Source organism: Boleophthalmus pectinirostris, unplaced genomic scaffold (genome assembly GCF_026225935.1).
Source record: "Boleophthalmus pectinirostris isolate CB_2022bp ecotype Guang Dong unplaced genomic scaffold, ASM2622593v1 HiC_scaffold_19, whole genome shotgun sequence".
Taxonomy (NCBI): domain Eukaryota; kingdom Metazoa; phylum Chordata; class Actinopteri; order Gobiiformes; family Gobiidae; genus Boleophthalmus; species Boleophthalmus pectinirostris.
In genome coordinates this window covers 28609284-28897641 of record NW_026571140.1, presented here as the reverse complement: position 1 = coordinate 28897641, position 288358 = coordinate 28609284, and the positions used below count along the sequence as shown (strand labels likewise).

General features: G+C 37.9%; 2 protein-coding genes across 2 annotated transcripts; one reads left to right on the top strand and one right to left on the bottom strand.

The window, feature by feature from the left end:
• Window positions 1-60727: 60727 nt before the first annotated feature.
• Window positions 60728-222186, bottom strand: LOC110173036 (protein diaphanous homolog 3). The gene is made up of 30 exons (XM_055154823.1): window positions 222114-222186; window positions 221633-221756; window positions 215820-215855; window positions 215358-215540; window positions 214284-214388; window positions 208699-208829; window positions 203113-203187; window positions 202965-203034; window positions 201410-201546; window positions 200409-200514; window positions 198844-198954; window positions 198333-198451; window positions 198063-198179; window positions 197429-197547; window positions 197293-197357; window positions 195996-196100; window positions 193237-193560; window positions 190598-190712; window positions 165834-165929; window positions 163536-163630; window positions 162740-162841; window positions 158345-158584; window positions 155663-155792; window positions 154642-154643; window positions 144232-144354; window positions 139533-139697; window positions 134469-134604; window positions 125114-125209; window positions 124213-124275; window positions 60728-62058 (listed from the first exon to the last, which is right to left on the bottom strand). The coding sequence occupies exons 2-30, from the start codon at window positions 221747-221749 to the stop codon at window positions 61706-61708; spliced, it is 3636 nt and encodes a 1211-aa protein (XP_055010798.1). The 5' UTR covers window positions 221750-221756; window positions 222114-222186; the 3' UTR covers window positions 60728-61705.
• A 10724-nt stretch (window positions 222187-232910) lies between these two features.
• On the top strand, window positions 232911-247286 carry tdrd3 (tudor domain containing 3). Its single transcript, XM_020938860.2, is given in 15 exon segments — window positions 232911-233106; window positions 233709-233793; window positions 235887-235952; window positions 236278-236438; window positions 237738-237879; window positions 238059-238130; window positions 240923-241072; window positions 241300-241380; window positions 241382-241441; window positions 242384-242561; window positions 243074-243196; window positions 244051-244922; window positions 245455-245580; window positions 246002-246140; window positions 247058-247286. Coding segments are annotated over 14 exon segments (2271 nt in total). The 5' UTR covers window positions 232911-233068; the 3' UTR covers window positions 246119-246140; window positions 247058-247286.
• The last annotated feature ends 41072 nt before the right edge of the window (window positions 247287-288358 follow it).

Sequence of the window (288358 nt, the reverse complement as noted above, 5' to 3'; positions counted from 1 at the left end):
TTTGAGATCTAATAAAGCTTCAAATGTAATGATTTTGATATAGATTTGTGTTGAATTTTGTTCAACAGAAACAATTTAATTTAATTTGTCTATTTTCTTTTATTTATTTATTTATTTTTTGCTCACTATAACCTTGATACAAAATCAATTCTGCAGCATTTTCAGCAGATCTCACACAGTAACAAAAATACTTTTACTTTTCCTGTTCAAGTCCTGTTAAAAAATTGTAGTGGAGTAAAGTCAAAGTTAAATCATTTACATTGCTATGTGCAGCACTTTTGGATCTTGTTTAGAAAATGTGCTATACAAATAAAGATAGATTGGATGTAAAATGTAAAGTACAGATACTTAAAAGTACAGCACTTTACTACTTTGACTTTGATATATTCCATCACTGTGGTCTAGTCCAGGTTGATTGATGTAACCATTGTTTCTGTTATGCTTTAAGTCTCCCCAATAATAATATATTAAAAAAATTTATAACTACAAAACTGCGCTATTTGACAGTTATTGTTGTGACTCGTATTGTACAAGATCAAGGTTATCTCAGTCTGACACTTGGGAATGTCTGAGTGCCAAAGAATTTCCACAATCACAACGGATAGTGATAGTGTGGAAACATTTTCATTTTAATTAGTGCAGATTGAATTGGAGCTATCTTCCAGCTTCGTCTGCCACATGACAATAGTGTTAGTCTAATCTCCTGGGACTGTGCACAAATAGGCATCTCACCAAGGAGTCAGACTACGAATAGAAAAGGTTTTTGAGTTTGAAAGAAGCTCATTTATAAGAATAGCAATAACACATCAGATTTATAGCACGTTTCAATGCACCCAAAATCTTTTACATTGCATAACTCATTCACTACACTACACTACTTGGATTTGTTTCCAGCTCCCACCAGTGTTCTGATGTTGCGTCCTTGGGCAAAACATTTCACCTAACTCGCCTAAGTATGGGTGTGGTGTGTAAGAGAGTGACTGGCAGCCTCACTTCTGCCAGTCTACCCTTGGGCAGCTGTGGCTACATTAGCTTATACAATGTAAAGCAGTGTCCAAACAGTGCTATATAAATGAAGTACAACGCTAATATTATGTCTATAGCAGTTGCTATGCCATTACCTTCTGACACTTCTAATATAATCGTCAGTTGCAAGGCGTGTGCGTTTGCCCTTTTGTTTCTCCACATTGACCCATGATTAATATAATATATTTAAATTGGGGCTAAGGACAGGTTAATACACTGATTGTCTGTGTAGACTTCTGGTGAGGTTTAATGGGGCATGACCTAAGTAAAGTTTTCACCCAGATTCTCCCTGAAGTGAGCGTCGCAGTTAGAGTGTGTAAAGAAAGGGCGCAGAGAGTCAGCGTTTTTGTCCAATTAAAAACATCTTTATCACATCAAAAGTTAAGTTTCTATAAGGTTACTTTTTAGCCAACTTAATTTCATCCTGAATCTTATTTTACATCTACTATTCTTAATTCCACATAAGATGTTGAATTTCCATTTATGTATACATTACATACTTGGTTACAGTTATAACTGCTATTAGGAATGCTATTTATAATTAATGAAATGTTATTGTTAAAACTACTACTTTGGCCATGAAAAAGTGTTGTGTTGTGTATGTTACGCCTTGTGCTAGATTCATTTTATTATTTATTTTTTATCAAACAAAATGTTAACACTTTGTGGGGACCTGGGTGAATCTCGTGTAAGCTCTATTGTTGCTGCAGTCATCTTCAAATAAACAATAACAGTTTTACTTTTACTTTATACTTTGATAAGATTACTATAAAGTAACAATATTCAAAGTTACATTTGAGCATTTATATAACCACCTTTGAGAACAGGAATAAGAGCAACACGATAGCCAAATATTGTGTACCCAGTAGTTGTTGGAGAGCATATTGCGTAATCTATTCACTTTAAGCTCTGAATAAAAGGATGAATACTACAATTGTCTGTCAATGACGCTCTGTACGTACTCAAACGTGTACCTCTTATATGTGTTTACTCCAACCTTGTCTGTGTAATTTCAAGCTTGTGCGCACAAACACACACTTTAAAGGACATTTAGTGCCTGCTTTATATATATTTCATTCATTGACATATTCCTTCTCTTTGCCTTGTTTATCTGTTTCATTCATCATATACAACCATTGATTTATACATGAAGACATTAAAATTACATTGCATCTGCAGTCAAGGGCACTGACTCTTTTTTTTCACCCCCCTTTGAAAAATCAGTTGTTTACTCTCAGCACAGAGCTTTTGTTGTGTTGTTTCTGAAGACACCATTGCGGGGTAGTAGTTTTTATTATTTTTATTTTGTGTTTGGGGCTTGGTGAAAAGAGAGAGAGAGAAGGGTGCATGGGCTGACCCTGACTGCAGAAGAACAGCCTTTAATAACAGACGTCTAACTCAGTGGGGAACTCCTGTTTGATTTCATAGCTCCAGGCAAAGCTGTGTGAATATTACCCATACTCCCCCTGTGCCGTGGCAGGAAGCGCACTCTTATCACTCGCCCTATTTTTATTGGCAGGACGCGGGCTGGGAGTGCAGGGAAGTGATGGAGAGGCTGGCGTGACTAGAAAAAGGCGGCGTACAGAGAGGTATATACTGTATGTGCATCAACATCTGTGAGCAGCTGGAAGAGGCTTAGACTCAGCAGTAGTAGAAAACTGTCTAAAACTGTGAAAACTAGACATCCACTGAGATTGTAGTTCTTGCAGTTGAAAAAGATAGAGCCCAGATATGGAGGGTAACTCAAAGGGGCAAATTATCTGTCCATTGTCCATACTTTGGTCTCAAGAAAAAGCTTAGAAACACATGGATCAAGAGAATACAAAACCTTATTATATTCACTGAAAGAACATATATTTCAAGTTTGTTTTCGATGAGCTGGAGATAGTAAAAAGAGCAGAGTAGTGCCTTGAAAGTGGTGAAAGACGTTCTATGTAATAATACTCACTATGCAATTTAATGTTAAGGCTTAAGGGATTAAGAGATTTATCAGTTAGACTCAGTTAGCTCCATGACATTGCATTTATTCGCTTGACCTTTGAGTGTTGTTTGTGCACAAATATGAAATACGAGCTTGAGAAATTAGCATTTGTGTTGATGATCTGATATTCACTGAATCTTCAACCTTTCTAGGAAAAGCAGGGTAAGATTTATGTAAAAAAACATGGCTTATGCATTTCATTATACCCACGGGTGTAGTGGGAGTGGTACGCGGGGGTACACCGTCCACCCACTTCCACCGATATGAGATATAAAAAAATAATAAATATAAAATAGCTACAACTTACATGTCAAACCAGAGCTATTGGCAACTGTGAAAACAACCTGCATAGGCTCATGATATCTGCAGTACTGTCCTATAGTGACCTGTGACATGAGGGGACTAGGACTGAACCAGGACTAAACCAGGAGAACTAAATCAGGTCTAAACCAGAAGTAAACCAAGACTGAGTGTCAGGACGGGCCCGGAGGTGCGCCCTCACGTAGACCGCCAGGTGACCACAGGCAAAAGATCCGGCGCAGAGCTTTGCGGCCTACGGGGCTAAGTGCAGCCATCTCCCGATTGCACTTTGGGTCTCTCTTTTGCTCTCAAGTCCAAGATTAACTCAGGTTTAGTCCTGCTAAGACCTGGTTTAGACCTGGTTTAGTCCTGGTTAAGTCCTGGTTCAGGCCTAGTTTAGTCTGGTTTAGTCCTGTTTTAGTCCTGGTTAAGTCCTGGTTTAGTCCTGGTTTAGTCCGATTTAGTCCTGGTTTAGTCCTGGTTTACTCCTGTATTAGTCCTGGTTTAGTCCTGGTTCAGGCCTGGTTTAGTCTGGTTTAGGCCTGGTTTAGTCCTGTTTTAGTTCTGGTTAAGTCCTGTTTTAGTCCTGGTTTATTTCTGTTTTAGTCCTGGTTTATTCCTGTTTTAGTCCTGGTTTAGTCCTGGTTTATTCCTGTTTTAGTCCTGGTTTATTCCTGTTTCAGTCCTGGTTCAGGCCTGGTTTAGTCCTGTTTTAGTCCTGGTTAAGTCCTGGTTCAGGCCTGATTTAGTCCTCCTGGTTCAGTCCTAATTCATGTGTTGTAGCCTATGATTATTGTTCTGTAGGTGATTATGAATGGTGCTAATGTTAATAACATGATTTCGTATCATTTTGAGTAAAAAAATAAAAAATAAATAAATATTACTGATTTATGACATCACGAAGCACATACCCCCACTTAAAAAATCCCCACTGCACCACTGATTATACCTAATGCACTATATCAAAACTGGGTCTAAATGAGAATTAAACCTATAACTAAAGCTAAAGGACTAGAAGATGAAACCAAGTGAAACAATCTCGCTCTTTTATCCTGGCCTATTGGACTGACACAATGAAATGGTTAATGGTCATTTTTATACAGCGCTTTTCCATCTTCAGGGTACTTAAAGTGCTTTACATCAAGGAACCACTCACCCATTCACACACCAATGTATGCAAACACTGGGGGTGAGATTGGATAAGTGTCTTGCCCAAAGACAAAATGACAGCATTTATCTGTGGGAGCTGGAATTGCACCACTGGCCGCTCTACCAATGATGTTTATGTCGAGAGCAGCATTCAAACGATTCGCCAATGTTCGGATCAGTAAACAAACACGGTACCAACTGATCTCCTGCCGCTCCGCACAATGAATACACTCACTTGTGCCCCCTAGTGACTGAATTCCCCAACTGCATTCATAATAATACCACTGTTTGTCTGTTTTTCTCTGTTTGCCTTTATTTTTGCAGCACCTCCAGGCCATCACAGTGGTCAGAATACAAATCACATCTCCCTGTGTCTTTTCCCTGCCCAGGTCAGTCCTCCCCACAGTGAGTCCAGTCCTGTAGGCAGCAGCTGAGCAGTAGAGACATCCAAAGAAGAGGAGAGGGGCTCTTCCATAACTACGCTGCTGATTTGTTGCTAACTCTGCAGCCTTCATCGCCTCATAAATCAGCCCTGGAGTTGCACAAGCACTCCGAGATCCTATGCCCTCTCATGCGATACACATGGCATTATTGCAATCGTATTTTATTTACGCCCACTAACAGTTTTACGTGCCAGACCTTGGGGATGATAACGGCGGTGTAGCTATAATTCTAAAATGATTTTGAAGGAGAAATCAAACGCAGCGAGCTTGCCAGGAAATTATCTCGATGCTTAGAAACAACTGAAGCCAAATATATAGATAAATTTATGTGCGTGGCTGAGTGGTTAATGGGGCCTTTATAGCTGATCAATAGCACTATGATGTACACAAATACCTTCGCTAGGCACATTAGCGAATGTCTCTTACTGTACAGGGCTGTGCAGATTGAGCTCTAATTGAGGCCATTTGAGTTTATGGAGTAAAATTGCAAATAAGACTATGAGCTTGGATATTTTTTGTGGAAACTTAAATATTAAACATCCTCAACAGGCTGTGAAATGAACTGGTAAATGACATGTTTTAAGCCGTATTATAATGTTGTTTTCTCATTAAAAACATCTGGTTTCATTTGGGCATTATCGAGTAAGCATGCACGTTGAATTGGTCTTCCACTTTGCCGCCACATCAGAGGATGGTTACAAGTGCTCTCTTGTGATTTTAAAAGTCTATTAAAGGCGTGCTATGTAACTTTTCTGGTGAATGGTCTGCTTGTCTCAATGGGGATGTAATTGCTTTGTCTGAAATGATCCACAGTATGGCACTACATATACATAAAGTAGAAGAGGTGACACCGAATTCATGTTTTATTAGCAATCAAAACACTTCTAAACACCGCTAGAAAATGCTGCTCAAATAATAAACTTTAGCTAGTTTAAAAGTCCTATATTTAGCAAAATGGACCCTTCTGAGTTTTAAGCGATGTTAGAATGCTGTTACCTTATAAAAAATATAGTTGGAGTTGGATTTTCTTTCATTCACATATGCTAGAGTAATCCTGCATTATTAGTCTGTCTACATCTCTAAAGCTCCAAATGCTCTGTTCCACATTGTGAGGTCATGAAGCAGTAGTTTTCATGTTAAAGGGACAGTCTGGAATTTTGGACATAGGACCTCATTCCCTAGTTAGCCAGAGTGTTGGAGACGTGTGGAGACACTTTTTTAAATATTCCATTCAGTCCTTGTATTTGCAGAGGTCACTGGTGCTAGGCTAGTGCATGTCAATGGCCATAGTTATCCTGCCACTAAAAACAGTCAGTTACCCACTCTGCAAAGCACCCTAAACAAAACAATTATAATGCCAGTCTGTCGATGTGAATGTCTGTGTCGATAGAATAATTTTTACAACTAAAACCAACCTTGCATTTGAAAGCTTTATGTCTGAGCAGCAGCAGCGGGTTGTACTTCCTGATAGAAAGCTTGGCAGTGGTGGACTGATATATGAGAAAATAGTCCCTCAAAATGTGACGATTCATGCAGTGCAAGGTTAGTTTTATTTCAAACATTATTCTATCAACACAAACATTCACATCAACAGTCTGGTGTAATAATAGATTTGCTCCGGGTGTTTTGTGGAGTGGGTAAGACTGTTTTTAGTGGCAGGCTAACTATGGCCATAGACATGCACTAGCCTAGCACCAGCGACCTCTGCAAATACAAGGACTGGATGGAATATTTAAAAAAGTGTCTCCACACGTCTCCAACACTCTGGTGAACTAGGAAATGAGGTCCTATGACTAAAATTCTGAACTGTTCCTTTAACAGCTGTCTTTTATCTTCTGTTTGGTAGAGCTTGACAATTCCAGGGCTGAAATGATCCAATGATTCAAGTGAATGTGTATAGAGTTTTAAACCAGTGAAGCACTTCCTGTATTACCTTGTGACATCACAAGGTAGACAAAGTTTTTTCTGTTTGAGAGAAGAACTGAAACAAAACATTTTGATGAGGAAACAACATTATAACATAGATCAGAATATGGGCCCTTTAATTAGCTTGAGTTGTGAAATTTCTGCTTCTACTTTCTTTGATTTAAAACTATACAAACCAGCTACAAATGTTTCTCAATTGCTAGTGTGACAGCGCTTATTAGTGCAGCAAACTTAAAATAATAATAGAGTGGGAGTAGTACTAAATATACTGTCTGTAAACTTTAAAAAGAATACCCTAATGTTATGCATGGGCTTTAATCATCTTCAGATCCAAACACAAAACAAGACAACAGCGTGAATCTGCAGAGGAGAGGTGAGGAAGCTGTCTGATCCACCTGTTTAATAATCTGGGCCATTACAGAAAAGACAAAGAAAGGTGGGAGAGATAAAGTACCTGTGTTGTTATCAATACGAGACAGGAAATCACTTAGCCATGCACTCACAGAACAGCTCCACCAGCTGAAAGCTACATTTATCTAGTATCGTTGCCGTGGCATCCAGACCCTATCCATATTGCAAAACGTGGAAATGTTCCCGTATTCGCCGAGCTTTGTTCCCTGTATTATCAGGCCAATCTAAGTGTTGAAGCGTACGATTTACTGACAGATGAGACAGTCTATAGAGAACAAACAATAGGCTGTACATAATCAAAACCTAAAAAAAAATAAAAATAATGCAGGCGATAAAGGACTATCTTGACATGTGCAAAGAGATTTTTTTCGATTCAAGCTGAAGTGGTTCGTACAAGGTAAAAGATCACATTATTAAAGGTACACTATGTATCTGTTCTCAGAAAAAGTCCGTTATTCTGGTCCACAGAATGGTATTAAACTTTGGAAAACATTGGAACGCAACATGCAATTTTAAAGATCATTTATGATCTACAGTCTATACCAGGGTTATTCAACTAAAATCTGAGGAGGTCTGGTTAGAGAAAATCTCCTCAATCAGAGGTCCGGGACATCATAATATCTAAGTTGAGTTATGATTGTGATACAGAAGTAACCTAGTTTTATCAGTGTCTGAATGTATGAACAATAGACTGTCAAATCAATGAAAATACAAGTTTAAAACATTTCAAAAATATATATTCTTAACACTGAAACACACAGTAGGCCTACATTAGATATTGGGCTGCAGTTACAAATTAATTAGAGAAAATAAATAAAATGGGTAAATTGTGCATGTTAAAACCAATTCTTAATTTCAGAAAAAAAATATATATATATAGCTTGAGTTTCCCTTTTTCTTTACCGTTCACATCTCAACTTGACAGTCTCAATACATTTTTTCAACAGATATCTCAAAACTTCTTTGTGTCTGCATTCAGAGTTGTAATTACCTTTGAATTTGATTGGCTAAGCAGCGTCACGATTGGTTTGTATGTTCCTTGGTCCAGTGATACCGTGCTGTAAAGTTTAGAGTCTAAACTGAATAGGCCCTATTCAATTGATTCGACTTGTAAAATGAGCTGCATTTAGCCTAGTCCGTCAATTAGTGACACGTGTTCTAGACTAATACACATACGCATAGAGGCTCCTGTCCATCCTCTGCATAGTTCTGTTCGTCTCCTCAGAACATGTGGAATCTTGACACCGGAGCTGTACATGAGCTAACCACTGGGGGCAGTAGTGAACACAGCCCGATAAAGGTAGCTAAATTTTGTCACTAGAACCAGCTGCAAAAGAAATAAATGCTTCGCTTGCCTAATTATTATTATTATTATTATTTTTTTTTTTTTTGAATTTTTTTTTCCCAACAGACCCCATCTAAAAACTGCTGTAGGCGCCTCTATGTTTGGTCTGTTTTGGTCAGTTCTCTAAGACTAGGTTTACACTGAAATGAATTCGTGTATCACTGTATCACAATATCACCATATCACTGTATCAGTGTATCACTGTATCGGAAACGATTTGCATCCAGACACGTCGTTTCTGTGTCCTCAATCCTTCCCTATCCACACAGCTTTGAGCATATATGTTTACGTTTTACAGAAACAAAACTTAAAACCACATGGTTAATTTGCATAAACTAAGCACTCAAAAAACAGCTTGCTATTATGCGCTGATGCAGTTCAGCTTCTGTTGGACTAAAGGATATGACTTAGTGGATTATATGTGTTTTTTCTGTGACAGAGGGGTGTTCTGCTGATGGTGAGTCTGTTCTGTGCTTCTATCGCATTAGAGATGGTTCATGTTAAACTTTTCAGAGATTATATGTCTGCAGGTCATAATCATAGACCGTATGTATGAATGGACATATATCCTAGCCTCTTAGCATTTTGGCAGTGAATTACTTTGTGGCGCACAGACCTACATCAGCTTATCAGCGTTTTCAGGCATCCACACAGCGCCGGATCAGATCTGTACTCAGATGAATTCGTGGAAGCACCAGATCGTTCCGTCTCTCGAGCCGTTTTCAATCGGATTAGTGTGGAAGAACACTGCATCCGCAACAAAAACGACTCAGATATGTACTAATGTGGACGGGGCCTAATTAACTTCATGCTCCCTTAGGTGGTTGTTTAAGAGAACACAGCTTTGACATTAAAAACATTTGGAAGTATAAATGCAGTGACAGTTACTATGCTTGGAACGCTCAGCTCTATTTATGTACGAAAGCGGAGCATAAGTGAGTCTTTACAGCGAACAAGCTTGCCTTTCCACAGATTTCCACTTGCTTGACTCCACAGAAATATCTGTTCTTCTGGCCCACATTAACCTCCTGGACACAACCCTCTTCTCCATCTTTATTGCATCAGTAAAACCATCCAAAAACTAGAGAGCATCTTGCATCTTCTGTATGTTCTTGGAAGGTCTGCCCCTAGTTATCTAAGAGTCTGCCATTTGTGGGTGGCATGTGGCCTGTTGAAATTTTGCAGAGACATCACTCCGGGGGGGACAGCATGTATGTTTATGGAGGACAGTTTCACCATGGTGACAGATAGCAAACACAGACTGCTAAGTTTTTAGAATGTCTGAAAATGTAAAATTGATTTAAACTACATATAATGAAGCCTGTGATCAATACAGGCTTTCAGCTAAAAAGGTGAATGTGTCTGAAAAGCTGTTGGCTAATGCGAGTGTGACTTTAATGTTACGTGAGACTGAGAATTTGGCTACACTAATAATAACCTGCCCAAACCACTGCCTTTCTTCTCCTCTCAGCCTTGTGCTATGTCTCTGATTTTATCAACTGCACACAACAAAACTGTTATTTAATACATGACACAAGTGGACCAGTGTTTGTTGGCGTTTAGGGACTTGTTTAATAAAAGGGTAGTTCAACTAAGAAAGTTCCAAGTCAAAATGTGTTAAGAATTACTGAAAGCGTATGGTCTATGTTTGCAAAGAATAAATTATAACTACCTTGTTCAGAGCCAACCTTCTGGTCATCCTTTCTTATCCTAACAGTGAAAGAAGCCTGTGAATATTCCATCTTCTTCTTGCCTCTGTGGTTGTTAAGATGTTGGAGCTGTTCTCATGCAGCACGCAGCAGTGGCCTTGTTGTCTCAGAGTAAACAGCTGAGGTTTTCACGCAGCTCCTGTAGGTGCCGTCTGCTGCCTCATGTCCCAGCCACATGAGTCTGGAGCAGGGCTGACGAGCAGGACAGGAGTAGGACAGGAGCATGGCCTAGGAGAAGGCTGGAGGAGCAGGGGTGAGGAGCAGGGCTGGAGCAGAGCTGAGGAGCAGGACTGGAGCAAGGCTGAGGAGCAGGACTGAGAAGCAGGACAGGAGCAGGGCTAGAGCAGAGCTGAGAAGCAGGACTGAGGAGCAGGACAGGAGCAGGGCTAGAGCAGAGCTGAGAAGCAGGACTGAGGAGCAGGACAGGAGCAGGACTGAGGAGCAGGACAGTAGCAGGGCTGAGGAGCAGGACTGAGGAGCAGGACAGTAGCAGGGCTGAGGAGCAGGACTGAGGAGCAGGACAGTAGCAGGGCTGAGGAGCAGGACTGAGGAGCAGGACAGGAGCAGGCTGAGGAGCAGGACAGGAGCAGGGCTGAGGAGCAGGACAGGAGCAGGGCTGAGGAGCAGGACTGAGGAGCAGGACAGGAGCAGGGCTGAGGAGAAGGGTAGTGGAGCAGGACAGGAGCAGGAGCAAGACACGAGCAGGACAGGAGTACGACAAAAGCAGGGTAAAGGAGGAGGACAGGAGCAGGGCTGAGGAGCGCCTGTCCGAGCTGCAGGTGAGAAGAAAGGCTTGTTACACTGACAGGGTAGAGAGGGGAACATGAGTCTGTTCATTCAACCAAGAGAGATATATAATGCATATGACAAATGTTCATGCATTTCCTAATTACAATTTCAACAATGGGATAATGTCAGTGGTAAACATTGATTGTAGTTTTACACCAGCTAAGTAAAGAAAAGTTAGTTAAAAAAAAAATGTTGAAAATGGAAGGAATCTCTCTATATTTATGTCTTCAATACAAACTTCCAAACAAAAAGCTGGGACAATTTACACACAAGATTTGACAGATTTTCACAAAAGCTTCATAAAATAGTTTTGTCTCTTCAAAACAGTTTTTTTTTTTTTTTTTTTTTTTCTGGTGCAAAAAAACAAACAAACCAGATTTTCTTTTCCTAGTCCAACCCACGTTCATTTTCAGCTCATTAAACATCCCATGATTGCGTTGCGAGTGTGTTCTCCTGCTCAAATTTGCCTTTTATCTGTTTGTTCTTTTAACTATCCAATGGAAGTTGGAAGTCCCCAATTCCAGGGCACTTTCTATATAAGCATCTTACTGCTTTCCAACTAAAGAAAATTAAAGAATTGTTTTGACATTTTTACAGACATCAGATTGATATATTTAGCATTATTGTATTCACATGTTATCACAACATTCAGTAAAGCCGACGGTTTAATATTGATGTGGAGGGCAGGGTTATTTCTTTATTTTTGCCTTCAAACCATATTTTATTGGCAAAACATTTTGGTTTGGTGGCCTCTTGTCTGCATGGAGATACAAGTTACATTTTATGACATTCCAGGAAAAACAATAACATTTCCATGGAGAAAATAAGGCTTTGGGACTTCCACCAGAAAAATGTGTGCCCCAATATCCCAAAAGAAAAACTGGCATGAAGTTCAATGTCTTCTCTGTTAAAATAAATAAAGGTGAACTATGTTTTTTGGTACTAGAGCGGAAACTCAAACACATGATTGTTGGCCCACATTAAAAACATAAATGTGGGGCCCCAATCTCTAATCAAAAATACCAAGGCTGAACATTTGTAGATTTTCTGTTTGAATAGTTCTTTCAGAAAGTGTGAATCATCCATTGAGTTATATAGACCTTTGCCGTCCATCTGAAACGATGAGACCCAACTGTAGAATGAGTGAACACATGCAGCCTCTTGCTCCAGTAGCATTTGGTTGGACCCTGTTGCTTGCACAGATCTCTCCACCTCTTCCAGGACTGGTCACAGCACACTCCTCCTGTTCCTCCGTCTGCCCTGTGGTGCTAAACCAGGACAGACCCAAGCCAAAGTCCTCAAGATGGCACCGAGCCTTGTCCCCAGGCTGTTTAATTACAGCCCCAAACCAGCTCTCCTCAGTGCAACCTCCCACCACGTTTGACAAGACTGACCCATTTCCATGTACAAAATACTACACGATATCTTAGTTATTCACAGGCTCAGTGACTCACCAGACCAACATGTCCGTCCTACATAGGCCTTTTGCACTGCACAAAAGTTGACAGGAGAAAAATTGTGGCTTGTTAAAAAATTAACAAGGGTAGAAATTGTTTTTACTCCTGCGTCATAAGGTAAGAAGGTTGCAAGGTCAAAGTTCAAGGTTGGGAGACAGTACCTCTGTTGGTAGAGCGTTTGTCCACTGATTCGAAGGTCGGTGGTTCGACTTCTGCTCTTGACATAAAGATCATTGGTTGAGCTGTCAGATCCACTGACTCACAGGTTGGCAGTTTGATTCCAGCAAACACACAGGTGAATACTGTTGTGTCCTTGGGTAAGACCTTAACCCACCATGCTCCTAGTGTCTGTGTAAACTAGTGTGTTAATGGGCAGAGGTGGGAATAAGTCTTTGTTTTGCAAGTCTCAAGTAAGTCTTAAGTCTTTGACCTCAAGTCCAAGTCAAGTCCCAAGTCAAAGACAGGCAAGTTCAAGTCGAGTCTCAAGTCACTGGCCCATAAGTCCAAGTCAAGTCCAAGTCCTTTGCTTTGAGCTTCAAGGCATTTCAAGTCTTTAAACCAAAGTACCAAATATAGCTTAGATTTTTGCAGTTTATATGACTTTTAAAATAAGTTGTACGTCATAATCATAGTACATTTGTATATGAGTATTTATAGACTATATAAGAGTTGTAGAATTTAATTTAGTTATTTTTTCCTTTTTAAATGTCTTAACAAGATCTTAGTGTGAGTCATTACGGGTACCAAGTCTTTGTCCATTTCATCAGGTCAAGTCTTAAGTCCTAAAAATAGTAACTCAAGTCGTGACTTGAGGCCAAGTCACGACTTGCAAGTCCCCACCTCTGTGAATGGGTGTGGGGTTCCCTGAAACAAAGTGCCTTGAGTATGGAAAATAATTTGTTTCATTAGATTCTGAATTTTAAATCCCGTTGAATTTCTCACTTTGAATTTTTTAACTCTGTGAAAACATGTTTGAATTATTTTTATTCTGAATGGCAGTTGATGACATTTTAAGTGTACATTTTCAAAGTGTTTAAAATTCATTTCAAGCCTATTTCAATTCAAACTTCAAGCCCTCAAACTCAACAGTCAAAATTCAGAGTGTAAAATCTCAGTGCAAAAAAAATAGCAGCAAAGATCCAAGATGCAGAAGCAGAAGCAATCGATCCACAGTGACCCAATTTAATTTCGTAACAAGCAGGAAATGGTGTAATGGACCAGACTGATTGTTCAGAATTAGCCTCATCAGAACCTCATCTTTTTTATTTTTTATGAGTATGAGCGCTTGAAAACATATGTGCTGAAAATGTAAAAGGTTATTTTTGTATTTTGAATTTGAAACATATTGAAAGGGTATACTTAACATTTCAGCAACTAAAATTTAGAATAAAAATTATTCAAACATTCAATGTGAGAAATTCAACGCTATTTAAAATTCAAAATCTAATGGAATACATTTTCTTTCATCATATTTGAGTGCCTTGAAGGTGGAAAAGCGCTGTCTAAAAATATGACCATTTACCAAGGTTGATGGTTCAATTTTCAGTATGCTAAGACAATCTCCAACTTTCTCACACTGTAATATGTGTTTCTAGCTGCTATGTTTATGAATATTATGCTAGGTTATTCTTGTTTTGACTCTGTTACAGGCCATAAATCAATAAGATGGACAACACACTGGTTATAGCCAAGGTCAGAGGTTCAAACCTTGTTGGACTAATGTATACTGCTATTGTGTCCTTAGGTAAAACACCTCACTCACCGCACATGCATGAGGTATGATTGATGGTGGTCTGGTCAGTGATGCCAGTGGCGCAAATTGGCATATCATCACAGAATATGGAATGAATAATGGATTGTAAAGGGCTTTGAGGATCTTGTAAGCTGCTATTTAAAGATGCAACTTTTGTGGATGGTATTCCCCCACCTTGTCTCCATGGAGATGTCATTGCTTTGCCTGTATGACATTAAACATATCCATCTAGCAAAGGAGTGGGCAAACTTTTTGACTCATGGGCCACAAAGGGTTGTAAAATTTGACGGAAGGGCCGCACCAGGAGCAGATGGGTGGAGTTTTTTAGTAATCCACCTCATAAGAGAAAAAAATAGCATGGGATGTAGAAAACATATAGCCAGGCTGGTGCCACCTAGTGCCTCCGCTCAATTTCATTTCTCTCCAGCAACTAGGTCAGGAATCAAAATACAACAGACGTTTCGCAAAAACCCCGAAAGTGCAAGCTCAGCCACCTGTCAATCAGCGAAGAGCCATAGATTCAGTGTTGGCAATGATTCCCAAGACTGAGGAACAAAGAACAAAGAACAAAGAGAATGTTTGGTGAATTTCATCAAAGGGAAAGACGTTTTTGCCCTTCTTCTTATGGGATTTGGGAAAAGCTTATAATACCAGTTAGCCCCGTTAGCGGTGCATTACATACGTCACGACCAAATAGCAGCGATTGGTTAAATGATAAAAAGTACCCGCCTACCGTCAAGCAAACGGATTCTAACACTGCGAGGTCAGACGGTTTCTACGAAGTGAAACTGGCTGATGAATCAGGCTAGGAAACATATCCCATGTTATTGAAATATCACATCATTGAAAATCTTTACAAAGCATTACAACAAAATATATGTACTTCAAGTCCCACGGTATTTATTATTTACTGAAATGACTTTTAAAACACTGAAAATGTTTATCATTATTATTATTATTATTATTATTATTATTATTATTAAAGTTTGGCAGGCCGGATTAAAAAGATTAAAGGGCCGCATACGGTCTCCGGGACGTAGTTTGCCCACCCCGGTCTAGCATGTATTCATTGTGGGTGTTTTCATTGCTCAAAAATACAATAATACTTTCTGTTCATAAGGACGACTCTCCACAGACCTGAACTGTAATGTAGCATAGTGCTGTAACCTGCTTGTCTCTCTTGTGATAGATTTAAGGTTATATCATTTTAATCTAAAGGTTTATAGGTTAGGTTTAATCTATACTGTGGAGCATTCTAGACATTTCCATGGAGACAAGCGAGTGGCGGAACTAGAAAAGTTGCGCAGTGCTTCTTTAAATCCAATTATTACCTTTTTCATAATAACAAGTGCAAATTATTCCCAATATAAGGTACAACACATCTGTAACTCTATTCAATTTTGAACACAGGATATTAAACAGAGCCCATCTCTATTTGATATGAAAATAGCAAGCAGATATATGATTGCAGTCATGTGAGTATGATCTTATTTATAGTAATGGAATTTAGGCTGGTGCATATTACACTCGTCTATAGCCCTCCAGCTAAACGGTCCTGTTGTAGCTTCCTTGACCTTGAATGCTGAAAGAAAGTCGATGCCATAGAAACATGCCATTTTTTTATACAATTGAGCTATCTGTGTTAAAAGGAATCTCATCATGCATAGAATTGCTGGTGCTTTAGTATGAAGATCTAGTCGTGTAATTTTGTGTATAGACTCTTAAGGTTAACCGTCTCATCAGAAAAGTCTTATATTCATTTAGCAGCGCATGATGAAAAATTCAAAATACATGTTGAACTGTGTAAGAAAAGCAACATTTTTACAAAGAGCTTCAAACCTAATGAGAAATAAATGTATGTATCATCCACCATGAAAAATGCATGCCTTTGTAATGTGTTTTCTACAGCTCATAAGACTGACAGGGTTCAATCCTGACAATAACATTGTTCTGAGCAAAGATGTATTCTAGATGTGACACTATAAATAGAAATACAGCCTAGTTTAGTTGTCCATATGATGTTATGAAAAGACATAACTGGATAAGACTAGAAAACCATTGATCGTCTTTGTAATTTAACTGCGTTAGTTCTGTGCAGGTCACTCCCTATTTAAAGGCATGGTGACTGAGTGGCTGGGACTCATGCCTCACAGCCAGAGGCGGCGCTGCCATTAGGAAAATGTCGGCTAGGGCCACCAAATCTGGAGGGGCCCCCAACCAATTGCCCTCAGTGCCACTAATGGCTGAGGCCTCAAAGGAATTAGATTTTCTCTCAATATGATATTAAATGAGAGTAGTTTACTTTTAAACAATTATCATAAGAAAAATAATAAAAATCATATGAAATGGATGTAAACAAAAATTTTACTGTACTAGCAAAAAAATAAAAATACTATCAGCTCTTGTTATCTAGTAGGCTACCTAACTAATAAGACAATAAGACAAGTTTCCAATCCACCATAATTCAAATAAATAGAGTTTTGCGTGTCTCAAGAACAATGGGGAAAAACAGACAATAAATATATATATTTTTAAAAACAAAACAAAACAAACAAAAATAACGGTGCATGATAGTGAGGGCCCCAAACTCAAATTCATCTAGGGCCCCCAAATTGCTAACTCCGTCACTGCTCATAGCAAGAAGGTTCCGGGTTTGTTTCTGTGTGGAGTTTGCATGTTCTCCCCGTGTGTGGTTGGGCTTCCTCTTGGCACTCCGATTTCCCCCATCAACCCAAAACATGCTCCTCAGGTTAAATCAGACTGTCCTGACCAAGCCTAGCAACAAGATCATGGAGACAGGTCCCGGGCACCAAATAGCAGCAATTGGTTAAATAAAAAGTACCCGCCTACCATCGAGCAAACGAATCCTTATGCTGCGAGGTCAGACAATTTCCACAAAGTGAACCTGGCTGATGAATCAGACTAAATTTAAAAAAGCACTACAAAAAAAGAAGAAAAAAAAAAGTCTGTCACATAATAAGAATGAAATATTTTTTATTCTTACTTTTGATTCTACTTGTACATATAAATCTGTATAATTGAGCCAGTACCATCAATATTTTTGCTCTTGTAATATTTTAATTTTTACTTTACTACTTACTACCTTATTTGACACCAGTCTCTTACTATTTATGCTACTTATTTTGAAATATTATTGCAATTTATATTTCTTATTTTCATATATTGCGATGTGTGAGCTATTGTGTCCAAATAATTTCTCTTAAGGATCAATAAAGTTTGTCTAAGTCTGTCTAAATGTGAGCTACTGTGTCCATGTAATTGCCTTGAATTGAATAAGTCTAAGTTTAAAGCCGCCATCCGTAATTAGATGCCAATCCCGTCTCTGTTGTTGTATTCTCACCTATCACCACTAGATGCTGTCTACATTACTGCAGTCTGATAGTGTGCCTGCTTTGGCCTGACAGAAGAAGACCTCAAAGCAAAGGTGAGTCTGAACCAAGGCCAGTTGAGGAGAGGGGGGGCAGGTTTCACATCTGTATTCAACTGGTAAAAAATAAATAAATAAAAATAAATAACCTTGTGGATGGTAAGTCTAAATCATCAGAGAACCACCTGCAGTCTGACAGTTAAAAGGAAACTCTTCTGTAAAATCCAACCCAGCACCTCAATATTAAACTATTGACATTTTAGAATGCTACTTTTTTCATCTGGTCACACAGGAGGAGCCAGCCAACCATTCATTTAGTGGGGGACCTCCTCAAATACATGAATCAACAGTTTTAAATGATCTCATCAGCTCCAATATGTTGCCACCACCCCGCCGCAAGAGCCAAGGGAAAACATGGCATTTCTCTGCTCACCCGCGCATCCTTTGACATATGCGTTCATTGCCTTTCATCCACTGGGTTACCTTTAATTGAAAAAAAAAAAAAATACAGAAATGAGGAATGAGCGTGCGACTCAAAGGAGAATAATTGACATAGTTGTGGAGCGCCCCGGTAAGCCCTTAATTCAATAACATGGCAGATTATAGAGGCTCAGTGTCAACCTTGGCTTGGAAGAGCTCCCACAGGACCTATGGATCCACTCGGCCAGGAAGCATGAAGATCTGAGAAATGGCTAATGATACGGCGCCAGCTGTAGATTTGAATCAGTAAAAACATGGGTAAGTCGTATGATAATAAAAAGACCTATTTAGTTGAGCAGTGGATTCAAAAAACACACAGTACAGAGTATAGGTAACAGGGAAAGTGCTGAAGAAGGCTAGTACTTTAATATAGTTGAAGTCAAGGTACTATGGGAGAAATCTTAATGTTATTTAAGTGCACAATTTTAAAGTAGCACATCTTCTATATTGAATCAACCGCAAAAGGAAATTGAATTCTGTCAACTGGACAAAAGTTTTAAAGAGTGAATACATTTCGCCACTCATCCAAGGAGCTTCTTCACTTCTGACACGGCTCTGTAAGTCACTTAGATCTTATATCTGTCTGAAGGGAAGAGATAACTACACCGAAACACACCCTAGTTGTTTACAGTAGGAAGTGTTTTTTCATTAGTTACAGTCCATTATTTTCCACTGAATAACAGATACTAATTCTACAACGGTCATGTTTTATGTAGCGCTTTTCCATCTTCAAAGCACTCAAAGCATTTTACATAAAAGAAGCACTCACCTATTCATATACCAGTTTACACCGACTGTAGCATCCAGTCCAATAGCCTCCGTTCAGTTTAATTTCTTTCCAGCGACTAGGTCAGGAATCAGAATACAACAGATGGTTCGCAAAAAAACCCAGAAATGCAAGTTTGGGCACCAGCCAATCAGCGAAGAGTCATATATTCCGTGCTGTTAGTGATTCCCGAGATCAAGGATGTAAAGCCGGAATAAAGAGAATGTTTGATGAATTTCAAGGAGAAAGACGTTGCCTTTCTTCCTATGGAATTTGGGAAACGTTTAATATACCAGTTAGCCCCGTTAGCAGCGCATTACATATGTCACAACCAAATAGCAGCAATTGGTTAAATGATAAAAAGGACCCCCCTGCCGTCAAGCGAATGAATTCTAAGGCTGCGAGTTCAGACGGTTTGTACAAAGTGAAATGAAGTAAAACCGGCTGATGAATCAGGCTACCAGTCGAATTGAGAAGGCCAGAACTGATGGTTAAATGACTTTTAATCTTTTCCTTGCCATGTCATAGAACCAACGTAAGAGCTAGACACGAACAAAATAACAGAAATTACCATATGATCACCATATCACTGCTCATTACACAGTTTAACCATTATCCATATTTTAACATTAATTCAATAGAAATTACAAGAAGCTCAAATATACATTCACAAATAAAACAAACCTGTTGCAAGCGTTAGGTTTTTATATAACTTTTCACCATTGTTTTTGTTTTTCACCGTTAACGTTGCTGTGTTTACTTTGTGTCTCTTCTGTATATAAAGCTAACGTTTTTTTACTTTCACTTTTGCTCACACAGGAAGTCACCAAAATAAAAGTGTAACCTTACTATTAAATGCCATGGATTGTATGTTAATGTATATAAGAGCTAACTTGACCGTTACTCTGACACTGGGAGGGAGAGGGGTTAAATGTCTTGCCCAAGGACACAATGACAGTATTCATCTGTGGGAACTGTAATCGCACTGCCAGAAATTCAGATCCTGTAAACAACTAGGGTGTGTAAGATCAGCTTGTCCATTTGGCAGACTTCACTATTCTATTGCAGTGGAACCTACCCAGACAACAGAGGGATTACACAAATAAATCAAGAAATGTATTCAGAAAAGCGACATGCGTCCAGTAACAACGGTAAGACTATGGGTACAATACCTAAAAGTCTCCAAAATTCAATAAAAGTTTGAAACAAAGCTACAGTGTTTTTAGAGTTTCCTCAGGGATTTTTTTTATTACACATTTCAATCACAAATGTCTAATATAAGCACCTGTCTCCAATCACATCTTTTTTTCCCGAGAATTTAGAGCAAATCTCTCATATTGGCACCTCACAGTAATGCAATCTAACATATGCACGGGATCATAAATCAGTTTGTCGCCGGTTGTCATAGAGGAATATTTTTTTCCTGCTGTTTTGTATTGTCTGTGAACAACTGTTGTGCTTCACTGCCTGTGCTGACTTTGCTCATTCATAAATAATAGTGGAGCAACTTGCAAGTCTATACGCATTTGTATGGATAAGGGGCACAGTGGCAGAGTGGTTAGTGTTAAATGATACTCCTTCTGTATGGGATTATCATTGTAACGGCACTTTCCGGTCACTTAAAGGGCCCACATTACACTATTTACTGATCTATGTTATAACGTTGTTTCCTCATTCACACATTAACTCACAAATCCTGCATATTTAGGCTGAGTTCTTCTCTCAAACAGAAAACACTCTGTTCCACCTTGTGATGTCATGTCATATTACATGAAGTGAAGCTCCATTGTGCTTTTAAACTTCATACACCTTCACTAAAATAATCTTACTAAACTAAAATTAACTTGAAAACCACTGCTTTGAGACTTAATAAGGTGGAATAGAGGAACTGAGCTTTGGAGATGTAGTCAGACTAATAATAAAAGGCTATACACAAACACATGTGAATAAAACAGAACACAACTGCAGATATGTTTCTGATGAGGTAGCAACATTAAAACATGGCTTAAAGCTCAATTTTGCATAATACAGGACGTTTATGAACACGAGAGGAATTGTCAACTTCTATACTTTATCTAAAAGGGTCATTACTGCATGCTCTGTGACCTCTTTTATTCTAAACTTACATAAAACAGCATTGTAATGAATGACTGCGTACTGATCGTCAAGCACTATATGTTTTTTCCAATCTAGCATACATTTATCATTGTCCAAAAAACAAAAACTCCCACAAAGCCTTCTCCCCTAGATCTGCTTGTGCACCACAAATGAACCAAAGAGACAAAAGTGAATCACCCATAGAGTTATTGGCCCCATGTGTTCCGACTGAAATTATAACATCATCAAATGGCTATTATGTGAACTCCAATTTAAACGCCAATAGCAAGCAAGTAACAGAGATTTTCCTTGCAGATAGAAAAGAGCCTGAGGATTTGCAAAAACAAGAATAAGAATCCATACATTTATTTTCTTGCTTATCTGAGGCCTGGTCTGGGGGGTAGAAGTCTAAGCAGGGACTCTTAGATTTTCCTCGCCACAGACACTTCCTCCAACTCCTCCAGTGGGCAAGAATAAGAATATCCCTACACAATACTTTTACACAAAACATGTAGATGTGCTGTAGCTACTGTCCCTGTGCTTCCTGTGTTAGATAAAAACAGTGTTATAGTGCACCAAAAACTGACTCCAGGGCTGCAGACCCTCACATGGCCTGCCCACTGCTTCTAATATCAGCACTTAACTCAAGTAAATGTGTTTCCCTAAGGGGACAATAAAAGGGAAGCTTTAATGAGAAAGAGTTTTTAAATGTTTTAAAAGTATCCATAACCATACACGCTCTCTCTTTATTACTCTCCCCACTGAACTGCTGCTCTCTCCACATGAGTTACCACTGGAAAAGAGTAAATTCAAATAATGAACACTTTAAATACTGTAAATCTCACCCACTGCAGAGGTGGTGTATGAAACTACACAGGTTTTTGCCACTTTTTCTATCCAAACACAAGTCTCAGCACAAAAGCATGTTTGGATCCTACTGTGTGGATGAACAGCCTATGCAATAATCGCTTGTATCAATACACTGCATAAACAGATCCTCCCTGAACAATATAGCGCATGTATTTTAGAATAATAACGATGCATTAGTCTTATTTAGTGTTTTTCCAGATGTTCAGAGATGCTTTACAGTGTTTCGCATTATTCAGTCACTCCGTACTCGGTGATGGTGAGCTATTTTTGTAGTTACAGCTACCCTGGGGCAAACTGACAGAAGCGAGGCTGCCAATCTGCACCATCAACCCCTCAGACCACCACCAATCCCTCGCACAACACATTTATATAGTAGGCAAAGAGTACTATTACCACTCGCACTTGTATTCCCAGCGGACTCCTATCAGGGAACTTTCATATGGTGGTATTTGTTAATTAGGTAATTTTGTTTTACAGGCTCAACCCCTTCCTTGATTACACACGTTAAAAGATTCACTTTGCAACTTAGTAGAGGTAGATCTGCAACTTTTAGTATATATGGAGATGCTGTTTCTTTGTCTGTTTCTCAGTATAGCATTAAACATTTCTATTGAGACAAGAGTCAAGAATCAGTGTATGTATGAGGGGAAAAAAAGAAACTCTAATTGCAAGATCAACCATTTTAATGTCTAAACAATACAATTTCCATGGAGACAAGCAAGTGGCAGACACCCGGTAAAGCTGCACAGTGCACCTTTTAAGTTGTGAATAATCATGAGGAGACACCAGATGCCGGGTGAGCAGCTTTTGTCCGGGTTATTGCTTAAAACTCTCGACACGGTTCACTCAACTTCTCATTCCTCGTCGTCGTCGGTGACATTTTTCATACATTATTTCGGCGCGACTCACAAGGACTCCGCCATTACAATATGATAAGTGAGAGCGAGGCTGAGGGGGACAGGCACAGGCATTTGTCCAGGAGTGTTTGGGGTCTGCAGGCCTGGACTAGCACTGATAAAGTCACCAGTGAAGTATTCTCAAAAGCAAGCACTGCCTCTGTGCCAACTCCATGTGGTAAAAACGGAGGCAGAAAAGGAAAGGCAGGTGGGATTCATACACAGGCAAATACAGGCTATTTCAGCAGACCTAAGCCTCCAAAACATTCCCTATAGGCATTTAAATAATTCATATTTCTTTGTGTGGCAATGCTCAAAATCGAGAAAAATACATAAAACATTTGAAATCTGCTTTTAAAAATATGTATATATATTTTTAATAGAAAATACGATTTCAGTGTTATTTACTTTAGACTTTCACATAAGCTTATTCCTCCACTATCTTAAAGGAGCACTGTGTACATTTTTGGTTGTGGGTCCATTTGCTTAGTCTGATACATCAGCTGGTTTCACTTCATGGAAACCGTCTGCAGCATTAGGATTAGTTCACTCGACAGTAGGCGGGTACTTTTTTAATTTAACCAATATGCTATTTAGCTATTTATCTGCTATTTAGTCGTGACATATGTAATGCGCCGAATTCTGTAGGAAGAAGGGCAATAACGTTTTTCCTCTTGATAAAATTCACCAAACATTCTTTGTTCCGGCTTTAAATCCTCAATCTCAGGAATCGTTTCCAACACAGAATGTATGGCTTCATCGTCTACATCCATCTCGACCGTTTTGTTTACTGTTGTGCTGTACCACAAAAGGGACAGGTGCTTGAGTTTGACGTCATGGCTTCGCAGCTCTTCGCTGATTGGCCAGTGTGCAGTCTATAACTTCCAGGATTCTTGCAAATCATCTAGTGTATTCTGATTCCTGACCTAGACGCTGGAGAGAAATGAAATTGAGTGGAGGCACTAGGTGGCGCCAGCCTGGCTGCAATTTGCTTGTTTCCATGGAGAAGTTATTGCTTTGTCTAGAATATTTGACAGTCTGGCATTTCACTTCTCTATGGGGACAACCATCAGGTCAAGTTACAGGTCAGGACTGTAGGGAGATGACCCTCACTTAAAAGAAAAAAGAAAAAAAAATGTAATTGAATAAATATAAGACCAGATATATAATAAGTTTAATGGCATATTGTGGAATATTAAGATGGAAGTGGACCCCACACCAGAAAAATTACATATAACACTTTCCGCAAACACTACTGTGGGACCTGTTCAATAAAATACCAATGGGTGTAGGAAATAATTAGAAATGCATTATGTAAATTAGGTCATATTAACAGGCATAAGACCAAGTAGCCAGCAGTTAAGTAGAACAAAACAACCAACAAAGACTGAAGCTAAAACATGACTTGGCTTTACAATGACTTACTTAACCAACTAATATTGCAAGGAATGGATTTTAATTATTTTAACAGATTTGAACTAAACCAGTATCATATGAGGACTAAGATCAAATTTGAATTATAGAAATATAGAGCAGGACTAAACCAGGTCAAAAGTGTACATCAGAACAGCAAAATACATAGTACCACCAGAGAAATCCCCAATAATGATTTTTCAGTTATCACTTTAGTGTAAAAAATTTTCCCTTAGCACAAAATAAATAAAGGTATCTTAGCTTTTCCACTGTCTACACCACCGTAACCAAACATATTTTTTTCGATGTCACTTCCAGAAACACGTTACAAGTGTGGGAGGAGAGGCAGTGAGCTTTCTATTGGTAAAGCTAACGCTCCTGTCATGGCAGCAGAGGAGCGCTGTGTAGCCACAAACAGCAGAAATCAGTAGAAGCCTGGAGCAGCTCCTGGGGGCCTGGCTGCTGCTCAGTGCCGTCTGTCATGCAACACAATGTGCTCAATGTGCAATGGTTTTTCAGGGAGAGGCCAGAGCAACGGGAGGTGCTGAGGTTTCCTATAAGAACTGACTCTGCTTGTTCTTCCACGCACTATGTGTGGGAACAGGACGACTCAAGCAGCAAGGTGCAACATCTTATACACTGTATAGAAATATAAAGTGGAGGCGTAAATAAGTCAAGTCTTTATAAAAGAAAGGGTGTTTAGTGTTGAGTGTAGATAGGTAGTGACAATCTATGCCAATAAAACCAGTAATTAATGTTTGTAAACAAATGTTGCTCAATGCTACATAATCTATCTCAGATGCCTCAGTATAGTCAAGGTAAAGGTGCACTATGTTAGCCAGACTGGCGCCACCTAGTCCCTCCACTCAATTTCATTTCTCTTCAGCAACTAGGTCAGGAATTGGAATATACTAGATGGTTTGCAAGAACCCTGGAAGCTGTATCTGCGCACTGGCCAATTAGTGAAGAGCTGTGAGGCCATGACGTCAAACTGAAGCATCTGTCTGGGTCCCTTTTGTGGTACAGCACAACAGTAAACAAAGCGGTCGAGATGGATATAAATGAAGCCAGACATTATGTGTTGGCCGAGATCGAGGATTTAAAGCTGGAACAAAGAGAATGTTTGGTGAATTTTATCAAGGGGAAAGACGTTATCGCCCTTCTTCCTACAGGATTTGGTGAATATATATGTCAGGACCAAATAGCAGTGAGTGGTTAAATTTAAAAATTACCCGTCGAGCAACAGGAGCAATTGGTTAATCCTAATCCTAATGTCAGGCGGTTTCCACAAAGTCAGATCTGAAATTTGATGAATCACATCCCATAGGGAAATTTGTCCTCTGATCCCATCTCCATGTTCTTGTTGCTAGGCTTGATCAGGACTACTGTAGCTAGAGGATTGCACCTGGGGTACATTTTTTTTGGGTTGATGGGGGAAAGTGGAGTGCCCGGAAAACCTACCCAGACATGGGGAGAACATGCAAACTCCACACAGAAAGGCCTGGGTGACACAGAACCTTCCAGCTGTTCAGCACGAGTGCTAGCCACTCAGCCACCGTGCCGCCATAACCTGCTGTATCGTGGAGAATCCGGCTTGTCTCCATGTCTCCATAAAAATCTATAGGACTTAATGCATGTATGAAAAAACATAGACTCCCATAGACTGTCCAAAAACACCTCAAAAAACATGCATTCTTACTGTGAGTGGGGTTGCCTCTCCACAGACCTAACATGTAAGTTACATGCAAGGCCTTGTGGTGCCACCTCCTTCTCTATGGGAGAAACTACATAGTGCACCTTTACAATACATGTAGTATGTACATATACATACGAGATAATTAATAAATGCAGCTCTTTACTGTAATATGCATGCAAGTTTGGTGTTTTATATCACACTGGGAATTGAACAGGCAACTCTGGTGAGTGATGCACTTATATAATCTTCAGCTTCAATTCAATAAACTCTTGACTTTCTGACAAAATGAACTCCCTTCATTTAGACTCATTTTTGCCGGTTATACAATCAGACAAGAGTCACGGTTTAAGCTCTGTCCCTGTAGGCATTGTTACTGTACACCCTCACTGTACAGCTCTATACAGCCATTACCATAAAGTGTTCGACTCAGCTTGAGATCGTCTTGTGAAGCAAAACAATGAGCGTGGACAGCTGAAGAGAGGATACAGCCTCTGGTGGGATGGCTGTGTTCTCGGGGGACGTCCTGTAGGGCCACAGATGTTCAGGTTATCAATGATTCAAAAGCTCCCGTGTCAGGAGTCTGTGCTTGAGTGGGCGGATCTGGAACAAGTCAAGAGAAAAACACATGGAAAGATGCCAGTTTTAGTTTTACACCGTTCTTCTGTGGGCTTTTGAAATAGTGTTAGTGTGCGGCAGTACAGTACAAGTTCAAAGAATAGAAAGAATAACAGAGATGACTATCTAAAGAGCCAGCATGTGAGTGGGATTTGATCACGTTTTAAAAAGGCCATTATTGTGTCAAAATGCAGTAACTGTTTCCTCAAAGAAAGAAAAGGAAAGAATGAAAAAAAGATATAAAAAGTTTTGTTTATTTAATCTAAAAATGCCATTGACAAAAAACATTGTCAGATGTTAACAACCTAAGAAATCCACATATAATAAATTATTCCATACATATTCATACATTATGTTATAAATTATATAACATATGTCTAATACATTATACAAATACATTATAAGTGTATGCATAGGTTCACTGCTGAATTATCATTATGGATTATCCACTTCTCACTCTTATTTGGAAGCAGGAAGACTTTTTCCTGCTTGGTTCTATTGAAATGTTATCCCTTTGGCTATAATCTTTCACAGTACGGCTATCTAGCTCAGTGGAGAATATTCTGAAGTATGGCTTTAACTCAGTATTTCCAGGGACTCATGAAGGGAACGTGCTGTCTCCAGAAAGTTATCGGGTACTTTTAACTGATGTAACACTATAATATTTGCCACAGGAACTATCCATAAACTGTATAAAGAAGTGATCTAAGGGAGTATGACTTCACCCATAGCATTCAATTACAGTGAATTTAGAGTCGAGTTCTACGTGGTGGCTACCTCTGCCATCACTCCACAGTGTTAATATTATTTCATTTCATTTACATTAAGGTAATTACAGCACACATCATTTAATTTCTTTATTCAGACTTATATCCTAATTTGGGTGCACACACTTTAGTTAATATAATCTATTTATTTACTTACACTTGTTTTTTTGTTTTTTTTGAGGGACAAGATGGAGGACCCTTGACAGAGACCATCCACGCCAAACAAAGGGTGTAGCACTATTTAATTTGTTTTACTAAGTTCGTTTGTCTAGTTCAGGGGTGTCAAACTCAAATTCACAGAGGGACTAAGTCGTGGGCCAAACTAAATATTTATTGAAAAATTTCAACAACATCTGCATGTTTTCTCTTCTTTCAAGATATGTAATGTTAAACCTTTTCTTATTAAAATAAATGTTTAATAATAGTTTTGCTGAATCCAGAATAAGCATAATATAAAATAATAACAACATTTTGAATAAATAATGTCTCTATAGCCTATCTGTAGCTGGCGGGCCAGCCAAATTTGGCCCCCCAGGCCTGAGTCTGACATGTCTGGTCTAGTTTTTTTTAAGGTTATTTCATTATCACTTATTATTTTCTGTATTATACTTATTTGCTTTCTTGTTACTTTGATTAAGTTTTAGATGATAATTTAGTGTAATTCTCCCTCTTGTGTTCAGTTTTAGTTGGCCCTCATGTATTCATGTTTGGGTTAGTTTTGTTCTGTTCATTTTGATTTAAGTTATCCAGGTTGGGCCCGGCTTTTTGTTAATGATTTACCTAATTTGAGCCTTTGTTAAATTACATCTTTTTTTTTTTTTTTACTTTATTAAATTTAACTTATTTGTATACCTTGTCTTTGCCTTTATGTTTGGTCCACAATGTTCTATATTAGGAATAGGATTTATTAACGGACAAAATGGCGAAATAAAAACACCAGGATCATGAAGAGTTGGTTAACATGAACATTTTAAGACCAAAATGATGAGGTTCACTGCAGCAGTTACAGAAAGAAGGGTGACAGTTTTTCAGTGTAAAGTCAATTGGACCCTGAGTTGATGGAGCCAAAACCATGTTCACTTCCTATTTGATTTGCGGCGGCTATTGGGTTAGCTCTGTCTATTTAATATATATATACAGTTTATGGTACTATCCCACCAAACCAAAAGTAATCATTTGAATAAACATGAAAACCTGTCATATGCACTTTTTAACCTCTCAAGGGCTGGCGTGCGGTTCAGATCTCAGTTTAGATTCAAACCCTGTCTATTTTTGAAGGCACTTTGTAGTTTTTCCTCCTTTACACTTGTCAGCTGCCACAACGTCCAACAACTCCTATTCCCAGAGCTTGCACCTCGGCAGCACCAGAGACTGAAGCCATTGCTGTGTTAATGGCAGGCTAGTCGCTCATGCAAAGAAAACATTGCACATTTGAGCAAACCTGTGAAATACCTCCTGATGTTTTTCCACTTTAAATTGACACTGGAGCGACATACAGCAGGATATTAATGTGGCCCTGAATGGGAATAAAATATGAAATGGGCAAAACCAATGTTGCATGGTGGTAACAATGGCATGGCTTCAGTAGCTGGTGAAATTATAACTGTATGTTTTCTTCATCTGTTATTTCAAGCATTATTGTGATTGGAAAATGCAGTATACATGCTCTTAATGTGCAGTATTTATTTATTCGGAAATTTGTTATAATGTTCTTTTCTCATCACAAATGGGTATATGTTTTGTTTCATTGACGCATGTTTAATACTCAAATCCTGCTTATTTAGTGTCAGTTCCTCTCTCAAACAGAAAACACTCCTTTTAATCTCATGTGATAAAACAGGAAGTGCTTCACTTTGTTTTAAACTCCAAGAATTGCCAGTCTGTTCTGAACAAAAGGTAAAAAAGTATCTTAAATCTACCACTACATGAGGTAAAAAAAATTCTGGCGTAAAGCTCAGAAGAGTCAATTTTGTGTAATATAGGATCTTTAAATGTATTTTAACCAGTAAATACACAAAAGGCAGTATTACAAAAAAGATTAAAGATTAAGATTGAAATGCTCAAGGCCTACATTATTTTGAAAAATAAGCTACAAAAATAGTAGAAATATCACAGGTAAGACAATCAGCTTTTGTGAATTTCTGGGTAGAGTTTGGCATCTGTTGCTGGTTAGTTACTGACAGAGAACTATTAACTCCCCGTGGAGAATTTTGATAAATATAGTTATAATGAAAGTTACAACACTGAAAACAAATAACGTGGGGAATGACCTGGTAATCAAACCCACAACCTCACTGCTGAGAGATAAAAGGATGAACCATCCCAAGGCAACTGCACGACAAAATCTATTAATTGTTCAACTACGACAAGAACAAGAGAAGAATAACAATTATGAACAGGGAAAACTTTGTTGTTGCTGCACTAAGAAAACTGTTCTGTTTTAAACAGTTAAAGGTGCAGTGTGCAACATTTTTGGTACAGGGTCCGCTACCTGCTTGTCTCCATGGAGATGTCGTCGCTTTTCTTAGAATGTTGGTATGATTTTAAACATATTCATCTACTATTTATTCATTATGGGTGTTACTATTACTCAAATATGCAATAATTCCTTCTGTGAAAAGGGGCAACTCTCCACAGATCTGACTTGTAAAGTAGCATGGTGCTGTAAACTGCTTGTCTCCCTTGTGATAAATAAGTTGAATCTACACTGGGGAACATTCTAAACAAAGTTACATTTCCATGGAGACAAGCAGGTGGCGAAGCAAGTGACCTTGCAGCGTTAGAATTTGTTCGCTCGATGGCAAGCAGGTGCTTTTTTCATTTAACCAATCACTGCTATTTGGTCGTGACGTATGTAATGCGCTTCTAACGGGGCTAATTGGTATATTAAGCCTTTCCCAAATCTCATAGGAAGAAGGGCAATAACGTCTTTCCCCTTGATAAAATCCATCAAACATTCTCTTTGTTGAGGCTTTAAATCCTCAGTCTCGGGAATTGTTGCCAACACAGAATGTATGACTCTTCACTGATTGGCTGTTGCCCGAACTCGCACTTCCAAGGTTCTTGCAAACTGTCTAGTGTGTTCTGATTCCTGACCTAGTCGCTGTAGAGAAATGAAATAGAGTGGAGGCAGTAGGTGGCATCAACCTAGCTGGCAAACCCTCCACTAGAAATGTTGCACAGTGCACCTTTAAATCTTTAGGTACAACTTTCCATACTCCTTTATTAGCCTTTATAAAGCATGAACAAATACTTAATTCGTTGTGAGCAAATAGTTTGTTAAGAATCACTTAGGCTTAGTGGGGTTAGGAGAGTCAGTGTATTAAGTATTTTCTAAACCTGCATCATTCTTAAAAGTCCTATATTCCACAAAATGGATTCTTGAGAGCTTTAAAACATGTTACAATGCTGTGTCCTCATCAATAAACATATGTGGAGTTGTGTTTTGTTTCATTCACAAATGTTTGAGTAACCATTTGTTATTAGTCTGTCAACATATACAAAGCTCAAAATGCTCTATTCCACCTTGTGATGTCATGAAACAATCCAAATTATTGTAGTGAAGGTGTATGGAGTTTAAAAAGACAGAGCACTTCCTGTATTTTCATATGACATCACCGGGGGAACAGAGCCAAAGATGTTCATTTTGTCTTCTTATGTACTTTAAGAACCCAAGAAGTTTAAGGGGAACAGAGCATTTTTAGTTTGAGAGAAGATCTCAGCCTAAATATTCAGGACTTGTGTGCTGAAAATGAACTCCAGGTATGTTTTTTAAGAGGAAACATTACAACATAGATCTGAAAATTGCTTAAAATGGGCCCTCTAATAAAATATGTGTTCATTGTGAATGTTTTAATCATGCTATACTAAAACTTTTAAAAGTGTAGTTATGATAAAATGATACCACAGCAAACCAAATGCAAAGTCAACAGAATCAATAGATGTACACATTTTGTTCTATTATATACATTTTTATATTACTATTCTATTTTTACTGAATTGTTTATATTGTATTTTTGAGTTACAGCATCTAGGCAATTTCTCTCAAGCTGTTCGTTTTCGTTTAAGTAACAAAATGTGCCCGTTAGACATTGGATTGCACACACACTGTTTCACCCTGCTGAATGTAGACACATGTTGTATGGACATAAAGTAAAAAGAATGAGTGTTTTGTGCCTTGGATCAGGATCAATAATGCACATAATGAATGGTAAACAGACAGCGTTGCGTATTGACCGTTTAATAATGTGGACTTGTGTCTGTTTGTAGCCACAAAATGATTTTCACCAACTGTGACATCACAACATCTGCAAGCCTGAAGAATGCCAATACAGAACCTGCTATAGGCGACATCTCTGCATAGGGAGCCAAGCCAAGAACATGTGCTATTCACTTCCCCTTAAATTATGTCTTGAATAGTGCGTCAGACTATTTTTGTATTTAATTGGCAGATTTGAAAAGTGTTAATTTGTAATTTGGCTCCCTTCTGCTTTCCTGGGATGAGTTTGAAAGAGATTTGACATGTTGAAAATTAGTTTCATCTGTTTGAATACTAAAGCTGTTAAAGTTTCAAATGAGAACCCTCATAAACTCTATAGGCCAGCTGAAAACTTAATATTTATTTATTAAACTTTATTTTTGATTGGATACTTTTTTTTACTCCTCTGCTGTTCTTGTAGCTTAGTCTGCACTGCAACACTGGAATTACACCACTATGAGACAAATAAAAGTTCTATTCTCTGATCTTAGAATGAAATCAACTTTATTATGCCACATCCAACACACAAGTAAATATTTGCTTCTTGAGTAATTAGGTGTTGTGTCTGGAGTCCTGCACCGGGTTCCCTCAAATAGTTACTGAAACGGGTGGTTTTAACGGCCTGGAATTTACGGGCGGCTATGCAGGCGGGTAGTGATCACAAACAGGAGAAAAATACTCGACACATGGCCAGCACGTCCATTGTCCTGGAAACAAGTGTCATTTCCCAGTCTTTCCACAGAATGATGGACCAGACTGAGAGAGTGACTTTAGTGTATTTATTACATAAAACCATCAACAGAGATGAGTGGCTTGGCCTCGTTTAATCCTGGTTTAGAGCTGGTTTAGTCCTGGTTAAGTTCTGGTCCAGTCCTGGTGTAGTCCTGGAGATCAGTTCAGCGGTTGCAGCATGTATATATTTATGCTAATGACACTGCTTTAATCCTGGTATAGACCTGGTTTAGTCCTGGTTAAGTCCTGGTTTAGTTCTGGTTTGATCTTGGTTTAGTCCTGGTTTATGCCAGTCCTGATCTATTCCTGGCAACTGGTTTAGCGGTTGAGGCGTGTATATATTTATGCTAATGACACTCATTTAGTCCTGGTGTCAACCTGGTTCAGTCCTGGTTAAGTCCTGGTTTAGTCCTGGACTATTGGGCTCTCGGACTAATGGCCTGACCCTGATTTATCACAGGCACGGGCGGGTAACAGGTAGAATGCTAACAGATCAGGGTGGGAGCGAATTTAACTTTGATATAATCATGGCTTAACAGGCAGGTGAGGTGCTGTACTGTGCGGGTGCGGGCAGATGCACGTCTCCAAAAATGTTCTGAATTGGAATTAATATGTTTCTTATACTAAGTTCAAGAAATCCATGAATCCAGTGATTTTATAATCTAATATGTTTGCCCTTAAATATTGGCTATTTATTTATTTAATCATATTAAATGATTATTATGCAAACATACTAGTCAAACATCCCACTGCCATGTCCTTGGCAGACACACTGAACTCACTTTAAATGGCTTCTTTTATTAGCCTATATATTTATACACTATACATGATTGCATAGGGACGGAGAGAATGGGCTATAACTGCATGACATTTGAATAAAAACAAACTGGATGATGGAGATGCCTTCAGGGACCGCAGGAACCTTGAAGACGTGTGACCCATTTGGCTTAACCTTCTTTTGTTTGAGTCCTGGTCGTGGTGCCAGCTGTGACACGTCTGAAGCTGTCAAGAGGAATCATGGGAAATGTAGTCCTACACACACACACACACACACACACACACACACACACACGCACACACACACACACAGGCGGAGGGCATATAAGTGAGTGTGGGCGCAGTCGGTGAAGATGGCAGCTTTTAGTGTGGCCGTCTGGGAGCACAGCACTGACCATATGTAGCACCATGTTGGCAGACAACTCCACTTAGCAGCAATGGAAAAGGCCATTCAACTCTGCCCAGGATAGACTTGTATAGGGCAAATATATAGGACAAATATAATGAGATGCATTAAATAGTGTGGGGAAACATTTGTGTTTTTTCTCACATTTTCTCTCTTTGAAGCAAGATCAAATTGACAATTAAAGGTTCTATAAACATACTTAGAGTTGTATTTGTTTCATTTTGTGTAAAATGGATCCGGATGGAGCAGAGAAGTGAGCGGCTGAGGCAGAGAGGAGCCCTAACCCTGCTCCACTTCAGGGAAAAACAGGACGCTTCTTCAGGAAGGACATAGTTTTGTATCAGTGAGAGGTGAGTGTGAGCATGCTGTTCTAACCATAGACACATGGTTCTAACGCAGGATTCTGTTTAAGGTGATGTTTGTGACACACCAGGCTGTATGATAAGTGCACCTGTCTGACCAGTGCACCTGGCTGACCAGTGTGCTGTTGTTGTTAGTATCTCTTTGTGATCTTCATGAAGGTACATGTTGTGTAGTAAGTTCATTACACGTGTGTAGAGCTGTCATATGTCATTCATATGGTTTCTACTAGATATGTTATAATAAATTTAGTTAATATGATTAACTGAGATTCAGGAGCAGGACCATGCCTCAGCCACCCTCTCCAGCGAACCACAACTCACCTCGACCACACCTCTAATTTCCCAGAAGCCTATATGTAGGCTTTCTGGGAATCCCAGTTTGTCTCGGCGAACTCGACCCCACCCTCCCATCCCCTATTTTGTCTTTCAAACATAAGATGCCTACAAGGGGGGTCCCGTTCCGGCTGGGCCAATTGAAGATTGAGATGAAGCCCCCACCCATAGTCTCAACCCAGCCATCTCTGCCCCGCTTCGTACATTATCAATAAACTTCTTCGCACTATGTCGTTGTTAGTGTGGTCCTAGCTAGTGAATAACAAACATAATTACATAGATCAGCTGCATAAATAAGGTGTTGAAGTAGAGACAAAAAGGCCTGTTTTTGTGTCAAATACGGTTCCATATACAAACATTAATAAACTATATGGTCTGGGTTTCTCTAATTTGACTCCAGAATGGCTCAGTATACATGCAACTAATGTGAGTAAAAATAAATATACTCATGTGTAATGTAGTTTGCATTAAAAATTGCATTATTAAAGTGTTGGCCACCCTAAGTCTGCTTGCTTACCCATAAAAGTCACTGCACGCTACTGCTACAGGTACAACTGCCCTGGGACTGACTGATGGAAACATGATTGCCAATCAGAGGTGGGTGGTACTCAGTTAACATTTTAATAAAAGTGCCCTAATACATCATTTTTATTTTTATCCTACTTGAGAAACGTATTTTACAGTGTACCAGTATTGGAGTAAAAATTGTGCGTACTTTTCATACTGTGAGTCTATATTGTGACAGAAGCTATATGTTGACAATATTAGATCATTTTTACATTTGTGCTTCTTAATCTGTTCTTCCCTGTGTAACACCTGCATACCACACATTTCTTCATGTTCCCAGCCCTATAATGAAAATAAATGCTCTCATAAGAATCCTCATTTTCTTCCTCTTTCACGTGGGATTTGGAGTTCTTCCTTGTTTTGCTCTACACCGTCAATTAAAATGGCACAGACACGATTCCCTCTTGACTGATTTAATACCCCCATTGCAGTGTATCATGATTTTATACTCAGGTTTGAAGAGAAATAAATCAGATACTAACACTACCAATTCCCTCTCATCCAAATGTGAACATTGAGTCCATTTAAATTCCCATATGACTAAGAAAATTGAGCCTTGGGGATTTGGCTGTGTAATGCGCAGTAAGCTGAGAGCATAATGTTATTTCAGCCCTTTGTAAATTGCTTTTGTGCAATAGAAATATTCATCAAGTCTATGTCAAGAATTGTTTCGTTTTTGGCCCCGCGAGTCCCTTCTTCCAATCACTGCTCGAATGTTCAGTACAGTGAAGCTATGTTCCTTATCTTTGGTGGCTTTTCAAAAATACTAGGACTGCTTGGGTAAATGAGCCCAGTTGCCTCCTCTCCCCTTTAAGAGAGACTTTCCGGTATAATTGGACACAACTGGCAGTGACGGTGGCTTTATTCATAATGCAGACGACTTGCAAAGGATTTTATTTCACATGAAGCTTAATTTTTCTCCCCCTTCTCTTTATGTGGCTGTCACTTGTAAATTGTACATGTAGAGAGTTGACAACGTGGTGAGTTTAAGGTAATATAAAGCAAGGACACTGACAGTAACGTGAATAAAGGGAGAGAAGCAGCAACCACAGGCTAAATTCAGTTATTTAAATGCATAGTCCCTCCGGCTTGACTCGTTTGATTATAGAATATATCTTAATGTATGGGGGGATAAGGGAAATATTTGGTAACACTTAATAATTACAATTTGAATAGCCTTTAAAGCTACCATCTGCACGTTTATTTAATTTTTTTACCAGTAGATCTGTGAAACCTGTTTCTCCCTCCCCTCATTTGTGGTCTTCTTCTGTCAAGCCTAAGCGGGCACATTATCATAGGGGACTTTTAGAGGTATAATATAAGAATACAATAGAGCTGGCCAGTCTAATTACAAATGGTAGCTTTAATAATTCATAATGAGCATATTGTTTATAAAGAATGATTCAGGTTTAGTAAATTCGTAATTACCCTAATATTTGGACTGTAAGTCGCACTAGTTTTCGTGGTACTCCGGTGTGACTTATGTATTAAAATTTTAACACTGACAGCCATGAGAGGGCGCTCTAGGCTTGTGTGCTAGTATCTGCTGCTCCTTTTACTCCTGTACCACAGTCATTTCACGCTACTGCGCATGTCTCCTGCAGAAAGAGCCGCTGTCCTGCCTTTTATCATGTCAGTCGATCGTATCATTACTTCTGTACCACTGAAATTTTTAAATTTAAACAAACTTAAAAAGACCACTGAGAAGACTGAACACAAATGCCTCCACAAGGAAAACTATATTTTGAAGATTACAAGCTGCAAGAAGAAAAATATGCAGCCAGTAAAAAGGTAATCGAGCAGCAGGAAGAAAGTTTGAAGTGACCGAGAAACTTGTGACAACTGGGAGGGTGTGCCATGCAACTTTCCTGTAAGTCACTGGATGGATCGACAAAGCCTGGACTTCAGTGACACTGAAACCATCCTGTCAGGATTCAGAAAAGCCGGAATAATTCTAACTGGAACTGATGCTGAGTCTGATGACAGCTACGCAGAAGAGGAAGCAGCGCTCAGTTTACCTCTGGAAGTCTTGAAGTTCCTCAGAAGTGACACTGAGGATGAAGAATTCAGTGGAATTAGTGAGTTGGTGTGAGATCGAGAGTTTTGTAAACTTGTTCTGTTCTGTTGTTTATGCTATAGATATCTGAATAATTGTTCATATGTTCTTTAGAAGTCTGTTGTGCTCTATTCTATTGTTATCACTATAATTTGCCTTTCAAAGTGAAATGTCGGTTCCTGATCTCTGATTTTATTAAATAAACTTCCCCAAAAAAGTGCAACTTATAGTTCATTGGGCATTTTTTGGTTGGTGCGACTTATAGTCCGAAGTGATTTATAGTCCGAAAAATAAGGTAACACCCTAGGACAGATCAAGCTAAAATAAAAGTGATCTGCGTGAAAAGAAAGTGTAATATTTCTCATATTTGTATTAGTTCACATTTCAGTATGCTTTTAAAAAGAATTTGCATTTCCATGGAGACAAGCAGGGGGCAGACCCTCCATCACAAAAGTCACACAGTGTACCTTGAATAACACCCTGTTTGTACTTTGTAATTGTAGCACCATGCACAATTTTCTTACAGGACTGGACTTTACAATAGAAAAGTTTATACATGAACACATAAAAAGTCTGAATAGCTGTAGAAATGCATTGTACCTCAGTGCAATGTGGAGTTTTCAGATCTTTATTGTCCCCACATATTTCCATAACCAGGTCCCTGTCCTGCACCTGCTAACATCCAAGCTCTGGTAACATTAAAGCAAAGCGATTGTTTTGGTAACCTTTGACATTTTCATATCCAATTCCTAGACTCTCATTCTGCCAAACATCCAACATTTTTTCACTAGGACATTTCTTTTCACTGTTACCAAAATGGCCACTGTCTCATAGTTGTACAGTGGAAAATAAAATACGCAAAACCTTACCAACGCACTGACTGGCAATCAAAACTCAATTGCCACGGCAGAGACACATATCAGTTATTCATTTCCTCCACCACTCCTTGTGTAAACACTTGACTGCGATTTCCATTTTATTTATAGGTACTGTGGGTCATTTTAATCACTTAACAAAGCTCTCCAAAAGCTACTTCAGAGCACAAGGTTTTTTTGGGTTTTTTTTTTTGCAATGAAAGAAAAATGTCCAAAAGATTTTTTAACAGGTACTTACACAATTGGTAACATGAGCTGCCCAAAGTGAGAGGATAAAGGCTTTACTCAGAAGCCCAGTGGACCAACAGCTGTTTTAAGGACTATGGCATAAGTTGCATATAATAGTATTTAGAAGGACGCTGAACCTGTAATGCTAGAATCATTTCATTACGTAGCATTTTGGGCACTTACAGAAGCTTTGGATGGCCGTTTTTACCCACTCCAACTCAGCATGTTGCTACTAGAGCCATAGTTGCCCAGGGGCTTATTTGAAGAGACGTGGCTGCCAGCGAGTGCCTGTCTGACCACTACAAATCTCAATTCACATTCATGTAAGGTGGGTCAAGTTTCTGGCTCCAAGGCACAGCATCAAAAGTCACAAGAAGATCAAATATTTTGAGTAATATATATTTTAAAATAATATTCTCTGGTTGCCCTCAAAAGACAGTGTGTATTACAAAAGTGTACAACAACTTCAGGCTCAAAAGTATCTCCTTCTATTTTGTACAAAACAGCATAATCAAACACAGATGAAGCAAATGAAATTCACCAGACGGCTTCTTTATCTGAAAAGTGAAAAAATAAAAAAATAAAAAAATTTGACCCATTACTGTGCAGCAGACGTCTGTGGTGCTATACAATTCTGCAGACGAGCTGAATATGGCTGAGATTTCAAATGAATAGGAAACACAGTGTTCCCAAAGCACAGACCCTCCTCACCCCCAAACCCACACAAGAGCTGCAGTGGCCAGGGAAAAGACAATCAGAAAAAGCATCAAGCCCAATGATGATTCAGTCAAATGTAAGAGTGCACTAACAAGATATTAACGCTATTCATCAAGAGATGCACAAATTAGTCATAAAGGTTGAATCAAATGAGGTGTATTCAAAGTGCAGGAGGTGAGGCTGGGTGTTTCAAAGATGATACAGGAAATATGTGAATGAATACATCATCTGAATAGGATCAAAACAAAGTATTATATTGTATACACATTGACTTTTATTATACAGCCTACTGATTTCTTGCATTGTATATTCCATATTTAAAAATGCGCTATGTAAGGCAATCAGTAATCTCAATCATAGACATCACCCATAGTGTTTGGCTCCTGCAAAATGAAGCTTATCAAGGCTAGTAGTTATGGAGATGAATTATTTGGGGCATTAGGAATTCCAACCAGGAGTATTATAACAACCAAAGAACCAACCTGAACAAGGCTGTTGAAGGTAACGCCCCATCCCGTATTTGCTGGTTTAGCAGGGAACCACAGCTTAGCAATGCTGTCAATCAAACCTGTTGCTTTGTGGGAGTGACCATGGGGAGGATCATGTAAAGAAGGTTAATAGGAACATTTTAAGACCAAAATGATGAGCCTGACAGCAACAGTCATAGAGAGAGGGGCAATGGCGGAAGTGCCCCCATGCTCACTTCCTATTTGGAAATGAGCATTGAGGACTGCAGCGAGCAGGTTTGGTGTGTCCATTTATATATCGAGTCGATGATCTTAATTTAGACAAGTGGATCATGTCATCCGCTCAAGTTACAGTTCAAATCTGTGGAGACATTAGCCTCTCATATCCAATCCAAAATTCAATATTCTCTACTTTGTTTTAACTCAGGGTAATCAAAGGTTTGGCTCTTACTGGAAATGTAAAAAGTACATTTAAAATGTTTTGACAATCATGCCAACCAAGCCAAAAAAAAACATCAATAATCCACATTAAATGCTAAAATACAGAAAACCATTTTTGTTTAGTCATTTTTGGTATTGGAATGCTGAAATAGCTGTTTAGAACTAGGCATGGGAGGCAAAGGAGGAAGTGGGCAGCCTTCCTGTACCTGACATTGGATTTGAATTGAAGTTAATGGGAGTCAATGGATACCTGCCGTGTCTCTAATTCCTTGTCAGCCCTTTGGTCCATTGATTTCTCCCATCTATTACCAGGACAAATGCTGGAGCTGGCATTGTGTTTAGGGGGGATTGGGTGGCGCTCTGCCCACTGGATGTCAGAACAGCCCATGCGCTGTCTTTTGTCATCTTTTAAACTGCTCATTGTCAGCAGCAGCTTCTGGTTGTATTAGTGGGGAAGTCACGCGTAACATCGCCTGGACTGTGGCTCTATATGTCTGGGCCAGAGTCCAGATGTGCTCCTCCTGATTGTATTGTCTTGTGTGGTGATCTTGGCAGCTCTAATGTTGTGGGAGACCAGTCAATACTGACTGGTCAAATTGGAGCAGCTGCACAACTCTCGTTGAGCTGACTTATGCTAATTCCTGCACATGGTGATACTATGAGAACAGAAATATAAAGGTGGACTATCCTGTTTTCTGGGGGGGTCCGCCACCTGCTTGTCTCCCTAGAGATTTAATTGATGAGCCTGGACTATTCAACAGCATGGCATTTACTTATCTTACTCAGCTGCGTTCAATTACAGGTGTTTTATATCAAAATATCTTGAAAACATACAGAGTCAAAACAAGAGAGCAGGGTGGCCTCTCCACAGTCCTGCTTGTTTCCAAAGAGAAACATGTTTAAAGCCATATTTTGGCATTGTAAGCAAAGCAAGAGACAAGCAGGTGGCTCCTTCCATTTTTGCAATAAAATATATAACATACTGTGAAAGACTTAAGGCAAAAGAAGCAAATATTTTCATGCTGGTGACCTTCCACTTAAATAGTGCATCTTGTAGTAACAGCCAGTGCAAGTGGGAGTTTTGGTAGCTGTAGTAATTGTAGCGGTTTATTGCTGTAGTATTGTTCATTGTCTACAGATTTAGAGGAGTATGCAGCCCTGCAGCCATGTGCTAACTCAGAGGCTCAGTTGCCTAAATCAAAGACATTTCATATAAGACGAGACAAGTGGGCTCTTTTTTCAGACATGTTTAGCTTTTGCCCTTAAACCGAATTTTAATTCCTTCATTAGAGCAGCAGCCACAGCAGCAGACGTCTCTTCATATCCACTAATGCAATTTGTGCAACATAAAACATTAAGCAACATGAAAGAGCACATGCAGAGGACATATGGATTAAATGTAGCCTCTAAACATAAGCATAATTATGTCACAACACTGTTAATGCTCTTTATAGTTAATCTTTTGAATTACAGTTCAGTTGGTGCTGTCAGTATTAGAAAGGGCATCCAGTGTAAAATGCGACCACATAGGCAATAGTTTGATTATGTTCTTGTAAAGTGTTAGATGTATGTAGGCGGTCGCAACATGGATGTTAAAGTAAAGTAAACTTCCATTAGGGCTGCAAGTGTATTTCTTAAGCCAACAAGGTCAACATTTAAACATTTATCTTTTCAGAAGTTAGACTTGAAGTTTTGAGTGCATGTTTTTACTAATATAAATTGTTAAATTATACTAATAATATATGAGAAATAATTATAGAGATGTAGCCAAGACTAAAACATATAATTTACGTAAGGATTTTCTGCAGGCATTTATTAACCCAAACCTTATCACTGAACTGAAGAAGCCTCTTGGATGAGAGGCAAAACATATTCACTAAAAATGTGGTTCACTTGATAAAATTACACTTTTTTGCAAATCATAAACAATGTAATTACATGTTTGGTTGTTAGACACTTCATTACCTTGTACTTTATGAGGCTTCAAGCGATCCATTGTACTGCAGAATAAAGTGAAATATAGAAGAAAATTGAGATATGAATTTACCCTTTTGGGCATTTTTTAAACGTTCATAAACCACAATGACAAACCATGACTCAAAACAGTTTCTAATCAATACTCATATACAATGATATATAGACAGTCTTTTCAATCTTTTAGCAGGGCGCCTCTAATCTGCAGTCGAAATGTCTGGTTACCTTGAGCCTCTGGGGAGGAATAAACCAGAGTGAGGAGGAGCTGGGCCAGGATTTGTATGCACATGGGACCTGTGGTACTTAAGTAAAAGTAGTAAAGTACTGTATTTAAGTAAAGTACATTTTAAGGTAGATACTTTTTGCTTTTACATTTGAGAGCAGGTATTTTTACTTTCTACTGTGCTACATTTTTTAACTGGACTGAAAAGTAAAAGTATTTTTTATTATTGTTTGAGACCTGCAAAAAGGCTGTGGGGTTTATTTTTTTATACGAGCAAACAACTATATATACAAATAAAAACAGCTAGAAAGAAACAATTGATTCATTTGTTTCTACTGAACAAAATTCAGCACAAATCTTTTTCAAAATTAATACTTGTGAAGCCTTATAAGGCCTAAAAATCTGTGCAAAATACTTTTTACTCTGTACGTGCATTTTTAAACAGGCACTTTAATACTTTTCCTTCAGTAGATTTTTCCATGTGATACTTTTACTTGAGTATTTTTCTGCTTTGGTATCTGCACTTTTTCTTAAAGGGGCAGTGTGTAACTTTTCTGGTCAAATACTTTCTCCATGAAATGTTAGTACTTTATGTTTCACAGTATCTTCATGGAGACCAAACCAGACCAAGATACAGGTCAGATCTGTGGAGAGGCAAACCCGTTCACAGTCATAATGCCTGTTTTTTTGAGCAATAAAACCTTGTGTAATAAACATGAAGCAGCTCTATTTAATGTCCTGTGGAACATCCCAGACAGAACGATGACATCTCCATTAACAAGCATCATCATCAGATCACAAGTGTCACAATCAGGTGACAGACCCTCCACCAGAAAAGTTACATAGTGCACTTTTATGTTACAAACCTGAGTACTTCTTCCACCACAGCCCAGGACCCCTTGAGGAGGCTCTGTCTGCTCTCAGGGCAACTCTACAGGGATCCAACTCCAACCCAGTCAGCTGGAAGAAAAGACTTATGAGAAATATTGATCAGCCGCCTGTGTAAAGAGAAAGAACCGCTCGGTGCATAAAGACACTTATCGACAGTGACGTGAACAGGTGGCAGGAGAATTTGTCAAAAAGGGTGAGGACAACTTGTGGAGCTAAACTTTTGTTATGCTGAATACAAGAAGTGAAATGGATTCTGGTTTAAAATATTGACCGACACTGCAGACACTGAGCTAAAGCTGGAGCTAATCCGCCAAAGGGAGATTATACTGTCAATATGAGACATCATTATATGTTCTCAGCTTTGGAGGAAGAAGCACGCTGGCTCCTCTCCATGTCACATGCACTTATAATTCTCATGTAACTTTATAGGTTGTGCTTCATTTCCATTTAATCATGAAAGGTACACTATGTTGCTTCTCAAAACGACGCTATTGCTTATCATGTTCCACAGCATGACATTTACATTTATTTATCTTGCATTTATTGTATTTATGTTGAAAAGATACCTTGAAAAATGTACTATGTGTGAGCTTGCCAGTCCACAGATCTGACCTCTGCAGTTACGTGCTTGTTTCTATGGAACAAGTTTAATCCCATACTGTGGAACATTTCGGAGCCCACCAGAGACATTACCATGTGCACTTTTACAGTAATAGAAGTAACAGCAGGAGCAAAAGCAATCGAAAACTGACCAAACATTTCAACTACAACAAGTCATATCATTTTTTGCTATTAATTTTGTATTTTCTAATATATTTTAATCTATTTTGTTGCAGAGCACGTTGATTTCTCTTGACTGTGAAAGGTGTGTTAAAACCAAAACATTTTGCTTGTTGTAGTAGGATTTTTTGTTTTAACTAACACCGTGCCTCATAACAATGATTGGTGGGTGGATCAAACAATTCTTGTATCCAAGGGAGACGGGAAATAGTGCCTCAAACTTCAAATGTGTGGATTATCTTTGTTTCCGAGCTGCAGTAAATGAATACAGTGGAACAGAGACAGGGGCAGAGGCACGCTGGTTTTGGGACTTGGTTGAAAGGTTTTCGAAACTCAGTGTGAATTTTGAAAAAGGGACCGAGCACTAGGACCAGGAGTACCAAAGTTCTGCTGGTACACAGGCATGAAATCTCTGCTTTTTAATACTGAATGAAGAGGCTCCCCAGTCCCTGAAATAAAATAACAATCTCTCCACTGCAAAGCTGACCTGCAGTCCGCCGTATCCCATAGAAACTAAAACCCTTAAAGGTACACTATGTAACTTTTCTGGTGACAGGTTTACCACTTCCTTGTCTCTACAGAGATGTAATTTTTCTATGCTTGAAAAAGTTGAAGCTGTGACACAGTTTTGTTTGAAACCCTCAGTGTGAATTCTCTAAAAAGGGGAGTGAACATTAGAGCCAGTTTAGAACCTATTTTCAAAGTGCAATAAAGAATGAATTGGCTTCCCATCAGCAAATACTCATATTTGTGTGAGGCACATTTTTAATGGGCTGTAGAAAATGCTAGTCCTCCAGTATTTCTTGGTTGGTCATTATATTGAATTCTTAGAGCTTTTTGAGTGCAACCATGAAAAGTGCAAAAGTTTTGTTCAATAACAATACCAAAGGTGCATGACAAAAGCATAAGATTGGCCTGAAAAATGCAATTTGATTAGATGGCATTTGGCAGAAAGGTTTTAGTGAAATTGGGCAACAAATTCACTCTTGAGCTGAAAAGAAAATGGTTGAATTTTGTTGAAGGGTGGCACCAAATCACTATGAACAGCACACACTCAATTTGGTAAGAGCCAGGGAATGGTATAATTTCAGCTCTCATCTGTTTTTGGGGTTGGCTGTGGCCTGTTTAGCCTGAGAAACGAATCCAAAAAGGCAGAATTCCTAACCATGACTTGGCCAACATCCTTTGAGAAAAACGTGCTCTGGCTAAGTCCAAAAAAGCATAATTTACCTGTGTACTAGAGCCACAGTCCCCATTTATATTCCCATGGTCCGCAGCATTTTATCCAAACAAACCTATTACAACTTGGTAAGAAGCAGAGAGCAATGCCAGCTTCTATTTTAAAATGTAAAAACATTTCTTTGGAACGTCTGAGTTGCAAATGCACCAAGCTGAGGTTGGAATAAAGCTACACTACTATACAATTGTTGGGAAGATGTTGATGAAAAATTGTTATCTTTTCTTTTATTTATTTTTAAGTGGTTTTATCCAGTCCAGAGTTGAAATGGTAACAAGTTGAGCCAGACTTTTTGGGCCACCGCCACACGAAATCACCTGCCATCAAGTAATTAGGCAATTTGTATGATTGCATATATATTTTTAATTATAGATACCCTTCCTTGTGCATCAGTCCACTTTGGTTCAGGCTTGGGGCTTATAAGAACCCAGATTTGAGGAAACAGGCAATGCGATTAGTAGCAAAAAGGTTAAATCTTTTGTTAAAAGTTAGCAGAGTTAAATAATTAAAACTACATAATGGATTTAGCCAAATGTTTCTTTCCTGCCTGAAACGGCTGTGAACTTTTAATCTCAGCTCAGTGCATTTGTTTTATTTGACTCAAGCGCTCCTGGTACTACCTTCTTCCAACAACAGTTTTCTGTATGTATATGTATGTCTGTATGTTGACAGTTTAACGAGTGTGTATAGACATCTCATATTCACATTATGGAGATTTACGAGGTTTATTTGCACTAGTATGCTCCAGCCATAAGTGCCGTCTTTGTGTGGGTGCATTTCAAACAGGGCCAGCAGTTAGCAGAGGTACAGCACCTTTTCTCTCATTAGGCGCACTAAACAGGATAATGATTCCCTGGAGAAGCCCCCTCTCTCGCCTTACCCCTCCGCTCGCTCTTCCCGTCACTCTCGAAAACGGCATCGCCATGGTGATCAAAGCCAGATGTGTCGCACTTCTGCCGCTGCCACAAGCACAACTGTACACAGGATTTTTACAGTCGTCACTCCGCTGAGAGCTGGCTCCATAGGGAATCTGGGGTGTATAGCGTTTAAAGACATAAAATCACACTGAATATGCAAGTGTGTAAAATGACTGACATTAAATAGGACATTTAAATACATACAGCTTCAAGTATGAAAATAAAATTACTTGTAAATATGTTATGTTGAACCAGGACATGACAGAGACCTTTTGTTGTTTGTCCAAGAAGAAGAGTCTTGGTCAAAATACTACAGTGTGCAATGATGTTATATGGTGTGAAACTTTAAATATGATGTTATTACTATTTTAAATCACCAAAATGATAAAGAAAACTCCCTGCCAAGAAAGCAACAAATAGATTAAAGAGTAAATGGACGGAGTAAAAGAATGCAAGCAATAACATCTCCACAATACAATGCAAAAAACTAATATCTTGCCAAGTTAAAATGGCCTGAATTAAGGAAATATTATCTTGTTTTGAGCACATTTTATCACAAATTATCTACCAATGGAACCAGACTATTTGAACAGAAAAATGCATCTTATTACACAAACAACTCTTTGCAATAAGAAATGAAATCCTATTTAGTTTTAATAGACAAAAAATGACTTATTCCATTAGTAGATGATTTTACTTTTCAAGTCAAATCTACTGAAATCGAGTAGATTTTTCTTAATTTCCTCAATTTGAATTTAGCTAGATATGACTTTTTTCAGTGTACAGGGTTCCCACTCTTTTTCACTGACAAAATTTCAAAACTTTTCCATGACTTTTTCATGACCTAAAGTGAATTTTCCATGAATTTACAATCCCCTATGTGTAGAATATATCATACTTTTAGCACCAAATATGAAATGTTAACCCTCAAAATACTGTCAGAGCATTTATTGTCGTCTCTTTTAAACAAGAGGCACATATGTTAGGAAATAATCATAATAGCCTAATGATAACTGAACAGAACGCTGTAGAAATACTAAAGAGATACTAAAATTTCCATGACTTTTCCAAGATTTCCATGACCAAGGGAACCCTGAGTGTAAGCAGAACCAGAACAATTACATAGTCCACCTTTAACATATCAGTTAGTACTTACTGATTGACTGAGAAAATGTATTTTTTGTATGATCAGGGTGAGTTTTTCAATGATCCTATTATTTATGGGTGACTCACCAACTCTCTCTTCAGTATCTTAAAATGACAATCCCTCCCATTGTCCATATTGTCCTCACAAATCTGCATTTTAAACATTTCCTAATTTGTTGCGCATGCTGACAAATAAACACACAGATATGAAGAGTTCAGACAGCGGGAGGGCATTCAGCTGTTTAAAGAAAGCCTGAATGAGCGCATTAGAGCAACTCAATATCTGCTCTGATATTTGGCAACTACACCCCACTTCTTTGAAACGTGTTGAGGTGTGCTTTAGTCTTTCGTGCTTTAAAACAACAAGAAAAACACCACACGCCGAAACATGACAACAAAGGCAGCAAAAGTAACACAGAACCAAGGCAAATTTCAACACAGCCTTACAGGGATGTTCAAAGAGGAACTCACACAATACACAGGCAGCTGACAGACTGAGACAGATCAACAAAAGAGGCTGCAGGACTACTAATATGAGAACCTGACTTGTTTAAAAGATACTACATGACACGATTTTAGACCACGTTGGTGTCGGGGCAGAGGGGCGAGCTTTAGTGCCAAGAGCAGAAGGCACTCCTCACAAATCGCATGAATGATCCCAGAGTGTGTTTCTTCTTTTTTGGTAGGACCAGATGCCTGCATATTTCCTCCATCACGGCATTGATGAAATCAGTCCAACAGCAGCCTTACCTGACCAAACCTTCTAGGAAATGATACAGTCACAAAGATCCTTAAGAACAGCTTCAGCTTTTTTCTTGAAGTGACACTGGTCAGGCTTCACTTTGATGTCCCATTGTCTGGCGGGATGCCTTCAGCAGCAGTCCCTTGCAGGTTCTTTTTCATCCTTGAAGTCATCCATACTCCACTGGAAAAGGAGGAACCATGAACTCTACTGTAGCTGTAGGAGCTCCCCCTTGGACTATAATTTAGAAATCCCCATTGCAAACAGGGGAAAAGTGCATGATTTCATCAAATGCATTTCTGCACATTCTGAAGGCTCTCTGAGTATCCTTCCCATAGCTCTCTGGACTGGGTTAGTGAAGGTCCTCTGGGCTTGAATCCAGCTATAAACCTTGCACATAAAAAGCTGGACCTCCTCTAGGATATCCCTCAGGGACGGTTTACGACCTCGAGGCAGATTCAAGCTAATGGAGAGGAAGTCAGAAAGCTCCTCGCTCAACTGGCCTCCATTGCTCATGCACATAAACAGACGCTGATACAAGTCTTCTTCGGACTGCCGAGACAGCTTCTCCAGATAAGTATGTGCCTGCTCTATCAACTCTTCCTCAGTAGGACTAGAGAGTCTGCAGGAGCATAGCCTCTGTAGAGTCTTGAGGAAGGCTGCTTTGGCATAACATCTGACATAGAAGGACTTGATGTTCTGTGTGATCTTTTGCAACCAGGGCACCTTTGTCACAGTGATTCCTGACACTGTTGTGGAAACTTGAGGTTCTCCAGAAATGCGTTCCTACAAAATGGCACTGACGATGGATGCGGCGGTTTCTCGGGTATCATGGCTCAGGCTGCTGCTCTCGCCACACAGCTCTACAGCCTTCCTCTCCAGGATTTTTACCACCTCTTCGACGGTCTCTCTCACAGTGGGGGGTATATAAAGTCTTGCCCAGATAAGGGGAAAGTAGAGGAGTTGATGGAGCTCATGTATGCAGAAGGTGTCCTGACTGAAGCTGTGTGATGACACCTCCACCTCAGCCATGTTCTCTTCACATGGATATTCTGGCTTCTGCTCATCTTCAGGATCAGGAGAGTCTTGCTTTTGAACTGTCATTGGTGTTTTTGTGACCTGAATGAGATCCTTTTGGGACAAATTGAGTCCTTTACAGGAGATGGTAGGTCCTCGCTCACCTGTTGAACTCTCAGAGGCCATGGAGGAGAGGGACCAGAACGTGCCTTCCTCACTCTGATCAATGATCTCCAGATTCTCTTCAGAGGGCAAATGAAGCCAACGAGGGGGGCACTTGTTTCTCATGTGTTCTTTGACAGAGCAAAGTCGGGTTGACCTGGTCTCGGCTTGGCTCAGTGTGTGAAGTGGGCTCCTCGGGGGAAACACAACACCCACATCTCAGTTCGGCCTTTACAGAGTCCACCATGGTTCTTACTTTACGGACCATAGATTTCAGTTTTTTGACAGACCGATTTAAGACTGAAGTGGAAAATATGTCCTCCATCATTTTCTCTACTTCTTCCTCGGTTAGAGGAGATGGGAGAACACTAGAGAAATGTCCTAACTCCACAGTTTGGGTTTTGTTTACATCTTCATTTACTAAATCAATGGGTAATTTAAAGACAAAAATGAGAAATTGTAATGCTAAAAATTATAGTTAGCTTTGACTTGTGTTTAGCTACTCTGTCTGATTGTCTGAATTAAAATGACAGAATGAAACAATGCACAGGCTCACGTACTTTGGAGGAAACCAACGTCAAAACACTGTTTAGTTTTGGTTTCCATGGTTACGTCAGTGCCTGTAGATCGACATTACATTTTAGAATCCCTTTAGCTCAAGGGCAGATCAGATGTCTAGAGTAGGATTTGCCGTTTAAAGTGATATATTTATTTATTTATTTTTGTTTTGCCATAATTCAACCTCTCTTGGACCCAGAAATGACATCACTCTTAACAACTCTATCACAGGTTGGACTTCTCTTTTTACTAAAACACAATTAAGATTATCGTATGAAAGATTTCGCAAAACATTTTCATTTCTGAGATTTTTTTAAGGGTGTATGTCCAAAACTCCAATTTGCAATACATAACATACTTGGACAGAATGGATTAAAAGAATTCTAAGACCCACAGAAAACCTACAATCTACCTGCAACATCCTTCTATTTCTGTTTGCAGATGTTGTAAATATAAATGAGTTTTACACAAATCAAGCTGCAGTTTGCAAAGAAAAGTTGAAAAATATGTTGAAAATTCCAAGCGGAGTAATCTGTTCTTGAGAGTTTCATATTGATTACATCACACTAGGGAGAATTCTATCCAAAAGTTCGGCACCATTTATACATAAGAAATACATTTTTCTGATACTTTAAACATGATTTTTTAATTTGTCAAATAATAATTTGTGTAAATTAGAGGAGTTTTGTGTGCAGTAATGTGTAATGTGGTTGCTAGGTAACAGACTCTGCAGTGGCATCACATCTGGGGGTGTTCCACATGTATCTCTAATGGTATAATGTTTAGGAGTTACCATGGTGATAGTACAAACATTAGGAAATACTGCCAAAAATGTGTCTAGCTCATCTGAAAACTCAAGAAAAACAAAACAAAAAAGATTTAAACAGCACATTTTCAGGAGTTGTGATCAATACAAACGTTCATGGTCCTGTTTAGGAGTTTTGAATTTCAACAAAAAGGTGAAAGTGACTAAAAATAATAACGCTGGCGAGATTGTGACTGTAATTTTATGTGTGAGAGTACAACATCATCTCACCTGTTTTAATTTCAGCTAAGTCAGTACTTTATGATCAGACTGTGTTAAAGAAAAGCACAGATTAAGTGTAACCTGTGTAACAGAGCTTCAGACAAAGAGCTGCCTACAGTTAGCATCACACCTTTAGGAAATATTGATGACATCAGCTGCAGAGTATCAATACTCTAAGTCATTATTCATTCACTCCGTACTTGGTGGGGGCAAGTTGCTTCAGTAGTCACAGCTGCCCTGGGGTAGACTGATGCACACATCAATCTCAGACTAGGCGGTTGAGTGCTCCAACCACTGAACCCTGTGGCATAAAACACACACTTTTCCACCTCCAAAGCCTTTTACATTAAAGGCGCATTGTGTAACCTTTCTAGTGGAGGGTTCGTCAGATGCTTTTCTTTATGGAGAAATTATAGCTTTGTCTGGAATGTTTCACAGTATGGTATTACATCTTTCTATCTTCATGGAGACCAAACCAGACCAGAAGTATGCATGTTTTTCTAGTTTTTCTTGAGCTGTAAACCACCTGTAATTGAATAAATGTAAGGTAGAGCTGTTTAATGTCATACTGTAGAAGAGTCCTAGCCTGATTCAGTCAGTTTCACTTTGTAGCAATCGTCTGTCCTCACAGCGTTAGAATTCGTTTGCTCAACGGTAGGCGGGTACTTTTTAATTTACCCAATCACTGCTATTTGGTCATGATGTATGTAATGTGCCGCTAACTGATATACTAAGCTTTTACCAAATCCCATAGGAAGAAGGGCAATAAAGTCTTTCCCCTTGATAAAATTCACCAAACATTCTCTTTATTCTGGCTTTAAATCCTCGATCTCGGGAATTGTTGACAACACTGAATGTATGGCTCTTCGCTGATTGGCTGGTGCCCGAACTTGCTCTTCTGGGGTTTTTGCAAACCATCTAGAGTATTTTGATTCCTGACCTAGTCACTGCAGAGAAATTAAATTGAGCAAAGGTACTAAGTGGTGCCAAACTGGCTAGAAGATTCCAAGTAGAGCATTGTCATATGCAAAAAACCAAAAAGTTACATCGTGCACATTTAAGGAACCACTCCACCACACCATTCACACACACATTCATACACCAGTGTAGTCCGACACTTATGTAGGTTATCAGTTTTCTTTTATTATCTCCACTTCTTGAATATGAACGCAAGATATTTAAGTGTTCAACCACACACAATATAAACCCTAACATATATACAAAGTGTTTTTTCCTGTAAAAAGGGCACGTCTAATATCATGTGAGTGGTCGATGTGTCCCTGGATACTCCATTCACAGCGTCAGTTTACTTCCCCCTCCTGCTGGATCTGAGCCCAGTAACAAGGTGACTCTGCTCCCCATGTAAAATGATTAGTGGGAGGTCTGCCACAAAGTGCTGCCGCTTGGTACGACTTCACACAAAATGGCTCCGAAATGGCTTCGTTTTGACTTTGAATCTGAGAGAGAAAAGACAAATGAGGATGGAAAAAAGGGCCCGCGACAGAGACCAAAGGTTTGGGAAGAGCTCAAGGATTCGCTGTTGATGAAAGAGCATTGTGTGGTTTGAATGTGCCAGGAAATGTTTTTGAACAATGTAAAATGAAAATATGGCACTATAACCCTTTATAATAACTACCTTTAACAGAAATACATTAAATTCTTTGTAAATCGCACATACTTTCTCTAGTCCACTGGAAATTTGAGCCACTTATACTCTAAATGATCCTGGATATATTTTCCCAACAACAGGAAAAATCTGTGCACAAAATTTACAACTGGGAGAAAAATATTGAAACTTCAGTACGTGCCCATGATATAAAAAAAGATCAGTAAGACCTCTGCCATTGTATGTTTGCCCACACACATCTTCTATTCTATCCCTATAACTATAACAGAATGGAAAGAAAAAGAATTAACGGAGTAAAACTTGGCAGAATCCCGAGCAGCGCATTCCAAGGTGAGGGTCTTTATCAAGGTCTTTTGTTTATGTTTACTACTTTCTACATTGGACACACACTGCAGACATTAAATATATAAAGCAGGATGTATAGACTCAAGGGAAAAAAGTAAAATGAATGTGTGTTGTGTTTTAGATTCAGATTCCTCAAAATGGCCACTCTTTGTCGAGTAGAAGAGCTGCAAACCCTTGATGATGAAGTTTAGGAATGCCAAGAGTTTGCAAAGCAGTATTCAAAGCAAAGAGTAGCTATTTTATTCTTTCATGTTTACTAAATTCCATGTCTGTTCATTCATAGTTTTGATGCCTTCAGTAAGATATCTACAATGTATTTAACCGTGAACTAATTGATGGATTAATTTTGATACCGACGTTTGGCTACCAACCAAGTACAGTCGTCCCTCACTGTAACACGGTTCACTTTTCGCTGCCTCGCTGGTTCATGGATTTTTTAGTACAATTTTGCATGTTTTTTTTTTTACAGCATATGAACCTGCATTGTGTTCCTCCTCCTGCGTCCTGATTGGCTAAGTGACTGTAGACCATTGTCAATCAGTCTCCTCCGTGCCGTGTCTCCTGTACAGAACAGAATGCGTTCAGCTTGTTAAATTTACATACATTTTTTCGCAGTGTGATTCTGAAGTGCTGTATGTTTACAAGTTTTCTCCCCGACAAAACCCACAATATCGACGAAACGTTCTGCACTGACAAAGGCTCCTGCAGTTACATCCAAAAGGCAGGGGAAGATGCAAACCGTCACAGAAAAAGTTGGACTTCTGGACATGCCGAAGGAAGGTAGAAGTTACGCGGCTGCAGGGCTCTAATACGGAATAAATTCATCTTTGGTTCGTTACATAAAGAAGGAAAATAACAAAAGGACGACAGCAGCAATAAGTTTTAAGAAGGATGGAAAAAGGGTTGTAACAGTCCTGTCTGAGAAAAGTGTATAAAGTGTGTGGTGAGGGGTTTTACAGCCTTACAACAGATATAATAATTGCAAAATATAAAGCTGACAGCCTCGCGGATTTCGCCTGTTGCAGGTTATTTTTAGAATGTAGCCCCACGGTAAACGAGGGACCACTGTAGCTTCATCAAAGCTAGTGTTCATGAATGTGACTCCCACTTGATTTAGTCATGAAAATAAAGATACAAAAGTGTGTCCAAACTAGACTAGACTGGTGTACATACATATTTATTGAACAACTATTTCATATTCACAGGGAAACCCATTGTGTAGAACATCGCTGACGCCATTTATAAAAGCGGGAAATCCATCTGTGTGATCAGCTGCAGATATTTGCAGAGCGAGTGTTGCTCCACAGAGATGCAGCTGGCCAGGTACTATTGTTTAAACTGTGTAAAAGATACACATTTAGAACTGATTGATTATTTTGTATTGGCTGTAGTTTCTGTTTGTTCAGTGAGTGCGAGGATGTCCTGTTCCTCTTGTTCCTAGAGGACATTCCTGCGTCTCACCAGTCTCTGTATTACAGCATGAAGAGGCTGCTGAGGGGACACTCATACCTAAACTGGACCCCCGCCACAGACAACTCACAGCTGTTCTAGGAGAAACTACAGCCACCCCTGAGGTCCACAGCCACAGCAGAGAAGGACAGGCTACGACTCACTGTCAGATGTCAGATGCACCGAAACAGTGTTCACTTATTGATTAAATAAATGTTGTATTTTGTTTTGATTTGTTAATTGCTGTGACTGATTTTTCATATCTCCAAAATACATGGATAGTACCCACTTGTGGGGTGTTTTGCAATGACGGCAGCAGAAGAAGACCACTTTTAGTTGAGTTTCTTTAGATATACACTGAATAATATAGAGAAAATGTGAATCTGCTCTTGTATTTATATTTTGTATTGTATACTCATTGAATTTAGTTCAAAAAATTGCAAAAATCCAAGATTTTGTTGGCAAAAATTCCAAATCCAAAGTTGCTTTCATACCAATATGTTGTATTAATTGTACTTTGTTTTGTACTCTAGAATGAAAGACAAATGTTGTTTCAGTCCTTGATAATCTCAGGGGTAATTTGATAACACAACACAACACAACAAAACAGATAATTTAGCATGAATAAAAAGTAGTAAGAGTAACTTATTCCAAATTCAAATCATTTTAAAGGTGTACTATGGAAATGTTATTGCTTTGCCTATTGGCTCCACACCATGACATTAAAGTTATCTTCATGCCTTGCAAAGTATTTTTAGTGCACCAATACAATCAAAATAGAAACATTTAATGCCATACTGTGGAATACTCCATGGACCCTCCACCAGAAAGTTCCATAGTGTGTCTTAAAGTGACCATTTTAGCAGTGTAAGTACAAAGAACAGAACATAAGCCACTTAGACAGTTACTTGGAGAGGAGATATTCATAGCTTTGGACAATTTACCACCATTAATAATGAGCTCTAGTACAGTATATCATCTGACTCATAAAACTCAATATTTGATGATTCCATGTCTAGTTTGGGGGGGAAACTGTTGCAAAATGTGTATTTTAATTAATGTTTTATGTCGAGGTGCCTCTACTCACTTGGGTGGGGAGATATCTTTTTCTTGATGAAATATTTAGAAAAAAGGCTCATGCTGACAGAGAGCAAGAGGCTTATTCAATGTTCAAATTCTAACCGCAATCCTCACCTCGACCAGCGCAGTTTTAACAGACCAAAAACCCAAGCTCACAAGGGAAGATCCTGATCTCTAATGTTAGCACATGTCAAGAAATTAAAATATTTTAATATATAGATTGACTATTCTAAAGAAACAAATCATGATTAAAACAGAGTGGCATGTTTGGAGATGTTACTGCAGAACACATTAAATATATCTATCTTTATTAAATTATGTGATTTTTTTTAACCAGACAAATATCTTGAAGAACATACTGCACATCCTTACTGTGAGCAGGGTCACCTCACCACAGATCTTACCTGTAATTTGATGCTATATTGTGGTAAAATCTTCGAGTCAAGGTAGTACAGACCAAAATTTGATCATGATCTGGAGATGGCCCCTGTGTGTGTGCATCCCTGCTCCTGGAAAGTTGCCCCACAGGCACTGAAGTGTGGGTCAAATGCAGAGGGCAAATTTTCCTACACACAAAATAAAGTATTCCTTAAAGGGACAGTACAGAACTTTGGACATAGGACCTCATTTCCTAGTGAGCCAGAGTGTTGGAGACGTGTGGAGACACTTTTTAAAATATTCCATCCAGTCTTTGTATTTGCAGAGGTCGCTGGTGCTAGTACATGTCAATGGCCATAGTTATCCTGCCACTAAAAACAGTCTTACCCACTCAACAAAGCACCCGAAACAAATCTATTGCTACGCCAGATTGTTGATGTGAATGTCTGTGTCGACAGAATAATTTTAGAAGTAAAACCAACCTTGCATTTGAAGGATTTACGTCTGAGTAGCAGCAGCGAGTTGTACTTCCTGAAAGCTTGGCAGCGGCGGAACTGATATCACCTAGCACCTATCTTACCAGCAAAGTAAAATTCCGCTGCTGCTGAGAAAATAGTTCCTCAACATGTGACAATCCATGTGATGCAAAGTTAGGTTTATTTCAAACATTATTCTATCAACACAAACATTTACATCGACAGTCTGGTGTAATAACAGATTTGCTTCGGGTGTTTTGTGGAATGGTTTAGTGGCAGGCTAAATATGACCATTGACATGCACTAGCCTAGCACCAGCGACCTCTGCAAATACAAGGACTGGATGGAATATTTAAAAAAGTGTCTCCACACGTCTCCAACACTCTGGCTTACTAGGAAATAAGGTCCTATGTCCAAAATTCTGGACTGTCCCTTTAAAGGCCCTATATTGCACAAAATTGAGTTTTATGTCATGTTATAATGTTGTTACCTCATCAAAAACATAGCTGGAGTTGTGTTTTGTTTCATTCACAGATGTTTTAGTAATCTTTTATTACTAGTCTGTGTACATTTCAAAAGCTCAAAATGCTCTGTTCCACCTTGTCAATGAAGCTTTAGTTTTCAAGTTAAGAGCTACTTCTTGCCTTTAGTAGATATTGGTAATTCCATGGCTAAACTTTTCAAACTGATTCCAGTAAAGGTGTATGAAGTTTAAAAACACAGTGGAACACTTCCTGTATTACCACGTGACATCACAAGATGGAACAGAGTATTTTCTGTTTGAGAGAAAAACTGAATGAATGAAACAAAACAAAACATCTCCAGGTATGTTTGTGAGGAAACATCATTATAACATAGATCAGAAAATAGCACAATATGGGTCTTTAAACCAATTCTTAACAATCCAGGACAGCTTGAAGGATATTATAATTATAAAAGCACTTAACAACAACACGAGAATAACTTGCCTTTAGTTTATACCTACTGCCTCATCTGATTTTGATAAGGAACAAACAGACTCTCCCGCAGTAACCCTGTATTCCACTTTCCACATCTAATCTATTATGTTGATGCTTGCAGGAACAGAATGAGCCGAATTTGTAAAACCAGAGTGTAATGTCGTGTGCCTCCCTCCTGTGTGATCGTGACCTGGAGCGTCTTTCCTTTCTTGTTGCTGTCACCGTGCTGTGCCTATGTGTTTTCGACAAAGCTTCTGCCAGAACAGGTGAGATCACAGCGCGCAATGACAAACCCTGGCCCGAGGAGCAGGAAAGCAGCCGCCTCACCGCCGCTAGCACGCTACCTCTGCTCTGCACGCGCTCAGAAGGTGTCCGCACATCACAACTCCTGCAGAAGAACGAAAACAATTATGGGAAATCTGACAAAATAATAACGTTTTTAAGTAATTCATTGTTATATAAAGTATTGTTTGGAAATATAAAATGTTATCTAATTATGATAATTATTTCTGCTCTTTTCATTTATTTTGTTGTTTAACTTTGTCACATTTTATGAATAAGTAAATAAGGATAAACATATCAGTTTGTTCTTTTTATCTTGTTTTATGTTCATATTTTATGCATTTGGGATTCCCCCCTACTTCATGTAGTGACACTTCACAGGCCGAGCCCCAAATATACATTTAAAGAGGGTTTATTTGACTTCAGTGGGATATTAACACATAACATATATCAGGGTTCCCACTCTTTTTCACTGACAAATTTCAAAACTTTTCCATGACTTTTTCATGATGTAATGTGAATTTTCCATGACTTTATGGCACCCTACATGTGTAGAATTGAGCATACTTTTAGGGCTAAATATGATAAATATTTTCACTCACCTTATGGTTTGGTATTATAGTTTAACATTCAAAATGCTCTCAGTGCATTTGTCGTCTCTTTTAAACAAAAAGGCACATACGTTCTCAAATAATCATAATAGCCTAATAATAACTTAAAAAGACACTGTAGTTGCATGAAAGAGATACTAAAATTCCATGACTTTTCCAAAATTTTCACTGAATTTACAAATTTCCCTGACTTTACCAGGTCTGGAAAATTACATTTTCAATTTCCATGACTTTTCCAGGATTTCCATGACTGTGGGAACCCAATTACATAGATCACCATGTAACTGTTAATGTTTTGAAAATGTTATATTTACTGAAAACAACTTATTTACATGTTTTTGTAAGGTTGTTTTTGATGCTCCCTCCTACTTTTGCTCCCTGTATTAAGTCACTCCCCCTTCAGAGCACAGCCAGCTTGCATCCCAATAATTAAACTACTGCACATTGCATCATGTTTGTCAAGTTGTTGTGTACAGTTTTGTATCATGGTTTTGTATATTTATGGAGAATTGTTGTGAGAGCATGGATGACAAAGGCTTCTTGTGGGCGGAGCCTTGGACAGAATTTAACTGCTAACCGTAAGGAGGGTTCGATTAGGGCCTGGGAGAGATCGCTAAATTACTCAAACATGCATGAATGACATAATACCTCCTCAGGTGTGTTTTTGACTAGGGAACAAAGTTATAACCTTTAATAATTGATAGAAATATTATCATTCCATTTGTATTTATTTAAAAAAATAAAATAAAATAAATAATAATAATAATAACTCTAACATGACATGGCACAAATAATTTCCTGTGAAACCTATTTTAAACAAATAAAAAACAGGATACAATAATAAAAAAATATGCATATGAAGAAATAAAAGAAACCACATATAGAGATGACTTGACTGTATGTGATTAAGTGCTCTGACTATTACTCAAACGCATTTCATTTCATCAGTACTGAGTGATTCTATGTCTGCCAATAAACTGAACCACAGAACATTTTTCTTTTCGTTTCGTGAATTGCAACTGTTGATCCCATTTGCACTTTTATTTACATCCGATACAAATCCTACGACACATTTCCAACTTCATCTCCAATCAAAGAGGTCTAGATTGCAATCTGCCACACAATATGTTTCCCAGCACTTTATTAGGCGCATAGATAAACCTCATGGCTGGAACACAGGGCTCTGAGTAATGAAGGCTCCCTCGGCATAACAAGACTGTAGCCTCCTTCTGCTCGCACTCTCCTCTCAATTTGCACCGCGTATGAGTTTAGGCGGTCATTTTCCTGATTTCTTTTCAAAGACAGAGGCTCTCACAGTTGCTGGAACAAAGTCTAATCACTTTTTGGATCTTGAAGACATGCAGCCAATTAACAAAATGTATTGTCAAAGCTTATGCAGAGCCAGGATCCTATTTCAAGACGGGCAGACATTCCACTAGCTCTTATCAAATGTAATAAAACAATTATAAAGTTCTCTTGGTGTTAGGAAAATTATTTTACGTTGTTCCGAAATTCTTTTTTGGAACGTTTGGTGACACTTTTGTAGGAGTGTTGCGACCTTAATCTTCTTAAAATCAGTTCTGCATTCTAATTTTGTTTTTTGTAAGATCATGCCAGAAAACACTGTACTAGGCAAAGGAGAACACCCACACGCTTAATCCTCCAGATCAAAATAATATTGATGCATTCTGGAAACACAGAAATTTGAGTATTTTTAGTGGAAATTATCTGTCATTTAAATACGAGGCTATTAACAAACCAAAGCAAAAACATAAGATACACTCACAATAATAGCAAATAATTACAGTAATCCTAAGTATTGATGTTGCTGTGGTATGGAATGGTAAAAAAGAAGAAAAAAAAAGATTATCATGATTTATGATTAATGAAAAGTAGCTAATAAGGGCTCAATTTTGTTCATTTTGTTGTTTAACTTTGTCACATTTTATGAATAAGTAAATAAGAATAAACATATCAGTCTTGTACTTTTTTATCTTGTTTTATATTTATATTTTATGCATTTCAGATTCCCCCTTACTTAATGTGCTGACACTTATTTAAGCCGAGCCCCCAAATGTACATTTAAAGAGGGTTTATTTTACTTCAATGGGATATTACCACATAACATATGTCAGGGTTCCCACTCTTTTTCACTGACAAAATTTCAAAACTTGTCCATGACTTTTTCATGAGGTAAAGTGAATTTTCCATGACTTTATGGCACCTATAGAATTGAGCATAGTTTTAGGGATAAATATGAAATGTTAACTCTTTCCACTCACCTTATGGTCTGGTATTATATATTTTTTAACATTCAGAATACTGTCAGGGCATTTATTGTTGTCTCTTTTAAACAAAAGGCGCAGGTGTTTGTAAATAATCATAATAACCTAATGATAACTTAACAGAATGCTGTAGTTGTGTGAAAGAGATATTAAAATTCTCTGACTTTTCCAAAACTTTCATTGAATTTACAAATTGCATTGACTTTTGTAGGCCTGGAAAATGACATTTTCAGTTTCCATGACTTTTCCAGGATTTCCATGACCGTGGGAACCCTGATATGTAGATCACCATGTTACCGTTAATGAATGAATAAAAAAAAATTATGATGATGATTTATGATTGATGAAAAGTAGCTAATAACATATGTTGGTTAATAATAAGGTGTTAACACAGTGAGAATTACAGTTGGACCTCAGCAAATAGCGTAACATTAAAAAGATCTTTTTCATGTTTTAAGACAGTACAAATCAGGTACAGTACTTTCAAGTGAATGAAGTGTAGAGAATGTGGCGATAGTCCAGGTAAGGTTACATTTCAAACTGGTAATAATGGTCCATTTACAGGCTGACAGGTGACCGCGCATGGACCTCATCATTACGTATCAGATTAAATGGCCTCTTGTCTCTGCTTCTGTCTCAGTTCTGGTGCCATCTGCAAAGTACAAGTCTGCAAAATCCCCCTGTGAATTAAACTGACACATTTGAAAAGTACAGTAGCTGTCATGTTAAGGGTGGTTTTGACGCGCTGATTCATTTGAATAAAAGGGTGATGAAAGTTCACACCTGTTCTTGAGAACTTTTTAGGATTTTTTTTCCTACATTTGCACAGTAAACTTAACTTATTACTTATAACTACTGGATATATATAGTGCCTTTCAAAACACCCAAAGCTCGATGGAAGTTGATTAAAAAATGTAAAAAAATAAAAAATCACAAAAGAATATTTATTTTGCATGTATTTTATTGTAAATGCAAACTATAAAAGTTATATAATTTCAATAGTTTTCTCTATGAAAAGCCTTAAGAAGTTACATTGTTTTTAGGTAATAATCGTCATTATAAAGTGATAATGACTAAATAGAAATGTTACAATTATTTAATTTTACCATCAAGAATTACTTTAAGTTGTTTTTAAGACTTTTGCTTATTAGAAAACACAAATAAAAGACAAGTTTCCAACAAAAGACAGAAAGACATTAAGGGATGATAGCAATAAAGAAAATAAGAAAAAAGCACATGTAAAAAAGATTCATATATTAGAAATAATATGGACGGCTAATACATCTAATTTGCATATCTTAAAATGCAATCAAAGTGCTTAGCTTCTGCACATTCCCTTTTAGAGAGAAAAAAAGCTTGTACATATGTTATGCTGCATATAGTTAAAGACATGTCAAAAGCTGTTAACTGTGAGTATCGGCTCTTAAAATGTACTTGGGTCAAAGTTTAAACCACTGTTCAACCACTGGAGTGTACCATTTACAAACAACTGGATTACATTCATTTTTAAGCACATAAAGTTTTCAGTACCCCTTATTTTGTTTGTCAAATGTGTTGCTACTGGTACTATGTTTGGTATGTTAACATTTAAAGTGCACTATGTAACTTTTCTAGTGCAGAGTCCACCACTGCTTGTCTACATGAAACTGTAATCAGCTTTTTTGAAACGTCAAGTCGAGTCACAGGTCAGATCTGTGGAGAGGTGACCCTGCTTACAGTAAGAATGCATAGGTTTAAGCAACAAAAATACCTGTAAATGACATAAATGCAAAATAGATAGAGAAGTTTAAAGCCATATTGTGGAATATTCTGGGTAAAGCAATAATAATAAGTCCATGGAGAAAAGCAGATAGTGGGAAATTTACACAGTGCAGTGTTAATAAAGGCTTTACAGGTTTGCCCATAAGTAGTAGAAGGTGTTGCTGTGTAACTATAATATTTGATAAGTAAGTCTTATCAAATTTATACAAAAAATATTCAAAAAGTATGAGCCAAAGCCTATTATTTTCAGTGTAAACAAGCAAATATTTGGTTTGTTTATTCTCACAGGGCCCTGAGTCTCGCCAGCAGTGCCTCCACATCTGTGTCTCCGTTGCTGACCGTCATGGCAGGTGTTGTTTGAATTACCGCCGGCTCTACCTGCACCTGTCTCTCTCTCTCCCCCCCTTTGATCACCTCTCTGTCGATCGCCCGCTCCCTGTCCGGCCCGAGACAGCTGCCGTGGCCGGGGGTGTGTTTGTTCCTCCGCCCCACCTCGGCCTTGGATCGTCCCGTAGATGGATGGGCCTCAGTCTCGTTATGAGCCTCCTTGAAAGGGGCAGTAGCTCTCAGCGCCTCGGGTCCTGCATTGATATTCTGCCGGGAGCGAGACCTTTGCAGTGGAGCTTTGTTGTTTTCTGAGCGAGAAAAACAGGGAAACAAAAGCGGTGAACACAAGTGAGGAAAACCACGAGAGCTGACTGGAAAATGTAAACAGGAGGGACGTATTAACAGGAAGCAAACAAGAGTGTTAATCAAATCACAGTATTAGTCATTACTGCAGGCAGAGTAAACTGACAGACAACAGCGCGTTTAAGGAGGTTTAAAGGTGCGTTGGGTAACTTTTCTGGTGGAGGGTCCGTCACCTGCTTGTTTCTATGGATGTGTCACTGCTCTGCTTTCGAATGTTCGACAGTATGACAACAAACACATTTACTTTACATTTATTCAGTTACAGGCCATTTTACAGGCCAAAAATACATAAAAAAAACATTCTGATCGTGAGTGGGGTTGTCTCTCCATTGGGAGGTGTACCGATATCCAAGTTTTACAATACGATATTATCACGGTCTGATGCTCACGGTACGATATTTATTGCGATATCATGGGGAAGCTCACGATATGGTGGAGAGGCTCACGATTAGGGATGTAACAATATCCAAACCTCTTGGTAGGATATTTTCATGATATACACCTCACAGTATGACATTTATTATAATATTTTGTGGAGGCTAAACAGCTAAAACTGCTTAATCTTGCTCTTAAAATGCCTTGACAAGACTTAATCCAAAAAAATAAAACTTAAAAGTGCTTAAAAATGTTATTTCTTCATGTAGTCTGCATTGAAATGGAGCAAAGGATCATGGTCTATGTAGTTCCCTCTGTCTTTTTTAGCCATTGTTGCACCGTAACTGTTTAATTTAAGCAAAGAGACTTATAATTCGATATCTTGTAATCGTCCACGATATTATTGTGAGAACTTTGACGATACAATATCACAATATTTTGGTTATTGTTACATCTCTACTCTCCATAGATCTAACCTGTAACTTGGTCTGGTTTACATGAAGATAGAAAAGTTTAATACTAGACTGTGAAACATTTCAGACAAAGCAATAACATGTCCCTTCATGAAGAAAAGCATTTGACGGACCCTCCACCAGAAAAGTTACACAGTGCACCTTTAAGCAGGTTTAAGCGAGCGCACAAGCATAGAAAGCAGAATATTAGAGACGGTGGATATAAGTAGAATAATGTGGTTCAATTCATTTCTTTTGTGTTACAAGTCTGGACAAAATGTTCCTCTTAAATACAAAAATAAACCAAGTGGACTGTGTGTGATGTAGTTGCCAAACTATGGTACAGAGGCGTCTTTATGTGTTGGTGTTTGGTAACGTTCACACACACTTCTATAACTTCTATAATAGATTTTGAGTCAGCGGAGGCGAACAAGTGAAGTATCAGTGCTATGTTACGTTATTACGGTGGCTGAATAAATGTCACTTCATTCTCAGGGAATCAGAAGTGCACTGTGAACATACACTGTTAACATAAACGTATTGAAGTGAATAATTAGAACGCTCAAAATGCATACGGTAAGTGAGGAATTACTAAAAAAAAAATGACTTAGTTTAAAATGAGCTACCTCTTTTTTCACATATTTAAAACAAAAATCAAATCCATACATCAAATACATAGAGTTAAGAGTTGTCAGAGTACATCTTTCAAGCACTCTGTCACTTTTTTAACTTGTACTCCATCTATGCCACACAGTTGCGTAGATGGATCACACCTCAAGTAAGGGGGCAATAACAGCAAAGGCTTAAAAAGTGCAAACACGAGCGTTAATCAAATTACATGAGTCATTACACGAGAGGCCAATGAAGCCAACACACACACACGCGAAGCACATCTGAAGTGATCAGCCCACGAAGAGGCCACCATCAGAGGAAGCATGTACAGACTGCGAGATAAGGACAGATCAGGAGCCGCAGACAGTGGCACGCCGCCAGCCCAATATGATGAAATGGATATGCCTGATCAACCACAACAGAAACTCAATAAGGCTGTACATCCCGCGCTTTTCCAGTCTCCCATTTGCCCCCCTCCCCTTCCCCTCATCATACTTCCTCCTGCCTAGTCATCCCACCACCCACTCCATTTCAATTTCAGTCAATCCAAATAATTTATCCATTACAGTGAAGTTCTGTCGCGGCCTGAATGCCAATGTAAACAACATGAATAAAAGTAACATTTGTTTGCGGTTTAATACATGTAATGCAGAAGACTGGACAAATGGATTTTATATATTAACAATAACACAACACATTTAATAAAATAACATGACAAGATGAAGTCAAAGTGGCTGAACTGGGCTGGACTGAAGAGTAGAAGCTAAAGGCAATATCTAAAAATAATAATAATCTATCTATTAAAGCAAGGAACGTCTGTCTAATCTCTGTTTGTTTGCCTGCTCCACGTGTAACTCTAACTCCAGCTCAGTGCAGTGCCAACTCCCATCTTATTGACACATGAAAATGAAAACATGAATGGGAAATGTACTCAATAGATGAAATGGGTAGGATTTTTATCTTGAATGAATATAAATAATTTATCTTATATTTCATCTGTCCCGTCCTACGCTTGCACTTTTCACAATCACAACACAACGCACAGTCAAAACAAAGTTCTCACAGCAGCACAATCTCAAAACCAGCCCTATTTTTGAGCTATAAAACCACCTGTAACTGAATACCTGTATAAATAAATGTGCATACTAGTAATAATAATAATCATATAGTGGTTTAAAAAGGGAATTTGTTGAGCAGTGCCACAAAAAGACACCAGTGTTGGTTCTTTCAGTATTAAGGAGCAAGGTGCAACATTACACAGAAATTAACTTTCTTCTAAACCACATTGCTAAAAAGTAGAAAATAATTTGTCAAAAAACAGCTTGCAAAGGAATCACAATAACTACCAAGCTATATCATATTGGGCATAACACATTTCTGTATCTCATACTAAATCTGACACAAAATCAGAACTAATTATTAATGATAGTTTTGCAATGAAAATGTTATATGAGTCTTAACAAAAGTCCAATTATAAATATTTAGCCAACATTTATCTGATACATTTTGACAGTTTCTTGGTGATTTCTTGTGTGTTCAGAGCATAGACAGCATAAAGAAGTGGACTAAGGGAGTGTGACATTACCCATAGAATTTTAAATAGGTGAATTTGGAGCCAGTTCCATATTAGGAGTAGGAATTTATTTAGAGAGAAAATAGTGAAATGAAAAACATCAGGATCATGTAGGGCAGGTTAATAAGAACATTTTAAGACCAAAATAACGAGGCTCACAGCAGTAACAGAGAGAGAGGAGTCCATTTATCAATGTAAAGTCAATTGGAGCGTCTCCATGCTCACTTTGAATTTGGAAGGCGACGAATAGCGAGTTGGCTGTCCATTTATATATACAGTCTATGGATCTGAGTGCATAACATTGTACTCAGGTAAATGTAGCCGTGGAGTACATGATTTGAATTCAGAGTTTCATTCAGCTGATGCCCACCTTTGCTTTAAAAACAGGGGCTCACGGAGAGACGGACGGGGGGACGGAGCAGCGGCCCCCATCCGCCCTGCGTTCTGCATTATAATCCCTCTGAGTGGATCGCAGACTTCATCATCAGTATGTGCGCGCTGGAAGCCACGGCCCAATCCATATTCATGTGACCTTGAGCGGCGATGCTGAGAGGAGTGGCGCGAGAAAGACACCGACCAACGCTGCATTTAAAGTTTCCACAGAACCAAAAAAAAAAAAAAAAAAAAATGTTGAGAGAAAAAAATGAAGCTGGAGGAACACAACGGTGCAGAACAGTACGACCCGCTCCGTCAGCCAATAGGTAATGAGTTTGGAGCGTGGCCAGTCAGTCATGACAGTGTGTTTTATGGGCTGCGCTGACAAATGACAAGGAACGTCCCTGAATGCAACCTCTGACAAATAAATAAGGATAAAAGCGGGAAAGAGGAGATGGAACAGGCTGAGGATTAAAGTAAAGAAATAGTGCAGTTGCTGGATCACACATGAATGAAATGACTGATGGAAAAATGTATTGATGGGAAATGATTACATTGTATACTACACGGCTGAATTTATGTGGCGAAGTACCATCTTTACTGAGCTGAACATTGGCTTGGTGTCTGGACAAACTGTACGTCATTTGCTTTTTTCACAGTATGTAATTAGAATATGAGACAGGAATTCATATGAAAGTACAATAGAAGTGGGTGATATGCCAAAAATTAACATGTTGATTTTCTCAGAGCCAGATTAAAATTTTATCACAAATCATATAGTTTGTAAAATCCCTGATTCGTCGAGGTAGGATGCAAAGGAGAAATTCAGTTCTGTCAGCTGGACCAATTGGATTAAATTTCTCCTTTGCCACAAATCAGATAATAATAATTAAAATAAATAAATAAATAAAAATACATACATAACACTTGTATAGCACTTTTCAAGATACTCAAAGATGCTTTACATCAGGGGCCTCCAACCTTTTTCCTCCTGTGAGCTACTTTCGGTAAAACGAAAATGCCAGAGAGCTACTAATTTTAGCAGTTGCCAGAAATTTGGTAAATATAAGAGCCATGGTAAGCCGAAGAGAACAGTTTGGCGTCTACAAAACATAAAACATTATCCAATTATCAGTGCACAAAATTAGGCATCAAAATTATACATTTACAAAGGAAATAGGTATTTATTCTATCAAATTTGAGTTATTCAGCGCCATATGTATAATTCAAAGATCCCTTGCTGAGCTACTTTACATGAAGAAACAAAGAGAAACAGCAGAATCAAAGTATTAGTATCTTTAGATTGTCCTGAAGAGGTAACTAAGTTCATCTGCTTCATCTGAAAGTTCACACTTCATTGCAATTGTTTAAATCCACCTGTCAGAGCATTCAGAGCATTGCTGAGACTGACCACTAGGAGGTGTTGGTGGAAAAAGTGTCTTTGAGCACAGAGCTGTCCTCGAGTTGTGTAATTATTTTGTGTGTTGTCTGTGTGTCTCTGCTCTCCCATGACTCCAGGTGACGGCCAGCCCCGATGCACACAGGCGTCAGTCAGCTGGGCTTAAAAGGCAGAGAGCGCAGCAGCTCAGTGGTGACTGTGTCCTTGTTCAGTCCAGACTAGTTTCTGTTCATGTTTACATTTTGTTTTTTGCACTTTTTGTAAATGAATCATTGATCATTGTTTTTTGTGCTCGCCATCATTGTCCATCATTTCTATTCAAACCTATTTCTATTCAAAACTACCCTAGACCAGCCCAGCATGTTACAAAGAGAAAATTTTTTCATCACAATATGTGGATTTTACCAAAATAACATATTGTCGCATGAATGAGATCATGATCAAATTTGTTTTACCATTTCGCCCAAGCCTTTCTCATCTCGGTCATTCTCTTTCTGAGGTGGTGTTGTGCAAATGTCTTCCATAAAATAGCTCAATACTGATATGGTAATATGGTCACATTTTTATATAGCGCTTTTCCACCTTCAAGGCACTCAAAGTGCTTTACGTCAAGGAACCACTCACCCATTCACACAAACATTCATATACCAGTGTACGCAGGCACTGGGGGCAAGGTGAGTTAAGTGTCTTGCCCAGTAGATCTGATCGCTCAACCAATGACGTTTATGTTGACAGTGGGATTCAAACTGCCAACCTTCAGATAAGTCGACAAACAATTTACTAACGGAGCTACTGTCACCCAGTATATATAATAGCAGATTAGAATTGTATTAAAACAATCCAAAAATGTAATATAGAAAAATGCAAGACAAAGATTTAAAAAAAAAACTTTCAATTGTAGTACTTTTGGACAATATGTTGCATAGGGCCACCATCACAAAGTTAGAAACAGCTCTTTACAGTATGGCCTATCAGAAGACCATACATTTAGGGAGAGAAAAAGGCATATCACACAGAGCAGCACTTGTTAGGCAAACTAAAGGATTGGGGGATGAAATGAGTACACTGTGTCTCCGTGCTGCTTCTGACTGATCATTTACCACGGCTCAAAGTCTCCTCTCATTATCCCACCCCACCCGGCTTTCTCTTTTCTCTTGGTGCAGCCTCAATTGTAAAAAAAAAAAAAAAAAGAGACAATTATTCCCACAAAAAGACATACTCCGCCTTACACCCTGATCTTCTCCTCCTCTCCTCTAAAAACCTGTCATCTGCCCCCACACGATCTACACCAGGCACAATCAGCAGCAAGAACCACAAATCTCACTGTGGAGTATACACAGAAAATTGCCATGCTAGAAGAAAGATATTTTGTTTGAGTAACTATAGGAAACTGGCTACATGATAATCTCGTCACATTTGAAAGAAAAGTATAGTCTATATATTCACGCCGTGTTCCTCTCTGCTCTGAAAATAGTTAAGTATTGACATTTTTCACAGTACCAAACATTTCTGTTTTGAATTCAGCTCAGAATGTCCAAACCCTGAATGTAACGTGCACATGGAACATGTACTGATATATTGGGCCGATGTTTGCACTTTTTAGCATATCAGCTATTGGCCTTGAATCTCCAGCACAGGCTGTTTGGTCTGACCAGCTGCCTAAAAACGTGTATAAAGCTTCATTTGAGCACTTCATTTGAAGAGGACACTGCACGGAATGAGACTACACTGCTCTCCTATCCAGTTTGTAGTAAAACAGGGTGGTAGATGAGTTTGTTTGAATTTAAATGATATACTTTGGTAAAAAACAATTCAAAACTGCTTATCGGTAGACCTTATTGGCCATCAGTTTCTGTGGGTTCTAAACAGTGTCGTGATGAAAAAACCCATACAGGTTGATTGCTAGTGTTTTTACCCATTCACAGCACACAGAAATAAAATTAAATATGTACTAGGGCTGGGAGAATATTCCTATTAAAAATGATTTTAATATTAATTTCATGAACTAAATTAATCAGTCTATATTTATGGACCTTTTACAACACTCGAGGTGACCATAGTGCTTTCCAGTTAAACAAAGCAGATCATGTGCTCCTCCCAAGTCTCAACTCCGCCCCAAACAGTGAATGATGAAAAAGACCTAAGGCTGATTACTTACTTGCAATGACAGGATTGCAATTAGTAGATTAGATTTTAAAATCTAATGAATTCCACATCCTTGGTCTGTATTATATGAGGGACCCACGTACGCGATGGTGGGAGAAGAGGCTGAACTGCCACCTGTTGTAAGCAACAGACTCCACTTGATCAAATTTGGAACAGTTTATAATTCATCTGTACAGGGAAAAAATAATAATTTTACTGTATTAATCAGGGAGTCATTGCAAAGCGGCCATTTAATTTTATTTAATTTTTTTCTCAAGGTGCTTTGGGATATTGATTTGGCAAGCTCCACTCAGATGCTCGCTGTGATAGAACAACCCCATTCTGAATTAGTATAGATCAAAATTACAAAATTATCAAACAGGTGGTAGATGTTGATAATAAAAATTGAGAAATGTTGTTTGTAATTGTCAGCTTTTTGTGTTGCAAATCTACAATAGGTGTTTTTATTTAACCAGGATGTCTTTATAACATGAGCCAAGTACGTTCTGTGTGCTGGAAGATTCATATAAATGTAAGAAATGTTAGGTTCATTCAAAACTTATGACCTGGGACCTTTTTCTTGTTGTGCTCCTGTATAACCTTTTTCTTGATTTTTGTGCCTAGTGCTTTTATATAAAGTGATTTAATGAATGTATTTCAGTCAAATCTAAGCATAGAGGTAGAGGGCACAATTTGGTGTCAGTCTGAAATCTGGATAAAAGAAGGGCATCCAGATTAAAACCTACAAGCAATCGATAAGCAATTCACTGCACATTTGGAAGCAGAACATTTAAAGGGCCTTTATGACGCCATTTTCTGATCTGTTATAATGCTGGTTCTACTGTCAAAATGAAAACACTCTGTTCCACCTTGTGATGTCATATGGTAATACAGAAAGTGCTCCACTGTGTTTTAAAATGGCTTTTTAAATCATTTCGATACAAACACAACTCCAGGTATGACTTTGATGAGGTAAGACACACTCTTGTCATATGGTAACAAGAGTAAATTTTGTTTAATACAGGACCTGCCGCTGCTGTACAACATCAGAAAGAGAAAAATCAGATGTACAGATGATAAGACTTTTTGGACTTTTTAATATTACATACACCAAGAACGATCACCTATAAGTTCTATACAGAGAAGAGTATTTCCCTTAAAAATGTGTATAGCTTTTGTTGACCTTGGCTTTGTGGTTCTCTGCCATCTATCTAAATCCAGCATTTCCAAATACTCCATTTAAAGTACATGCCCTTGAAAATATAAAAGCTTACTGCCTCGGTTATTGCTTTTGCCATAAAAAAAAAAGCTCATATCCTTTGTGTTGTTTCTTTGCTTAAAGTTGAGAGTTGACGCCGTTATTGTAGGATTTTGTTTTCTCAAAGTTGACCTCTTTGAACATTGCTTTTATTTATCGTACGATTACATATTGCATTGTCTTTTTGTGATTTTTACTACTATAAATCATGAGGAGCCTAATACGTTTTCTGAGAACCAAAGCATCTTTCATTTGTTCACAGTACTTTTGCGTGTAGAATAAGTGGTTACATTTTTATTATAACGCACATATGAAGGTCACAGCGCTGAATGAGATGATGAGCAAAAATAATGTTATATTTCTTTTGATAGCCTGAAAATGCATAGCTTAAATAAAATGTTTGCATTGCTAGGAAACTATTTTGCATTTTAAAAGCTCCCATGAGTTTAATTTAGTCAATAAAAAAAAAAAAAAAACACACCTTTATCTCATAGTGCTCACTTTACACAAGATTTTTCTTTCAAGTAAACAAACAAACAAAAACTATTGATGTGACTCACTAATTAAAGTTAAATAAATATGCAGAAAATGTAAATGTTAAGATAGGCTCCATGGTAGAAAAGTGGCAAACATTATCAAGCTTTCTGTGTGAACTCTATGCGCTCAATGCATGATCCAAGCATCAAGTCGAGCTGTGTGACATATCTGCCAATATTAATGTTAATATTAATGTATTCGGTTACTATATACGCTATTATAGACACTTTTTAATGCTTAAAGGCCCCATATTAATCTATTTTATGATCTGTCTTAGGAGTTCTTCTCTCAAACAGAAAATATATTGAGTATAATGAGCTTTAGAAATGCAGAGGCAACAAAGGAGGTAACAAAACTAACTACTAACTAAACTAACATGGATAAAAGCTCAAGAGTCAATTTTATGTAATATAAGACCTTTAAATTGTGGTTAAAGGAAATAATAATAATTCTATGTGAATGAATGAAGGGTTGAGACAACTGAACTGACCTCCATGAGAAAATTGGCAAGAGAAAGCCTGTATTTGCAGAGACTTCAGCTACATGTCACCCCAATCGACCACGGATGAAAATTAGATCATTAATGCACACTGCCCGATTCAAGTAAGTAAACTAAAAAAATAAACTAAACAACACAGTGCCCAGATAATTTCCCCTGTGCATCAATAAAGTTTGTCTAAGTCTAGAAAGGAGGAGGGAGAAGAATAAATGTTATACTATTACTATCTACTCGTCCTCCCTGCCATTATAAATCCTGCCTGGGGTTTTCTATGTGCAAATATCTGTGAAGTAAAAGATCACATTTCCCATATAGGATTGTTTGCTCCATTTAAATGTGCTACTTTGACAGACTCTGATGAGCTTCTTACTCATCCCCTGCCTGCGCCCGCCTTCGCTCCTATTGAAGTTTTGGAGAAGTTAGCAGGCACGCCGCGCTAGGGACGAATCCGCACAGCATAGAGGGACTCACTCAAGTCTGGACCAATGCACCAGCTCTCCTTGTTCTCCTCCTTTTTCCTCTCACTGTTGAAGCATCGCGGGCTGCCAGCATCATAGTGACAATTAACTTGTCTACAAAAAGTGATAAATGAAAAGCAGGATGCAGTCAAGCATGTAGGAAGAAGCTAGAGATTTCAAATGTGTCAAGATGGACAAAATACCATTGGGCTAAACTAGCTGCACATCACAGCTGCGATTTGTCTGTCCTTTACTTGGCTACGAGGTGAGATGGGGAAAGAAAAACAACAGTAAAAGACGCAAGAGTGAAAATGTGGTCTCTTCAAGATCTTATGAGTAGATTTGCCATAAAATGTGACTCACCCCAGTTTACACCGAAGCGTAACAGCACGTAAGCACAGCAGCACAGCATACACGCAGGTATCACTTTCCATGTTAACTGGTTGGACAATTTACACCAGGAGTGTCTTACATGCGTCCAACAGCCATCATTTTGCTACGTGCTGCTTAAATTAGGTTGGAGTTCAAATTTTGCAGTGTTGGTGGAGCGTCTCCAGGTTTTTTAGCAGTGAAAAGACAGGAAATGGGCACTTCCAATGCTCTTTCAAAATATGTTCTCTGAAACCACTAGAGTCACGTGAACAGCAACTTCACAAGAAGAACTTCTCAAGGATGCAGACAAAAAAAGTGAAATGGTGAGTATCTTAATTAATGCGAGCACCACAGATACGGCTCATTATCGCTGCAAAGCATCGTCTCTCTTGTTGTCAATGTTTGTTTTGTGATTTAAAACATAATTCATCCAATCAACAATGAATACATAAGGAATGTAAAAAGTTTAGTGTTTAAATGTGACACCAGAGGCTGGTGTCACATTTAAACTGCATCTGGTGTAATCTGAAGTTTTTAAAAGTAGAAGTGTATGCAGCTCTGCCTACGTTATGTGCTGTAAAGTAAATTCCGGATTACGACTAGCATGATTGACGCAAATTCAGCAAATAACTCAAATTGGGAATGACGTGTCTTTTACTAACAGCTCTGTTATGAGGAAAACAAAATTAATCTAAACATAATTCATGATTAAAAAGTCTATTTATAAGATTACAATGAAGCTATTTTAGCTTAGTGAATTTAGTTTAATAATATAATACAGAACAGTAGTCTCTGTTCCTGCGAAATTGATTAGACCTGTTAACTCCGGTGAAGAATTGCCATAAACTTTCTAGTCCTTTTTAGCTCTAGTTAGTTCAAGTTAGTCTTCCCTAGACCTTATGTATAGTTCTACTGATTTTGGATTTTGGTTAAGAACTGGGTGGAGAGAATGAGAATGAGAAAGCCAATTAAATTTTTGAAATGTGTTAAAACTCGCATCGACATAAAAAGCTCAAACTTTCCTGAAGCCAGAACATGGTACAGTATGTCAATGAGGAGAAACACTGTGTAACAGTATGGTGAAGACATTGATTCTGCGGTTTTGCAAAACAATAAAAATCATACCAAACAGATGGAAATGTTGGAAAATATCATCACGACTTTGAGCCACAGTAGATTGCAAAACGTCTGATAGAATGGCATTTTGTGGTGATATAAAAAAGGGTGGGAAAAGTGTTTTTAATCTGCAAATAGCTACGCCGAGGAATTCACATTTTCCTCTTGTCAGATCATTTGGTCCATTTGCATTTGCCACTTCAAATACAGATGCAGATGAGCATTCGCCTCTCATCTCTCACTCCCCTCTCCCCCCTCTCTCCTTCGCTCTTATGAAGTTGCCAGTATTTGATCACTTTAAGAAGAGAGCAGTCAGGCAAATATACAGGCAGTGTGAAGTGACTTTTTTTTCCCTTTCGGCGCAATGACTGGCACAACGAGTCGGAAGTTAGGGAGATCAAACGCACACTTCCACACACGCCATAAATCACAACATAGCTAGCCCCGCTTGGCAGTTTACTTGAAGGTTTTGTCTATTAGCGACTGTTTGGCCTCAGTTTTTAAGCATTTACAAGCAGAAATGACAGGGGTGTGAAAATGCAAGATTAACTGCACACCAGAGACTTCCCTTTTTAAACTTTAAACGAGATTTTGATCCCCCAAAGATAGCTACTGAACTGGAACAACCTCAACCAGCTCTGGCAGAGATTGTATGGATTTATTCAGCACCTTAGCAGAGTCTAAAATGGTTTATAAATCATTAATCATCTGGTGGTAGCCATCTGAAAAAGACCTTGTGGCATGTTGGATTTCAAAGAGTGAAGTCTTACTGTACAGCATGGAGCTAGAGCTGTATACAGCACAGTAACAGAAACGCTGACATGACAAGTTAAAACGCAAAGGCCGTGGGTTTCAGAAAAATTAGCCGAGTTGCCATAATGATTAATAATTCAAAGCTAAATATTTTCTCTTTTGATTAGTGTAAAGTCTTCAAAATGGCACATAAACAAGAAGTTGCAACACAGATTAATTTGTAAAATAGAAAATAAATAATGCACACATCAAAACTAAATATGATCCTTTGTACGAACTCAAAATGGCATCCATAGCAACAAGCGTCATGTGACTGAAATCCCTGTGATGAATAGTAAAGGCCTGGAAAAGGCTCCCACTTGTAAATACCTTTTTTATTCCATTCTCAGGAGAGTTTCACTACATCATATTTTTAGTATATGTGAGATGTTGACTCGTTCTGCTTGTTATCACACTTGTGCGCATTAGCAAAGCTGTAATTAAAGATCATTACCTGGCATCACACCAAACTCTAAAAGATTGGTCCCTTGCGTTAAATAAAATGTATCTTAAAAACACTTGGAGGTGAAAGGCAAAAGCAGGACAAGAGAGTAAAACTTTTCCAACTATTTGATTTGCGATTTGAAACAACACAAAATGAAGAGTAGCGGCGCTAAAGGAGAAAATAGGAGAGGTGTGTAGATGGGATTGTTGAGAAAGCACTATAACTATCTGCAGTGGATAATGCTCAAACCACTAGTGTTAAAAGTAAGTGAAGCCTGCCCTACCCTAATGCATAACAAAATGTTTTCTTTTGTTGAACTGTAATTTGGACTCCACTTCTCTCCCACATTTAACGACCTCAAAAGAAAGAGTCAGTGGAAGGCTTTCAGGAGAGAAGAGGGAGCAGCCATGACTGGAATAAACAAACCCCTCCAACAAATAAAGCAAGACAATGATATTGATGACTAAATAATTAACTGTAGCATCCTTGAAAGCAAGTATCTTATTTTGACAAGTGTGCCGTTAGCTAATAGTTTGATTCATTCTAAGAGAGACACCACTCATCACATTATTTTTTAAAGCTTAAACCTAATATTGAAAAAGGAATCAGCTCTTTTTGTTTTAGTTTTTTTCATTTGTGCCTACGAGTGTAACTGATAAAGAAAATAAAATTGGGAAACAAAGTAAAGTGCAGTGGATGTATTCTGGTCATGGTAAAAACAGGAGGAGAAAACAGGAGAGAGAAGAAATGACACCTTACATGCAGCAGAATAAAGATCACTCAAACATGCACAAATCACTCTAAATACAATTTTGAGTGAGTGAATGAGAAGGTGAAACAATTATGAGATGGTCAAAGGTTCTGAAAAGTCAGTTTTGCACAATAGTTCATCCAATAGCTACATGGACATCAACTAAGGAGTGGTCTGTATAAATGCTTTCATATTCACATCATATTCAGCCGTCACATATTCCACCAATGTTTACTACTGACCTACAATGAGAGAAATCTCCTCCCAAGTAAAAAAACAAAAAACAAAACAACAACTATAAACGCCAGATTAACAACACATTTAACTACACCTCAGCATGGCACCACCAGATCAATCTGTGACTAATTTGTTTTTTGAAGGCCGCGATAACAGCTTAGTTAAAGGAAGAAAGGGGCCAGTACTTTGACATTTATAGGTCACGCGCTCTGACTCACAACAAGTACTTGTAAATTTTCTCGAACTGGACATGATGAAGCACAAACCAGGCTCCAGACATGATATCGAGACATATGGTAATTGCAGCGTGTAAAATTATTCTGAAATGTTAATAAGGTGATTCTGACACAGCCCGTGAGTCACAGTTTAGGTTGGCCCTTAAAATCAATGATGTCTACAGTGATATGGTAGATAGAGGAACTGAGCTAGTGTCTAAAGTCTGTGAACCAAGGCCACAGTGAGCTGCAGTCGAGCGTGACATTACGTTAACACGCCTTAGCACCCTGAACAATGCTTCAAAAGAACAACTGGTTTTCTCCCAATAGTCCTTCTCTGCATCCCAAGTTCAAAGTGACATATTAAGAAAATGTATTCAATTACTTGGATTCAAAGGTGAATTTAATTTAGAAAATAAATATACATGAGTGAGAGCATACCCCCAATGTAAAAGGAATGCTTTGTTGTATTCTTAGAGTGTAAACAGACATAGTTAACCCACAAGCCGCTGCGTTCCAAATAGGAAGTGAGCATGTGCACACTTTTGGCTCCAGCGACTCACCACATCACTTTGTACTGAGAAACTGTCACCCACCTCTCTTTAACTACTGCTGTTGTTGCAAAACAGTTAATGGGTCAACTTGCTAATAGAAATTATCACGTTAAACATTTGTGAATGTACTTTTAAAGAAGTTTTGGGTTCGTAGTTTTGAAAATATGCTTGGATTTCTATTTTATTTATTGTTTGTTTATTGTGTCTATAAACCCTTGATAGTATAACAAAAGGCCTGTTACAATAATTACTATATGGACTTATTGTTCAATATATGAAAACTGGAACAATATATTTTTGGGGTCAGTATTATTGTGAGTACTTTGCTTTTCTTTGCACTACTGGGAAATTTTTTTTATGTTTTGACTATACGAAAAGATTTAAGCCATAATAACTTCTATGACTCATTATATATGCAAACTAAGTTCTAAAGTGTTTGATTCTGCTGTTTACTTTTGCAGTATTATCATTATCATTTATATTTACTTTAGAAATATATCGCACTTCAATATCAGGCCCAGTAACAACAAGCAAGGATAATATACACTCTCATATTCATTGACATCAAAGAGTTTAGAGTCCTTAAAGAGTCTTTCTGTTTGAAAAGAAACATCTTCCCCTAAGCCTCATTAGCGCGTGCTATACAAATAAAAACAAAATTGATGTGAAAACACCTGGGAAGACTTTAATTTCTCTGTAAGTTTCTCCCCATAGTTTTCCAGCATGTCTTTGCTCTGGTCAGTAACAATTAACGGTCACATTTAAGTGGGCAAGAAACACGAAAATATGTTCACAAACCACACAAAAACAAGGTCCTGTATTACAAAGAGGAGATCTACTGGCAGATGGCTACAGCCGCCTGGGCTTTTACTCCTGCTTTAGTCTAATTATATCTACAAGCAGGGTAATGGACTGCGAATGTTTCGGCATAGAGGGGCACCATCACTTCCTGGTATTTCTCTACTGCTGTCTTTCATACACATATAACTTCAGATAGACAGACATTTAGTGCATAGAAAACAAACAACAAACCGTAGTGCACTTTTCTAATAAGACTATTTTACAGAAACAAGTGTTGAGGCTGTGTGTGGTGCAGCCTTGAGCATGAATTAAACATGCCTTGGTTTTTCAGGTGGTGCTACCTGTTGTTGTTTGTGAGGTTAGAGCTGGTAAATATCCCCAGCAGTCATAGTTTCTCATTGCATATGCATTTCCCCCTCAGTCAGTTTCACACTAACTACGGCCTACCTACCGCCTTCTTCAGCAGTGTGCGCCTGTCACACCGCGTGAGGGGAAATATTGATCTTTCTCATGCCTGCTTCCAGACACGTCTCCGCCAATCACACTGGCAGACAGACAAACAGACAGCATAGCAAATTCAGCTTTAGCTTGTCATCGGAGTAAGTCGGATTAATGAACTGGTTGACTGAGGAGAAGCCTAAATGATGAATGAGCAGCGTAGTTGTGCATAGACTTTCTCCGCTCGGCTGTAAACACATGCACAAGACAGCCATTTGTATCCATTTCAAGGGACCATCCCAGGAAATCGGTACAGAATGTGATTCACTGTCATCTGCATTTAGTTAGTAACAAGGATCAAAATGAGTATGATGCTGTACACAATTTATAGTTAGAAACACCTGACGTGATAAAATATTCAAGCAGAATACCTGTTTACTATGACCAATAAGGGTTTTCACTGCCAAGGCCGATTTTAAGAATGCAGAGCAAACCATATAATATGAATGCACTAAAAATTCAGTTATTGTTACGGTCTATATTGTGCACTGATTTTCAACTATCTGTGCCAAGATTGAATCTAGAAGGGCACATGAAATTCATTACTGACCCCTGAGGAGTGAAATTATATTTTTCCCAGGTAAAATATTATTAGGGCTGGCAACACTAAAAATATTGGCCCGCGTACAGTGTACCGTAGTAAGAGTTGAGTAAACACAATCTGTGCAACCTACACAATCACAAAAGGTCACCATGAGCAAAATCAAGTGCTCTTGTTTTTTCACCTTAAACAGAAAAACAACACACCATCTTTTATACATGTACGGGCAAAACCCATTCATATCTTATACAACGATACAGTTGTAAGAATAATTTTCATAAAATTTTCATAAAATGTTCTTTGCCTCATTTAGACAAAGAACTAAATTATTTCAGCATTATCATTTTAGTGCTTTTTTAAAAAATATTTTGAACTGTAATGGTAGAAAGTAACCCACATATTAATATACTTCCAGAAATAGCGATGAATAATGTCTGTATGTCTGGATCATTTAGCGGCGGCGCTCTATTGTTGCTGCGGCGATCACTCACACCATAATGTGACACAGGACACAATCAGCCATTGTCCTGACATTAAGAGGTGATTAAACATTTCTCCTTCTAAACGACATCTCTGGACCCTGCAGATGCCAGATGAGACCATGTTTAACACCACAGGCCGACTCTGACAGCTCTCGAAATGCGGGGCCAGTCCTGCCAAACAGACTTATGAATTCCAAACAGCCTCGAGTCATGCTCCATATTTCATTGAAGTTGAATATTTAAAAAGATCAACCCACTCAAAACCCTATAAAACCTATCGTTCTGGGGCCTTGTGTCCTAAAAATAAAATCGCATCTGCCATATCGCATTACAGACAGCCACATCAGCCTCCATCTCTTAACCATTTCCCTCTCTGTGTTCCCCTCTCCCTCTGACAAAGCCCATCTGGTAACAAGCCTGTCTCCATCAAGGCAGGTTTTGCACTTTCCTTCAAACTGCAAGACTCTTCTCTCAGCCCTCTTATTCTTATTCGCTGCTCCGAGGCCCACCTTTCTCCCCTTTCTTCTTTATTGGTACTATAACTCTCTGCCCTGAGCTATCCCCACCTCATCTCTTCTGAGGGGAACACACAGACCACCAAGAAGCAGCCACAAGAAATAGCTCTTCTATTTGCGCCTATAGGAGGAAAGAAACTACATTGTTATTGGGAAAGAGTGAGAAGGAATGAGATGGCGCAGACAGAATGCAGCCCAGTCTTCTGAGTCACATCAAAGCAACTAATTATAAAGAAGCAGCCAGTCTGAACGTGTGAGAAGAGGGAGAGAGAAATGTGTGATATGCAAACACTATATTGACCTGTGCTTACGGTAACTGTATGGGTGGTGCTAATGATAATGACAAAAGACAAATATAGACAAATACCTAAGCTTTAAAACTACTTTGAAGATAGCTGAAAGGTATTTTTTATTGAAGAATCAAAGCAGAAATGGCTGGATGATGTTATTAATAATAATCATATTAATCATAATAAGCACATTTTGACAACGTGCTTGAGACAACTATCTTACAAATGTCTGAGCTTGTCTCATCTTGGAACATAAGCAGGGTTGAGTCTGGTTAGAGGTGTGATGGGAGACCGCTGAGGAGATCAGCTGTCATACTGGGGCTGCAGAGGCTCTAATGCACTTTCAGTGTGTCCTTAGGCAAGTCACTTAACCTAACTTAACTCGTGTGAATGTGGTGTGTGAGTGATTGTGGTAGCCATCGCTGAGTATGGAGTGATTGAATAACGCACAAAATTGTAAAGAGACTTTTGAGAGTCTGGAAAAGATATATTTAGGTCAACACTAAAACTTGTTACTGACCCTTTCTAAAGAATTCGTGGTCACATTTTTATAGCGCTTTTCTAGCTTCAAGGCACTTTTACATCAAGGACCCACACACCCAGTCACACACATTTTCATTCACGCAGATACTAGGGGTGAGGTGAGTTAAGTGTCTTGCCCAAAGAAACAACAAAAGCATTCATCTGCTGAAGCTGGAATCGCACCGCTCACCTGTGGGTTCGTGAATCTGACAGTTCAACCAGTGATGTTTATGTCGAGAGCTGGATTCAAACTACCAACCTTCAGATGAATGGACAAAAATGAACTGAGCTACTGTCACCCCACTTAACCTTTATGATTTTAATATAGACTTAGACTAATTTTGCTCACAGATTGAAAGACTGCCCAAAACAAACAATGTTATCAAGGTTATCACTGACAGTTGTGAATGCGGCAACTAGATCAAGATGCTAGAAGAAAAGTACAGCTCAAATCACTTGGGAGTCAGAAATAATATTCACCCAATATGTTCTCTGTGATGCTTTAAAGAAGGCTTTGAAGCTTGTTTGCAGTCAGGTTAATTTTAAGTTAATTTCAACCCTGTGTCATATTAAAAGAAGTATAGCAGCTTCAAAGCAGACCCAAATCCCTCAAATTGCCATCACTGCAGTCTTGGCAGGGTTCATTTGAATATCTTTACTTTGGAGAGCTTCTAAATACATAATGAATTGCAAACCCGCCACTATTGTAAATACCCTCATAACAATTACAAGCAGCTGTGCTTAAGCCACATCTCCCGGAGCAAGAAGCAAAAAAAGAGCTTCATATTTCATAGCAGCTCAATCCAACAATATGCTAATTTTACGCTTTCACTTGATTTCAGATCTAATCTTTGATGAATAAACATGACACCGGCATACACACACACACACACACACACACACGCAATGGAGCCCGTGGGTAGGGGCGCCGCAATACTCCCACCCACCCACCAGTTGGCAGGACAAAATGAGATCAAATCAGCCCCCATTAGAATTAAAAGTATGAGACAGGAGGAAGCTGACGACCAACACGCTAATGCCAGGGTGACACTAAGCGGAGCAACAGAGTAACAGTGACATTTACATAAAACAGAAAAGGGGGACGTGTGGAGAGGTAAGGGGCAGGTGTGGGTGGATTATGCATTAAGACAAAGTGGGATGGAATAGGTGCAGGATGTACTGTTCCTGTGGTCACTGTTGCTGTCAGGGTGACACTGGATGGCAGAAAAAAAGAATACATGATTAAAATAAGAAAATGCCACAAAATACCACAAGGAAGTAGTGCTGATTTTCAGGAAATAAAATGGAAAATGCAAGAAATTAGTCTTTTTTTAATTTATGATTATAATAGAGGATATATAGTGTAAAATATAATAATGTACAAGACCTCCTGAAACCTGAGGGGATAAAGGCTTCTCCATTGCCACTCCCACCCTCTACAACCTCAACAACTCTGACTACACAGACCTCCCCACCTTCAAGAAAAATCTCTATTTACTTTTTTCTCTATATGATTCACTGTTTTTATTTTTCCTATAGTTTACTGCCCTTTCGACAGTTTTAATATTTGTTCTGTAAAGTGTCTTTGTGTCCTGAAAAGTGCTATGTAAGTAAAATATATTATTATTTATTATCTCTTGCCACATCTCGAGTACAAATGCTGCATGCTTCCTCATTCTCACTGCACCAGGCTGCAAGAAGTAGGTAATATCCAACAAACTTGTGTAGCAACTGAAAATACTTCATAAAAAATAGTAAAATTACCCATAGCCAACTTTAGTTACATAATATTTGGTTCAAATAGAGCCCAGGAGATGTCGCCAAAATATTCAAACATGCATGGATGATATCTAAAGCCTCTTCAAGCATATTTTTTGATGAGGGAATGTAATAGCATGGAAAGCTCAAAAAGTGTGCCTTTATTAAAGTTAATGCAACATTTAGGAATTTGGCACCAACAAATAAAACATGAAATAAATACTTTAAAAGAGCAGATATTTTAGAGTTTAAGCTTTCATCCAATATATTGGCTTGATGCCCTTGCAATGGGTCATTGTCTGAACAAATTCCATGGAGTCCTGGAAGTTTTGGACATGCGTTCATTTCCCCTGCCACTGACACTGACCCCAGCTAAAGGGACTGAAAGGATCAATAATATTTGCTTCACTAACTTGCCAAGGCAACTTACTACATATGTTTTATGAGTCTTCAGTGCAACAGATGGTACAAATTAGCAAAACTTTACATACACAGATGCCTACATTTATCTGGTATAGTACATGAAAGATGCAGCCTTTGCATATGCTATGATTTCCTGGGAAAAGATATGCAGTTTGTTCATCAAGCAGAAAGAATATACAGGGGAGAGGTCTTGTGTGCAGTTCATTTACTTATTTGTAAGATGTAAGACTTGTAAAAAGTTAGAACCACATTTGTAATGGTGTACATGCGTTCATTTCTCACCATTAAAAGAAACAGCCTAATTTGGGGAGTATCTGATGTATGTCCTGATTGTTTGTCCGCTTCTTTCTTAATGGCAGCTGTGAGTCACCACCAAGGAGAAAGCAGCATTACCAAGGCACCAGCGCACTGATTTGGGTTAATTTTGTTATGCTTTCCTGCTATCACTGCTGTCTGGTGACTTATCAGAGCAATTAGACTGGCGGTTGTATGTCCCAGAGAAGGTCAGTTACCACATAAGAGAGGTACAGAGAGTGGGAGAGATAGAGTGAAATACCCCAAACAAATTAGATGACAGGACAGCATGACTTAAGTTTAGCCACTGTCCAGGGGCTTTTTTAGAAGCTCTCATTCTCGGACAAGTCCAGCAATTAAAAATACATGCATCAATGGGCTGGTCTATTCTCAGAAGAGCAGAGGAGGACATAATATGCTTTTACACACAAGCCACGCTCAAATGCAAGCACACAACCAATAGGGAGTGTGAGGACACTTCTTACCGCCTTTGAAGAACTGCTTTGTCAAGTAAACTTGACTGAGAGCAGAGATGATTATACTGGGGTGCATTGTGTTGTCTATACGCGAAGTAAAGTGCATAAAACTTGGTTGTGTAATAGTGGTGTAATAGCTGTAATTAGTTGTAAGTTGTAGTGAAATAAATACTGTTTGACTCTCATAGTTCTAAGAATTCACATGTCAATGCATTTCTATCTGTAAGTCATCAACCCATATTTGGGCAGTGACCTAATTGCCACTGGCTGGAAAAGAAGACCACGTATACACATTTGATCAAAATTCTAATTCTTCTTAGATCTTCGTAGTAACACTTAAATGACCTATTACATTTTTATCATTTCTTTTCAGAAAGACAGAAAATTAAGTGACTAGAAAACTGGCCTAAAGTTAGCCAGTGGGGGGCCTGTCAAATTAAGAATACATACATCAGTGCAGTGCCACACAGACACACAGTCCATCAGGATGGTGTGAGGAGAGTTTAAAGCTTTGTTCCCTCCAATGAACCTCTAATCGATGCAACAGACAAATGATGCTGCAAAACAGCAGGCTTCCCACATCGTGACTCACGGGAACATATTAACCCAATCACCTCAAAAGGTATGGATCCGCCCATAGGAAGCATGGATCCACCCATAGGAAGCGCTCGCTCATCACACACTGCTCCGCCACAGGACAGACAGTGCCGGGCCAAGGGCAGTGTTGATGAGATTGGACCCTATTGATTTCAATCAATAGTCGACTGAAAAGAGGTGTGAGACCTCGCCACATGAGGAAGCACATGTGAATTGTGCACGGCTCGGATTTGTAGATGGTTGTTAGCAAACACCCAGGGGGATAGCATGAGAGCCACAACCCTGAGTAGAAACTGTGACCTTTGTATATGGGTACAGTAATGATTATTCAGCTTGAATGTTTACAAAAATCCTATTCCATTTCTTATATCTCATATATATTGATAGTTTAATGCAAAACCATCTCCAACAGATATGGCCAAAGGGAGAATCCAGCGCTTTATTGTGAGTGTGTCATCCATCTCATTCCCTGCTAGTGGTCCCACAGGGGCAATAGAAATCTACCCTTCACATGTGGGCTATTTGTCCACAGAGCACAAGTGGGCTGGCCAATAGCAGGGGTTAATATTGTAACTGGATAAACGCCATTAATATGCTGAACACTGCAGAAAGCCCTCTATACTTTTAAAGGGGAATTTGCAGCAAACATGCTTTAAGTTTACTAACCCTGACCTGGAGACCACTGTGGTGCAAAAAACAGATCATATAAATCTTCTTTGTGTTTGGTCTTCTGGCTGCAAAGAAAAACCTTGAAAGGACTCAAAGCAAAGACACACATTTTCAAGCCGACATACAGAGTGCCACAATTTACCAACTGAAATCAATGCGGCGAGCTTAATGTCTAAGATACAGAGACATCGATTCAAACTGCTTGATTCAGGGCAAAGCTGCAAGGGGAATCGCTACTAAATCAATACGGCATCAAAAACGAGCCGATATGACAGGCGTGTATTTTTTCAAGACGCTTATGACATCTTTTACCCTCTGTGCCTTCCTTCCTTGTATCTGCCAGTCTTGTCAGCTTAGTGAAGATTCAGATCATGCACTGACCATCTCACTCTCCCAAAAGCAAAAAAGCGAGACAGCGAGTGTGGGGTTGAACAAAAGAAAAACAACTTTGTGCACTGACGCCCAGCACGCCACCTGTTTGGGGCTGCTGCGTTGAACTGATGAAATGCCAGACAAAAGAAAAGGAGTGAGCAGTAATAAAAGCAGTAATGATTTTTTTCAAAGCAGAGACCAACCAACACAGAGGGTAAAAAAAAGACCATATTAGTGTAGCAGTCGCAGAAGGGTATAGTTTGAGAGTTTAGTATGATTGTCTGAAGTGTAGGAATCGCATACGAAATGATGCTAAAACTAGTATTGAAACTCATTTAAGCAATTATTGATACTCAAAAGAAAAAAAAAATCACATAACAATATTGTCAAAAATACAGCTTTTAAAATGATCATTTGGGCTCCAAAATCTGCGATGAATATCGAGTCTAATTTTTGGTATCGAAATTGAGTTTTTGTATTGTTACAAGTCTTGAGTTTAGCCATTACAAACACTTCCATTTCCGATTGTTCAGTTCTACTAATGACAAAAAATAAATAAAAATCACAATCTTGCAATTTTAACAAGCTATCAGTGGTTACACTGTGTATTTTGTTCTTTACAAACCACCTTCCCCCAAATGCTGTGAAAGAAACTGACTAACAAGTAGTGGAGACTTACAAACTTACAATATGAACCACAAATAAACATCCTTTCAATCTGCACTCTTTTTTATCTCCTATTTTAATGTTAATGTATTTTTAATTTTGTAAAGCACTTTAAATTACATTGTGTATGGACTGTGCTATACAAATATACTTCAAAATTGACCTCACATAAAAAATAAATAAATAAATAAATAAATGATGACGTATTCTCAGCATACTTTAATGACATTCATTATCCATACATCTGTAACTCACACAGAGCTGGCATTTATTCAAACCGGTCAGATGTTGAAAAAGGCAATGGCCCAGTGTGTTTGTTTTCTTTAATCAGCCAATGAACAGAACAATAGCTCAGTGTGAGACATCAAAACGTACAGGAGCGCCCACGGCAACATCCCAGCCGTAATTATCACAACACCAATCAGCAAAGACACACCAGACAAACATGGGAACAAAGACCAAATCGAGAAGGAAAAAAGAAAGAAGAAAAAACACAGACAATGCACGGTGACAGCATGTATCAACCTCTGTGTAGGGAAAAACTGTATGCTTTGGTGCTGTGAGTGTAGGTTTAAACTGATCATATGAGAACTGGAGGCTAAATGCAGGATTTTGACACTAGACTAGAAGCGCTGTAACAACGTATCCTTACAAGGGCCCATATTTTTCTATTTTCTGATCTCTTGTAATGTTGTTTCCTCATCAAAGAACAAACGTGGACCTGTGCTTTCTTCCATTCACAAATGTTTAACACACAAACCCTACACATGTAACCTGAGTTCTTCTCTCAGACAGAAAATACTCTATTCCACCTTGTGATGTGATAATACAGGAACTCCATACAACTTCACGAGAAACATTTGTATGATTTTAGCACTGGAATTGAAAATCTCTTCTGAACTACAGGTAAACACTAGCTGTTAACTTGCAAACTACTTTCTGACATCACAAAGTGGAAATGAGCATTTTGAGCTTGGGATATGTAGACAAACTAATAATGCAGGACTACTCAAACATGTGAGGAACAACACAGTTTGACACTACTAATGACAACAATGTGTGGCTAATCTGAGCATATGTGGACAGTGTTGTTGGACACAGCTGTTTCATTCTGATTGAATGAACATAAAACAGTTCAGTCCAGCAGTTTAAATCACATTGCACCAATTACACTGTATTCCAATAAGGAAAGCAACAAGTATTATAACTGGTATGGATCATAGAGCAAAAGAAAAAAAAAAGCTTCATAAAAAATGCATGTGTTTTGTAGCGTAGGGAAGTCCTTTCGCATAACAGAGAGACTATAATGACCGGTGGAAATGGTGCACGGGGGTGTACCGGGCAGTGCATTTATTACCCAAACAGCAGCTGGGACAGAGTTTGTCTGGCTGAAACAACATGTCATCAGTTTAATAAAATGAAAAACAGAGTCAAGCAAAAGCTATTACACACACAAAAATGCAGAGAAAATGTACCCGCTAAGGCTGCTCCTTTTAGAAAACAAAAACACTAAGCACACTCTGCTAACAAGCAATGCAGTATCTAAATGCTGAACAAATTTGCAGTAAAGTTAATTTGATCAAAAGAGAAGGTTTCCCATGAATAAACTAATGAAATAGCAAGAAATGTTTTAACTTTGTTAGAACTGTAAATGTTGAAGGTTAAAACAATCTTATGATTTTTTTTTTTAAAGTGGTTCAACATATCAGATTAGAAATGACTGCACTTTTTCTCTAACTGTCACATTTTTAAGAGTTTTAGTGATTAGCTAATTGGATAATATTATTATGTTTGTTTCATTGTTGCTGCTGAAAATTGAATTTCCTTCAGGATTAATACAGAATTTATCTATCTGTACAAGAAAAACAAGTAAATGCATGAACAAAATACTTAATATAGTCAGGATTGTGTTTTTAACATGTGATCTGATAAGGATAATAGTTTGCTAAAGAATAAATATGTTATACATTGTGTAGTCTTACAAGAAGTCTAAAAAGCAAAAGTAGGCTTTTTTTTTTGTTAAACTGCAAGAATATCAGGGCATCAGCAGCAATGTTTTTATAAAGTCGTTCAACTTCCTTATCTTGTGTTCGGACATCTTTTAAAGAAAGAGTGTCTGCTAAAGCTGCTACAAAATTATCTCCTGCAGCTTTTCTTCTTACACATGCAAATTCATTCATGCGGTGACCTGGCGTGTAAAACAGTGCGATTACAGTAGCCAGTGGAGCGACGCTCGGCTGCAGCACGGAGCCTGCACAAATCAGATTGTGTTTGCACTGATTTGATATCTGCCAAGGCACTTGGCACAGGGTCCAGGTTTACATTGTAGCTGGAATGGCTTAAGTGTGGACATAATGAGACGTCTCAAAGCCAGAAGGAAGATAACAGAAGAAAGTGCTCACATATCCGCGAGATCCATGGGCATTATCCTGGATACAACCTACAGCTCTGCTCTGGTCAGAATTAATTATAATCTGATACATGGCAGATGAGCAACATAGAAGACTCGCCATCTTTGAAAGGGGAAACCAAGACCTTGATGTGATTTCCCCCAAACTCCCATTGAGTCAACCACCTTTTGGTCTATGTATTTTAACTGTAAACAAATTACATGACACAATAAAATGTGGATATTGTTATTTAAAAAAATAGACTTGAGTTAATATATGCAGAGGTGAAGTGCTGATTAAAATATCACTTATTGCAGGTGAAAGAAGTGATAATTGTATCTCTCTTCTTATCTTCTCTCTCTCTCTTGGTTTTTCAGCATTATTACCCCTATTGTTTTTGTCCTATTTTTTTGTTTTTACAAGATTGTGATACGTCAATTCCCAAACTTACATGAAACCATCTTGTCCCACTTAGAAATCAAAGCACTTTGAAGCATTTAAGGTTAGTGACAAGCTTTTAGAGCCCACTAGGAAGGGCACTATTAACCCTGTATTTCTTGTTATGGTGTATGAAATAGGTAACAACAACATCAATCATTTGATGCTATAAAATGGTCAGAGAATAGAAAAAGCATGATATCTGTAATCAGGTATTTTACAACCCTGTTTTAAATGTAACCTTGTTAAAATTTAGCAGGGAAAAAAAAAAAAAAAAAGTTTGTGCACTTTTTCGTGTGTAAATATACATAAATACCAGTTGTTTGGTATTTGGTGTCATTTGAAAGTTTGTTAGTAGTATTTCATTTTAAAGGAATGTGTCTTGAAAATACAATACTGTTTAATAGCTTTCAAATGCAATTGTGTCTTAAAAATAACATTTACTTCCTTCACGCCTCTAAGAATACATCAGACCAATTAGTGCAATCAATACCAGAACTATTTCCTAAAGTACTTATCCACATACACTCTTTCCCATCCATCTTCTATTGGTTAATGGATCATTATAAAGCATTAATAGTACTTCACAGATACACTAAAAATAGGATATATTGTGCATCATACAGGCAAGGAATGAAACATTATTTGGAAAAGGGAACAATGTGGGATAAATGTGTGTCTAATTAAACACCTTCAGCTTCTATGTATTCTGTAGCAAGGCGCTAAAAGCAGGTAAGAGCTATTGTAGTTCCACAAACAGGCTGTATCGCAGTAGTGAGTCACTGAACAGAGGAAAGCAGTTCAGTGTTACAGGGTTTCTGCTAATGGTGCAATGCCAAAGGTGGGCGATACAGAGGAGAGACTGACGTTGTGTTGTATGCTTTCTGTTTAGCAAGTTCAATGTCATCATAAACACAACACATACTATACTAGACAAGATGAGTATTAAAGGGCCTGTACCATAGACTGTATTGGACTAAGTGAATGTGTCTTCAGGCGTAGCGTTTAGCTCCAGTCAAATGAAGCTCATGTGCTAGCAGTTCCATAGTAAGACTAGGAATTTATTTAATTAAAAACAAAAACATTATGTAGAGTGTGTTAATACGTTAAGACCAAAATGATGAGGCCCACTGCAGCACTTACAGAGATGAGTGACAGTTTTTCAATCTAAAGTCAACTGGAAACAGAGTCTATAGAGCCGGAAATGCCCCCATGGTCACTTCCTTATTATAAAGTGTTTTATTGTCCAGTCATCAGGAAATGTGTGGTTAGCATGCTAGTTGTTAGCAATATAGTGACAGCAAGACTTAGCTCTGGCCTCTGAACGTTGTTATGAATATAAACCTATCGTGGTTAATAATTTGGATGCTTGTAATGCAAAAGGTAAAAGAGGAATAACTTTGGACCACTGCGAACCATTTAAAACATTATTAAGACAAATAATAACACCTTAAATCTATGTTAACCTATGCTATGTGAATCTATGACAAATAAGTGAGTAATTTTAGACATAAAAAATGCAGGCTTGTTTGTGTTAATGATGTTGGAGTATGAAGCAACTTTGGGCCTTTAGGTAAGTTCACTTTTGATCTAAACTTTGGTCATTCAGTCTTCCAGGCATTGTCCCAGTTTAGTAATTATTATTTTTTTGCTTATATACACATCGTACAAACTTTTTACATGCAAATAAAAACAAAACAAAAACATTATACATATGCATTTATTTCCTGCTCTATATGCAATTTACTGTATGTCCACATGCAATCTCAAGGTAGACTGAAAAAGTTAGTAACAGCAATATCAACGAATACCCCCTGGAAACTGTATAATTTTTCAATAGCTTTCAGTTCATACATATTTCTCCATAATATGCCAGTTTACCTTTACCACAGAAACTGAGACAAGACATCCACCACTCATCCACCTCCTGAATGATTAATAAGCAACTACCCACTTGTCATAGTAACCTGATTAGATGACCTCAAAAAACATTGGTTCAGAGGCCCTAGCGACACATTTGAAGCACACATATCGGACACGTATCACACTAATGCTTCCTGTGCGGCTCGTATACTTCGAAATACTCATGGCATTTAATACAAGAGCCCTGTGACGAATCCTGACAACATCTCCCCCGCCATCTCTTCTTCCTCCCTTTTCCACCCCCCTACTCCCTCTTCTGTCAAGCACAAGGTGGTTCACTGGCAAATAGACAAAACACCTTAGTGGCAGGGACTTAGGATATACTGAGAGGCAGGATATTAAGTCTTCACGTGCTTGCTGGTATGGGGAAAGAGAAAAGTGAAAAAAAGCAGCTTGTTGTGGCTGTACAATTGTTTTTATTAGAGCAATTTCACCGGTTCAATTTGAGAACGGCAAAGAATGCAATCTGCAGGCTCATAAACTAAATGATTTACAATGCTGCGTAGGCTTAAAAGGCGCAAGATTTTAGGTGGGCACTTGATTTTTCAGAAAATGTTATTTAATTCATTACTCAGGGAGAAAGAGGAAGCTTGTAATAAAAATATAAAAGGCGGTACAGCACAGATGTCGGGAGGAGGGAGACAAGCTATTCTCACTTTTCACACTATCACGGAAAATATTTTTTTTCCATGTAGGATACCACATTTATTAGAAATCTATCAGAGCAAATCCAGGCCTGAATGAGGACTAAACACGAACTTGAATAAGACAAATCGGACCAAAAAAGTGATACCAAAAGTAAAAAATGTGCTGTTCAAATTTTTCTGGTCAGCTGTTGTTCTTGTATTGCAAGATGAACAAATTCAATGCCATACTGTGGAACATTCCAAAACAAACAAATTCTATAAAAAAAAATATATATATATTTTTTTAAAAGCAAAAAAGCTACATACTGTACCTTTAACTGCATAACATATTTTGAGGTATGATATATTGCTGAAGAAATTAAAACAATAAACAGTATCAATGAAATAGCAGAAGTAAAATAAGAATTAGAATTATGCCATCCCAAAATATTCTAAATATAGTTACTCTGGTTAGAAAAACAAACTGCAATAAATAAATGGCAGAAAGAAACACTTAGTTTGTATCTATAATGAGTCACGGAAGTTACTTAAAACTCTACAGCTCAAATCTAATCACAGAACAGGAAAAATAACTAAAAGTACTCACAAAAATTCCCCACGACAAATACTAACCCCCCAAAAAATTATTAAAATCTATTATGTATATATGTATGTATGTATGATAAGTCGATATAGTAATTATCGTGACAAGTCTAACCAGCAGTACAACCATTATTAGTCTGATGATGCAATAGTGATCAAAATATAAATACAAAATGAACACACAAAATAGTATTATATGAGTAATAACAGAAGATGGGAAGGGAAAGGAGTGGCTATCAGAGCAAGGAGAAGAGGAGAGTGGGATTTATTTGCGCCTGTCGACAGCACTTAAGGCCCTAAACACATACAAAGCCGCTGCCTTCTGGGCTTTTTGGACAATATTGGTCTGTGCATGCCCCGATATGATGGATGCGTTTTTATATATCTGAGTAGTTTGTCATCGAGGTGGAGACTGTGTCAGGATCTCAGCTGAATCTAATCCTCCTTGAGAAATCACAAAGTTTGGGCCACCAGTAAACATGACACACAACGTCTGAGGCAGAAGATGCAGTTCATGGGCTTTTCCAAAAATAAAAAGGCAACTCAAGAACACTTCAAAAGGAATAGCTTGGATTCAATCAATATAGTAAGGAAGGTGACTCTATGGTTAGCATTCCTGCTTAAAGGGCCCATATTATGCTATTTTCTAATCTATGTTATTATGTTGTTTCCTCATCAAAATATGGAGTTGTGATTTGTTTCATTCACACATGTTTAACACACAGATCCTGCATAGAGAGTTCCTCTTTTAGAACAGAAAACACTGTTCCACTTTGTGATGGCATGTGGTAATACAGGAAAGAAACACAGGGTAAAAGGTAGCTGCTAACCTGAAAACTATCACAACGTCAAGGTGGAACAAAGCATTTTGAGCTTTGGAGATGTAGACAGACAAATAATGGGTTACTCAAACATGTGTGGATGAAACAAAACACAACTCCGGGCATGTTCTTGAGGATGTAACAGCACTATAACAGGGATTAAGGGCCTGTTTACAAGATAGCGCTTGCAGGTAAAAAATATTTTATCGGAAGTGCCTTTCATTTAGACGGTGATGGCGTTTTTGGGGCTTAAAAATGCAAAAATCTGAAACCACCCTCCAGAGTGGAAAAGTTGAACACATCGGCGTTTCCGTCTAAACTGCCCAAGACGCAAAACTCTGGTCAGATCTGCTCACATCGCATACGCGTTTACATCACATGCATACAGTACACAGAAACAAACATGTTGGGTAATTTCTGGATGCACCAGTTTGTCGCAGGCGAGCCAGACAGTTATGGAAGAGACCTGGTAGAACAAGTCGATGGTGGGACAACTTTGTGGAAGAAGAAGCTGATGAAAATGCGTGGCGTGAAAACTTCCGTATGTCCAAAGATGCCCTTGTTGCTTTAAGTACAAGCATACATAATCGAATTCCACACACTTTTGCGTCACCGTATGCACGCAGATTTCCTCCTGAAAATGCTTGTCTAAACACAGAATAAAAAGTGAAGACGCAACATCACTTTTGCGTCTTCTGTTCAGACCGTCATCATGTAAACACAGCCTAAAGCTTACAAGGGTCAATTTAGCATAATATAGGACCTTTATTGGTGTGTAAAATGCAGTAGGGTTGTCAAAAATGTTTGAAATGTGTATATTGTGACAACACTTTCAGCTATATATTGCACTGAAGTTCATTTGCCAGAGAAAAATATATTCACTAGACGTAAGACATTAGTATAGAGGGAAAACAAAAAACAGAAGTACCATTATTCTCATGAGCTCTCTACATTGTTCAGAAACAACCATCGCCATTTGTTTTCTGTATGTCTATGAACATAATACCCAAAGCCATTTTTACTTTACTAAAAATAAAACTAAATAAAATTGAAAATTGAGAATGATGCAGTACCACCCAGCCCTAATAACAGAACAACACAAAACAGGAGTTATAATCTTTTCGTGTAGTCAACCACAACTTTCTGATCCGCAGCAGAGGAGTTGATCGTGTCCTACTCTTCACCATGTGGCCAATTAAAGACTGCAGAGAAACAGGAGACTGACTGTCAGGAGAGATTTAACTCTCTCTGTCCGAGTCTCACATTCATCAGAGCAACTGAAAACTAAACAACTAAAGAGTGACACCATCAGGAGACAGTGATGGGCTTTAGGACAGATGAGACAAGTTGTGTTGCAGGTGGCCAAAAGGCTTTTATCACTGACCCTTTAGATAAACTACAAAGAAAAATACAAAACATTAGGGCAAATAATGCAGGATTACTCAAATATGTGTGACTGAAACAAAACAAAACTCCAGGTATGTTTTTGAGGAGGTAACCACATTATAACATGGCTTAAAGCTCACAAGAATCTATTTTGTATAATATAGGACCCTTAAGGTACAAGTATTATGCATTTTATCTGAAAATCTAAATTAATCCAAGTCAGATAGTATTAAAATGGCAATTTATATGCACAAGAAAGGTTTACTGTTAACAGATTGAAAGTAATAATTATAATTTAAGTGTATATAATGTCTGTCCATCCATACATTGATTTTCATTTGCTTTAACTAGTGCTATTTAAAAAAAAAAAAAAAAAAGTTGGGGGATGAAATAATTAAATTATGTCTAATATTAGGATGCCACGAGCTACAAGGTCCAAATCTGGTTCCAAATGTGATCGTAGTATGTAGGATTGTAACAGATGTAACAGTTTTACATATTTTACAGACTAGTTTGTGTGATTAAAGGTGCACTACAAAACATTTCTAATGTAGAGTCCACCAACTGCTTGTCTCCATAGAAATGTTATTGCTAGATTCTATTTTATCTATCACGAGAGAGACAAGCAGGTTATAGCTCTACACTACATAACAGTTCAGATCTGTGGAGAGTCACCCCAATTCACAGAAATAATTATTGTATTTTTGAGCAATAGAAACACATGTAACGAATAAATGCTAAGTAGATATGCTTAAAGTCATACGATGGAACATTCCAAGCAAAGCAATAATATCTCCCTGGAGACATGTAGGTAGCGGACCCTCCACCAGAAAAGTTGCACCTTTACTGTTTTTCCTTTTGCAAAACATGTAACAGACTGTTGTGAAATCTGTACACATACTAAGAAAGATGTTACATATGCGCTATAGAGAAGCAGCATGTTGAGAGAGACTACATATAGGGGCCATGTAAAGAGGCTGCCAGTTTGGCTTTGTCGGACAGTGACCTTGTTTGCATGATTAGTAAGAGCACTGGGGCGTGATTGGCCTGTACCATTACCACCCCCCCTCCCTTCTGCACACTTCCTGTCATCTCTTATTTATCTCCCCAGCTCTCACTCATTCACTTTCCTCTACTTTTATATTGAAGGGCAGGCCAACCAATGTAAGCAACTACTGAGAAACATGCTGTTCTAATGTACAAACTGGATTTTCCATTACTTAAGCAGTGCTTTCGAGATATTTTTGAGATGGTTGAAAAGTGAAAAGCAACATCTCCACAAGAATCACCTGGCCTTTTTATCAATGAAAGTCAACTCCAAGTGTTTGACAGAAATGAAAATGGAAGGAGCTCTCTTCGGCTATATAATTTATGAAAATGGGTACCAGAATAAGAATAGAACTGGTGATGCCAAAAATGTGTGATCTTTGCAAGTGCTAAGACTAAATTCAAAGGCTCTGTGTGCTGGCCCTGAATCTGAATAAAGAGAGTTACAAAAGGCAGGGCATCTGGCTTTAAACTTAGTCCAAATTGACATGGAAATCAAAATGAGTAGAAAGTAATGCTGAACATTTAAGAGACTATGGTCAAACTATATTGGAAATACCTTTTAAATTCCAAATCACACTATAAATTCAATAGATTTGGTTACTTTTACAATAAAAAGCAAACTTTTCACATACTTTACGTGACCTTTTTTATTATTATAAATCATAGAATGTGTGAAAAATCCAGTTTTTCATTCACTTAGGAATTCATTGAAAAAGTTCAACTGAAGCATGTGGATATACAGTATAGAGCACATTTTGTAAAACTGTATTATTAATTTAATGCTGTTTTTCCATTAAAACCAAAAAGTGTAAATTAATCCTGATGCTTGCTTGTGTGTGCAAGCCAATTTAGGGCACTGGCTGTAAGATATGGGCAAACCATTTTGGGGAATAGTAATAGTAATATATTATTTTTTTTATGAATTTGCAGTCCAGTGAGGTTCATTTGGTGGACGTAGGATGACAGCTGCCATCCTACCTTCACCGGTAGGAAGACAGCGCCAAAACCTGTATAAATCAGCTGACTGGACATATCACAGCAACATCACGTGACCACTCTGAGGAAGACCGCTAGTGAGCCCTCGAAACTGTAAAAACTCTTGGTCTGAAAAAAGAACCTAATCACATTTATGTATTCGTGCATGTTTTATGTGCACATTTCACAGAGCCACATTAATAACACTAATAATGTTGTTAAAGATGTTTGACTGAAAGATGAACTTCTCAACTGCTACAAGAACATGAATTTCAGAAAATGCATGTAGAGGTCAAAGGTGTTTACATAAGACCGCATGAGGTGTGATGTTATTTCTATCACGGCAGACAATGTTACTCAAGCTCTTACAATCAGAGTTTCTAATCATTTAAAAGTACACTATGTAACTTTTTGGTAGGCAATCCGTCACTTTCTTGTTTCAATGAAAATGTCACTGCTCTGCTTGGAATGTTCCATAGTATGGCATTTAACCAATCTAACTTCGTATGATTAATGTTATACTGTGAAACATTCCAGCCAAAGCAATAACATCTCCATGGCGAAAAGCAGGTGACGGAGCCTCCCCCAGAACAGTTACACAATTGTAATTTCAGTGCAAGTCATCCCACAGTCCTCGTCATGCATGACATCATAAATGCCATTAAATACATCAGCTTCTTCTATAACCTCATTCTACTGAAACGCCCATGTCTGCAGAGTGAAAAGACACACTGTACATTTGAAGGGGAGGAGATGTGACCCTGCAGTAATGATCTAAGCAGGCCTGACACAGACTGAATCAGGTGAAGACATCTGAATGACGGGGCAAAATGGTGCTTGGCGGCCAACCAGTTAGGGAGTGGTTTCAACTGTCATCTCTATCAACATGGGGAATAGAGAAGAGGGGAACATAGAAGCACAGAGGAGAAGCAGCATGAGGGGAGTAGGGGCTATAGCATGGAAGAAAAGGACACAAAAAGAGAGGAAAAGAAAGATTGTCCATGGGTTAACAGCGTGCCGTTTGTGTCCGCGCCCTGCCTCAGAAACATCAAGAGAAGGAAAAGGCTGTGAAATGTATCAGCGGATGAGATAACAAGACTGCGATACAATTTAGATGGGCAATAGAGTACCATGGAAGCATTTTAGAGTGGAGACGATTGTTTATTTTGAGACGTGTGCTGCCGGGCATGCTGCAGATGTGTTATGAAGTTGCCTCTGCCGGCCTAACGGACTAAGGGAAGGAAGTTAAGACAGACTGTCAAAAGTAGATACTGTGTGATAGCCAGTATTAACGGCAATGTTGGTATACAGTTGTATTTAGGGAAGCATGATATGACACTGTTATTGAATATTGGTGCCAATATTGAAAATGTAAATGGATCAGATGTCAGTCCAGTCCATTTCCAATTTTAGTCTAAACTTGTGATAAGACAATTTATTGGACAATGCTGGCCTGAAACATACTTAAGTAGTTACATTAAATGATAAATAACAGTTACAAAACACATTCAGATATTTTTACTATGCTGTTTGTATATATCTTACCATATCTTCAGTCTCTGGTATCAGTTGATATCAGGCATTGACAGATACTTTAAGGCAAAGTAGCGACATTGGAACAGAAAAATCTGGATCAGTGCATCCCTTATTGTATTACATGGATTGTTTTTATAAATGCAAATAGTTCCTTTTCAAACACATGGTGAGTGTTACTACTGTACAGCACAGTGCTGTTACTGCAAATGTATTCTGAAAGAAAGGAGTAATTGTAAGATGAGGTATGTGCAAATTTGCATAAGAAATTACGAGGTCCATTAATTTCTTTTTTTTGAATACCTGATATAGCTAAGTATTCATTATTTGTTCTCAAATTAACCATAAAAATATTAAATTCATACTAAACTTTTTTCAAATCTGAGTTGTATGGTTGTGAGCATTTTAGACTGTTGAATGGTGAATCTGAATATTTAGTCACTAACATCTAACATTAATAATCATTATACAATGATAATAATAAAAAATAAAATAAAAATAAATTAAGCCAAGATTTCTCTAATAATTAAAATGGAGATTTTTAAGGTGTAAATGTATGCTATGTGGGTTGCATAATAACTACTTAAGTGAAAATACTGGCTGGCATATTTAATTCACAGAGCTTAGATTTAGGAACAGAGAGTTCTAATTATGAGCCAATTCATTTACACCTTATATCTGCTAAAATATATTTTAATATCAAACCTATCAGCCAAAATCAGCACGTAGCCTTGACACAAATGTAAAAGAATAAAAGTACTTTAAAGTTTGGTGTAAAAAAAGTAAGCTAACACTAGGCCTGTCATGAAAACTAATTTTGAAGTACAAGTGCGATATATAAGATAAGATAAACAATAATATGGAAACCAAACAATGAAGCGGAATCATCAATCCAAAAAGTATTCTAAATGTACAAAATTGTAATAAATAAATAAATGAGCATGAAACACTTAAGTTGTTAGTTTGCATCTATAATATCGTTCATAAGTTCATAATTTAACCTTCTACATCTCAAAATCTAATTGTACTAAAGAAAAATAACACGTTTTTTTCCCCAGTAAAACTAAGAAAAAGCACCCACGATAAATATTGTCCCGTTCATCTAAATCTATATTGAACGAAAAGCTGATATAGTAATTATCGCAACAGGCTTAGCTAACACTTGCACTGGCAATGTGTAATGTCACCATGCAGTGCTAGTCACTCATTAGCATTTGGAGGTTTTCCATATGATGAACTATGACAAAGAAACACATCACCAAATGAGTCCATCACTGTCACTTGGCTGTCTGCTCCATCTCCACATTCTTTTCTGTCACCTTGCTCTGAGCCAACCACTCATCCGCCCCCGTTCCAACATAATGGGTCAACGATTTCTTCTGCAGCTCTTTTCTCTCTTTTTTTACACCACTCTGGAAAATCGGCCTGGTCATCGCCTCTTTAGTGTATACTTTATTGTGTCTAGTTATCGTAATGGCTTCTGCATTTTGGGCACTTGTCCGCAGCTTTAGTGCAATCATCTCACTTTTTACTTCCCATAGAAGCGCACATACACAGGCACACACGCTGGTGAGGCAGGCTGGTCCGGTGTCCAGACAAGCTGCGTAGTGCCAAATGTTTAATGAACATCGGCTGGCAGAGTATCATGAGCAAACTCTGGCCCACACCACTGTTTGACGATTAGCCATAACCCGCGGGGATAGACTTGCTCTGCACACACACCCGCTATGAATCGATGGCTGTATTGAAACTACAGTGTGTCTCCAGTTTATGCAGAGCGATTGCTAATGCCTGGGGATGAGTGCTGAGGAGCTGGTCCAAGTTGGATACAGATTCCAAATTGCCCGATCCGTTGAATCGTGAGCCTGTGAGCTTATCAATTTGTTTTATTGATGTGGGCAAGTTTATTTGACTAAACTGGACGGAGCAATGCTTTCTGAATAATTTGCATATGCCTCAGGATGGCAGGTCCTGCTTGTGCCACTGTTTGGGAAGGTTATATAAATAAAGTCAATTGTGAAAACTCAAAGAGACGCAAACAGTGTTTACAATAATCATATGCCACTTTTAGAGAATTCAAGTTGTGATGCACCGATATGATACTGGTATCTGATACTGGCACCAGTATTGAAAATTTTGGTGGATTGGGTATCAGCTTCCAAGATATTGATCAGCTGATTAATTAGTCTAATGAGATGATGTACTGGTCAGTGTTGGCCCAAACCATCTCATAATATTAAACTTGTATTTTTACAAAGCTTCTATATTTACAAAAAATATCTGGATAATGTCTTTCCTTATGCTGTTTGTGTTTAAATAAAATAAACACTATTTTCAGTCTCTGCACTGGTATTGGCTGATATTGGGTATTGGCAGATACTTAAACTTCTGTATCAGAGCAGAAAAAGCTGGATCAGTGCATCCCTAGGTTAAAGTTCTAAGCAATGGTATAAAGAGGCTTTCAATCTGCCATAAAGATAGATGCCAAATCAAACTCAGTGCTAGAGCTGGGGCAATGTGTATCTACTATATACTATACAATACCAATCACAATACAAAAGGATTCATACAAATTGATCTGTGATTTCAATATAATGAAACACAGAATTGCAATTCAAGTGGCAATACTTTATCCTGAATGATTCAGAAGAGACAGTCAGTCCAAATGCCAGTCAGTCTGACATTTATTGAAATATTATGAAGTGAAAAAGCTCATAAAAAATATCTTAAACCAGGATCACAGCCAAAAATACCTAGCTGGAGGGTTAGCCTACATGTTTTTCATTTTTATGTTTATGTAATAATTTTTTCCCCTTATGTAAGTTATCTTCAGGTATATTAAAAAGCACTATACTATACTATATAGTTTTATTATTATTTTGTGTATGTCCACTATAACGTTTAATGCTGCAATCACTTTGTAGGAAATTCAAAGTGTGAATTAAACTATATAACATGACAAAAATAACTTCCTGGTGTTCTAAGGAACTATTCCTTAGTTCACACAGCGTGAAGAATCTGCTTGACATTGCATCATTTTACAATAGATAGAAAACAAATAGCCTGACTTGTGAGAGAAATTTAGATGAGATGTTAACCTGCACAGTGTGAACCCAATCCGTAGCTATTTTTAATTTATTCCGTGTCCTTTCCCATCATGCATCACTGCGGTCTATTGGAGACACTTTGATTCATACATAATATGAATTTTGACAGTGTGCCCTAATCATTTTGTGCCGGCTGAATGATTTCACCCCTGTTTCAAAAAAAAAAAAAAAGAAGAACAAACAGCTCAGTGGTTGTGTTACATATCCAGATAGGTAAATGATGAAATATGCTGCAAAATATCGTGAATGTATACTCGCTGACTTGCTCTTGATTTATACTCGTGCTTGACTGTGACTTATTTATTTAAAACTGTGCAAAGCTTCCCTGCTATGCCACGGCTAAGATGCTGGTGGAAAATCATAGTTAACAAAAAGCTGAAACAACTCTGGTCCGTGTGAAAAGACTCAGTAGTGAAAGACTCCAGGCTAAGAAACCAAAACAGCAGGGTGTGTTTCTGTGCACCTTCATATTGTAAGATAACACCAAAGTATTGACGTGAAGTTACAAAGTAAATACAATTACTTTGAGCAAGTTAACAATAAAAAAACATTAAGTGAAGACTATACTTTTTTCAAATCTGAGTTGTATGCCGGTAAGCATTTTGGACTGTTATATATATATATATGTATATATATTATCACAAAATATTCAAGAAAACCAAAACTGCAGAGTGAAATGCTGTGTACATTTATATTGTAAGAAAACACCAAAGTATCAGAAGTGTAGAAATAAGTTAAAAAGTAAATGCAGTTATTTCCTGGTTATTAGGGGTATCACAATAACTCAAATATTGTGATATCATATTGAAAGACTCATAATAATATCATGGACTATTAAAATATATCAAATTACATGTCTTGTTGATTAAATTAATTGTTGTGGTGCAGCAATACTATAATAGAAAGGGGAACTACATAGAACATGACCATTGCTGGAATAACTATTATAATAATTAAGACAGAAGGTGTTTTAAAAGAAATTCTTAATAAATATTGTGTCATGAAATCAATACAGTCAAAGTATGTTACGGAAAGATACGGATATTGTTACATCCCAACTGGTTATCAGACAATAAAAATATTTATAATTAGATGCAGACAGCAAGCAGAGGACATATTTTGACTCCAAGAGCTGCTTATTCTGGGGCAAAACTAAAACTTGCTAAATTACATAAAACATTGTACATTTACAGTGAGTACTTCTTGTTGTGGCAATGGGTTTCTTGTATAGAGGTGGGAAGTATCACCATTTTGGGTTGTAGGAGGTTACCATCGGAAGAGCATCCGGCTCAAAAGCATATCCTCACCTGATTATCTCTGACAGAAAGGGGAAAGGTGCATAGGAAAACAACTTCGACAGATCAAATGAAGAGAAAAACAGAATAAAAAAAACTGTAAGGACATTTCTAGGATTTTCCCACTAAAGCCATTTGTGATTGGCATACAGTTCTGGTATTTGAGCCACAATTGTCTTTGTGGCATATGAAAGCGCTGCTCCTCTTTCATGTATGATAGATGCTATACTGTAGTGTGTGAGATATTTTCCTCTGACACTCTGTCTTTTTCCATTTAATGAGCCCTCATGAGGCTATTGTCACCAGGCCCATCTCAGAAAGTTGCTATTCAAACCATATGAGATGTGGGCACAAAGACAAGATGTAAAAAAAAAAAAAGTTTCAGAATTACAAAAGACGCATTTCAATACAATTACGCATATGACCGTCTATATTAGCAGTGTGCAAAAATATCAAATACCGTGATACTAAATTTGTATTATTATTTTTTTTATACATGTATCTTTTAGCAATTTGTGATTACACAAAAAATTGGCTGTTTTTTAAGTGGAAGGAAACTTTATGCAATACACTTGACATTGACACTGTTTTGGTGATTAAAATATATGTGTTTCATATTAACGTAGGTACTGGTTTAACAAAAATGTAAAAAACAGTATTATATGTAACAGATAGATTATCGGATATATAGCCATATCGTGATAATATCGTATTGCCAGTGAGCCATGTATCGTATAGAATTGTGAGAGACCCTGTGTTTCCCAGCCCTGATGTGTATTCTGGTAAGATTGTAAAACATATACTAACCATTAAAGCTGTTCAGTTCAGTGCAAAACAAAATGAACATACCAGGAACACCTCATGACAGATGCTTCGGCTCATGCTGGCTTCTCACCACTTAGTCGAGAAGTGAAATAACTACTATTCAAAACAGTCCAGTTGACTATTCTCTGAAAGCTTTTGTGACTAACTATGAGACAATGAGTCAAGTTATCATTCAAAATATTTAAAAAATATTCTTTGCAACTGATTTGAAATGCAAGAGCTTAATATATATACAAGTTCAAATAAGTGACACAACAGACTGCAAATTAAAACATATGCCAAGGTCGAGTTCGCAAGCCCAATTAATGTGTTCTGACAAGATTTTCCAACTTCTTTATAAATAGAAAATGCAAATTCTGATGTCAAAAGTGACGAGTGAGTTCTTGCCACGACTAAACAAACAGACAGCAAAGAGACACTGTATGGTTACTATGCAGCTAGGTCCACACGTCTCCTGTAGGTGAAAAAAAAGTATAGACTCAGAAAGTTATACATTACTTCCAATGTGTGTGGTGTCTAGTATTTCTCGGGCTTACCATTCTTTGTTACACCTTATCAAAATTCAGATCTGGTGGTGAGTTTTACACTTAAATTATTCAACATAAACAGGGACATGCAGGCTCAGTGGTAGCAGCAGCAGCAGCTCAGACCTAAGTGGGGCTCTGCTGTAGGTGAAACTCTGCCATCTATTGGTCAAATCTGTAACTGCAGCAACAAGCAGAATGTAGCAGACCAGAATGAAAGGTTTCTATTTGTGCTAATTGACAGCTCTTTAAGGTTCAGTGACTTTCCCGGTTTAGGTCACTGGCTGCCATTTTCTTGTGCCAACTTTACTTTGGTGGATCAGAGCCGGCCATGCCAACCTTTCCCAACTGTCCTCTATGTGACAAAACAGCCGGGCAAATTAGCGAGAGCAAGGTACAGACCTTTCAGATAAATGTGTAATTATGCCGGAGAGACCTCATCATCACTGACAATGGGGTGCGAATAAAAGGGGCAGAAGAAGAAAATGTTGACTGTAAATGCTATGTCAAGGGTGTGTAAATGAGAGATAATGGAGAGGGGCTCTTTTGAGTAAATCCGGGGTTAATTAACAGTTCAATTACTGTGTATTAATGGCCTTATAGAGAAGTCTTCGGAAATGCATAACATTTATGAAGATTACTTTAGAAATGATGCTTCCGTTTTGTTAACATTTTCAGGGGTAGACTTTTGATTCAGTTCGTCATTAATGATGAATTTGTCTTCGTAGTAATTTCATTGAACTTAATAGAACCAGTTGTTTCAGTATAGACACTTTCAGTACTGCCAACAATGAAACATACATAAGGATTCCTGTTTTTTCCATTTTAACATAATCTTTTTCAATTAGGCATTCAACTAGCACAGCGTTAATACACAGGTCGTATTTTATATAAGGGATTGTATTGTGGCATGCGATTTAAAAGTACAATCAATGCAGCATCATCATCATATTATTAACAATAACAAATATATAAAATATTCAACTTCAGCTACACTCTATTTTTTGTTTATATTACAATTCATTACATTTATTATATTCAATTTGTGGATAAGGGAGCTGTTAAATCATGTGCTTATTACTGACTTAGATAATACTTAAAGCTATACTGCACAGCCTTTCTGGTAGAGGTTCTGCTACCAGCTTGACTCCATGGAGATGATATTGCTTTGCCTGGAATGTTCCATACTATGACTTTAAATAGTTCCATCTAGCATTTTATTCATTAGGGGCGTCTCAAAAATTCATTAATTCTCTTTGTGAATAGGGGCGACTTTCAACAGATCGGAATTATAATGTATCGTGGTGCTATACGATGCTTGTTTCCCTTTTTAGGTGGTGTAGTATCAGTGTGGAACATTTTAGACAAAGCAATAATATTTCCATGGAGACCTCAGGTGATGGCCCCTCCACTGGAAATGTTACGCAGTGCACCTTTAATTAAACACAAAAATAGTTCTTAAATCTTTTATATGCAAGAGATATAGTGTCTGTAAAGAGTCTTCTAAATGATACCACATTCTACTAACGCCTTGGCACTTGTTATAATAACACTAACACTACAGTACAGGGGCGATGTGATAGTGAATTGTGCTTTAGTAAATCAGGAGATCTGCCAATTAGAAAATCCACCACACCTCTGTCACCTTTACAAGCGCAGGTTCACTGTCTCTTCCTCTTAGCTTCAGCCCAATGTGACCATATGGTACCACCTCTGGATATGTGGAGCTGGCAGACTGGCGGTAACTGTTGACAATAGTGAGGAAAAACGGCGGAAAGGCATTGATTGATAAGTAAAGCTGACTACCTCGGGCTCTACTTGGCTTTGACGGGGACAAAACAGCAGTCTGCCACGTCTGCCTCTGACATTTGTTATAAATCATCGGCAATTTCATCAGTTGTGAGAGAGGAACTGAAACATCCAAGCAGAGGGACAGAGAGAGAGAGAGAGAGAGAGAGAGAGAGAGAGAGAGAGAGAGAGAGAGAGAGAGAGAGAGAGAGAGAGAGAGAGAGAGAGAGAGAGAGAGAGAGAGAGAGAGAGAGAGAGAGAGAGAGAGAGAGAGAGAGAGAGAGAGAGAGAGAGAGAGAGAGAGAGAGAGAGAGAGAGAGAGAGAGAGAGAGAGAGAGAAGAAGAAACAGAAAGGAAGAGAGAGGGAGGGAGAGAGAGATGGAGAGAGACAGACAGACGGAGGGAGAAGAGCGGATCAGACACCTTGGAGTCTGTTCCTAAGACCTTTACTGTACATATCTTCTATATCTTGAACTTTAGCTTCTCTCCCCTGAAGTAAATATTGAATTTGCAGCAGCTCAAATATAAAAAGGGGCTGCATGATATACAAGTATTTCAAAGCAGCGCCATAAGACACACATATTACAAAGCCGTAATTGGCACATTAAGAACAAAGGCTATAGAATGGAGCTATGCATGAGTGTTTTTAGTGAAAGTTGTTTCTATGTACAGATAGATAGCCATGTGGAATAACTTACAAAACAGATGCTCATTAGAGCTGGATGTCTTGAGAATGTCTTGATTTAAGTAAATTGTAAGTAAATTAATATGTCTCTGTTCTGTGAGCCACAAAACATAGTAAATATGACAACACTGAAGAGTCAAAAACTACTACTATTATTTAAAAAAAAAATAGTTTGAACTATTTCAAAAAATAAAAAATAAAAAGTCTCTGAGTTACTTGAGCTTGAGTCCAACACATAGATGACCTTCTGACAGAATCTGAAAAGTGATAACGGCATTAGTATTCATCACATCAACAGCAGACAGAATACATTGTGTCAAAATATCTACATCATAGACTGCAAATAAGAAGTGGACGAAGGAAGTGTAATGTCACCTATACAGTAGCGTTTGGCTCCAGTCAAATAAAGCTCACTGAGGTTGGAAGTTATAGGGGCGAATTTGGAGTCCATATTAGGAAAAGGAATTGATTTACGGACAAAATAGCAAAATAAAAACACCAGGATGATGTAGAGTGTGTTAAAACGGACATTTTAAGATCAAAACTACAAGGCTCACTGCAGCAGTTACAGAGAGAGGGGTTACAATTTTTCAGTGTAAGGTCAATTGGAAACAGATTCGATGGAGCCGAAAACACCCCTGTGAACACTTCCTATTTGGAACACGTTCACTAGTGCGTTAGCTTTCTCCATTTATACAGACGATGGTCTACATACAATATAACTTCAAAAGAAAAAATTAAGATTTCACAAAACCAAATACAATATATCTAGCTAAATATAACAAATGTGTTCTTATTCTAAAATTAAAAGCATATCAGTTACATTGAGTGTACTTCATATCAAACACTTAAAATGAGCAGCATCACTCATGTTCCATTTAATACCAGAAAAAGAAACTGCGCAGACTGCCTCCCTCCCTCCCACCACAGCACTTCTCTCTGCTGAGCATATCAAGCCTCTCAAATCTTGACAAAGCCACACAGAGGTGACTGCTGCTGTAGTTACTGTTTGTTGATATTTATTTATCTATGTTTGGATCTTCAAAGTGGATGATTTAAGCCTACCAAAGTGGATGTCATCTACTCTATCCCCTCTGATCCCAGTACAGAGCCTTCAAATTTGTACAGTGACTGCCACAAAACAAAAGATAATAACTTGGACCAAATAAGAAAAAGAGATGACAACCCAGTCATCTAGAGAGAAGCCTGTGTGAACTGTCATTGAGTGAAGTGAAAATTTGCACATGAAACGCCTAATGGTTTAACTTTAAATCTTGTTTGATGTTTTTTTTCTTTTATTTCTTTCAGCTGTGGAAGAAAATGAAAGTGACTTGATCTATTTCGGTACCAATCATGGGACGTCTCATTATGGGTTATTATGAGCAAAACGCAAACTATTGTGTTTACAATTTGCTCATATTGAGTAAGCATTGCTGCACAAAGTAGTGGAGACGATCAAAAGTTAAAATGTACAGTACCAGAAAATAGAAGTCATTAGATTTTATGGTTTCTATGCAAGATACCATTCCTGTTACAAGCAGCTACTGACTAGTAAAAGTAAAGTAAACTGGAGTAGGCAAGGTCAGTAAAGTCATGACTGTAAAATTTGGTTAAAAAGCACAAACTGCAATAAATACATAACCAAATTAAAATCTTTAGTAGTTAGCTTGTATATAATGAGTCAGAGAAGTTCTTTATTTAACCCAACACAACTCAAATCCCACTGAATAACAGAAAAAATAACAAATGATCCCCACTAGCAAAAAGAAAAGTTCTTATGATAAATACTGACCTCCATAAATCCATTTGCCATGTATTAAACAATAAGTCAGAATAGTATTTATCGTGATAGGCCTATGCACAAGTACAGAAAAACAACTCATCATCTTTTAGTACATGTCCTAACTTTCAGATGTATTTGGATAAAAAAATTAAATAGTACAGAATTTAAATGTAAAATCAAAAATAAGCCAAAAGCGAAGACAATTTATTATAAAAAGAGTTCAACTTCATCCCAAAATATTCTAAATTTCTAGTCCATTCATCCCTGGTGTCTCCCTGTGCTCATTTTTCAGGGCTCTGGTGCCTATTCGTTGCATGTTTCATGAAACTACGTGTGATCATCTTTTAGTCCTGCCGGTCGCGCTCTTGTTCAGAGGTTCCGCATAATCGCTCACATCTCTGATAAATCATGTCCCTTTTGCTGGAGCCCAAACATCTTCCATTGTCAGCTCCAGCCTGGATCACTGGAGGAACTGATGGATAGGAAGCCCACATGTGAAGAGGCCTGATTCTTTAAAGCCATTACAGTCTCCTTGATACAAATGTATGTCAAGATGAAGAAATGACTGATTCTTGGAGAAAAAAATAAAGACTAGATAATCAAGTAAAACAGAGGTATGGTTCTGTTGTGCTGTTTTGCTGTGTACATATTTATTTCCATGAACAAATGCCCACAAGACCTGCTGTAGTTATCAACAGTAACTACATACAAAGTGAGCGATGTTTCTCTAAAGTAATCACAGTCTCCTTGATACAAATGTATGTTATGATGTCAATATGATGTGCAGGAAATTACTCATTCATGCAAAAAAAAAAAAAAAGAAAGATACTATGTAATTCAAGTCTCGAGGTATTGTTTTGTTGTGTATACATTCCCATGTACAAATCCCCAAAAGAAAACTTGGGCATCATACAACATAAACAATGTTTCTCTGAATGATAACAAAATACTAAAGAAACATTACTGTAACTACCTTGAACCACAGCGGTTCTTATTAACATTAGTGAGATTGCACAAAGATTTGAGCTATATGAGTTCACATGCCAGCACAACTGTAGCCAGTTCCCAGAACGGGTAAATATAAAAGGTTGCATTAGGAAAGTGATTCAATTTGGGAAAGTATTTTAAAGCAATGCAAAAATAAGAGTATACTAAGAGGGAATTTGGGAAATTGGGAAATCGAAAATGAGAGAAAAGTTGACATAGAAGCGATATAAGTACATTGATTTTCAAGTGTTCCATAGACCATTGGACTAAAGATTGGCAGTGCCCATTTCAGATATTTATTAACCTGATGTAGGGTTGTCAAGTACCAAAAATCAGATACTATTTCATACTAAAATTTGTATTGAAACCATACATTGTATATATAAATGGGCATAACTAACCCGCTAGCTGCTGGTAGTTATTTAAGATTATAATATTAAAACTGGAACTAAAAAACTAGATTGGTACATCCCTAAGTAACATTTAAACTCCCCACATTGTATAAAAGAAAATCATGAATATAGAATGTATTTGTGCCACCGTAGTCTGAACCAAATCTAAGGCAAACACTGATACTTGCACAGTTTTACCACAGAACAAACTGCTAAAGTGACAGTGACTGGAAAGTAAATGCAAAACATGTCAAGTGTCAAAGGAACAACTAAAGCTGGGCATGTGTGATAGCGCTAAAAACACTTGTTAATCCGGTGAATCAAAAGAGTGTCAGAAGCAGTCAGATCTGGCTGTAACCCGCGGGGATAACAGCAGAAGTCGCGCAGGAAGGCCCCGCAGGCTCTGGGCTTTACATCCGCTGCCTTCGTGCTGTGAGTGTGACAGTGCTAATCGCCACACACCGCTAGCAGCAATGCACAAATGAAACCGATAAATCATGTGAGCAATTTGTCTGTACAAACAAATCAGCTTTTAAATATTAGTCAGAATTTATGCAACACAACAAACTGTAGATGTCAGCCGTTTGAATAACTACCTCCAACATCAGACCTAAGACAACAGTAACATCATCAAAATAGATATCCTTTTGAAGAAATATATTTGTTTATGATTTGTTAAAGTAAGGTTCATTGTATCATGTTACAAAACAAGTGCCCAGAGGTGTTTTCCATTATAAAGATTGCATGCACTTTCTATTATGAGCAAGTGTGGAAAGTGGCTCTGCGGACAAAGCGCTGCTATCTCAGAAATACATTTAGACAGCAGCCTCTCGTCTTCCTCTGACATTGTAATTACCATTCATAGTACCAGCGCTAATTACAGTGCTGTTTATAATCAGGTTGGCACACAAATCAAAAGTTGCCAATTCTCTGTGGTCTGGAAACCATGAAACATAGCGCATAAATAATCATGCTTTTTTTTTTTGTTTACATTCATATACAAATGTTATACAAAGTAATTAATAATGTTTATAATTTAGTTTAAAGGTTCTAAATTATACTGAATTGTCTCTTGTGGACTTTTAGCCATGTTAGAATGTTTTTATTTCAGTCACACATGTTTGAGTAATCCTTTATTATTCGTCTGTGTACATCTCCAAAGCTCAAAATGCTCTTTTCCATCTTGTGATGTCATGAAGCGGTTTTGTTTTAGCAGCAAGTTAGCAGCTGATCCAAATGATTCTAGCGCAGGTGTACGGAGTTTAAAACACAGTGGAGCACTTCTTGTGTTACCACATGACATCATGAGGTGGGTGGAGTGTTTTCAGCTTGAGAGAAGAATGCATACTAAATATGCAGGATGTGTGTGTGAATGAAACTAAACACAACTCCAGGTATGTTCTTGATGAGGAAACTGCATTACTTTACTACAACAGATCCAAAAATAGCGCAACACGGGCCCTTTAAGAAAGATTATTGAATAGAATGTGTTTCTGGGTGGACCTTTTCCAACTGAGCTCGGAAGCAGTTTTGATTTGTTACAAAATGTTGTGCATATTTATCTTGACTTGGCTGGAACTGTTGTGATCTTGACATTTTGTGACAGTTAACAAATGAAAAGCAGATAACCTTTGCATAAAAACTGAAAACACTAATTGGAAAAATAATCACAAAAAAACAACTATGAGGACATTCACCTGCAAGTAACAATCAGAGCAACAACCTTGAGTTAGATACATTTTGACCATTTTATTTTATGGCCTGACACAGCATTCACTTGAATTGAAGGTGCAAAAAATAACATACATACCTAAAACGAATTACTCATTTTGCCTTGACGTTTCCTTAACTATAGGAGGCCTCATGACTTATGTAGAAAGCAGAGCCATGCAAAACAATTTCACCAGCAAAATCCCTTGATGTAAATACTGCAACTTTACACTGAACAAACCCAAAAGTAGATTCTGTATTGCTTTCCCCTCTGACAGTTTAACTACGAACTGTAAACACAACTTTTGAGAAACAAAATCTCCAGAATGCCACTACGAAAACATCCCCAGCAGTGAGAGCAGCGATGGTCGCCTTTTTAAAATAATCTTTTTGCCCATGCCCTTTGCCAGAGAACAACCATCCCCTCTCTTTTTTACTCGTCTGCTCTGTATTTGGTTTTATTGTGATGCTAAATAGTGAGTTTTGACATTCAGAGCCTCCCGGCCAAAAGGACAGACCAGTGGTTGCAGTACAGAAGAGAAGTCCTTAATGGGTTCAACTGGAATAGAAAGCATGTGCTAGTCTCCACAGGCTGTAGGAGAGCGAAATGTCAAGTATGGTTATTACGGAGCTTGCAGCAGGTCTGAGAATTTCCACCTAAATGAAAAAACCGTCTCAGACAATGCGCAGGCACAAGCTACATCGCTACACATTAGCGCCCACACGGAGGCAATGTACAAACCCATTCACACCCCCTGTAATGGCTAACTGGTGTGACACATGTGGTTCAATACAGACAAACATACAGAAATACGTTTCTAAAAGCACTCAAAAGGGTACACTAGGCTGGTGGACAATACTGGATGGCCAATTTGAGCCTTGGTTGTTTACTTAAAGTTACATTTAAGAGCTCAGAGGAAAAAAGAAAAATTGGCCAGATCTTCTTTTAAGTAAGGAATTTGTCTTGTGGGACAGTTAACCTGTTAAAATAAAGATTAAATAAAGTCCACTAAACTGTGAGACCCAAAGACTGTATAAAGAAGTGAACTAAGGAAGTGTAACGTCACCCATAGTGTTCGGCTCCAGTCAAATGAAGATCACGAGGCTAGCAGCTATAGGAGCGGATTTTGAGTCAAGTTCCATACTAGGAATAAGTATTTATTTACAGACAAAACAGACAAATAAAAACACCAGGATTATGTAGAGTAGGTAAAAGAGAGGGGTGATGATTTTTCAATGTAAAGTCAATTACAATTTAAAGAGCTGATGAAGTCAGAAGTGCCCCTACTTCACTGCTCACTTCTTATTTGGAACGTAGCGACTAGCAGATTATCTATATCCATACATTTACAATAAACAGTTAATTACGTGCAATTTTTGCATTTAAATTATCAAGCAACAATGAGTGACCAGTGTACTACTTGAGTCAGTACAAAGTCCAGATAAAAAGAGGGTGAAGACAGACATGTGAGATAAATATCTGCTAAATAAAAGAGCTAACTGCAAACAGATATGAAAACAATAAACTCCCTGTTACTTTATCATTTCAAATAGACATTTTTGTTCTGAGTGAATACTTTAAACACTGAAAGATCCCACAGGGACCCCCTCCTACACTAATACTACTCAATAAAGCAGTTCACTTGAAAGATGCAGTTTTTTTCATTATTCTATACAAGGAAAAAATGCACCGCCATAAAGCAGGTAAAAGTGCCATTAAAAGCCAGTGACAAGTGAAGTGCTCATATCTGATCCTGGGTCCTGCAGTGCGCCTTCCTTGATTACTTGAGTCTGTTTGCTAATTTGCCCTCAGGAGAATGCTAATCAAAAGCTAGAGCTAGACTAATGAAGCTCTTTAGCCCAGGGGCCGGTATGTATGTGCCTTTATGTCTTAAGGCTTAATGTCTGTAAGGAGATGTGAAGTGGATCAAATGCCAAGTGCAATCATAAGGGCCTTATATGGCATCCACAGCAGTGATGTCTATGTGCATACAGGCTGAACGGCAAATCAGAAAAGTAAAAAGACTGCTCTCAGAGGGGGATCTAGCATCACAGACTCCTGCTGCCTGAGGGCTGGCCTAACGCGCGGTCGGCATGGAAACTCCTGTTGCTCTCAGCTTCTGCGTCAACCACAAAGCAGTTTGAGTGGCAGTGAAATATCATGCATTAGACAGAGTGTTGATAAAGTATTGGGTATTTTATTGCTCTAATTGTGGTAGTCGAGTGAGCTACAGAGTTCAGATTTTCAGTAGTGTATCAATTCTTGAGTAGGCTATCTGCCAGACACAACGATAAAGTTATATTCCCTTCTCATGTGTCTTATTTATTTGTAAAGGGACAGCACATATTAATGAACATTTAAAAAGTAAATATGTAAAGATTATAGTCAGCGTGGCTAAGTTCCATCATTAATCCCTCGGTAGGTTGATGTGAAATAATCTACAGGACAGGGAAAATTACAGCAACAATCACACTAAAGTAAGTAAAACCAGCACACTCACTATACAAACAAAACACTCACTGTACACACAATATACATACAGTTCATTTTAAACAGTTCATTTGATGTTCAAAGTAAAGAGTTAAAGAGTTAAAACAACAACCCCTCAATATAAAAAAAAATAAATATTTGGTTAAATGTGGTGACATATTTGGCCAATGATCAACCACTGTTTTAAAGCTTTAGAAAATGCTGCCAGAGTTGAAAGTTCTCATATATTATCAGGTACTGTATTCCATGTTTGACCTGCTTGATAAGCAAAAGAGAGCTGTCCAAAAGCACTTTTCCTAAAAGGCACAGAGCAGTCACCTCTAGCGCCTGCTCTTGGTGTGCAACTTGAATTTCACTTCACTAGAATATTTCCTTTGTTTGTTTCATTTTTTTTATATAATGGTATTCTGAAACCCACAGTACCATTCTGCTACAACTACCTGACTCATGATTTTTAGTCATTTTATATTTTCCTTTTATGGAGACCACTGGGAGGAGATCTGACAGATAGAATTAAGTTATTCCAAAATTTGCTGTTCTAAGACAGACTAAGACAGTCTAAGACAGACCCCTTTATACCACTATAACCCATGGATAGATTTTAGAGGCAGGGGATGAACTAAAGGGTTTGCGATATCTTATCCCCTGATCTAGAGAGATATATTGCAAGTCCAAAACCAACGGACACAACTGCAAGAAATACAAGCCTCCTGCTGTCCATTTTGAGAGAGGCATCAGTATACAGGGTAGATAACACTCATTTCCTCTCCATTATAGTAAAAGATGTCCTATAATGATCTCTGTGTTTTTTTCTTTCCTTGACGGCGGTGATGTGGCCCCTGGTGTTTGGAGATAAGACTGCTGTGAAATATAATTAGCACAAAGCCATGGTGGAGAAGAGTTCATTATAGGCCGAAGCAAAAAGTAAAACCATATGGAAAACAAAATTTGAAGGATGCTTGCCACATTTGTAAAAATATAAAGCAATACACAGAAATGAAAAAAAAAGATGACAATACACAGCTATACAAGTGGAGCTTTACAACGACTGAATTTTTAATTGTCAACTATAACTGTCAATAATACGCTTGGGTTTTCTTAATCGAGGTGTGAGGTATGAGATCAACTTTGAAAGCCATTTTTTTTTAAATGTCCTTTTAGAAAAGAATGGATATATATATATATATATATATATATATATATATATATATATATATATATATATATATATATATATATATATATATATATATAAATAATAGTAACAGGCTGTTAATGTAACATATGAACAGTTATTCAGATAACTATAAACTAGCATGAACAACAGAACAGAACAAGTTTACCAAACTCCCCATTCCACTCCAAATCAATAAATCCATTGAATTCTTCATCCTCGGTGTCACTTCTGAGCAATTCCAAGACCTCCGGAGGTAAACAGAGCACTGCTTCCTCTTCCGTGTATCTGTCGTCAGACTCAGAATCCGTTCCAGTTAGAATTATTCTGACCATTCTGAATCCCAACAGGATGGGTTAAGGACAGTTTGGATGGATCGAGAGAGCATGGACTTCAGTGACAACCTAATGACTTCCAGGAAAATTGCATGGCGCACCCTCCCAGTTACCATGAAGCTGTGTTCTCCATTCCCTCTTTCCGCCAGTCCTTCACAAGTTTCTCGCTCACTCCAAACTTTCTTTCTCCTGCACGAATACTGTTTTCGGCTGCATATTTCACTACTTGCAGCAGGACACATGCATGAGACATGCACAGTGGGGCACCAAGTGACATTGGTACAGGAGTAATAGGAGTAGCAGATACTGACACAGAAGCCTAGAGCACCCTCTCGAGGTTGTCAGTGTGAAAACTTTAATATATAAGTTGGACCGACATATTAGTCACAGGATCACCCAAACCATGAAAAAAGTTTGACTTATAATCGTAAAATACAGTATATAGATTTTTTCCCCCAAATGGTTCAGCCCTATATATTAGCATGTTCACCTTTACATTTACCCTGACCTAATCCAAGCTATATGGTCACAATTGGGTTTTGTTCTCATAGAAATCACTCTCTAAGTCCATCAACTCCAAACCCCAAGAAAAAAAAAAAGAATTCAAAAAAAGTCCCCTTAAAATGTAAGAGGAAACTGTATGGTGATGAATCTCAGAAGGCGGTTGAATACCAATCCCTCCATTAGCTCCTACACCTGCCGTTTGGAGCTTGGACCAGTGTGAATGGGCTGATTAGGGTCCTCGGCTCGACTTGCTGAAAACCACTTTCTATTTCACGACCCACGGACCAGCATCTTAATACTCCAGCTAAGAGGGATCTCAGAGGGGCGTGATCGGCTTACCACTAGAGCTAAAAATGTCAAATGTACAGACTTTCGACATAGAGTGAAATCTTTATTATCTACATTGGTTTTCTATTTAGTAGTAATACGTCTGACTTCCACTCAAGCCTCTCAGACCACTTAAGTGAGTACATATCACCAATTCTCATTTTCCGCTAGGCAAGGATTACAAAGATTATAACATTATTAATAGGGGCGTATTGGCTTGAGGTGCATGTTCTCGCATCCAAGCCTAATACAGTCAATTTAAGTTTTAACACAACTCTGTCTGGGCATCAATATTCAACATGTGCTTCTGATAAAGGCCACAGAATATTCAGTATGTAGCTATAACAATGCCTTTGAGGACTTGTGCATGGTTTTAGAGGACAAAATACGTTTAGAAGGGGTTTTGAGAGGCCATTCATGTTGACACACAAGGTTGGATTAAGTGTCCTCCAGTATATTTATGACTGCCACAATACAAATTAGGATCTTTTCATTATTGTGACCATATTTTTCTCTTGAAATTGTAGATAGGATAGACACAAGTGGACATTGGACAATTGACTGAGAAATTTAGAAATCTACTCACTTAGAAATAATTTTGCAGTATGGCTGATATTGGTAGACACATTCATATTAACAGTTAGTAAATGATTAACTATCTTCTTTTTTGTGATCTTAAAAGTTACTATAAATTACACAGTGTCTCCCATTCATACAGAAGACTATGGTGGCTTAAATTTTAGTCTAAAATAATTTGGACTATATATTGGCATAACAAAATTAGAATTTGTTGTACATTCTTTCATCATAAACTTATAAAAGAGATCATACTGGTCAAACATGACTGAGATTAAATATAGACAGAAAGTGATATTTATATTGCATAAATTCATGAAGATTATTATTCAAATAAATCACTAATGACATTGTCCAATATGCCAGCTATTTGCATTTCCAAAACTCTATAAATGCTGACATGCCATGGGCCCCAGAACTCACATATTTTGCTAGCAATTTTGTCACTCATGAATGTTTTTGTATGGTGAGAGGAACCGGTGCACTCACTGAGAATTCACAGTTATATAGAAGGCATGCAGATTCCACTGTAAGTGTATTTATGGCAAAACAAAGTCCTATCTTACTATAAAAACCTAAATAGCAAGTGAATGTAAACATGCAAATGCCTGTCAATCAACATTACAGCATCCACAACTGAGGAGCTTAATATAGCGTAAAAAGACATTCACCCTCCGTAAAGTTGTCACTTCACACCAGAGACCAAGGGTGGCTGTAAACATGTTTATTTCACTTGTAAAATCACCAGTGGCTCCATCTATAGGATTTTCCACTTTTGTGTGCACCCTCGAGGCACATGGCTTTACACAGAAAAGCTTTGACACACTGGCTAACCTTTCCTGTTGCAGTGCAGTAGTTTGGAATAGGGCTTCAAGTTATACAACAGCAAAAACAATACTTAATACTACTATTCTACTGAAAATGCATGCTGAATATTGGAATATAGTGGTTCTTGGCAGTAACTGTATTTGATTATTGCTCACTGTATATAACAATATGATATTTGATAATTAAGTTTTGTATTGTTGGTATTTAAAAAAAGAAAGGATATCAAATAGTGCTTTAACTAAGATCAACCAAAGTCAAATGAGAAAAATCATGAATATAATCAACTTACATTGAACTCATGTTGTTGGAACATTTATTTCCTTGCAATATGCATTATTGTGTCAGCCAATAGTGCAATATCAACATTTTTGCTTTAAATTGTATAGCCCTATTCACCATTGTTTCCTTGTCCCATTATCATTCAGTCCACACAAACCGGACCTAATTATGTTTTCCACTTTGTTAAGGTGCCCTCTTACTCCATCTGTTCCAGTGAAGCGTGCAATAGCTCAGACATGGCCCAGGCATACACACCTTTTTACAGCACTTCAGACAGACAGGCAGGTCAACGCACACTTTTCCATCTGGACAGGCTTTTGTCTACATCTAAACCTCCAATCAAATGTCGCAACAAGAAAGAGAGACAGCGGATTCCAAGTGTCCCTGTGATTGTGTACATGAATACCGAGTGCAGTACATCTGTCGTCATTGGCCTTTGAGCTGCCAACATGAGAGTGGCTTACAGCTCTTGTATGTATGTGCTATTCCGAGACAAGTTTTAAGTGGACAATTTCTATGCATGTATGCACGAGTGTGTATGGTTGGAGAGGGAGCGAGCAGGCAGTCAGTGTTGAGGAACAGAAGCTCTTTGTTCAAATCTGTCACTTTAATGAAAAGCGCAAGGGCCCTGCATGACGTGTGGATGATATATTATGACTAACCACAGATAAATCAGCAACTTCCACTGTTTTGAAACAAGGAAGTAACGCATCAATCCTACCGAATCTGGAGAGGAGAGGGGAGACTATTTCATTTGGTATTGTGCACAGCGAAAATGATTTAATAACCCCTCTCTTTTCTGCTTATGTCATGTCTAGGGGTGAAGCCGCATAGATAAAGCGCACACAAACAAAGCAAAAAAAAAAAAAAAAAAACAAGTAAAGGAGTATACTCGGAAAGAACTTTGGTCGAGTGGTTTATAGAGTGCTTTCTGCCAGAATTGATGTTGATACTGAGAGACAGAAATGTGTTGAGGAATACAACATGGGCTGCAAAGGCAATCTCTAGGATGTGGTAGCCTGCAGTGGAATCCACATATCACAGCCTATAAGAGGGCCAATCAAAAAGCCAAGCAGCTAACAGCACCACTGGAGTATCTCTGCCTCAAGATGCCACAGTGAGTGACTCCAAGCTACATAGTGTTTTTTTTTTTTCTTCATAAATCTCTCACATGAAGTCGATGAAAGAAGCAACTTTTTGACTTTCAGTTCAACTTGACACGCTCACCAGTTTCGTCTTAATGATTTTCTGAAACGCCAAGTTTGAAAAATGTTACAGGTTAGCTTGGATTATGCCAGTAAGTCATCCCTCCACTAGCATTTGCACTTAAACCTGAGGCATATACAGTAGAGTTCTCAATCAACTGCCCTCTTTGCACCTTTGCAACCAAGCAGATATCTGGTGCCGCAACATAAATTCACCAAAAGTTAACCTGTAGCATTTTTTAAAAAGTTGTATTGGTAGATGGATAGCTAGGCCTAATAAATGTTGAAGTTCAATATATTGCTGATGAAAATATAGGCGATAAATGATAATATTTAAACAAACTAATGCCGCTGACACAATAAGCTTAAACTACAACTATTCTAAATGTACATATTTGTTCAAATAGGAGCTGCAATACATAAATAGCAGAATAAGTTATAAATTTGAATATGCACGGCTTAAATCTTATCCTATAGCCAAAAAATAACCCAAAATTTCACATTATTGCAAAGAAAAAGTAAAAATAATAAATACTGACCCCCCCAAAAATATCGCTTGAGCTTTCATATTTTGAACGATAATTATTGTGACAGGCTTACAGATAGCAAAAACTTCAATAACCAGATTTATGCGTTAGGGTTAAAATCCTTAATGCTTTTGAGTGCAAGTGAGGGGAAAACGCACCCCATTTTTATTCGGTATGAGGCTCATTGACTTTGTGCAGTGACCTTCATATCAGTGTCTAAGTGCTAGTTCAGAGCTGTAACCCACACATGATAATTGTAAGGTTGAGTGTCACTAAAGACTTTGGCGGTAATAGCTTCTAAAGACAGAGGCATCCACTTCCTCATAGATCATAGGTGATTCTCTTAATGGGTGGTTTCAGGACAAGCACATTACAGCCCACATGGACACTCAGCAATATACATTTACAGACTGTTGCTACCGGTCAGGGAGCTAGCTGCAGACCGGAAACAGAGCAGGACAATTTTATGACAATTGATCATAAAACAACACAAAAAATTTTTTTATGGTGAACAATGAGAAAATATATTGTCCATTAGGATTTACAATAAGGCAATATAAGCACAGTATTAATATTTGATGGGGTTTAGCTGTGGTTAGTCTCACAAAGTACTGCATGTTTAAGGTCTACAGCCTTATTAGTCTGGTTTTGACCCATTAACCAATCTGCACAGGCTAATTTAACCGATTAGTGAATTAAGTATGGGCCTCTGAACAGCAGTTAACTTGAACTGCATTTGAGTTTCAAGCATGCGTTGTCAAGAGTTGAATAAACCAGAAATGCTACCAATAGATAGATTAGACGAGTAAAAATGATAGCTGACAAAAGAAAACACTGCAAAGTAGTTTGTGTCGACTTGCAAGACATATATAGCCCTAACCTCCTTTTTATAGCATTCCAGTAATACAACATATACCAACAAATAAAGTCTGGTGAAATGACCAGACAGTGCCTTGGAGAGATGTTTCCAGAAGCACACAGTTAAAAAGCGATGGCCGCTTTATAGATTCAATAAGTCTCTTACACCTGTGTGGCTAACCACCATCGATCCATCATTCTGTGCAGCCCAATCCAATTTAAAGTGTTGAGGAGCCACAGAGCCCTACAGCCTTATCCAAACCTGGGCGACAGGCGCCACAAAGCCCGCTTATACCTCCATCCTCTTGAGTCTGAGGGTGAGACTATGTACTGGCAGTGGATGTGCTCTGGGAAATGGCAAACCTAGCTAAACACCGTACCTGCTGGCCCATGTTAAAGTGTGCCGCGCCAATTTGGGGAAGCTGGAGGAAAAATGGAACGAGAGGAACAAGGCAGGAGCATGATGCCTGTAATATGCTGTACATGTTGTATCCAGTTCGTTTTGGTATGCATTGGCAGCGTTTTACATCAATTTAAAACTAATAATAACACATTATCTTTATACCGTTTTATATTATTGCTTTTTTATTATAATATACTGTGATGTGTTCAGATAATTTCCCTTGTGAATCAAAGCCTGTGTCTAGGTAAGTCTAAGTAATTGTCTAATTTCAAAATAGTTTTAAGAGTTTAATAGATTTTGTGCAATTACCTTTTTAATGTACTCTTTTTAATTGTATTCTTTATGCAGTGTTTGTTTTAAAAAGCTCTATATACATACACTTCATTATTATTAATAATTTGTTTTCATCCATAATTCTTCTGTATTTTTGTACAGTGACAGAAATCTCTGGACCATTAAGGTTCTGACACAGGTCAAAAGTCAGACCGACAGTTGTGCTAATCGAGCCAATGGTAAATAAATTTAAAAAAAGGTGAATTAAGGACATACGTATATTTGATTTTTCTGTCTTTTTGAGATGGAAATGCAGCCAGTCCACTAACTTAGAAAATTATTAAGTTGGAGAGCTATTGTAATCCATTTGGTTAAAATAATAAAAACCTCAAGTACCCGCTGTGTAAAAAAATATTACAATGTGGCCCTATCAGTCAAAGTTGCCAACAATGTTCGAGAGTAGCAGCAGCATGGGGACTAACTTTAGTAGAAAAAGAAAAGTTTGAAAAAAAAAATATCAGGAAGGGGGAATCGTGGATCTCTTTGCACGCCGCCGACCACAAGACACTTTTAATTCCATTTCTCACAGCACGATAATCATACTCATCAAGTCTATGAAGCTCTGCAGCAGTAATCACAGTACTCCAGTCATATCAAAGCCTACCAGGGGGAGCACCAGCTATTGGCCATCTCTTTCTCTCCGCTGACAACAATGACACAACCACTCCAGCTTCCCCCAGCGCAAGAGCTTAATGACAGCACCACGCAAAGTTGTGACTGACCATTCAAATCTCCCTTTTGCCACTAATTACAATGTCTCGTGGAGCAGCTGTTGAGTAGTAGTTCTTTTTGCTGCACGGCTGGAGCAAAGCAACACCCCTGAGATCAATTATTGAAGAGTATTTAAAACAGTAGGAAAGGGAAAGATAGTCAGCTGGTGTGGAAGTAAAAACAGCTGTTTAAGTGCCCCTGATGTGAGTGAGCCTAAAGACAACACACGAACTGTAGCCAAATTCCGGACACTTTGGGTGATGTTAACACAGTGTTACAACACAAATGGTGAAGTGAAGCATAGCTGCAGTGATCTCATTACACAGAGGTATGAGCTATGCACTCTTAGTCCCTCTGCCCCAAACCCCCAAATTTCAAATGTGTGTATTCACTGTCATCATGTTCTTTTTATGTAATACATATCTGGTATATTGTAAGGTGTTCTTTAGTGTCAAGAAAGCAAAATGAATGAATACAATGAATTATTAATTAATAATTTTACTTAGGATATTATTTGTATTTTAAAGGTGCACTTTGAAGCACTATGAAACACATAACTACTTTCCATGGAATGTTCCACAGTATGACATTAAACAGCTCTACCTTACATTTATTCAATTATAGGTGGTATTATAGCTCAAAAAACAGGCATTCTGAATCTGAGTTGGGTTGCCTCTCCACAGATCTGACCTGTAACCTGGTCTGGTTTGGGCTCCCTGAAGGTAGAACCATTTAATGCCATACTGTGAAACATTCCAGACAAAGTAATAACATCTCCAGGGAGAAAAGCATCTGACAGAGCCTCCACCAGAAAAGAAACCTTTAATGGCATCTTTGTAATGTGTTCTCTTGAATTAAATCAAATGAGTGCACTTGCTGATGAAACATGGTCCATTCAGGTTTACGATGACCAGAAAGCGTACATGGACTTTTGATATGACTTTTTAATTACCCAAAGCACAGAAATCATTGAGCATTTCTTGTTTCACGCCTAAAGGATTTGAGAAAGGACAAGAGTTGCTGAGGCGACTGAACAGTTGGACTGAAATGAAAGAGGTCTTTGTGTCTTAATTAAAAGTTTCCGTTCATCTTTGGTAAACAAATACAGCAAAATTGAGCAGCATCACTTCATTTATGGCGTAAATGAACTTTAAATTTATAAATTTCCACGTTTCTCACTTAAGCAGTGAGCAATTTAGGCTCGAGTCTCCAGTGAGGCGGAAGGGGAGAAGGGAAATGGGCGAAAAAAGGGTGAGCCAGAAGAAGTGGAGAGAAACTCCACACCAATAACAAGCAATTATGTTTGGGGAGGGCCATTGTCAAGCCATAAGAGTATAGAGGGAGACAGCGGAGATATGGGCTGGTAGGGAAATGAGGAGGAGTGTTATTTAGGAGGCAGATGGCAGAGAGGGGGAAATTAAGATGAATGGGCGCCGAGCGGGCTGAGCTGGTGCTGGGCAGAGAAAAGTAATTAGCTGTGTTTGCACTGGGAGGCTGGCAGTGACAGGGTAAAGCCGCGAGCCGCGTTCATCAACAAGGCCACGTTTAAAGCTGCCAGCAGGGGGCGGCGGTGCCAGAGAGCTCCAAGCACCTTTTTCATGTACCACACTGCGAGGGCTGTTTGAGACAACAGAAAGAAGCTGCTCCTTAACCGCGTTTTCATTTTACTTTAATCCCCTGTTTAAACAATACAGGTCTGGGTGCTCTCCAAGGCAAAGCTGAGAGGTGCATATCCCCAGCAAGGATGAGCTAGAGAAAATGAAATTATTCCTCTTTTACTTTTGAAAATATATCCCTTGTGTTATATGAATGTATACATAACTCAAAGCCAAACTGAGGGCTTTTAAAATACACCATACAGTCACTGCCATTGGTGCAAAATTAAAATGGCAAAAGTTCTATACAGTTAACAAAACTTATAGCAAATGAAAACTAGACATTTTCCTACTCAAGTCACAAGCCTTCACTAGCAAAAGTGTCAGTCCCAAGCCTATAGACTATTTAAGTTTAGTCAATATGCAAATCACAGTTTTTGAGTTGCACCATCTGGCTTCAACTTCTATGCTGCAGTGCATGACAAGTTTGAGGACTTGAAAACGTGCATTGTGTAACATTTCTGGTGGAGGGTCTGCCGCCTGAGGTCTTGCTTTGTCTAGAATGTTTGACAGTATAGATTAAGTCTACCTACCACAAAGTAGACAAGCAGGTCATAGCACTGCAGTACATAGCAGTTTAGATCTATGGAGAGTAACCCCTACACCCCTATAGAAAGAATGATTCTTGAGCAAAAGAAACTTGTGTAATGAATACATGCTAGATAGCTATGCTTAATGTCATATCACGGAACATTTCAGACAAAGAAATAACATCTCCATGGACACAAGTGGCGGCGGACCCTCCACACGCCCTAAAATAAACTGAAATTAACTGCACAGGGTCCACTACGTAATCTTTTTAGTGCCACTTGATGATTGGCCTAATTCTTAACCAACAGCCTGAAGCGATGCTCACTTGTGGATACCAGTATCAGGTACCAGTATATTTCTGAGTATAATGCCACTGATTTGAACATTTTCTTGCCGTTTCCTCTCTGCAGGTTTAGTTCACTTCCATCCTAATTTATCTCCCATCATTCATCACAAAGTGTTTTTGTGTTTCGCACCCAAAGGTAGGTTCATCATAACACAGTAATGGTTGCTCACAGCGTCACAGGCCTTCAGCTCTCAGATTATCAGAGTCTCACTGTCTGCAGCTCAAGCGATCTTTCTTCCTCACATCATTTCTTTCCATTTCTGATGTTACAGCCACCTCGATCAGTCTCTTTCCTCCCACCCTGTATATCTCCCTCCCCCTCGCCCTTTTTCAATCTAATTTCAGATAAGTTGTAGCAGAACAACAGAGCAAGGCCCTTTATCATTGCCATCAATGATGTGGGTGGATTGAGCGTGAATAATTTTATTCTTGTGTGCCTGCACCCGGCCCACTGGGATTGCAATTACAAGTAATAAGAGGTAATAGGGTTACAGTGTAATTTTTTAAGTCCCTCAGTGGTGATTGAAGAAAACATTTGACAAGGCAAGAAATGGCTGTTTATCAAACTACTGTTAAACAATTTGTTAACAACATATGCTTATAATAATGAATAGCACAAGGGAATATGCAGTAAACGTACTACTCACACTGTTTATAGCTTGGAGTTCACAATATGTAGGAATGACACTGGTTCATGTGTTCCTTATTAACCCTTTTAAAAACATTAAACAACATTAAAGCCATGGAAACATGCAAATAATTTACCATACTTTAAAACGATCGATATCATTTCAGTTAATGTTTTATAAAAGGTGCTTAAAAGAAGCCACAATAAATATGGAACCTACACTTTTGGGAAAAAAAAAAAAAAAAAAAAGACTTTTCAAGGTCTGCACCTCAAACTGCTTTAGCTGCAGCCTTTTGCACTTTGAAAGAGTACAAACAAGGACATAGAGAACAAAAAGGAGCACAAAGAAAAGCTATGAAATGCCACATGGTATATGCATTACACTACAGAACTATTAAGACAAGTTTCAGTAGAAGAGAAAGACAAGAGAGGCCAACATGCGCGCACGCTTTATGTGCTTTTAAATGGTTGTCTTTACCGTAGATAACAGGTCTGAGGACCTGCCTGAAAGAGCCAGGACTGATGGTCATCTGCTGGTTTTCTGCAGAGAAACAATTCCCATTTACGACTAGAGTAATGGAAACATAACAGAAATCCAGAGAAGGTGCAGGCTCAAGTGTTGGTAAAGTACATACTGTGCTTGCCCCTCTAAGGCAACCTCAAGCTGACAGTGTTGTATTTAAAAATGACATTGATTTTGTTTTAAATACAAATATTTAAAGGTGCTCTGTGTAACTTTTCTGAAGAGAAGTTTGCGGGTTACACGTTGCATCTTTAAAATTGACACTGGCAGTATTAGAAATGAACAGGCACAATATAAATAGCTGTAAGAAGGTTCCAAACGGGATGCAGTACTGGGGAGGATAGCAATATTGATACTTACCAAACTAGCTCCACTTCTTTAACATAATTCATACTTCTATTCTAACATAAAACTAGGAGCAAAAAAATGGCTGCTACCAAGTATAGAGATAAAGGTTTTTATTCGATACTCTTCTCTTTTAATTTCTCTTTCTAATTTCTCTTCACTTGTTAATTTTATAATGATTATTTATGTTTTCATTTGTTTGTATTGTGACTTTAATGTCTTTCTCATTCTGTAAAGCACCTTGAATTACATTGCGTACAAATTGTGCTACAGAAATCATTCATCTAGGCCTTGCCTTGATGAATACCATGTGTTTATTGTCAATGGCCTTGTAATGCCTTACATCAAAATCTTCATTAAAACGTGAAACATTTGTTATAAGGCATATTTTCTTTTTTAAATAATGGATATCTGAGTCTTTCTTCTGACCAACCAGCCCTAAAATGGATTGTGTGTGTGTATAACCTTTACAGAGTTGTGTTTGAAAGTAGGTAGAAGACGTGAGCTTCACCTCTGGGTCGCGGCGCTCGCTTCCTGCGGTCTCTGAATGCAGCTCCAGACTGTAGGGCTTCCAGCAAACTATCCATCACTCCTGTCTCATCGTTCTCTGCAAAACCCAGTGAGAAAAATAATGAGAGGGTTAGAACAAAAAAGGAGAAGAGTAAAACAGAAAATCAGATAAGATGGTGCAGGTAAGGCATCGCAACAAGTGAAAACCCCAGAAACACCTGCAATGATATAAAACCTGAAGGCATAACTTTGGATAACAATAACTCAGTGGGGGTACTGTGAAAGAAAATGTGTTTAAAGCCACGATATCATTTCAGTCTGCTACAATAACACAGACTTCACAGGTTGCCTTGAAGCTTATATGTAATTTTGTAGTTACACATTATAGACTTAAATTATCATCATCTCTTTCCTTTCCAGACTATGATTTGAATTGCAGAAGTGTTTGTGTGATGGGAAATTAACAAATAAATGGGTACTGTCTAGCGATGCACCAATCCAACTTTCTAAGTTCAATGCCGATTCAAAAACTATAGCTTTAAACATCTACCGATACCCGATATCACCCGACACCAATGCAAAATCTGAAAACAGCTTTTATTTACTTTAAACTAAATGGTAAAATGGTAAATGGTCACATTTTTCTATAGCGCCTTTCCACCTTCAAGGCACTCAAAGCGCGTTACAACAAGGAACCACCCATTCACACACCAGTGTACGCAGACACTAGGGGCAAGGTGGGTTAAGTGTCTTGCCCAAGGACACAACGGCAGCATTCATCTGTGGGAGCTGGAATCACACCAGCCAACCTGTGGGTCAGTGGATCTGACTGCTAAACCTGTGATGTTTATGTTGAGAGCTGGATTCGAACCGCCGACCTTCAGATCAGTGGGTGAATGCTCTACCAACTGAGCATTGTACTAAAATAAGCTAAGACAAAACTGAGCAAATGTTGCTGTTATTCTTTAAGTAACAATTCTTTAACTACCTGACTTATGACCAGTAAGTTATTACATCAACTTAATATCGACTGAACTGTTCTTTGAAAGTCAATATCCAAGCCAGCAAAATGTTCTGTATTGGCACCGATATCAGATGCCAGTATCTTATCAGTGCATCCCTAGTATTGTCTAAGATGGAGGACTTGTCATATCCAGGGTTTCATCATTCCACTGTATTAAAAATATCATGAGCCATTGGCCTTGAGATATTAGTAATGCCTGTTTTCCTAAACATAGCTTCTTCTACTATCACAGTTGCAGAAAACATATATATCAAGCAACAATATACAGTATAAAAGCTCAAAGGTCCATTACAGGCACTAATATCAACTGGAAAAACTCCTCTGTACTGTCTCTGTACTTGCAATAGATCATATGACAAGCTCAGATAAGATGGAACTATATTGATTTCAGTGGAGAAATGCACTTTGAGTCAGCTCTTAAATAACACAATGAAGTCAATGACAATGCTGTGTTAATTCACTATGTTGAGTAAAGCTGCACAAAATACGTCAAAAATATACCAACATAGCAAAAAGCAATATTTTTTATCACTATACTAAACATTTATGGCATTTTTATTTATTATTTATTTCATTAAATATATATATATATATATAGTGTCATAACGCTAATAAAACAAGAAATGAATGAAAAGGAGCAAAAAGAAGAGTAATCTTATGTTATTTGCCCCCTTTTCTAGGCAAAACACTAACACTGTTACTTTAAAGTCAATATATTTCGAAACTATCAAATTGTTTCTTGTATCGTGCAGCCCTAATGCTAACTTTGAAGAATTTTTATATTGTCAGGTCACGTAAACAGAAGTTCGCTGATATCCTGGAGTTTTCAATGTGTTTAACGTGGACACCTTCTGACAAAAATATGGTTTGCTTGGTTTGCTGTAGGAGACCAATGTAATAGAGCTGTGGAGGGGGAGCGCTTTGCAGATATGACATGTAAATCATGGCCTGTGTTGGTACAGTGGAAAACTCAAGCTCGACACCTGAGGCAGAGTGATGGACTGGGCTGGTAATTCTCAGTGAAAACAGCCTCCAGTGCATGTGCAGCAAAATAGATAGCAGGTATAAAAGAATGCTCCCTGACAAGGCGCTTTGTCAATAAAAAAGTTTGGCTCTGTGTATTTCTCATGCAAAAGTGAGCAGCGCTTTCTTACAATGCAGCTATTGTGGTGCCAACGTAATGGAGGTGTCATCTAACACAGAGGTTACATCTGGTATTTCATTTCTTTATGATTGAAATTCAATTTTGTTTGTGTATATGCATTGTGTTGTGATGTCAAGTATACCAAAAAACACAGTTGTACTGTATACCATAAAGCTGTATGCTCCAGGGTTTAAAAATAATTGAGATGTTTGGTAATGTGTTTAGTTCTGATCAAGTTTGACAAATTATTTATTTTTACTGAAATGGGTTAAAAAAAGAATGTAATTTAAATCTTGCAATCTTATTTTTTTTCCCATGTCCTCTTACACAAAGCAATAATTATTTGTAGGCATTCAAGGGAGCTAATGTTATATTTGACAACATTCTTAAACTTTAAACCCTCAACTAACATCAATCATTTATTATTTGAGTTTATTTGCTATGCCATACAGTGTAACAAACTTATGCATTTTGCCTGTTAAAAGCTTTTTTATTTTTATTTCAACAAGTGTATTTGATGTAAAAATCAATGTTAAGTTTGCATGTAATCAATATAGAGTAGGGCTGTTGATACTAAAACAATTACCTAAACAAGAGAATTGTTTTGAGCAGGTATTGATGCTATGAGATTTTCGTCTTTGTCGGACGTAAAATCAGTGTTTCAGAGACTATGGTGGCCCCCATAATCTAAAGTTGTTCGCCACTGTATACTGGCATGCATTTTTTTGACTTTGTTCATCATAAACTTATAAAAGAGACACCATTGGTCAAAAATCACTTAAATATAGAGATAGAGATAGGCAGTGACATTCATACTCCGGAAACTGAATTGAGATTAAATGAATAATTCAAATAAAAATAATTTGTGACACCATAATCTTAACAAAGTCTATGGGAAAGACTAAAATCCATAGTGAAAATATTATGTGCTGAAAATGAGAGCGCTGCATATTAGTTTCATCATATGGTACTGAATTTGGAGACAGATAACTTGTCTCTCAAATCTATTTCCAGTCATTATTAGGATATCTACTTGGAAAGTTTGTTCAGCAAGCTTTTCCTGATTTGTAACTTGTTCTAGTACAGTTTGTGGTCTTTGCTTCCACCCCCTCTTACCCCACTGAAGCTGCTATATTGGGGCCACTGGATCCCTTGTGTAGAAGGGAATGGTTGCTCCAACACCTCAAGCCAACATGCGACTACTACAAAGAGTGGGTATATACCATGGCCCACTTCCTGTTCTCGCCATGATGCTCTGTCGTGTGCTTTGGCTATGATTCTCATTCTCAACAGCTGCAATCCTCTCCTCTGGCTGATATGTGCCTAGTTCTTCATCATTACGCCGAGCGGAAAGGCAGCACAAATTTCTGAGGCAAACCAGCGATTCCTGACGTCCAAATTTGTCATCAGCGCCATGGCAATTCATCACAGAATGGAGGGCTTTACACTCCCTCAAACAACACACACATACAAAAATACAGATAGTGCCCAGAATAGAGATCAATCTGTGTGTATGCCTTCACACATGCTATTGTGTTTGACGGAAACCAACAAGAACTTTGAGAAAGCATGGAAAAAAAAACAAAAACAAAACACCCCCAACATTTCAAACCACCTCAGGAATGTATGTGAGCCAAAACAGTAGAAATTTGCACATCAGTCACAAGCTACATAGACAAGGTGCCTCCCTACTAGAATGCAAATTTCATAAACATATACACCAATATTTCACAGATAATGTAAATCTGACATAATGCCATACTAATTGTCCTGTGTAATGCCAAAAGATACAACTTTGCAACTGACGTTTTTATTTCTGATTTCTGAAGTAAATAAGGGGACTGCTTAAAGTTCCCATATGATGAAAAAAAAAAGACTTATGAGCTTTTAGATATGTTATAAAGTTATTACCTCCTCAAAAATAGAGCTGGAGCTGTGTTTTTTTTTTCATTCATATGTTCGCGTAATCCTTTATTATTAGTCTGTCTATCTTGTTATGTCATGTAGAGGTAGTTTTCAAGTTAACAGCTACCTTTCTCCTTTAGTTCAGTAGAGTGTTTTCTGTTTGAGAGAAGAACTAAATATTCATGATTTTAAACATGTGTCAATGAAACAAAAAACTAATCCAGGTATGTTTTTGGGAAACACACATAAGGAAACAACATTATAACATAGATCAAATCATTAAAAGTCATGTCTGCCTTCAAATATAGTGCTCAGTTTGACACCCTTTTATATTAAAACATTATATTCTAGGAGTATGTTTTGGCTTCCCTCCCTAGATCTTTTTCCCTATATGTGCATCCAAACAGTCCAGTTGTACACATCAGTCACAAGTGATAAAGACAGGACACAAATGAAAGAATCTTTGTACATTTTGTAGGCACGTTTGCAACAGGCCAACACAAAAAAATCACTCCGACAACTTATAGGGAGATCACAGACATGTCACATAGATGGTAATGGAGGCAGAACACATGGCGGAGTAGTATTAGTCAAGCTACTAACTGTGAAATGGTTTTAAGGCAGTCATTCAGCTCACGTTAAGGTTGTGCAGAAGAGGATGTGGCGTGTGAACAAAAAAGGCTGGTAAAAAGGAATAGGACAGTGAGGAGTGGGGGACCAGCGCTGGCACTAGAAAGGTACTGATTGGTGCTTTGATGTGCACAATTCGCCTGCCATTTCCACTGAGCTGGGACCAGAGCTCTTGTGACAGGTGTGCAGTTGCAAAGCTATGTTATTCTGCCCAAAAAACAAAACTCACAAAGCAAGCCCCATGTCTATTTCAAGAATGTGGAAGTATGTGAATTCATATTTATATCCCTGGCTTTTTCTGTGTAAGAAAGAGACAATGGGCAACAAGAGAAAGAAGAAAGAACATAAGAACAAAGGCTATTTAAAGGTTCTATATTACACACAATGGATTCTTATGAGCTTTTAGCCATGTTATAATGCGGTTACCTCATCAAATACATATCTGGAGTTGTGTTTTGTTTCATTCACACATGTTTTGGTAATCCTGGTTTATTAGTCTGTCTACATTTCCAAAGCTCAAAATGCTCTGTTCTACCATGTGATGTCATGAAGCGGTAGTTTTCAAGTTAACAGCTACCTTTTACCTTTTGCTTATTAGAAATTTGCAATTCTAGGGCTGAAATCATCTGAATTATTCTAGTGAAGGTGCAGAGAGATTAAAAAGACAGTGGGGCACTTCCTGTATTACCACATAACATCACAAGATGGAACAGAGCGTTTTCTGAAGGAAGAATTCAGCCTAAATATACAGGATTTGTGTATTAAACATGTGCAAATGAAACAAAGCACAACTCCAGGTATGTTTTAAATGAAGAAACAATATTATAACATAGATCAGAAAATAGTTAAATATGGGATTTAAATTATTATTTTGCTAAAAGGATGTGAAACAGACCACATTATGACAATGTAAGCAAAAGATAAAAGACAACACATTTTGGAGATGTTTGATTTTACCAGATGGCAGATGTATGTTAAGTGACTGGCTCCTGTGTATCAAATAATCATGGGATATTTGTCATCAATTTTTGGTATGAGCCCCACTGGTGGTATATATTATTATAACAAAGAACAATCCTCCTTAGGATTGGATACCGGGTAGATTTACAAGGGCTGGCTGAACACTGCTACAATTATCACAACTCAAATCCAAATCAGATTAAGGTTTGTTAGAGAAAGCAATAAAAAATTAGTAATTTTCAAGGATCTGAGGATTGTAAAATAATAATAGTGTGACTGTACCCATCTGATAAGATTCACTTCTGAAAATAAGTAGATGCTTTGAAGCCTGGAGTGAATGCTGAAATTGTTGCTGTCCATGGTTCTGAAAATATCAACTGAATGATTAGCTTAAAAATACAATGCAACAAATTAATGCTCTGTTACTAAGAAAACAGATACTAATAATATATAACAATAATGGAGGAAATGGATTTGGTGCCAACTAATATTTAACTTTTCCAAAACGATTAGCAACAGAAAGGCACTTAAGATCAGCATGGGAAAAACAAAGGCAGTAAGCAGATATCTGTTTGCTCTGAGACACCAAAGAATCAGTTTAAGGAGTTGAATCAAGAAGGCGCACTGAGAAGCCACCTCGAGGGAAACAACTATAGTTATCCCCTGTCTGCAGCGAGACTTCAATCACCATCTATTTAATCAAAGCTTGTTCAAACTGGCATTTTCCATTGTCTGGCCACGTAGGTTGTCTCTGAGTCAATGTCTCCCCTTCTATTCAGAGCCAGCCTAATGTCCCCAGCCTCTTCACTCAACAGGATGTGGCACTTATCATCAGGACAATGACCCGGGCAGTTGTAGGAGTGTGAAGCAGCAGGATTGTGCCAGTGCAATGCAAGAAACAGGGTCAATTGGGCCAGGATGAAAAAGCCAAGGAGACTAAATTACATGCCTGGACACAATGCAGGCCCGGATGACCACTGTGTTCCCCTGGTCACTTAGAAAGCAAATGGTGCAATGAGGCCGAGTCAGAGTCCTTTCTCTATTGAATAGCCTCTGTTCTTGTGGCAATTGCAGCAGCAAGTGGACAGGCAATTCACAGGAGGGAAAATAAAGACGTACAGCTGCTGACGAGTAGTTGTGAGGCTTGCTAATAAACAATCTTGTATGTCAGCAATGATCAGCCCACACTGCTACACGGCTAGCATAAAAATCTGATAATTGGCACATTTAATGGCTTAATGAACACCTCAGAAAAAGTCTGCAATTGCTTCTAATTGGATAACATGTGGAACATATCAAATGGAGATTTACTGCTGTATTTTAGCATGTAATGGATAGTAAAGAACTTAACTAAGCAAGTAAATGAATCTGTAGCTCTTGGTGATGTTTAATATTGAAGACAATGTAGTTTTATAAATTACTCCACAGGATCAGGACTCTTAACATGTCTCCAATTACTTATGGCTTCATGTAGTGTTGCTGGAATTACTTTAGATACATTTCTGTAGTTTTTAGTAAAGGCCAGATGGAGATTTGTATTTCTCTGGCATGCACATTGAAATAACCGAGAAATGTGTACACTGAAATGAAAGAATATAGCTGAACTTCAACCACAACAAATGCATTCACAAAAAACATTACTTGTCGACTCAAAAATTATTCTGAGCAAAAAATACATTTTTCAAAAAATATCTCATTGAGAACAGTAAAGTATAGGTTTCATTTGTCTCCCTCAGATGACCCATCTGTGGTTTTACATTTGTGCATGTGGCGCTGCAGATCTGGCGGTTCTTTTATTTGACGTCTTAATAGTTCATCGCTTGTAGCCATGTAGGGAATGTTAAATAAAGCTCTGATGTGTAATTTGTCGCTCCACAAACATTCACACTCTCGGCCTACCCTGGGAGTTAATGCAACAGATTTGTCATACACAATCCAGGCACAGCTCGAGGAGGAGGAAAAAACACCTATTCAATCTGAATTTCAATCTCATAGGGCTCTATGCAAATGCATGCAAGCTGATGCCTTCTCTCTCTCCCCCTGCCAGAGCAAACAGCACACTGTGCTTGTGTTGTGGAAGGAGAGGCCCACAATGAAGCAGGCAAAAGGCAGGCAAATGAGACGAAAACAAGGCTGCTCTTACAATCCTAGAATACACAATTAGGCAACATCTAAACCCAAACTAAGTGCAGATACCTGTAAAAAGTAAGGAAGCAAAAATCCATTTTGATCATTTGAGGAAACCCTCCCCTTGACTTCTTGTCTCTTATTGCTGTGTCCTTCAGCATAATGGGGATATGTGGGCTCTCTGGGGCTTTTTATGGAATTGATGGATAATCAGATGCTTACATAGGAAATCTCCATCGAGGACAATCCTCCATAACAAACAAAGAAAAAGCTCTTTAGTTAATAAATAGACTGTGCAACAGACACAGAGAGGAAGAGAGAAGGACTAAATCCTATCTTGAGTTGGCAGCACTTGGCAAAATCTCGATCACATATTCTTTTCATCCCAATAATCTCTGTGAATGCAAATGTATATTCAAATGCATGTGTGTAATGTACAACGCCAAAACAAATCACTGTCTTTTTCACTATAGCTTGTTTTCAAATATCTGGGCCCCTTTTCGAAGCTATCTTAAACAGCAGCACTTAGCACTCCCAAGACAACCGTGAGTTAGTTGGAGCAGATGGCCGGACCACAGCAGTGCTCTGGCCTGAATATAGTTGGTTGCTCTAAATGCACTTGACTGTGCACACTGGTGCTACAGAGGTTGGCATGGAGCTGTTAGCCTGATGTTGGTGCATGACTGGGACAGCCAGGACCAACCACTCTGCCAGCCTTGGCCTTGGCAATAGACACTGGCCTGGAGGCAGCACTGTTGAACAAGTTTCTGGCAGCAGCTACGGTAAAAAGAAAGAAACAAAAGACAAACAAAACAACTACTGAAAGGAAAGGTTTTGTATCCAGGCACACTGGCATAAGGTACAGGTCAACATTGTCTGAACAGGTGACGGTAAATAAATTCTTATCACTGACAACCAGAGTATTGGACCTTTCCATGTCAATGTTTAAACTTCAACCATTGTAAAATGCTGCAACTGCAAACAGAAACTAAATGAATGTATTACCTAAGTATAACAGAGCTCGTAATATTAGTTACATTAATTTGACCCAATCTGAGGATGGGCAGATCTTCTACTTAATGATGGAGGTCATTAAGGTCATTAAAGCAGCCTCCCATACAGTGTCAGTATCCCTGCAGCACAGCTCAGGCTGGAGGGCAAAGGTAATATTGAGATGAGCTTCAAAATACTATTTTACAACCACAATGAGAATAGATTTTCATAAATATAATGGCAACAGTAATTTTTTGATATTGTAATATGTTTTTTAATCCATTAATTATGTTTTATCTTTTGAAATATACAGAACTTTGGTCAGTGTTTCTGAATTGAATATCTGCCAGCAATCTTAAGATCATGGCTTCTGTGTTACATTTAGCAACAATAAACAATAAATAATGAATTACATGGTGAAGTATGAACTTGCCTAACTTAGTCAAAAGTGGAATTTGCAATATATTACGATTTGTCACATTTCTCCTTTCAGTGACTATTTAAAGATTGATAAACTCTCTTGTCTCATAAACTGGACAGAGTAAGGCTAGAAAAACAATACATGGCCTTTACCTGCATTGACTTCCAGTAGCCTCCTCTTCTTTTGTTGTCTCTCTTGTTTCTCGCGTTCAGCTTTCTCCTTTGCAGCTTGTGCCTTCTTCTGCTTTTCCTCGAACTCCCTCTGTTTCAAGTTCTCTTTCAGGGCTTGCTGCGTTGGGGGCAATAGAACAGATAGTGAGGCAAAGACACGCACAGAAGAAAGAGAAAACATGACACATTGCTAATGGAGGTTAATTGCACGAGTCTGTCAATGTCATTGGCAATTGTCAGACTCTATAGATGTCTGCATCTGGTGTTTTGGAAGTTGGGGGAAATTTGTTTGGTTTGAAAATGAGTTGATATCATTATACACAGCTATTAATCACACTGTTTGCACTTTGCCTGCAAATTAGTGTCAACTAGTCAAAATGAAAAACTTCATTTAGATATTTTTGGTAATTGTCAATACAAAACAATTGTGGATTCTTTAAAGGTGACTATTTAACTTTTCTGGGGTCTGTTCCCTTCTTGTCTACATGGGGATGTATTGCTTTGCCTGGAATGTGCCACAATATGGTGTTAGACTTGTCCATTTCCATAAAAACAAGCATGCAACGGCACCAGTTACAGCATTACAGGCCAGATCTATGGAGAGGTGACACCATGCACAGTACTCTCAGTATTTTTGAGCTATAAACATTTTTAATGAATTAATGTGAGATGGATATGTCTGTAGAATATTCCAGACAAGGCAAAATTATCATCACAGTGACAAGCAGGTGGCAGACCCTCCACTCGGAAAGTTACATCCATCTTTAATACTACCTCATCCTCTTGAAATAGTTTTATTAGTAAAAATCAAGATCTAAAACTATTCAAAGAAGGTCCAACTTGTTTTTGTTGCAGTGTTGGTACCAGTTCAATTGAGTTTAAATATTAGTTTTATTCTCAAATTAGTATCTTGTTTAACTTTTGCATGTCTGGGGAATTAACTTGGCATGAAATAATGTTGTTTTTTCAATTGTACATCTATTTGGCATAGTTTATCTCCACTAGCAATGATGTCTGGCATGCCTTTTTAGTTGTATTTAGGTCCTTGCCATCATATTATCACAAAGTGTTTTCATCCACTTCCAAGACATTTAACTGCCACACAGGGCACAATCCAAAGATATTAATAATATTTTTGTACAACACCTTAACACAATTGCCAATAATGGGTTAACATCAAACTCTGGAAATGCTGTAAATATTTAATAGGCAACAGAATTTTCTTATTCATGTAAAAAACTCCATTGGCATACACGTTTACAGCTTGGATTTTGTGCTGACGCAAGTTTGCGTTTTTCATATTACCATGTTACTAGATTTACAACAGCTCACAAATGGGCGGCGACAGATTTCCATTCGTCTACACTGTAGTAAAATATATTTGGCACGAACGATAGAGACAAAGCAGCCAATGCTTATATTAAAAAGCTGGCGGTCAGCTTCAATCAAATTTGCAATCATTCATCATTGTATGTAGAGTATTGTTTTTCATGGAGGCTTGCTGTGTGGGCAGAGTGATATGTATCTACTGTATGTCACCCAGTGCAAGAGCTGCTCTATAATCTCAGTGCCAAAGTGCTGTTAAACTCATACAATAGTGTCAACTGCTCAATAACAGCAGCCAGACAGACTGCATGTGATTTAATAGAGTGTTTACGTGACTGACATCGAGATCAATATGCACACACAGGATGAAGCGCATCCATCAAACTAACGACCCCTCCTTCTTATCATCTAAACTACTCTGGTAGACGAGGCAATTACAGTCATTTTCTTCCATGTAGCTCACAAAATGTAAAGACCTTGTGGCATTTATGAAACAAATAATGAGCATTAAGTATAGGCAAGACTCATTTCAGGTGGAATAATGTTATGTAATGAACAAAATAAGTGGCAAAGGTATTGAGCTCTGGAAGTCCAGAGTCAGACTTCATTTTACTGGATTAAGATTAAAAAGTAACTACTAGTATCACTTAAGGAAGTTATAGTGCATTATAATTTGCACATAGTATCATCTATAAACAAGTAGATTTTGAACCCTATGGTTATTTTTACATTATTTGAAATCAGTATTTTGAGTGCATATCACTTGGCAAAATGATTGGCAGCACCCACTACCATAAATAGTCTATTGATGTCTAAAGTCAAGATAAAACTTCATTTGTCCCACATAATGCACGCTGCTAACGTGAAATGCCAACGGAAACAGATTAGAAACAAACTGATTTTATGGAATTATTGTCACACAAAGAAAAAATAAAAAAGAAACAACGCTGGTATTTCCTAAGGGGACAACTACTCTAATAATCCAATCTGAATGGAATTAACATTTTTATTTTTTTCTAGAAATAGGCAAACTCGCTATGATAGCCCACCTGTCTGAGTCATTTCAAGCGTGGTCTTGTTTGGCTCAAAACCATGTAGCAGGTGGTTTCAGATGTATGGCTTTACACAGCACAGGAGAAGTCTTCAGGGACAAAATGACATCTTATTTAAAACTAGGCTCTTAACTGCTGGCAGGTTCCCAGGAAAAACAATGATAAGTCAATAACCGGTCAATAGTACAAGTGCAGCCATTTAAGCAAGAAGGTACAAAGAATTAGAGCGGAAAAGGCCATATACATGCTTGTTAAAATAAACATTGACGTTAAGCTGCACACAGCTCTCTTCGGGTTATCATACTCAATTAGTCAGTATAAGGCTCTTTTGCTCCATTTGCTTTTATGACAAAACGTATCATCACATTTTCAAGTGTACTATATTGATGATAACATATTTTAATAGAATGGTGTCTCATATAACACATTGTCTCATATAATTAACCAATTATGTAGCCACGTTAAAGGCTCAGTACAAGATTCTTCCCATCTATTAGAACAAATTTTATCCTGTACAGATATAATGTATAAGCAGTTCTTGGGGTCAAAATAAGTCTGTTCCGTTCTGTATGCTTCTTATTAAAAAGCCTTTTATTGTCCAATAAATAGGAAGTGCACATTAGCATGCTTGTTGTTCACTCTAGTCTCTGAGAGTTCGATTTTTAAAAATAAATTTCACGTAAACACAATTATTGATTTCTAAAATATGGTCTAACCTTTCTGAAACTTCCCCACCTACAATTTCCCAGAACTGTAGTTAAGAGCAGGTAGTTTATTCAAATCAAACTGCTGAGGTGTAGCGAAAAAGTAGCAGAAAACTGGGTCACAGAAATATGAAGTGTCATGTGATTTCATGTTGTGACGAAGCATCCATTTAGAGCGTAATATAAGGCTACAGCGGTGAGTGGAGGCCTTGTGTGTGTGAGGGGAGGAGGTGGGGTGTGGTGTTGCCTAGTCTCAGAGGAAATTGCCCTGCGCTCTCCTTCATCACTGCAGGTCTGCTTCCCCCTCCTCCTCTCCTGGATGTCCGCCATTAGACACGCTCAATTGGATTCCTGTCAGATGCGCGGCCTCGCCCTGGGTCTCCTTTCTACGGGTGACTGAGCACGCTCCGTGTGTGTGTATGTGTGCTGGTGTGGGTCCTTGTGCATGGAACGGGTAAACGTCTCTCCCTTATAAAAACTGTCAACATCAAATCACATAGACACACAAGCAAACAAGCACAGGTTACACACAATGGACGCATGACTATATTCACTCCTTGAGACAGCACACCGCTATTAGCATGGGCCTTGGCACAGCAGGGTAAATGCTGACGCAGATTTGACCCAGAGGTTGTGCGGTGGAGATTTACTGTGTGCCTATGTTGACTGACCCAGCCTTGGCTTCTGCTGGATATGTCTGTACTGTACGCCGAGCCCATTTGGACGAATTGCTGAGGTGAAGCAGCTTACACCTTGACCTACCACAGGGGAGTAAATAGCTACCAAGGGAGTTTTGACCATATAATGCTAGTCTTTTAAACACTTGGCCTCTCCACCTTTCACTGGCACAGTCATTAACTGTTGTTGGTGCAAGGAAATGCTTCTATACACATTGGTTTGAACATAACTTGTAGAGTATATACACTGCTTTTCTTAGGAGACCTTAAATTATATTTTAAAAACACTCTTGGGAAGTGTATGAAATCATTTACTGCAGACATATGCGTGCAAGTCTAGTCTGGAGGTGAGCTGGTTAGACTTGCTATTAACCCCAAGGATAGAACCTCAGAGAAATCGAAGACTCGAATAAGTCTCAGAAATATTAAACCACAAAATGAACATGGCCTGCCTCTTGAGCAGCCTGAAGGCAGGTGGAGTGGGATGCTCATGGTTGACTGCGTGTTTACTTGCCTGTCAGGAAAGACTATATAGCTATAGTTTCTGCAAGTTCAATGCAAAGGGATAGGGTAAAAATGATAAAATGAATAAACATTTTCACATTGGAATAGGAAGCATATTCTCAATGCCAATAACAACACCAAAAATCCACTGATAACTACGAAGCAACCCAGTCCATTTAGACTCAAACAATGTACAGCCAGCACTTTAAAACACAAAGAAATCTAAAGCAAAAATAATGACTATGGAGGGAAAAAATGCCATGAAATCCATTTGTGTGAGTGTGGTAAATGTTAAATGGGGGGCAGGGTAGAAACTTCAGAGGGCTAATTAGCTGCTATTATCTGTATCGCCCAGTGGCCTGTGCCACTAATCCCACTGATTAAACACAGTTGGTCTCCACAGCAGAAATCTCCAACTGGTATTGTACTGATTTGAATTTTACCCCAGAAACTGCTGCGGGACACTCTGCTGGCATATTCGGTATAGGAACAAATAGTTCCAGTAGTTTGTTGTATTAATCCATCTCGATTTTCGATTACATTTTATTTAGTCTTTTCAAGACAAAATAAATTATTACTATCGATTCATTGCCCAGTCCTAGGAACACAATATAAATAGTAATAATTAAGCCAAACGAACCGAGACATTTTAGCTGCTGTATCGATCACATAATAATATTGAATCAAGATACAATTATCTCTCTATCTCTCTCTGTTCTTTTGTACTTATGGCATCGTACAGTATGTACACCTTCAAACTTTCTCTCACTCTTGTATACTCACAGAAAACATGGCGCGGAAGTTGCTCAAATCGGTGAACAGCTCCTCCACAGAGGTCTTCTTGGGGTCGACAGCGAAGAACTCCAAGAGATTTTGATAGAGCGACTCCATGTTGCCGTGCATGATCACCAGCTTGGCATACTGCTCCCGCGCAACCGTGCTGAAGCTGTGAAGTCAGTGTCAAGGGCAAAATCCATCATGTAATATCTGACTTCACTGTATTTTTGCGCATTATGGTAAATCCTACTTGCTGCCTGGCAGAGGTGAAACTTGAGAAACCTCTTGTCAGCGGTGTACTGTAATGTTAGCATTGGGAGACCTGGTAATATAAGTGGGGTTTGTTGCTACACTGTGTTAGCTGCCATAACCCCCTGCAGCCTACAACATCTGTGAGGCACATCTGGCCCCTGGAAAATGGAGTTTAAAGGACCCATATTACACTATTTTCTGATCTATGTTAGAATGTTTCCTCATCAAAATCTTGGACTGTCACCCGGAATTGTGTTTTGTTTCATTCACACGTTTAACACGCACGCTCTGCATATATAGGGTGTTTGAATTCTTCTCTCAAACAGAAAACACTGTGTTCCACCTTGTGATGTCATGTGGTAATACAGGAAGTGCTCCACTGTTTTTAAACTACCGCTTCATGACATCACAAGGTGGAATGGAGCATTTTGAGTTTTGGAGATGCAGACAGATTAATAATAAAGGATTTCTCAAATATGTGTGAATGAAAGAAAACACAACTCTACTTATGATTTTGAGGTGTTAACACCATTCTATCATGGCTTAAAACTCACAAAAGTAATAGTATATGTGTCGTGTACAAAAATAAATATGTAAGTAAAAAAGTCAAAGTTAAACCATTGTTACTTTTATAGCCATACTAATTATTGCAAGTGTCTCAAAAACAGTAGTAGTAGCTGATACAGTGATTCTTATAATGACCTTAATTACTTGTAGATTTGCGTTTTCAGTTTTGTACAGAGGCTTGTCAAAGTTTACCACTGAAGGCAGGCAGATAATTTGCAACAAAAGCAACTGTGAAAGTATCAGAAAAGTTAAGTCAAAACATGTTTCTAACTTTTGCTGTTAATGACTAAGGATTTCTTCTTTTGCAGATAAAAACAAGCACATAAACAGCCTCACTTCAGGTCAATTGTCCACCTTGATTATGGCTCAATTGATTGGCCAATTTGAGGTCTGAGTTGTATGTGGCAGAGAATACAAATATCTCTTCACAACAAACTGAATGCAGTTCAATAGACTGAGTTCCAGATTAACTTGTCAGTCTGTCCATGCCACAGCAGCCACAGTTGCAACAGAGGAAAGAGGCACAAGTCAAGGCTGAGGGACCCCAAAGAGAGCGAGGCTGATAAGTATCATAGTGGACAAAATCTCTCCTTTTTACTTGCTCAGTCTAGTGCCCTCTACATCTTACTGTCTCTCTTTTTGTCTCAAATGTTAATACTATTTTTTGACAGAATGCCAAGTGAATACCATTTACAGTGTTTCTAGAAATATTACTGAAATATTAATGAGGAGGGTTGCTAAGAAGGCCATCTGGCTTAATAGCAGTCCTGACCATTATACAAAGCACAGCAAGAGGACATCTTTCAAGTTTGACATCAAACTACAAAAGGAAATAAGAACTTGTAGTGCGCAATAATTAGGCAAGGTGTTAAGAAACATTGAATAGAAAAGATATGTTGAAGAGCAAATGGTTTCTTGTGTGTTTAGAAAGTTACTTGATGAAATTTGATTTTTGTGTGACCGGCAAAGAGAACAAAGCTGATAATTATCATAGTGGACAAAATCTCTCCTTTTCACTTGCTCAGTCTAGTGCCCTCTACATCTATTTTGTCTCACACTGTAATACTATTTTTGTCAGAATGCCAAGTGAATACCATTTACAGTGTTTTTAGACATATTACTCATCTTTATAATTGAAGAGGGTTACTAAGAAGGTCATCTAGACTAATAGCAGTTCTGACCATTACACAAAACACAGCGAGAGGACAACTAGCAAACCAAAATACAAAAGGAAACAAGAACTTTATGCAGTAATTAGACAAGGTATTATGAATAGAAGAGAAAAGAAATACTGAAGAGCAACTGGATCCTTGTGTGTTTAGAAAGCTAATTGATGAAGTTTAAAAGTGTAAGGCTTTGATTTAGACTTTTGTTCAACAAGACACCCGGGTCATTGTTTTCTCTTATTGTTTTCTGTGTCATAGTTTTCTAAAATGTCTGCTTAAAGTTATAATTAAAACTTTCTGATGAAGAACCGGCTGCAGTGAAAAATTGCAAGACAGCTGTCAAATCAATTCTCAGTGAACGTTTCTCTGTTGCAAGTTTTCGGCTAACTACAACAGCCTAGACTTGAGCAGCCCAGCCCCAAGGCAATTGATCAAAACTACATGAAGGCAGGGCCAAGGGGCTGTGGGCACACGCTGTATTATTGAACACAAACTTTACTTGGACTAAAACTCCGCTGTCAGAGTGAAAGAGAAAATCAAGATGATACAAGAATGATGCAATGCCAATCAAAGTGGACAGGTGTCAGTGAAATGTGAGTGCTGTTGTGTAATTAACATTCACATTAGTTTAGTGATAAAACTGATGTGTGCTCAGTCAAGTATTTAATGAGTGTGCTGTGTGGGAGGGAGAAACTGTTAAGTTAAAGATATAAAAAAAAAAAAGTATAATAAGTACAATAAATTTGATGAGCCAAAAGTTAAAAGGTGAATTATGTATCTTTTCGGGTAAACGGTCTGTCACCTGCTTGTCTGCTTGCCTTGGATGTTCCACAGTATTGCACTGAATAATACTTGATTACAACATTTTTACCTCCGCCAAGGAGGTTATGTTTTTGCCGGCGTTTGTCTGTTTGTGTGTTTGTTTGTCTGTTAGCAACATAACTCAAAAAGTTATGGACCGATTTTGATGAAATTTTCAGGATTTGTTGGAAATGTGAAAAGGAAGAACTGATTTCATTTTGGGGGTGATCCGGAAGAAATCCTGGATTCTGGATCAGTTTGAAATTTTAGTTAACATTGTGGTAAATGGGGCCAAAAATTTTGTTTCTCAATATCTCGGTTAATTATTGACCAAACCCCATGAAATTTGACTCAGGGATGGACAATGGGATCCTCTTTCATATTCCAAAGACTGATCCGGATCTGATCCAGAAGACTGATTTTATTGCAATTTATATAAAAAATGGGGGTAGTCCTTGGCGGAGGTCTGCGCTCTCTGAGTGCTTTTCTAGTTATTTTTATGTAATTTTCTGAAACATTCTGCAGGCAAAGCAATAAAATCTTCGCAGAATCTCCACCAAAAAAGTTACATTGTGCCTCTTTAAAGCAATTGCCAGAATTTTCCTATCGTATATAAACTGGATTGATACTATAAATGCTAATATACCAATTAATTTACAGCTTTAGGTAAATAAACACATACTGAATTTAAGCATTTCATAAATGATTCTACATTTTCTGTTTTACTTGTGCGCCACTTTATAATGCCATGGTCTTTTAAACAGAATGTCCTAAGAATTCAAACTTGTGCATGGCGATATGAACAGGTGTAGATGAACATAATAAACTACAATGCCTTTTCAAAAGCCACAACCCAATCTGTGGAACCATCTGTTTTTCATTAGTCATCTTAATGTTGTTTGTGAAAAACATAGCAACTTGAAAAAGTGTAAAAGTTTTTTGTTTTATATTTTCAGGAAGGTATAATTCAGTTTTAACAGGTAGTTACACAAATAACATATAGGTCTCTATGGGCTCTCTTCTAAGGATTTGCTGACGTCATGTTTACGCAGTGTCCTCTTGTAATATCATGCTCAAGTCATTAATAGAACATTACCCAGATAAAATATTCTGTGCTTATACAACCAACCTCTCCCCTCCTCATCAGCTGTTCACTTTCAAAGATCACCATAGCAAAACATTTACGATTTTGTCATGTTATAAATTCACATGTATATAATGGAATTAGTTTAAACTGATCTGATCTTCCATGTCAAACAAATTGTGTATTGTGAACATAGGCTGTATAGATAAATGGATATATCTAACCCGTTAGCTGCCTCAGTCCAAATAGAAAGTGACCATGGGGGCACTTCAGGCTCCATCGATCGTTTCCAATTGACTTTACATTGAAAAATTGTCACCCCACTCTTTGTAACTGCTAGTCAGCCTCGTCATTTTGGTCTTTAGATGTCTGTATTAACCTGCTCTACATCATCTTAGTGTTTTTATTTCTCTATGTTGTATGTAAATAAATTCCTATTCCTAATATAGAACTTTGCTCCAAATTTGCCCCATAACTGCTAGCCTCTTGAGCTTCATTTGACTGAAGCCAAACGCTATGGGTGACCCCACACTCCCTTAGCCCAATTCTTTAAACAGCCTATGACGGCGAACCAGAATTCAAGATAAATTGAATTGGTTTGACTCCATCAATTACATGAAACAAGGGCTTGAAACCGGGGAGAAAAAAATAAAAATAAACACTGAAAAGATGGTGTGATTTAACAGTGGTTTTGCCCTACCTTTTTCTACACTAGTTTAGTTTTAAAATGATCAAACTAAAACAAATTGCAACCAGCTTTGCACCTAATTTTGAGTGTTTCTGTCTATATTTCTAGGGATAGTCAACATAATAAGTGGGTGTGTGTAAAGGATATTGTCATCTTGGTGAAGAACATATCAGTGGGGTCATCAGGGGAGGTGAAAGTCTCCAGGTCTCTCTCCAGTTGTAGCAGCTGTCGCTCCATCTGCCTCAGGCTCTTCTCGAGATTCTCCGCACACTGACACACAAGACATATTCAGAGAAGTCATGAAAAATGTGAGCAAAGAAATACACAAAGTACAACTCAATTGCACACTCAATCAAATGCATTGTTATTTTGAGGCTGCTGTGGAGAAAACATTTTGACAACAAGGAGCAAAAATTATAGCAGAACGCGACACACTTACGCATGCTTATTATATGTATTCACAAATAAATGTCGGCAGGAGACAAAAACATCAATACAAAACATATCCAAAGCGTTTATCATTGTACTTTGCCTTTTATGCTTGTAGCTGGGGCAGTAATTACAATAATGCAATAACAGTGCTCCTGCTGACAAAGAAATCATGTCCCTTTTTTGAGCTATGTTTACAATTTAAAAACTCACAGTGCACTTTTTGTATCCCATAGAGGTGAAAATTTAAAGCCCATATTGGTGCAATTTAGTCTGTGCTGACACATTGAGCAAGCCACTGAATATAACATATAGCTGAAATTACCCTGATTATACTGTGCATGACAAAGAGGCATAAGCAGCTTATTTTAAGTAGTTTCAAAACTTCCCTTGATCCACCATGATCCATTTTAAGAGGAAGAAAGCAAAGACTTCAATGCCGCTAAGCATGCTAAAGATATTAAAGGAACAAACTTCAACACTTGAGGACTTATATATTATCGCTAATATTAACGTCAAAACTGAGTAACTTCTCTTCCCAATGTATGTCTAATGAAGTGTTAACAGAATGATTTAAAACACAGGTGATTTAATTCAACACTTTATAAACACACATTTTCCTTCTTTATACCTAATGTCTGTTGTTTCTAGCACCTCAAAGCTTAACTCATAATGACTGAATAAATCTTTAAGTTTAGTGGATTGTTTGCTACATTTCTCTAAAAACAAACTTTATTTTGTTTAAATTGGATTGTTATTTCAGTATGCTACCATCCTGAATTGCTTTTTAACGTAAACAACAATTATATTGTACCTGTGTAGTCAATTGTTTTTGTCTTGCAATTCTTGCTCTAGCCAATTACAGACAAAGATTATTTGGTTAATCAATAATGACATAAAGAAATAATCAAAAATAAGTATACAGTATTATTGGAATTACCACTACTTACATTTGACGATAATTATTTTGTCATGTACTTTGATCATAATTATTGATAATAAAAAATAAGAAAGAAAAAAAATGAATTCATTCCATTATACTGTATACTTTAAAAAAAGATGGCCCTCACCGGCTGTTTATTTTTGTTTGTTTGTCACAACTCTTTTTATAATTCATAAATTTTGATTTCAGAAAGCTGTTCACATGTTGGCACAATGATAATCTTCAGACAGTTTGAATGAAAGTGAGTAAAGGATTTCACAGTTGTTTTGTTTCAGTAACGATAAAATGGTGATGTGAAATTTGGTTTTAACATCTTTAGCCTAGACTCACAAAAAGCTTTACAATTATTATGCCTGTAGTAAATTGAAAATAGACAGAGAACCTGAGCATATAAAAACTGAAACTACAACCGGAGTGACAGTAGCCTATTTGGTAAGAGTTTTTCTCCACTGACCAGAAAGTTGGCGGTTCGAATCCCGCTCTCGACTCTTACAATCGTGAATGGGTGAGTGGTTCCTTGATATAAAGTGCTTTGAGTGCCTTGAAGGTAAAGGAAAAGTTCTGTATAAAATTTGACCATTTACCATTTCCCAAGTGTACACCGACAGAAAAACAAACAAACCTAATTCCAGGGTTACGCATTCAGCCTCTGCACTCTCCTTTCCTGAGATTTCTAAACCTTTAGTTAACAGAATAATTAATTAAACACTGTATCAGCAAACAGTCTGCAAATCTGGGATCTTTTCTCTCTGCCTCATTTTCATTATACTCTGGTTTTAAAGCTGTGTGAATATCCAAGAGACACAATCTGCTGAATGAGGTGTGGGCAGCGTGTGGGAGTGGAGCTGGGCCAGGCAAGCAGTCTGTTAATAGAAATGATTAAATTCCACTGATGATGCACTAACAGCAAAAAGAGAGGAGTGGTTTGGTTTTGTAGTTTACAATTTAAAATAAGGCATTACTTTACTTACTACAAACCTCTGTCTTGCTCCCCATATTTCCCACACTTTTGTATATTCATTTAATCTTCCTTTCTCTCTTCTAAATATACACTTCATGTTTGCAAAAAAAAAGAAAAATAAATAAATAATTGAGATGAGCCTATCATGATGCAAAGGCATATGACGAGAAATTGTCCAAAAAGCAAATTTTCGTGGCTGATGTGAATATATATTTTTTAGGATCCAAAGAAACCAATGGCCAATACATTCAGCCAATATTTTTTTAACAGTATGTATAGGGCAATTTTGATTATGTAATCTTAATTTACTTCAAACTCATCCATAGATGTGTTTTACCACAAACTGGATAAGTGAGCAGTGTAGTGACATTTTGTGCAATACCCTCTTCACACAAGTGCTCAAATTAACCTTTATGCATATTTTTTTAGCCATCTGATTGGCCCAAACAAAATATCAGTCTCAGCTTGAGATTTACCTAGATTTGTTATGAAGTGCATAAAAAATGTGTCCCAAATATATATTATGTTAAATAATAGAATAACATACAAAAAATAATTATGATGATGCATTTGGTTGTTTTTTCCTGAATGCTTACAGTTAGGGCTGCACGATTATTTGGTCATTATTGAAATCACGGTTATTCAAATGATTATTTTTTAATTAGACGATGCATTTATTCAGCATTTCCTTCCCTATCTCTCTCTCTCTCAAAAAAAACCCCCAAAACAAAACACTTTGTTATTGATAATTTATGCAAAACTTTCAAACTGAAAATAAATATAGACTACAAATATGTACCTTAGAGCAGTTTTATGATATATAAAATGAATAAAAAACACTTTGAACATGAAATAAGGCATAAAAAACATACATGTATCCAAAATAAACTATATATCTAGCTGTTTTACAATCTGTATATAAAAAAAATATATATATATATATACTTTTATATTTATATTAAAAATATATATAAAAATATCTTAATTAAATATATTAAATAAAACTTTGTTAAGCTTTATCGTTTCAACTAGATTAAATGAGTTTGGAGATCGTTTGACACAAAAATCAAAATCGCAATCAAAATGCAATTAATTGCACAGCCTTACTTACAGCAATATAGATTTCCCTAAACTGCTTTACAATTGGGTGAATAAATTAACACAAATCTCACAATAGAGACATTTGTATCAGCTGCTCTCTTTGGCCGTGGTTATCAGTCTGTTTAGGCAAGACTTTTTTTTTTTTATGAGTAGTGGGACCTGGATTGCCCCAGCGGTCCAGAGCAGTTGGAAAGAGACATAAGACATTTTCGACGAATAATAATGGGTACATTTGCAGAGGTCAAATCCCCCATTGACTTCGCTTTATTACTCTGCCTACCTGCTGGGCTATAAATGAGACTTACCGGAGAACGCGAGTATGCATAGTCTCTACTCGCAAACAGCCCAGCCCAGCAACGCACACAGCTCCTCGATAGATCATGCCTGTGATGTATGGAAATTAAGCGAGGGGAAAAAAGACGATGTGCCTTCGGAGACCACAGCCTGACAGAAAAGAGTGACTAGACTGATGGGGCTAGCAGCTGGGACTAGGAGTAGAGATGAAAAAGCAGGCCACATATATTTTACATGCGGCGGAGGCTTTATATAAAAAAATATGAAGGTCACTGAAATGTCATTGGTGCTATTGAATGTTTAATCAGTCCATAGAACAAAAGCTGCCATAGTGTGTTGTTTAGCATCATACTTTTCACATTAGCGGCTCCTCAAGGCCAAATACTTTAAAGGGCCCATTTTACATTATTTTCTGATCTTGTCAGTATCAAAAACATGGCTGGAGTTGTTTTGTTTCATTCACTTCTGTTAACACACAAATCTTACCCTGCATATACAGGCTGAGTTCTTCTATCAAACTGAAAATACAGTTCCACTGTGTGATGTCATGTGCTAATACAGGAAGTGTTACACTGTGTTTTTAAACTCCATACACCTTTGCTAGAATCATTTGGATAATTTCAATCTTAGAATTGTTTTGTTTTTGCTTTTTTTTGCCATCTGGGTGCACTGGGGCATCTATTTCAGGTTAATATGTCCGAGAGAAATCACAGGGTCCCAAAAGACAAGACCAAAACCTCTGACAGTCGAGACCGAGACAAGACCAAGATCACAGCCCATCAAGACCAAATCGAAACCATCTTTGTCATTTTCTACATTTCATTTGCACATATATATCAATGTTTTTTTTTTATATATAAATATATCTCCATTCTATCCGATTAATGTTCGTTTAGGCATAAAATAACCCAAACAAACTGCACTGCACTTAAGCAATCTGTGCCCCTTTTTGGAGCCTCACCCAGAGTTTGAGAACCCCTTCTTTAAGATAACTTCCACTGGCACTTTCCACTGGCACCGTTTCAAAGTGAATAAAGTGGGTAGGATTTTTAAACGTGTTTTTTCAAATTCCTAACTGGAGTTACATTATCTTACTGGTTTTAGAGTGGTATTTAGCAGCCTCTGTACATTTAGCAAGCCAAAACACACATCGTGACAAACACAGATTTATTTGGCATTTTATTAGGCAAACTTCAGCCCACATATCACAGTAGGCCTGCTCTGTTCAGACAGTGTAGCAATACATTTTAATTAGTTTTTGCTTCACATTTCGTCTTGCCCTTCTAATCAGAATCTAATTCTAATCATAGTTTTCTCATTGAATCTGCATGATTCACGTAGGTCACCTATTTTGGCTTCAAAACGGCAAATTTCACTGAAAGGTGAGAGATTTTCAGGCCTGTCTACTGAACAAAAGGTAGAAGGTAGCTGTTAATTGAAAACTACCATTACATGACATCACAAGGTGGAACAGAGCATTTTGAGCTTTGGAGCTGTAATCAGACAAATAATAAAGGGTTACTCAAACGTATTTGAATGAAAGAAAACACAACTCCAGGGCTGTGTGATGAAGTAAAAACATTATAACATGGGCAAAAGCTTAAATGAGTCTATTTTGTGTAACATAGGACCTTTAACTAATCTAATCCAAAACAGTTCTTTGCTGCAAAATAAAACGACTTCCTTTCAAGGTCCCAAGGCACCTTTTAATCTGCCATCTTCTACATCACGTACATCGCATCTATTTCACTATATTAAACATCTCCCAAAAAGCCATGTGTCAACTTAACCTTGGATAATGCATCTACAAATTTAAGCATGCCCTTCACAGTGGCAGAAAGGATAGATCTTGGATGATAAAAAGGCACAAAGCACCCCAATTCCCCAAAGTGATGTGCAATGTCTAGTAACGTTATAAGTTGTTCTCTGCTTTTATGCAAAAAGTCAGTGGGAGCTATACACAACATGAGTCAGAAATATATTACGCAAAAGTAACTGTTGTAAGTTTTAAGCCATATTATAATGTTTCCCTCATCAAAAACATACCAGGAGTTGTGTTTTGTTTCATTCACACATGTTTTGAGTAATCCTTAATCTGTCTACATCTCCAAATCTCAAAATGCTGTTTCACATTGTGATGTTCAAGTAACAGCTACATTTTACCTTTAGTTCAGTAGACTGGCAATTCTCAGGCTGAAATCATCCAAATGATTCTTGTGAAGGTGTATGGAGTTTAAAAACACAGTGGAGCACTTCCTGTATTACCACTGATTGAGAGAGAAGAAAGAAATCTAAAATAAATAAACAAAAATCAGGGTATGTTTCTGACGATGAAACATTATAATGTAGATCAGAAAATAGCATAATATGGGCCCTTTAACAACTATGGTGGGTACTAGGGCTGGGCGATATGGATCAAAAAATATAACTCGATATATTTTGCTATATCTCGATATACGATATATATCTCGATATATGTTCAAGAAAAAATAACCCCCTAAAACTGAAAACTGCAAAAACAAATCTGCCAATTCCACAAGATCTTTTTTTTTAAATTGAAGTGTAAGAGGTCGACAGTACATATAGGAACATTTAAGATTACAAAAAACCCTAATTACATAAATAATAATTTAACTGTAAAATAAAAGAAATAATACATATTTCCTTCTTTTCATTCATAAATAAAACAACTCAACACAAGCTCATCTTTGCATTAACTCTGTTAACCATCCCATAACCATGAGCTCATTTACCAGAAGAAGCTCAGGATGTTCCTTATTTCAATAGATCCATGTTATTATCCAGCAGTAAGGAGCTCTGAGGTTTCCCACAATTCACTGCAGATCAAACCCAACGTTTCCAAACACTATTGTACAAGTTACACTGAAGCAGATTATTAATAAAAATATTCTGCATAAATAAACTTTACATGACTAAACTTTACAATATATAAAGCATAACGACTCTAGAGCCACATCAGCTCGTTTGCGATAATAATGTGTTTAATGCAGTTTTGCGCACGTGTGTTTATATTTTACAGAAACGAAACTTAAGCGCATGGCTCATTTGCATAAACAGCGCACTTCTTACGCAGCTCAACTCGTTTAGCTTCTTTCGGGCTAAAGGACGCGACTCGGTGGAATATGAGGATGTGCTGCTGATGGTTTTGTCTGTAAATGGTGGAAAAGGTTCGTGGTGCTTGAAGCTTTTCACTGGCACCAACTTTTGGCGTTCACGGCGATAGTGACGAGTGAAGGAGACACGAGCGAACAAAATCAGGGAGGCGGAGGCGCGCGGGCGACGAGAGAGAAGGTAAACAAGCGAAGCGGGGAAATCAGAATTGAATATAAGCATTATATCGATATATACGATATGTCAGAATTCATATCGAGTTTAAAAACTATCTCGATATATTTAAAATATCGATATATCGCCCACCCCTAGTGGGTACGATTTCATTGGAATTGTCATGTGAAGTAGATCTGGACAAAGTGAAACTGCTAAAAGAACAATTTTGAATCCTGCTGTTTTCATGGTCATGTAATCTCTCTGTTGAGGCTCCAACTGCACCATGGTCACGGAGCGCGTCCTGTGGCCTTCTCAAACCAAGAAAAGGAAGACACTAAAGATTGCAGCTGGCAGTTCAATCAACATTAAATGACAAAAATACAGAAGGACGAGGCAAGATGTATGCACTTGAAGCTATAATTCTTCAAAAGTGCGAAGGAAGAAATATGGACATAGCTCAAGAGAAATTCAAGGATCCTGTTTCATCTCAGCTGTGCATTTCACCGGGGGCTTGAGGACACACTTTCTTTTATATGAGAGTATAAAGACCTCACTGGAGCATCGTTATATGCAGATTATCAAAGCTCTAACAAACGCCACAGGAGCCCTCCAGAGGTAGTCCAAACAATTAAGACACACATATCACCCACGTTTTGTCATGTTTTTCTTTTACTCCCACATACTGCACAGTGTGTAGTCTGCAGGAATCAAATAAGCTATGGAAATCTGTTTAAACCAGTTGTTGATTGTAAATCTTAAATCTTAAAATCCAGATCTAGCTAGCTGTCCTAATTTCTTGAATTCATCTTCAGTTTAGTTCTTTCCTTGATTAGACAATGATAATTTTTTAGTTTGTTTTTGATTTATTTTGTCAAAGAGGTTAAGATAAAGACCATAGACTGTACAGACATAGCTAATCTGCTAGAAGCTGCATTCCAAATAAGAAGCGAGCATTGAGGCACATCCAGCTCCATTTGACTTGGAAAAAAAAAGGTCACCCCTTTCTCTGTAACAGCAGCAGTGAGCCTAGTTATTTTGGTCTTAAAATGTTCATATTAACACACTCTACATGATGCTTTGGTTTGCTATTGTGCGTGTAATTAAATTGCTATTCCTAATATGGAACTGGGCTCTGAATTCACTCCTTTCATTTACTCCATTCATGTTAGCCTCATGACCTTCATTCCATCGGCAGAGTACACTTGGGTCCATGTTGGTGGGGAACAGTTAGGAGGATCCCACCCCACCTGAAGAGTGTTTCCAATGCACGTGGCCCAGGCTGCTATGCGTGTAACTCATGTCTAGCAAGACACACCCAATGGTGTGATGGAGGAGGATGTTGCCAGAGTTTATTCCATGTTATCAGTTTGGCTCTAACTTTACGCAGACACAGCAGGCTTTTACTAGATGTGGAATTATTATTATGCACAACAGTTTGACTTAGAGCCACTGTAAACGTCACGCATTGGAGTCTAGATGTGTTTTTGGGTGGATCTGAGTTTCACTCTACATGCTGTTTCTTCAGCTCTTCTGTTTTACAGGTCTGCACTGTTGTTAAATAACAGTTACAAGATTCTCACTATTTACATGTTGCCATGTGTGCATGGCTATTGGTCGCTTTAAGCAGTGGAAACACTCAGGGTCCGCTCCGTTCTGTCCCGTGCCGGCCCTATGGAACCAAGGCTTATGGTGACGTCACATTCCCTTAGTCCACTTCTTTATACAGTCTAGGATAAAGACCAAAAATAGTCACTGTTGCTGCTTTATAGAATTAAGTGTGGTCTGGTTTAGATATGGGTAGTGGTGTGAAAAAAAATAATACTGTACTGTTTTCTGTGATATGCAAAATTTGAACATTTAGTACATTTTCTCCACTAAAAGCTGTTTAAAAAGGGCTGTAAAACAAAGTTACTGAACATAAAAAAGAACAGAAATCTGTGTTATCCGCCAAACTTGGAGAACAGGCAATATTTATGCACATGTGGTATATTTTACAGTCCAATAAAAATTTGTGTGATAACTAGACCTAAACAAGACCTTTACAGGCACAATTTCGCATTTTTAGGATAGATTAGCATAATACAATTATCAAGATAATTACAAAAAATACTGAGATGTACATTTTTGTCATTATCACCTACCTCTAAATTCTGGTCTTACTCCTGGGTTTGTTAAATCTTGGCTTAATCTAGTCTAATTTAGTCCTTGTATGGACCTGGTTTGGGCCTATTCTGAAAGCACTTGGTAAATCTGAGCTCTCAATGTATGCGGATATACTTTCCATGCTATCTTTATAAACAATGCCTCCTCTTGAGTTGTGCCTGTAGCAATATAAAGAAGGATCTCCAGCCTACATCTGACCTTTAGCACTTTGGCCAAACTCTATACAAGAGGAAGTATGTCCATATAGACTTTCAATGAGCCTTGGTTGTCAGCCTTTTTGTAGAGTATTGTCTCTGCTAAATAGGAAACATGACCTCACAAAAGAGTCTATTATGTTGCACTAAGCGAGGAAGAACAACAGTGTAACTAACATTAAAGCAGTGAGAGACATTAGATGTTTACAAGTCCATTTAGCATCTGATCTCAGAAAAATCCCCTGAGAGAAACACAGAGGAATATAAAAGGAGTGTGTAAACAAAGACCTGCTCAAATTGGCATCAAAATGAGCAGTAAAATATTAAGAGAACATTAGCTGAACATTGTGATAATGAAGCAGTGACAGGTGAGAGTGCAGAGCAGGTGTTTTATTAAAAAAACATACTATTGGATTTGGACCTGTTAAGATTTAAAGGTCTTATATTACACAAAACTGATGGAGTTTTTAGTAGGGGTGTAATGGTACACAAAAATCACGGTTCGGTATGTACCTCGGTTTTGACGTCACGGTTCAGTTCATTTTCAGTACAATATGGGAACAAAATGCAAAACCATTTGTGTTTATTAAACCAACATTATACTAACGGGATAATAAAATAAATGCAAAGTGCTGCTTGGTAATGCTAATAAATTAAATAAAATGTTTTCAAATAAGAAACAAATGTATGAATGAAATACATTTCGTGTAAAAAATAAACAAAACTGAAAAAGTAAAGTGCAGCACTAACACTAAAAGGCCAAATTGAGGAGCGTAGGATTCGCATGGTTTGGAGGGACGTACAATATTAAAGAGCAGAGCCTTCTGTGTAGCTGCACATGTACTGGCAGAATGTAAGCACACATAAATTGCACAAACTCACTTGTGCACTGTCCTGCACCGAACCGAATGTTCCGTATTGAAAAGGTTCCACACAAATACACTGTTACACTCCTAGTTTTTAGCCATGTTATAATGCTGTTACCTCATCAAAAACATGCCTGGAGCTGTGTTTTTTTTCATTCACATGTTTGAGTAAAACCTGTTCCAACTTCCAACATTAAGCAGTAGTTTTCAAGTTAACAGACACCTTTTAACTTTAAAAACTCAGTGGAGCTCCATCACAATGTAGAACAGAGTGTTATTTGTTTGAGAGAAGAACTCATAAACATGTGTGAATGAAACAACTCTGGGCACATTTTTGATGATGAAACATTAAAACAGATCAGAAAATATGCTTAATATGGGCCTTTGAAATGGTTGTGTTCGCCAGTTACCTTTGATTGCTTAGATCTCATTTGAGAAGTAAATTCATTAGTTACGGTGCAATATTTTTATTTCCATGTTAAATAAAAAAAATATATATATATAAGTATAGTTTGCATGGCCATAATGAATTGAGAATAAACATGTTGTCTTTTGAAGTATTCATTTTGAGGAAATGTCAAGATTTCCTTCAGCAAGTGTTGTGCTGCTTGGAGATTCGCTATGGGCTTTTTGAGTTCATCCACGCCACAAAACTGGTACCCTTTAAAAACATTCTTCATGTTTAGGAAATTGTATCGGGAGGTTTTTGGTTGCTTGAGAAAATGAGTTTTTTGAGTGCATCCTGAAATTGGACTCAACTTGAATTCTTCACAACAAAGCATCAAGTCACAGTTTTGGCTGAACACACTCCAAATTTCTAGCCCATCCACTCCACAGCTCCAAATTGGCTCCATGCTAGTTTCTCATATTCCCATAGATGAATGAGCAACATCCACAGAGCCAATGGAAGTCTCTGAACCCCATGCTATACTATGATAAATCTGTGATACAATGTGCAGCATGCATGGATTTATTTTCCATGAATAAAAACACAAAGCTACAAAGTTGTGTTGTGAAAGTTCATTGGGAGGCTGCATAGGTTGTGGTGCAGTTTGCAGCTTTAGTAATTTGTTTTGAAAGCAAATCATAAGTAGCAACATCCTGAGAGAGAACAAGTCGATAAAAAAAGAAAACATGTCTTATTTGTATATTTGCAGCTCAATAAGTAGGCAGCACGTCAATTCAGAACTTAATTTGGCCGTCTGGCTCAATACAAGATGTTCAATGTACTCAAATTACACCTTAATGATGTCCTATGTGCAATTATTTTCAGTTTAATTACAAGCTGTCTGATAATCAAATACCTTTTTCTGTAGATTTGCACACTATTGTAAATTACCTCGGCTGGCGCGGTCCACATGCTCGAGGTCATCTACAAATTTAATCACATCTGGGAATTCTTCCTCGCACACTTGAGCCAGGAAGTGAAGTAATGTTGTCTTCTGGTCAGCTGACTTTGTGTCCTTCAGCTGTTTGGAGAAAAACAATAAGAACTCAGTATTAATGCTATAAAACATTATGTGAATGTTAAATGAATCTTAAAATGGTATCAAAGTCCAGCTGACTACAGATGGGTTTTTTTCATGGCCGATGAGTATTGTTTAGAATCCAGATAAAACAACTGCCGATATGCTCTGCCGGTATTTTTGAGCCTATATGTATTGGAGATTTTAATTATTTTCCCCAAATTATGTCATTTAAAACTGTCCCAGAACCGCGTTTTACCATAAACCTATAAGAAACCAGAGAAGTCACGTTTTGTGTAATTATCTCTTCACATTAAAGTGTTAAAATGATGCTGTGTGTATTTTTTGGCAGCACATGGACCAAAACAAAATATTCAGTCAGTGCTGGAGATTGAAGGCTGATAGCCAATACACTTAAAAAAAAAAAAAAAAAAAAAAAAAAAAAAAATCACTCAATATACGGTAATAGGGACTGAAAGACTAACTGGAAGCTAGTCTTCCAGTTAGTCTTTTAATCTAACACAAACCAGTATCAAAAAGTTATTAGAATCCTTTGTCTACTACACATCTGTGAAAAACTGGTTAGCAGTTTCATGAGAAAAAAAAAAATATGTAGGACAAAGGTTCACAAGAACATTTTTATTTATTTGCTTCTGTGCCTTTTGTATTTCTGCACAGATAAATAGACTACATTTTGCTTAAAAAAGTATATTTGTTTTTAATTTCAGTAGAGCACAAGAAACGTCCTTATGCTTTATTCATGGGCTTTAGAAATACTGAGTGACTGACTGTACCGCAGCTGATTCTCTCTTGTACTCACGCTGCTCTGACATATTCAGACTGTGATGACCACTTTTGTGCTCTGTACCCATCTCCCCCTCACACAACAATTTTTCAATTTGCTGGATAAATTTCCATCCGTGCTCTTTTACAGCCTAATTCCAAGATGTGCTTCAGTATTCCAGCCAAACACATCTCCCATGGAGTACGTCGTGGCGTATCTCTCTAGGTGATCTATTGGTAGACAGCAGTGCACTCAGCCCCGCAGAGTTTAATCATGTTTGTATTATCTCCCCTAATCAAACATTCTCATCTCTCTTTTCATTTCTGTTTTGCCATATTTTCAAAAGCTTCAAGTGTTTTCCCACAAAAGGTTCCTTTCTGAATTTAGATGGATGGTAATCATAGTTGACAATGTAAACATTTTGCTTTTTCGGTGGGGCTGGGTGCAATTTTCCTGCGCCGTGGAGTGTGCCTTGGAATTAAGTTGTCAAACTGAGGGGCAGGCAGAAGGTGATGTCTTCCTCTGAATTTCCTGTCTGTGACATTGAATCTAACCCTGGTCCCACGAGTCTGACAAAAGATAAAGACATAAGGGCGCTAACAAAGGAGTAACAAGTAAGCAAACAAAAACTCACTCACAATACGACTGTGCACCTGACACTGCCAGTACCTCCACGTATGTAAATAAAAGGAATCTTCTGTATGTGCGCTTGCAGTGTTGATATGAACGTAAGCACCACAGTCAAACAGGGCATAGAGGTGGCAGTGATTAATGGCTGCAGAGGTTGTTACTGTGGAAACTGCACAGAGACCCATCAGCTGTAATGTAAGCGCTGAAAGAGCCCCACTTCCACAAGTACACTTCCCTTTCTGTCAACATGGATTTAACGCAATAAAAATGCCTGTCATTTTACCACAAAGGATCCAGGCTTCACTCTTCTCTCTGGTCCATCACGCATAAGCTTTTAGTTTGTGTAAAATGTGCAAAAACTCAAACAGCATAGGGCGAGGAAACATCTATTCTGACAGAGAAAAACATGCTTTCTTTCTACTGAGTAATTTAAAATACATACAGAAAGCTTTGTTCACCATAACACTATCAAAAGCTAATCCAACACAGTTTTGATGATAGAAAAGTGGATATTGCAGTCAGTCCATTCATTGCCTCATGGATGAAAATATTAAAAGCATTACTATGGCTTGATACCAAATACCAAATTTGTCAAGAGCAAAAACTGCAAATGTCTCCGTTAAATCTTAAATACAACGTGATTTTGTTTTAGCATTGCGTTTTGTTTCATTCACACATGTTTAACACACTGCATATTTTGGCTGAGTTATTTTCTCAAACAAAAAACACTCTGTTCCACCTTGTGATTCATGCAGTAATACAGGAAGTGCTCCAGTGTGTTTTAAAATCCATACACCTTCACTAGAATAATTTGGATTATTTCAGACCTGGAATTGCCAATCTCTACCGAACTAAAAGTAAAAGGTAACTATTAACTTGAAGACTACCACTACATGACATCACAAAGTGTTCAGATATGGAAATACAGACAGACTAATAAACCAGGATTACTCAAACATGTGTGAATGAAACAAAACATAACTCCAGGTATGTTTTTGATGAGGTGAACATCATTATAGCAAGTTTAAACCTCACAACAATCCATTTTGTGCAATATACAACCTTTAATATCCAAAACACACTTGTTGTATGTTAACGGTAGACATACAATGGTTGTTAAGGTCTATTTCTCTCCTCTCACCTTGCACAGTGAACTGAGGTCAAACCCATATGACTGGGCATTTCTGGATCCAGCGTTCATGTAATTGCCCAGCAACAGCACCAGCTCCAGCAAGTGGCCGAACGCGGGGCTCTTTCTGACCTCATCACAGGCCGCGCTCACGGAAAGGATGTCCGGACGGAGGTTGGCGACCTGCTCCTCAAACTGCAGCCGGAAAAGGATGTGGTTGAGACGTGGACCAAGACGCTTCACGCTGCTCATCTGAAAAAGCAGACCGAAAAACCACAAAAGAAAGTAAGGTAACGTAAACAAAAGGGCTCTAGGTCTTGCCACTCAAAGCAGCAGACTTTTGGAGCAAAATGGGGAAAGTAATGGCTAAAAAACAAGTTTCGAGTAACAGGTTTGCTTCTGGACACGTCCTGACAGGCTAAGTACAGATGATACCTATCTTCAAAATCGGTCTGACAACAGGGAAATAGTCCATAACAAATGGGGGGTGCTAAAAATCACTTCTGAAGTGATCTTCATCAGTAATATTAACTAAACATTTATAGTAAACGCATGCATCAAACTGTTTTTTTTTTATTATTTTTTTTTTTATCAATTACATCAATCTGGAAAGTCTGGAAAGCAATACCTCTATGTGAATCAATATGAAAATTTTACTATTCACCCAATTCTGCATAAGCCTGTCACTATTATTACTATTACTTATCGTTCAGTATATGAAAACTGGAACAATTATTTTTGGGTGTCAGTATTTATCATGTGCACACCATTTTGCATTACAGGAAATTTTTTTGTTAACTTTTGGTAATATGATAAGCCATAAATGATTGTATTAATAACTTCTTTGACTCATGCAAACTAAGTACTATAGTGTTTCATTCTGCTATTTATTTGTTGCAGGTCATAATATTTTAACAATATTGCAGACTTAGAACAGTTTAAGTGGTTTATATTTGCTCTTGAGTTATTGTGTTAGTGGCATAGTTAGTTTCAGTATTATTGTTTATTGCCTATATTTACTTTGGCAATATATCGAACTTCAAAAATTGTTATTGTGACATGCCCAATTCTGCCATGTGCAGTTTTAATTCTAACTGCAAATGGTGTGCACTTCCATGTATTTTGGCACATCCAGTTAAGTGAGAATCTCAGTAATTTAAACAAAAGAAAAGTCTTGACGCTAAAATAAATAAGCAGATTATCTGTGTAAAATGTTCAAAGTTCAGGTGCACCAATAAGTCAACCATGCACCTTTTCTCTAGGGGACTTGGAAACGGCCTTGAAGTCTGTATAACTTTGTTGCTGTTGAGATCAGCTGTCCCATGCAAAATCATACACGCAAAATGATAATGGTGATCGCCCGCAGCAACTTCCGAAATAAGGTCGATAACAAATTTCTTATTCAAAGTCTTATTATGTTGATGTAATTGGGTGCAGGTAAAATGATGGGCACACTGTACATTGTCAAAATATGTGCAATGAAAGAATATCTAAAAAATATATATATGTCATGATAACAAATAATAGTATGATATATTGCTAACCTGAACCCTAAGAAAATATAGATGGTAAACATTATTGAAACTAATTTTGCCACTGACATAATAGCTCTTAAGCAGGTTTATCCCCAAAAAACTATTTTAAATATACCATATGGCTAAAAAACACAAAAATTGCACTAAATAAATAGGACAATGAACACTAAAGTATTTATTTTGTATCTATAATGAGTCATAGAAGTTATTCATTCAACCCTCTATAGCTAAAATCTCATCGTGGTACAGAAAAATAAAATAAAATGCCAAAAACGAAAAAGTACCCAAAATATATTAAATGATAAGCCGATATGGTATTTATTGTGACAGGTCTCTTTTAAAACAAAAAAAATGTAAAGGCAATATAAGTACAAATGCTGCTTGGGTGTTTTCTGTTCTCTTTGTCTCAGTCTGCATCTGGAAAGTCTAATGAAATAGCCTTTGAACACAGTCTAAGTTAAATGTGATCAACATGTACACAATAGCGATCCAATTTCAAAGACATTTATCTATTTGGCATGTTAAAGAGCGTTGCTAGGCTAGACGTCATAGATGCTGGCATTGATTTGATTTGGGTTTCAGGTCTGGCGAGTTAATTGTGGAGTTAGTGTCCATATAGGGCAGGCCGCGGAGGAGGTGGAATATACAATAGGCTGCCTTGGATTACCACTCTCACCCAATTAGAGAAAATTGGAAAATATTGCACTGGGCCGTGGGCTTGGACACAGTTGAATTTATGTGTGTGTTTGTGGGTTGGGTTTGTCCAGGTCTGAATTGCGTCTTTCGCACAACAGCTGGCCCTATGGTTTTGATGTCCTCCATCAAGGGTTTAATTATAGCTACTGTAATGTTATCAAATGACTATTTCAGGCTCTAAGTGAGGGAGAGTGTTTGTGCGAGCTAGTTCAGCGAGTTGGTGTGCTGCAGAAATGAGACAGAAAGCAGGCCGCTGTGAGAAGAACAGCAAGGAATTAGACAAGGCAAATGTGAAGCTAAACACAAAGTTCAAAGTACACAGATACATAGAATGCCATGGTATTAGGAGAAAGTCAGAGTAGGTTCAAAGCTAATAATGCAGGGCTTCTGTTATTTCTGTATGTTTTCAAGGCAGTGCAGTTAATGAAGAGTGAACTTTGCAAACTGGGTGCAATAAAACTATATATAACATCGTCTATACACTCACTTTGTAGAGATAAAGGCAAAGATGCTGAAGTTGTGAATGTCAGTCACAAATATAATCTGTTCTAACAGTCAAGGGTGAAAATGAGAGCAACAATGCCAAAGTGTTAGCTGAATTTGTGAGGTTAAAACCTGTATGAGTGAAATCCAAACAAGTTGATAGAGTGGTCAAATCTAAATGTTTTGTATTTGTTCACCATTATAAACAGTAATATACAATTGTACAAATAATACACAGATAGACACTGAACAAAATCTGATACCCTACATTAGAAAAGTTACACTTAAGCACCTTTAATCAATGCTGTTTTAGGATTGCAACTATACTGTATATACTATATTTGTTTATAACTATAATTATAAACAAATTCTTAACTAAAACTAAAGCTCTGTATTTCGTAAGATACAATATTAAAAGAAATGACTCTGTGAAAGTTTGAGAATGAAAAATAAAAACTTTCTGAATCCAAATACCTGCGTAAGAGTTTCAAAGGCCAAAGTCAAAGATGTATTTGTATTATATTTTCAGCTAAAAAGTAAAGTTACACAGAAATTTGAACTTCCCTGAATGAAGGTCCTTCATGCAACAATAAAATTATTCTTACCAATATGCATAGACAGACATTATCGGGATATATAACTACTGTACCCAAGGTCTTCATGTTTTTTTTTGTTTTGTTTTTTTTGTTACGCAAAATATTTCTTTAATATACAGTTCAGAAGCACACACAAGGTGAAGTTCAAATACTAAGGTTGAAGGATATAGATAAAAGCATAGATGAAATAGTGTTTGCACAATAGTAAATTAAAAATTCCCTTTGAACTCCAGCCTTTCTGTTACAGGTGAAAGCACACAGCGTCCTCTGGCCCACGCCAAAAGCAACTCTCATGCCCTCATTGTTCTATGACTCCCTGATGAACTATACACAACAGCTGAACACGGTATATTTTTTCCCCTTCTCATCACCCACTCATTGTGTTTTCAATCACTGAGAAGATACACACCAGGGCTTATTAGAGAACAAGCAGCTTCACGGAGGAAACAGAAGCTTTTGTATTAAGTCAATGACCAGGTTGCTAGGCAGGCACACAAAATAGATTAAGATACAGCCCTCATGAATAATTCCAAATAAACCATCCTTGAAACGTCTTTAAGAAAACGATGTAGACATAATTAGCCAGCAGTGTTGCTCTTTAATGTGAATAAATCTGCGTGGTGGTCCGCAGGTGTCCTTAAGACGATAGGATTTAAAAAGCTTAGGATTAGGATATTTATATGAAAGAACTCTCTGTGTGTGGCTTTGTGTAGTAATGTAGTAATGAAAAAGTGTGTCTAGTGTGTTTTCCCCTTTCTTCTGAAGACAGGATTGCCATATTTTGAAGGGTAAACACGAAGAGTAATTATTAAGAATTAACGGATTATGGTTTCAGGACCCAGACTGGACTCATCTTGTAGAATGGCAGGTATAAGTTCTGTACAAATACATGAGTGGATAAATAGGGGAAAACATGATCTCATTGGTGCATTTCATGAATACATTATAATACTCACCACAGTAAGTGTCTTTCAGTTTTAAAACAAAAAGTGAATGCATAGGTGAGCATGGTAAATCATTAAGGAGAACCAGATAACCCAGTATAATGTATTATTTCAACAAAGTCGAGCCTGATCTAGCTTCAAGTTTCTACTCACCACAACTCCAAATTGCTCAGGCTCCGATAAATTTGAGTATTCATCCTTAAACTTGGCCAAAGTATTGAGCTGTTCCTGCTCTGGTAAGTGCTTCACAAGGTTCTGCAAACAAAGACAACAATGAACAGTATTTAAAGGGCCCATATTACACACCAAAACATCCCCAGAGTTGTGTTTTGTTTCATTCACACATGTTTAACACACAAATTCTGCATAGTAAGGCTGAGTTCTTCTCTCAAACTGAAAACACTCTGTGCCACCTTGTGATGTCATGTGGTAATACAGGAAATGATCCACTGTGTTTTTAAACTACATAGATCTTCATTAAAATCATTTGGATAATTTCAACTCTGAAGGTGACAATTTTTTACTGGAGTAAAGGTAAAACATTTTAACATGAGACCTACAGCTTCATGACATCACAAGGTGGAACAGAGTATTTCGAGCTGGAGATGTAAACAGACTAATAACAAAGGGTTGCTCAAACGTGTGAATAAAACAAAAGACAACTCCAGGTATGTTTTTGAGGAGATAACAATATCTTTATTATAAGACTTTATTTTATTTTTTATGATAATATATATGTTGCAGAAAAGCTCAACAACTATTAAACCGACTCACTACAGATTTTTGATTTGACATTCAATCTCTATTTTTATTATTTATAGCTCACAATACTACACTACACGACTACAGAAACTGTCATCGAGCTGTCTGGGCTCCATCATGTCCTTCACTTATGATAGCAATATAAGCAATATTTGTAATGCATAGAGTACATTTTGCATTATAGTACCTGGATCATAGGCTCAGTGAGCTGGTCCTCGTCCACTTCCACAATCATCCGACGAATTTCTTTATAAGGCAATCGAAATGATCCCAGGAAAATGGCTATAGGGACACATTTAGCATTAAGATGGAGTCAGCAATGGAAGGATATTAAGGCAGACAGCAATAAAAGTAAAAGTGTTGGAAACTGTATAAAGATGTAGTTTGGTACTAGTTTGGTAAAAACAGGGTATGGTACCTCCAGATTTGAATACCCCAAATTTAAGACTTTTTAAAGACCTTTTTAAGTGTGGCAAAAAACACCAGATCCAATTCTAATAATGCCCAACCAACTACCGGTACTATATCTAGAATCTAAGAGCCACTGTGGATTAAACCTACATTTCCCCATGATCCATCCAACATCTTCCTCCACTCTACTGATTGTTTACTCATTTCCACTGGTGCCAGAAACCAAAGTATTGTTTGCACATGCTCCAAATTAGACGTTCATTCATGTTACGTAATTTCACATTATTGTTTTTTTTGGGGTTTTTTTCCCCTTCCTCCGTTTAACATTGCACTACAGCCCGGTTGAGATAACCAAAAAATAAATAAAAAATAGACTAATGAAATTTAAGATCTTTGTGAAAAAAAAAAAAAAAAAAAGACTTGGATAACAGAATTTAAGACTTTTTAAGGTCTTAATTTAGGAACATGAAATTTAACATCTTTTTAAAGACTTTTAAGACCCTGCGGCTATCCTGAAAAAGTTATTTAACTATGCTTTTGAAAAGTTAAAAACACTTAAGCAAACATGAGATCCAGAGGTAAGACAAAACACAGGGGACTAAATAAAAATCAGTTTTCAACATTAGTTATGATTGCGTTGACTGATGTTACCATAAAATATGAATCATTAAAAAAATAGTCTTTTCACAACAACAAAAAATATTAAAATAAATAATTGATCTTTTAATTAACCAATAGCCAATATGCAAGACACTTTAGCCAGCGTGCAAATTCATTACCTCAAAAGGACAGACAGTACAGACAGCTGCATGTATTTTAAATGAGGTCAAAATTCCATTAACATTTTATAAGAACACCTTGTACTATTATAATTAAAAATAAAAGCATAAACATCCCCTGATACTAATTTCCAGTGCATACTAATAAGAGGTAAATAATGTGAGCCAAGTCTTAGCCTTGTATTTATTTCATGTATTTACCATCCTTTTTTTTTTTTTTTTTTTTAACCATGATCGAAAACATAAACCACCCACTTCTTTCCGCTTCCCCTTTCTTCTTCCATGTTTTACGCTGCATGATTTATCACTGTTACTGGGCTGATTAGTCTCATTTTGTTTTAATGCATGAAACAAAGGTCACAGCTCCACTTGATATAAGCCAATGAGGTGCTAACATCCGGGAGTGCTCCAGAGATCCTCATTAATGTCTGTGCTTTTTAAATGGCCATATCAAGAGCACGCACGTGTGAATGTGGGTGAGAGGCTGAGACCGGCAAATCAGAGACGAATCAGTGGCATAATGTACATAATTATGCTTTTATGCTCCTTCATTTAATAGATGTTGGAGATTGTTAATTAGGTCTGTAATGTAATATAAGTAGTTGTGCTGAAGAGGGCTTGCTGGCATTATGGGCTTCTTGCTATAGCAACAAGGCCACCACAAAATTGTTAACAGAATCGCAAAGCAAGGAGTAGAAAGAACAAGGTCGTCAATGCTATCTTTTTGAAGAGAAGCTTGAAGTACATTAGTTTTTGAAATATGACCAATAAGCCCACGTGAAAGTTATGTTTTTGCATTTTGTTTCATGAAGCTCGTACTCCGAGTCAACTGGCTGATAGAGCTGGCATAATCAATGATTTATTAGGAGACCTTGAATGTCTGGAAAGGTGCCTAATCATTAAAATGTGTTGTTTCGGTCTGCAAAACTTACTGAACCATGTTGCACTCTGCAATTTGCGTATCTCGTTTTCAGTATTCAACAAAATTTCCCAGATAATGAGGAAGTTGGATAGGAAGTAAACAGTGGAAGCAGACTTCATTTCAAAAGGCTCAGTTTTGTCCATTCACACAACTGCAGTCCTCAAGTTTGCCGAGAATTTTCAAGTCTGCACAGCTGCTGTACACACTGCCAAAAGATCTGTACAAAAACCTTAGACACCGCTGTTCGAAAATGGTAGAAAAGTTTGGATGCTAGGTTCAAAGCTACAAAAGGTTACATTTTAAAACAAAATATAGTTAAGCGTTAAAGTAAATAGTTGTATTCTGTCTAGTGAGTACAACATTGTTTACTTACACAGATTCTGGGCAATCTTAGGATCCAACACCTTGAGTTCTTTGATTCTTTTCTTTATGGATTTCTTGTCCTCTAGGCTGTCTTCTTCTTGTTTTACTGGTGGAGAAAGAAACAGTTATTATCCTCAGAACATGATACTGCAGTCTATGTAGTCTGTTTCTTCTTGTAAAAATAATTGCATAAATTGCTGGACTGCTTGCTGGAAAATACATTTTGCATGTATTTGAATTTGAAAATTGCTCTGTGACGAGACATTAAAGCAAAAACAATAAGCAAGGACCATGACCATTGTGACATTAGCAGCAAGCACAGAAAAGGGGATTACAGCTAGGTCCACTGATACAACAGTGGAAGCGTGGGTTATTCAGTATAGTAGCTGTTACTGTTAGAGGCACAATTTCACAGTTTAAAGGTGGATTGTGTAACTTTTCTGGTAGAGGGTCAGTCAAATGCTTTTCTCTGTGGAGATGTTATTGCCTTGTCTGAAAAGTTTCACAGTATGGTTATTAAACCTTTCTATCTTCACAGAGACCAAACCAGCTCGAGTTACAGGTCAGCTCTGTGGAGAGTTAACACCGCTCACAATCAGAATGATTTTCTAGGTATTTCGGAGCTATAAAACCACCTGTAATTCAATACATGTAAGGTATAGCTGTTTAATGTCATACTGTGGAACAAACCAGGCAGAGAGCAATGACATATCCAACAAGTAGGTGACAGACCCCCAACCAAAAAGTTACACAGTGAACCTCTAATCAGAATTGTAAGTGAAGCTAAACTTACACAGGGGGACTTCAACACTACAGTTGGTGATGTTAAAACAACGTGTACATAAACTAACAACAAAAAGGATCCACAAACCTCTTGAGCCACACTTACAAAGATCAGTACATGGTTGAACTTAATTATTAAACACACTATATTAAGAGAGCAAAATGAGCATCCCGGGAGGATGCTGGGTAATTGTCTGGTGCTGTAATTATGCCGTGTCTGTGTGGTAAGAGAAGAAGAAGAGGGGAATGGTGAGGAATGAGGAGGTGGAGAGATAAGAGAGGAGAGATAATACGCAGGTAATATATTTCTGTGGTCAACTTGGGCTTCCCGTAGATATCTTGAATCTAATTAAAAAGTGGCGGGAGGCACACTGGGCGCCCCTGCAGAAACGGGGCTGTTAGCAAGGACCACAAACACCAGGATCAAATGCACGAAACACATTCACATTCCCCAGACTTACGTGGCTCCTCCGGTGGTGCACTCTCCTCGCACTCTTTTCAATTTGTTAGAGTGGAAAACAAAGGAGGGGGAATAAGAAAGAACCACAGATAAGGAATGGAACTTTTTATTATTTTTGCCAAAAGTAAATTCACCTTTGGTTAATCTAAAACTTTAGTGGACCCTGTATTTGTCTTATATTGTTGCAGTAATAGACACCAGGACACCAATTTGGAAGATCGATGAGAATCATTGCATTGTTTGTTTTTGTTTTATTTTTTACTCCACAGTGCAAAACCATGGTTGACACAAAATGATGCGTCTTATTATTTATTTGAGTGTATAATGTTTCACTACTCAATGACCTCCCATTGAATGATTAGAGTAAATATAAGTTTCTTGATGGGCTAAAGATTATTGAGTGTTCACAGACTAGCCAAATATCATCATAAACCATAATAATGAGAGTTTCCCAAGCAATATTGCATTAAACTTTTCTAGGAAGAACACCTCAAGCTTGTTACATTAATGACTAAGGCATATTAATCAACTCATCATAGCACAATAAACAAAGCTTTGCAGAACCTCATTTATTACACTAACGCTTGTATACACACCGTAGCAGCAAGGTATCAAGCACCTCATTTCACTGCATATAAACACACTTGGCCTGGTCACATTACCCATAATTCATTTACACATAATGAAGATCAACACTGACCCACCACTTGGCTCCATAACAATTAATGAATAGTTTGAAAGCTTGCTCGGGCAAATCAGCAATAGTGACCAAACCCCCCCCCCTTAATATACGCACACAGTATATTTATTTTCTTTGGACAAAAGGAATAGGAAATTTACTTCCGGAATCACAGCATGATAGGGGGCTCTACATCAGTCTCAATGACAGAGGAATTAGCGAAGGGAGGGAAATAGCGCATAAGTAGTACAGTATTACTATACCCCCACGGATCGGCCTGAGGTGTCATCAGTTAAACAGTTAGCTCCACTAGTTAGCATCACAGTTTCATCCTCATTTGCCATAAAACACTATATTCAGTGAAACTAGGTAGAGTTATTCATACGTCAGCCAATTAAAATGTCCCAGGGAGGGTCAAAGGTCGCTGGTTAATCAATAAGATGGAGCAGCAACTGTTGTACTTATCAGATTGTGCGATCCACAGGAAGTAGTGGAGATAAGGGTACACTTGTGAGAGCAGAGCAGCAGGGAGTCCACATCACTTCACAAGGTCTCAGAAAGAAAAGAGCCAAGGGACACACAGGCTGTATGTGTAAGAGACAACCTTCAGGATTTTTGAAAGCAAACTATCTACAACAGTTTCTCCTCTTTTGAAGCCGACAACCAAGGAGAAGACTACAAAAATGAACTTTTCTTTTTGAGAAAATAGCAGACAAAAATACAGTTTGTGATATGGTAAGTATTGGCAAAGTGTTTAGGATCTGAGAGTGCTGCCCTCCTCTCTTTTAGAGTGTGCATGCTTTCCTTCAAAGTGGATTTTTTATTTTTTCTTGTACCACAGGCACATCTAAAAACATTATTTTAAGGTAGCTCTCATAAATAAATATGGGATTAAGATTAAACAAACAGATATCCCATCTTGCCCCATTAACCCAAAAAATGTACATTAGGCAATCATTTATCTAAGGTAGTTCGACCACAATGAATTAAATATCTAGACATGGGTCCCCTGCTGCTGTACTGCTTGAAGGATGGGTCAAATGCAGAGACTGAGGCATGAATCAAGTGTATTTTAGTTTATCTTACCTCACCTAAACATCCCTGGCCTTAAATTCCCTCCATTTCTGGGCAAGCAATGTACAGTAGTTTCAATGCCAGCCAATTAAAATGTTCCATATAGGGTAAAAGGTGGCTGGTTAATCAATCGGGGGAGCAACAACATTTGTACTTATCAAGAGCCATCACCAGGAAGTGCTGGAGATAAGGGTATATCAGCAGGGAGTCCACATTGCATCACAAGGTCTCAGAAAGAAAGGAGCCAAGCTATGAATACACAGACTCCACGTGTGTGTGCTGCAACCTTCAGGATGTTAAAAGAAAACAGAACAAACCATCTGCTGGCACTTTTGTATTTTGCAAGGCTGACAATGGGGAAAAAGCGTCACAAAATGGCTAGTTTGCGCGTGGAAGCACAGGTAAAATCTCAGTATGTGATATGGGAAATGATTTCAAATATTTGTTGCAGGAGAAGTTGCTGAGTGGCAGCTATGGTAAGTGCCTGTTCCTAGTGATAAGAATAGAGAGGAACAACAGAAACACAATTTTAGTGGTCTATATGTACTTCTTGTGACCTTTGATTTTATCACTTAAAAGCATACAAACATACAAATTTAATTCATAATTGAGTAGGACTACTTAGCATTTCTCCAAAGTTGGATCACATTTTTCATTTACTATATTGTCTGTTCATATTATTAATGCACTGATCTTCTATACTGCTTTTCCAGATGCTAAAAGTTGCATTATAATTTTGCTTTACAATGTTGGTGAAGTGCCTAAGGACACAACAACACCAGCATCTCAGTGCATCACCTGGTATTCTCAACAGTGCCCCATCCAAGTACTAACCAGTTCCAGCACACTTAGCTCAGCAGGGAGATTTGGCCATTGAGGTCAGTCTGTTGTAGAAAATGGTCTGGTGTACTTTTATTACTTGCTCATTTACTCAGTTATCGTACTCATTATTATCAAAATTACTTTTCTAAATATTTTTTCTTGTATTCTTAACACTGTGCACACCACGTTTACTTTACATTTCATATTCCTGAAGGAGAAATACAGCTGCGTCGAGGATGTTCAGTTTTAGCAAATTTAATGTTTACATATTTTTTTACCCTGAACAACTGATGCGTTACAATCCATAGGACAAGCACACAACTAGAGGCACTGCTGACTATTTTAAAGGCAGACAGTCAGAAAAAGAGAAAACCAGTCTTAAATATGTAACTTCCAAAAGAGCGAGCGAAGAAAACCACAGTAACCATCAAAAGAGGAGCAAAATGAAAGGGGTGTTCATCATAGGACGGGACAGCGGTGCAGAGGAGGCCGGCACTAAAGCTGTAAAACAAACAGTCTCAGTTGAAAGGGCTACTTTGCCACAGCTCTCCGCTCAGGCTGTCGAACATCTAAGCACTTTAAAGTTAAGGCTTCCTAATAGAGGCCTGTGATATGTCAGTAAGGGGAGATAAGTTTGAGAAAAAATACAACAGAGATAAGAAGCGGTGTCTCAATTATCCTTTGCCCCTAATGTAGAGTGTAAAGTCTTTTACATGAAAGCAAGTGGAAGTACACAAACAAATTGCATGATTATGTTTTGATAAGTCTTGATGATGACTGTTGGATTTATTTAGTTGTAATTATTGGAACCTTTGTCAGATTCAATGAATGCAACTTGTGTATTTTCAATTAAAGGGGCCATACCCTATATTTGTTAAAATAATAAAGTAAAATCAGTTTTGCCCCAGTACAGAAATATTGTAAAAGCAGCTCTTAGTGTTCCAGTGAGTATGTTGTGTGCTGTCTGCATCTAACTCTAAAGCATTTATAGCATTTGGAGTTGAGTTCCACATTAGGAATAGGAATTCATTTATGGACAAAATAACAAAATAAAAAAACACTAGGATCGTGTAGACCGAAATGAGGGGCCTGACAACAGCAGTTACAGAGACAGGGGTGTCAATTGGAGCCAGTCGATGAATCCCAGAGGCCCTCATGGCTACTTCCTATTATGAACATGACAGGCAGAAGGTTAGTTATGTTCATTTATATACAATCTGTGGTAACAATTCATAAAAGTGAATCAAAATTTGCATCTGGGACAGTTTTTAGGGGAACAGTGTCACTTTAAACTAAGAATTTGGAAGCATCCAAAATATATAAAAAATATGTCAGCTTGTACATTGCTTAGGCATGGTCTCCCTAACAGAAGCACTTCCCACTTGGCGATATCAGTGAATCGAACCGTCAAAGCACTAAAGGGAATGGCGGATGAAATAAAACAGCAAGCGAAAGAGCATGACTGATGGCGTACATGACAGGCAGGCCTCTGAGACAAGCATGTAACACCTCAAATCCACTCCCACTCCAGCGGGTTCTGCTCCTCCCTCCTCCTGACCGGCAGTCCATCTTATCGGGAAGTCTAATCAAAGGAAACATCTTACTGGAATGACCCCCTTACCGACATGAAAGTGAAAGAAGATAAACTATTACTATTAAGAAAGTAATCAAGTGAAGTGGGAGTGAGATAATACAAAGGGTAGACTTATAGATCTAAATTAAGCTAAAATGATAAACTAAACCAAACTAAACCAACACGAAATGAGGTTTAAATTAATGAATGTCACCATACTGTATGGACAACTTCATCAGATTAAACACAAACTGAAACAGAACTAAAGGAAACTCCTTAGATTTTCACAAGATTAGACTCAAATTTTAGAAAAAGCCTTTTTCAAAAGCAATTATTGACAAGTGGATGATTTAAATTTGAGAAATGGTGCTACTATAACTCTTTTTGAAAGCGAATATAGAATTATTTCTCTTACTTTTGATACATCGCATGTCAAGTTTATAAACCGAAACCTGCCCTGGCATTATGTTAAATTAGAAGATGGGGGTGGGATGAAATACATTTTTCTTCTTCCCACTCCTTTTTGGGCATTTTTTGTCATTTCCTGTCTCTGTTGATACAATCGCACTGGCATCAAAATCATTATATTTCATTTTAAAAGAGCGCAAAATGTTTACTTTCCAAAAATAAACAATAAAAGAAATAAGACAAGGAACTTTATTATTAGTGCCAACCAAATAGACATGTCACATTGACTTGGGTGGACCAGTCTATAAGACCTATCATTTAATCTAATGTCTGTTGAACAATCTGACTTCCTGGAGAGATATCACACAACACCCTCTTTTTCCCACCTTCATTATTTATGCCAGGTTACAGTGATATGATCGACCCCCTATGAGAAGGCACAAATACGCACCACAAGGGGGAAGCAATAGGAAGGCAGCATAATTAAATCACTGTGTTTGTGTCCAATAGCCAATCAAAGCAGTCATGCAGGTAAAGTTTAAATCACTGCCATTAGGAGAGTTTCTGTAGCAGGGATAATGCAAAAGTACCAGAGCTCCGTCGACACATTTAATACGCACAGATACACCGTGCCTCGAGCTAAATCCACTATGAGACATCTGATGCACAGGAGGGAGGCTGTCTAGAGCAAGTGAACAAATCCACCACTCTCCGCACATCTGTCAACGCTACAGTCAACAGAGGAGACGAACAGCCAAGCCAGCCCAGTGCCTTTGACTATTGACTCAGTGGATTGCGGTTGTGATCCGGGCTGCAACCCCCAAAAAAGCTTCACTCAACCTGACAGACAGACAGGCAGTGTGTCCGGTAACTACCTGGAACTAACGTGCTTGACCTCTCCTTCTCTGCCATCTCTGGCTGTCATATCAATGCCATCATCTCAGACAAAGCACATAAAACAGAGCAGCAGGGCTGACAATGGCAGTGACTGTGGTAAGACTATAGTTTTCTTTTACATTATCTGTAAAGCCAAATCTCTATTGTGGAAGTGGTGTTCACTATTATGGTCTATTGTGACAGTTTTGGTAGCATAATATTGTACATAATGCATCTAGCCATCTTTTGTGCCTTCCAACAGGGGCACAACAGATTCTAAAGTGAATGACATATAAGAAGAGCAGAGGTGTTCCATATTTTTTTCATCTAGGGCCACATATTAAAACACAAAATTAAACAAAATTGACACTTGTGAGGCTTGTTATAATACTGTTATCTTCTTAAAACCATACCTGGAGTCTTGTAATCCATTATAATTAGTCTTCCTTTTAAGTTTTGTTCAGTAGAGATGGGAAATTTCAGGTCTGAAATTATGCAAATGATTCTAGAGAAGGAGTGTGGAGCACTTCCTGTATCACAACATGACATCACAAAGTGGAATAGTGAACACAGCCTAAATATGCATGGTCTGTGTATTAAATGTGTGTGAATGAAACAAAACACAACTCCAGATATATTTTTGATGGGGAAATAACATTATTAGCCTGATTCATCAGCCAGTTTCACTTCGCGGAAACTGTCTGACCTCGCAGCATTAGGATTCGTTTGCTCGACGGTAGGCAGGTACTTTTTTAATTTAACCAATCGCTGCTATTTGGTCATGATGTATATAATGCGCCAAATCCCATAGGAAGAAGGGCAATATCATCTTTCTCCTTGATAAAATTGAACAAACATTCTCTTTGTTCCAGCTTTAAATCCTCGATTTCAGGAATAGTTGCCAACACAGAATGTATGGCTTCTTCTACATCCATCTCGACCTCTTTGTTCACTGTTGTGCTGTATCACAAAAGGGACCCAGACAGGTGCTTGAGTTTGACGTCATGGCTTCACAGCTCTTTGCTGACTGGCCACTGTGCGGTCTACAACTTCTGGGTTTTTTTGCAGACCGTTGATTCCTGACCTAGTCGCTGGAGAGAAATGAAATGGAGCAGGGGCACTAGGTGGCGCCAGCCTGGCACAGATCCAAAAATAGCGTAACAAGGGCCCTTTAATATAAATTAACTATCACAAAAGTATTTAAGAGTCAAACAAGCCATTCCAAGTGCACTGGACTCCACCCTCTTTCCTTTTCCCCCCTTATCGCCATATCAGCGTCATCACCGCAGTTCACGCTCGCAAAGCCATGACAGCTCAAGCAGTATGTTTGCACACAGACTGGGGCTCTCATCCGGAGCGGTGGCTGACTGAGTAGCATCCACTGCGCGACAAAGATGGAGATCAGAGTAATGAAGTGAGTGCTGTGCTGGGAGTGAGCTAATCAAAGTGTACCATGCAGGGCCACCTCTTCTTGTGATTCAGACTAGATGACCCAGGGCAATAATTAGTGTGAGGCTTTCATTCCGATAGCAGCAAATTAACAGACTTCATTAGGCTTTTTTCCTTCCCCGCTTTTTTTTTGCTACAAGATTGTTTCTAAGTCTTTAAGCGGTAAAAATTGCACATCAGCAAGCGGGGGGTGGAGTCTTGTGCATAGGCGTCAATCAAAATTCACAACAGAATAAGAATCCTATGGGCCAAAGCAGACAAAAGTCAAGTGTTTTCCAATAGGGCTGGGAATCGCAAGGTCCTTCACGTTTCGATACGATACTCGATAGATGCCTCACGATAAAATATTATCACACCATGGTGATACATGTGATAATCGATATATTCCACATGAAATTTTCCAATATATCACTATTGTTAAGGATCAAATACATTTTGTATTCCACAACAAACATCAAAATTGTAGCATAGCCCAATATTTTAGCACTCTTATTTTCCAAGCAGTGATAATGAGACCAGGGTTGATGAGGATTGTTAATGGTTTGTTTCCCATCATTACAAATATGCAAAGTAGATTCAAACTCCAGCTAGGTACTCGCTCCTGCCCAAAATCTTGGCTCAAAAACCTGTACAAATTTCTGTTCAGAGTACCATTGTTGACAAATTTCATGTTTTGGACAATACCAAAAATAAATCTGAAAAGGTAAAATTTCATGTCATGACATGTCTATTATTTTGGATTTTACTGCAGGGCTGCTGGCATGCTATGCAAAAACAAAAACAAACAAAAAACATACTCTCTCATCCACTGACAGGGGACGAACTACTAAGGTACATTAATGGTTATTCAATTTCCAGATTATCCAATAATACAATGAAAAAAGTTCTCCCAATTATCCCTGCATGATGTCTTAGTAAACAACTCATAAACAAACAATTCATTTGGATTCAGCAGAGTCCATCATATTCCCATCAATCATAAACATGCTGAATTTTACCTTAAGGAGAGATATACATTCACTTTAAAATATAATCATAAATGTGAAGTAAATCTATAGCTACAACATCAAAAGCTTTTTAATTGATCAGAAAGTGTTTAATCAGTGGAAAATGGCCTCAAGAGATGCTGCTCACCAGTGGATTTATTCTCAATGGACTAGTGCCCTCTAAAGGCCTTTTCACCAACCGCCCCTAGTGCTCAGAAATGAGTATTTTTTCCACCACTCTGTCAATGCAGGTATGAGGTGAGGCGTTATTATCTCCATTTCATTTTCCTATGTGACAGCCCCAGTCCGATCGGAACAGTAGTTAAGCCCACCCTAACATTTCCCAAGTCATTCGCTGGATTGATGGCAGTCTAACTCATTCATCTCACAAGTCATTTGCTATTTGTCATTTTCCTCCCTCTATCCTTCTCCTCTTTGGCTGTTGTTGTCGGTTGAAACCACTCCGCAATACCCCGTGTATAATCGTGCATCCTTGTATGAAAAATTTACTCAGAAAAGCAAAGTCGCAAAAGCAAATTTGTTTTTAACGAGTCAGCCCATTACTGGTATGGGAACATAAAAACACAAATTGGGAATGAGATGTGGCGCTGATGCTTGAAAGTGAAGATGATAAAAAAAAAAAGAGGAAAATAATAAAGAAATAGGAAAACAACTATGAGATTTGAGAAGGTTAGACAAGGAAAGAGCAAAAAGAGTTACTGCATCAAAAGGTGGAGACAAACCAAGACATTAAACAGGAACTATACTCCTTATTCCAGGATTCATGGAAACATTTTTAATGGCCCTTGTGAGTAATGGATCCCACTAACGATGGGCATTCGGCCAACAAGTAACAGGACTACACTTGACATAAATTCACTCTTATATTAATTCACTATAGAAAATTGGAGTCTTTATCAAATCTTTATGTCCCCTACTGTAAGCAAGTCATTAAGAGTTTTAATCTGGCTTCTGCAAGTCAGAGGAAAGTAATTATTCATTTGAGGGAATAAGGGACCCTCAAGAGGATCATCAGTTTGAATCTCAGATTGTCACTTGTGTCATTGAGCATGACACCCAATTGCCACTGTTGCAGTGTCTGGAAAAGCAAAGACTTGCCAAATCACAGTACATTTTGAGGGGGAAAATTTTGATGACTGATGATGGTGAGTGGTGTGGTATGAAATGCAATCAAGGCAACAGAACACATTTCTGTGTATATGCACGCCTCCCACTGCGATAGTAAAACTGTAACATTTAGCTTAGATTTCAAAGTATTTGGTTTTAAACAGTAGAGGTTACTGTCACCACTGTACTTTTTTTTTTTTTTATTAGTGAAGCACAACCAAATTGTGCATTAAAGGCAAAATTAGAAACGTATGGTGGCTGATAGCAGGGAATCGTACGCAGAAAATAGGCCATCCATTCACTGTGTGTGCACTGTACGACGAGTCCATGCCTTTCAACAACAGTGAAAAGAGCCATTAATGACTGCATTTGATGAGATCTCTCATAATGGCACTAAATTTCTGCAGCCACATGAAAAGTCATTACAGGAATAATGGTGTTCTTCAAAATGTCACTGCCAAAGCTCAGAAAGCAAAGGGAGAGAGAGTGAGGACCCAAAGGGAGACCGTCCTTTTATGTAAACAGGCCCATGCAGTGTCTCTTTCTGTGTCAAACAAACTGTAGTACAAACAAACAAACAAAAAGTAAATACGAGATCATATGAATGGAAATATTGCTTTTAAATATCACAAGTTGTTACTTTTAGTAGTGGTGGTGGTACAGTGGGAAATCTATACCACACTTAAAGTTAACATTTGCAATACAACACGGCCCTGTTGTATTCTGACAATCACTAGATTCTAGCTAACTTACTGCTGTCTGCCTGACAGAGGAAAACCACAGACCAAAATATTATCATTATATATATATATATATATATATATATATATATATATATATAATATATATGTGTGTGTGTGTGTAATATATATATATATATATATATATTTATTTTTTTTTTTAATATATTAGTGCTGTCATGCAATTAAAAAACTTGAGAGATTAATTAATTATGATCTGTAATTAATTAATCTAATTACAAAAGACTGATATAGAACAAAAAAAAAGTGACTTTATAAAGTCATTTATTGTTTAACAAACTTTAACAGATGCAGTCACTTACATTCCACAGTATCATCATTATTATTACTATTACTAATCTGCAGTGTTGGGAAGGTTACTTTTAAAATGTATTCCCCTACAGATTACAGATAACATATCTCAAAATGTAGTTTGTAACTTAATCCATTTAATTACTTAAAGTGAGTAACGTAATTTGAATACTTTGGATTACTTGATATTGTCATGCTTTTTAAAACTACATGAATGTAGCAACCGCATCCTGCAAATGTTGTTCTTGTTTGTTCTCTTCAAATTGGCTCCATGAATAAGAAACTGTTTGCTGTAAAGAAGCAAAGATGAGGAAATCTGAACATAATAACTTTTGTCTACTTAAAGACAATAAAAAGTCCAGTCTTTCCTTAACCATATTAAAAATATTATTGATAGAGAAATGCTTTATATATGAGATCACTGGTTTTAGTCCTGGTTTTAGTCCTCGTTTAGACCTGCTTTGGTCCTACTTAATCCTAGTTTAGTTCTGCAATGGGTTTATAGTCCTGGTTTTAGTCCTGGTGTTAGTCCTGGTGTTAGTCCTGGTGTTAGTCCTGGTGTTAGTCCTGGTGTTAGTCCTGGTGTTAGTCCTGGTGTTAGTCCTGGTTTAAGTCCTGGTTTAAGTCCTGGTTTTAGTTCTGGTTTTAGTTCTGGTTTTAGTTCTGGTTTAGTCCTGGTTTAGACCTGGTTTAGTCCTGGTTTAGACCTGGTTTTAGTTCTGGTTTTAGTTCTGGTTTTAGTCCTGGTTTAGTCCTGGTTTAGACCTGGTTTAGTCCTGGTTTAGTCCTGGTTTAGTCCTGGTTTAGTCCTGGTTTAGACCTGGTTTTAGTTCTGGTTTTAGTTCTGGTTTTAGTTCTGGTTTTAGATCTGGTTTAGTCCTGGTTTTAGTTCTGGTTTTAGTTCTGGTTTAGTCCTGGTTTAGTCCTGGTTTAGACCTGGTTTTAGTTCTGGTTTTAGTTCTGGTATAGACCTGGTTTAGACCTGGTCTTAGTTCTGGTTTTAGTTCTGTTTAGTCCTGCTTTAGACCTGCTTTGGTCCTACTTTAATCCTAGTTTAGTTCTGCAATGGGTTAGAGTCCTGGTTTTAGTCCTGGTGTTAGTTCTGGTTTAGTTCTGGTTTAGTCCTGGTTTAGTCCTGGTATAGACCTGGTTTAGACCTGGTTTAAGTTCTGGTTTAGTTCTGGTTTAGTTCTGGTTTAGTTCTGGTTTAGTTCTGGTTTAGTCCTGGTTTTAGTTCTGGTTTAGTCCTGGTTTAGACCTGGTTTAGACCTGGTTTAGACCTGGTTTTAGTTCTGGTTTTAGTTCTGGACTGGGTTAGTCCCGGTTTTAGTCTTGGTGTTAGTTCTGGTTTAGAGGCGCACAGGAGAAAGCGCGGTTTACGCAGCGTACGCGAGAAAACGTACGCGGCACACGGGAGGACAGCGGTGTCCGCGCAGTAACTATGGAAGGAAACGTGGTCCGCGTGTTCTCAGGTTAATGACGATGATGAAGGTGTGTGTTTGTGTGTGTTTGTGTTTGTGTGTGTTTGTGTGTGTTTGTGTGTGTTTGTGTTTGTGTGTGTGTGTGTGTGTTGTGTGTGTTTGTGTGTGTGTGTTTGTGTGTGTTTGTGTGTGTTTGTGTGCGTGTCCCCTCATGTGGCAGGTCACTATAGGACAGTAGTGCAGACATCATGAGCCTATGCAGGTTGTTTTCACCAGTGACATTTAAGTTGTAGGCGATTTTATATTTGTTATTTTCTTTTATATTTCACGTCGGGAGAATAATTTCCAAGACACGAATGCGTTTTTACCTGTGCACTGCTGACTCTGTTCTACTGGCTCTACGACCTCGTCCATTGTGCGACTGACGCCGCCAACGTTAACATGACGTTTACATCGCTCTTATTGCGCGGGTTTCCGGCAATGAGTGGAATTACCGAAATAAAAAAATTTATAAATGTGTTTGCTTTTTTTGTGTGTGTGTTGTTGTCCCAACAACACATAAAAACAGGTTTTATAATAAAGCAACTCGCATACAGAAACAGTAAAGTTAGAGATTAAAAATGAGATTAACGCGATTAAAAAACATAACGCGCTAAATATGACTGTAATTAATTCATCGCAATTAACGCGATAATTTGACACCCCAAATATATATATATATATTATATATATATATATATATATATATATATATATACTGGATATACATTTGGAGCTTTGGAGATGTAGACAGACTCATAATAAAGGATTACTCACATGTGTATAAACAAAACACAACCCTGATGATGTTTTTAACGAGGTAACAGCATTATAAAATGGCATAAAACTCACAGGAATCAATTTTGCGACCTTTAAACAAAAGATAAAATGTTAATGAGCGTGAACAAAACTAGTCAGGTTTTGGAGCATATTAAAATTATTATGCCCAGTTCTTTTGACAGTGCAGATGCAACACCTTTATTTCTTTCATTCTCTCAAAACATGACCCATGTACCATTCTTTTTATTTGAATTCACACGGTCCTGACGTAAACTAGGGCTTTTAGTATTAGCGGCCTATTTTCTTCCACCTACCTCACACCTTGAGGCTTCAAAATCATTTTATTTACTAAAAGCAACCGAGGCATACAAATAATGTGGGTATAATCAGGGACTACTCTAAGCTTGATAAATTAAAGAGGGAAGAGTGTGTCCTTTTTTTCTTGTTTATCCACCCTTTTTCATTCTTCATAGTAATCCAGGAGGCCATCAAGTACAGCCACTGGCACACAAAATCTGTACTTGTACTACAAAATATACCAAATTTGCTTTCAATGCTTATTGGAAATCTCCTTTCATAAAAGAGGCTAACAGATAAGTGGAATGGACATGAATGATTTGTGAGCTCAGTCCATATTTCAGTCTTATTGTCCAACTGTTTTTTTGTTTGTTTTCTTTTTACATCTATGATCTGTTCTTCCATTGAACTACAACCAGATAACCTGTTGTTTAAATTTGTGAAATATTCATCTCATCTTTTTCTGTGATTCCAAATCTGCAGTACCTCAGAGTAGGTAGGTACTACAACTGAAAACACTAATAAATGTTAGCAATCAAAGCTTATAAAAGCAAAATGCAGTAGTCATAATTTGTAAATAAAACAGAATCAGTTGGGTTTGTTTTTCTTCCTTTGTTTTGTGTCTTGACAGATTATTAGCAGATACCAGTATTCTAACGTGAAATGGCAAACTGATTTTCTGATCTTTGAGGGCTCCATCTAATTGGATGTTATTTATTTGCTGAAAAGAAGGTGAAGTAAAGGGCACCTCTTCATGTTGTTGCTCATTTTCCCGGAACTATGGCCATGTAGCCACCTCTTCATACACAGGCTGACAGCCCAGGAAGAAAAGGATGCTTTATTTTGCATGACAGTTACAATAGTTCTGCTCAAGTGCGACAAAATAGGCCCTTTTGGAAAATGTACTTTTCTCCCCAATTACAAAAAAGATTCAAATCATGTGATGTGTGCACTGTAGGTTAAAATCAGGCATTTCAACCACAGAGAAACTATAATTTCTCATCCATTTCTAATTAGGATAAGCCACAGAATCTACACAGTATATATATGCTATACAGTATATATTTGCTATACAAAAACAGAATTTGTTACTTATCTATTACTTTATTCTAAAAAGTAAAGCATTGGTTTACTTTTTTCTCCACTGTTACTAAAGAGGCAATATATTGTTTAGTAAAATAAATGTTTTTGATAAAACAATGAAAACTCAAAGCCAGTAAAAACAGTACTAACCTTTGATTTCTGTTGGAACACATTGAAGCAGACCACGCAGTCAAGTCAAGCCAAGAGTGCAGGCAAAGGAGTTCAAAATGCAGGAAAAGCAGAGCAAAGAAAAGAGTGGTTAGTTTAGCTTGAAAGCATTAAAGAGAGGCATGGTTTAATTCTTCAGACATAAAAACAAGCAATGCATACAGAATTAAGTCAGAAATGAACAGATTACAGCAGTTACTTTCACTGCATTCAGCACAAACTGATATGATCATTAGACTTCACAGCAAACACTGAATAATTAAATGAGGAAAATACATGGAGGTAATGTTAGGAGTAGACAAAAAAGGTTGAGATAGCATACATTACAAGTCTTCATTAAATGCTTAAAAAAAAGCTTAAAAAGCTTTGATGTCAAAACAAAGAAAAAGTGTCCTCTTCCGAAGTGTAAATTTGCCTCTGCAGAAAATCAGACTTTTTTTTTCCTATTCATGGGTCAGAGATAATTTGTTACAATTAAACAAAGAAGTTCTTCAGCTTATGTCATATTCATTTTCCTTGTTTCTTTTGAAGCTGGTGAGGAGGGAAAGACTGTCTTCCTCCCCATATGTGTCCCACCCTCTACATAAGACACAGCAACAACAAAGAGTCCAATTAAAGCCCTTAGATGTCAAGGGAGCGCATTGAAGCTCAAGAGTTCAGAGGCAGAGAGCTCCTCGTCATTAGCTATGCTTAATTCATTATCTGCGATTATACATCACAATGAGATAACCTCCGCTCCTGGATCTTAGTGATTACATTTAGTTAACCCCTCACTATTCAGCATTCACCTGACAGCTCTCTGAAGGCCTCCAGCAATGTCTTTTATGCCAAGTCTTTAAGTCATTGCTTTTCTCAATTTTCTGTAAAGCACCCTATAAAATACAGGTCTAAGCACTTGTAATAAAAGTGTGAGCGTAATCAAAGTGCATTCATTGTTAAAATACCTGAAATACATACAGAGGCATAGAGCAGAGCAGAGTTCAACTGAGCACATCTGTTCCCAGTAGTAGAATAAGAAACTGTGTGCATGAAAAACAATGTTGTTTAAAAAGCAATTCATGAAATTATTCAATTAAATAACTATGTATAATAATCATCGTATATTGCAGCATTGTTGATCTATGCGTTGTGTGTTGGGTTTTTCACTTGGCATTTCACTACACACTTTCCCACCACATTCTGATATGATGATGTATAACTGCAAAACAAACTGAGCAACTAACTTAAACAATGCTTCACTTAATCAACTAAGAGTTTATAATTACAATATAGAACATACCACAGTTATACTTTGTGTTATCACATGTTTGCCACCTCAGTAATAAAAACATAAAACCTTATTGGCTTCTTTCCGGCACAACAGCATCAGTAACTTGCGACTGTAATAATGTGAGGATGCAAAAGTGTTTAGAGCAGCAGTAGAAATAACTACACTAAAATCCATTCATTTACAAGTAATGCATTTTTCAAGTGACATCTGCGCCTCTCTTGATTTCATGGCCGCTTTCATTTTGCCTGAACCCAGGAGGGAATGCAACAATAACACATAAATATTTCACTAAACAGACATTTATGTAAAAGTGTACAAGTTGCATTATGTATGTTTGAAAGAAAATTGCCCTACAATTTCTGACTTAATCTACATAACATAAACTAATATAAGCCTATTTCCACTGCAAACTGTCGGACAATGATAACATCTCAGAAACCCAGGCAAAGAAATGGGGCTGTGTGCTTTGAGTTGCAATAGTACCATTGTCCAAGAACTAAGCAGAGTAGTGAGTAGAGAGGGGACCTTTTGGTACTTGTATGACCTTGTACTGATACCATGTAGCCTAATGGTACTGTGTAATTTTAGCCACTGTTAAAACTCGGCTATGTGGACTTTCAAGCCTATAGTTTAGTATGGGACCCCATTCCAATAATAAAGGGAGACATTTTCAAAGAGCTCTCAAAACACTCATAACATATAACATCATTTTGGCACCATTTTTAGTAGCTACTGGTGATGCAAACTAAAAAGAAGTATAGATGGTCTATGAAGGATACTTTTTAGGTTTTGTAGTTTTGCCATGTGGTTTTGCCTTCAGAATACAAATGAAATATTCAGCTGACTCAAACTCGACTGAAACCATCAACTGAAAAGGTATGAGAAACAGAAAGAGTGGATAAATTGCCGGTATTCAGTGAATGAACCCAACAATTTCTTAAGCTTTCAAAAGTTGATGGGATTTCTGTAGGCGAGTTAAGGAATTCAATAGTGTACAGCTGCTATTCGCATACAAAGGGAGCTGTCCACCTTCACATTTTGACTTTCAGAGCACGTGTGGAGAGGGAAATGTGATAGAAGTTATGATACAGCATAGACAAATTATAATGTGACGGCCACTGACTGCACTGATATGTTAATACTGGAAAAATACTGTGGTGACTTTATTTTGTCCACAAGTATTAAATAGGTTTGTAACAGAAAAACAGATACCCAGATATTAAGTTATACTAAACTAGATGTCCCTTAGAACAGATATTGTTATGAATCTCGAATATGTTTCGCAGCTCATCCAAGCTTCTTCTTCAGTTCTGGTAAAAATTCTGGTGAACACTTTCTTATATCCTGAAGGGAGGAGCTAACTACACTGAAACTACTCTGAAACTAACACACCTACTTGTTTCCAGTTTCTGTTAGTTAGCTAAACCTAAACATGCATCCCGAATTTCAGACTTCCGGTCATCGCGCAATGCATATTGGGAAGGATTCTCTGAAAAAGTGAGCATCAAACCACCATGTTTGATTTCCCAGGGTTGGGATGCATCTACAGTATTGTCAAAGCCAACCTTTTTAAGTCTATTGAACCATATCGCTTTTGTTTCTGGTTCTGATATTGCCATATTTTAGTTATGGGAATCGGACATTGTAATTGTGTGGTTGCTGGATGTCCTAACAGCAGAAAATGGGCTTTGGAAGTTTGTGAACTCCAACTGCAAAAGGGAATCAGACCTGTGTGACTGCAAACCTCCATTCAAACTGTTTCCATTCCCAACGGAACTGAAAAATAGTGGAAGGTGATGGACAGTATTGATACACAGGAAGGACGAAAAAGGTAACCTTTGGCTGCCTAAGAAATCATCTTGAGTTAGAAGCGAACATTTTGTATGTGAAGAGCCATCAAAACAAAATCACATTTGTTAAGCAAGAGATACAGAAGACAAGCAGATTGATCTCAAACTTTCTTGCTTGACTGGCTTTACAGCAACATCACGTCTTGGTTGCTTTGTAGTGGAAGGTGTTTCTTGGCGAACAGCTGGTGCTTTTCGCTTTGGCGTCGACTTTTTGAACGGAGGTTTGCAGTCACACAGATCTGATTAGCATTTATGGAGTTTGCAAACTTCCGAAGCCCATTTCTGGAGCCATTTTCCGCCGTTAGGACATCCGACAACCACACAATTATGATGTCTGAATCCCATAACTAAAACAGGACAATATCAGAACCAGAAACAAAAGCGATTTGGTTCAAAAGACTAGAAAAGATTGGCTATGACAATAGACACATCACACTGGGAAATCAAACATGTCTTTTGATGCTCACTTTATCGGAGGGCCCTTCTCAGTATGCACTGCGCGATGACCGGAAGTCTGAAATTCAGGATGCATGTATTGAACATGCACTCAATGTGGGGTCTTATTAGCATAATCATTCAGGGCCATAAGGGGGGTTTCACACCTCTGAATCTGACCTGGCTATCCCTACTGTTTGTTTGTTTTGATTTAGGTTTGAGGATGGAGTTTTAAATAGGAATATAAACTTTACAAAATGATTGATTGACAAATTGATTTCTCCTTTGACTGAGGGATTTTACACTCAAAAGAGTAGTACATTTTTCTTCATCAGAATAAAGTTTGAAATTTGGATATCATCACAACACTGGTAACTAATTAGACAATAAATCAACGTACAAACCCAATTAAATTAATTGCCTGGAGAGATATAGTTATTTATATTTAAACGTAAAAACTAAAGCTTATAAGTTAATTTGAGCTACATTCTAAACCAATGCCACTTTAAAATACCACAATTTTCATGTCCAGCTCCACTGCATAAAATATCAGTAACACAAAGACAAGCTGGCTCCATCTACATTGGTGTCATAATTAACAGCACAGGAGGAGCATCATTCTATTTAACGACTGAGGAAATAGGAAATCAACAAACCAATCTCACCACTGCCCATTGATTCCCTGTAAGTGTTCACAATTAGATGTGATACCCACATGTATACCTAATTTTACCTGTAAAATATGCATACACTTCTGCTGGCCATTTTAGAAACCTGACTTGTACATCTTGCAGGGGGCATTGACGGACACCCAACTTCCATGAATACAATGTTCGGATATAGAGAATTTGGCAAGGGGAAAATTACCTAGATTGATTAGTGTTTTTTATTCATCTGCTTTTGAAAGACACAAAAAAGCAATTTTCAGACAAAATAGGATTCATCTGAGCGTAGACTTTTAAGGGTCAAATAATTAAGGGTCATTGTGGCTGCATCAATAAAAGCTCTCATCCATGTGGTAAAGTCATGCTTTCAGCCCCTAAACAGAATAAGGAAATTATAAAGAAACAACGGAAACCTCAAATTATATCCTAATGCTGGCTGATATTCCAGTGAATGGTCAGTATAACTTTTAGCTCTTAATTATCTCCCAACAATGTAGACACAAAAACAGACATTCACTCTTAACTCTTTGAAACTGGAAGCTTCCATGAATTATCTTTGCTTCGTTTAATGTAAGGAACATGAACACACAAACACCACATAAGAATATAAACTTCTGCGGGATATACAAATGAATATTTTATGACTAAAACTGTGCACCGACTGTTTCATACTGTGTCCCTTTTAATGTTTAATGATGATCCAGATGTTGTTGTTCTTAAGTGAGATAAAACATGATGCCACATGGTTATTTTATTTAATAAGACAAGCCCACACGCATATTGGCACTGGGTTACTATTTGGAAAACAGACCAGTCTTGGCTACTGTGTCACAGCCAGGCCTGTCATGATCATTACTATATTGATGCATTGTTCAGTACATGAAAACTGGAACAATATATTTTGGGGCTCAGTTTTTATCATGTGTAAATTTTCCTTGGAATAGTGGGCAGGTTTTTTTTATTTTGTAATACGATAAGATTTTAGCTGTAGACAGTTGAATAAGTCACTTCTATGGCTCATTCTGCTATTTATGTTCAGTGTTGTGCAAGTTCACACTTTTCATGAACTAGTTCAAAGTTCAGTTCACACTTGTTCAAAGTGAATAGTTCACGTTCATAGTTCACAATTTTAATTTTGAACTAGTTCAAAGTTCAGTTCATTTTATATTTAGATGAGATCTGTAAATGAAAGGCTGCTTTTATTTTTCAAACTGACTTCTAGTTTACAACAACTTTACAAGATACACTGTTGGACAAGTGACTTTAAAACTGTAATGTGTTATTTATGACTTGTTACTGTCATTTCAAAGTCATTTGTTACATTACAATATTACTGTATTTAAAATGTAAAACATTACATGACTATTGCAGCACTTTTAATTTACTCTCACCAAAAGAACTGTTAAGATGCTGAACTTTTGTGCCGTATATGGACTGAACCAGGACTGAACCAGGACTAAACCAGGACTAAACCAGAACTGAACCAGGTCCAAACCAGGAATAAACCAGGTCTAAACCAGGACTAAACCAGGTCTATACCAGAACTGAACCAGGACTAAACCAGGTCTAAACCAGGTCTAAACCAGGACTAAACCACGACTAAACCAGAACTGAACCAGGACTGAACCAGGTCTAAACCAGGAATAAACCAAGACTAAACCAGGACTGAACCAGAATTGAACCAGGACTGAACCAGGTCTAAACCAGGAATAAACCAAGACTAAACCAGGTCTAAACCAGGATTGAACCAGGACTGAACCAGGACTAAACCAGAACTGAACCAGGACTGAACCAGGACTAAACCAGAACTGAACCAGGACTAAACCAGGTCTAAACCAGAACTGAACCAGGACTAAACCAGGACTAAACCAAGACTAAACCAGTTTATCTCGGTGGAGCGCGGACTTCTGCGTCGGTCCTTTCGCTCAGTATCACGGTCTACGCGGGCGCACCTCCGGCGTTTCACCGCTGCTGATATCGCGGTGATTTTAGCAAATTTGTATGAAGAAAAACGAAGAACCCACCATTTCAATCCAGGTTAAAAAAGCATTGTGACGCGCGTTACTGACATATGTACCAAATAATACGCGCGCGGAGCAGCACGTCCTGTGCGTGTAGATTTCAGAAAATAGAATCCATCCTATTTTTTGACGCTCTACACGAGCGTAGGCGCGTATCCCCGTCAAAATGCACAGAGAGCATGTATCTGTTGTTGTATTTGTGCATTTACCATCAGCACATTGTGCTCCCTGGGCAGTTCTGTATCATGTGAAAGAGCCCAGATCCACATACACTGTTAATTAGTGCTTTGAAATTTACTTTTGAAATCCTTGCGTTTGCCGTGGTCAGCCTGTACAGAAGGTAAATACAAGCAGCTAAACGCGCCCAGTCAAGTTTGACTGACTTTCCCATTGAGAGACATAAGAGCCCGTACGTTCTGCTAAAGCTGCCGGTGGAGTCGCCTTCGCGTTGACACGCGGCTGTGGTTTCGCGAGGTGAAGCGCGAGCAGATCGTCACTCGTCAGGTGAAAACAAATTCCGACGTTTAACTGAACCCCAACAGTGACGTACGTCGTTCATCACACATAATTTGAACAAATTCACGTTCAAGTTCTTGATTTACAAAAGTGTTGCGTTCAGTTCAAAGTTCACTGAAAAATGAACGTGTTCAATGAACGCGTTCTTTTGAACTCGTTCATGCACAACACTGTTTATGTTAGCGGATCTTTTAATAAAACTCCATAAAAATGGTTTACTAGGATTATCCTGCTTTATAATGTGTTCTCAACAGGCCTAACCACAGCATACACTTAAAAAATTTTTGAGGGGGGTTGCTCAAATTGCAAACACAACAATAACATGACTTTTTTTACGATTCTCTGTCCAGCACATCTATTATCGTACAAAAGTCGTTTGATAGTAGCCCATGTTATGCCTGCATGTTTTAATCACTCTGAGGAAACATGACTTTGTTATCATTTGTGGTGAAACTCCTCCCTGTGGAATTGCCCTCCCTAAAACTTTGGGAGGGAAAATTCAAATATAGCAGGACACAGGACGGTTACAGGAGCAGAGGACACACTCAGTACACAGGACAGCTACAGGAGCAGAGGACACACAGTGTGCATTCAGGAGGAGAGCTGATCTGTAGGTAAGACTTTTATATGCTTTTCTGGCCTAGAATGTCGTCATTATTAAAACATGTTTGTGGTGTTTTATTTGAAATTAGGGTTAATGCAATTGTTTTTGACTACTTATCTACAGAGTATGAAAGTTGTACTAAGATGTGAATGTGTTGCTTCCAGAGTCATCTACAAACAAAGAGTGATATTCAGAGGACTTTGCTGCAGCTGTGGGCAAGTTCATGAAAGTGTGAGTTGTCGTTAGTTACTTGTTTTTTGCAGCATTCTGAAAGTGACGTTAACAGTTAAAATAAAAAGACTTTTCAAAATATACTTCCTCGTGAACATTTACCATGTGCATCTACAGGGTGATTTGGCAGTAGGAGGAATTTATACCAGATGCCCTACGTGTCACTGTTTCTGCTTGTAAAATTCTAATGTTCACTGTGATTCTGTTCTGGTCCATTATTGTATTACAGAGGAGCTTTCAGTATATTTACTGAGTAGATCATCAAAAGGTAATCATGTGTTATTCCTGTGTCCACAGGCAGAGACCAGAGTGTCTTCACCGGAATACATCGTCACACTGTCCAGCTCCAAACTGTCACTGTTTTAGTGCACTGGTGTGTTTTATTCTGTTTAAGACAATACACAATTATGGAAATCTAAAGACTTCTTTATTCTTTCTGTATTCTTTTACTTTAAAACCCTTTAAGGACATTTGATGTTGCATGTTAAAATAACTGTAGAGAGAATTAAATTATACATAAAAAAAAATAAAACCATAAAAAAGGCAAATTTTCATAAGTAACATAAGATAAATATGCATATTCAGCATGACTTGATCAGATTTCATCAATATGAAAAAGTGACATTCAGGTTCTGAGAAAATATGTGTAGAGGGTATCGAAATAAGTTTCAAAGCCTAAACATAATTTTATTGCATGCAACCGCTTTCCATATTTTTTTTTTACACAAATCCAGCAAACTTTTTTTTTTTCCCCAGTGTAGAAAAACTAAAACAATGTATTGTAACTATAACACACTTTGATTTAGCAAATAAAAAGCTTTCTTTAGGGCAGCAAACTGGATTCCATGTTCCCAAATGAGTCCATGGATATCTAAGTAATAAATGTTGAGACCACAGTTAAGTGCTACACATTTATTTTTATTACATGGGACACTGCGTGATGTGGTCATTCCTCTTATACCTTGCCCTGTCAATACCGCTTTGCTATTGAGATGTGCCTCCATTATTCAACATGCCCTAAGTAGAGGCCGACGATGCACCGCTGTGCTGGGGTAGGGGGGTGCAGGGGTAGGGGGATGCAGGGGTAGGGGGGGAGTTCCTGTGTACCTTAAGACATGCCGTTGTGACAGGTAGATAACACCTGGATGAATAATTCAAAGTGGTGTAAGCTGGCTGAGTCAGAGACAAGACAGGAAAGCAAAGCCGAGATGTGTGAATAAATCATCAGAGAGGGGACTAATAGCCGCGCAGGACAAGACTGATAACATCACACTACCTTGTTCTGGCTTTAATCATTCTAACAACCCAGTACATGAATATTCCTCAACATGCAAACCATACTGATAGGTGAGAATGGTGGCTTTAAGATGCATTACCAAAAAGTTCAACAAGCCTCTCTCTTTTCTTTTATTTTTCCCTTTTATCAGTAGTCTCATGTGCCTGCTCATTCAGCTTCCCCTTAAGAGGTTTGGAGATTGCTAAAGTACAATAGCTGCCTCCCAGTGTTTACTGTCCTTCCTAATTAAATATCTTAATTCAATCCTGACAATGAATCACAATGATAAAATTTGCCAAGCCTTCAGATAAAGAAGTGTATGCAACTGCAGCTGCAACAGTGCTTGTAATACAGTGCAGGTGTAATATCACACTGAATACAACTGTACAACTCACCCTTATGTAACAGATAATATTCCCAACAACTGTACAACAACTCACCCTTATGTAACGGATAACCCTATATCCTGTCAATAATCATATTATTGTTGCACTGTCTTCCTATGACCTCTTTTATAAAGCTGTGATTTTATATTTTATTACTTATCTTTCAATTTTACTTTGACTATATATACATTTATATAATTATGTCTTTTTTCTTCTTCTCTTGCTTTCTTTTTTGCTATTTATTTAGAATTTATTATTACCATTTATATTTGTTCTCTTTGTTATTATTATATATTATATTGAGATGTGTGAGCTACTGTGTATAAATAATTTCCCTTGTGGATCAATAAAATTTGTCTAAGTCTAAGTCTAATGTTGTGCAGGCATAATTCCAGGACAAAAAAACACAAATAATGTGAATGAAAAGGTTGGGTTGTCTCACCTGATCTCTGGGAACCAAACACAAGGGCAACTTTAGTCAGTAAATCTGGCTTTGCATATCGGTCTTCATCAGCTGCAACCCAGAAACAGTTCTCAGACATTTCCTGGGGTCGGATCTATGGAGAAAAAAGGTAAAGAACAAACTCTGAAGTGTATATAAAATTATCGCGTAACGTAATTTGACATTGTGTGTTGTGTTTATAATTTCCCGACCAATTGAGTGTTTAAGCCATACCAGTTTGTCAAAAGACTGATCCTGTCAGATCTCGAAAGCTAAGCAAGGCCGGGCCTGGTTAGTACATGGATGGGAGTCTTTGAGTATTGTTAGTGGTAATTAATACTCACAAAATGTGTAGTGTACAACATGAAGTGAGGGCCCACCTAGATGGTTACTGCCCATGGTAATTGTACAGATGCTGGTAGGCTAAACCAGATATTGTGTTCAGTATCATTTATATAATCAGTTCCACAGATATTTTGAATCTTATTTTTAGAGAGAGTGTTAGTCCCATAGGGGAGAATTATTATGTGTTTTAGTACAGTAAATAAGCAGTTCACAATGCCCTAGTTTACAAGTTAATATAACTTGTAGGTAACTTTGTGAAACAAAACTTTAAAAAGTTGAGATCCAAGTTCATGCAGAGGGTGGCTGCGCTACAATAAAAGGGACATCCGTAGCCTTGGGTCAAATCATGAAAAACTGATCTTGCAGTAGACTTAAATAGGCCTGATGTGGCTGAGAGATAAAACATATACTTTAGCTCAGAATAATTTACAGGTGTTGTGCTTGCTTCTGACAGTAAAGGACTTTTGGTTTATTGGCTTTTACAAAAATAGATTCAGGTTGAGATACAACCAGTGGACCATTAAAAAAGACATACAACCACAAGAGAATGGCAAATGGGGAGTAAAAATGTCTATTGAAGAAGGGAGATTTTGAAACCCACCAGACATTGTGGCGAGACAAGAAAGTTTGTTTGAAAGTTGGCTGACAGGGCTTCAAATCTTGACATTTTTTATTCAGGCTCTACCTCTACCTTTTTGGCTTACCTAACCAACTGGTCCCTATTTCTTCATCTTACACTTTTCATATATCTATTATCTATCTATCTATCTATCTATCTATATCTATATATCTACCTACCTACCTACCTGCCTACCTATCGAGATCGAGAGAGACAGACAGAGAGAGACAGACAGAGACAGAGAGAGAGAGAGACAGACAGACAGAGACAGAGACAGAGACAGAGAGACAGAGAGAGAGAGAGAGAGAGAGAGAGAGAGAGAGAGAGAGAGAGAGAGAGAGAGAGAGAGAGAGAGAGAGAGAGAGAGAGAGAGAGAGAGAGACAGAGACAGAGAAATTACTCGAACGAATAACAGTTCAGAATATTGGTAAAGTGGCCATTATTGATGATTAAATTTACTTAAAGGTGCACATTGTAACTTTTTCCTTTTTCTGATGAGGATCTTCCCCCTGCTGGTCTCCATAGCAATGTTTGTGTTTTGCCTGGAATGTTTCACATTATGGTATTCAAATACTCTATCTTGCATTTATTAAAATTACAGGAGACCTAGTACTAAAATAGATTCATAATGTGCATTCTTGATGCGAGCAACAGATCTGACCTAACTTGGCCTGGTGGCGTCTGCTAGTCCAAGAGGAATAAGTAATGCCGTACTGTTGACTATTCCAGGCAAAGCAATAATATACTGTATATAATATGTATACATTAATTGTATCCTTCAAATGACTCTATTATAATAAACAAATCAAAAACATTGACATATGTAAGGGTCTTGCACAGCTGTGATATGGGGCAGCCAGTCCCTTGTGTGCAGCCCATACACCTGCAGCATATGGAGAAGTTTCCCCTCACACCTGTATAGCACAAATGAGATTAAATTATTAATTGTTCAACAGACCACTATGACTTGTAGTGTCTGAATTAATATTGTGCTCATGAGACGAACATCTGTAAAAGGCACCACGGAGGCCGACAATAGCATCTGATCATCTGGTATTTCCAATTATCACTGAGTTGGCAAAGAAATAAGATGAGCGGCTTATTTTGAAGACGACATCTGTAGTTTTCATCTGCAACACGGTGAAATGATGCCAAGAAACATCAGGAACAAAGTTAACAACAGCAACACCTGTCCTGAATTTCCAAGAAGTTGTGACTCGTATATTCCAGGCTAAGAGCAGTTTATCAGTGCTAGTGTGTATGATGTTTATGTCCAAATAATTTCCCTTGTGGATCAATAACTTTTGTCTAATGACTTTCTCTAGAGATCATAATACCAGTGTCACTAATTAAATCCACCATGAAAATAAAGTAATATCTCTAAATGTATATTTATTATTTTTTGTTTACGTTATAAAAAAGAAAGAAAATCTAGTGGTCTTAACTACAACTTGCTTAGTAAGATCTACCCCCAAATGGTAATACATGCTGCCATTTTAATTTTAAAACAAAGATGTTCCTAGTTCACTGACAATTACATACGTTTATAAATACCAAATATTACTGGCATTTATACTGAAGGAAAAACTCTAGCAGGTTGGATTTATTTAATCAAATCCATTACAATAGCCTCAAGTATAGTCTGTAAATACTTCTAGATCTCGACAGGACCTACCTTTGACCAGTTCAGGCGCTTCATGGAGGTCTCAGGCTTGAATTCCTTCTTGGGTTGTAGTCCATAAGGCAACACGTGGGGTATGGGAGAGCCCAGGGGACCCCCGAACCCTGGAGGTGGTGGTGGAGGTGGGGCACCAAACGGAGGAGGTGGTCCAGGAGGGGGAGGTGGAGCAGGGGGACATCCAGGTAAAGGAGGGGGTGGTGGGGGAGGGGGTGGAGGTATGCCTGCTGGTCCTGGGACAGGAGCCTGGAGCCTGGGCCCACACGGTGAAGAAGGCAACGCTTGACCAGCTCGGACAGGAGTAACTGAAACACCACCAAACTGGAGAAGTGGAATACATTACAGATAAGCTACTTAAGCATTGTGGTTTAAAAAATTACCAAAAACAGAGATATTTTAATTTACAAATCATTAAAGATTTAGTTAACTGGATGTGCAAGAAACACACTAGATGAGAAAGTCCCTATAATCCCTTTTCTACACCAATAAACTGTGTTATGAGTGTGCATATCTCTTCTAATTGTGATATATTCATTAAGGAATCCTCAGTTTCTGTGTAGCAAGGTTTTTGTTGGCTGTCTATACCAGAAAACATGCCCCTAGTCTGGGTACACTGTGGTCAGCTCCTCACAGGCATTTTGTATCATCACTCATTTTCAAAATAAAAAAAAAATCCTCAATCAATACATTCTGAAAAAGGAAAAAAAAAAAAAACAGTACTGTTGAAATGTCAGGGACAATGTAATACAAAGCTCTACCTCCACACCACAGACTTAGTACTCAGCACAGAGGCCAATGCCCCATAAGTGGTCCAGATTGTGCAGGGCATTATTTGTTTTTTCCAAAGCTAAAAAAATCAAATGTTATAGTGGAGGCTACAAAGCTCTGTAAATTGTATCATATGGAGCAAATGGTTTATTGATCCATGCACCAGTTTTAGATTAAAGGCATTCACTAAAGGTCAGCCCTGGGCCCTTGCTCTCCGGCTGCCTCCTGAGAGAGCAACACCTTTACTGAATGAACAAGTGAATGCGCTTCAGTGTTGTAAAAGTCAAAATGACACACAAACCTAGGCCCAAGCAATGAAACCAAGTGTACAGGAGTTGCATATACACACCACCACAAGGGCTAAAACTGCTTAACCGCCCCAACATGCCTTTTCAACATTTCTGCCAAGGTGCTGTTTGAGTATTCTTTCAATGTTTGCTCATCCAAATTGAAAAATTATCTGCAAAATAAAACGGGAAGTTTTCATCCATTTTCCGAGGGTAGTTATCTCCCAGTGCCGGGGCGTAGGAGCGATTCTCTGGAGTGTATGTTTGGGGGAAGGAGGGGTGTAGAGAGGGTTGGGGAGGGAGGGTTGAAGACTGTCCCAGAAGAGAGACTGAAGCTGGTTGTCAGAATAAATAGCTTTTGGAACACATGCTCTTATGGGATAGAGATCAGAGAATTAGAAATGGACAATAAAGAGTGCTGGTCAGAGTTCTCATTAGACTTGGTGTCAGCTCTGGCCAGCAGTGCAGCCCCGCCATGTCAAAGCAAACCGTGAGCACCAGAGGAGAAACCCCACACGTAGTATCTGAACACAGCTAGAATGCATCTCATTAGAGCACTATAAAGGAGACTATACCAGAACAGCCATGTGATCAGTGTGGGGTGTGCAGCTACGGTTTGCAACAGCAAGTATTGTAGACAGAAAACAGGTGAAGGTAGATGGATATAGGAATTTAGCTTTGTTTAATTTTTTGATGAATGAAGATGAATTTTGATATCTAAAATGAATACATAATTTATTACTTTAATTGTCAAAATCACTAAAGGGTGTGTTCCTGATTTGAGCAAAATTTGTCTTGCTCCGGTGTGGTACAGATATTAAAGTATATAAGCAGCTCTTGAAGTCAAAATAACTCTGCCGCTAGCTGTTGTTAGCTTCACAGCCATGCTGAAACTCTGCTGTGGTTTCTGAAAGTGTGAAGTGCTTATAAACTCAATAAGGTGAATAATTTGAATGCTGCATAACGTAAGTGAGGAATAAATTTGGACCACTGCGAACCACTAAAAATTAACCAGTTTTCTTTTTCACATTTTAAGACAGTAAAAATCAGGTTAACAGTGCTTAGGTTAGAAATAATGCGCTTCATGATGGCAATGGTCCAATCCCACAATGATGGAACTTTTAGGGAGATTAATGAATACTGCTGTTGTGTCCTTATATATGTAGCTATATTCTACATTTCTGGAGATTCGCTGACTATGCCTAAGAAAATATAGTTATTTTAAACATTCAAATCAGTCTTTAATACAAATTAAATTCAGATTACGTTCAGTTTCAGAGAAGAACTCAGCCTAAATATGCCGGGTTTATGTGTTAGACACGTGTGAATGCAACAAAACACAACTCAGGGTATGTTTTTGATGAGGAAACATTATAACATAGATCAGAAAATAGGGTAATATGGGCTATTTAAATTGTAAATTACATACTCAATATAATTTCTGACATAGAACTTGGAATTATATTATAGTTCATAATGAAGCAGTCTTTTATTAGTATGTTGTTGTTTTTTTTTTGTAGTGTGATTTTGTTATGCCAATGTAATAGTCCATGTTGTTTTTGGACTATGGATCAAGATTACAGACTAAGGGGGGCACCATAATCACTTGTATTAATGGGAAACTCAATGGTCTAGAAAGCCATCTTCTGGACACACTCCAACATTTTATCACTGATAGGATTTTCTTCTATATAAAATTACCTGTGCTTTAAATGCTTGTAGTTCTGCTTGGAGTTCAGAAATCTTCTCTTCACATCTTGTCACTTGTGCCTGTGCCTCCTGTCGGTTTAAAAGCTCCTCATCAAACTAAAGGGACAAACAAAACTGCAATAATCAACAAAAGAGCATGACACATAATTGACTTACATACTCAAAAGTTTAAGCTTGTTAAATGAACGGACAATTTTATATAATCAAAGTTCATTTCACCTCTATTAACATTATCCACTGATTGCATTTTAACCTTTTGAGCATCAATTTATTAATAAAAGTATTAAGAGCCATACATAATGTTAATCAGTGGACTAATCATTCTAATCAGAAACCACAACCTGCTGTTTTCAGACTTCAAGCATAGCAGTCAACACTGGTGACCTCAGACGCACAAAAATCCCATCTATTCCTTACTTTAAAAAGCAGCATCAAATTAAACTAATTATGCGAATAAACTTATTTTAAATTAGAGATAGACTGATATATCGGTATCGACCGATATTTGCACTTTTAAGCCAAATCACTATTAGCCTTAAATTTCCAGCACAGGACAATATCGTTTTGGGTGACTTGCTGCAAATAGACTGCTCAAAACATGACTACACAGCTCTCTTGAAGGTTTATGGTAAAAAGGGACTGTAGGTGAGTGTTTTAAATTAGAATTATAAAATTTAGAGAAATATAATCAAAATCAGGCCTACATATCTATAGAGTTTATAGGCCATCGGTTGCTCTAGATTCTAAACAATCAGTATAAATCATGAAAAAACCCATATCGGTCGATGTCTAGTATATTTCATGATGTAACATTTCTGGTGAAGGGTCTGCCACCTGCATGTCTCTATGTTGTCTGATGTCCGATGTTATTACTGTGCCTGGAAAAAAACACAGTATGGCATTAAACTTTTCTATCTCCATGGAAACAAGAATGTAACTCCAGCAGGCCAAATTATTGGTCAGGTATTTGGAGAAGAAGCACAGAATCAAGTTATGTTTGAGCTATAAAAGTTCCTATAATTAATTTAGAGCAAAATAAACAAGTTTAATGCCATACTGTGGAACATTTCAAAGAACGCCATGTCATCATTTCCAAGGAAACAACCAGAAATTTTAAAAGATCTTCAAAAACCCTATCAGCACATTGTAAACAATAAATTGGGTGTAAAATAAAAAGTTTGTATAGCAATGTGGCTTGTAAGGTACACACTGTTTTGCCAAATGATTTGACCTTATGTAAGAAAAGAATAATTATTTCACAAGCACATACTGTTTCATTCATCCATACCTTTTGAGCCCATTCTGAATCTCTTAGTTCATATTCTTCAATCTGAGCTTTATCAATACACACCTCTGTAAAACAAAATAACTTTTATTAACTAAGCAGTTTTACATTATGCATTATTTCTAATTTTCCAACTTGCCTAAAAGGTGGCTGAAGTCAACATCTAGGCGTTTGCGGTATTCAAAGTCTGGGTCGGTGCCGCTTCGATGGAGAACAATTTGAGACACGCATTCATCAATTATCTTGAAGTACTGAGGTCTGAGGAGAAAAGTACAATATGAAATAGAAGATTGCAAAGCAAAACATAATTTATATGCGAAAACTAAATTAAATTATATTTAACACACACATGTTCAAATGAACCACCATAAAAACCCTTTGAAAATAGCTTTTAATGTGAAATAAAATGTTTTGAGAGAAGCGCTTATGTTCATGCCATTCAGGTGTTGTGTACAATACAGTTGGTTTGAAGATGAAAGAGAGTTTTCTTTGAGTATTCTCTTTGATTAAATTTCCCTCCATTACATTAGCCTTCAGATCAACGATTTAAAGTTTGGAGGACTGAAAGGAGATTCAGAAGTCACTTGAATTGTAGCTGGTATATATTGGTTTACAATGGGAGAAAAAATGAATTAAAATTATTTGATGAAAAGGTAAATCCAGGGGCTAAAATAGTAAACTGAAGGTCTTTTATAATATGTGCAGCAATGAGTAGTTAAATTAAATGAATCAAGTAAAAATGTATGTACAAATTTCTCTAGAGAACGACTTACCTGACCAAATAGTCGTTGCGTATGAGCATGAGATGCTGCAGTATGGAGAGAAAATAGGGCTCTGCACTGCTGTCCTTCACCATGCAGTGCACAATACTGAAGACATCCCCTGCATCAGTGCAGGGAGTCAAGGATTCAAACAAAGTGAATCAAAAAGATACACAAGTAAAAGGAATTGATGCTCTTTTATTTTTACTGTAATTGACATTTTGGTAAACTTGAATGAGTTTAGAAATATTTAGGCACTGAGTGCAAAAATGACAAGGATATTCCAACTCGCCCTTGATGTCCTCCAGCCTATGTGAAAACTCTATCATGTCCTCTTCTTTGTGCTCCTCAAATACCTTTAGCTGAATGTCAAGGGCCTCGTTCCTGATGTTCGCCAGATGCTACAGAATTGCAATAGAAAATAAAGTGTATGAGAGGCAGCAACAAAAGGTACTGTTCAAAATACAAAAATATATAAGAACTTTTTACGAAGACTGGAAAGGAATTCACATTTTCAACAATGAAAGCAGTGGGACTCTAATATACAACTGTGGGGTTCAAGGCGTAGTGCAACGCCATAATGTAATGCAAACAAACATGTAATGTTATAGATCATAATGTCAGTAGAAGATCATTAGCCTCAGCACTGAGCCAGAGAAAGAACATGTAAACGCTTCTCTGTGCTGTATAAATTATTTGTTGAGACAAATTCACAATACTTTACTGGAGTGGACAACTCATTTAAATATTAATATGAGGTTGGTGAGAGTTTAGTATGTGTGTTTTTGCTTACAGGCAAGATCTTTTTTAGACCGCAGCGCATGAATTCATTTCTTAGGTGCAGTCTGAAGTCCAGCTCTTCCGGAGACGTAACTAGCGCATTGATAAACTGCATGCACGCCACCTGCAAACACGAAGAGGACACACAACAATGAGCAGAATGAACCAGGAGAGATGGACAACTTCTTCCAGTTGATGAAAAGCACACTGACATGCATTTTAAATGAGTCATGTCCCTGAGAAGCCAAGGACCATGACTAATGCATGTCTATTTTCTCTAGTCGCCAACTGTGGAGGGGGGTTGATTTTAATATTAATGCTGCTACCACGGACCCAAACACACAAACCTAACTAACAGTCAATTTGAGGGCAAACTCGTTCTTTTGGAAGCGGGTTTTCCACTCCCCTTAGAGCCTGGTTTACTGCACAGAGACTGGTGCATTCTGTGACTCCTCAACTAGCCCAGCAAACACAGACAGAAAACTCAATTATTGATCAGTGGAGCGGCTCACTCATGTGTGAAAAGAGGCTATGGCAAATGCGGGCGCCCAGGAAGGATATTCAGATGTTTACAGGTTCATTTTCCGTTTGATAGCACACTTATATTTGTCATTATTCTTTACCTTGTCACTCAAACCTAGTAATTGCAGGTGGGCAAATGACACACAGGATACACCAGCTTCTGCACGTGCAAGCCAAGAATTTGACCACTACGTAAATTCATATTCAAATTGAGTGGAAACTAATTTGGACACCATCAAATTGACTTCAGTGCTTGGATTACATGTGTGTTGTATCATCCAATTTCACTGTTGCTGTGACAAAAGTACGGTTTAATTTGTTATAAAAATGCAATTGTGTTGACAAATAAATGGTAATATACAATTAAATATGAACAAAACTAATGTAAATGGTAACACAAAAGTACTAAATCCTCAAGAGCAGTTTAAAGCTGTATTCTGATCTATGTTATTATGTTGTCTCCTCATCAAAAACATACCTGGACTTTTGTTTAGTTCCATTCACACCTGATTAACAAACCCTGCAAACCTAGATATGTAGTGTTCTCCACTCAAGCAGAAAACACTCTGCTCCACATTGTGATGTCATCTAGTAATACAGGAAGTGCTTCACTCCATACATCTTCACTACAATCATCCCTAGATTTGTCAATATCTACTGAATAAAAGGTTAAAAAGTAGCTGTTAACTTGAAAACAACCACTACATGACATCACAAGGTAGAACAGAGCATCTTGAGATTTGGAGATGTAGATAGACTAAAAATTCAGGATTCCTCAAACATGTGTGAAAAAAAACAAAAACAAAAAAACCTAATCCAGGTATGTTTCTGATGAGGACATTATAACATGAAAGCTCACAAGAATCCATTTTGTGTAATATAGGACCTTTAATATTAAAATTATAATTCACAAGGCGACATTATCTAACTACAGTCTGTGTTAGTGCCCCAAAGAACTAAAGGATACAGTTGTTATATAATGGGGAAAATGACCTTTCCTAATTTCCATTTTGAAAAGAACAAGTGTCAGGGGTTTTGCATGTACTTTTCACTTACCTGTAATTGAACAGAGCGATCTCGGAGTCCCTGCACAATGGGACTAAATCTCTCGATGGCCCGCCATTCCCCTGCTGTCGTGATAGCTTCCAGCACCTTCTCTAAACTAGAGCAGGAAAGAAAGTACATGATTTGGCATATGGTTAAAATATAAATGAAGCTAATAACAAGCACAACTAAATCACACAAGTAACAAGAGGAATGCAATATGCAGTCTATGACAATTTAGCCATGGTATTTTAAATAACGGGCCCATATTACACTATTTTCTGATCTATGTTGTAATGTTGTTTCCTTATCATAACCATACCTAGAGTTCTTCTCTCAAACAGAAAACACTGTGTTCAACAGGAAGTGCTCCACTGTGTTTTTAAACTCCATACACCTTCACTAGAATCATTTGGATAATTTTAATCCTGGAACTGACAATCTCTATTGGACTAAAGTTAGGTTTTGAAAACAATAACTTCATGACATTACAATGTGGAACAGTGCATTTGAGCTTTGGAGATGTAGACACACGAATGATAAAGGATTACTCGTGTGTAAACTAAACAAAACAAACACAGGTATGTTTTTGACAACATAACATGACTTCAAGCTTTTGTGTAATATAGGACCTTTAAAAAAAAATGTATTGCAAGTCTTTGGCATGCTTCCATTTCCCATTTGAAAGTCCAGGCTCAATCAGAAGGACAGTATATGACTATCTTCATTAAATGTTTCATTTGATTGATTTACTTTCCTCCTTTATCCTTTGTTGATGGAGATAACAGGACATTTGCAAGATTTAGTTCTTTATTTATCCAGTTTAAGTCCTGCTTAGTAATGGCAATTTTACAACACTAAAACACAGATATTTCCCTTAGTTTTATTTAGTGTCAATAATTTAAAAATTAATTTGAGTATAAACAATCTAAACCTTGAGGAATGTGTAATGTTACTGTTTATAAAAATACATGAATAAACTGTAGTATCTGAGGCCGTGGTGAGTAACATACGTGTTCTCCTCGCCCACTATGCAGATGGCCGAGAGCAGCTTCACCACATCAGTCATCATGGCAGACTGACTGGGATCAATGGCTTTTGCCAGCAAGGCAAGACTTTTCTCTTCTGCCAAAATGCGATCCAAGCCATACTGAAAGAAAAAGACAACAAAACATGCTCTAATTCTGCTCTTTATAAACACAACACTCAACACATTATCCCTTCAAAACATACAAAATGATTTCAGAAGCCGAGTGTGTTTACTTTTAAAAAAGAAATTGTTTAATTTAAACATTTAGAGCAATGTCTGTTTGATAAAGGGCTAACAACTACAGTTTGCATACCATTAATATGCAGTTCATTAAAAGTTTACTATGGGGTACAATTACTTATATGAAGTTAATGCCACACTGTGGAACATTCTAAGGCTATCTACCATTTGTTTTTCAGGGTTTTGTATTGCTCAGAATAACTTGAAAAATATCCATTCTTATTCTGAGCAGGTTACAACACACAGTAAAAAATTATTATAGATGTGAATGAGCTTATAATAAAAGGCTTATGTCCCTAATAACAGTGTTAATATATGCAAGGCTGAAGTAATGCAACAAACAAAAATGTGATGTGGAAAACTCAACCTTATTTACTTTTTTTTACTCAAGTGTCATTCACGTAACACAAAAATAGCCCAAAGTCAGATTTATGGCGTGGCAACTTTGGGTAAACCATCACAATGCCACTGATGACACACGGTAGACAAAGAAGCTGTGTGTCTTGAAGCAGAAATATGGAATAAGAAAAGGCGGCGGTGACAGCTGGCAGAGAACACCTGTCTTCTTGGCATTGTTGGTACATCCCATCCCCAGACGTGCTCCAGCCAGGGAAAGGTCTGGGCTGACAGAGCGGCCTACGGGTAAGCGTGGCGTCTGGCTCCTGTTGAGACGCCGGATTACACGAGACCTTACAGCAGCGTTTGTGCCAGTGTGCCTGTATCTGCCTCCGCCGGGCCCCAGCTCCGTGTGGCAAGATTTAGTTTTTTTTCTTAGCTACAACGCACTGTACAAAAGATGGGGTGCATGAGAGCTTTACCATCAAAAGTGAAAGGCTAAAACAATAGACATTTTACAATTTCTCCAAAGGGCTATTCCATCGGCTGCATGATTTTGGGGGGAAAATTCCACCGTAATTGCATTTTTTCTGCAAAATGGTGCCTTGAAAATAAGTGATAAAAGATTGCTCAAACATGTATGAATCTTTGCAAATACAACTTCAGGTGAGTATGGAGAAGGAAACAACTATAACATAGTTGGAAGCTTTGAAAAGTCGATTTTGCATAATAGGTTTGCTTTAAGGCTGGTTAGTTTCTTTCATTTCTATTGCAGTGATATTTTAAAAACTGAATCTTTGGTGTAATTGCAATGCTCTCTATTACTTGCTGATATGTTGTCAATGCTTTCAGCTAAAAGCACATTACCGAGGCATTAATGTAATGAGATCAAATTGCGTTATTTTGAGTAAAAAGAAACAGCAATACAACATAGGATGCAGAAAAAAAACACTAGACTTTACCTTGTTGTTCATGATGGCTTTAAGACACTGTACAACTTTATGCTGGTTCTTTTTGTCCATTTTCTCCTGCCTGAGAACAGAAAGAACACAGATGGTAAAGTGGGCTTTGTGCATCTTTTTAGCATCACATAAAACTGAATGTCCTCACTGTTTCTTTTGCAGCAGTCTCTCCAGGATGTCCATCAGAAGTCCAAGACCTTCATGCCCAAAGCTCTGCACCCAACTGTGCAACAAACAAACATATTGTTATATCTCTTTCTGCAGCTGTATTTCATAACATGAGACAGACTTCATAACATAGAGGGTTTCTCAATGGTTAATACTGAGACTATGGTGGCACAAGAAATACAAATTTTGAATCATTTTATTTTTATACATGTTTTGCAATATAAATGTCACGTATTGCCTCTACTGGCCAAAATAAAATGCTGGCACTTCTATATGTTTTTATTAATGGGAAACACTGATACATACAATTAAATCAGCTTCAGTGTTGTGATGTCTGTGACCTTTTTCTATTGCAAAACTAAAATCAAATGTCAGACTTTGTCGAGGCAGTTTTAATAAGTAAAACCACAAAGCAAGCATTTATAAAAAACAATGTCAAAAAATACCAAAAATCTACAACAAAAGCTCTCCCCAACCCTTTTGATTTGTATTCCTCACAGATACACAGCTGGCCTCCATAAAAACACGACCAAATTAAAAATGTGCTGCTCTTTGCAAGACTAGAGTAGATTTGGCCTGATCTTATGGAGAAGGTGCCTTTAATGGTCGAGGGACTTGACCGCTGCCTGTGGAGTAATGGCAGTCATATTGAAAATTTAGGACCAGGTATGTAATATAGATTTATTTTTCTTTTAAAGGGCACGTTTCCTTTGTGTAGTAAAGACACTTACTTTTAAAGGCCAAAAGAGAAGCGGGTCTGCAGAATAAAGGTATATTATGCATGCAGAGGTATCAGATAGTACGTATACGGTGTTGTTTTGGAGTAAATAGACACTTAAAATAGACAAATTGTATAACCTAAATGTTAAACTCATAATATTGTGTGTGTCATAAAAACACATTAGGTATTCATAAGACAAAGAGAAGACAGCGTGAGTGAGATCATAAGTAAATGCACCTTCCGTCTAATTGAGAATGAACAGTGTCTCTCGACATTAGCATTCCAAGTCGGTTTGTTTCTAATCAACAAGCTGCATCCCTCCCAGCCTCAAATCTACAGAAACTCTCAAGGTGACAACACAAAGTGGGACGCCGTTATCTGAATTTAATTTTGTGAACAGAAGGACAAGGGCTGAATGAGTCTTTGTTACCTTTACGCAAATAATGGCAATGTAAATAAGAAAATATATCATTGTAAAGTCAAATGCAGTACATAAAGGGTATGCAGATCTAATGTAGTGTGCAATGTTTAAGTGTGTCTGAATCATTGTATTAGATTTAAAACATTGCTACACATTACCCACTGCAATAAGTGTGAAAGTTCAAAGCTAGTCATTTTATAAATTTTTTCATGTTCCAATTGAAAACTATAACCTGCATTAAGTTTCTGAATATCTGCTGCTAAATATTACAGTCGTGAAATTCAATTCAGTAATATTTCTGATGTAGGTTGATATATTACAAAACCAATAGGCTGTCTGAATAAGTGGTTCGTACTGTCAAAAAGCATGCTAAAATATGAAAGAATCAGCTACAAAGCCCTTTCTATGATAGCTTTGCTTACAATAGACAACAATGGCAAAACAGCACTGCAGGAGTCCACATCAGGAAGTGTGACAGTATGTAAAAGACAGGGTCAAGAGAATGAAGAGGCCTGACAAAATCTGTCATGTGTACACCGATGAAGACAGCTCTCAAGGTATAGCCGAGATGTGAGGCACTCATGTTGGATGAAGGAGAAAAATCAATTTAGCTTAAGACTTCTCACCAGGCCAAACCCGGGCCATTGTGGTAAGAAAGTGGGAGGGGTGGAGGTCTTGACAAGTGTTTCATTGAAATGCATAGCTCAGTGGCAAGTGCATGCTAGTTTTTCATCATCAGTAAGTGGGGAGCCGAGCAAATGGAAATAATCGTTTGATCTGAAGCAGGACTTTGGAAACAAAAGGCATTCCTGTTTCAAGGTCTGTGGCTAAATTCAAAAGATGCCAACTGTACCTTAAAACACAAAAATGAAAAAGTTGAGGAGACTTGACTCAAAGCTCACAAATACTTCTGGTGAAGGCCATGCAAAGTACAAACAGGCAAAGGTCAGCACAAGGCAATCTGATGGGTTTCTGAAGAAAATCTCATCTGGAGGACCAGGACAAAAGCGGAAATAAAAGTACCATAAGGTCAGATGAAGCTTGGCTGAGTCAGATGAGAAAGAAACTTATACACCAAGCAACATGCAATCACAATATGGCTCAGGTGTAGGAGCGGATGTCATTGGTTTCAACCTTCGATCATATTTTTCTTTATGGTTTTTAAATGATGTTCAGATGAAATTCAGGACATTACTATAAAAGACTGAATACAAGGCCTCCCCTCAAGAGAATCTATTTTATTCTATAGAAATGTGGTTCATATAGTGTCAAATATCTGTAATTTCTCAACACTGCCAAGGGCTGATTATACAGAACTGAGAATTCTATTAAACGTTTTTTTTTGTTTTTTTTTTTATTGTGCTTTTATATCTCTTCACCTCAATCTTGCTTTTAACCATTAACTTAGCCTCTTTTTTGGTAAATTGTATCACTAGAATCATGCACTGTTGTTACTAAACAATTTAGATACAGACTTTTGTTGCCTTTGTCAGTTTGTCATATACTAGTAGTACAAATAGTAGAAAGTAGTGCTGTGACTTATGTTAACTGAGTTCCACACCAAAATGCTAGGTTGTTTCCAAAATTCCTGACCACTTTTCTGTCGACGTGGGTTAAGTGGTTTGTAAGTATTTGACATGCGGCCTACAAAGACTGCGCTGTGATTAAAGCATTTTAAATTGTGTTTGCTAATCTGGCGTGCTCTGCCAGCCCTTGGGTTTCATTAGCTGTAACATCTGGCACCCTCCCACATCCCAAATGAGAAACTTCAATCACATTCAAAGTCCCAGTGTCCTTAGTGTCTGAGCTGTGAGGTGCAAAATTATCAGAAAAGTCCATTTCAGGGCTTTCTAATTGCTAAACTACAGCCGCTGCAAAAACTGGGATGTTGAGGCTCAAGAAACATCTCCCCTCTGTCAGCCATTATGTGACAAATTAGTACACGTCTCTGATAAAGTAATTGGTCTGCATTCATTAGCTTCATCAACATGTTAACACCTTTATTCCAGAAAATATAATTTTACACTACTGTAAGTGGTACTATTCAAAAAAAGATATAAGTTTATTAATCACTATGAGTGGATGAATGTAACAGCATTCAGATCTCGCTATATCAAATTTTAGTGTATATAATAATTGTAAGAATAAAAATCACAGTATAAGAAATATTCAAGATTATTGACAGGTAACAAACAATATGAGATCCTTAATTTTCTTTCATTGTGCAAAAGTAAACTTGGTGATTTAAATAGCGATATAAAAAAACACTTTACATTTTAGCTTTGTTGTTCTGGAGTACAGACTGAATTTAAATGAATTATATTTTTTTGTTCTTGCAATCATATTGTGACTTAAATAATTACTGATTAACCTAATAATCTTGATATCCTTACTCACATAATATATTACCATGGTATTTACTTGCGGCCCTCCCACATATACTAAGTAGAACCCACACATTGGTATTAATCCTGTCCTTATTCAACTGTGGGCCATCATAGATACAAGAAATTGCTTGAGAGAAAGCATTAAAAATAAGAAAAACAAATTCATCATCCCATTCCCCAAGAAACAAAAACAGCCATAAATCACTGAGAAAAATGAGGCGTCTTATCAGGCTAACTTCACAGCTAAGGTAGCTTGACTTCTAACAGCGTCTCAGGAGAATGCCTCCAAGGTTCCCATGTAATACAGCACAGCGTTGCAGCTCGCTAACGCCGCTATGAACCAGAAATAAAAAATTAACTTTATAATGGTGTTCTGGAGCAAGCAAGTTAACTCACTACATCATGGCTCTCCTGAGACAAGAGGAAGCTTGTAGTCACACTATATGGGACATGTAAAAGGGGTGTTTCATTCATTAGGGAGAAGATGACGTCAACTATAGTCGTGTTTTTCCTTGACAGTTTCATTATTGCTAATGCTTAGGAAGAAAACACAGCAAAATGAAAAGCAGAAGTAAACATACAGCGTTTTAATCTGAATGCAAAGTTCCGTTGGAAAATGCACTGTGAGGTATGCTTTGTGCATAATACATAATCAGCAATTACCTATAAATTCTGTGGAGTAGTCACACATCTCCATTATGAATATATGCATAGATGAAAAACACTAATTGCAATTTACTTAATATACCAATGGAATATAAAAATTTAAATAGGTAAAAATAAGAGAAAATATTTGTATAAAAAAAAGGAAAAATAACCTCACTGGCAATATTCTTATATTTTGAGGGAACATCGGAGCACAGCCTGTGCTCCATCTGCAGCAGGTGCATGAAGAAGGCCCAAGGTTTATTAAAACCTGCATAAAAGAAGAACCCTCAACTTCAGCCTAAACCCGAAGGTCACTTTTAATACAATATCAAAAACCAATTTCAACTTGTTTGTCACGTCCATTTATCAAATCCCTTTAATACAATTACATTCGGTAGCCTTGTTGGTCTGGAGTCTGGTAGGGCGGCCTCCTCTGTGGACGAGTATGTGGGGGAGTTGGAATAGCAAAAGTGTCCCAGGGTCAGTGAAGGCGTCATAGGGCAATGCTCAGAGCCTCCATGCGGACCGTATTACCTTCACCACAAGAGACCTACTGCGGAGGTATATGAGTCAGACTGACAAAGTGGGGAGTGCAACAGCAACCAGATAATAGATGGAGGTTAGGACAAGGGCCAGTCTCTATTAGAAAGACAAAAGTATAGCTATTGTTGTATCTAAAACAACAAAGAAAGTTATAATTTTCTGCAACTTATTGACTCAATTTTGGCCACTGAAATATGTTTTTATGTTGTTCAGAGTGAGCTAAATGTGAGCTGGTTCCAGAGGTGCTTTTTATCTAGCCGTTGTTGTTTTAAATTTAGGCAAAAAAATAAAATAGTGAAATAAATGCGTCTTGCCCATCCACTGACAAATACCATAAGATTATACAACAGAAAACCTCTCAAAATTCATAGTCCACCACATGATGCAAGACCCCAGTCATCTGAAATCACCATGAGGAGCTTCACAGATCCTTACATTTACATAAGCCTCTGGTACATTTGTTTGAACATCAGATCTATAGGCAGCAAGGCAATTTATTTCAAAAGTATAATTTCTTTCTAAAGCCATGCCAATGAAGAAAATACATCTCTTTTTTGGGGGTTGTTGGTATATGTATAAACTGTTCTGTGTGTACTGCAAGATAATTATGACTTTAATTATTTTATGGTTTCAATTAAAGTACTGAAACACATGTTCACAATGATGTATGTAACAACAGGCATGTCACAGTGCATTACGCTATAGATCAGGTAAGAACTAGCAATCATGGATACTTTTTGCCTTTCTTCTCTGCAAAATAACCCAAAGAGGAATGAAAAGTACCAATATTTTCGTAATAGACAGGCCTGTAAGATGAAAGCTGGTTCTGATAGCCGCGGTCCTTACCTGACGGGGTTACTGGTGAGAGACACACGCAGAGAGTCCAAACAAGCAAACAGGCGCTCATCCATCACCCCTGATTTCAGCTCTGCCACAAACTCTTGAGGAGATATCTGATGGCTGCTTCTCAGACTGCCCTGCACCGAAATACAGCAAGGAAAATTCAGTTAGAGAAGCAGGGGGAAGCAATGCAAAGAGTGTGCGCATAATTGTAGATAGTGACAACACAGTATTCTCAAACTTTTATATTGGTTTACGTAATTGTTAAACTCAAATGCAAATGGAAAAAAGATAAGATAAAGACATGAAAAAAAATAAAAATAAAATAAATTAAATCTAATTTGACCAATTACGGTTATTTATCTTAAGATTAAAATGATTTGTCACATGTTTGTATAAACACTTTTAGCTCTTCTACTTCAATTTTTTGCTATTGGTGTGTTCAAAAAGACCAATCTGATGCACTGAGGACAACCTGGAAATGACACATGGTCACACAGAGACTGGGGCAATGTCAGAAAACTTATCTGTATCAAATATCTGCAGATTTTTTTATATATTAAATGTGAAAACCCTCCAATATCGCCCGATGCCAATATTAAAACCGATATATACAGTATATCGCCCATGCTTATACAGTCCCTGACAAAAGTCTTGTCGCTTATCCATTTTGTAGAAACAAAAGCTTATAACCTGACTTTAAATTAATTGATTGGTTTTAGAAACGTCTCATATGAAAGCTAAAACCCTCCCAAATTATGCTCAATATACTAAAATAAATTTGCTTCACTGAAGAAAGATTGATCATTTAATGAACACAGAAAGGTCAGATTTTGGCAAGACAAAAGTCTTGTCGCCTTGTCATATGATGCACCCAATCTTAGATTACAGCCTCACCTGTGATCAGTTACTGATCAATCAATTAGTGGGTGCGTATAAAAAGAACCCCAGCACACCAGACCTTCACATCAACTGCAACTTGACCTCTGACAACATGCCTAAGATCCACCCTGAGACCAAAGCATTAATTATCAAGAGGCTGAAGACCAGATCCACTGCTGAGGTGGCCTGACACCTTCAATGTGTCTCAGCGTCAAGTACAAAGAATAAGAAAAAGATAAGAAAAAGATCTGAAATGACTGGAGATGTTTTTGACAAGCCCAGGTCCGGCAGACGCCACAAGACAACTGCTCGGGAGGACCGTTTGTTGATTCGAAAATCCAAGGCCAGCCCCTTTTCCACTGCAGCAGAGCTCCACCAGGCCTGGTCACCTCAAGTCCCTGTGTCAACCAGAACAGTTTGTAGAATTCTGTCTCAAAATCGCCTCCATGGTTGAATCAGTGCACAGAAACCAGCACTAAACAAAAGGCAATTAAAAAAACGTGTGTCATTTGCCAAAGCCCACGGCCTGCTAAAAGGATGGACACTGGAAAAGTGGCAGAAGGTGGATTTCTCAGATGAATCCTCGGTTGAATTACATCACAGCCGCCGCAAATATTGCCGGACACCTACTGGAGCCCGCACGGATCCAAGATTCACCCAGAAAACAGTTAAGTTTGGTGGTGGAAAATCATGGTCTGGGGTTCCATCCAGTATGGGGCTGTGCAAGACATTTGCAGGGTGGAAGGCAATATCAATAGCCTAAAATATCAAGAAGTATTAGCTACCTCTTACATTCCCAACCATAAAAGGGGTCAAATTTTGCAGCAGGATGGCACTCCATCGCATACTTCTATCTCTACATCAAAGTTTCTCAAGGTGAAGAAGATCAAGGTGCTCCAGGACTGGCCAGCCCAGTCACCAGACATGAACATCATTGAGCATGTCTGGGGTAGAATGAAAGAGGAAGCATGGAAGGCAAAACCAAAGAATCTTGATGAACTCTGGGAGGCATGTAAGACTGCTTTCTTTGCTATTCCTGATGAACAACAACAACCTTCATCAACAAATTGTATGAATCATTGTGGAACCGCATGGATGTGTCCTTCAAGCTCATGGAAGTCATACAAGATATTAAATATGGATCTCACAGCACCACTACTTAATTCACTGACGTTATGCAACATATTTTTGTATTTGAAGTAGGGATGGGCATTCGATGAAATTTTCTTAATCGATCGTCGGAAGAATTAACGATCGATTATCGATTCATCATTAACGTTTTTATATTAAAATGATCATCATTATTATTACTATCTGCACTACTAATGTGCATAAATAAATTCAACTTTACGACATATAAACCGTAACGACTCTAGAGCCACATCAATCCGTTTGAAATTATAATGTGTTTAATTCAGTTTTGCGCAACTCTCACAGAAACGAAACTTAAAACCGCATCGCTAATTTGCATAAACTCAGCGAAGATAAAACTACAGCTCTTGTGTCGCTGATGCGGTCAATTTCTGTCAGATTAAAACACATGATTCAGTGGAATACAGGTTAGTGTGACCATATTTGCGTTTGTCAAAATCAGGACACCGTATGGGGGGACTCGTCATCGACATTGCGCGACTCTCACCTGGCAAAACTTTTTCCCACTGGACACCGAAACATATGTGCTGCTTTATACACTGTGCACATGGACTCCCACTTGTCCCGAACGTAACGGAAAGCGTGGAATTTCTAGTACAAATCATCGTTAAATACGCATTTGTGCTTCGGTACGCTGCAGACTGACCGACTGTTTGTGTTTGTTCGCTCCTTCTGAGTGCAGAGACACATGTACGGACCCCTGTTTGGTCACGCTACGCACAGCAAACTGCATTCGGTTTGTCGATTAAAATTTACGTAATCGATGAAATTCTTAATGATCAATTATCGATTAATCGATTAATCATGCCCATCCCTAATTTGAAGTAAATTATTTGTTCAATTTTCTGTAGGCGACAAAACTTTTGTCTTGCCAAAATCTGACCTTTCTGTGTTCATTAAATGATCAATCTTTCTTCGGTGAAGCAAATGTATTTTAGTATGTTGAGCATAATTTGGGAGGGTTTTAGCTTTCATATGAAACATTTCTAAAACCAGTCCATTAATTTAAAGTCAGGTTATAAGCTTTTGTTTCTACAAAATGAATAAGTGACAAGATTTTTGTCAGGGACTGTATATCTGATCATGATGGTGATGTTGTATGTATGATATGCTGATTGCTTGTTCAAATACTCCCTACATTTACTTGCAATTCTTGTGTAATGTAAACTCCAGGACAAATGCATAAGATTAAAAAATGTTGCATGGTCATTTATCAAAATAAAAGCACTGTAAATGAAAATTGGCTGATGCAACAATGAAAGCAATCAGCCATAAATGCACTATAAAGAGGCGAGCCAGCAGCAGAGGATCAGTTCTGCAGTTGTCTTAAAATGAAAAGTAAAACTAATGTAATACTGTATACTGATCTATGGATAGTTTATTATAAATGTAATGTATACAACTGTATTGCAACATCATGTTAAATATTCATTGAAAACAGGCTCGTATTGGAATATTTATATCACGTGGTTGGTCTAATTACTTATTTAAACAGAATCTGTACAAGTTGGGAAAGCAAAGACTAAGCCTTCAGGATTATGAGATGTTTGTGGTCGCTTCATTTTTGGGCCTTGGAAAGACACCAAAGGGCTTATTTAAAGCCAGGAGTTACAGATAAACCCACCCAAGCTTATTTTGTGTTTTCTTTCATTTGACACAAATTCAAGTCTCTTAATTAGTTCCCCAAACTCTGAGTATTTGCACCAAATATGACACATTTCCATAAAAACATTCAAGGCATCCCATCTCACTTCACGAAGGATCAGGATTCATAGAAAATATCATACAGTTTAAAAAGGAAAAGCTTTTTCCCCATACATTAGCAAGAAAAGACACACATCAATATCTGGTTAGTGCCTTTTTATGAAATTACTTATACCAAATGCATTTAAAAACTGCAGTAGCCTGTAGTCTGTTTTTAAAAAAATACTACAATCACAACTGAACCTAAACTAACACCTAAACCTGCAGATAGAGTAGCAACACTTTTCTCAGTATAGCACCAGCCCTGATTCATTATTAGCTGCAGGTTGAAACATTGAAACAGGCAACCCAAATAAGAAATTCATGTGACGCTCATTCTGCTATCTGTTTGGATTAACATTTTGAGAAGCAAAATACCAACCAAATTATAACATAAATAAATTAGGAAATCATGTTTTTGTAATTCGCATTAGTCTTGTCAGCCATCAAATACTGTACAAAATGTAATTATAAGTTGTACATTTAAATCTCATATCCCAGTTTACTCTTGAGCTGCTGTGACCCCAGCATGACACCATATAAAAAGGGATGGGAAAGGTATAGAGCATAAAGTCAATGCAAAATAATTGTTAATATAGCAATTGAAGGCAGAGCATTTATACTTCAGCGGGGGAGGCCAAAGATAACAGGTGAAGTAAAATTAATTAAATCTATGCCATACACAGTGCACTCGGCTGTAGTACACCCATATACAATACGTAGGACATCTGATACCACCGAGTGTCTGTGGTGCTTGAGGGTGGCGTACAGAGCCCCGTGTGAGAGCCAGCTGCACTAATGCCAAGGCGTCACATATCATTGGGTATGTTTTTGATTCATCAAAGGCCTCAGAAATCAGCCTGTATCATTGCTGGCAGGAATAAATAATCCCCAACCCTTGCAAGCTGCCAAAACAATGGAAGTATGCCCAGTCTGTCACTCCCCTGACACGTCAAGCCCCAAACTGTAGTCATTTCAATATTCGCTCTCAGGTGAATATGCTCTAGCCTCTGTTTGGGAGGGGAAATCTGTCAAAACTTCACTTGTTAAGTCACTTTTTATTTTTGTTATGCCCAATTTTAGGTTCGATAAAATAATAAACAACATATTTTACAAAAGGAAGGAGATGAAAGCAAACTAAACATTTATAATGATAATGGAGTCTTGCTGTGCTTCTTCTAAGTGCAAAATGTAACAATATAAACAATGCTTTCCATTTTAGTTGCTCATAATTGCTGTTGTATGAGGCTAATCAATAGTATTCTCTTTAAACCCACACACGGAATGTTACAGTATTTATTTGCATTGGTCTACAGATGCCTGCTCAGTCTGGAGTGTGTCCTTTGTGCGCAGACAATAAAGTCGAGCTTGTACTACATGTGGTGAGCAGCAAGGGGCAGAGCAGACGAATCAGTAATAGCATTACTGAGAGGTAAAAGGGTGATTTTGTGTCAACTACACAACACAGGTCAGCGGTTTTCAGCTCCAGGAGAACAAAAATCAATGCTCTTCAGTTTGGCCAAGATTTAAGTGAAACAAAATGGAGCAAGAGAGACAGTGCAGCAGGTTTGCCACTGTGTGCGTTGACATAATAAAAATATAGTACAATATACAAGTTCTTCTTTATTCATATTAAGAGAAAAATTAAGGTTTCCCACAGGTACTCTGGTGTGATGGGTCTTATTGGAAACAAAATTCATACTGAAGCTGACCTGACCGTATTTACAATCCAAAATCATAGAAAACTACAATGCAAAATCTCATATCACCAAGAGTACCTAACAGATTTTATTTTGTTTATTGATACAACTTACCGTTTTTGCTGCAGTAGCCATGTATTGAATGACCATTTCCCTTTTAGTGTTGAGGTCTTTCTCTCTCAGTGGAGTCTTCTTTTCTTCATTCAGGTTCATGTCCTCCTGAAGAGACAAAAAATACATTTTTAAAGATGCTGGGCCTCCATGTTAACACTTCTACAGTTACAGTCTACTCATGATCCAATGATCGAGAAGCCTAAAAGCTAAAAGTGATTGAAAAGTTCTAAAGTAAAGCAAGAAAAAGTACCATTAGGCCTAGAGGCATTAAATGAATAATTCGGAGGTTGTGCTTCAGTAAGTGAAATAACATATCCGCAGGGGTGTTTCAGTGATGCAAAATATCAATATTATTACTAAAAATAAATCTTTAATAAAGGTTTATTAACAATAGATCTTACATTTAAGAGACCCGGGGTATGAAGGGAGGAGAAGCAGACTTGCATGTGATTACATTTGAGACAACAGTGTTCCTAATCACATTTGTAATATAAAACATGGTGTATGGGCTGTAACATTCTGTATATTTTTGTCTGAATGTCTTTGTTGGATAAACTAAACCATGATGTAACTCCACACTGTACTGAGGTGTAGTACAGCTGGGGTCACAAAGAGAAAGGAGGCTGATGCAAACGGACAGTAGCGTCTTGCGTTTGTCTTTCAAATCCTCAACTCCAGGGCTGAATATAAGCAAAGCAAGCAAAGCTCCCTCTCGCTGGTTAAGCTTTTCACAGCCAGAGCCCTTCTCAGTGGAGCCAGAGACAAGATGCGATACTTCCCACTGTTAAAATGACTTTGAACACTGAAAATATTCACACCAGATTATCAGTCAGGCATTCAAAGTCTGTTGAAGAGATGGCGTCTATGCTCTATCATCTAAAATGCACAGGAATATAACCCCAAACCTGTGAGATGCCCTTAAAAATTGAAAGAAACAGCAGGGGTAAGTGAAAAGAGAAATTCAGCAAACCAAAAAGTTTCTACGGTATTTGCAAAGGATAAAAGTTAAGTTATTCTTTCAGGTATCGGGCAAATATGTCAAGCTATTGCAAGTCTAATGCTAAATAAACATACCATCATTTTTTCAAACAAAGCCAGGATCTCCTTTTCAGAGGTGATTTTAGACGAAAGCTCCTCAAATCTATTCAAAGAAGACGATGAAGAGATGGACCAGTCACTCGAGCCGTGTTTGACATGGGACAGAGGGGGGCGCTCTTTCTTGCTGCCTGGGATACGAATGCTGGCGAATCTGTCCAACTGTAAAAAGAACAATAATACAGTATAAAATACACAATGAGAGCAGTATAGTGAAGAAATAAATGTATGATATCGAAAGGCATGTCTTGAAAGTAGGCTGTATGAAGCTAAAACAGGAGAGGTTAATGTATCTTGGAAATTATTATAGGGTGTTTTAGGTACATAACATGCATTTCCCACTAGTTGGACAATGAATAATAGTTTTAAAGTAGACAATCTATGATAAGAATGAAGACTTTTTGTTAGTCAACGAGAAAACTCAAACATAAAACATCTTACCACATCATCTGCCATCATCTTTTTAAATGGCAAATGCTACAAGTGGAAAAACAAAAAATGTATGTCAGTGTATGCAGGCTAGAGAAGGGCTAAAACATGATAATTCAGGTGTCTACAGTAGGCATGTCGCAATAACTACCATATCAACTTATCATTCAAAATATGACAGGTAGGACATGGACATAATGTTTTTACAGTCAATAGTTATCATGAGTTCTTTTCTTTGCTCTAGCGGGGAGATTTGTGATATTTTGATTTTTAGATTTGAGCTGAAAAATTTTGAATAAATAACTGACTATGACTCATTATAGGTACAAAATGACTATGGTAACTAAGTGTTTCATTCTGCCATTTATTTATTTATTTATTGCAGATCATGTGTTTAACGTAATGTTTACCTTTAAGGTTATTGTGTCAGTGGCATAAATTTGTTTCAATATTATCGCTTATCTTCTATATATACACTTAATCAATATCAAATCATTATCATTATCGTGACAGGCAGAGTCAAGAGTTGAGCTGTTATTAATCATATTGTTAAGACAACTAAGTTGATTGGACCATCTCTTAATAATCTAGTAAAAATTACAGGTTAATTTTATTTAAAAAGGTGCACAGGATTTCTAGTTGGGGGTACAGCACTTGCTTGTCTCTATGGAGATACCTATAACTTAATTGCTATTAATCATGCATTCTTTGAAAGGGGTCAACTCTCCACAGATCTGACCAGTAACTTGGCCTACTTGCCTCACACAAGTTTAATCCCCTACTGTGGAATATTCTAGGCAGTAATAACATCTCCGTGACAACAAGCCAGAGGCAGACTCTCGATCAGAAAAGTTATATTGCGTACTATATAAGTTTGAACCTCATAGAAAGCTCTGTCATTTAGGATCCTCTCTCCCTTTTTATACGAGTTATAACACCACTTTGTAATAACTTTAGAGATGAAGAAACACACTGGTAAATTAATCCCAATTTCAAGTGAAAGATCTTGATGAACAAACCTCGACATTAAATTTGGCAGTAAAGAAAATGAACTTGGATGCACAATTATGGACACCACTTCTATCTTTTCAATTAAAGTACAATTTATTTCTAACAAGAGCTCCCAAATGCTGCCAGCAAATTAGAAAGGAGGAACTACTAGCTGCAAAAGATGTGACTGGCATTTGGCAAGTTGTTATCAGCGTGCCTTGTAGAAATATCTTCGGCCAAACAACTTGTGTTCGGAGCTACGGCTTCTCTTCCAACAGGTTTTTTGGTTTGTATTTGCCAGTGCCCACTTGGGAAGTTGCCATCTGTACTTCCTTATTAGTCAAAATGAAAAATGGATTAGATGTAATTGGTATTCCACAAAAAAGCTTGAAAAACATCCCAAACTTTGAAAGTGATACACATATAAAAGAAAGGTTAATATCTTAGGAGTGACAGCAGGTCAGACAGAAACCAATTAGCAATTCAGGTTGGTGTTTAATTAATATTTTGTAGGGTTAAATATGTCAACCTGTCAGAAAGGCTACCTCGCTAATTACTGTGGTAGAATTAACAGTGTTCAGACTGCCTGCATTAATGTTCCCTTTAAACTTGGATCCTGTGTCTTGTTTGCTTGTTCAAACTCCTTAAATACCATCAACTTAAGACTTCCAGCGTGCCCACCTGAACTCACCCTCTTGCCCCTGAAAAACAATAGAAGCAATTACAAATGTGTCAAGGCGAGCCAAGCTGTCAGCATAAGGGCCAGTAAGGGCTGCAACTATGAATTTGTTTTTTGTTTTGTTTTTTCACGGTTTTCTGCAGCGAGCTAGTGAATGTGTGAAAAGATGATAATAAGGACAAGCATCACAATAATCAAGACGGTGTACGGACACCTATTCCCTGGTCAATTTGAAGCATGGTAGACTGGCAAAGAGTTTAGATATTTCTGATTACGCTTTTTCAGTAGGTTGGGGGACACACCATGATATGCCTTTTTTGGAGGGGATTTTCCCTTCAGGGGCAAATCACATGCTCATTTAGGTGAAGTACAGTAAATGAATAAATCAGATGCCTATCCAATCTGAAGGAAAGTACAGTAGAGAACAGCAATGCAATAATACTTAATGTAATAGTGAATAGTTTAATATGCCCTGACGAAGACACAACCTGTGTAGAAACGCACTGGCTCGTCCCATGTAAGCAATAAAGGACCTTGTGCCTTGGACCTTGCTGATGTTTTTTTTTACTTTGTCACAGTACATTCTTACATTTTATACTGCAAGCATGGTAATTTTCACTGTTTGCTAGTTCAATAGTACCCACACAACACAATACATGAGTGACTCAACAATACGCATGTCACTCCTCTAGCACGCCAATGGTGCCGTAATTTCTCAGATTTGTACGAAAACAACTCCACAAAGGCCACACACTGCTATATTTGAACAAAGAAGAGATAGTACAGTTGATTAAAAAGATGATATGTTATTGAAAGTTACCTTAAAGGGCCCATATTACACCATTTTCTGATCTATGTTATAATGTTGTTTTCACATCACAATCATACCTGAAGTTTTGTTTGTTTCATTCACACATGTTTCACACACAAACCCCACCTATTTATGCTATGCTCTTTTCACAAACAGAAAACACTCAATACAGGAAGTGCTCCACTGTGTTTTAAAATCCATACACCTTCACTAGAATCATTTGGATAATTTCAGCTCTGGAATTTCAAATCTCTACTGAAACAAAGGTTAAAGGGTACCTGTCAACTTGAAAACTACCACTTTTGTGACATCACAAGGTGGAACAGAGTATATTTGGCTTTAGACGTAGACAGACTAATACTCAAACATGTGTGAATGAAACAAAGCACAACTCTAGGTATGTTTCTGGGGAGGTAACAACATTCTAACATTGCTTAATGCTCACAAGAGTCAATTTTGTGTAATATAGGACCTTTAATGATAGAGAAAGTTTTGTTCTTCAGAGGTTTAAAATTTATTGAGATCATTAATACTACGACCCATCATGTGCCAAGATATATTTAATCATGAGAAACGGTATTGTTGCATTCCTAGTAGATATGACAATAACCAGGCTATTGTGATACTGATGCTATGGACAGAGGAAAGATATGGAATATATAGGATGCTGAGGCTAGAGCTGCCAGGAAACAGAAGACCAGGAGCAAAAACAAAGATAAGAAAAGTGTAGTTGGTGTGAAAGATGATGCAGAGAATAGGGTTAAATGAGGGCAGACGATTTGCTATGCCAGTCCCCAAAAACTGACTGTGAAAAGCAATGTTAGCATTACTATTTCAACTAACAAGATAAACATTGCTGTTTTGAGAATAATAATTAAATTTCTAGTAATCAGATTTTATGTGAACAATGTATTGCAAACTGAACAGCTCTTATCAAGTCCCTGCAATGCCATTTCTTATCATTAGCTAAATGCCCCTCTGATCTCTTACACTGGATGTGATAAAGCCATTGCTGCTGAAACGCAATAATTAAAAGTCCACTGCACCATTTTAGTTGGGGGAAACTAGGGACACTTGCCTTTGCTCAGATCCATTATTAATTCAGTCCCATCTCTAATTAGATACTTAAACACCAGCAATTTAACATGTGTCTTTAATATACTATGGCTCATTATATCTAGCCAACTGGCACTGAGCGAAACATCCCCAGCATTTCCAATCCTAGAATGGACAAACCAGCTGACAAACCGACAACAGCAATTTGTAAGTGCCACTGAACTCATTTTACCTTCTGTTATCACCTTGTTCATTTAATTAAACAGCGATAACATCTTTTTCAATTAACTCAGACAAGTTACCTCACACACTTAGCAGAAAAAGGAAGAATGCTTAAAAACAAAACCCAGAAACATGTGCTAGTCAGTTAGCAGGCAAAACAATCAAAATGCTGAGATAAGAATCAGCTGACAGTTATGGTTTTGAAGCTTTTGATATATGACAGAGTACGTAATAACTAAGGATTTTTGGTTTCATGCACTGTTGAATAATTTTATTAATATCATTATGGACAAACTCAATGTATCACAGAAGCACTAGTTATCTTGACCCAGTTATTATTATTATTAATACTGTAATATTGATATTTTGTCATACCCACAAAGACTGCTATCCTTAGTGCTACTTGTAAATAGATTTTTGGATACCTTTTGGAGACTGCTACTCTGTGATTGAGCTGGTGTTATTAATGTAATCATAAAGTCTTTTCAGAGCTTTAAATAACCTGCTGCTTTGTCTAATAGGAAGCCTGTCTCTTACTTTCCTTTGCTCTATATATAGGAGCCAAAGGCAGCATCTCAAAAGGACATTAACACTTTTCATTATGTTCATTACCATATCTAGTGTGTTTTTCTCCTTTTGATACTGCTCTGCTCGAAAGGACAGGCAGCACTGAGCCGAATGAAGAAGCTTTTGAAGGCACATCTCGCTCAGAACTACATTTAATTTTGTGGTATTACAGTGCCCCCTTTTGGAAAAGATTTGTATTAATGTTTAGTTATCCATAGCTGGAAAAAAAAAAGCAGGAAAAAAGATTAAAAATGATATGGCTCCAGTACCATAATTCAGTTGTTCAGATTGTACAGTCATCTTTTTAGATAAGAAGTCCCGTGTTGTTGTTAAGCAAAATAAAGTATACCACTTCGCTGTATTGAACATAAGCGAAACATGAACCATAGGTAAAAACCTTTAGCTAATGTAGTTCTCACTAAGCCTAGATCACGATTTGGAGCTGGGTTCCCGGGGCTGGGCACAGGTTCACCCAGCCACCCACTTCTCCTTACAGGTTTCCCTGGCAGTACTGAAGGATGGGTCAAAAGCAGAAGACACATTTCTCAATAACGTGTACTTTAACCATAAGATATGAAATACTTAGAAATGCCATGAAAAGTCATGCTCAATTGTGCCATCAACCGCAGTGCTCCAAATGCCAAACATTTTGTTTACCTAATTCTACAATTGTGGCAGTTTATTTTCTAAAGGGGCTCAATGTGTTTGTGCCTATGATGTTTCACCATATAACTCTTAGATTCCCTCAATAATAAAATGAGTCAGTTTGGAGGATACAATAATCTTATAATTGCATGATTTTATTATCTTCAAGCACTCCACATTTCTACATTTTCTGCAGTATAAATAATGATTTGTTTATTTGTTAAAATCAAGATATGTATTACTGTCCTCTATTAAGTTTGCTAATTCCATTTATTAGGGTTTTGCATTTCATTAGAGATTCAATCATTTAAATCATTTTAGTGGGTTTATTTTTTAATAATGTACCTTGAAAATCTAAAGGAGTCTACAACTTAAATCTGCCCATGTATCTAGGCTAGAGAACAGACAACTGCAACCATTTATATATGCTGTCTACAATTCCAACAAGGAAATCTTATTGTTACAGTAGGTAGTATGTGGATTAAGGGATGAACTCTGAGCTAATTAAAAGTATTCGGCTCACAAAGGCAGTCAACAGTCAAGGTCAAAGATCAGAAATAGTCAACAAACTTGGTACAATGAATGAAATAAAAGTTGGTAAAGATGCGTATACAAAATATCGATACTTTTAGTCCTTTTGAAATAGAAAGCATTACTGTCTTTGCAGTCCTTATCTGACTGTGTTTTATGTATCAAATATGTATTTTGTGATATTTTAGGATACCAATCTGTAGGTTTAAAAAGTGCATTAGTTTTACAGTGCCTCCAACCCAGCATGATTTACTCTCCACATACACTTACATAATTTGCACCTCTGTTTTTCTGCAAGAGATAAAGTAAAGAAGAAATACTTACAAACTTAGGCTTGCGATCTCTTTCATCATAATAGGAGGAACTGTGGGCAGATCCGTTCTTCTTTTGAGATTTGTCTCGTCCAGCAAAGGAGTCGAACCGAGGACCATAACTATCCATGATGCTTCTAACACAGGACACAAACAGTCATAATCTTGCTGAAATCAAGAATCACAAAATGTCATCTACACGTTTAACACGATCACATCCAACCCTGTCTGTAACCGATATCTGGCGTTTGTACATCTACAAGACAGACTTATTTTTTTCTTTGTAAAGCACGTTGGCTCCCCTACCTGAGCTAACTAGCCTTTGATAGCGCTGGCTTTACCCGAGGCTAATCCAATTAATATGCTTGCTCGATACGCAGAAGTTTCCACTACTTCCCTAAAGCGCACCCAAACATTATAATCTCTTTAACAGATAATTCAAATGGTTTGCTAACTCAAATCTAAATTATTTTTTGTTATTTTAAAACTGTTACCGCTTTCAGGAGAGTCTTGTGAAGTAGTTTTTTGACAGACCCGCGCACCTCGGCTGTAGGCTCTGCGGGTTTGATTCGACCAATGGCGTTCGCTGAAGTAGAAATACTTCGCTCTGATTGGACAGCGTCTTTGTTTACAGATAATGCGAGTTCTGATTGGACAAATGAACTGTCAATCCCAGTCCCCGGGTAGAAAAGGAAACTGTTAGAAAATGATGAATTGCATTTAGAGACATTAACTCTTTCTCTTTCTCTCTCCCTTTCACATTCAAACTACACTTTTTCTAAGTAACAGGACACGATCTGAGCAACAAGCTGTTTGATTTAATTTAAAATGACTATCAGTGACAACAACAAAGGGAAGTTCTTAACAGCGTAGGCAGATGACATGGCATGAAATCCATGCAGAAAGACATGAAAAGAAAGACACATCATACTGAGGATGATTGAAAAACTGCAGGGGTGCATACCTACCTCTCCTTATTTTAATTCTAAAAATGGAAACATACAATTCATCATACCACATATACTACACAAATAAGCATGCCATCTGGGGAAAACGTATTGGTTCTCAACATAGACATTACACCAAGTAATTTCATGGAGCTATAATAAACACCTTTATTATAGGTCAATTTTATTATAGTTTTATTATAGTTTTATGCATTTTCAAAACAATTTCTAAAAGTTACCAATGTTGTAATTTGTCTTCATGAAATCTAAGTGCATAAATGAATAGTACAAGTATAATTAACTGCTCAGACTTTTTGCGTATGGATTTGCTGCCATCGTGTGGTGGCATTCATAACTGCATTTCCATAGGACTTTTGTGTTGTGTAAAGTAAATGCAGCGTGTGGCATGCGGCATGTTAGAAAAAATGCATTTAATAAGAACATTTGTAGTTATGTACAATACAAAGATATTCATTACATTCAAAGTGCAGGTATACATCTCAGTCTTTTTGGAATGTCCACATCTCCTATATACTATATACAAGAGAAATGTACTAAAATATCTTTTTAAGAACCTGAATGTCACTGTGTCATTTAAAAAACTGTAAACTATCATCTATGCAAGGAGGTGGAAGAATAGACTGACATTCCTTCACCAGTCTGCTCTCCTGGCCCACTGTCGGAAGGCTCTTCAGCTTCGTCCTGCCTCATCCACGGACTCTCCAGATTGCTGGCAATGCTGAGGCGATGCTCCGCTAGATGAAATATGCCCTCAAGCAATCCTTTGGCCTCAGGTGAGACATGGAGAGTGTCTGAGATATCTGGTCTCATTTTATGTGACAGTGTCGGCACTTGCATTATAGAGCATTTCATACAGGATTACCCCATGCTCCAGACATCAGCCACTATGGGGTTGTATGGTAAGACTTCTAGAGCCATGTACTTCTTGGTGCCACATTTGGATCTGTTTGAATCTATTCGTCCGTCGGTGTAGGTCAGTTTCTTGCTTATGCTGAAGTCACACACTTTAATGTTGTTTTTTTTCATCCAAAAGTAGATTTTTACATTTCAGATCTCTGTGCATGATGTTGATGCTATGAAGATACTGAACAACGGCACAGAGTTGGGCAAACAATCTTCTGCTGCTTCTTTCAGACAGTGGGCCTTGGGATTTTAGATATGCCGAGAGATCTCCATTCTGGCACAGGTCCGTGACCACAAAGACCTGTACATGGATGGAAAAAAATATATATGTTAGATAATACAGATTTAAAAAATAAATAAATAATAGTATTAAACATGGGTCAATTTGTTGCCAAAAAATTCACCAACATAATATGTCCATATGGGACAGGGTTGCATGATTTTGGAAATAGGTTCTAATTGTTTTTTTGTTTTTTTTTCTCACAAGTATATGCAATAGTGATTAGATTTGCAATATATGATTAAAAAGTTGGATTCTGTTCAGAGTGCATATTCAACTCCATAAGCTTAACATTTGATAGAAGACTGACTCACTATTTATTGTATGTAAAAAAAATAATAATAATAATGATCTTATCAAAGTGGGACACTTTGAGGTATCTTTGTTGCAATATCATAAGATTTGAGCTGTAGAGGGTTGAATAATGTGACTTTCAATTATATAAATCGTGAACAATAAACAATTTAAAATTTACATTGGTTGCAATAGAGTAATTATTTGGAGAGACAAATGTACAATTAATAACTTTTACATAAATAAAATAAAATAAAACATACCTGTGACAGACATATAAATAATCTGTTTTCACAGATTTTAGACACTCTGGCTCCCTGTAAGAATGAGAACAGCACCGTGAGATGGCTGCTCATTTTCACGCCATTCAGTACAATGTTACAGTATCAAGCCAACTTGAAAATCCAAATAAAATGTATAAAACTCAAAATTAACATACCACAATACACCCATTACATGTGAAAACATTGTCTTACCAACATGTGTTCTTGTATATATGTTAAAAGTACACTGTTTTACTTACTTACTAATGATACATCCTTGGCACTTGCAAACATAGTCCCTCACATCTCTGTCTAGAGTCAACCAGAAAAATCTTTAGCGGGTCAGACTAAGGTTATAGAACTGGGCTTGGTGACCTGCCTCATAGTGAACATCACACAGCATTTCTGAGTGAATCTGGGACGATATATTTGTAACCCTAAAATGTTGTTGTTACCAGTCTCTTAAGGCTGTGGGTGTGTCGGGTTACACTGAGATGTTATAATTATAAGTTCTTGTAGGTTTCCTTGCTACAAAAAACCAACACGGCAGGACAGTGTCCAATATGCTTTATTGAGCAACACTTCTCTCTATTTTTCTGCGCGCAGTGCACGTTCTCTTCTATCCACCCCGGTGCGCTGCCCAAACACGCTCCACTGAAACAACTAAACAACATAACAGAACCCAACACAATGCAACAATGAACTGTTAATAAAATAAATGCTAAATAATATTAATTAATTATCCAAACAATATATAAAATAATAATCACACAAATTTATATTAATAAATAAAATAATATGCATCAAAATAAATCAAAGGTTACAGTCTTCCCTTGCTACAAAATGAAATGTCCTCATTTCAAATAAAACATACATACCATTATGTCAGCTGACATGAACCATGAAACACAGAAGGCAAATGACCATCTGAGAACAACATGAGAGAAATAGAAAATAGCACCAGTGACATAATAAGTAACCATACAGTATGCAGAAACATCAAATACCAACAGATTACGTGACAAAGTCCCCGTATCTATGTGGCCGACAAATCCTGTGACCAAAGCGGGACACAACTGGATGGGCAATGGGGGAGGCTGGAGGGGATACAGGGGAGGAAGGCGGGGAAGCAGAGGGAACAGAAACCTGAGGTGAAGGCGGAGCACCCTGAGGAGTAGTCTACTGCAGGTGCAATTTCAGGCTGCCTACTCCGTGTAGGTACATGTGGCGGAGTAGGTGGACGAAAAGGCAGAGCCCCTGACAAAGCAGTAAGGGGAGGTGCCAATGAAGGAGTACTGTCCGGTCCAAACGTCTTTTCCTTATTTCCAGTGTCCTGCAAAGCTCCTTTAAAAGCTTTGAGTCTATTGTGATGTACAATCCATGTCCATGAGTGTGCTTTCTTAGGATCCGTAATCTCATAAATCACACCTGACTGTCCATCTTTTGTCACACGTTTCAAAATGACAAATGGCCCTTTCCATCTTGGAGCCAGTTTATTCATTTTGTTAGCAGGATCATCAAGAAGTACAAGATCCCCTGGCTCATGTGGGTGAAACACAACTTTCTTGTCATACTGAGATTTCTGACGCAACTTACTAACTGTGGAATTATGAGCTGCATCAGCAAATGCATGTGTCAAGCGTGAGGAGAGGTAAGAAGCATAAGCTGCAGGTGTACCTAGTGTAGGTGAGGTCACAGTGGGACTACAGTTCAATATAATGTCCAGTGGCAAGTTTGGTTCCCTGCCGTGCACGAGGAAAAATGGGGAAAACCCTGTGCTAGAATATACACTGGAGTTATAAGCAAGTTCCACTTGTGGCAGAAACTGATCCCATTCACCACCAGTTTGAGCTATATACTTAGCCAGTTGGTCTTTCAGAGTTCTGTTCAGTCTTTCCACCATGCCATCTGACTGTGCATGGTATGGAGTAGTGCGTGTTTTAGTTATACCCAGTAACCTGCACAAATGTTTTACCAGGTCTGATTCAAACTGTCTACCCTGGTCTGTATGAATGGTCTCGGGCAACCCATGTTGTCTGACATAGTCCTCAAAAATGCATTTTGCAACCGTCATAGCACGTTGGTCTTTCAATGGATACAGATTGGCATAGCGTGTGAAATAATCTGTAATAACCAATACATACCTATTGCCTTGTGATGTAATAGGCAACTCAGTGATATCAGCAGCTAATTTTTGAAAAGGCCTGTCAGCTTCTATAGACTGAAGTGGGGCATGCTCATGTGGTACAGGAGAACCTCGTTTCTGACAGGGGAGGCACTCAGAACAAAAAGCATGCACATCACGAATCATGTAAGGCCAATAGCAGTTTTCTCAATGAAGGGGAGGAGTACCACAGTTTACCTATAGGGGGCCTGCATGCACTGTTATTTACCCATGAAATTACTGTACTGAGACACTCATCATTCTGTTGCTGTTGTTTTAACTGTTCTGAGTCAATAGACAGTGTGTTGCCAAAGTCTTGAGTAAGACTGTCACCAGTGTCTGGGTCCACAGCAGTATTTGTGTCAGTGACAGCTACAGTAACACACTGCACTACATGGTCAAGTCTTTCAGTGCTGGGGCGCCTGGACAAGGCATCAGCATTGGCGTGCTGTTTACCTTCCCGGTGCATGATAGAATAGTCATAGACGTCCAGTTCAAGAATCCATCTGCTACGTCTGCCTGTTGAATCGTTGTCCACTGCAGTTTTCTTTAGGCTCAGCAGTGGCTTATGGTCTGTGATCACAACAAAAGAGCTGCCTGAAAGAAAATGTTTCAAATGTCTTACAGACCAAACAACTGCAAACAGTTCACGATCAAAAGTAGACCATTTTCTTTCAGAGGGAGTCAATGTGTGACTTGCGTAGGCAATAACATGTTCTTTACTGTCCTGTCTCTGGGCTAACACTGATCCAATGCCCTCTAGTGATGCATCAGTGTATAGCAGAAAAGGTTGGGAAAAGATAGGATGTGCCACAACTGGAGGATTAGTAAGGGCATGCTTAAGAGACTGAAATGCATCCTCACATTCAATTGTCCAAATAAAACTAGCACCTTTGTGAGTTAGTGAGTGCAGAGGGGCAGCAATGATGGAGAAGTTCTTAACAAACCTACGGTAATAGGAACACAGTCCAACTAAAGCTCTCACTTCTGTGGCCGTCCTCGGCATTGGCCACTTGCGTACCTTTTCCAGGTTTTTCTCGTCCGGCTGCAGTCCTCTACTGGAAACAACATGTCCCAGAAACGTTACTTCCGTCTGAGCCAAGTGACATTTTCTTGCTTTTAGCTTAAGGCCAGCTGTTCTGAACCGGTCAAAAACTTCACCTAAGCTCTTAAGGTGGTCACTAAATGTGCGACTAAAGACAAGTACATCATCTAAATAGATTAAGCACTCTTTCCAATGCAAGCCGTGAAGGACTAGTTCCATCAGTCTTTGGAATGTTGGGGGAGCGTTTGTCAGTCCCATCAGCATAACCTTAAACTGATAAAGACCACTCCCACTGTTGAATGCTGTCTTCTCCCTGTCTTTTGGCTCAAGTTCAACCTGCCAATATCCACTGGATAGGTCCATGGTGCTGAACCAGCAGGAGCCTGATAAGCTGTCAAGCGCCTCCGCTGGGCGTGGCAGGGGGTAAGAGTCTTTGATGGTGGCTGCATTAAGCTTACGGTAATCTATACAAAATCTATAGGTACCGTCCAAAACAACTGGAGAGGACCAGGGGCTGTAGCTCTCCTCAATGATGTCCTGTTCAAGGAGCTGCTGGACCTGTCTGTCTATCTCTGCTCGGATGTTTGGGGAGGCCCGGTATGCCCGCTGCTTAATTGGAGGGGTGTCCCCAGTCCTGATGCTGTGTTTAACCAAGTCAGTGCGGCCATAGTCCTGATCATGTGTACTAAATACGTCACAGTACGATGAGAGCAAAGCCTGGAGCTTTTGTTTCTGGTCAGGGGTCAAAGCAGAGTCATTTAAATTAACATCTGGCAGTAACTGTGTAGTGGACTCCATCTGAGTAGTAACTGCATCTACATTTGTTTCAACTATGCAGTAGTCATTGTCTTGGCCTAAGGGATAAAAATCACCTAGTTTAGTGTCACTGGGTATCTGTAAGTCAGAGGTAGTTGGATTCATGACTCTAACATAAGTCATTCCCGCCTGGACTGGAGCAACAGTGCGTGCGGAGAGTAATCCTTGGGAACTGGGTGGTCCTGGCTCAATAACACCTATATAGTCAGTGTCTAAATCAGGCACACCAATGGTGGGTTGGACCTTAGCTAGAACAGTCATTTGTGACATTGCAGGCACCAGGAGTGGTGTCACGGTAATGGTGTTACAACTCAAAGGGGCTGTCTCTGTAGCAGACAAAAGTGGAACCCTGGCACAAGTACCTACTTTGAAGATGCCTTCTTTCAAATCTAAAACAGCAAAGTGTGCAAAGAGAAAGTCCCAGCCCAATATGACAGGCTGTGTAACATTCCTGACTACCTGGACAGTGTGTGTGAACATTTCACTGCCTAACCTCATGTTCATTGAAAGAGTGCCGAGATTGTCTAGGTAGTCACCAGTCTCAGCTTTAGGGACAACTTGAGGTCGCTGTAAAGTTTTTGTTCTCAGAGAGGGAATGGATATTCTAAACGCTTCACTAATCAGTGAGATGTCTGAACCAGAATCTATGTATACTTTAGTAGCAACATTCTCAATAATGGCCAGTACATTACCGGTGAATGTCTTATGTCTGGTTTGTTGTATTGAACTGAAGTGGGCCTCAGCACTAGAAGCAGACACTTGGCCCTCAGTGTCTACTGCCACTCTTTTCCCTGACTGTAGTGGTCTTCACTAAAGGTCACATGATGGTCACTATCAAATTGTCTTTGCCTATCCCTGCCTGAGTGTGCTGAGGGGGATCTGGGGCTACCTGTATCAAAAGTAGAGTCACGGTCATAGTCATGGTAAGGGGAGGACCTGTCACCATGGTAATGAGAAAAACGCCATCTCTCTGGGCTGCGGGGTCTGGAGTGCCTCTCGTAGCTGGAGTGATGATCCCGGTGAGGAGGAGGAGGAGGAGAAGGTCCTGCAGAATGCCGACGGTCGCGGTGGTCTGGTGGGTAGTGGCGATCATGATGGTCTGGTGACAGCCGATCTGGTGAACGCCTGGAGAAGCTGTAGTCTCTGTGGGACTTGCTGGACTGGTGATAGGTAGGTGTAGAAGAGCGGGCCTCTCGGACAGGAGACACAGATGGGGTGCGTCGATACCTTTCTCTGCCGCGGTCGCCTCTGGAGTCAGAATGGTGATATCCGCATTTGGAAAAATTGCTGTGGGGAGCACGACTTTGTCTGGCATTGCTCACATCATGTCCTTGTGCAGCAGCATGTAACTTCAGAGACCGAACATCTCTGGAAAGTTGCTTAATGGCATCAAGCAGTTCATCAGTGCGATCCGCCTGGTTCTTCTCATGTTTGGTAGAGACCATGGCAGAAAGTGGCTCATCCCTGGACACAGGCGCTGTTGTATATGATGTATTAGTCGGTGGAAGTGGAGGAGGAAGTAGTCTTAAAGCCTCTTGTGCACGCTCCCATTTACATGCAACTGCCAATGCGTCTTCCAACGTAGCTGCACCATGCTCATGACATTTTGATTGAAGAATGGGGTCCAATCCGGCAACAAATCTTCTGAAGCGTTCCATGGCAATGGCTAGCTCTCCATAGTTCGGAAAAGCTTCCAGCACCAACCTTGTGATTTCAGCAGCATAAACTTCTAATGGTTCTTTAGGCAAGCGCTGTCTCGCATTGACAAAAGTTTGAAAATGAAGCAAAAATTCTTTCCTGCCAAAAACATCATTGAGCTTAGCTGCACATTGGTCATAGTCCTGTTGCACTGCTGGTGGCAAAGACAGCCAGTATGCTAAAGCATCTCCACTAAGGCGAGTGGGGAGTATAGTGGCTATATCTAGCTGCTGTCCATCCGCGCAGGCTTTAACTGCGAGCTCCAATCTGGTTTTCCACAGAGCAAAACTTTCTTTGTCCTTACCATCGCCGTGAAAACATGGCGGCAATTCTACTCGATAATGAACTACAGTCTTTAGCATGTCCAGCGGTAGCGGAGCTGCGCCGCCCGCACCGGCATCGCCGTTAGCACGTGCGTTGTTGTCCTCAGCGCCGTCGTCTGGCTGCTGTTGCTGCTGATGTACCTGCGACATACTGAAAGCACCGTCCAGCTAAAACGAACAGGTGGAAACTCTGGGTCTGCACAAAAGTATCCGTAGACAGCAATCTTGTATTTCCCGGACAAGTTATCCACCGCCGAAGCTAGCTGACTGCCTTGGCTAAGTAGCATATACGAAAACTAGCAAGAAAAACACCGCTGCCACCAGTCTGTAACCCTAAAATGTTGTTGTTACCAGTCTCTTAAAGGTTGTATAGAGGATTTTCCAAGGAACGAGAAATCCAGCGACTGTTTGTCCTTTTTCAAATGTTGCGCATGCGTGAAACCACCCCCCCTCCCCTACAGCTCCCTACGTAGAAACGCCTCCTCCCGCCTCCTCTTTACGCCAGAAACAGGTTTGTTTACAGCCAGTGCGCGGCACATGACTTGTAAACAACTAACTACAGTGTTGGTTAGGCAAGGCGGAGAAGTGAGGAGCATAATAAGCAGAAGTGACCTGTCCAGGAGTAATTTGGCGACCAATGCGTCAGTCTTTAGACCCTGCGTCTGCTTCAGTTGCGCCATCGCTGGAATGAATCTTCAAGAATCACCCTAGTTTGGCTTCGCTGCTTTTCCCCTTGTCTTCTTCTTTCAGCGACCTCAAAAACGGACTTTCTTTTGCGGCTAACTGCTCCTGGATTCTTGTCTGCCATTGCAACAAACTTTGTGCTAACTGCGAGGAAGATATAGGTAAAAAAAAGCCGCTAAGAACTGTTGCGTTGGTGGAGTAAACAGCGTCTGTGCGGCTTGCGTCTGTGGACTGCGTGACAGGCGTACGCAAACCACGTACCGGCGGCACGCAGGCAAGTCAGTTACGCTAGAAACGTAGGGAGATTGATTGACAGCCTGTCAACTAACAGATAACGAGGCAGTGTCGTTATCTATTGGCAAATGTTTAGCTGGCCCCACCACGTCCAGAGTTGATGAATTTTTATTCTCTTTTTTTTGGTCATCATAATTACAAGGCTACTGCACCTCTATAATGCTATCATTGACAATTTGAAACAAAAAAAAATCCTCCATACAACCTTTAAGGCTGTGGGTGTGTCGGGTTACACTGAGATGTTATAATTGTAAGTTCTTGCAGGTTTCCTTGCTACAAAAAACCAACACGGCAGGACAGTGTCCAATATGCTTTATTGAGCAACACTTCTCTCTATTCTTCTGCGCGCAGTGCACGTTCTCTTCTATCCACCCCGGTGCGCTGCCCAAACACGCTCCACTGAAACAACTAAACAACATAACAGAACCCAACACAATGCAACAATGAACTGTTAATAAAATAAATGCTAAATAATATTAATTAATTATCCAAACAATATATAAAATAATAATCACACAAATTTATATTAATAAATAAAATAATATGCATCAAAATAAATCAAAGGTTACATATTCATGACGTTTAGACTTTGTTTTGAGATCTTTCATGACTCTGTACAGGACATCAGCGCTAACAGAGAGTCTTTCCTAGTGTTTGAGGTATTTCAGCACAGTGACAGGCTCTTTTGCTGTTTCTCCTCGATGGTCTCCAACTTCTCTCAACATAGAACAACACATGGTAAATGGTTTTATCCTTGAGTTGTCACGCAGTTCTTGTTCTTGTACAGTTCAGTTGTTGTGTAAGCAGGCAGGGTGTCAAGGCCAGAAGTTACAAGTTGAGGTAACAACTGCAGGGCAGTAACAGCATGAGCTCTAGGGCTTGTGTCCCAACAAACATGTAACTGCAAGACAGCAGACACTTCATCAGACTGCATTTGGAGGGGGCGCACACACTGCTGAGCACCTGACAGAACAAGATCACAGCCCCTGGAAGAACGAAAAGCTGACATGACAGAAGCATTTGACATATCTCTGACTTGACTGAGGAGTCTATGATATGGCTCAGCAAACAACCTTTGGCCCACAAGATCTTTGACAAATGAGACACGACTCAAAGCATCAGCTACAACATACTGTTGACCCGGGATATACTTAATATCAAAGTCATAACTGGCAAGTTTGGCTACCCAACATTGTTTGCCGCAGTCAAGTTTTTGCGGCGTTATTAGTCATTCTAGGTGCGTTATCTTTTGGCCCTTTTCGGTGAGTTGTGTTTACACCCTTTCCATTTCGTGACTGGTGTTATTGGAATTATTTAGTTCTATGTACATGCATAAATAATAATGTATTTGCTGCCATCGTGTGGTGGCATTCATAACTGCATTTCCATAGGACTTTTGTGTTGTGCAAAAAGCAGTGTGTAGTCATATATCGCATGTTAGAAAAAATGCATTTAGTAAGTACAATTGTAGTTACGAAAGTTTTAACAATGAAAAGCACACATGATCGCGTCGTATAAAGCATTTTTTCCCTTTCGGCACTCGTACAATGCGTCTTGGCCAATGACGTAGTTGACGCTGGGACGGTCCATGTTTAGCAGCCTTCTTTTCTTTTATAGGTCGAATAACATGGTTTTCAGACTTAGATAGTCTCATCAATTGTGTTATTACTGAAGTATTCGTTTTACCAACCTCCGGTTTTCTCCGGCTCGGACGAAGATGACGGAATTATCAGATTTACTGAAAAACGAGGGCTGGTAGGTGCCAGTGTGGCTAGCATAATCCTAGCATGCTAACTCACTAGGATGCTATGATGCTTGTTTGATTGATAGAGGACAACAACATTGTTTTCACGCTGTAGTTTTTATAGGCTACAAATACATCCTGACCGCCTTGTTTTAGCGTGTTGGTGAATAAAGGGGAAACTGCGCTCAAACAAATATGCCAATAACAAATTAATCACAGCCTGAGCTAATCTAACCAGCGAATGATGCAGTTAGCTTTCGTTTATCTGTAAATCCACAATAACCCGCAATGTCTCTGTTGGCTTCTTATTGTTATGGCTTCACGTTTGATTTGTGCTGAAGTTAGTTTATTTTCTTTGCTCATGTATTGTTCTCTCCTCCCTTTCGCCACAATGTTGCTCCAAATGACATAGTAGAGAAGTGTTTGTAAACAAATGTGCCTTGTCTTGGTGAACGTGTGATGAACTGTACTCATGCATGGTTTGATTATGTCTTAATGGAATATATTACTTTGTAAATGATTAAACACAAAATGAACAGCTGACACCTGTTCTGCTTATCATTATGGTCTTGCTCTCTGCGGTTTGCCTTATATCTTTGCTTTTGCCCTGCAGGTACCTCAGTGATGAAGGCATATCAGAGCTCAAAGGTGCTGCAGAAAAAGTAACAGCCAGTGACATCATACGCATTGCACTGGATGTAAGTTTGTTCTTTCATTTGTTCTTTCTGTAACACTTATTGCGGCAGTATTGTCATCTCAAAATCTGTTGAGTTGGTTACCTGGTCAAGGATGTCTAAATTAGTTTACACTCCTCCTTAATTTGTACAGTTATCCCAGTGAATGATCATAAGTAGCAGGACAGAATAAAGAAGTACAGAGATTTATATTGTGTAAAACACTTTTTTAAATTCATATAATAATTATCGTGACATGTTATGTTAACTTATGAGTAGTCTGTATTTATTGTCTTCACTTTTTCTTTGCACTACTGGGAAATTAGTGGTTATTTTTGGGTTATGATTACATTTAATCCCTGAAAGGTTGAATAAATTACTTTTTATGTCCTGTTACAGATGCAGACTAAGTACTTAAGTGTTTCATTTGGCTATTTATTTACTGCAGCTAATGATTTTTTAACAGTGTTGTAGATTTAGAATAGTTTTTGTGGTTTAAATCTGTTATTGTGGCATACATTTCTTTCATTATTATCATTTATTGTGTATATTTACTTCATCAATATACCATGCATCAAAATTATTTTATTGTTTTGACATGAACGGGCACTTCTCTGATTGTCAGTCATGCCCAGTGGAACTCCAGGTCAGAAGACCAGGTTCCAGACTGTGCATCTTTGTAGTTGTAGAAAAGCATGCATTCCTATCTGGTCTTCACCGTAGTGAAGCAAGCCAGGACCATGATCCTAGCCGTGATCTTGGTGAAGGTCATCAGGAGGATTATTGTTATAAATAAGAAACCCATCCAGACACAGGAGGACCATGATAACTTAAAACTTGAAGGCACAAAGTCATGTTGTCAAAACCTTATTCTTGTGACTAAAATAGGGTGACTAGTCAGGGGTTAAATTTTTGATTAGTTGACTAGTCAAGCAATTCTGTTGTACATTGACACTTTTTAAATTCATCAACCAAATAGAGGTCGAGATTTGGTGACTTGAGATCCCTAAATAAAAAAACAAACACATGTGAATAATTACTGATGAAAATGAAAAATCGTTTATTATTTTTTGACATTTTGATGTAATAATGCCACTGTGTTTTTTACAAAAAGGTATTTTTTACAGTCTGTAGAATCCATAAAACAATTACAATTATCATAATACATCTACTGTTTTTTCACAGTCAATTAGTCATAATTAATCTATTTAATTATTGCAGTCTTAGAGGAAAGATTACTAACTTGCCACTCTTTTTTAATGATTTCAGTGAACAAAGGGGACATTCATAGTCATGTTACTGAAACAGATTTGCTGCATACACGTTTTTTCATGCACCAAGAGTACCTAATTAGTTCAGCTTTTGGTGTGGCTCAGTTAAAAGTGGTAATACTACAAATACACCCACATTTGCATCTCACTGACATTTTGTGTTTGAATATTGCTTTGTAGTTACAAATTTATTATGACATTTACAATTGTATGCCTGACTATGTTTGACATTTGTGAATTATTGCTTTCTCACAGAACCAACAACCTGTCAATTATTATTGATGCATGGTTTGCTAAACAGAATTGACATTTGAAACTGGGTTTGCTTTAGTCACTTGATACTCGGATTGGACACAAGATCAGGTGGAACATATTGGAACAGCAGTCTTCACAGGGGCTTAACAAACTGAATGTCACTGTGTGGTGGTGTGTGCTCATATTTCCTCTACTTTTCTTGCTAGCAGTAACTTTAGGGTTTGTTTGGCTCTTTCTTGTCTTGTGGCTTAAATAGATTTTTGTACTATTTGCCACTGAATAGTTCCATTGTACAGATAAACAAAGACAGCATTTAAAACATTGTTAGGCGTAAGTCTGCATAGCAACAATATGTACTGTTTGTGGTGCCTTATAAGCCCATGAAAGGGCTGGGCATATCTGCATGTGAGACACAATCATAAAAATTTATTCATTTCAGTTGTACTAAAATGTTACAACAACATACATTTTCCTCATTCTGTTTCCCACAGTAATATTAGTCTGTCGTATTGTTTAAAAGCAAGTATGAGTTGTTGTGTTGTGTTTTGTATGATCATTTGTTTCATCAAGCTTGTTCATTTCTTGTTATAGAGTGATCTCAGGCCTATTGGGAAGAAATTTCTACCAACAGACATCAACAGTGGAAAAGTTGAAAAGGTGAGTGTCTGTCTTTCACGTCTTACTCCAGTCGGTCATGGTAACGCATATCCATAGATGTTCCCATCAATGCCACTAGATGGCCCTGATACTCTGGCAAACAGTTGAAGCTGCTTGAGAATGTATTACTTCTACAAAAACAGACCAGATGCTTGAGTTTAAATTAATAAATACAAACTATAGCATACATTAACATACAATATCTCAATTTCTATTGCAATTTAGTATTCACATTAAGCTATAGGGATGGACTATGATCTCTTAACCTGACCTTTGTTATCATTCTAGTCTTTAAATGTCGAATGTCTGTTATTACCATTTGCAGCTGGAGGGACCATGTGTTCTCCAGGTACAGAAGGTGAGGAATATATCCGCTCCTAAAGACCACGAGGAGTCCCAGGGTGCACCTCGAATGCTGCGCCTCCAGATGACAGATGGCCATACCACCTGTGTGGGGCTGGAGTTTCAACACCTGTCTAAGATAAGGTAACCAAGACCCTCTCTTACCTGTTCATTTACACTTTATTTTTTTATTCTGCATGATCAGTTAATTATTTATAAGGGCTTTAGTTTTCAACAGGTGGCATTTTCTAAATAAAACATTAGAATATTTACATAAGTGAAGGTCAAATGTATTTGTAGTGTCTCATAAGTAAGCACAGTCGGTCTCCTTCACCTTGTTGTCATCTTTCTAACCTGGCCACATGCCTCAGTTTTCCGTTTATCTGCACTTTCCACATTGTAGCAGCTGATCTAACAATTTGCAGCGTTAATTGCATCTCCCTCGCAGCGCTGGTGGCCTTGGCGACTGCTGCCATGGCGACTGTACAGGTGGAATGGCCGAGTGTGGGCCTGGACTTCCTGATGGGAGCAGAGGAGAAAGCAGAACAAATGCCCTCTTTATGAGCAGCGCGCTCTTTGCCAGCAGCAGTACTTAGTGTTTCTAAACTGTCTGCTGAATCAGAGTGCGTGCGGCCACAAGTGAGAGGCAGGGAAGGATGAAATAGATTAGGAGAGCTGTTGGGGATTGCTGCAGCGTGTGAGACAGCGGTAGGAACTGATGACAAGTCGGTATTAAGCTGTAACAATAGTATCATTGTTAGATCTGTGTTCTGATTGAATACAGAGTCAAAAGTGCCTCTCTCGTGCCTCGTCTGGTATCAGGAGAACAGCCCATCTATCCTGGGGTTCCCAGTGAAATCTGTAATTGTTGCTTTGGCGTCCGGCATCAGTAGCTGGAAATCCCTCTAAGTCCTTGTGCTTCCCTAATGAGAGAGGCAGAGGCCTTATCAGACCTGATGAGATAGAGGGGCTTTTAATTTAGCATGAGGGCGGCTGCGCAGCTGGGATTATTAATAGTCTCTCCTAGCCTCAGCAGCCCGTCCCCTGGCACTGCTCCATGTCATTTACAAAGTGGTGCGGGTGAAGCAGTCGGGTGTGGGGTCTTTCATGGCACGTGCATGTTTATACATTTATTTGTTAAAGCTGCACTGTGTAACTTTTCTGATGGAGGATCTTCTACCTACCCCTACATTTATATATCTTGTATATAGTTCAAGTACAAGTACAAGTTTCTTTTTTTTTTTTTTGCTGGAAAAAAACAGTCTGACAGCTTGTCTTCTTGGAGGTAGATAAATTAAATGCCAAACTGTGAAACTGCAGATAAAAGCAAACTAATACCATCTACAGGCAGGCAAGTGGATGGTGGACCAGAAAAGTTACATCTTGTGTCTTTCAATATACAGTTAAAGAATACATTTTTAATACTATGTTGTTCCTTTACAGTCTCAATACTCCCCCCGGCACTAAAGTAAAGCTCCTTGGTACAGTTCAGATTAAAAATGGCCTTCTTCTCCTCGACGACTCTAAAATCTGTGTCCTTGGTGGAGAGGTAGATCACATGGTTGAGAAATGGGAACTTCAAAGGGTGAGCGTGATATTTTCTCTTAAGGGTGACTCAGCTTTTGTTAAATGACACAATACCCTGACATTAATAATAATTTTGCATCTTAAAGCAAGTGCACTCGGAGCTATGCTAATGCTGTGATGCTCGCTTTGCCATCCTTACCCAGAATAAACCCTTTCTCTTTATCATTCATCCTACAGAGTCTGGCCAAACACAGCAGGAACAACATTGGAGCAGAAGGCGGACCTCCTCCTTTTGTGCCTTTTGGTCAGGTACGTCTACTGTAGAACTACACAAACAACTTGAACTGCACCGCCACTGTGAACATTAACACAAGGAGAATATGTGAGAAAAAAATCACTAAAAATAACTGATTTCAAATGACTAACAGGACTGAACCTTGAATTTTTAACCCCATCTCAAATTACAACAATGCAGCAACCATTTTATTTTACATTTGATGTTGGAAAGTGAAACTGTGTGAGTACAAATGCGTCTCTACAGTTTTTATTAGATGGTGTTTCCATGGTACTCTCAAGCAATTTGGTAAAATATTGCATAACAGAAAGAACCTTTCCTGAATAGCTTTAGAATAATCTTGAGCTGTATCAGAACAAGTTTAAGACCAGACAGACTAGTATAATCCTATGGACCATTATGGAACCTACCTGGACGAGTGAGGGATTACATGGATGTAACACCACGTGGTACTGTGAAAGAAAGTACTGTTGTTTAATGTTGAAATATATTCTAAGCCACTTTACCTTTTGAAAAACTAAAATTTGCCTTTTTAAAATGCTTCCAACTTGAGCATCCTTCATGGTATTATTTCCCTTTCTCTGGTCTGTGATGTCTTTATAAATCTATATATTGTACAGTTTCTTAAATCGAAGAAGGTTTCTGTGGGATGTGGTTAAAAAAAAATACCTTTCTTTTTAAAATCTAAAAGGCCTTACTTTGGGAATAGTTTCACTCTTTTTTTTAAGTTCTCAGAACAAACTTTTCAGAGTCACTTGGGCACTTTGATGATTGGATGTCCGCAGTAGCATCTCTTTGTTATTAGTCACAGCATGGTATAGGGTAATTGCAGTGTTTTTCAAAGTTATCTGACTGTCAGAGAACAATTTACACTTTGTTACTCTGCAGAGCATTTCCACATTTGAAATGCCCCTCACTCTATTCCTGATGTACCAGATGTGTTGTTCTCACCAGAGCTTACCTTCAGGGGTTAAGCTGTAGTTTCATGCTGTTCTAGTGCTGTTCACGATATTAAGAAATATATACTTGGAAAAAGACTTTGATTTGACTAAACACATTTTTTTAGGCCGTAGACTGCAGTTTTCAACGCAACTATACTGTAGTTGCATAGATTTTGCATTGTGTTCTGATTTTGAAAGGTTCAGCGACAACCCTGTGCTGTTTTGTATTTCTTTTATTTCTTCAAATACATTCAGTCACCTTAATAAGTGACTACACTCAGTAGATATTGGTGGAACATGTGGCATAATAAGTTTAATAATAAGACATGGGCTGCTCTCTGTCCCATAATGTCATGTAAGTACGATTCAGATATCCCAAAAATAATAATAATTGTAGAGTATGTCTTAAATTAAGTTTTTTACACTGCTTACCCAAATTATTGCTTGCAGATTTAACAGTGGGTGCATGTATAAATCTAGAAAACAAGAATCTTTAGATAATCCTTTAATTAGAATTGATATTGGTATGTGTATATGGGCATAAAAGAAGTCTGATAAAAAACAAAACAAAAACAATGTGACATGTTGGAAGATAAAGTACAATGAATTTAGTTTGTTTTTGTCACATTAGTTTGCCCCTTTCCAAAACTGAAAACTAAAACTTGCACAGGTGTGAACACTCAGAAAGAAATCGGCTTACTAACATCAGATGTAACTATTTGCATTTCATTAATCTGATAACTCTAGAAATTGGCATATGATCACATCTTTTGGCAGAACATAGCCAGTGTTAGGTTAAATGACATTATTAGTTTGTAATTGTAATTTCCACATGGAGACACAGTACTATGAAAAAAAAAAATTCCCTTTATGTCTGTTAATTACAAATAAACCGCATAAATGTTTAATAACTCTCTCCTTTTACTACTACAAATTGATCTGTAGGTTACCCTCCTCTGAAATACTGAGCTGTCTCTAGTGTACATACTGAGATGACAGCAGGTTTAACTAACAGAAGATGAATGGTTTTGGTAGCACAGGTCACAGCTGATGTCGCATCTGAACACCATGACTCATCTGGTCTTCCGCTCCACCTCGGTTCAATTTCCATCTCTATTCTCGCCGACTCACCTCTGTTGGTCTGAAACTCAACACAGCTCTTAATTTAAGACCAACACATTTACAAAAGAGACAAATTCAAAAATGGAATAGGGATTTGGTTATTGTAAAGTTAAGATAATTTTATTATAGATTGGATGTATTGAATACCTTTGTTTACTTAAGTGCAGCTGTACTGCTGAATGTTTTTGGAATGTCCACATCTCCTATATACAAGAGAAATGTACTAAAATGTCTTTAATGAGCTTTAAAGGTGGATTGTGTAACTTTTCTGGTGAAATGTCTGTCATTTGCTTGTCTCCATGGAGATGTTGTTGCTTTGTCTGGAATGTCCCTGTATGGCATTAAATGCATCCATCTTGCAGTTACTCAATAATATTGAGTTTTTATTGTAAGCTTGCCTCTCCACAGATCTGTCATGTAAATTGGGACTGTGGTGCCATTTGCTGCCTCAGTAGAGATAAATAAGTGTAATGCTATACTGTGGAACATTCCAGGGAATATCTCAGTGGAGAGAAACTGGTGACTGACACACTTGAATGGACTGTGAAAGATAATAACATAAGTTGCAGTTATATTTTTAATCACGTATTTATTTTTCCAGACTTTTAGATCTACCCAGTATTCAAATTTGACTTATTTTCATAACAACATTCACAATATTATCAATGATTTTGCACACCTCTACATGAATATTTGTGTATTTGAATGTATTATTATTATTATTATTTTATTTTTTTTTGCAGAAGTGTGCCCGTAAGGAGGAAGTGGACAGTAAGGAGCTGGATAATAAGAAGACCTTACAGTCCCAAACTGTCGCCAAAAATGCTGACGAAAATGACGAGTTTGAAAAGCAGCGGACGGCGGCAATTGCTGAGGTGGCAAAGACCAAAGAGGTGTGTATTTTAATTTTGCTTTCTTATTCTTGCTGTTTAATCACAAATCAGGTTTATCCCAAATGCTTGGAAATGTGAATTCTGCTTTGACTTTCCAAGAGAAAAAATCCTCAAACTAAATATTTTCACTTCCAAAAAAAATGTCAGGACTTTTGGGATGGAAAACATACTTCTTTCAGTTTTACCTATATGTTCATTGTTGTCTCTATATGGTTCTGTTTTGTCAGGGTCCTCGTACATTTGGCGGAGGTGGGAATGCAGGAAGTAATTTATCCACCACTTCTACCTCTTCTCGAAGTCGGGAATCATTTCCAGCAGAGAAGACGAGAAGAAAGACCTGAAAGATCCGATGGCAACTACAGAGAGCTGGTGAGTGTATATGGGGGGACCTGAATGATTGTAAACAACATAACATTACACCAGCGTCTGCTCTCTTCTGTTATGGCCTGTCTTGGAACATATTTACTCCACAGCGCAAAGGACAGGCCTGTATATCCTCACTAGTGTTTGTTTGCCTGAACTCAGCTGCTGGTATTAGAAATATTTGAACAGTAAAGGTGCACTGTGTAACTTTTCTGGTTGTCTCTGTGGAGATATTCCTGTTTTGCCCTGATTATTCCACAGTATGAAAATAAACTTGGTAATCACAATGGAGACAAGTTAATTATCAGATCTATGGAGAAGGAAGCCTGCACATTTTTTAAGGTATTTTTGAGTTAAAAACATCTGTAATTGAACAAATTAAAGGGAGATATATTTAATGCCCTACTGTGGAACATTCCAGGCAAAGAAATAACATCGTCATGGAGACCAGCAGGGGGCAGATCCTCCAGCTTAGACGTTTCATAATGCATCTTTAACTCTCTAGCCAAAACTAATAGAACAAAATGCTGTTTAGTAGATGCAAATATTAGAAGTGTATGTATTTTTTATTTTATTTTTTTTAATTGTTTATTTTATTCTATCGGCCTTCCTGCTCATTATTGTAAACTATTTGAAAATTTACATTGCAAATCAGTAAGTCTTTTCTTAAAATGTATTTGGTGTCAGAAAAGTTTTCATCTCCCTTTTGTATTATATTTTTCTAAGCTTAACCTATGAATCCTTAAGTTCAATGCTGCTTTTATGTTCAGCTATAATGCCATTACCATTGCCTTTTCACATGGGCATACAGCACAAATCTATTCCCTTTGTGCCTGTTTATTATCAGGAAATACTCAAAGCCAGCCTTCTTATTCCAGGAAGCGTCTGCCTTGTCTTTTCTTCACGGCCATGTTTTTGTTTGTTTTGTCCTTGCCTCTTTGTGCTCAGGTGGACGAGCGCGCGCTGAGAGACATCATTGAGATGGGCTTTAACAGGGAGGCCGCCCGGCAAGCCCTGATGGACAATAACAACAACTTGGAGGTGGCACTTAACAGCCTCCTGACCGGCCAGTGTGGGAGCAGAGCCAGCCCCACCGCATCCGAATCTACCAAGTTCCAGCCAAGAGGTCAGTGCCCCACCACAACGACACACAAAAACACACAAATTGTTCTTCTTTTGACCCCAAGACAAATGTAGCGTGACCTTAAACGCACCTTGTTCATGCTGAATGAGGAGGAGGGAGGAGGGAGCAGGGTGGAGTGAAGAATAGAGCTTTTCAAATGCACAGAAAATGGCTCAAAGGTTCACGATCTTGCTTGTTTTAGACCATTTACCTCAAATTGCTGTGCTCACAACATAAGCTGTTTTTAGATAGACATTGAAGAATACCTGCAGACATTGGTTCGGTTTATTTCTGGTCTCAAAATCTACCCCCGGCAACAAGTTTGATCATACTGAACGAGCGAGTGTGTTTTTACTATTCCGTGGTAAAACAAGTGTAAACAGGAGCTATTATAAAAGCATTTATTGGCATAGCTGCAGGTAATTTAGCTTTTCAAATGTAAGCTATTTTATTGTGTAAAATCAACTGTAAAATAAAATAACTCATTTTGTTATCATGCTCTCTGTTATTGCTAGCCAGGGGTAGAGGAAGAGGCCGATCCAGAAATGATGATTCTGAGGAGGGAGGAGGAAGGCCATCTGGACCAAGCACTTTATTTGACTTTTTGGAGTCGAAGATGGGAAATCTCTCTGTTGATGGTGAGTAAATATATAGAACTAAATCTGCTTTTACTCCTTCATATCCACTTTTTTTATTATTCATGATTATTTGATGGAGACATTGCCATGTTCATAGTCCATCTAGCTCAGAATACCATTTAATTTACAGTAATTCTTATGGCTACATTGTCAAAAATCTTGAATCAAAACTATTAAAAACAATATACTACCAACCAACTTATTTTGAATTTATTACTGTCATTTATATTCTTGCTCTTTTATTGTATTACATCGTGATGTGTGAGCTACTTTGTACAAATAATTTCCCCTGTAGATCAATAAAGTCTAAATAAGTCTAACATTTAACAAACTTAGGCTTAGACTTCGACAAACTTTATTGATCCACAAGGGAAATTACTTGGACAACAGCAGCTCACACATCACAATATATTATAATAAGAAAGAGTAAAAAATATGAATGGTAATAATAAATTCTAAATAAGTAGGAATTGTTAGTGTCAATAAGGCATAATTATATAAATGTGTATGTTCAAGTCAAAATAGAATAGAAAATAGTAATAAAAATATCTCAGCTACTGTATACTAGAGGTCGTAGGGAAAAACAGGATGGACAGGACAAAGGGTTACATAAGGGTGAGTTGTTGTACAGTTGAATGGAGTCGAAACTGAACTGTATGAAGTATCTGGCTATAATGCGAAAAGAGAAGTACAAAAGTCATATCAAGTATAAACAATGATGTAATAAATGTAATATTTATAGAATCCAAATTATGTTTATTTACATCTTTACTGGAAACTCTGGAGCCACTGACCACAGTATGAGCTAATTATGAAGAATAAATCAATAACTTGGACTTTTTTATTTTTTACAGAGCCAAAGAGCCATGCACCACAGCGACAATTTGACGGCAAACCAAACTTTTCCAACTCTGAGCCCTACTTCAAAGGTCCATCTCAGAGCAGGTTCTCCCACAACGACCACCGGCAGCAGCGGAACGACAGACCCCCTCGTTTCCATAAAGACACGGACTTTCCCAAACCGGGCCAAGATCCCGTCTCCAACCCCACACCCCCGACCACTGTGCAACCTCCGCAATGGAAAGGTCACGAGAGGTCACATGAAGACCAGACCACCTCTACGTTCTCCCAAACATTCTCCCGATCAAAGGGACCCCAGCAGCAGACGGACTTTACAGCTTCTTTCCAACAACACCAGTCCCGAAATGGAGACGGTGTAAACGCAACTCACCGAAAAGGGCCAAAAGATAACGCACCCAGAATGACTAATAACGCTGCGATTAGCAATGACTCAGAGGGAAAGGGGGGGCCTAAACGCTCTGATAACCGATTTGACGAAACAAATCCCAACAACAGGAGGAAAGGCAAAGGTGAACGGCCAAATTCTGAAAATTTTGACAAGCTACAACGGGATAACGGACCTGCGAACTTTAACGCAAGGGGAGGTGGAGGTAACCCGGGATTCAGTGCGGGGGAGCAATTGTGTTTCCAAAATGGGGACGTTGAACACAAACGGACTGGGCCAATTAAGCCGCCACAAAACTCAAGTGCGCCCCCCATTAAAGAGGCTCCACCCAGGAAGAACAACAGTAACAATAACAGGGGGTCGAATAGGCGGCAGGCGGGGCAGGGCAAAGGTCACCGAGGGCAGGAGAGGAGTCATAATGCACAACACATTTGGAGACCTGGGGATCAGTGTCTAGCCCTGTACTGGGAAGACAACAAGGTATTCTTATTTTTAATAATTTTAAATAATTAATGCCTTGTGCGAATCTTCTTTCTGACAGTTTTATTCGCATTTATTGTTTTAAAATAATTAGTATGGATTAAATGTGGAGTAAAATGGGCAAGATACAAACAAAACAAAAAAATCAACTGAGTAGTTACGTGAACACAGGAAGAAAATGTAAAGTGAATATTTTTTTTATATATATATTTTTTTACATTATGTTGATAACAATTGAATGATATGTTTAAAATTCTGCTTAAATGTGATTGTAAAATGTTATGGTTTATATTGAAGTACCAGAATGAAGTGACGGGACTGTAGAATTCAACCACAAAGGAAACATCACTTTATACCCTTGTTTGGAACATTTCAGGCATTCATTTTATTTTTCATTAGGTTTCTTTTTGGCAGATTTTTGCAGTTTTCCTATTATAGACGATATGTCAAAACAATTATGCAAATAATATCTTGGCAACAACGTATCGCTCACATCTAAAAATAACTCTCCATTTTCTGTCTCTGTGTGAAGTTTTACCACGCCAGGATAGACGCAGTGCACCCGTCTGGCTCCACCGCAGTGGTGGTGTTCAGTGATTATGGAAACTGTGAAGAAGTCCTACTGGACAACATCAAGCCTGTTTCTGCTGATGGTCTGGTAAGAAAGGGGCAAGTTACAATTCAGTTCTCACTTCTTACACAACTCAACAAGTTTACTCATAGTCACTTTATCTATTTGTTTAAGTAATAATTTGCACCGTTGTCACTGAATTGTTAAATATCTGCAAAATGTCACTTTTTTAACAGGAAGTTGATACTTGTGAATAGTTTGTAATATTAGATAGATATTTTATTATCAGGTTTTATTCTTTGTAAATAAGATTAATAAATCCCAATAGGTCAGCAGTTTGTTTTCAGTATTATATTAGAGATGAATCTGCATTGTTCAACTTCCTGATGTGCAAGCTATTTATGTGTGACATTCCTGTGTGTAAAAAGTCAAACATTTTCAAACTATTATTGGCTTAATACAGTATTGTCCCTCCACATTAAACGCTCTTGTCTCGTTGAATTATCAGGATGAAGAAGACGGTTACTACGACAACTCACTGGAGTTCCGTCGGGGGGGAGACGGGCAGCCCAGACGGAGCAGACCCACGCAGCAGTACTACCAGCCGCCCAGGGCACGAGACTAAAACCAGAATTGTTAAATGACAGGTTAGTCAAACCGAACCACACCTGCTTAAACTGTGGCTATTTCAACTAAGCTTTAGGATAGTTTTGCATAGTTTACAAAGAGGTTATAGCCATTTCCTATTGATTGAAATGCGGACTTACTAACCTTGGACGCAACGTTGAAATGTGAGGGACAATCAACTTTTATTACCATTTAAATGTTCCAATAAAATTTTTGTTGCATTTTCAATGGGCCCAAATAATTAAGCAAAGCATGTTTTTCAGTCTCTAATCACTCAATTTAACTATTTCTATATATAATCATTGGCCGATATATGGGTAAAAATCCAACAAAATGTGTAATTCTCATTATTTCGTTGTGGTTAAAGATCCTATATTACACAAAATTGATTCTTGTGACCTTCAAACCCTATTTGAACATTGTTATCTCATCAAAAACATACCCGAAGTTGTGTTTTGTTTCATTCACACATATTTAAGAAATCATTTATTATTATTATTATATTGTCTACATCTCTATAGCTCAAGATGCTTGGTTCCACCTTGTGATGTCATGTAGTGGTAGTTTTGATGTTAACAGCTACCTTTTACTTTGTGTTCAGTAGAGATAGACAATTCTAGGGCTAAAATGGTCCAATTGATTCTAGTGAAGGATAATGGATTTTAAAAATACAGTAGGGTACTTCCTGTATGACCATATAACATCACAAGGTCACAAGGAGTGTCTTCTGTTTGAGAGAAGAACTCAGCCTAAATATGCAGGTTTGTGTGTTAAACATGTATGAAAGAAACAAAGCACAACTCCAGATATGTTTATAATAAGGAATAACATATAACATAGATCAAAATATAGTTTAATAGGGGCACTTTAACTATATTAACACACTTGTAATGATTGTTTACTTACATTCTTACACTCCAATCTTCTTCTCTCCTAGAGCTTTCCCACCTCTTCCATGGCAGATGTGGCTGACTGCGCAGATCCAGAGTGCTTCCTGAACTTTTAAGTGTCTGTTTCGCTCGGACACTAAACATAAAGGGCTTAACTGAACAAAATATCCCCAAATGAGCGCCTGTTGATCTGGTCTAAGACATATCCACTGTATATGGTCTTCAGATTTGTTAACTGGATGCATTAAAATAAACTTAATGTATTATAAATATAAAGTAGTGGACTTGTTGTTTTAATGTGCTTATTATTATTTGGACAAAGATGAATAAATAAGGATAGAAAAAAGGTACATTCCTTTATTTGAAGCTGTGATAAAAAAGGTTTTCTATGTATCGCAGAGCATAATATCAATCATTACCTAACATTGTGACAGAGTGAGAGCGTTAGATTCTGTGGTGTTTGCCCACCAACCAGAATGTCAGCGGTTTAATTTCTTTCTTTCTAGTCCACTACACTTGAAATGGACTGAAAAGTGAAAGCATTTTTCTTTATTGTGTGAGATCTCCTGAAAGTCACTATTTATAATTTAGGGAAACAATAAAACGGGATACAGATAAAAACGGCTAGAAAAAAAGATAAATTCGAGTGTTTCTGCAAAAATGTTTAACTAAATCACTACGTTTGCAGCTTCATTAGATCTCAAAATCGGTGTGAAATCGTTTTACTTAAAGTACATTTTAAACAGGTACAAGTCAATTTTTTCATGTGATACTTTTGCTTTATTTTTTGCTCCAGTATCTACTTTTACTTCAGTACTTCTTTCACAATCGCAAATGAATTATTATTATGGTGTAGTAGATGAAGCAGGGAAATGACCAATTACATTTAATATTTAAAGGCAAACTGCAATAATAATTCTGTCATAATCCTTAAATACAGTCACATTTGTAAAGATACACTGAGCGAAAAACGTTTCACCTGTATCTAACTCAAATCTAACTTTTTACACCTCTAAAACCCACATTGCTATAACCCTTTGTATCAATAGTGTTTTATGGATTGGATCTCCGTGTAGACCGACCGCCAGTGAACACCAGGCAGCACTAGCTCATTTGTTGTGTCCTGTGAAGCAAATCCACGAGCGTAAGACAATCTCTTCCCCCTGTAATAGAGCTGGTAACACTGGAGAGATATCATTTTGCACATTACAATGGGAACTGTACCTACCTCGTCAAGCACTGCGCGCACTAGTGTCCTGCCACTTTATGGGCCGCGGCGCTGTGCCTATATGCATTTTCTTTCACACATCTCAGAAATAATCTTCACTTGAGGTACGATTTCACTCTTCCCCACTGTGGGAGTCGAATGGACAATAGTTCTGGGTTCAGCGGAAAGGTCAAAGCGCTATTCTGTATCACTGCTTCAATAGATTTGCTTTATTTTCCAACTGAGGCGCCAAGCAAGCACCGATGAATAATTAACGGCTGGTAATATGGAAACCTATCCCTTTAGAGAGGAACTGAAAGTGCAGACACGCTGGCCAGATAAGCTTGGGAGGATTGGTTTTCAATCAGACAAACTGATATTTGGGTTCAAGATCTAAACCTTAAAAGAACATTGTGTAAATTTTCTGGCAGAGGGTCTGTCAAATGCTTGTCTCTGTGGAGATGTTAACCTCTCTAGCTTTATGGAGTCAGAACGCCTGTTTTTTCTAGACATTTCTGAGCTATAAAACCACCTGTAATTGAATAAATGTAGAGCTGTTTAATGTCATATTGTAGAACATTCCAGGCAGAGCAATAACATATGTATAAACTCCCAACCCTATCTATAAAGCATCTTTAATAGGTTAAAGAATGCCAGATGTGAGTTACATTAATTTCCTGTGTCTCGGACAAATAGATAAGGTCGAGAATGAGAGAAATCAGAAATGTTGTATTATGATCATTGTGTTAGAGCAATCAAAAGAGTCTTGAGAAATGATTGGATTTGAGCTGAAGAGTGCTTATGTGACATGAAAGGATGACAGTATCAATGTGGACTTATTACTTGAAGTGTTGTGCCTAAAATTATCTGATCTTTTCGTTTGTGCTGCCACAGTATTGTATTATTCTCATGACAAAGGTCCAAGCAATCAGTTCAGCGAAAGCAATCCACTCATTTCATTCTGGGAAAAATTGAATAGACATACACTTGTGACTAGCCTTAGAAACCACGTAAAGACCGTACAGTATCCTGTCATTTTAATATAACTATACGATGACATAGTATACAAATAAAGTTTGATTGATTGACTGGTTGATTGAAAGTATATTACACATTTGAAGGTCTATATGAAAAAGTAGGCTAGATTAAATCAGCTTTTGTGTTTGTATAAGTTGTGGTTTGTCATTGGACTTTCTTTCTGCAACTGTGTTAGTGTTACTTTTAATTCCTTGAATAGGTTGCATTTAACTTGAGTACATTTAACACAATATATGGAGTTAAGGAACTCTGAATACTAGAGCTGTTTATTTAAAATATTCTTGACATTTTTGAAAATTAATGTAAATGTAAATGAAAATTTTGAAATCTGTCTTTTTTTTTTGTGTCCACCAGGCTTCAAATATTTCATCTGCTCAAAAAAAGACATTTAAAAATACTATGTATGTGAAGAAAACTTGCATTGAATATATTATAACGGTTTAAATTAAATAAATAAATAAGTAAATAAGGGTTAAAATATAATTTGTTTGACCAATTTACAATTTTCATCTTGTTTTTAGATGGGTGCAGCCAGTCTTCTATAGGAAACTGAATGCCTTTTCTTATGTTCTGTGGCAGTACATTCATTTTTAGAGTACAATTATTCCTCAAATATCTTTGTAATATACTAGCTGCTATCCTCAGTGTTTGTTGTGCAACCTGATAACCCCAGTGGCCCAGGAATGCTTTTTCCCTTCACCATGAAAGGGCCAGACTTTTCCACTCTGACTTCCCCTGTGAGTTTCCCACCTGCTCCCGTGCTCTCCATGGACCTCATTCAGCTCTGAGGGCCTTTCTGCTGCTCCTGCGTGTGCACAACCTCTCACCCCCCTCGCTCCCCTCGCCCCTGTCCCGCTGCTACTGCCCCATTGTGAACTGACATCTGAACCCCGTCGTGCTCCATCATTTAGACCTCGAAATCCTAACTCCATGAACTGGATTATCTTAAATTGGTCATGTTTTTATAAAGCGTCTTTCTACCTTCAAGGCACTCAAAATGCTTTACATCAAGGAACCTCTCACAAACATTCACACATACAGTACAATCATTCACCAGTCTACACAGACACTGAGGTGAGGTGAGTTAAGTGTCGTGCCCAAAGACACAATGACAGTATTCGTCTGTGGGAGCTGTAATCACAACAACAACAGTGCAGTGACCGTTCAACCAATGATGTTTATGTCGAGAGCGGGGTTCGCCAAACTTCAGATCTGTGGACAAACACTGACAGTAGTTCGAGCTGTGCTTCTGTCGCCCATTGGTCTTACTTTTTATCTTATTAATATTTCACTTCTTTAAACTTGACCTTTCCTGTTCTGTCAGCGTGGAATTTTACGCAACAGCTGAGCCTGGACCAGAGAAGCCCCATATAAGCTTTGAGGAATGAGCAAATCCTGAATTCTTAAGTCTACAGTGAGTTGGCTATCGACCTGTAAGTCTGACTTATCGGAGCAAACAGGGACATCTCACTGGTGGTTTGGACCTGCTTCTGGAGTGAGCTGTGCAATTAATCTCATTTTAATCATATTGAGATTCAACAGAGATTTCATAGGTCAACATTCTCTGTCAGTATAAGTGGGTTTGGAGCAAAGTTCAGACTTAAATTGGAATTTCTGAGTGTTAATTTCCACTAAACTAAAAAAGTCTCATTCCTGAAATTAATTTTTAATTGCTATTAATAAGAATGTTTAATCAAACAGAGGAAGATTTGTGCTAATTCTGTCTGTTCAACAGTTCTTAGTCAAGGTGTTATGTTATATTTTCCTGTGTTTATTCAACCTTTTTATTACAGGTTATAGATATGAGAGAGTGATATTACTGATAAGCAAATGTAACCCTCTTGTGCATATTAAATGAAAAGCTCCTCCCCCTTAAACAGTGTTTCCCAGTGTTTTTTTTCTGGGGACCCATATTTTAAAAGTCACAAACCTTCACACCAATAGACATTATTCATAAATCATAAAATAAAGGTGACCATTATTGAACATTAATGAGGATATTTAATGTTGACTGAGTGATCGTGTCTCTCTGAACATTTAGTATCACTCAGGTTTTAAACAATGAAAAACAGTAACTGAACCAGCAACAAAAGAGATCCATAAGTCACCTATTTAGACATTAAATGTAGCCCATTTCTTTTTCTTTTCAGCATTTAATTGAACCAGCAATATTGGAACAAAATAGTCAATAAAATAATTACAAAAAGATTAGAAATTACACAAAACATAGTAGCACTGATGAAGACCAAGTAGTCTTAATATTTAATTAATTTAATAAATTCACGTCAAATCAGAGTGCTTCTGCCATCATCTTTCTATTTTACGAGAATCTAGCCCTCCGGTTTGATGAGCACCTGTGTGTGTAAGTTTTTTGATCCAGTGTAACGCTCCAATTTTGTTATTTCTATTACAAAAAACATGTCTTAACATTTCAGCATTTCTAATGAGATAAGTGGGCCTGTCTGTATTTTTGTAGCTTGTTCCAGTCCTGGGTGAAGGAGGAGAACGCAACACGCAGATCAGGCGCAGCATTCAGTCTGTTTCTGTGCTTTGTCTTCATTTTTGTGAGCACAGAAAATCTCATGTGTCAGAACTGTATATTGCAGACCGACATGCAGATCGTGACAAGGCGACCCAAAAAAACCCCAAAAAAGTATATTTTTTAGAGAAACAATGCCCTAAAAAACAGTGTTTCATTTAAGAACTCTATCCTTGCTCGCTTAAATGGCAATATTTTACTCTATTTTCTGATTTATGTTATAAATATTTCCTCATCATAAATAAACAGAGTTATGTTTTGCTTCATTCATATGTTTAACACACAAATCCTGCATATTTAAGGTGAACTCTTCTCTCGATCAGAAAACACTCTGTTCCACTCTGTGATGTCATGTGGTAATCCAGGAAGTGCTCCACTGTGTTTTTAAACTCCATGCACTTTCACTATAAATCATTTGGATGATTTTAGCCCTGGAATTAAGGTAAAAGGTAGCTGTAAACTTGAGATTTTGAGATGTCTTATAATGCAGGATTACTCAAGCGTGTGAATGAAACAAAACACAACTCAACTCCAGGTATGTTTTTGAGAAGGTACCATCATTGTAACATGGCTTAAAACTCACAAGAATCCATTTGCTCTAATATAGGACCTTTAAGCCACGCACTATTTAAATCCATGTTAGTCCCTCTTCTTGCTAGTTGCATCACATCTAGTTTAGAGCTGTTTTATACCAGTTATATTCTGCTGCTGTGTACCTGACCCTTTGCCCCCCTCCGCCCCGTCCTCCTAGTCCGGTCCCATTGTACGCTGACATCTGAACCCTGTGATCTTGTTAAATGTGCTCTTTCGGACATAATTTCTACCTCGGCCCCTCACAAGCGCAGCCTTTCTTCTGGTCTGGTACAAGTGAAAAAGGAGAACAGCACAGAGGTGACTTGAAAGCCCGCAGAACACAGTGTAATTCTTGATAGGGCCTGGCTGTGTACTGTAGTGCTTTTATAACAGGTGGCTATTGTGTTTGAGGTTCCACCCATTCTTCCATAGGTTTACATAAAGGCTTTGGCAGTTGACATTTTGGACTTTGGGTTTTTTGTAACAACAGAGTGATGTACGTCTTGTGTTATTTCAAAAATCCTAGCAATATTTGAAAGCAAAACAAAGCCCCCATTTTCCACATTAACTTTGCACGTACAGGTGATCCAGAGGTCAGTGGCAGAGGATCCTTTCAAAAACAAGTTTTCAGCGGTGGAGATTTTTCTTTAATCAGTTACAGTTAATTGTAAGATTAAAGTGATTTCTCGTCTCAGTTTGTGAATTTTGGAGGTCTGAGCTTTGACATGAGGATTAGTTTGTCCGTATATTCAGAATGTGAAAACCCTGTGTTCTATGTATATGCAGGTTAAGGCACTGGCAAGTCAAGTTCACTTTTGAGTGTTTTTTACTATTTTTTTTTTTTTTACTAGTAAGGGTCAGGCTAATTTAACCCCTTAACACCTGAATTTATATAGATGTATATAAAAATGTTTGTGTGTGTTTTTGCCTTGAAGTAAGAGGTAAATTGGTAAAGCTGAGATTATTCATTTGACTATAGAAAATAAAAAATAATAGAAATTGGATATGTTGCAAATTTGCAGCAACTAGAAACAAGTGCTTGCCAAAGGTTCCTAGGAAAGTACTGCTTATGCACTAATCAGCATTGGGGGAAATCAGCCGCTATCTCAGCTTATATCTGGATCCAAAGGGTTTGTCGCATATTTGTGACAGTCAGCTTTAAGGGGTTAATTGCATAAGAATTAGGGGAAACTTAATATAAAACGTAATACAAATTGTCTTGTTCTGAATTTTGTATGAATTATTATGAAAGCTACACAAGGCAAGTTTATTTGTATAGCACAGTTTGTACACAAAGTAATTCAAAGTGTTTTACCGAATAAGAAAGACATTAAAATCACAATACAATAAATTAAAACATAAGTAATCATCATAAAATTAAAAAGAGAGAGAGACATGAAATGAAAGAGTAGAAGAGTGCAGAATGAAAAATTAAAACCTTTGAGTCATATGCAGTTAAACAGAATTGTTTTGAGCCTGGATTTAAACAAAGTAGAGGTCTGTCTCACATCTTCAGGAAGACTGTTCCGGGTTTCAGCTCCATAAAACTGAAACACTCCTCATGTTTAGTCCTGACTTTGGGCACCAGTTGGAGGCCGGTTCCTAAACTCCTCAAAGCGCGAGATGATTCATATGGCACTAACACAGGGGTCTCCAACCTATAGCTCTAGAACTACCAGTAGCTCTCCATCCACTTACAAGTAGCTCGCCAAAGGATTTCTGAATTATTTGTATTGTACTAAATAACTCACATTTGATTAATTACCACTATAAATGTATTGTGTGAACTTTGTGCACTAATAAATGGATAATGGTTTAATATTTTATAGGCATGTAACTGTACATCTAAGGCTTGCCCTCTTATATCAAATCAGTTTCTTGGAACCGATAAAATGAGTATCTCTCCGGCATTTTCATTTTGTAAAGGTAGCTCACTGGACGCAAAAGGTTAGCGATCCCTGTACTAACATGTCACAGATGTACCTTGGTGCTCGGCCATGGAGAGACTTGTACACAAGCAGAGCTGCTTTAAAGTCTATTCTCTGAGCCACAGGGGGCAGTGCAGAGACCTGAGCACAGGTCCTATGTGCTCGTACTTCCTGGTTCGAGTCAGGACCCGAGCTGCAGTGTTCTGGATGCACTGCAGTGTCTCACAGCTCGTTTGGAGAGGCCAGTGAGCAGGTCGTTACAGTAGTCAACTGGGGAGGTGGAGTCTGCTGGAGACAAACGCATGAATAAGTCTCTCCAAGTCTGCATTAGACAGTATACCTTTCAGTTTTGCTATGTTTTTAGAGGGTAAAAAGCAAAAATGAATGATCCATTTTGTCCACTGATCCGAAGGTTGGTGGTTCAAATCCAACTATTGACATAAACATATTTGGTTGAGGAGTCAGATCCACTGATCCACAGGCTGACGGTGCAATTCCAGCTCTCACAAATGAATGCTGTTGTTGTGTGCTTGGGCATAACCCCCTTGACCCCACCATTTATTTTTTTAATGCTAATGCTAAACATGAATCCACCATTTTTGTCATATCCACATACATCAAATACGACTTGGCTTGTTGGTGAAAAAGGAAGTATCTTTTTTTCCTCAGTAGCACTTTTCCTTGTTGGTTTGTATGTAAATAAACATGGAGGCCTGACCACCGTCTGGGAGTTGGCTGTACCACTGACATGCAAAACACGTGTTGAGAGGTGCTCGGATCTCTGGAGTCTATGGAAATAATGTGTATTACAAAGCGTGGCACTTGTTCATGGAGTGAAATCATTACAGTTGTCTCTACAGTGGAAAAGCACACAGGCACGTTGGATTTGAGCTTTGATTTTAATCCTTTTAAATGCAGATAAAGGAGTGGACTCAATTTACTTTTTTAGTGTGACCTTATAAACTTTTTTCATTTAATTAATTTGTATATGTTTTTGTTTTTTCCACCTTCCTCTACTTCTGTTGAGTAAAAGTACAATCCTTTAGTCAAATATTTACAGTAATGTTTAAAATAACAGAGAGTATACAGTTTCTCTTCTCATTTGTGCATGTTTTATTGTTGTAACTGCCTCCTTCTGCTGCCTTCCTTGAACACATTTTCTGAATTGTTAAACATTATGGGCCCACATCACATTAGTTCATAGAATCCAATAAGGAATTATCATATCTACTGATAAATTCAAAGATAACGAACCAGAATAGCTGAATAAAATGATTCTAGCACTTCTCAGCATTTCTTTTCAAGTTTATTTCATGTAGCCGTGATGTCAAAGGTAAAACCTGTTCTATTAAAAAGACAGAAGAATTATCCGTTGTATCCATTATGTAAAATTGGTTTGCATTTATTTTCACAATTTACAGTATTTTATAACTACATAATCAAATATTGTCAGCTTAAATCTCTAAATTGTTTGTTTTGTGGAAGGCCAATGATAGTCTGAGTAAATGTAAACCCAGAATTGCAGTTAACCAATGAACTAATTAACCCTTGTTTAAAGGTGCACTGTGTAACTTTTTGGTTGGGGGGCCTGTCACCTGTTTGTTTCTATGGATACATCATTGCTCTGCCTGGAATGTTCCACAGTATGAAGTTGAACAGCTCTACCTCACATTTATGCGATTACAGGTAGATTTATCACTCATAAATACCTAGAAAAACAGGGATTCTGACTGTGAGCAGGGTTGCCTCTCCACATATTTGACCTGTAACTTAGTCTGGTTTGGTCCCCATGAAGATAGAAAGGTTTAATACCATACTGTGAAAGATTCCAGAAAAAGAAATCACATCTCCATGAAGAAAAGCATTTCACGCATTGTTTCCCAAAGACTGGGGCAAGACATTTTGCATGTCACGATCTGCAATATACATTTCTGACACATGTTGAAATGTGAAGACCTGTTTTGTATAATTTCCTAATCTTTTTGTAATCATTTTATTGACTATTTTGTTCCAATATTGTTGGTTCAATTGAAAGTTGAAAAGAAAAAAAAAAGGGCTACATTTAATGTCTAAATATGTGACTGGATACCATTTATTGCTGTTTCAGTTACTGTTTTTCACTTTAAAACTTGAGTAATACTAATGGTTCAGACGCGATCACTTAAACAACAATAAAATATCCTCATTAATGATCAATAATGGTCAAATCCACCTTTATTTTGTGATTTACAAATAATGTCTATTGACTTGGGTCGCAAAGGTTTGTTACTTTTAAAACATGGGTCCCCAGGTTGTTTTTAAAGAAAAGCTCCAGCACACTGTCTCACACTTGATTGTTCTTTTATTGATATGACGTTTCGGTCCCTCAGACCTTCCACCTGAGGGGCCAAAAAGTTGCACCAATAAAAGAAAAATCAAGAGTGAGACAGTGTGCGTGAGTTTTTCTTTAAAACCAGCTAAGTGCCTCTTCTCCAACGTACCGGTCGCTCAGTCAGGTGTGCAGAGTTTACACAGAAACAAATACGGATCCCCAGAAAAAAAGTTTGGGAAATGCTGATTTAACAGAAAAGTTACACAGTGCACCTGTGATAACCTAGTTTAATGTTTTCTTTGTTCTGACATTCTATTTGTACTTTCGAAAATGTCACATAAGTTTCAGTGTCAAGTCTGTTCCCCACCTCAGAATCATAACTGCTTCATTTGTCTTTGCTTTTAAGCTTTTACCATAGTCCTTAATAAAATTTGAAAGAAACATTCACATTACAGTAAAATAATGTCCTACTCAAACTCATATAAAATTGTAATATGCTTCTAAATGACTGAACACATTAGCTCGACTTGGACTCAAGGCGTACTTATGTTATATTTCAGTGAATCGTTGCATTTAGGCTGTCGAGCACTTCTGTACAAGTGTCCTTAATAAAGTTGGGTAGTGTCTGGAGTTCAGGGTTATTACGGCGGCGTGCTTCAAGCTCGTAATGAGGGAGATAGGTGCTGCTTGTCAGTGCTAATGGTTGTTTTGAGTGTGCAGTGGACCAAAGCCTTACATAGGTCATTCTTCAAACATCCTGCCAGCTTTTGTTGCTAGGCACTACTCATAACACATGACAATATAATGGGCGAAAGGGGCCAGTTAGTTTGGTGCGAGACAGTGCGGACTCAGGGCGAATGATAAATCAGGAGTTTTTGTATTGATTCGGAGCGTTGACCACATATGGGGCAAAGCAAACACAGGCTAAAGTGGCTCTCTGTCACTTTTATAGGGCTGTCCGGCTGCAGCTAATGGCTAACCACGGAGAAGGGTTTAATCTGGGTTTACCTTTGGCTCGGCTGGATTTAGCTGCAAACTTTGTAGTGTCGGGATTTGCTGTCGAGTAAATTTATCAACATCTTAATGTGGTTTGAGCAGTGCGTTTGTCTGGGCTTCAAAGACAGTTCTTAGAGTAATAAATGAAGTACAAAGACACAAAGCACTTCAGAAATGTCATCTCTGTACATGACATATATTGTAGGTACTTCTTGCTACACTTGTTTACTTTTGGCAATAATATAATGTCATGTGGTAATACAGGAAGTGCTCCACTGTGTTTTTCAACGCCACACACCTTCACTAGAATCATTTGGATAATTTCAGCCGTGGAACTGCCAATCTCTACTAAACTAAAGGTAAAATATAACTGTTAACTTGAAAACTACAGCATCATGACATCACAAGGTGGAACAGAGCATTTTAAGTTTTGGAGATGTCAGAAGTGAGAACTTGCAAGTCATGATTTGGACTCGAGTTAGACTTGAGTCACTATTTTTAGGACTTGAGACTTGACTTGATAAAATGGATTAAGACTTGGGACTCGACTTGGACTTTAAGGTCAGTAACTTGGGGACTTGACTCGGATTTGAGGCCTGTAACGTGAAACGACTTGGGAAGCACTTTTACATCTGAATTGTTTCTATTCTGACCATAATGATCCACACTAAGATCTTGTCAAGACATTAAAAAGGAAAAGTTAACTAAATTAATTCCTACAACTCTTGTATACTCTATAAATAAATATACCATGACTTTTTAAGTACAATTTAGTTTAAAATTCATATAAATTGCAAAAATCTAAGCTATATTTGCTACTTTGGTTTAAAAACTTGAAAAGACTTGAAGCTCAAAGCAGAATACTTGGACTTGACTTGACTTAGACTTATGGGCCAGTGACTCTGATTTGACTTGACTCGGACTTGAGGGCAAAGACTTGAGACTTACTTGAGACTTGCCAAACAACAACTTGTTCCCACCTCTGGGAGATGTACACAGACTAATAATAAAGGGTTACTTAAACATGTGTGAATGAAACAAAACACAAATCATGGTATGTATGGCTTAAAGCTCACAAGAGTCAATTTTGTGCAATAATTTAAACAATGTTATGTAACTTGACTGTATTTTGCTTTGTTTTGGTTTTTTTCTGCAGGCAAAACTGTAATATCAGTATCTCAGTGGATAAAAGCAAGTGCCAAGCCTTAAATCTTAATATGACAGGCTGATGATGTGTGGAGAATAACATTGGTTCTACTGTCCACCTTTAAGTCATACATGTTGCAACAAAAGCAAATAAAGCAGCAGAAAACCACGGGAACATATGGCCTTCCGTGACTTTGACCAACCCTACCATGACAAATATTAATGATCAAAGAAGACAAGGAATTTAAAGTTACATTCTTCCCATAGTCCAAACAGGAGTCCTTCTCCTCGTGTCAAAGGCTAAACAAGTGTGTGGTTTCAATTATACAGGCCTTCACAGGATACAGCAGCCATAAAAACATGCTCATTCTACCTGTTTGTACAATAAGGTGCTTAAATCCATGTCTAAACTAATACAACAGATGGTTCTGTTGTTAAATCTGAATGTACACTGTCTGTTCTCAGAAAAATGAAAGTGAGAAAAGATGGAAATTAAAACATGGTGTGAGAAACACTGATTATGTAACACTGAGCTTTGGGGTGTTTTTGTAATTTGCGTTGTAATCCCTGGATATGCAAACATTTCTTGACTTTCTTGTACCTGTAGGTTTCTGTAATCCTAAACAAAGCTACTTCAGTATAGGAGATTCTGGAGTTATAAAAATATGTTTTTAAAAATTACATATAAGATCAAAAGAAAATAAAAATGTCATGCAGCTACACCGCTCTAGTCCCAAGCAGATCTACTTCAGTTTGATTCTGGTGTTATAAAATAGATGTTAAAACGACATACAGTATATAAAGAAAATCAGAATGGCATGTACAGAGGGAGACTTTGATTTAAAGCAAGAAGATATAAACTTTTTTAAGAGGTTTGCCCTGTTAAAGAAAAACATACCAAAAAGTACATTTTCATTGCGTTATTAGAATATGTTGATTTTATAATACTGTTGTCTCCAACCCTCTCACAGCTGCCAGTGTGGATTGGCTGTGACTTTCTCAACCATAAATGGAGAGATTTGCATCAAGAAGGGCATCTGGCATAAGTACTGCTATTATTTTTGACATACAGTAGAATAAACCAGATAAGGGAAATTGCTGCTGTCCAAAATAAAATAAAAATCACTCTCTTTAAAGCCATGGTATTTAACTTTTCTATGAAGACAGTTCTGCAGTATGATTAAACTTCCTATTGTGATGAGTCATGAGGGTGATGTGCCACTTGTTATATACTTTAACTTTAAATGTCCTATATTACACAAAACTGATTTTTGTGAGCTTTAAGCTTCATCCAAAACATACCTGGAGTTGTATTTTGTTCCATTCACACATGTTTGACTTTATTATTATTAGTCTGTCTATCTCCAGTGCTCAAAAATTAAGTGATAGTTTTAAAGTTAACAGCTATACCTTTTATCTTTTGCTCAGAGATTGGAAATTGATTGATTGATTCTAGTGAAGGTGTATGGAGTTTAATAACACAGTGAAGCACATTCTGTATTGCCACATGACATCACAAGGTGGAACAGAGTTTTTTCTGTTTGAGAGAAGAACTGGGTTTGTGTGTTAAACATGTGTGAATGAAACAAAACACAACTCCAGGTATCAGATGAAAAAAAGAGCTGAGTGATAAAAAGTAGCAGTACAGGTTTTCAACTAGTGATATCTCAACAGAATGTAAAAAATTAAAAAATGGGCACCGTACAGTCCCGAGAGGCACAACGACTGAAAATATTAAAAGTCCTTTATTACATGGAAGGATGCCAACATTTTTCAACCAGCAGGATGGTCTTCCTCTGAGCATAAGGGTGGCACAGAACACACAGGTGTCATTAAAAACAAATACAACTGCAATCACATGAAATCATCACATGACTATAGGAAAGAGAAACAAAAAAGATTGTCCAGCCATGAGGAGTGTATAGCTTAATATGGGCCCTTTAAATATGAATTTTATGAGTTTCTGTCTGTAGTTGCAGCATCATTGCACTTTGCCATTAGCCAAAACCACAGCAGAAAGCAATAACTGAGTGTGCATTAGTTGTCATAGTTTGTGCATCAGTGTCTCACATCCTGTCTAATTGCTCAGAAGAGAATGGAAACCACAAAATGCATTTTCCACTTCCACAAATGGGTGGGGCCAACAACGTACCCACAATGTCATACCTTAGTACTATATAGCCTATTATTTGTATAGAAAAATGTCAAAAAATCATGTGCTTTGTCATGCCACACAGCTGTTTAATCTTGATGCGCCAAGTTGTTTTTAAAAGGCCCATATTATGTTATTGTCTGATCTATGTTATAATGTTCAAACCTGGAGTTGTTTTACTTCATTCCACTGTGTTTTAATAAACTGTCACCAGAAACATTTGGATCATTGCAGCCCTGGAATTGCCCATCTCTGAACAAAAGGTAGCTTTAAAACTATCGCTTAATATTGAGCTTTGGAGATGTAGACAGACTAATAATAAAAGATTACTCAAACATGTGTGAATGAAACAAAACACAACTCCAGGTATGTTTTTGAGGAGCCATTATAACATGGCTTAAAGCTCACAAGAGTTGATTCTGTGTAATGTAGGACCTTTAAAGATGAAAAATTCTCACCACCCGGCCATAAATCGCTTCGCACCAGCTCTTCTCTAACACCTGCAAATGCCCATATAAGTCCTTTTCACTCAGCTCTCTCCAGCACCACAATCCAAGAGGAATTTGAGAGAAGGACCAACAGCAAAGTAAAAGCAATCGAAAACAGTCATGCCCTCAGTTATGTAAAGATGATGTAACTGAAAGCTCTCGCCAATAACAACCAATACTAATAAGGCGCAGCTTGCAATTTAATTATGAAATCTAGCAAATTAATTTAAAGGTCCTATACTGCACAACATTGATTCTTGTGAGCTTTAAGCTGTGTCAGAATGCCGTAACTTCCTCGAAAACATACCTGGAGTTGTGTTTTGTTTTGTCAGAGTATTTTCAGTTTGAAAGAAGAACTCAGCCTCAGTATGCAGCTTTGTGTGTTAAACATGTGTGTTTTTAAACTCCATACACCTTCATTAGAATCATTTTAATCATTTCTGCCTACATAATGAAATCAGAAGGTGGAACTGAGCATTTTTAGCTTTGAAGATAGACAAACTAATAATGCACAATTGCTAGGGATGTAACAGTAACCAAAATATCGTGATATCATATGTCAAAAGTCTCACAGTAATACCATGGGCTGTCACAATATATTGAATTACAAGTTCCTTTCCTTAATAGCTAATAAACATCTGGAACTACATATCCCATGATTCATTTCAGCACAGACAACATGAAGTAATATGTTTTTTACTTGAATTCTTGGGATTATAACTGTAACAATTCACACCAAATTCTTGTCAGAGTGTTTTAAAAGCAAAAAAGCGTCCTGTCTACAATTATATCTCCTCTCTCCAAAATACCACAATAAATATTGTACCAAGAGATGTATATTGTGATAATATCGTACCGAGAGATTTGGATACCATTACATCCCTAAGGATTACTCAAACATGTGTGAATTAAACAAAAATACACAGCTCCAAGTGTGTGTTTTGATGAGTTTAAAGCTCATGATTCTGTCTGATATAGGACCTTGTTTTTATTCTTTTTTGCTAGTGTTAGAAAAATACATAGTTTCCCTCAATCAAATCCCATCCTATTTCAATGTCCCATCCTAAAGCTTCTCTCACCGCTGACATTGAAATCTATTGAAATGCCGCCACAACACAGTCCCAGGTGCAATGTAGCATGTGACAGCCAGTCCACAGCCAGTCCACACCAACGCGAGGCAGGAAAAGTGGATGCAAAATCTGTGGAACTGTCCGTATGGAAATGTACTGACACTCTGAGTCTAACATCTGAGAGCAACGCAAGTTTGCTCCATTATTCTCCAAGCAAATAGCTGCATTTATAAAGCTCTCTTCTTCTGCTTCTCTTTTGCTTTTTTTTCAGTGCAGGCTCTTACAGCACTGCATCAATTGTCCATTAACCACTTTACTTGTACAGTGATTCAAGTTTCTTTTACAATTCCCCCCCCTTTTTTTTCTTTTTAGCCTGAAGTGACTGCTGATCTCTGTATGACCCCTTTGACCACACTATATTTATCCTGTCCAAAGATACAGCAACAACATGAAATTCTAGCAGGGATCAGACTCAAAACCTTTTACCATTGGATATCATGTTAAAAATAGAATGTAAAAAGTCTTTTTCTTTCTCCCAGAAAATGTTATGTTTTATGTTCTATTTATTTTATCACCGTTTCCCATATATTTAATTTATGTTAATCCAAAGCAAATGAATGATTTTAAAATGATCTATTCAAAATGTACATGTTTATTTAACAAGAAATCTTAAGTAAATAGAAAAAATATGACATATTTAATTTAACATTACTAGTTGGGGTAACTAATGATCATAAGGCCTATAATTAGACAAGTCACGATAATTACAATATCAATTTATCGTTCAGTGCATAGAGGCTGGAACACTATTTTGGGGCTCAATATTTATGATGCGTACATTATCTTAGCAACAGTGGTGAGATTTATTTATTTATTTACTTTTTGAAATAACATAAGATTAGAGTTGTTACTGCAATGCCTAATTATCAGTTCATTCTGTCATTTATTTGTTGTAGCTCAGGCTTTTTAATGATACTGTCTCTTTAAAGGGCCCATCTCATGCAAAATAACTCTTTTCACATTGTATCTTATGCACATATACAAGCACAATTTGGGTTTTGGAACATCCATTACACAATAGTTATGAAATCTTACTGATTTCTTGGAGGCAGTCACAGACCTGGAACTGTGAAAGGCCGACTATTGCACATCCCCCCCACCCCTCCTGAGAAAGCACAGGCTCCACAGGCTCCAAACGTGATGTAGACTCTGAGTGAGTCGCTCTTCCTCCACCCATCTCAGGGAGGGAGGGGGAGACAGGCGTGCACCCTGATAGCGGTAGGAATAAACTTTTATTCATTATGGCGTGTTCAGCCTTATGTGTTGGACCCCGAATCGGACGAGGACTTGGAGGTGCCTGAAGCACAAGCACCGCATCAGCATCAGCTGAACATTAGTGATTGGCAAAGTATTAATAAACGCTAGTAGATAAACTTATTACAGTGTAGAACAATTATCTTATGCTGTCACTTTTGTTTAGGTGTTCATGTGAGAATTGTCAGCATATGTAGGGTGGAGGAGGGGCGGAGGCGGTGGAGTGGGGGAGGGGGATGGTAGCGAAGCAATCTCTGCTACTTCAAATGTGTCATAGGTGTAGCTGCCGCGTCATCGTTGTAGCAGGCTTTAGTTCGTTATAACGTGGGAGGGTGGCAGAAATACACTGCAATTTGTAAAAAAAAAAAAGAAAAGCTGAATCAATCTAAAAAAACACTTTGGCGACATATACAAGGCCCACACATCACTCTTCGAAGGTAGAAAGCTCTGAAAAGTTGATTTTGCATAAAATGGGCCCTTTAAAAATGGGATTACTGGGATTATCCTGCTTTGTGTCAGTTGCATAAAGTAGTTTCAATATTATACTTTATCACTGGACATCTCTGTAGCAATATATCACGCTTCAAAATTTGTTATCGAGACATGCCGCATATGATTTTATTTAACAGCTGATTTACAGATGTTATATTTCCCAATGGTTAGCCTCCACTGTGCCATAGTTCAAAAATTCTACAGGAAAAATAACCCTTTTCTTGTCATTTCTCACATGACCTTTGCATTCATTGAAAAGCTACTCTCAAACAGACAGAGACTGAATTAAAGGCCTTCCTCTGATATAGTGCCACTGTAAGCCTCTTATGAGCACAAGAGCCTTATGGCGTTCATCATCTCTGTATATCCTGCTCTGAGGATGCTTTGTAGATCGCTATTGTTCGCCACTTAATCCACGAATTGGAAGGATTTACTTTACTTCAATTTAGCAGAGACACAGACTAATTTAGTGTGAAGCAAAAGACACATGTGACAGGACAGTCAAGAGTGGGCATCATATTCATTCTTCCATTAATATTGGGACGTGTGTTAAAAGTGCAGTGTGTGACCTTTGCTCAATAATACTTCAAAGCACATGCATTCTTACTATGAGGGCGTCACCTCTCCACAGATTTGACCTGTAACTTGGCCTGGTCATCTGCTTATCTCCATGAACATAGGCATGGGTAAAGCAATAACATCTTGATGAAACAAAGCAGTGGAGGACTCTTTCAGATAAGTTACATAGCGCAGTTTTAAAGATTGTGAGATTGGTGGCAGTTCAGCTTCTGCAGTTTCCAGCTGTGATTCCTGAAAATTGTTTGGGAGACTGGATCAGACACGGGAAGATATAGCACACAGTAACTTAAAATATGTAAATATTTCCCCAAGGAAGGAAGATAATCCCCAATAAATTATAATATTTATAATTATAATAAAGAATGCTTTCTATCACTTGTAATGTCCCTTGGTTGTAGTGTTGGTTTTTGCACCAAGTTCAGCTGAATGTGACTTTGTGAGCGGACACATGTGATCAGACAGTGCTGCTGTTCAAATCCATATGTCCTGTATTATATGACAGAGGACAGGGCACAGCTGAAGGACAGAACACAGAGCAGGATCCCAACAATCCCATCAACTGTGACTGGATTATGTCTCTTCTATCAGAGGCTCAAGCATGTCGTATCAAGAAGCACCTCAGAGCTATTAGGTTCTCAACTAAAACCATAGACTGTATAAAGAAGTGGACTAAGGGACGCTCTATTCCTATTCCTAATATGGAACTTTGCTCCAAATTCGCTCCTATAACGGCGAACACCGTGAGCTTCATTTGCCTGGAGCCGAGTTCCATATTAGGAATAGGAATTTATTTAAGGATAAAAAAACGAAAGTAAAAGTGCCATGATCATGTAGAGCGAGTTATTACAAATATTTAAAAAGTGACCAACATGACAATGCTCAAAGCCAAGAGAGGGGTAACTCTTTTCCACCTTGTGATGTCATGTGGCAATACAGGAAGTGCTCCACTGTGTTTTTAAACTCTGTACATCTTCACTAGATAATTTGGATGATTTTCGCCTCTGGAATTAAAGGTAAAATTTGCTGACTTGAAAACTAAATGACACCACAAGGTAGAACAGAGTATTTTGAGCTTTGAACACAGACTAATAATAAAGTGTTATTCAAACATGTGTGAATAAAGCAAAACACAACTCCATGTATGTTATGTGTATGAGAAGGTAATAATATCACAACATGACTTAACGCTCATAAGAATCAATTTTGTGTTATATAGGAGCTTGAATTATATTTCTGAGTAGTCGCACAGCTCTTTAAGATGAAACGAGCATCCAGAACCCTTAATCAATTGTAATCTACAGTGTTTTTATTTCCAAGTACACTAATCACTTCTCACTAAATATAGAACATGTGTGAATGAAGTCCTATATTGGCCTGTGATACCAGACCTGTGCTGTGTCCAGAAAAGGCCAAGGTCACTTTGTGGTTTGTAACTGGAGACCTGGGGACAAAGCTCTCACAAATCTCCTCCGTGGAAGCGTCTGGTTTTAGAAATACGGATGCTCTGTCAGCTCCAGGGACATTTTAAAGTGTCCTCTGCTCTGATTCATTGACGTCTGAAAATGTGTATTGACCAAAGGCTGTCTGGCTGATTTCAGTTTTGTTTTATTGATCGTGAGAAACTTTGGACTCCTTTGTATTTAGAACACAGACAGATTCTTAAAGTAAAAAATGTTTGATGGACTTTGAGACTAAAATGTTTCTGACTCTGTGTTGAAATACAGAATAGTTCAAAAACAACTCCTTCAAGCTGCACTGAGTAACATTTCCAGTGAAGGATCGCTACTTTACAATTCAGATCTGTGGAGAGTCGCCCCTATTCACAGAAGAAATTATTGTAGTTTTGAGAAATAGAACCAGCGATAATAAATAAATGCTATGGATATATTTAATGTCATATCATGGGACATTCCAGGCAGAGTAATAACATCTCCATGGAGACAAATAAGTAGGAGAACCTCCCCAGAAAAGTTGCACAGTGCACCTTTAAAAGATTGGAATAAAAGCAGTACATCACACTTTGACAAACGAGCTAACAATGGCTTTAATCTATCATGGTACAGATTAAACACCAAAAGGCCTAAAAGTCAACTAGACTAGAGAAAAAAGGCTGTAAATAAGATGACACTTTGAACCTAAATCCCACCCTTTTTGCATCAAGATGAGTTATTTTATGAACCATAGTTATGCAAATGTTATATTAAACATTATAAAACACACATATAAAAAATTTTTAAAAGCAAACTTACAACATAATATTATCCACTTGGCTCAGGAGCGAGGTTACTCTACTGTAGTTATTCTCCTGACAGCTTGAAACTGAGGAATGGGTCAAATGCAGAAAGAAAATGTTCCCAATAGGTCCAATAAAGTATACTTTAATCTTAACGCATGATCATTGAAATTATACACTGTTCCAATCTTTACACATAAGAGTTTAACACAGCGTAAGACACAGTGCTTGGACTTTTGGGTTTTTTAAAAGTGTCAAACCAAAGTGCAGAGGTCTTAAATGAACCCAGAGCACAGTCGGTGGGAAAGATGTTATGAAAATCTCAAAGCAGAACAAAATAATAGTCTCTTTGGCCCAAAGGGTCAAAAGTAGAGCCGTGCTTCATAGTTCACTTCCCCCACAACATACAGTAATCACCTAATTAGGAAACGCACAGAGCCAGAGGCCAGCCTTGTAATGAGAGTTTAACTGATGAAGGCGACAGAGGAGATGGACAAATCCTGCCGAGCACCACTGTTACACAACAAATATCTCCTGTCTATTATCCTCCAAGGTCAAGGGTCGTAAAGATCTGTAGTGATACTGGACACTCACTTTGGCAAAGAGCTAAAGCATGTTTTTCATTTGGGAGCACTGAACTGCAATCTTCCTCCAGAACCATGGATCTCCCCTGGGATCCAAACCACGATACCTTTAAAGTATTTGCTGTGAGAAAAATGCACAATAATTGGGGGTGATTTTGGAAACCCCAGCAAAATACTGCAATTATGAGATGTTATTTGGTAGATTTTGGTATTGATTTAAGATTGTTTTTCAGTGTAGTGTTTGCGTGTTTGACTCGGTGTGTATGAATTTCAGTGGGGACTTGGGGAATAGAAAAGTGCCATATAATGCGACCATTATGCTAGTGCTTAATTCATGAGTGGCCCAGACCGTATGGTGCTCACTGTCCCTCAGAAACAAGACAAACTGAGGCAAATGAGCCACGTCACAGGCTCTTGTCTTCACATCTGTGTAGAAGTTTACTTTTAATCAAACATCCAGTGAAGGTTAATTACTCCTTTGGTTTCACATGAGTCTGCATAGTGAGACAGTCCCTGCTTCTTTCCATAGAGCGCTGGACAGTCTGGTGTGAAACCTACACCAAATCAATGCTCCTGCAAATTTGTGAATGACCCAATCAAAGCTGTTTATCTGCTATGGACGCCATCTCTACTCAAATGTCCAAGTATCTCACCTCGAATAGTAATACTGTTTTGTGTTTAGACGCTGTTTACCAAAGATTTTGTTTGATTTTTAATGCATAATCCATCTTGAACATACACATTAACAGCCTATATATTCATGAAATATTATCACAAAAATTGTAGGATCTATAGTAGGTAGTCTTGCAAAATATTCAAAGATTTCATAGGATTTTACCATAATAATTACATAAATAATAATAAAATAAAGCATACATGAAACGCAACAAACAACACTGACTTACTGTTTTCCATTGCATGCATTTTTCACATTTAACAGTAATTATTTTCTTATAAGTGTGTCAAGGGGACTGTCACCTCACAGCAAGACGGTCCTAGGTTCCACTCCAGTTCAGCACAGGGGTTTTCTGTGTGGAGTTTGCATCTTCTCCCTGCTCCTGCGTATAGGTTTTCTTTGGGTGCTCCGGTTTCCCCTACCACTAAAAACATGTACAATAGACTTCCCTCTGGGACCAGGACTCCCCTGAAAAAAGATACCAAATCTCAGAGGGACTTTCCTGGTTAAATAAAGGTCAATAAATAAATTTAAAAAAGTAAAAACAACCATTGTCAACATCAACATCAATTTGCATACAATGAAATATAAGGATGTATAAGCTTATGCGAAATACCCAGACCAAAACAATCACAATTTGGTAATTTATTCATTATGAATTATTTTGAACATTTATGACTACTTAAAGTCACGTTACATTACATGAACTTTCTTGTTTCTATGGATATGTCAATGCTCTGCCTGGAACATTCCACAGTATGACATTAAACAGCTCCACCTTACATTTATTAAAGGGATTACACAGACATTTACATCAACAGTCTGGTGTTATAATTGTTTTGCCTTGGATGCTTTGTGGAGTGGGTAAGACTGTTTTTAGTTGCAGGCTAACAATAGCCATTGACATGTGCTAGTCTAGCACCAGTGACCTCTACAAATACAAGGACTGGATGGAATATTTAAAGTGTCTTCACATGTCTACAGCACTCTGGCTTACTAGAAAATGAGGTCCTATGTCCAAAAATTCGGACTGTCCCTTTAAAGTACAGGTAGTTTTATAGCTCAAAAACAACTACAAAAACATTTGAGAGGGTTTGCCTCTCCACAGATTGGACCTGTAACTTGGTCTGGATTGGTGTTCATGAAGATAAAAAGACTTAATACTAAACTGTGAAACATTCCAGACAGACACATTAACAGACACTATCAGAAAAGTAATGCAATGCATCTTTAATGTCAGCCAGTATTATCAATATTCTCACTCCACCTTCAGTGAGTCCACAGTGTCCAATATTATTTTCTTTTATCTAGCTCACCTCGCTCTGCCTGTTTATTTTTAGCTCACCCTGTAGACACTAATGCGTGTCTTGCTTCAAGATTCTGCATCAACCTGCATCAGTTATTGGAAATTTTGTTTATTTCCACAAAAATCCAGGCTGTGACCATTTATTTATATGACATGGGACGGATAAAGACTGAACCAACAAGGATAAAAATATAAAAATAAAAATCACTTCCATCCTAAATGTTGTCTAGACATTAGGAGCGTGCTTTGCATCAGTAAGCACCTCTTCTATTTTAAAGGGGGGTGCAGAGGATGCCCAGTATGGTGGTCCTTGCAGCTCACTGACCACTGCATCACCAGGGTAATAGAGTGCCAGATGCGCCCTGCTTGTAAATATCGACCCCTCGTGCATTTCAGGAAGTCATTCGTTCATGTAGGGGGGATAAGTGCGTCAGCTAATTCGATCAGAGGCTTTTAGGGGAGGCAGTAGCTTAGGTGTTAGAGTGATTGTCTTCGAACTACCTACCAGTCAATTCATCTCTAGCCTTTCCTTGGGCAAGACACTTTTTCCAACTTGCCTGTGCTAATGTGTTGGACGAGACAGTGAGTGACTGATAGAAGGTGCACTGCAAATAGGTGTACCACTTTATAATAATGACACTTGCCTTATACCATTACACCACTTTGAGAAACAAGTCAAGTTTGTGAAGTGTAATACAAGCCAAAATCATTATTATTCAAATCTGTTCTTCTTCTACATATTTTAATAACTGCACATTCAGAAGATAGGATAGTAACGACATCTATTAGGGATGTAACAATAACCAAAATATTGTGATATTGCATTGTCAAATGTCTCAAAATAATATTGTGGGGTGTCACGATTTATCGAATTACAAGTTCCTTTGCTTAATTTCATGGTTTTACAGCTGCAATAGCTAATAAACATCGGGAACTACATATCCCATGATTCATTTCAGCACAGACAACATGAAGAAATATGTTTTTAAAAGTAAAATTATATTTGCCTCTCCAAAATATCGCAGTAAATATAATACCTCGAGATGCATATCGTGATAATATCATACTGAGAGTTTTGGATATCATTACATTCCTAATATCTACCTATCTATATGCTATTTCTTTGCCTGGGATGTTCCACAGTAGGGCATTAAACATATCCCCCTGGTATTTGTTCAGTTTCAGGTGTTTTAGAGCTCAAAAATACCTTGCGTGAATTCTTACCACGTTCAGGCTTGCTTCTCCATAGATCTGACCATTAATTTGTCTCCATTGTGATTAAGAAGTTTATTTCCATGCTGCGGAATGGACGAGCAGGTGGCGGACCTTCCACAAGTGCATCTGTAATTTCTGACTTTTGGTCCATTTTAAAATTGACAAACGTAATAGACAAATAAGAGCCTTTATTTTTTACTTAATTTATTTTTCTTTTTTCCTTATTTTTACCACTTAAATCTAATTGTGATTACATGTAGGTAGCTTTGTTGTCTTATCACACTGCAGTTTAGAATTCGGTGATCAACTTCCGGGCTCCTTATACATTTTAAAGACTTTTTTGTACACTTTTAAAAAACAGTGTAGTGTATCCAGTATCCCACATGACAGCTGTTAAGCACAGCAGACGCCGGTGGATCAGGTAAAGTTGCCTGGAAACCCAATCCCTGGTACAGTCCTGGTCTCTGCACTCACATGGAGGAGCTCTAATTAATGTCTACTGTACTGCAAATTACTTCGGATTTATCCAAACTTTAACGCCTCTGGACTGGAAAATAGCCCTTGGAGAGAAATTACTGGACTATTTCTGTAATCATCACAAGTTAAGACCTTCATTGGAGCGTTGTAAGTGTACAGACATTAAAGACACAGCCGTAATATCGTTTTTATGGTGAAAAATCTGCCAGACTTGAATTCCCCGGAGAGAGAAGTGGGGACAGAGACATGCTTTAAATAAATATATGCAGTTAATTAAAAGTGAGCTATAAAAGTTTGGTCTGTTTGCACACAGTTATTCATCATCATCATAAGGCTGTGGAGATGTAGCTCATGTTTGTGTGAAGTCAGCTGTGCTCTAATAGGTAAAATATAATTAAAGGTGCATTGTGTAACTTTTCTATTAAATGCTTTTCTACATGGAAATGCTATTACTTCATCTGGAATGTTTCCCAGTATGGCATTAAACCTTTCTGTCATCATGGAGACCAAACAAGACCAAGCTACAGGTCAGATTTGTGAAGATACAACCCCGCTCACATTCAGAATACCTATTTCTAGATATTTTTGAGCTATAAACCCACCTGTAATTGAGAAAATAAATAGATCTGTGTAATCTCATACTGTGGAACATTTCAGGCAGAGCAGTGACATCTCCATAGAAACAAGCAGGTAACAGACCCCCAGCCAAAAAGTTAACTACATTAACATTAACTACATTAACTACCTATACTGTATATCCATTTAATATTATTAAAGAAATTACAAGATCTATCTATAGTCTTGCTAAATTTTCAGTATTTCCTATAGGAATTGACCATAATAATTAGATAAATAATAATAAAATATATACATGAAACAACCAGCACTGGCTTCTTTACTTACTGATTTAAATTATTTTATTTATTTATTTTTTTCATAAAACAGTACTGTTTGTCCCGGGTGAAGGAAGTCTAAAAGTCCCTGCTTAGACTGCTGCTCCCTCGACTGGCCCCGGATAAGCGGACGAAAATGGATGGTTGGATGGATGGAACAATACTGTTAATTAAAACTATATTGCAATAAAACTTCACAATTTGTGCAATTTACTTTGAATAAATACATGTGACCAAACATTCTAAACAGACAACATTTTTAGTTGGTGGAAATTAATTGATGAAACTGGGAACATTGGCCTTGTTTTGGCCAGGCTGTTTCTAATATTGTGACCACTGGTTGTACTTGAACGAAATAGGTGCCTTGCTTATGCAAAACTGATTAATTATATTAAGAGATTGAGATTTCTGTCCTTTTTATCTAAAATGTTAAAAAGCATTTAGCATTTGGACTCCACTTTAACAGACCCTGTTAATATTTATGGGCAGGTTTGAACTTGAACTTGAAAATAAAAACTAAATAGGCTTTGTGTATGGGTCGCTGAAGAGCTTTTTTCAGAATATCACTTGTATTTAGAAAACATCTGATTGGGGAAGCAAACATTAAAGGTGTTATAATTTTATTACCTCAGTCATGTCATGTTTTGTTTCATTCACACATGAGTAACCTTTTATTGTTAGTCTGTCTACACCTCCAAAGCACAAATTACTCTGTTCCACCTTGCGATGTCACGAAGTCGTAGTTTTAAAGTTAACATCTACCTTTCACCTTTAGTTAAGTAGAGATTGGCAATTCTAGGTCTGAAATTATGCAAATAATCCTAGTGAAGGTGTAAAGAGATTAAAAACACAGTGGAGCCACATGACATCACAAGGTGGAACAGGATGTTTTCAGATTGTGTGTTTAACATGGGGTGAATGAAACAAAACACAACTCTGGGTTTGTTTTTTGACAATGGAACAACATTCCAACATAGATCAGGAAATAGTGTAATAGGGGCCCTTTAATAAATATCGGCTGATTTTTTTCAGCTCTATTGATTCTCTTTCTCTACTCAGGTCTGCACTGTTTCAAGTGTGTGTGTCTTCTACAGTGAAGCAGAGGAAAGGAGATCCAGAGGGGACAGAGGAGGTAAGCGAGCACTAACTGTCTAAATGGTCATTAGCAGAGCACAGCTGTCAGGTGCAGGTGGCTGCTGGTTATTGAGTTGTCAGGGGGCGGAGCTTCGGGGAGAGGAGGGAGTTGGCTTACGCACTTACCATAAGTCCAGCCTGCAAAGCATACAGGCTGGACTTTAAATGTCACTGTTACGTGTGGCTCTGCCGTGCTCAGAAAAACAAACACAAGTCACTCAACAGTCCCACCTGCTTCAAACCAACAAAAGACAGAAGGACAAAAGCCCGGGCTACATATCTGTCAAGTTGGAATGCAGCTACACTGTAAAAGGAATCACGATTTAAAGGGACATTATGTAGTTTGCGCTCTTAGTGTCAAACCAGCTGGATATTAGCACTGAAACTGGCAACCCTGCTTTCTGAATGGATAACCAGAGAGCAAAAACACCAAATTATGACACAAACAATTGGGCCATTATGTTTTTGTATAAGAATCTGGGGCTGCAGTTAAATTCAAAGCATTTACAATTACATTTTATTTGCTTTATATTTTATTTCAAGGGGCCACTGAAAAGGATCCCTCCTCTTTTCTGCCACAGATTATCATTGCAGCTCAGCAAAATGAATTGTTCTTATGACTTTGGAACAATCATTTTGTTGATTATATCTTTTTTACTATTATTATTTTTACAGTTTAGAGCTGTGTCAAAATTGAATAAATATGCAAATGCAGCATTGATGAAGCTGTGTGGTAAACCATTACAGAGAAACGTGAGTGTGAAATTCCAGTCAAACTGGTTTACACGGGGAACATCATGCTCACATAATTAAGCATTACAAATAATTAACCCGAACCAATGACTCGTGTTGAATCCTTTAAGTTATGTGCATGCATTTATTTTTACATCTCAAATCAAATGACTAAATAGAATAGATAAAAGATCTTCAGTTAAAAGTGAAATGAAACCAGATGAGAGACAAAGCAGTCTAGTACAACCTGGTTGTAGTGAGACTAGATTAAATTAAAATGTCAAATTTACATTCAATTTCAGAAATAATGATATTTCTTCATTTACTGAACTGAAATATGTACTATTCATAGATATCTTCAGTGTTGTTGAATACAATAGTTCAAAATTGTAGTTGTCTCCAATAGTAAAACTGAAATGTCTTTAATAGAGTATTTCCTTTCCCACTCTTTGGTGACTGGCTAGAAGTGTATTATACCTGATTTTAGACATTGCATGAGTTCTTTTAAAACATCTGGAGGTCGGCCCACCGAGAAAAATGGGCAATCATAAATAATTGATTGAATAGTTGTGGTTATTGGTACTTTATACTTTTTAGGCAAATGTGTCAAAAGAACTGCTGAAAAATAAGAATAATGTGGTGAACTGTTCAACTGAGACAGAGTGGTCACTTAGATACTCTTTTTAACTTTTGCTCAAACAAAACATAAAATATCTCCAGCTGCAGGCTGTACTGCCACTCAAGCACGTTTTATTACATTTGATGATAATCCTTTCACAAATATATTTCTTTGTCTAAATTAACAGTATCTTGGCTTGTAGCTCCCTATGCTTCATTTATAATCCACTAATACTTTATGACTAATAATGGTGCTACAAATAAGCCTGCAGAGGTTCTGAGAGTGAATGCTCACATTCATTTTTTGAAGAATTCTGAAGCTGGTTGTTTTCTACAGAATATTGAGCTTTGTATAAACATAGACCCATTCATCTATTCATCTAAATCTACAAAACTATAGCACACCAATATTTATTTCTTTATTTATTATTTATTAAGTCCCATATTACATAAAAACTGATTCTTGTGAGCTTGTAGCTGGTAGCTACCTTTTACCTTTAGCTCAATAGACATTTACAATTCCAGGACTGCAATTATCCAAATGATTCTACTGAAGATGTATGGAGTTTAAAAACACTGTGGAGCACCTCCTTTATTACCACATGACACACCACACAAGGTGGAACAGAGTGTTTTCTGTATGAGAGAAGCACTCAGCCTAAATATACAGCGTTTGTGTGTTAAACATGTGTGAATAAAACAAAACTCCAGACATATTTGTGATGAAGAAACAACTTTATGACATAGATATAGTGTCAGACAATAGTGTAATATGGGCCCTTTAATTAAAAATATAAATATCTATTGTCATTGTTGGAGGAGTCTCTTGACACTTGACATATTGAAGATTCACCATAACACTCCTCCATAGTGACCTGCCCTGATTTGTGTGTGTGTGTGTGTGTCACGTGCTAACCTGCAATGGAAAACCTCCTAATTTATACAACAAATCAAAGCCCGACAGGAACACTTGTACTAAGGAGAAATTATGAGTATATGTGTCTGCAGGTGTCATGGGAACAAAGTTCTTGAAAAACATTGCAGAGGTTGCAGAGCTGTGTGAGAGGTGGAGCAAAACACATGGAGATATATGGGACATTGGAATGAAATATATTTAATAAATTTAACAACACTAACTTAAGTACAATAAAATATGTAAACATAATATACTATAATGCATTCATCACTATACTACAGCACGTGTCTTCATGTAGGCATGGTTTCAGGGTGTTTTGTATTTCAAATACCGGTTTTCTTCCAATGTATTTGAGATATGTAGCTACAAAAAAAATAAGTTATTGTTTAAAGGTGCACTATGTAATTTTTCTGGTGGAGGGACTGCCATCTGTCTGTCTCCATGGAGATCTTAATGCTTTGCCTGGAAAGTTTCACAGTATAGGCTCTATTCACGCTTATGTCACAAACCAGGAAGACGTTTGGAAAGACGCAATGACAACTTCCGGTGTAGTTCCTGACCCTTAGCTCTCCGACTGACCATTGAAGTAAATGTGATTAGCTTTAAAATGAAGATTGCATACATATGTGCTCTTTGGAATAATCTTGAATTTGGCGCCCTCACCTCTTCTAATCGCATGTACCCAGTGCGCTCGGAGTTGTCTGTCAGTGGGGAAAATGATGAAAACTGAGGTATGGTTGTAATTGTTGATTAGATGAACATAACAGAACGCTACAATGACATGTAGATGAAGAAAACTGGGACATTTTCGCATTTTTCCTAGATTTTGTCAGACTTACTACCACAAGCAGAACCCCAGAAGTTGTAATCTCATCTTTCCAAACATCTTCCTAGTTTATGAAGTAATCGTGAATATAGTTTATTGCATTAAACTGTTGTGTCTTTCATTTATTCAATTATGTAGGTCTTTGTATTACTCAAAAACAAGCGTCCTTATGGTGACTCGCCTCTCCACAGATCTAACCGGTATCTTGGCCTGGCGATACTTCCTGTTTATTTTCACTGAGATTGATAACTGCATTGCCATACTCTGGAACATTACAGACATAGCAGTAATATCTCCATGGAGATAAGCATGGGGTAGTTCCTCCACCATAAACGTCACAATTTTGATTTAAATGTTGTAAAAAAGTGTGAATGTAAAATATTGCTTCTATGAATAGGGGCTGCTGACCGGTCTCTAGTGTTAATTCTCTGGTATCCTCGTGGGGCTTTGCTGTGTGTAAAGCTGGATGAAACGTGATGAAGCCCAGAGAAAGGTCGAGACAGTAGAAAAAAGAAAAAAATAGTAACTTAATCCAGAGAGGGGCTCCGACTGCGTGATTGGATTATATTGTGTTACATCACGCAAATAAAAGATGGTTCAGATCAAAGCCTGAGATTTTCATTATGACAATATGGAGATGCATTATAGTGTGTTTGTGGGGGTCGTATTTGATATCTATTCACGAGATCTGTGTAACCCAACCCAGCCCATTCATTCATTGTGCCTTTATTTGTTTCATTTCAAAGCCAGGACATTGCAATAATACCAATCTGGAAACAAGATCTGGCTGTGACTGATGGTAATTACTTGGCTGTCTACGCCATTAAGAATTTAATGCAATTTCAGATAGACTTTCCTGTTGTGTGCGAGAGAAGAGGAGTGGGAGGAAGGAGGGAGGAGGTCCGCTGGGGCAGGGGTAACTGTGCTTGTGGGTGTAAAAGTTACAGGGAAAGACAGGGCTAATGTCGTGTTGATTAAAGTCCTCTTAGTCCTGAGAATTATGTTGTATATTAACCCCAAAGGGCACCAGTCTAATCCGCTAGGTCATCCAGAGTTTAAGAGACAAGATGGAGGCTCCACTTCCCTGTTTATGCCCAGGTCTGAAGTCGTCTAGTCGGATTAGCGCTGCAGACATGAGCGCTCACATAGAAAAACTGGTTCACCTGACTCCTACACAACAGTGGGGGGTATTAAAGCTAAAAGACGTGTTTATGAGTTAAGGTCGTTTTTATTGTCCTTGGGTGTTCTTCGTAATTCATCCATCAAAGTCACTGGGATCAGAAGTAGTAGGCGAGCTCAAAATGTTACAGAGCACGTCAAACACCCCTGAATTTAAGTTAATTTAATAAGGGCCCATATACTACTATTTTCAAATCTATGTTATAATGTTGTTTCCTCATCAAAAACATATCTGGAGTTGTGTTTCATTAGATTTTTAACACACAAACCCAGCATATTTAGACTGAGTTCTTCTCTCACAAAATCCTCCACATTCCATCTTGATGTCATGTGGTAATACAAGAAGTAATCCATTGTGTTTTTAAACTTTACCTTCATTAATATAATTTAGATTATTTCAGCCCTCTAATGAATTTAAGGTAAAAGTTAGCTATTAACTTACTACTAACTACCGCTATGAGACATCACATGGTGGAACAGAGAATTTTAAGCTTTGGAGCAGTAGACAGACTAATAATAAGGGTAACTCAAACATGTGTGAATGAAACAAAACACAACTCATGATATGTTTTTGAGGGGGTAACATTCTAACACTGCTTAAAGCCCACAAGAGTTAATTGTGTAATAAATGATGTTTAAATTAAAGGGACAGTTCAGAATTTTGGACATAGGACCTCATTTCCTAGTGAGCCAGAGTGTTGGAGACATGTGGAGACACTTTTTAAAATATTCTATCCAGTCCTTGTATTTGCAGAGGTTGCTGGTGCTAGGCTAGCGCTTGTCAATGGCCATCGTTAGCCTGCCAGTAAGAACTTATCCACTCCACAAAACACCCTAAGCAAAACAATTATAACACCAGACTGTCGATGTAAATGTCTGTGTCAATAGAATAATTTTGGAAGTAAAACCAACCTTGCATTTGAAGGATTTACGTCTGAGCAGCGAGTTGTATTTCCTGATAGAAAGTTTTGCAACGGCGGACTGATTTATGAGAAAATAGTCCCTCAACATGTGACGATTTATGCAATGCAGGATTAGTTTTATTTGAAATATTATTCTATCAACACAGACATTTACATCGACAGTCTGGCGTAATAAAAGATTTGTTTTGGGTGCTTTGTGGAGTGGGTAAGAGTGTTTTTAGTGGCAGGATAACTATGGCCATTGACATGCGCTAGCCTAGCACCAGCGACCTCTGCAAATGCAAGGATTGGATAGAATATTTTTAAAAGTGTCTCCACATGTCTCCAACACTCTGGCTCACTAGGAAATGAGGTCCTATGTCCAAAATTCCAGACTGTCCCTTAAATTAAGAAGTTTTTGGGTGGAAATTGTGTATATCATTGTTAAAAACTTGAGCTCTCACACTATTGCCCTCATATTCTGTGTCACAATTTGAGATGGAGAGCAGTGGGCTATATAACTCTATGGGAGAGTTACTGTTTTTGGAAGAAATATTCAATTGTATGATCTACAGATCTTGAATCTTCTCATTACTTGTTAGAGATTGGCTTCATGAACTTTTAAAATCCAGTTTAATTGTTTTGAACTGACAACAATCATGACTTCAAAGTTGAATAAGGTCTCCACTTTGGAAAAAAAAAGAAAAAGAAAAACTAAAGAAAAACATAATTCATAGTGATTGGAGACATTGAACTTTGAGTCAGTTTTTTTGTTAAACTTGTTGACCATAAACCAGGTCAAAACATCTGCAATCTGACAGCAAAATATAAAGCTTATTAAAAGGCATTTGAGAGCATGAGGCTTTAAGGTAGACTTTTTAGACTCCATGTTGTCTTTGTAATTGATCAATCTTTCAATGTCACCAGGGAGTAACGCTATAATCTTACTAAATTATAAGCTTGGTGCAGAACATTTTAAAAATGTACTTACAAGATAACAATAGAGTCTCATCTTGACTTTTTACACCTACAGGTTGAAGTCATGTGGATCACTGTAGAAAAACTGGAGTGACACATAAGGAAAAAAAGTAAATTTATAGTCAGCAGCTGTCTGGTGCTCCACAAAATCTAAGCTGTGTCTATCTTGAAAGGAGATTTATACTTGTGTGAAATCCAAGATCAATTACTGTAGGCGTCCGGGCTGTGGGGAGGTTACAGTGGAACAGTCTATGGTCCGTGCAGTGACGCAACATCAAATCTCTACTGGACTGCGTTAATTACACAGGCAGATGAGGCTGAACCACACTGGATTAACAAAGAACAGTGTATTTCATTGTGCCAGACTCATACTGAAAAACTGGTCAAACCAACTACAAGCAGTTTTTCCTTTTCTGAAGACATATTTGTGGAATTTAGAATATGTATATTGCAATAATCAAAAACAGAAACAAAAAAACAACCTAGGTTACTTGTAGACTTTGACCAGACTTTACAGATTGGGTTTCTAAATGGTAGCGTAATAAATCTGTCAACAGTCAGTGACCTGGGTTAGCCTGTGTCAGTTGCAGCAGAGCAGAGTTGGAGTGAGGTATGCAGACATAAACGCAGTTAAAAAAGGCATTTATCAGTGCGGGTCTGGCTACTCATGACCCGAATCTCTTGCAAAAACAGAAAAGTCCTGTTGAACATAAATTACGCTATTGTTTATTTATTGCAGGAAGTAACTGTTGGTGTACACGTAAGATTTAAAGGTTATATTACGCTATTTTCAGATCTATGTTCGGTTCCAATCAAACATGTTTAACACAAGTCCTGCATATTTCTTCTCTTAAACAGAATAAACTCTGTGCTCCACTGTGTTTTTAAACTCCATACACCTACATTGAAATAATATTGATCATTTCAGACCTAGAATTGCCAGTCTCTACTGAATGAAAGGTAAAAAAACAAAAAGCATTTTGAACTCTGGAGATGTAGACAGACCAATAATAAAGGATTACTCAAACGTTTGAATGAAACAAAACACAACCCCTGCTATGTTTTGATGAGGTAACAACATTATAACATGACTAAAAGCTCGCAAGGGTTAAGTTTGTGTGATAAAGGAGTGAGCAACGACATGTAAAGACATTTTGTTGTGTTGCTCCACAGAGATACGTGACTTTTTTCATTTAAATCCTTAACTATCTGATCTGACCCTTCAGCGTTTTCTGCCACCACCTATGACATCACTACACGGGCTGGTATAGAGTGAAAGAGCTGTTTTGCGATGTCGGGAGCAAAAGGCAACAAAAAGTCAGAGTCTGCTCAAGCCACTGATAGCTCCTCTACTTTTTCAGATACAGCTAAGCTAATGGCTGCGAACAAACAGTGGTGGCCAAGATAGATAAGCTGGATGCAAAAGTTGAATCCAAGTGCCAAGTTTGTGTAATAATGGACTTTTAACTACTTCAAAATAAAAGCAAAAAACAAAAAATATGTAAATTTGGACCTTTAAAAGTAGAAATGTGAGAGCAGTACCCTCATTACAATAATAATTTTCCAAAACACACTTCATGTCACCTTCACTCAATTATATCTATTTATCACAGAAAATAGCAGTACTTGTATGATTGTATTGTACTGCACTTGTATATCATGTGTAACCAGAACTCGTAAAGAAGAACCAGGAAGCTGTAACTGCTGAATTCTGGTCAACACATTGAAATGGGTGATTACTGAGGCTGTCATTTCTGCTAAGGGAATTGTCATATTGAGACCATTGTTTTAAATGACAAAACCCACAGCTCGCTATTGCACAGAAGAGCCCACTTAGTCAGAGGAACAGCTGGCAACACAGTAATATGCCTGGGGCTGTGTGTGATAGTGTTCCCTTCTGTACAAGATGAAGAAAAACGCATAATGAAAGAGCTGTAGACGCTGAACGAGAAAAGCTCATATAACCCAATAAAATCCCCATTGTTATTCATGAAATTAATCTTATGCTGTAATTATTTGCTTTGTGTGAAACGAATGGTGAACCGGCGTAAAACCTGTCTTGAACTTTATGTCATTTGGCCCTGGTCTGTGCCTCTAAATGATGTGTTGTGGAGTAGAAGCTGAAATGAAATACATCATAATTTTATTGATTGAGCGTCGACTGGATTTGAAGAATGGGCGTCCTTGATCTATTGTTGACCATTTTCCTGTAAAAATATAGGCAGCTTGCAAAAGTTTTACGCATATCATAATATAAGAAATATCATAAACTGTGAAATGTGTGATAATGTGCAAAAAATGACAAGATCTTTTAATATGCCAACCCTGAAACTGGATGGAGAAACGAAATGGGAATAGGGGCAGTGCCAGAGGCTTTTAGTTTTTTGGTTTGAGGAGCTAAGGGGGTGTTAAGTTCTTCAATGAGGGTGCACACTTTACGTCAATTTAGAGGCTTTTACGGATTTGAGTGCGCCCCCTGCCATGTTTGCTGCACTCTTCAAATGTAGTAGCCCCTGAAGAAATTCATAAAACCTAATAAGGAATGATTGTTTTATTGTAGTCTTATTTTGAACATTTGGTAGTTGCCGTATGAAAATTTTTAGCCGAGAACTTAAAATTTTTGGGGGAGCTGATGGCCATTTTAGCAGAGGTTAGTGTCCCCTCAAGACCCCCCTAGTGCCACCTCTGACTGGGAGTGCTGCATGTCAGAAAATGAGATCAATCATTGACAGTTTTTTTTTTAATGTTCACTAACCAAATGTTTTTGATATTTTGTTAAAAAACTGACCAAATACGAAATATTTGAACTGACATGAAGAAGGAAAGTGTAAAACGCAACTGGAGGAACCCAATGTCACAATGACCTCTATAAGTTTTTAGTTCTGGGGTACATTCTGTAGACTAGTCAGACTTCCAATGGGTTAAGTTAGTACTTATCATTACTTATCATGGCTTCACTATAATGTGTCTCCTGTTATTATAACTTATAAAAAGAGAATGCTATGATAGTTTCAAACACTTGTTCTTGAACTTTTTTTCACTTGACTGTAACTTTTGCACAGCACTGTAAATGGCAATGTCTTAAGCCTCACATATTCTGCATAGTGTCTAGATAGTTAGACTGTGATCTGTGGCTGGAAAGTAATCCTTGTCTTTATGATTGAATGCATCCACCAAAAAGAAGAAAAAGACCTTCAGGGCAATTTTTTCTGAAAATTAAACCCATGAGATCATAACCTGCTGAACGGGATTGCATGTACGAACATTTACTGTATGGACTGACAAACAAATGATAACCCAACATGACCGTAAACTTTTGAACTGTATCAAGCAGCATGTTTCAGACAGTGCTAAGGTCTCAAAACAGATTCTGTAGCCTACATGTTACTAAAGCAATCCTCAGTGACAGTTGTATGTGAATACCACTTAAACTTGGAGAGAGTAAAAAAGTGATGAACAAAATCTGGACGTTCATAGCCCTTACTAAACACAAGTTGTGGTCTCATCAAAAGCATATGTGGAGTTGACTTTTGAGTTCTTTACTCAAACAAAAAACACACAGGAAGTACTCCACTGTGTTTGTAAACTCCATACACTTTCAGTAGAATCATTTGGATAATTTCAGTGCTGGAATTTTCCGTTTTCACTGCACTAAAGGTGAAATGCAGCGATTCAATTGAAAACAACTGCGACTTGACAGGACAAGGTGCAACAGAGCATTTTGAGCTTTGGAGATGCTGGCAGGCATGTGTGAATGAAACACAACCAACTCCAGGTATGTTTTGGATGAGGTAGCAAACTTTCAACGTGACTTAAAGCTCAGAATAATCAGTTTTGCCTAATATAGGATCGTTAAATTAATTTCAAATTCCTATCTTTAAACACAAGCCCTGAAACCAAAAATAAGCCAATCAAATCTAAAACAAAACCAAAACAACCATATGCAGTGGGAATGTGTGCTAAAATATCATCAAGAAATGTTTTCCCAGTCTTGTTTTACCTGTCAATGAGCACATTATGCTGCATGCTTCCTTTCCCACAGACAAAATAAAGAACATGCATGCATGGTTTGGCAAACAGACAAAGAGATTCCTAGCCAAAGTGTTACCTGTATTGTATGACACCCTGCAGCCTTTGTTTCTCAGTAATGAAATTTGAATATTTCGTGTTTGGTTGCATAAGAGCAATCACATTCATTTCCTGTCTGTCACGCAATCTTGTTTGCACCATCACACTGCTCTAATTTTATACGCATATGTACGTTGTGTGAATACTCGTGCTTAAATGTCAACAATCATCCAATTTAAGCCACCCACATGCAGTATATTCTATCCAGAGTTGATTACATGGGATTAGTTTTAGCCGATGTAGCCTCTGACGCGTGACGTGCTAACATGTCATGCCTGATTCGTGATTACAGCGCTTAAAGGACCCATATTGCGCTATTTTCTGATCTATGTTTTAATGTTGTTTCCTCATCTTAAACATACCTGGAGTTGAGTTTTGTTTCATTCACACGTTTAACACACAATTCCTGCATATTTAGGCTGTGTTCTTCTCTCTAACATGTCAATAAAGGAAGTGCTCCATTGTGTTTTTAAGCTCCATACAGGTTCACTAGAATTATTGGATAAATTCAGTCCTGCAAATCGCAATCTTTACTAAAAAAGAAAGTAAAAAGTAACTGTTAACATGATGTCATGCAGTAGAACAGAGCATTTTCAGCTTTAGAGATGTAAACAAACTAACAATAAAGGGTTAATCTAACATGTGTGAATGAAACAAAACACAACTCCAGGTATGTTTTCGAGGAGATAAAAAGATTATGATATATCTTAAAGCTCACACGAGTCACTTTTGTATAATATAGGAGCTTTAAACGCTACATTTGTCAACACATATTTCATATATCTCTTGTTTTGTGTGATCCAAAAAGGCCAAACCCAAAAACAGGTTCAAAAGGGCATAGGGTATAATATAACTAAGTTCCTCTGTGGGGAGTGTCATAGTTGGCTTCAAAGGGGATTATAAGAGACAACATGTTGCATAGTTTACATATAAATTTGACAACAGCTGTGTCGAAGCATAAGGCACTGCAGATACTTGTATGCTAAATAAAATGAGAAAGGTGGCTAACAATAATGCAGGAATTTTAAAGTGGGCCAGACCTGAGCAGCTGCAGATAACAAGTGTTGTCGTTGAACTATGGTGTGAATTTGGGTGTTGCTGTGCTTAACAAAATGATGACAGCAACAAAGTGTACGCTCTTAACCCTTTCAAATCCCTGTAATCCGCGGACTTGGCATAAACACTCCATTTTGGTTATAACACATGCAGTCACACTTTGAAGTTGTATTGTATGCATGCACATTCTCTGCTTTAAGTGGAGCTCTAATTTAGGACCCTACAAACAAAGATGGTATTAATAGAACAAGCAAAAGTCTGCCTATAATGAGGAGTTCAATAACAAAAACAGAAATCTTTTGAAAATTTGCTTTGTTCTTTTTGTTGCCACCTTCTAAAGATATTAGCAATGTCGATTATCTATAGAGGGTTTTAACAAGAAGGGATGGAATTATATTTTAGCAGTAGCAGTAAAATAGATTTGGCTCTTGAGTAAACTACAAGCTTCTGGTGACTTTTTCTGTTTTGGCAAATTAACTCTTCAAATGTTGATAATAGTCATTTAAATTATTTGTCCAAAGAAATTTAATTATTATGAAATTAAATTCAGAATTTTTTGTAATTTCTCAAGAACCTACCCTTGTTTTGGACCAAACTATACACAATTTAAGAAAAAATAATCAGGACTAGGGCTGGGTATCATTAAGAAGTTGCCGATACGATACGTACCTCGATACATAGGCCATGATACGATACATATCTCGATACAGTGCACTTTCGATTCGATACGATATCTTTCAAACCAATTCAATACGGTTCAATAAAAAATAACGGCTAAAACATGGCTGTGATACTAAAAGTCTTTGTTAAACCACTTCTTGTGCAAAATGAAACACAAACATTTTAATCATCAAAACAGTGAAAGTCCTGTCCTGTCCAGTCCGTCCTCTAAACAATAGCGCTGTAACAAAATAATTTAGTAAAATATACCAAAAAATACTCTTGCCCGATATATCGATACAGCAGCCCACAAATCGATACTGAATCATCACATTAAACGATATGATATATCAATATTTCAATATTTTTGCACACCCCTAATCAGGACAACTTAATATTTTGCACTGCCAAATATAGAGTTTTAGTAACACAGTAATTAATGCATATACATAAAAAGGAATCTGGTCTTTTAAAAAACATAAAACATCTGCTTTGATTCCTTGTTATATTTATGCCCCTGATTTAAATGTTACTTCATCAATGATAAAAAATAAATAAAAAAATAAAAATCCTGGCATATCTCCATGACCTCCCTACTGTTCCTGCTACGACTACATTTCTAAATACTTTTGCGGTTGTGTCATGATAATTATACCACTGCTCCGATAACCCTGTTGACGCAAGAATCTAACACAAATGCATACAATAAAACCCAGTGTATTATAAAAATAAAATATCTTTAATAGTTACTTTGATTTTCCTTCACAAACACTAAGTACCTTTCACAGACACATCAAGAATCGCATGATCTTACAAAAGAAGTGTTCATTTTTGCTGACATCTGGACATAGTTTTTCAAAATCGATGACGGATCTTGTACAGCGGTGGCGTTTGAAGGTGGCTAATGACTATTCTTAACTATTTATTGAAAGAAAGCAGGAGATCTGGTTGCTAACAGTGGGACGATGGATGTCAACACATTATTATTGACAAAACAACTCCCTCTAACGCGTGCAAATGGACCTCTAGTGAAGTGAATTTTTCCATTACATTCAGGAAGTCGCCAATGGGCTGACTAAATGCTTCGCGGAGAGGTATCTTGTGCATTGTTTTCTTTTCACAATCCTGTTAATGACACCATAACAATAGACTGTACTTTGACATACTGAGCTTGCAGGGTTACACAGTATTAAAGACGCACTGTGTAACATCTCTAGTGGAGGGTTCGCCATCTGCTTGTCTCCATGGAAATTATATGTTCCACAGTCCTAGATTAAGCCTATGAGATAAGGAGGTTACAGCTCTACGCTACATTACAGTCCAGATCTGTGGAGAGTCACCTCATTTTACAGAAGGAATTATTGTATTTTTGAGCAATAAAAACACCTCCATGGAGACAAGAAGGCAGCGGACCCTCCACCGGAAAAGTTTCACAGTGCGCCTTTAAATATGTAATTGTATCTCCAATTGTCTCCTGAGCAACGTTAATCACACACATTAAGGTTGTAGGTATTGTCATGGCATTCCTGTGTACGTCTATGGCAGGGCGATATTTTCCACAATCTCTACAAAGGAGAAAAATGTCTTGAAATGTCTTAAACCATTCGTGCCAATGCAAAAAGTAGAATATAAAGTTGTAAAACAGTTTGTACATTATTTACATTGAACTTCATAGTATTTATTTGGTTGACTTTTGTCTTTGTAAAACAGTTATTATTATCACAACTATGTCATTTTTAGTAAGATAATGTGTCCTGGTCACTTCTAAATCCATACAGTAAGGCAGCAGTTACCCTCAGTGGCCAAAACACTTTATATTAGCGCACACATCTAACTACCCGCTAATTAGCACAGTTGCAAATGGTTAATTTGTCATTAATTAGTATTTATTCAACTCTTATTAATGTCTGCTTTTAGTTAGACATTTACAAACACTTTCCTATTAATACACTTCTTATTACTGCTTATTAATATGGTGGTATGCCATTTTTGTCCATGAATTATGATTCCAATAAGCTTTTGGCGCAAATAACTAAAAACTACATTTCTTCTGATCCTAGTCCCTAACAACACCAGCTTATCAGAATCATAATTCATATACAAAAATGGCCTAGTATCACACTAATAAGCAGTAATAAGGAGTGTATTAATAGGAAAGTGTAATTGTCTAACTAATAGCAGAATAAACTTTTACAGATTAATAAGGGTTAAATACATATTAATTAATGACAAATTAACCATTGACAAGTATGCTGTAGTGAGTTTCCTCCGCAGAGTGGCTGGGCGCTCCCTTAGAGATAGGGTGAGGAGCTCAGTCACATATAAGGAACTCGGAGTAGAGCCGCTGCTCCTCCATGTCGAGAGGAGCCAGCTGAGGTGGCTTGGGCATCTGTTCCGGATGCCTCCTGTGTGCTTCCCTTGGGAGGTGTCCCACCGGGAGAAGGCCACTGGGAAGACCCAAGACATGCTGGAGGGACTATGTCTCTTGGCTGGCCTGGGAACACCTCGAGGTCCCCTGAAGGAGCTGGATGACGTGTCTGGGGTGAAGGAAGTTTGGGAGTCCCTACTTAGACTGCTGCCCCTGTGACCCAGCCCCGGTTAAGCGGAAGAAAATGGATGGATGGACAACTGTGCTAATTAGCAGGTAGTTAGATGTTAATGAGTGTACCCTAAAATAAAGTGTTACCAAAACATTACATGCAATGCTGAATGAGGCAAAATAAGTATCTTTTTGTATTATATGTGATGCAGCCACTTAAATTATCTTCAAAATAAACAGCTGAGCTGAAGTTGCTCATTGTTATTGATATATGAAATAATTTAAGCCATAACTAACAGTAGTAATTGTTATAGGTTTTGGACACTGTCAGCATATAAAGCATTGTCATTTTGAACATAAAAATGAATATAAAATTGGAAACCTTTCGTTGGCAGGATAATAATAACTGTATCACCAAGAGCAAAAAGCCACCATTTGAAACAATTACACTTTGTACATTGAG

Bases quoted from the DNA above. Each gene is read 5' to 3' on its own strand.
- LOC110173036 (XM_055154823.1), bottom strand. From the start codon at position 221,749: ATGGATAGTTATGGTCCTCGGTTCGACTCCTTTGCTGGACGAGACAAA. The intron at 200,515-201,409 runs GTATGTTACTCA...TTCCTGCTCTAG, and splicing joins ATAGTGGGCGAGGAGAACAC to TTTAGAGAAGGTGCTGGAAG. The intron at 193,561-195,995 runs GTAATTTTATAT...CCACTTCTCCAG, and splicing joins TACAAGCATTTAAAGCACAG to TTTGGTGGTGTTTCAGTTAC.